Source organism: Salarias fasciatus, chromosome 22, assembly GCF_902148845.1.
Source record: "Salarias fasciatus chromosome 22, fSalaFa1.1, whole genome shotgun sequence".
Lineage (NCBI taxonomy): Eukaryota > Metazoa > Chordata > Actinopteri > Blenniiformes > Blenniidae > Salarias > Salarias fasciatus.
In genome coordinates this window covers 28,062,363-28,298,127 of record NC_043765.1, presented here as the reverse complement: position 1 = coordinate 28,298,127, position 235,765 = coordinate 28,062,363, and the positions used below count along the sequence as shown (strand labels likewise).

Here is a 235,765-nt window from a genome sequence, read left to right as displayed (position 1 = left end):
GATCTGCACAAGCATAGTGCGCTGCGGAAGGATATACCAGGCGCACAGCGGCTGAGTCTACGCTTCTACTGCTGTGCTCCGGCATATCCTTCCGCGGAGCACTGCGCACACGCAGGTCTGTGTGGATCAAAACATCATTTTAACGGATTGAAAAAAAAAAACACATCTTTTAAAATGCTTTATAACCATTCGGATTTACTTCACGTGCTAATACGCCGTCCCCTGGACCACTGGAAGGAGGATTTTGTCCACTTTCTCAGTCTGGCTCTGTTTCCTCTTCACCTGCCGTAGTTGAGCTAAGCTAACTACGATGCAAACAGCTGTTAGCCAGGCACTGGATGAACGGACACAAAAAGGTATTTATGAGCTTATCTCACTCTGTAAATGATCGGGATAGGGCGTGGGTCCAATATCTTCGGAGTATTCCTTTAATAGTTTATTGGAGTCGACTGCAGTGACGTGCGTTCAGAGGAGGCAGGGGCCTGCCGTCATGGAAAGAAAGAAAAAAAACTTTAGAAAATCACTGGAAACTACAAGCATTTACTGTTTTTTTTAAACTAATTTAACTTCACCGTTTTTATATTGTCTTTTAATGTTCACGTTCACCGTTAAAATACTGAGAAGAGACGAGGCAGCGGAGGCAGCGATACACAGCGCAGGAAATAACGGCTAAAGGCAGACCGACGCCAGAGCCGAGAGATTTGCTTCAGAGCACAGATCGGAAAACCTGCTCCTTCAAAACGGACTGGAGCTCCAGAAAAGCCTGGCTGTGTGGACGTCCACTGAGAAAACACCTTTTCTGCTTTTCCTGCCTGCTTTTCTCACCCACTTCATTTAGAAGTAAGGGTAAGACCGTGAAGACATTTTTTAAAATCAAATGTGCTTTTTTCTGTGCTGGAACCAAAGCACTGAAAAAGTGTATGACAGGCAAAAGCCAAAGCATGAAGTACAGTTTTTTTGTGAAACTTTTTTTTTCATGTTTTTTTTTTTATTAAAGGTGCCTTAAGGAGTTTGCACGTTTTATGTGAAACAGCACCCCCTACAGGCCTTGGGAGTAATGTAGCTTAGTGAAACACTCGTGCCTGTGGCTCCCGTGCACGGAAGAGAGGAACTCCTTCCTCACTCTTGTAGTAGCGCTCCAGTAAGATTTAAGTTTCTTCTACCTGGTGGAGTCTGTGTGGAGCTGTGGCAGTGCTAGAAGCCAGTCTGTTCTTACTTTCTGGAAGATCCTGCTCAGCTGTTGCTCACTAAGCATCTGGCGGAGTAATGGCGGACAAAATGAAACCTAACCAGCCGGAGCGCGCATTACGTCATTCCTTTCAAATTCTCCCCAAAAAAATTGTGGTGCTGGACCGGCACTGTGACTTTCAAGTGACAGTTTAGCGCTGTTAGAGGTTCTGGTAATGAATATGTCAGGGCACATTGTACACATCATTAAAAATGTGTATTTATGGTGGAAAATAAGTATTTTTAAGGTTGTAAAACTCCTTAATGCACCTTTAAATGTGTTAATTTTTGTGTGCTACTGATGGCGACTCTAAACCAACCTTGTCGCCTGAGAGGAAGGTTTAGGGTCCAGTATTTGTCCGATGCGCTGCCGACTTATCCAGGAAGCACACTGACGATCTGGACGCGGTTTAGAAGGTTTAATTGCCCACAAATCGGCATGCGTTGCACGTGGACGTGCGCTTACAAAACAACATGCGTTACACACACACACAAGTGGAACAACAAGCGGTCAACAGAAATTCCGTTGACCCGCTCTCCTGTCTCCAGCTGACTGCAGGTTGTTGAGACTGAGTTTGAAATGAAAGAAGGATGCTTGAAACCTCTACAGCCGGCCACACACTACAGGATTTTTTCAATCTTCCCCGATTCAGACACCACACACTACAAGACAGCAGAGGACAGATCGCACCCGGTCTTCCTCTCCTGATCTTCGAGTGTGTGTGTCGCTCTGGAGCAGAACACACACCAGCAGATTCTTCAGTCGAGAATCGGCTCCTCACTCCTCCAAATCTCGCGTCGTCCAACGTGACTTTGTGCTGTTTCCCTTCACTGCTGTTTTTACATTCATCTCCACTTTTAATAATAAGTGGAGAACTCATTCATTCCCTCAGTTCATTCATTCACATCGGCATCGCTCCTCCAGTGCAGACCCCCCCCCCCCCGGACTGTCGGGACCTTGTCAGAAAATTTAATGTTCCAGTACAGAAGAGGGAAACATAGTTTCAGATCATTTTATTATAATTTACCCTCCACATGTAATAATATTTGAGCTTATTAGCTAATCTGTATGTGTGTTGTTGTTTTTTTTACTTTTGAGTCCCGAGTGGAGCAGTAGAATGAAGTTATTAGCAGACCGTGTCAAATAAAAGCTACTTTTTTAAATCACCAAATATCTTAAATCGTTCTTTATGTCCAAAGATTAGATAGTTTACACCAGAATGAAAACACGTTGAGCTTTGATTAGGTAAAGTCCGCTCTGTCTCTGAAGGCACGGAGTCAGCGGAAAGTTTTTTTTTCCTTTTATTATTTTTTTCTTCCCCATTCTTCCGTGATGGTTAATAATGGAGATTAATTAAAACATTGGGGTTATTGCAGGACTGGCGGAGATGCAGATATTAGATCGGAGTTTGGGTCTGAATGGAGGAAAACAGTTCGTCCAGGAGCGACAGGATTAACCATCACTTTCTGAACAGCTGAGTTCAGGAGCTCTGGCTCTTCTGTTTCACTGTCATATAGTGAATATATTTCAGACATATATTCATCCAGCTCTGACAGCTGTGAGTGGATTTTTTTAATCAGCGGCACCTTGGTGAGACTAAGCTGTTCAGCCAATCAGCGAGTTTTATTTCGAGGGTGTGGATAGCTCTACTCGGAGCTGATCGGCGCCTCTCAGAGCACCACACACCACAGGATTTGCGATCGGAAATATTAAACATGTTCATTACCTACGATCTCCCCTTTCGACGCCTCCCGAGAGGCTCCGACCAGAAAAAATCTCTCGGAACACACCGCACACTACAGGAAGATCGGACCCGAACTCATTTGCATACTCCCGACAATCAGACCCTGTCGGCCTCGATCGGGAGGAGAAGATCGGGGCAAAATTCGGCCGATTATCCTGTAGTGTGTGGAGGCCTTTAGTCTCAGCACAGATTCTTTTATTTGATTGAAAGATGATCAGACAGCGAAGAAGGCCTCATGCTAGCAATAAAATCTAAATACGAGGCTCTCGGTCCATCAGCCCTGCGAGAACAGATCTCAGTCTGAACCCCAGGCTGACTGGCCCCGGTTGTTGGTGGAGAGACAACTTTATCCTCCGTTTTCGCATAATTAAGGGTGGCACATGGGACTCCTCTTCTTCAGGAGTCAGCAATCATGCTTAAGATCTGCGGTCCTGCGGTTACAACACCCTAGCTCGGGGCCTTTTACAACAATCCAGCTCATCTCAGCAGGCCACATGCGACCGGCACAAGAGACTGACACCTGGTTCCCTCCTGTGGCTTCTGACCTGGCGTCAGCTCCTTATCTTGGCTGGTTCAGACCTGTGGTCCCTCAGGGCTGTGGTTCTTACATTATCACAAAGACATCAAAGGTTTAGCTATGGTGACCTCTCACCGGCGCAGCCACAGGGCACACAGGCAGTCACAATGCAAAGTAATAAAAACACAGTTTAGCCATACAAATACACAACAAGGTAAACACACTCTTTTAAAGCTACCTGTCAATCACCCAACGTGACCACGTTCCCGTGTGTTGCCATAGTAAACCCAAACACCCTGTGACACATTCACACACACATATGGCTCCTACACTGCTTGTGAACACGCTGCTCTGGAGGCTCATGTGACGCTGATAGGTCCTCATGTCTTACGGTGCAGCGTTTCAGTTGAAAGACAAAGACGTCCTGTGCTCTGGACGTGTCGGTCTGTTCCTACCTGCGTGCCTCTGGGCCCAGCGCTCCTTGTGGCTGGTGTTCTGCAGCTTTGTGATCCAGTGGGGGGAAAGGTTCCAGTCGCCCACGAAGCGAAGAGAGAGGAATCCCAGCAGCAGCCCGGCTGCGAACGACAGCCGGGACGAGTTGAGGTGCATCCCTCAGACGGACGAGGACTCGGCCGAGGAGCGACGCCTGACCTTCCGGGCGCTGAGCTTCAACACCTGTCGCCCGGTCCGAGCCAACACGCGTCAATGATCAACAGAGGGCCATGACTTTTATGGCTTTGGCTGAGTGACTCTTTCCATAACACTTTATTTCTGATAACACACAATTACTGCGTTGATCCTCAGCCACTCCTCGGTGACGACACCGTTGACGCTTCCTCCTCACCTCTGATAAGATAAGACATCATCTCCTCCTCCCATAGAAGCAAAATTAGCATTGCTGTTGCAGCGAGTGGACAGTAACGAGAGAAGCAAAGTAATGGAATGTATGACAAACAAGAGCAATAAATCAAAGATAGAAGAAGATCATGTAACATTCTGACTCGATAATGACGGTGGTGATTGGAAATAAACCAGATATTATTATCGCACAGAATAGATGAGGGTGATCAGCTCTCTGATGGACTGTATCACTACCTACGTGTCCTTGTAGGCGCTTGTTGATGAACATTTGTTGCTTAAAGGTGCATTAAGGAGTTTGCACGTTTCATGTGAAACAACGGCCCCTGCAGGCCTTGGACGTAACTGCAGCTTAGTGAAACGCCAGTGCCTGTGGCTTGCGTCCATGTACGTGCACGGAAGAGGGGAACTCCTTCCTCGCTCTTTCAGTAGCGCTCGAGTAAAATTGAAGTGTCTTCTGCCTGGTGGGTCTGTGCTGGAGCTGCAGTGCCAGAAGCTGGTCTGTTCTTACTTTCTGGAAGCTCCATCCTCAGTACTGATCAGTTGTTGCTCGCTAAGCATCTGGCGGAGTAATGGTGGACAAAACGAAACCTAAGGAAATCAGGCCAGCCGGAGCGTGCATCACGCCACATCGTCTCAAATTCTTCCCTAAAAAACTCTGGAGCCGGACCGGCACTGCAGCTTTCAAGAGACAATTTAGTGCTGTAAGCGGTGCTAGCAATGAATATATCAGGGCACATTGTACACATTATTCAATATTTGTAACATATTTATGGTGGAAAATAAGTATTTTTACAGTTGAAAAACTCCTTAATGCACCTTTAAAGCTATAGTGCGTAACTTCGGTCGCCCTCTAGCGGAATTCAGCGTTCTTACAACAATAAAGCCGGCGCTTCCACATGATGTACGCCCGGTGCTTCCCCCCACCAACCACTGCCACGGTGATTCGCGTTTCCACAGCGCGAATCATCGGTTGGAATAAACGGTTTTTATTCTGTGTGAATAAGGACAGCTGGTGAAAAAAAGATGGACTCTTCCGAAGAGGTAATTATTGTTTTCTTGTTTTTGTTTGCCACAGAAACGCAAATAGCTTATTACAAACGGGAGACAAGGTGCCTGCTAATTTGTACCTGACAGGTTTGCCTTCTCCGTCGGTCACTTTCCTTCTCCCAACCGTCCAGGCTTTTTTTTTTCTGGTGGTAGGATCCACTTCAGGACTCTTTCTCAGCTGTTTCTTTGGATTATCCGCCATGCCGCTTCCTCATTCTGCCTGAGCTCTGCCTGTTGCTATGAGACCCTCTGCGCGTCCTCCCCCTCCCTTCTTGTTGTGACGTAAAATGCGTAATTTCCTGCACGCCAGCGCGGGAATGTCGCCGGTCGACACGCAAAGCAAGAATTATATATATTGAAAAATCCCGCGACATGTTAGAGGAGCCGATCGGCTTAATCTGCACTTTGTCATCTCCACTAGCAGTGGCTTGGCTAAAACAGACATTCATAGACATTTAAAAGTTACGCACTATAGCTTTAAGTTTTAATTGCAGCAAGGAATTCTACCAGAGGGCAGTAGACAGGATGCCACCCACCCCGAGACGTCTTGATCTAGATTTGAAAAATAAAATAAAATAAAATAAAATAAAATAAAATAAAATAAAATAAATGAAATAAAAGAGATTTGAATTAACATGTTTTCAATTAAATTAAAATAGCAATGATTCCTCATTCTAAGCAAATAGTGTTCTTAAATCTGTCATATTAATAAAAAATAAAATAATCAAAGCTCTGCTGAGCTTCTGAGGAGACGTGAAACACATGAACACATGACGATGGGAATTCATCCAATCAGCATCAAGGACTCTGACGCCTGGAGGGCGACAAAAAAACTCACCTCAAGGCTTCAAGGCAAGACTGTCCTGAGGAACATCACCCTACGGGCTGGTCTGAAACATTCCCCACTCCAGCTGGTTCTGGTTCTGGCCCCTGTGGGGTCATGACCTCCAGAGCCACCCCCTGACCTGACTCTCTCTCTGTAGCTGGTTTAAACCTCACTCCACCCGAGAGGACCCTAATCAGGGTCCTCTGGCTGTTACCCGTCAACAGCAGTCATAAAGGATGCATTAATGACAGAGATTACAGCCATGCTGCATGTCAAATTAAACCTAAGAAGCTCGGCTACAAGCCAGCACAACCCGTTTGAAAACGTACAAAACACATCTAAAGTTATAACTAAATGAAATATAACGTGTGAAGCGTAGTTACAGTCCACATCTGCAACCTTTGTACAACATTTCTGTCTCCACAGCGGAGACACCGCTTTCATCCATTCCATATCAGACTGAAGCCCAGACGCTGCAGATCACAACCATGTACAGCACGACCCTCTAAACCCAGGCATTGGGGAGACAGGAGCGTTTACACAGCCATAACAAAAACCGCTCAGCCAGAAACCTTTTATCAAAAATCATCTTACCGTGGTTTCTCCTTGGAAATCATTTCCACTGGTAAATCCACATTGTTTTGTAAAAACACATCTTCCGCGGTAACAACATCACGTGGTCTTGATACTGATGGACTATTTGAGGAGCCAAACAAAGCCTTGATGATCTTCCAATGAGGAAGCCCATCTGTTCTGACAGCTCGTCTTTGGCTGGTTCTGATTGGCCACAAGTACCCTCAATCTCTCTCACGTGGGCACCACTGCATTCTATTGGTTTCAAGCTATCCGGGGACGTGTCATGTGTCGAAATCAGCCAATCCGTCTTTGAGATACAGACATGCGCACTGAGACTCAGGACGGTCTGGATTTTGACCAGAGCGCACGGCGCACGAGGACGCACCACTAGAGGGCGCAGACGGTGGAGAATAACGTAAAAAGATGTTTTTGTTTTAAAGCTTTTCAACTGTCAAAAATTGTAAATAGTTTGTTGTTTTGAATTGACTAGTTTTTTGTTATTTATATATTTATATTGGGTTGGCTTGGTGTTTAGGTGTTATTTATATAGTTATACTGGTTTGACTTGTTTTCATGTGTGTTTTATATATTTCTATTGGTTTGAATTGTAAAAATATGCCAAAAATGGTTGGATCCAACTCTACTCATCACCATTAGTGATCTAGAAATGAAATATTATGTGTTTGCATATGAGAAAATGTAGATGGCACAGATGGTGCCAGCTTGTGCCGAGTTGTGCAACTGGCACCTTGGCATCCTCGCCTGAACTTTTTTGGGAAAAATCCTCTGTAATTCTGTACTGCTTCACTTTAGCAGAGGAGGTCTTTGCAGAAACAATGTCAACATGTTGTACTTTGGTTTGAAAGAGATTTATGGCTTATTCATCATCATTTCTGTGAGTTGCTAATGCTGACAGTGGGTTTTTTTTTCTTTTTTTTGGGTGAGGCTTGAAATTTTGCTGTGCCATCTTCATTTACTCTTATCCAGCAACACATATACTGATTTTTTCACTCCTGCATAAAGCTCACAAGTGTTATCTTTATATTGACACCAAACATTTTCAAAAAGACCTTGTGGTTGCAGAGATATACTCATTTTAACTGGAATATGTCAATTTGAGAAAAATGCCTTAGAGTGGAGAGGGTTTTAAGTAAAAAAAAAAAAAAAAAAAAATGCAATAAAACTGGCAAAATTGTGTTTGTGCAATTTGTTCTTTCTGCTTTGGCTAAAAATGCCTCAAGTTAAGAACACTGGCATTAAGTAAACACTGGATTGAGGAAGGAGTGGAGCTGTGAGTGCAGTAAAAGTCATAAAGCACAGCTGCACCTGGGAGGTTTCACCAGCCGTAAATGTGGATGACGAGAAGACGAGGAAGGTGATTGGCTGGGAGGACAGAACGACAGAGGCAGACACAGGCAACCGGAGACACTGAAGAGGGAGGACCCAGAAGGTCCTGACACTGTTCAGATGTTTGAGGTTGGTTAAAGATTAAAATATTACCATGAGAGTCACTGTTCTACTTGAAATGTGTTTTTCAGAGCAGCTCTGTCGGTCAGAGAGGCATTTTGGTGAAACCATCCTATGTTTATCCTATGAGTGTGAGTGAATGTCACCGAGGAGTCGCTTCAATCGAACATGTCGTCGTCTTCTTCCTCCACGTTCGATTCGTTGAAGTATTTCACTTCCTTCTTGGCGTGGCCCCCCCGATCGTGGGACACGGCGCTCCACCTGTTCCGGTCTTCGTCGTCATCGTCGCCAGAGGGACATTTCTGAGGTTTCTGGGAGAAAAGACGAGGTGGAGACTGAAAATGAACGTCATCGTAGCACCTGAAACTAAACTGCAAGCTCACTGAACCACACAGGATGTTAGCTAAGATGCTAACCTACATGGTTCAATGTATATATGTATATATATTAAAAACAAAAAACAAAAAAAAACTGTGTTCTCGCCACCCTGGCTCACCTGTGATGCTCACCTGTGCCACTGGCTTACATATATATATATATATATATATACATACATATATGGCACAACCAGGTAGCAGGCATCGTGTACAGGAACATATGTACCGAGTATGGACTGGAGGTCCCAGGTCAAGATGGGAGACACCTCCAAAGGTGGTCGAGAACAATTGAGCCAAGATCCTGTGGGACTTCCAGATCCAGACTGACCAGCAGGTGATGGCCAGTCAACCTGACATAGTGGTGGAGGATAAACAGCAGAAGAGAGCTGTGGTGACAGATGTAGCAATCCCAAGTGATGGAACGTCAGGAAAAAGGAGCAGGAGAAGCTGGAGAAGTACCAAGGGTTGAGGGAAGAGATAGAGAGAGTGTGGGGCATGAAGGCAACAGTGATACCAGTGGTGATCGGGACACTGGGAGCAGGAACCCCCAAGCTGGGAGGATGGCTCCAGCAGAGACCAGGAACAACATCTGAGAGCTCTGTTCAAAAGAGCACAATCCTAGGAACAGCTAAGACCCTGCAGAACCCTCCAGCTCCCAGCCTCTGGTAGAGGACCGAGCTGGAAGGAGACAGACACAATACCGCCGGGGTGGTGAGAACAGTTCATATATATAAACTCTCGTCCACGTGCTTTGCCCTGAGGTGTTTCAACAAATTACTAGTGTTAAATGAACAAGATCGCACACCTCCTCTAGCAATTTTAGCATTGCAGAGTTTGCATTCAGCAAAGCTATTCTCGTTTTCGCTTATATAGAAGAATTCTCACACCGGCGAAGTTTTGGTGAGACGAGCAGCCGGTCTGGATTCATCCTGTTGTCTCTGCTCTGGATGTGAGTCATGGAGAAGTCAGCCCGCTGCAGTGTAGCTCAGCGCCTGTCAGCGCCACCTCCTGGAGAGGAGGGCTTCTTCCTCTTTCATGTTTAACGGCAGCTTGCATCCCATTCGGTTGCACTACCGCCATCTGCTGGTGAGGAGGGCTTACTACGCGTGGGGTTTTCTTGCCTTGAGTATCGGCGGTTGGCATCGGTAGCCTTCACAAGTACCCGATACTTTGAAATAAGGCCAGTATCGGTCCGATACCTGGTATAGGTACTCGCACATCCCTAATATACGAGGGGGTACCCAAAAGTTTCCGTAATTTGGTCATAAAATACAAATAATAATGAGTTTCGACTTCTGGCCGTCAGATGTGCTGCAGGTAAGCCTCGTGTATATCTGTGAAAAAGCTGAGCTCCCAGAGTGACACTGATGCCTGTCAGGTGCTATTTATAGTAACAGAGTGCAGCGGCGGTCTGCGCTTTTTCCAAAATGGCGACATTGACTGGAAAGCCAGAGCAGCGCGCAAACATTAAATTCTGCTTTTAGCCGGGAAAAAACAGCAGCAGAAACACTCAGCTTGTCGCAGCAAGCCTACAAGGATGATGCTCTGGGGAAGACTCAGGTCCATGAGTGGTTCGGGGGTTTGAGAAGGGCCAGATGTCGGCGCGTCAGGTCCGCTCAGCCGTGAAAACAATGCTGAGCTGCTTCTTGGCTGTCCAGGGTCTCGTCCACAGCGAGTCTGTCCCTCCAGGTCAGACGGTAAACCAGGACTACTACAGGAAGTCCTCAGACGCTCCGTGAGGATGTGAGGAGGAAGCAGAGCGTCGTGGCGGAGTGGAGCCGGTTGATCCACCACCACAGAGCGCCAGCGGACACGGCGCTGCGCCTCACGCAGTTTCTGGAGAAGAATGAGATGAATCTCCTCTCCCATCCGCCTGATTCACCAGATGAAGCCTCCAGTGACTTTTTCTCATTCCCCAGGTTGAAGAAGCAGCTGAAGGGACAGCGGTTTGCAGATGTGGAGGAGGTGACAGAAAAAACGCAGCCGGCCCAGAATGGCACAATTACGCACGGGTCTGATGACGCATTCATCAAGTGGGAGACATGGCTGGAGTGCTGCATTAATAAGGATGGAGACTATTTTGAAGGCGACGGTGATGTTTTATTTTGAAATGTCAGAAATAAAAAGTTACAATCACATTCCGGGAACTTTTGGGTACGCCCTTATATATATATATATATATATATATATATATATATGTATGTATATATATATATATATATATATATATATATATATATATATATATATATATATATATATATATATATATATGAATTGTGTTCTCGCCATCCCGGCGGTATTGTGTCTGTCTCCTTCAAGCTCGGGTCCTCTGCCAGAGGCCTGGGAGCTGGAGGATTCTGCGCAGATGTTGTTTCCGGTATTTCCTGGAGCCATGCATCCAGCTTGGGGGTTCCTGTATCCATATCCAGCAACATCAGTAAGGACCAACACCACAACACTGCAGGAAGCGAAAGAGGAAGCGGGAGCAGAAAACTGGGTGAAGAGTAGATGTGTTTACCAGGAGTCGTTTAATCTTGATTTTTCCCCTTGTGTCGACAGAGCAGACAGATAGTCAGATCGTCAGACATGTGACCAAACATGGTGGATTCAGTGGTTTTCTCTGAGAAACAGGAAGTAGACTCACCCTGCCGACAGCTTTTGGGGCTTTCTTGGTGGGATTGTACTCGTCTTCCGAGCCCGAACCCTTCGTTCTTCTTCTTCTTTTTTTTTTTTTCCGGCAGACTAAGCACACCTCGGTGCATTGCTGCCCGAACCCTTCCTCTTCCTCCCTCGGCCTTTACCTGCAACAGGAAGTGACCCCTGGCTTCATCATCCAGGTCGCCAGGCAGACCGGACTGCTCCGGGTCCGGGTGGGTACCATACCTTTGAGAGCTGCCGCTGGCTTCTTGGCCTCGGTGTCGGAGTCCGAGTCCCAGATGGATTTGTCTGGTTTCTTTGCTTTTGGTGCTGGTGGCTTCTTGGGTTTGGGATCCGACGGCTTCTTAGCTGCTGCACACGACACAGGAGAACCGGGTCAGCGAGACTCTTCCAGACTCAGCTCAGCCTTCCTTCAGCAGACAGAGAGCCCAGGCCCTGTGATGTGGCGCCCTCTGCTGGCCCTACCACGCCTTACCTTTCTTTTGACAGTGAGAACCTGAAGCTGCAGCTCATATCGACCCTTCAGTCCCCAGAAAAGGATCCACTAGCAGCGTCTTAACAGACTCCTTCAAAGAAATCCAGCCAATCAACATCCAGTATTTCATGAATTTCATGAAATGTTCACCGTCCAAATTAAACTTTAACAAGGCAGTGAGGGCAGGAAGAGACAGTTTTTGGGCATGTTTCAAAATTTCTGTATAAATGCAAGTTAACAAGTTGAGTTCACCTAATTTTAAAGTTAAATATATTTTTGTGGCTCCAGGTACAGTCTCTCTCTCTCCTTTCCGGCAGGTTAACTGAAAGCGGAACTGAAGTTTATGGTTTTCGGCTCCATCACATCTTCAGCGAATAGATGTACGAGTCTGGTTCTGCAGGAAGTCCCCTTCTCTCTTGCAGACGGCCCTGTTGACCTTGGTGACTCATATTGACCCACAGCTGAGTTCAGGACACTGTTGATGATGAAACCACTTGGAGAAAAACACAAACAATACTTTTAACAATACTTCAATTGTTTATTATCAGCAATTAGTCAAATACATATAAACAACAGTAGGAAAAGGACAGATCATTTGTTTTTCACAAGGTTAGCAATATCGTTTTTTGCACACCCACATTCACGCCTCCTTTTTTTTAAACGTTTTATTTTTTGCATAACATCTTGTGCAGTAAAAAAAGGAAACATTATGATACAAGGACAATAAATAAATTAAAAAAAAATATTCAGTTGCTTATTTACAACTCATTGAAATATAAATTAAACTTTCTATTAACTTGCTAGCAACAAACTCCACAGAATAATAAACTGCCATTCTCTGGCAATGATATGATGTTTCCATAATAATAAATAATACAATATTCCCTCTGGGTGATCAGACCTTCAGCTTTCATCAGGCAGCATCGGAAGGTTTTAAAAATGTTTGCACATTGTCATTTTATTCAGTTTTTGTTTATAAAAAAACCAAAGCAAAACTTGTGGGATGGTTTTTATTCCATCCTGTGATACCAGAGAGGTATAAAGGCAGAGAAACCTGAACAAGTAGCGAGGTCTTCCGGGGCGACGTGACCCCGCCGTTCATTTAGAGGAAAACTCAACTGAACATGGGTGAACAGAACTTGTCAGGAAGGTTTTTCAGACTGTTTTTCCTGAAGCTGTGACCGGGGAAGAACCTCCATCAAGGTGTAGCAACGCTAACCTGAGCTGCAGGCCTACATGACAAACTTCAGCAGATCAGATCATTCAGCAGAGATGCTGCCGTTATTGTGTGGAGCCTTTTCCTCCACTGGCCCCCCACGACTTTTCTTTATGGACTTTGAGATGTTTTCACTGCTGTTATTGTGGGGAGCCTTTTCCTCCACCGGCCCCCCACGACTTTTCTTTATGGACTTTATGAGATGTTTTCACTGCTGTTATTGTGGGGAGCCTTTTCCTCCACTGGCCCCCCACGACTTTTCTTTATGGACTTTATAAGATATTTTCACTGCTTTTATTGTGGAGAGCCATTTCCTCAGCTGGCCCTCCTCCAATTTTATTTATGGGTTTAATAAAATATTTTCTACACTATTCCCTTTGAAAATCTGTGTCTTTGCATTACTTTTTTTCGAGATTAATGGCACCAAAATGGTAATTTCTGCACTTTTTTTCCATCAAGTGCATTTAAAGACACAAAACTTAAAAGGCTACAACTGATGTATTTAATTTGTTTGCTGCAGAACACAAAACCACAATTTTTCCTCACAGATTGTTGCTGACATTTAATACAAGGTGCAATATTGGAAATAATTAAAAACAAATGAATGTATGTTTTCTTTTTTTACTTTTGACTTCTGCATAGCTCAAACAGAACCTTTGAATATCGTGGTCAGTAACTCTGTCTCCATGGTCTTCCCCTGTCACAGCTGAAGGTTTCATGCAGCAGTCTGAGTATACACAACAAAGAATCTAAAAAGATAAAAACCATGTTGTTCGGTGAAAAGCTGTCGGAGATCAACGGATCTTCGTCAGATTTTGGGACACGGAGCTGTACATACTAGAAAGGTAAAGTTGAAACCACAGCAGAAAAAAGCCCTATTTACACCAAGTCCCAGTTGTTTCACGTATAAGAGGTAATAGAAGAAAAATATTAACAAACATTGGTGAGTTCTGTTTGCAAAAAAAGTCAACTTTTTTTTTTGTTTGTTTTTTTTTAACATTTCTAGCACAAGACTGTACACCATCTTGTATCGAGAGGCAGTTTCCTATGGCAAAACTAGACATAAGTACATATCATGCTGCACTAATATAGTGCAAAAAATTATGCCTGAAAAACGGAGGAGGGAGAGGCAGGCAGAAGATTCATGGATACAAAGATGCTGTGACCGACCCACGCTAATGACGGATGACGATTTGTGCTTTTCCAACAAAATCTTTGTTTCCAGGTGGGGGTGGTGGGGGGGTGGGGGTTCCCACCCCCGTCCGATGACCGTGGTTTCAATGATGCCGGCAGTATTAGGTGACGGCGAAGAGAAGGCAGACTTCCAGAAGAAGATAAAGAATTCATGAAGGCTTTTGTGAAAACGATGTACCGCAATGAAAAGAAAAAAGAAAAGAAAGAGCGAAGAGGAGATAACAAGGCTGCTAATGGATTCAGTGTCTGGATCTCTGAGGTTTGATTCCCCCCGTCCCTGTCGGAGCTCGACATGGAGGGGTCTGTGGAGCAACCCTGTGCATCCTGACGGATGAGCAAAGTCTGGAGTTGAGAGGGCGTCTACATGTCAGCGTCCCCGTCGTAGGCCAGAGTCAGCGGCTTCAGTCTGTTGTTCATCTGCCGTCTCTGGGGCTTCTTTGGCTTTTTGCTGTGAAACAAACAAACAAACAAAGGTTTTAGACCAGCTTCTTCACAGACTATTGGAGTCCCTTTGTCCTCACACTGCCCTGACCCGAGGACGTTGCTGTTGTGTTGTGAGTGGTTGTTCTATTGTGACTTTTTACTGCTGTGTTGTGGCGTTCTACTGTTGTGTTGCGACTGTTGTTACGTTGTGACTTTTTAAGTTTATGTTGTGACTTTTGCTGTTGTAACTTTTTTCTGTTGTGTTGTGACTGCTGTTGTTGCATTGTGACTTTTTCCTGTATAGTTGTGACTTTGGTGTTGCATTGGGGCTTTTTGCTGTTGCCTAATCTTTGCTGTTGTGTTTGTTGTTGTCTTGTGACTTTTCACTGGGTTTTTTTTGTGTTTGTTGTTGTTGAATTGTGACTTTTTACCATTTTGTTGAGACTTTTTGCTGTTGTGTTGTCTGTTGTTGTGTTGTGGCTTTAACTATTATGCTGTGACTTTGTGCTGTTGTGCCGTGCCTGTTGCTGTTTTGTTACTTTTTGCTGTTGTATTGTGAGTGTTTGGTGTTTGTGTTTTGTCTGTTGTTGGTATATCGTGAATTTTGCTGTTACGTTGTGACATTTTGGTGTTATATTGTGACTTTTTGCTGTTATATTGTCACATTTTGCTGTTGTACGGTATCTGTCATTGTTGTGATGTGACTTTGTGCTGTTGTGCTGTGGCTGTTGCTATTTTGTTACTTGTTGCTGTTGTATTGTGACTTTTTGGTGTTTGTGTTGTGACTTTTTGGTGTTTGTGTTGTGTCTATTGTTGGTATATGGTGGCTTTTTGCTGTTATGTCGTGACTTTTTGCTGTTGTGACTTTATGCTGTTGTATTGTGACTTTTTGGTGTTTGTGTTGTGTCTATTGTTGGTATATTGTGACTTTATGCTGTTGTGTTGTGTCTGTTGTTGTTGCGTTGTGGCTTTTTGCTGTTGTGTTGTGACTTTTTGCTGTTGTGTTGTGTCTGTTGTTGCGTTGTGGCTTTTTGCTGTTGTGTTGTGACTTTTTGCTGTTGTGTTGTGTCTGTTGTTGTTGCGTTGTGGCTTTTTGCTGTTGTGTTGTGGCTTTTTGCTGTTGTGTTGTGTCTGTTGTTGCGTTGTGGCTTTTTGCTGTTGTGTTGTGACTTTCGGTCAGTTGCATTGCGGAGGTTGTGGAGATGTTGCACGGTGACTGATGGTGACGTGGAGGGAGTTTACTGGACACTGGAAAAAGTCCCCAAGATAGATAATCCACCATGTTTGAATTTCCTGCGCCTCCCCAGAGACCCGGTGAGTCTCCAGGAGACGTTGTGGACGCTGGACTCTTCCTCAGGCTGGCGCAGAGTGACATACACCCTTCGATGAAAGACTGGCGGTGTGGGGGGTGGGGGAGGGTCTGTTTGGGGGGGGGGGTCAGTGGTCCTCTCACCTCCAGGAGGTCATCCACTGACAGCAGCAGGCACTGCGGGTGTGTTTGGGCACTGAGGATGTCAGGAAGGGGCGAGGAGGCCAGGCCTCGGCTAAGTGATGAGCGTTTCGAGGGGGGGTGGTGGGGGGGGCAGGGGGGGCAGGGACGGCTGCGGCTGCTGCTGCTGGAGCTGCTGGAGCTGCTGCTGCTGCTGCTCGTGCCTCTGCAGCTCCTCCTGCTCCAGCTTCTGGCAGGCGGGGCAGGTGTAAGGCACCGTGTAGCTGCTGGGGTCCGTCCAGTACAGCCCGTCTTCGGGGGGCTTGGAGCTCGACTCGCAGCAAAGGCGGCAACCACCCGCACTGGGCGGAGGAAGGGTGGGGGTGGGGGGGGGGGAAGAATGGTGGAGGATGGAGGATGGAGAAGAGAAACATGCAAGAAATGAAGAGACAAATGAAGATGGGACAAAATAAAAATGGTAAATGCAAAGAATGAACAGGAACAGTGATGTGATGGAGATCAAGTCACGTTAGCTTCCTACTGTTAGCATTAGCCGCAACCCAACTCCTGTTTTCTGAAGAACAGTGTGCCACTGGAAGTGACGTTAGCTTCAGACCATGGCCTCAATAGGTAGCATTAGCAACGTTAGCAGTTTCACTGTTTAGTCAAGTTATTATTATTTTTTTTTAATCAAACCAACTTTTTCAAGGCTTATGAAACTTCACTTTCAGGAGTTTCTGGTACATTTGTTTGGTTCAGAAAGGAGAAGCCAGGTCTTGTTCAAAGAGTTCAGATCAGGTGAAAAAAGAGATTTTTTTATTTTATTTTTGGATGTTAAGGATCAGGGTTTTTTTTTTTTCTTTTACTTATTGGGAAAGTTTGAAAATGTTCATCCTCTGTTAACAGAAGGAAATGAACCAGAAACACTGATGATGGATCCTTCATTGTTGGACTTCAAAGTGTTAGAGGTTGTTTATGGTTTATTCTGAAAACTCCAACTCATGCATATATCACGGGATTAAACCGGATCGACTCGTTCTCATGGTGATAAGTTCAGTTTTTACGCTTCCATTAACATTTCAGAAGATTGCTCCACCTCCACACACACAGCCGGAGTGGAAGGTGAATTTGCTTCCTGACCGCAGATCTCCGTCACATGACTGGAGCGAGGATGAAGACACAGAACGGGTGAGAAATGAAATGAAAGCGCTGAGCGGCGGCGGCGGACTCACCATGCTAGGTAGGTCATGGAGATGATGAAGATGAGCAGCACGAAGGCTCCCGCGGCCACGCCGTACACCCAGGTCTTCAGCTTCCCGTCTGCAGAGCCCAACGGCCACAGGTCATTGGTCAGTGAGGAAGAACCGGCCTGGACTCTACTAAACCCACTGGCTCCAGGTTTAAATGCTGTGGCTCCAGAGTGAGACGCTCTACTGTCACCAACATCACATCAAGCTTAAGTTTGGTTTTAAAAACCTAAAAAAGACCCCAATTATGAAATTATTGGCTTTAATGCCTCGATAAAGGTAAAAAATGATGACAGTATGGACTTTATTATATTGTTACTTGTTCGAATCATAAAAGTTGGGACAGCTGTTGTGAACCTTTTTTTTTAATATAAAGGTTTTCGGAGGTTAGTAAAACCAAAACTTTTTTTTTTTTAATGAGTTGTTAAACATTTTATATTTCTGGTTGAAGAATTTCAGCAAAATACTGAGTTTTTTTTTTTTTTTTTTTCAAACATTGATTTGTTTTTCGTCACACAAATAGTTCTGCCACGAACCATCATGAAGTTCACACACTTTCTGAAGTTATTCAGCGGGTCCTTCACTGCCTGTGACTCCCTCCCTGAGCAGCAGGGGGCAGCAGAGTCCCACGCTGTTTCACAGAGCAGTAGTGTGTGAGTGTGTGTGTGTGTGTGTGAGTGTGTGAAGTGATTTAAAATTAGGTTCAGCTTTTCTTGCCGTCTCCTCTTTTCATTTCTTAATTCTTTCTTCCCTTTTTCATTCTTTAATCCACCTTTTTCTGCCTTTTCTGTCACTTTCAACGCCCAGTTTTCTTTTTTTTACTGTTGCTAATTCTAAATGAATGTCTTTTTATAGTGCTGTTATCCTGTCCTTGTCCTTTTTTCATCCTTTAATTTCCTCCCTCCCTGCATCTCTTTCTTTCGTTCTTTCTTTTCTTTTTTTGTCTCTTCTGTCAGGCTCCGCCCCTCCCCCTGCTCCACCCTCCAGATCCTCCCTTCCTCCTTCCTGTTTCAGCTTAGCAGGCAGTAATTCTGTGTGTTCAGCAATCACACTGAACCTGCTTTGAATATGCAGCCGTGTGTGTGTGTGTGTGTGTGTGTGTGTGTGTGTGTGTTTGTGTGTGTGTGTGTGTGTGTGTGTGTGTGTGTGTGTGTGTGTGTGTCTACCCGGGCCGAAGGGCTGCAGGAACCATGTGCGTCCGGCGCGGCCCGGGGCGCTGGCGGCGGGCTGGGTGGGGTTGAAGGCCCGGATGGTCTTGACGTCGGCCTTGTTGTCGCCGGCGGTGGGGATCTCCAGCACGGGGATGACGGTGCACTGGTCCAGCACGCCGTCGGACGTCATCACCTCGGTGTAGCCCTCTTCGCAGCCGCACACGCCCGCCTGCCACGCAAACACACTCTCCGTTCACACACCAATCACCAAACAGCTCGTCTTCTCCTCCTTCTTGTTTGGTTGGTAGAATTTTGTTCAAAAAATAGAAAACACGAAAATCCTGCTGTGTGTTTCAATTTTTTTTAGCCTTTTGCTTTGAAAATGACTTGTTACTGTAAGTGATTAATGGATGTGAGAAGATAAAAATCCAGTCCAGTTGATCTGATTCTCCATCGGGTGGAGTAAGAGGGAGGTAATGTGGTGATAAATGATTGTTTTGGTGTTCATCAGAGAAGAAACAGCTGAACCCTGAACCCTGACCTCCAGCTGTCACTTTCACTGCTGCTTGATGAATCCTGTTTGTGGTTCTTCTGTAATTTCATTTAATCGGACACGTTCCTGCAGAAAGCTTTGTGTTCCTGTGATTCACGCCGACGTGCTGCTGCTGAACCGAGGCCACTCACAGCTGGTCTGGAGTCGCATTTCTTTGTTTCCCGTCAACAAAACCCAAGACAAAAATCAAGTAGCTGCATATTGACCAGTCCCCTCTGATCCGTGGGGGGTCGATCTGAACTGTAATCCATCACGCTGGTCAAGCTTCAACACCGATACTGCCGGCCGACAGCACTTCTTCATAAACAGGAGCACATTTCAGTCGCTTTAAATCCACCCTGAGTCCAAAGAAAGAGAAAAGCTCATCGGATCAGAGTCCTTTTCCACATTGAGAGGTCTGGGTTACTCAGCCAAACGTCTCAGGGTTTCAATGTTTGAGCTCAAAAGCAAAGAGCTGAGGATGAAGCTGTCCTGCGTGGCCCTTTGTCCACTCACACACTTCAGTGTGAGAGAACCACCATCGATCGGGAGCCTTTCTTCTCCAGATGAGAATCTAAACGGCACACGCCCAGGTAGAGGCTTTACATCAAACGTCCTTCACGTCAGAATGAAGACAAATTCGTCCTGTCGGGAAAATCAGGACCAGCTGGCATCAATGTCTGAGAACAAGCAGGTGATTCATGGAAGGGAGCGTACTAGGGCCATTTCACACGGGAAACCACGTCACGCAGCACGAGCTACAACCATAGATATATGGCTATAGACATGGATATGGATATATGGCTATATGTATATGGACACTAGCATGAGCCCCCATTGGAATAAACGGCTGGATTTACACCGGATCCAGTGCTGCACAGCAGAGGTTTGTCATCACCACCAGATAAATATGCATCGCGGAGTGCAACATTTTATATTGAAGGACCAGCATCTCGTCGTACGTGGCTTCACGGGTCCGTCATCTTTCGTCCACGTCGGCTGCCATATGTGGAGAAAACCGAGCCGCTGTCAGATCACTTGTGACTCTGTTGCAGCTGCAGAGTGTCAAGTTAGAAGTAAAATACATCTGGTGGAAATGCAGCTGTTTATTACAATGAGGCTAATGCTAGCAGTCATGTCTATGGCCGTGTATCTATGCTTGAAGCTCCTGCGTTACTGACTGTCCTGGAAGTTTAATCCACATAGATTCACTCATCTCTCGGTAGGGAACTGAATGTTCGAGGCTCTTTCTTCTAACCTGTTCAGCTTGTAATTTGACACCAGCCTCGCTGTCTCGCTCATTCACTCTGAAAGATTCATTCATTCTGTGGTCCTCTGTGTTTCTCTAAACTTCAGTTCCCCTCAAAAAAAAGCAAAAGACCTCTTCACCGGACATCACAGACCACAGCAGAAAACAGAAGTCGAGTTAAGAATCCGCCGTACATTTTGAAGAAAACAAAAAAAAAGAAACAGGTCAAGAGAAACAACCCGGTGGAATCATTGTGCGTTTTCCTCCTGGAACACCTTGTTTCTGTAATATATGCAAATGGCTTCCTTTCATCGCATTAGGAGGTCTGGATCCCGGGCCCACCTCCTGCACACCTTTACACCGCCAAATTAAAAGGTCTGCTCGCGTGTGAGCGGCTTTGAACTGCTAATGGATTCATGAAAGGGAGGAAGGAGGGCGAAGTTTACAATGCAAAGAAAACGCCCTGTTTGCATGCTGATGACTGCATAAAGGGAGACTTGTTATTATGGAATATAAAGAAATAAATAGTGTGTTTGTGCGGCTCCAGCGAGGCGCCGTGTGACTGATATGAGTGTTTCGTCCCACTCTGTAGGGCGGAACTGACACTTTCATTCTAAACGACGATATTAATGATCAGAAAACCCAGGAGGGTTTATGGAAACTACTAGATTCCTGCTTCAAACAGTGATGAATTCTCATCAGTTTATCATGTTATCAAGAAGAAAAAGACCAGAAACAAAACAGAGGAAGAACAGATCATCCTGAGAGGCACCATGAAGGTAAAGACTGAAAAGTCCACATAGAAAAATCTAATGATTTTCTGTAACTTTCTGTTCATAACATGTTACTAACTGATCACTCTTTGAACCAAAATTCTAACTTTTCTCTGTTGAAAATGTTTTGTTTCCATTTCTTGTGAAAAATACCTTCAGAAATAAAAGCTAATTTACGTCATTTGTTTGCTTCATCCACTTAATTAGTTCACAGAAACCTGAAAAAATTGTGATTTTTTTTTTTTTATCTAAAAATCAGGGTTAACCACCAAGGACACAAAAGCAAAGTTTGAACAACATAACAACGAAATATTTCATCCATCAGGTCTAGAAGGGAGGAGAATAGAATTTCTAACCAGAAACTCAACGTGTGTTACGTTAGTTGCATTTCAACGAGCTTTTTACTCATTACTTCAGGACATTTGAGCTGCTGCTGTCTTTCTCTCCTACACTGTTAGCATTAGCATTAGCATTAGCATTAGGAGACACAGAGCTGTTGGACCTCAGGCGTCTGAAATTATAGAAAAAAATGCATCATATTGAAACTGTGATAAGTAAAACCATCACTCTTACAGACTCTCAGCAGGATGGAGAAATCCAGCAGATGGATGAATGGATGGCTAGCTAGCTAACTAAGCTGGGGCGACAGTAGCTCAGATGGTATAGCGGGTAGTCTCATAACTGGTAGGTTGGCGGTTCGATTCCCGCTCCCGCAGGTGTAAAACTGTCGTTGTGTCCTTGGGCAAGACACTTCACCCACCTTGCCTAAGTATGAAAGTAGTGAGAGAGTGAATGGTTGGTGGTGGGAGGGGCCGATGGCGCAGACTGGCAGCCTCGCCTCCGTCAGTCTGCCCCAGGGCAGCTGTGGCTACAGCAGCAGCTTACCACCACCCAGTATGGAGAGAATGAATAATGCAATGTAAAGTGTCTTTGAGTGTCCTGAAAAGCGCTATATAAAACCAATGCATCATTATTATTATTATTATTAGCTAATGCAACAGCAGCACTGAATTTGTTGGTTTGGAGTAACTTCTCAGTAGTGTCCTGGGAGGAAGGTGACGAGCAGAACCGTCATCGTCATCATCGGTAACCTTCGTCATCGAGCTAGCATTAGCATTAGCAGCTCCTTCCTCACTAGTGAATAACTTAACCGGCGTTCAGCGTCGAACGCCGCCCCGTGAAGTCGTGCATGGACTCACCTCCGTGCACAGGGAGCGAGGCTTGGTGCACGCCGGGTCGCAGGACCGGTCCGCCATGGGCTGAGCCGTCGCCAGACATCCACCTGAGGGGCACAGCGCCACACCGCTCCAGTTAGAGTTTCTACGGATCAATATTACAGCGTGTTTTCCCACAGTCCTCTCTTCTCGGCTGGGACGTCTCCAGAGCCCCGTGCATGCTGCAGGCCTTACTGCTCACCAACTTTCAGCTCATTACCGCCACTCATATCACATATTTTAAAGGAATCCCACTCGATTCCCCCCGGGTGCGTCAAGCACTTGTTTTTTCTTATGAATTTCTCTGCTGGCGAACATGCAGCGGTGAGACATGAATTCACAAAACCTGCACTAGATTATCTCTCTTCATACATTCTGTCGATTATCCGCATTAAAAGTGAACCCGGGGCTGAAGTCCTGCTGCTTTTAATGAAATGACGGGACCTGCTGTCCACCCGCTGACGTCTGTGTCCGTTCAGAACACCGGGTCTGATCACAGGCCACAAACTTTTCACTAAACCTCTTTACTGATTGTTTGACGTGTTCTGAAAAACACCGGCGGGGCTCAAAAGGTAAAACCCAAACCACAAATTCAATGACAAGAGTGCTACTTTTTTGCAGAATTAGTTTGAAGGGGGGGTCAAATCAGAGTAGAAGAGAGCAAATCTTCAGTTTAGCCTCTTTACTGGAGCACAAACAGCTGCTGGAAGGTTTCAATGAGTGGAAAGTCTCAAGTACCTTGTTGTAATATGTGAAAAAAATGACTGGAAATTTTTTCTCAGGAGATCCAGTTCTTCACAAAATGATGTTGCTACCATGAGTGGAGTCATTCAGCAGTCAGTGTGTAAGTTTTGCTATTAAAAAGCTGCAAAGCGAGCATCTGAAGCGGGTCATGAATGAGTTATCATTTTAATTACCGACATTACTGAATGGATCTACTTCACTGGATGAGTTTAACACTGTTTGAAGATCCTGTGGTGTTAAGTGATCCTTCTAAAGAGCTCAAGTCTCTCTTGTTGCCTTTTCACAACCTTCTTTATTTTATTGTCCTTAAGCTACAGGGACGAGCTTACATGTGTACATTTGAAGATGACCTTTTCACTTTAACCTCCTTGAAGCCACTCGCTTGAATAAAGGTCCTGTAGGACTCCTCTCCTCAGAGGTAAGGACTTCCTCGCTGTATCGAAGGTCTCTCTGACTTCGTGGTATAATGACTGAATCCAAGCAGCTTTTTACTGAGCAGTGTGGAATGAATGAACCCGTTGATGAGTTACCCCTGATGTTCAGAACGCATCGGGCTTCAATCGCTTCCTGGTCGCTAACTGGTAGGTTAACTTTTCCAGACACTGACTCTGGACGTAGGGATGAGTACCGTTCACATAAGAAACAATACTGGGAATCTGGGAATCAATACCGGTACTCAACGGGACCAATTTTCAGTACTTTTGTGTGTTTATGTGGTAATGAATGCTCATTTGTTGCTGGCTGCAGATGAATCGCTAACGGATGCTAGCATGCTAACAGTACTGAATGCAGGAGTTGTAGCCGTAGATCTGAGGCTGGTCGCTCCTCAGCCTTGAGAACAATCTTGTTCTTCACCAGGAGCTTCCTAAGATTAGACATTTTCCTCTTCCTCAGAGTCACAACGATGCGTTCAGGTCAGTCAGTACTCAGTAGAACCGACAGGATTCAGTCAGTATCTATGAAAGTAGTGAATTCAGTGCTCATCCTGAGCTGGACCACTGAACTAAACAGATCTGTCATGTTCCTGCAAACCTCTTGGGAATACCCTCTTGTTCTGCGTCACTGCTATGAATTCTGGGTAAATGACTTCATTTTCACCTGGCAGCGTTTCCAGACTTCCACTCTGGCATTGAAAAATGTTCAAATTGACTCTGAAATCATCGAACAGGCCCGGCCTCGTGTTTTTGGAGTGAGCGTAGAGCTTCACCGCTCGGCGGTCGGGTTCATGCGAGGCTGTGCCGAGTCGGGCGCCGCGCCGGGGAAGGAGTGTGTGTCCCCACCGGGGATAAAATAAGCTGGATAATGTGGAGAGTCGCCACAAGCGACACTGATCCAACCAGCACACAGTCAGGGAAAACACATTTCGGCAAAAACACGGTAATCTGTCAGGGCTCTTGAATATTTATCAGGCGGCGCGCTCGGGGAGAGAGCTCGGTGTGAATATTCATGAAGGGAAACGAAGAAAAGTCCCCCCCAAAAAAAAATAAGAAAGAGGAGGCGGCGTGCCAGTCGGAGCCAGTCACCATCTGGAGGAACAGGGACTCTGACGAGATTCCTTCAGCCCTGAGAGGTGAAGGCGCTCCCCGCACAGCTCACTCTTACGGATCCTTCAAATGGTGCGGCGGCTGATTAAACGGGGCTTTGTTGAACTGGGGGGGAACTTAACCCTGACATGTGATGGACAATGGGATTAAACCCCGGCGGTGGCACTGCGATGGATTAGCGCTCATCTGTTCCATTAAACTTGCTGTCAAGTAATGCTTGGTAAGCCGTCCAGGATTCCGACGCTCGGGACGAGGCAGGTTTAAGTAACCTTGATCCGCATTATCACACAGGACGAGAGCAGAGCAGCGCCGGGACGGTTTAGAAAGTCATTTAGGTCACATTTACATCTCGGCTGGAAGGGCCGAGGAAACAGAGCCACGTGGAGGATTCCTCATTTTATAGACGACTTGGTAATATTCAGACAATCTACAATTCGGTACAATTGCAGCACAGACACTTGTTTTTTTTGGTGGAACTGAGTAACTTCAGTCATGTTGCACAGGGATCAGATATGAACAGACCTTTTTAAAGCCAATTGGATTGAGGTCAGAGATTAGACTCTTTGTTTTTTCATGGATTTCTCAGATAAATGTCCTTTGGACAGATGTACATTATTTATACCACTTTGGGATATTATTGACCTAAATGCTTTCAGGAGATTGTTGAGTGGAATCACATGGCGCTCTGGGGTTTCTCGTGTCAAGCATCCTCTCAGCATGATGCTGCCTCCTCCGTGCTCCATGCATGGTTGCGTCTCATGTTGCTCCCGTCAGACTGAAGGCATCACACCGAGTCCAGTCTCAGCAGAGGATACGGTCCTTCCTTCAGTAAACTGTTCTAGACGGGCTGTTATTCAGTCCAAGTTCCCGTCCATTCAAACAACCAGGAGTAACTTCAGCGGCTCTGGAGAGACCTTACCCGTGACGTTGAGTCCGTCTGATCGTTCACACCACACTTGGCGAGAAGACCCCCTCCATGGTCCTGTCCTCCATTTGTACTCGAAACACTGACCGTCTGCAGAAATAACACAGACAGTTGACTTTATTCATTTCTGTAGAACAGCCAGATGAAACACTGACAGATCCCCTGGTCTACCGACCTGTACATGGCCGAGCCTCCAGCTCCTGTTCGGGGCACTGCAGCAGGTTCTCTGGATCCTGGGCTACCACGGCTCTGGATCGGACCTGGACCGAGCCGAAACCCAGGTCGTCCCCGTTCAGGCAGCTCAGCTGGCACGGACTCCAAACAGTCCAGTCCGTCAAGTAGCACTCGCCTGCAGGAACATCCAAGAAGGTGAGCAACAAGTAGGTCGTCTGGGTGGAGGTAAAAGTGAAGGGCTTCATTAACAGCTAAGAGGGAAACTTTGCCGCAGTCTCAACAGGATCAGGTCTTTTCAGGCTCCTTCAGGCTCCACACACAGCGCACACACAGATATGTGTAAATGTCACTGCCTTTACACTTCACTTCCACACTAGCAATCCGTTGGAATCAGTATTTGACATTCAGCCCACCAGAGAGGACTGCTCTCAATCAATAAACTGGACGAATACCAAGAAGAAGAGTGGAGTTCTTTCTCAGGGAAAAGAAGGAAGTCAATGGTAATTACAACGGAGACGGCAGGAGGTAGAAGTGCTGCTGAGATCGAGGAGTAATCAGAGACTGTCGTGGGCGGAGGTGGTCCCACAGGCCATTAAATACTTGGAGGCCTTTTATAATTATTCACTTATAATCTCAAGACTAGCGGTGGCTCATATCTGTCAGCTTCCAGGAATATGGATGGAATGAGCAGGACAGCTGGAAGGCAGAGATCAATAAGCAGCAGCACCGATTGGTCCAGACCGGGATCAGCTCTGGTCCGGCTGAAGACCTGGGTCTCTGTTCACTTACAGTGAACTATGGCCTGGTCAGTGGGAAGTAGGGGTGAGTACCGAGGCCCGGCACTAAACAGCACCCGGGGCGATGGTTTTAAATACTGGAGGACCGATAAGCTCTGATGGTAGCAGTTCTTTTAACTACACTTCACAACCTTTATTTGCACCATGGACCATTTTTGAACAACATATTTTTTTCCACAGGACAGTTTAAAAAAGGGCTTCATGTTGTTTGAAGGAAACATCTGATGGATTTGAGAACAGAAAAGAAGTTTAGATGCACACTTTCAATATAAAACTTAATATTCACCCTTGTCACTGGCCGGCTACAGGGCCGGGGTTTCCACTGGTGGTCTGGACCAGTCGATTTCTCCTTCCTCCTGCTTTTCCCCCTCTCTGTCAGCGTTTGATTCGGGAGATATCGCCACAGACCAGCAGCTGTTTTAACTGTGTTACACTCTGCAGGCAGTTTGGTCCACTCTCTGGTCCCCTCCGGAATCGAACAGAGTCCCCAGACCGTCCTGGTGTGAAAACACCCTGACACAACAGAACGGCGCCCCCAAACGAAGCTGCTCGGCCGGTCCTTTTCCCGTTCCAGTCATCGGCCCGGAGGCCTCGTCTGAGCTAAGACTCCCTCTTAAATAGGTCACCGAGCTCCTGCTTCATTTGCGAGCCTGATGAGTAATTAATAAATCATTAAGTGGCTCATCCAAGAAGAAGAAGAAAGGACGGGATGGTAATTAAAGAACAGAAAACACAGAAAAAGGCTGAGAGTGACCAGCAGAGCTGAATGTCTCTACCTTCAGAGGTCAGACGGCGTGCCGACTCTGCTTTGACCTTGGCCGTTCCCACTCAGCCAATTATCTTGATTATAGCCTGATTACGCCCACACCGGGTCTGTGCGCGGCGGCGGCGGCGCTCACAATGACCGCCGCACAATCACCACCCATTATCAATTCTGAGAGCTCCCCGCATTGTCCTCGCCGTCCTTCCTCCCACCTGTTAGCAGCAGTGTTTGCATTGTGCGGCGTCCTCTCGGCTCGCTGAGTGCGCCTGATTGCCGGAGTGCCGAGGTCTCGGCCAATCAAACACACTCCACAGTAAGAGCCTCAGCCGGCGGGCCTTTGTTGTTATTGTGAATATGTGGAGTACGAGCCTCCGTGTGTTTGAGTAGCTGAATGCTCCAGAGAACATCCACACACTGCTGATTGAGAGCGATGACAACTCTCGACTGCTGATTCTGAAATGGGGCTGACCTTTGACCTCAGCAGCTGCTGCGCGTTATGCAACAGCGTCGTCACAGAACTGGAGTTTCCAACGGAAAGATATGATTGGGAGCTTCTGCCAGGTTTGGCTCGTGGTTCCAAGTTTAATCAGTGAGACGTCGCGCCGGGAGAAACGCAGGGTTGAGTGTCTTGCTCAAGGACACACGGGCATCTGTGCCGGGATCAAGCTGCCAACCTTGTGATTGAAAGATGACCGTGGCAGTTTTTACCTGGCTGGCCTGAGATGGTTTTGGTTGTAATTTTAAATCAGGAGTCTCGCTCTGCAGTTGGGATCTGTTCCTGTTTTCAGGGAGGAGCTGCTCCTTTAGAGTTCCTGGTGTTTCGCACTAAGTGGTTCCCTGGCTGACTGGTGACCGACTTCCTGTAACTGCTGCTATAACAGCAAAAGTTGAAATCAGACTCATAAAATGTCTGGTTTTGAACATCTACCAACAACAAGAGACGAGAGGGAAAGCCGGTCAGCAGTTAAGAGGGGAACCAGTCAGTCCGAAACACCGGCTCCAGTCCCATCTCCAGACGCTCCTCCTCAGGGTGTCGTTAGCTCATTGTGGCGGCAGGCGTTGTTCCATTTTTACTTGTTATTTGGATACTTTCTTGTTTCCATCATAAATGTGCTACAGGTTGAATATTTTTCTTTTCATCCAGTGTGCTTCGTGACGTGTCGAAGTGTTAACGCCGTGGATGGAGGGCCTGGGGCTGTTTCAGTGGTGAAGGTTTTTGGTCCTGAACTGTTTTGCTCATTTGACAAATTTCATTTGGTGGAAAATCCCCAAAGCGTCCTGTTTGGTCAGAAAAGTGACAGAATCCTCGACCTAAACCACGTCCCCTGGGGCCACTCAGAGACCAGGCAGTTGACCCGATGACCCCGGGCTGGGCTGGAGGAGTGTGTGGAGGCTCCCTACCGGGACAGGGGACGGTGCAGGACTCCTGCAGGACCACGCGAGCGTCTCCGTCCACCGACGGCTCCTGGTCTCCACACAGCTCGTCGTCCACCAGACTGCTGTCCTGCTGACCCGAGCCGTCCGACACGAAGCAGGACACGTTCCTGAAGCGCAGGCCCTCGCCGCACCGGGCGCCCTGGAGCCGGGTCAGAGGACAGGAAGTGACTTTCAGGGGTCTGTGGGCGGGACTGGGTGCGGACCGTGTCTGGCGGCCGGCTGACCTCGGACTTGCACTCGGACCAGGCGCTGTATCTCCAGCGGTAGCAGGGCTTCACCAGGCAGGGCTTCCACTGCTCCATCTGGGCCGGGCAGGGCCGGCCGTCGCCCTGCGGAGCCTGGACCACCGTCCGCCGCCGCCACAGCTTGCCTGACGGGAAGAGGAAGAAGAAGAAGAAGAGGGCGGGGTTTAATCATGACGGTGATGGGCGGAATGCTGAAACCTGACCTGTGGCGCACGGCGGCCGTGTCGCCGTCAGGGAGGGGGGCGGGGCAGCAGCTGGACGTGAAACACTACACTGTACGTCAAGGTGACCTCCGGGCGGCACGCCACCTCCTCCCCCCGCCCGCCGTGATCCCAGGAACAATGAAGGACTGGCTGCTGATCAGGAGGAGGAGGTCTGAATCCAGCCACGGTCACTTCCTGCAACACTTCAGGGTAAACATGGCGGACCAGACCCAGATCACTCACGCCCCCCCCCCTCATTTAATGTTTAAAAACATTAAATGAGGAATATTAAAAGACGTCCTGAAAACAGTCTCACTGATCAGACTTATTGATAAACAGAAATGTTCCAACTGAAATTGTAGAGTTGAATTTTTTTTTTTAACTGAAATGATGTTTTAAGGAAGCCAACAGAAAAAAACAAGCAAACAACAACAAAAAAAACATCAAAATCTTTTTTCTTTTTTTTTTTTGCAAAGTTCAAGCCAATAAAGAGAAACAGCTAATTCAAAATGTCAGAATCATGACTGAACTACAGCTTGTTTTCACACAGTCCCCAACTTAATCAACCTTAACGCCAACTAAAATATTTGGTTTGATGGGTTATGACTACAGGAATGACTTTTTAAACTAATATTTCACTGGTAATTTGTGTCTTTATACAAAAACACAAAACAAGAACATTTCCTGGTCGTTAGTTCTTCGTATTTTCATGAGTAGAATAAAGATCTAAATGAGCTAAACACCCAGACCAACAGAGACAGAGCCTTCTCCCTGTCTTTTAGACTATTTCTGTGTAATCTGTTTAACGGAAAGTTTCCAGATTATAGTAAACTGGCAGTATCACTGATGACCTGCGGGGGCAGTGTTGAGCCGTTTAGCTCCTGTGTGAGCAGAGACAGAACCACAGAGACAGGAATGATGATCCGTTCTAGGAAAGACTTCAAACAAATCTGCAACATGATCTCACATCTGGCCTTCAGATGAAATACACACCGCTGAGGTTCCTACAGGGGGTCAATGCTCTCATTCCGGGTTCGATCACCACGGGGGTTCTGGGTAAATCCTGGAGACGTGGACAGATTAACCCCCAACTCACCAAGGCTGAACCACATCCTGATCCCCCAAACTCTGATTCCAGGATTTTACCAGATCTGTCATTACACCCAGCAGAAGATATTAAAATATGGCAACACACACACACACACACACACACACACACACACACACACACACACACACACACACACACACACACACACACACACACACACACCACTGCCTCCTGACTGATCGGGATGTTTTTCACCATCTTAAAATGGAAAAAGTTAAAAAAGTAATAACTTTCCTGAAGTGTGATAAAATATTTCAGTCAACAAAAAGACATTTTGTCACTTATTGATGCAAAATTTAACAACCAATAAGAAATAAGGGATTTTTAATTTTTATTTTTTTTAAATTTAAATCAGGGATATGATGTTGATCTTATTCATTCTACTTAAATCTGACTGTAGATGTAGTTTTTGGTATATTTTACTACATTATTGAGGATTTATTAAATTAAATGCAATGTCAAATTTACAAGGTAATCTATAAAATGAAAATAATACAATTTTATAAAAAACTTAATTAAAAATTAGATGAATTTAATCATCTCTCTGTTGGCAATCATCAACGGTTGCTATGATATATCACGCGAGGGATTTTAAAACAGCTAAAATCTGAAGCACCTCAGTGAGTGTAAAACATAAGATGGACCCAGAACAAACAAAGTGTTTCTAATGACGCTGTTGATCAGATCATGATTTCCCTGCCGTCTCTTCTTGACCTTTACTTTCTACCTGGAAGCTCGGCAGCCTGAATTAAACTCAATAAACTGCATCGTCACTCCAGCTGATTGTAAATGTTACGCCTGTTGTTCGGGATCTTTTCTTCTCCTTCTGCTTCGGTAATAATCCAGAGATAATCCATCAGGTCGTCCTATTAGTCTGCGGTAATCTGCTGAGCGGCTCTTCTCCCGGGAGCCAGCCTGAATATTCATATCTGCCTCTGCAGCGGAGAGAAACTCAGCCAACAGACAGGAAACCGCTCCGTTTGAAAGGAAACGTGTTTTCCACCCGTCCAGCAACACAAAACAGACTTCCTCACAAGAGTCAAACAGGAATGTTGTTCGTTAGACGTAAAGGAGTTTTATCTGATCAATCAATGGTGAAAAGAGCCAAACAAAACCTTTCAGAGCTTTACTTTGGCTCCAAACAAGCAGACGTGAAAGCAGATTAAATTATATTATATTGTGAATATTTTTTTTAACAATATTAAAACCTGCTCAAACACAAAATACAATGAAGTAATCAAATTAAAAATAATTGTTTGAAAAGTTTTGCAGTTAAACCTGCAACTGAATCAGACACCTTCAGCTTGAAAATATATTCATGAGTGAAAAAAAAAAAGTATATATATATATATATATATATATATATATATATATATATATATATATATATATATATATATATATATATATATATATAAGTTTTATTAACAGAATTTCAGAGCTGAAGCAAATTTACTTTTGAGTCAAATTAAAGTTTTTCAATTTTTGGTGAAATTAACCTTTTGGTCTTGATTTAACTCCATGCATTTTATGAAGTTTTCACCCAAGAATTATTTATACAAGGGGCGTAAAGACCAAAAGCTGAAAACTTTCTGCTGATCGACTTGAATCACTGGTCAGGAAAGAAAACAAAGGTTCAAAAAGAGAACATGGCCGATGCTTGAGAAGCTAAAATGACCAAAAAATGTACAATTTAACTAAAAAACTGTGACAAAAAAGGCTAAAGCAGCTTAAACAGACAGAAATGATTCATCGTACTCATGACGATCACGACTGTGATGAGCTGTTTTCTTCATTTATAAGGATAGTTATGTTTGGAGACTCCAACCTGATTTCATTTGGCTGAAAGTGGTTTAAAAACAGCAGATTTAATAAAGTTTTCAGTCTTCTGTACTGAGAGGAAAGAAGTCCCGCAGCTCGGTGGGAAAAGCTGGATATCGTCTGAAGCGGAGGTCAACATCTGGGTGTGTTGGTTCAGATCGACTGCTGCTCTCTGGCTGAACCGTCTGGAATCAAGCTGACGACATCAGACTGAATCAGCTGCAGGATTCTGAAGTTTGGGCCCCGGTGTTGAATCCGCGGTCGCCCCCGGCTGCCCCTGCACCTCCCGCCTCCCCGTGGGGGGCCTGGCGGGCGGGGGCTGCTCGGTGGGTGGCCGGGGAGGCGGCGGCGGCGCGCCAGCTGTCCCCGTCGCCGTTTGGCGGGAGAACACACGGCAGCGGGATTATCTATGCACACAGGTTGGAAACAGCTCTCCTGATTGATAACAGCAGCCTGCTGCTCCAGGTATGTTCCTTTACTCCACTGAACAAATCCGCCTCATTGCTATTCCTGGCTCCACAACACAGATGAGCCTCCTCGGGGCGGCGGTGGGACGCCGTCCCCGCAGGACGAAGAGAAGACAGAAGAAAGCAGAGGAAGTCCTGCTGGTTCTCATAAACATGGCCGCCCGTCGCCTGGGGACGGATCAGGCTGAAGCTCGTATTCGTTTCACATCGTCCTGTTTGCTCTGGTCGCCGCTCTTCTCAAGGACCGGCAGAGATCTCCCCGCTCCTAATGGACCGCCAATCAATGACCTGATCCTATGGAATTACACGCCAGGACGCTATTATCCCCCTCTCGGCTGGTTTAGGGCCGTAACGCCATTGTCTCTCACACCGTGAGCCAGTTCCGGCTCCACCACAGGTGAAACACCGCCTTCTTCTCACAGCTAAAACTCAGCAGCAATGGAGGAACGCTTCCAGCAACTGAATCCTGCTCAGAACTGGATCTGATTTCAAAGCTACTAAAACCACCAGCACACCTCTGGCTAAGCCCCGTCCCCTTAATTAGCATTGTAGGTTGTACGGCTGCTCATTCTCCTACTTGTTCTGATAGGCTGTGTTCGAAACCGCATACTGTCTACTACATCCTTACATACTCATACTATCCATCCTGCATCCTGCTTACTCAGTCCATCAAACAGTATGCGAAGCGTTTACACTACAGCATACTACATAATAACCCACAATGCATTGCACTTCTTCCATGAGCAGAAATCGATCTGCTAAAGCTGATTTCACTTTAGCTCTAAACTCCTCAAATGTATAACTTCATCGAGATTTCTTTTAAAATTAGGCGACAAAGTGGTGGTTTAGAGCCGAGTGTGTCGTTTATCTGTCTGAATACCAGCCGTTTATGATTTTGTTCGGACGAATTCGGCGACATTCAAGCCAGCCGCAGTGAGCAACGCACTTCCGGTTATTTTCACCAAAATAAAGCACCCCTTCCCTTTCTCATGCAAAAAAACCTGAGTGATAAATCTGTGCTTTTACTCTGAAAACAAGAAGGCAATCTTTCTGCAATATATGTCGCTTAACGTCGCCGTTTGGACCGGTGTCCCGTTAACGGACCAGTTATGACGCCAATTATGATGCTTTACCGACGGAGAGTTTTTTCGGCTCCTCAACGAAGATCGGCTCGCCGTCTTCGGTCCATCATGGTCGCTTTCAGCAGGGACTTAGTGTCAGATGTAAGTGTTTGTTTGTTTTTTTAACTATTCTTAATCATTGTCAATCCAATCACAAATCTGTAATATGACATACCTACGAGCACAAACAATGGAGGGAAGATTAAATCTAGAACCATACTCAGCTTGCTAAATGTACATCATGAAGAAACAGTCACTGTGAACTGAATAAAGTTTATTCAAATGTCCGTCGCGTTGCATCTTGGGCAATTTCAGTATGAGTAGTGAACACACGATGTATACTCAACATTTCTGACGAATGCAGTATGCATCCGGGAACTTCTCGCATACTCAAAATCGCACACTGCCAGTGTAAACACACTGCATACTCAGTAAGTTAGTATGAGTAGTAGGTAAGTACGCGGTTTCGAACACAGCCATAGTGTCGGGTAAGCTAGGTGGCTGGCATACGGACACTAATCACTGCTTGAACTGTATGATTGACATGTCCTACAGATGTCCTTGTCCCAAGTTATGCCGTTGAGTCTTCGGTCTGTTCTGCCACGCAGCTTCATCCACAGGGGACATTTGTCCAGGTTTTGTTTATGAAATGTGATCAAATAAGTCCTGTGGTTTATTCTGTCATACATCACTTAACTGATTTTGTGTCTTAAATGACTTAAATAGCCCAGAAAACGACTGAAATGTAGTCCGCTCTGATGGTTCTCTATGGAGTCCTATGAGTTCTGGGTAGTTAGCTGCCAACCGTGGCTCAAATTAGTATTTTTAGCCCAAATCAAATCAACGTCAATGTGAGCACAGGTACACTGAATTTTATGTTTGGGAAGCAGCAACATTTAGCTGGAGGCTTCAGTTTTAACCAGGACTGGGTATGTGGAGTATGAATACACTCATAGTAACTGATCCCTCCTGGACCCTTCATCATCAGGTCGACCGGACACCTTGAGGAGCGACGGTACTGGATCCAGTTGCGTCACCGCAGCCGGTCATGTCAGCGTGCTGCCGTCTGCCTGGATCTGACGAACATACCTGCCAGTCCACAGGTGTGTGTGCACTCGGACCACGCCGACCAGTCAGACAGCTGGCAGTTGACAGGACACTCCACCACACAGGAAGCGTTCATCTGCCACTTCCTCTCCAGACCCAGCTGCAGAGGGAAGACCGCTGACCATTATTAACCGCTAGGACAGATGATGTCCTGAGAGAAATGGACTATAGAGACTCGCCTCCTTGCAGAACTTCAGGTCGACAGATTTGCCGTCGCTCCGCACGCAGTCCAGCATGCGGGTTTTGATTCCGTTCCCACACACTGCGCGGTCGCTGAGCTGGCAGGTACTCCAGTCTGTCGGGAAACGAGGAGAAAACCAGGCGGAATCTAAAAACATCTGGTGGGTGAGTACAGAGGTCACCGAACCCAGAGCCAGAACAACAAAACCTTTCAAGTGAAAACATGTTTTAGAATTTTCTCTTCAGAGAACTTCAGGATATCTAGGACCGTTGTACATGGAAATGGCAGAAACACTTTTTCTATAAGGCTGCTAGTGGGTGCTGCTGCTTTTGTAATCAAACCATGTCTACGTGCATGTTCAAAACCTGGCTAGCTAGCTCACCGGTGGCTCAGCTAAGAGTTGACTGGCACCATTGGCTAAGCTAACAGTTGACTGTGGCTAGGCTAACAGTTGACCAACACCGGTGGCTAAGCTAACAGCTAACCGAGGCAGTAGCTAACCTAACAGTTGACTGTGGCTAAGCTAATGGTTGACTGACACCAGTGCCTAAGCTAACAGCTAACTGAGGCCAGTGGCGAGGCTAACAGCTGACTAACGTGGGCTCACCTGGTGACCTGGTAAGATGTTTTCTGTTTTCTTTGTGCAGCTGGTCAGCTGCAGCAGAACGACTCAGTCAACATGTTAATGGACGCCGAGACTTGTGAGTCAGTAAAGTGACTCACAGGCTTTAAATGATTTGTGGAAAAGAGACTAAAACGCTGGGAGTCCTGATATTCTGGAGGAAAACACTGTTCTTATTATCCATCTACTGAAGCAATATTTACCAGGACCGTGTTGTGCACGTGCAGCAGCAGCTTTTAGAAACAAAGGTTTTTTGTTTCCTTGGGGCCTGAATCTCACCTGTGATGTTGTAGGAGTAGTGGAAGCAGTTGCTGTTGAGTTTGCAGGGTTGTGCTTCTTTGGTTGGAGGACACTCCTTGTCCTCCCCGGGCTGGCGGAGGGGGTAGGCCGTCCTCTCCCTCGTCCCGTTCTCACTGCAGGGCTGAGAGGCAGGAAGACATGGTTACTGCTGGCAAAACCTCACTTTCTCACACCGATCCTCTCTTCTGTGGACCTTCTTACCAGAGGACAGGGGCTCCAGGGGCCCCAGTCTGATAACACACAGTCCTCCGGACAAGGCAGCCGGCTGTTCCGGGCCCCCAGAGGCATCTCCTCCGGATCACACAGGTAGTCCTCCACCTGCTCCGACGGCCCGTCGATGGTGTTCAGCATACACCTGGTCACAGACACACTGGAGGTGAGGGCGTCCAGCTGTGTCCACATTTCACACTGAGGCGTCTCCACTCCTGCCATCCTGCAGCGTTTAGAACTCATAAAGGTTTATTTTAATCTGTGCATCTCTCCATCCTCTGTCTGGAATGAGGCTGTTTTAGTCTGGACAAAGTTGACTGATAAGTAATTTGACACCAGCCTCACTTTGCCAGCTGCTGACATCTGAGTAAATTATTCACCGGGAGGGAAACAATGTTTTCAGATGAAAGTTGTGGGGGTCTCAGGGGCCACTGGACCCCTGAAGCTGAAGTTTTATAAAGAATTTCTACCGATTTAAAGTCATTTTACCTCCATTTTGGACAAAACCACCTGGAATAAATGTACATATCTAATTAAAATCAACTTGCAGTCTTTCTGATATTTGAATACAATAATTAGTGAGACAAAATGTGATGTTTTCCTGAATGTTTCATGATCTAACAAAGCATAGGAACCAGAGTTAACATCATTACAGGAAACACAGAAGGCTTTTCCAGGCACACTGTGTTTCTTCACAAACTATCCAAGATCCAACCCCGCTGTCCAAATGTCTGACTGATCTCACAGAGCTTTGTTCTTTATGTGTCAGTATTCCCCATGGTGCTTCTTGGTCTCGTGTTAAAACTTCACATTTCTGTGGATCATAGCCGACAGTCTGACCTTCAACAAGCTGAGACAGAAATGACCAGAGGTTTTCTTATTGGTGGAAAAGGTTCATTCTCAGCCAGTCACTGATCTGTTTACTAATTCTCAGTAGAAGACATGATTGACTTCCTGGTGACAGCAGAGGAAGATTCGGTTGCAGGTGTCCGACCCGCCGTAGCTCTTCTTACCTGACCTTCCTGGTCTGGACGCCTTCGCCGCAGTTGTCCTTCAGGTCCACGTTGCTGACCTTCCACACACTCCAGGGCTCGGCCACCCACACATACTGTCCACAGTCACTGAGGCAGGGCACCACCTCGTACACCTGACACACACACACACACACACACACACACACACACACACACACACACACACACACACCTGTCACAGCTCCAACACACCTGATGTTCAGGTGCTAAAACCCAATCACCAGTCATTTCATCGTTGGGTGAACAGTGACGGAGGGGAGATGCTCACCTGAGCCTGAGGACCAGCGCCGCCACACGGGAAAGAGAAAACAGAAGGAGATTCAGGCTGCTGCTCTTAAAAACTCTGTGACCGTCGTATCATTGTGGAGGTCAGAGTCGGGGCGACGCCCACCTGGTTGACGTGGTCCAGCTTCGGACACGGCCGCCCTCCGTTGTAGGGCTTTTCCCTGAGCCACTTGGAGCGAACTTTGACCCCACTGCCGCATGACTTGCTGCACCGGGACCAGTTGGACCACTCGCTGAGCTTGCAGTCGGACGGACAGGGGATGATGCAGGCCTCCTCGATGTACCCTGCAGCCAACACACAGCAGCCAACAGTGAGAACCGAGCGGCTGGAGGTACGGCTCCAGAGCGACGGCTTTAAAACCATCGAACCTCCAACAACCAGTTCAGAGTGAAGCTGGACTTCCTCTTCTCATTATTGTTTTTTTCTTTTTTTATTTTTTTGTGATTCACAGTTAAGTAAAAGCAGCATTACTCTACTTGTGAGATACTCTTGATCTGAAATATTGAGGTGAATCGTGCCGTTCATGTCGTCTGCAGCTTTCATCACCATTTAAATTTCACCTTACAAAAATATTATTTTTCTGAACATTTAAAAGCCAAGAAATGTTGATGAGCAAAGATGTATTTTAACTGCTAAAACGAGTAATGAAATAGTTAATACTCCTGGAAAAAAAACCTAAAGCCGCGTTCAGACCGAACGCGTTTTTGCGTCAAAAAAATGCAAAAACGCGAGAAGTCGACGCTCATCAATTTTGAGGTCCGACACTGAACAACGCCGGGCCCCCGAGGACATGCGGCGCGTCCATAAGCGTCGAGGCTGTGGTGGGAAGGCGGGGCTTCCGGCCTTAGCTTAGCTTCATGGCTAACCCTGTTGAGCGAGCGGCTTGGCTTTATTTGCTGAATCAATCCAGACGACGACGCCGTCGGCGGACAGCCCGCCGTGCCTGGGCGCACGATATTATCCACAGACGGTCGGAGCTTGGTGAGTTTCACACGGCGACAGTAATTTGTTCCTCCATGCTGGTCGGAGTGCATCTCTTCCCCGTTGCCTGACCTCCGTCACCATAGAGACGCTCTCTGATTGGTTTGCCGCAAAAACGCTGATTTCAGATTTCCCAATTTCAGCATCGGCCGCAAAAACGCGTCTGATGCGCCGCCGGGATTTTCCTCGCCGGTGAACGCGCGTTCCCCGTTGTTTTTCAATTATATTTGGATGCAAAAACGCGGAAATCATTTGGCGGTTTGAACAGGCCTTCATAATACAGTCACATCAAGAGTCAAATTTCAAGCTGTTCTACCCAATTCTCTGGATTTGAACCGTAAACCACGCCCCCTTCTTTGTGCCACTCTCACACAGTCCCTCCCTCTCCGTCTCCGGCACCTCCTCCGTGTGCGTGCACGAGATTGCGCACGTCTTCCGGGTTTCGCCAGGATAAAATGCTTATTTATAAGGCTGAGAGAGCTCACCGATGGAAGTTTTTGAACTAAACGATGACTATTACATCACACTGTACGACAGTAAAGCCAAATTTACTCTAAAACAAAACAAAAAAAAACTTGATTACCACAACTTTAAAGTAATCAAAATTGCTAATGCAAGAAAAGAAACTGTGAAAAAGAAGAAAAAGGAAAAAAAAGAAGAATAAATGGGGAAAAAAACTACTAATATATGTAAAATTGCTCTAACAATTAGGAAACAGAGTAAATATGTAGAGCAGGTGGAACAGCTGAAAGTCCATGAAAAAAAAAAAGAGAAAAAATCTCTCAAAATCACAACAAAAGCTAATACTCTAATTTGTAACTTCATGAACAGCTTTTCTTTGCTCAGAAATTTTCTTCAGATGTTTTCCTTCTTTGTTTTTAGATAATCGACACGTTTTGTGGCAACAGAGGAATTTAATTTTGATGGAAAGTCCTGAAAACAGTTATGTGCATCTGGCTGAATGTGTGTCGGTAACTTCAGGGGAAAGATTGTTCTTCTCCAAACAGCTTCATTTCGTCTCTGATCAGCCTGGAACGAGTGTTTTTGGTAATATTGTTGCCAGTAATTCAAAATGAGTCGATGTTTCAAAAGAAAATAGGAACATTTCTTACACTCAACATCTCAAACTGGTTGATGAGACGGGCGAATCGCTGGCTCCTGCTTGATTTATGTTTTAATAAACTTATCCTGCCCCTGCTGCCATCCAGGAACCTTCAAGCAGGAAACAGCCGTCCCTGTTCTGTGCTCAGACTGACGATCCTGCTGCGGCCATAAAGAAGCCGAGGCTCCGTTTCAGGAGGAAGATCTGATCGTCTTCTTCACAGGAAGCGAGCGGCGGCGGCAGCAGCTCATTACGGCTCCAGCTGGCCGCCATCAAACGGCCCGGCGGTGGGCGGAAAGCTTTGAGTGGAGCTTCTCAATGAGCAAACCGACGCGCTCGCTCCCCCGAGCGCTTTCATGTCTCCTGTTCCTCCCGCAGACGACGGCGGCGCTCTGATTCTCCACTCCCGGCTGTCTCTGAGCGTCGACCAGCCAGCGAACTCAGACCCGAGCTGCAGCAGCAGCCTCACATTTCCTCACATTTCCCCGATTGATTACCGAGTTTACTCTGGCGCTTTGATGCAAACGGAGAGGAGCGGGGAGCTCGCCGGATTAGGACCATCCTGGGAGGACGAGGAGCTGTTTCATCTGGTTGGAGAGTTGGTTTACTTAATGCCGTTCTTCTGTGAAGCAAACCTCCAGCGAGATCAGAACGAACACAAAGAAGAACCACAGTGGTCTCCGGAGTCGGGTTGTAAAATATGTCCTCATGCAAAGTTAACATGTCTGCATATATACAGCTGATGATTACAACCTCCTGCCTGATTCGATGTGAGTCCTCTGAGACCAGTTCAAATAAATATAGACAAAGAATTTTCTGGAAGCCTGAGGAGCCGCTACAGAGAAGCTGTAGAGCCGGGTTCTGCGACCTTCATGGCCAAAAGAGCCATCTTATGTGACTGTCCACCAAGTCAAGACGGTCTGCAGCCGCAAAGCACATTTAACCTTTAAAAAAAACAGGCTAAACTGCAATTCATAAAGTTCCATATGTAGTTTTGATGCACAAACAAAAACTTTATCTTATGCATTTATGAAATTTAAACTACAGTCCGGAATAGTAAACATTTTATTACATTCAACTTATTTTTGTACCTGATTTCAGCAGTTTCTCTTGTCCTTTCAAGCTTTTCTTGTTGACAAATCTTGAAATTTTAGCTGTTTTAACCATTCAGCCTCTTTATAAACAGATTTACTTACTTTTTCCCAACCATATTTAATTTTTTTCTTTTAGCAGTTTGGGAAATTTCACATTTTTTAAGCCCTTCTATCATTTTTTACCCATATTTCTTGTAATTTTAGCTATTTTCCCAACTTTATGTGAACCTTTTTTTGAATCTCTTTGGAACCAAGAGTGATAAACCACTCTGAATAGTACCGCGCTGTGTCACTAGAATAAAGATCGGTTCAGCTTTTATTCAGGTTCTGTCTGATTCAAGCTTCATGGAGCCGGTGTCTACAGCCGCCCGGTTCACACCAACGCTGAGTCCGCTCCATCGTTTAGGTTGATGGCGTTTTGTTGTCTGTGTGTGTGTGTGTGTGTGTGTGTGTGTGTGTGTGTGTGTGTGTGTGTGTAGTTTCATCACAGAAGCAACCAACAGCGCCACCTCCTGTCCTCTCACCACATGGTTTTCGGTGTTTCTGTCGTTGCCGTGTCAACGTGAAACTGGTCAGAAACAATATGAAGCACATAGAAACGAGAAAAGAGAAGGGCGGCTCCCGGTGCAGAGATGAGCGGAGATCCAGCTGTTTCAGCAGCTGTGCAGCTCTGCAGTCTTGCCTTCAGCCTGATATGCAGTCGTTTGTGTGTACACACACCCTGCAGCTATCGTCAGTTCTGACAAACCCTGCCTGAGAACCGACACCTTGATCTGAATCCTGCATCTGATTCCACTCCAGCAACGCCTCAGCTGCTGAATCACGCTGCATTCTGGGGAATTTGAGACCAACACAACACGTCTCTGAGGCGTTGCTGAATATTTCTGGCTATAACTTTCTTCTCCCCGGCTCCTGAGGGCCAGTGGTTTTCTGGAAAAGCTTCATTTACAGCTTTATTATCAGCACTGCTTTCAATGGCCAGGAATCAAAATCTGCACTTTTCTGCAACTCCAAACTCAGACGTCATCCCCGAAAAGTGTCAATGGGGTCGGTGCATCGTCTGTCCTACCACCCTCAACAGGTACTAACCACTTCCAGACCAACTAAAATCTCTTATCCAATCATCTAACATCTTGATTTCCCCCTCAAGTCGTTTCCTTCACTAACTTTTCCCTGTTTAAAGAGAAACATCTGAACATCACAGCCAGGACCGTGAATCCAGGGTCCATTCAGTCCAGCTCTGTCTCAAATGGGGAAGTGAAAATGTAGCAGAGAAACTTTATAAGCTGATCAGTTTCTGTTTCCGATCTGATGAGATGAGGAGTGTTTGCCTGTCTTTAGGGGTCGAATCAGGCTTTCATGTCAGCTGAGGCCGGTTCAGACAGGATTCTGAGACGTCCTCCCTTTCTCACTTTTGATTTCAACCTAAAAAATAAAGTATCTATCTCTATCTGACACCGTGTAAAAGGGTTTTGATCGAGATCCTGGTCTTTGAAAAGAGACGAACGTTTCCTGAGGGGTTTCAGGACCGTTTCCTCTTTTTTCTTACAACACAATGTCTGACTGTCATTTCCAGATAAGCATCTGAGCCAGAGCGGCGCCTGAAGCTTTCCAGAAACAAGGCCTTCACTACTCAGAAACAGTCCATACAGAGTATGGAGAGGAATCTATTGTCACAAACACAAGGTTTCACACCTGTCTCACATGCCGGATGGGTTCTGACTCCATCAGCCAGCTCTGTCAGGGAGAGAGTGCAGAGGCACCAGGTTCAGTACATGGATCGTTTCCTCCACTCCGTCACATGTTTCTGCCTAAAGCGTCACATCTTCACTAGGTAGGTTCAGTTAGAGCGGAGAGCGGCACACAAGGACGTAAAAGCAAGTGACACTAGACGTGAAGCCACAAAAAAAAAAAAAAAAAAGACTCCAGCAGGAACATTTCATCATTGAATTTATCCCAAATATGTTTAGAATTTCAGATAAACGTCTTGGACCCAAACAGGGCGACGTGCCGGAGGGTTCAGGGGGGCGGAGGGCGTCCGGGCTCACCGTGGCTGTTGCAGCGCGACGTCTCCACGATGCGGTTGTCCTGGTTGTAGCACACCATGGCCTGGTAGCGGTAGCCCTGTCCGCACTCCTTGACGTCGCCCTGCACCTTCATGCCCAGCTGGCCCTCCAGGCGGCCGCCCTCGGGCAGGACGCAGTCCGACCAGTTGCCGACCGGCTGGGCGTTGTACTTGTTGCACGGACAGTACTGGGTCTCGCTCAGCGGGTACACCTGGGTGTTCTTACACTGGTCACGCTTCTTACTCTTCCCTGTGAGGAAAACAAACAACAACATCAACAGAAGAGGACATTATCAGCCAGAAGAAGGTGAAAGGCATAACCCTAACCCTGACCCCAAACCCTGACCCTGACCCGGACACTGAATACAGAAAAGCTGTCTGAATTTAAGGCTCAGCTTCAGATTTCAGTCCTCAAATGTTCTGAAATTGCTTTGAGTTGACACAGTTCATCACTTCCAGCTGGGGGTTGTGGGGGGAATTCACATGGAAGTCTTATATAACCTCTAAAATCTAACAACTCAACATGAAAATCCTGAATATGGTTCAGTAGAAATACATCTTCTGGCTATTTTCACATATTCGGTCAATATTCTGACATTTGTCAGAACTGGACAGATGTAAGGACAGAGATCTCATCAATGACAGGAATTACTGGTGTAGTAATACTGTAAATTTGTTGTAATTTTCCTTCTTCACTGACAAAACACGATGGATTTTCTGATAAAAATGCAATAACAAAGAAATGGTTGGAGAAAGAGATCCTAAATGTCACAAATAATTCAGAAAGTATACATCATGAAACCACTCTGGGAAAAAGTGAACGGTGAAATGGAAAACTAATTTGAACATCTGGGTCAGCCGGGTCGGGGCTGTGGTCAGCGTCAGCAGCGGACGGAGCCGATCGGCGCGCCACCCACCCACGAGCATCCTCTTGCGGGTGCGGACTCCCACGCAGTCGGCCGAGCAGGAGGAGAACTTGGACCAGGCGCTGAGCTGGCAGTCCTCCTGGCAGGGCAGCTGGCAGGGCTGGGTGAGCGGCGGCATGGGGCTGGCGAACCTCAGACACGCCTCCACGTCCGCCTGGCCGCCGTCCTGCTTCCGGCACGACACCGCTGCGGGACGCAAGCAGCGGGTAGAGTTAAAACCCAGAGACATCAGCAGAGCGGGACGGGGAACGACGACCACGTCTACAGCTGAACTCCAACATCCTGAACTGGAATCCTGAGAGTCGTAACGATCCGTCCAACATCCTGCCTGGCAGGAGAACAGCTCCAGAGCAGAGGAGGTGAGGAGAGACTGGTTTATGATGGTTCATGACACACAATTCAGAAATCCTGACAATTTGCTTCAATCTTCACAGCCAGGGTGACCGCAATGAGAAGAGCCAAAGAGGACGTCCTGCTGCAAAAATCACCCGAAGACACTCCACAAAGCAGCTTCACGAGTCAAATATCTGATCAAAACATCACGGAGAACATTTTCTCTGAGGTAAAGATAATGAATACCTCACAACATGCTTCAGTGAAAAGAAAAAGAGAGCCCGACCGATACCGAGAATCACACTTCTCTCATATAAAAAACATGAATAATGCATTAAATTCTTCAACAAAATGAAAAACAGAGGTAGTCTAATTTCTATTTTGTTTGGAAACAAAAGAAAAAGAAGGTTCACCCATTCCTGTTTTATTTGAGTTCATGTAAAAATATGAATAACAGCTCAAAATTAAAGAAAAAGAAAATGAGAAGCAGCAGATACTGCTCTCCAGTAAAGTGAAATGACCTCAGTTATACTTTGTACTTCTTTGTTTCTGTTATTTCATCAACACCCATGATCAGTCCTGTATCGTCGTCTGTTTTGTCTTAACTGTGTGACTCTGTGAGAGTCAAACACACTCCTCCGTCTTCCTGATGTCCTGAAATACAGTCTCCTGAGTTCTACATCCTGACGGTGCTACGATATAAACGGTCTGCAGAACAAGTGGAGCAAAACCCAGAGCTTTTAGTGAGTATTAGAAAATATCTCTGAAGGTACTTTACGGCCAACAAGGGAAAAATGCCCGATCTAAAGAGGATACAGATTAAATAAATTGAGCATTTTCACATCTTCAGCTCAGACCTTCCAGTGAAGATGATGCATAAAATACAGAAACTCTGTCTTTAATCCGCATTAAAGCTTCAGATGAGACAGAATAATGTTGGGCTAATAATGAGCGAATGTCACAGACAGTTACAGTAGTTTCATTGAAACAGTTTTACAGGCCTCAGAGATTAAAATAGGAGGTATTTTCTGGAGCGTACGTTTGGAGCGAATGACCCCGGTGCTGAGCGGACAGGTGGATCCAGCGTTACTGACGGCTCCGTAACGCTGGACTCACCTGTCCGCTCAGCGTCGGCCTCACAGCTCTACGCTCCGTCCACACACAGGAAAACACCTGGCGGAAACGCTGCAGAGCTCTGCAGGCCGTATCGAGTGGACTGTAAAAGGCTTGTATTGAATTGTCAGAGCAGCGCGGAGTGTCCTGTTACAGGTAATGGCTCGTAATGACGGCAGGCTGCAGGAGATGAAGGAGCAGGATGCTCCTCATCGGAATCAGATAATGCAGTGGATAGGAGACTTCAACGCGAGAGTGTGAGAGCGCGCACAGATAACAAGTCCAGCTGCAGTCCACCTCAGGACTCAGCTTGTGGGAAAAATGCCAGTTTTACACTTTAAAATACAGCTTTTTGTTCTCCGTGATGGTTTCATATTATAGAGCCGGAAGAAGTTTCCTCACCGTAAACTGAAAAGCTTGAACAAATATTGAAGAAGTCCACAAACAACTCCACCGATTGATATAATAACTCGTAATCTGACCCCCGTTACACATAACTTGATCCTGTGGTTTACATAATCAGACAACATTTACCCATTAATTCACAAAACTGCTGTAATTCATTCATCCTACCCCCCAAATAATTAAATACAGCAAATGAAATCTTGTACATTCTAATGTAAAATTAATATCATGGAATTATGCAATTTATCCAATAATATAAAATATTCATTGAAACTAATTGATACAACTTATGAGTAATAAGACTGTCCGTTAAATGATCATATGCACACTGTAAGTGAAACATAAAACTAAATATGCCTAATCGATAACACTGGCTTAACTTCTGAACAACTGAGTTTTCTTCATAAATGTTCTGATTATCTGCATCTTGACTGATGATTTTAGAGGAGCTGTTAATGGCTTGAACTCATAGAAAACATGATTATGTTATGATTGTCTTCATCTATTCATGGAAAACGAGAACATGGGTGAGCGATTCTGGGTCAAAGCTTCTCTTAGTGGGGTTTGCATGTTCTACATGTGCCTGCATGGGTTTTCTGGAGCCGTTCCAAAGTCTTCCCTGACGAAGATGTTGTTTTTTGACCTTTCACACCTTGGTTAGCCTTTTTAAAATACATCTTAAAAACCAAATTTAAAGGAAAAAAGGTGAACTCTCGGACTTTCTGTTATCTCCACCAACGTTGTGCAGTCGAGTCTGTAGAAACGAACACAGTTCTGCCCAAACGGGCCTGTTTCAGGCAATATGACAGTTTCACGGCTGCTCATTCTCACCTCGAACCTGAAGCCCTGGACCGCAGGTCTCCTGAGCTCCTGGACTGTCCTGCCGGACCGACCACGGGACCAGCTGACACCGCCGCCACTTGTGAGTTTTCCACCTGTCGGACATGAAGGAGGAAGTCCAGTTCTCACTGCTGATCGGGACGCCTGCTCAGGATTGTGGTTTCACGGGGTTTGGTCCTGATCTCGGCCTCTGTCTGTTCTGATCTCCACCCTGACCTGGATTGTGAACCGACCGTCTGGTTTGATCATTTGCTCTCTTCAGTCTTATTTCCGAACACTTCACCGTGGATAACTCGCATCCTGTTGCTTCAACCTTTCCCGTCCTCATTTGGTGTTTTTCAGCCTTTATGACTCTTTTCTTGTCATTGTTATTTCTATCAGTCAATGAATCAGGGTTTAAAGGTTTAAATGTACTTGAAAATGTGCAAACCTTGGCGCAACATCAGAACTGATGAAAAACTGGTATTTTGTGGGTAATACACATGTGACCAGCAAAATGGCTCAACAGCGCCATCTGCAAAACTTTAGAAACTTATGTAACACTCCAAGGTAAACAAAAATCTCTCACACCCATAACAGAAACTCAACAGGAAGTCCACCATTTTCAAAAATATGACAGATTTTTGACAGCTTTGACCCAAATTTACAAATTTTCCCAACTTGGAAGTTTCGGCCTGGATGTCTTTGAACAAATCCTGCCTTTCTGACTTCCTGTGAGAATCACATTTTATGAAAGCTAAGTCTGAGAGTCATGTCCTGATTGGGTGAGGGGGGCAAAAAATCACATTTAGCATAATACACAACAACAATCTTGAAACAAACTGTAATGCTAACAGAAAATAAACACTGAAATAGTTTAGACATCTACTGTATCCGTAAAATAAAATCTGCAGCCATTCTGGGCCTGAGCAGGTTTACTAACCCAGAAAGTGACATTGAGCCAGTTTACTGTTCATGTCTGCACAAAAACCTCCACAAACCCAGAAGTTTGCAGTTTGATTGTGTGAGCTAAATGAAGACGTAAATCCGATACGCTGATGACACCACGCTACGCCTGTCAGTGTTACCTTAGCTGTCTGTTCGCTGCGGGGTGTAAAAGTGAGTGTGTGTATTTCCGAAGCGACCCTGTCGTTCCGTTGGGTGTTACCTGAAGCCTTTACAGACAGACGGAGCCTCACACTCTCGCTCCTGGTTCAAGACCTCGGGACAGTCCTGGCCCCCGTTGGCGGGGAACTGAATGACGGTACGCTTCCTGTACTGCTTCTTCTTATTATTTCCACCTAAGAGAAGAAAGAAAACGTCATTTTTAAACACATCAAGTCAGGAAACATTAAGAGGAAGCAGAAAGAAGAGGTTGTTGATGTTTGAAATATGAATGATTGTGATAAATTCTTCCAGCCATTGAAGAAGATTTCCTCTTTGAAATGCTAAATCAGTCTATTGAACCACAACCGCAATCAAAATGATACTGTGGTCAAATTACAGCCCCACTTTGCGTCCGGCGAGCCCGGCCAGCCTTCTCTCCGTCTCTCACAGTCTGTTTGCTCCCACTCTGCTGGAAGTGACGCTTCAAGTTGCAGGCTAATGCAATTACACCAGGTCTGGAAAGGCTTCCCCATTAACGAGGCGGCGGTGTCGAATACACAGCCAGAGGTGGAGATTGGCTTTACAGGAAGTCTCGGTCTATATCGGGACGATCACATCAGAAGCTGGAGGATGGTTTACTGAGGATTGTTGTTATTTACAGGGTGCTGTGGAGCTCCAGCCTCAGGAATGGACACCGCTGTGGGTGTGGAGACGAGGGGAGGGGGGAGGAGGAGGGTTTCTTATGCAAATGACTTCAATTATTTTTGTTTGTGTGGTAAAAAACAGAAAGATGATGGGATGGAATCAGCAACAATGTGGTTATGATGGATTATCCGCTCTTCCATCAGAGGAGCTGAAAACAGGGAGCTGCACAAAGACGCAGCATAATGGAGTGATTAAAGGATTTGTTCTGCTTGTAGAGTCATGTTGCTTCTGGATTATTTGTTTGGCACAGAATCTGTGACAACGAGAATCGACACCAGTTCCAGCTGATTATTTCAGCAGAGATGGAAACTTCTGCCACAGTGACGACGGCCACCTCTCTCATCACACCGCAGACCAGACCAGACTGGACTCAGCAGGTTCTCTGGCAGAGAGGGCGGCCCACTAATGAAGAACATAGCCAATAATGGCCAGAAGAGAGGTGCGCGTTATGGAGCATAAATGTGTTTGATCTGTGTTTTTACGAAAGTCTGTAGATATGATTAAAATGTGCTAATTTCACTTAAATTCCACAAACTTTTGGCTCAAATGAAGATAAATACCTTTAGTTTCTTGTATGTATTTACTTTTGTCTTTTTGGTTGAGAGGGGTTGTCTTTCATGACAATGTCTCTTTCCACTTGATTGAACATAAATCCACTGAAAAAGTACATCTCAGCAAGATGAAAGGACTTGATTTAACTTATAGGCAGATTTTTTTCACTTATTTCAAGCTTACTACTCTAACCTCTTGGCTAAGAGTGATTTTTCAGCATAAAACCATTTTGCCCTGCTCAGGGAACGGGGTAAGATGGGATTGCACCGTCGACGTTGGCTGTAGAAAAGGACACACTCCTTAAAAAAAGCACATTTTAGTTTCCTGTCTTTTCATGGATTCTCATGGAGTTTCATGGAGTGTGTCTTTTCAAACACACACACACACACACACACACACACACACGCACACACACACACAGGTACCTGGCTGGCAGGTGGACGGACAGGCGCTCCAGTCGCTGTACGGCGTCACGATGCAGTCTCTCTTGCACGGCAGCAGGCAGGGCCGGACGGTGTCCGGGCGGAGGCTCTCCGGACATCTGGAACAACAGCAGAGGCCACACTGTTGTCAGAACATCTTTATTTTTAGCATCTAAAGCTATTTATCTCCTGGTATTTTTTTCCCCACATTTTAAAGCCTCACTTTGAGTCTCATCAGTATAATTTATTGAGGCCAAACCGAACATTTCATCTCTTGTAAAGGCAACACAGTCGAAAATAAATTAATCAAATGCAAGGAGAGCTCAAACTGTCACTACAAAGAGGCAGATGATTTGTTTAACAGAAAGAATTCCTGACAAATAAATTCCCCTTGTCCCCTGTCGTGAAATGTCTTCCTTAAAAAGATTAAAAGTCGTGTCTCTGTGTGAAGTCAGTTCACATTAAAGCTCGGCTTAGAATTCAAATAGCAGACGACTAATTAATATTTTGTGCGAAAAGGAAAGAAAGAGCTCCAGAACAAACAAACGGACGTGCCTAAATTAGCAAACATTTTCAGCTTGAGGTGGAGTTAGTTCACATATACCGACTTCCCGCTCAATCAACATTCTGATACGTGTTTGATTGGAGCGATCGTTGGAATATATTTCCTCCTGCCACATCCCGGACACAGCCGGCCGTCCCCTCCACTGATGTGCCAGCGAGTCCCGAGGCAGCGGACTCCCTGCTCAGCATGGAGCAGTAGATTTAGGGGGAAGCGCAGGAATAAAAAGTGAGATTAATTTCCATACGCAGCGTGGGGGCTGGTGGGTTTTCTTTCTTTTTTTTTGCCTGTGCAGCGCTGCTCTGCTCGCCAGAATAATGCTCCCGTTCTGTTGAATAAATAAATAGATAATTCATGTTCCCAGCAGATGCCTCCAGGGAGGAAAGAGAGAGAGAGAGAGAGAGAGAGAGAGGGAGAGAGAGAGAGAGGGAGAGAGATCCAGCTGCTCACCGGCTCACACCTCCACCCGACCCCGGGAACGACACACTAACCGGGAGCCTAAACGGCTAAACGTGCCGTGTGCAAACAACGTCTGCCGTCCAAACAAAGGCCGGCGCTCGCCTCGGCTAATGACTGGATTAGCTAGTGCGGAGACGCCGTTAATTAGGTTAGCTAACGTTAGTAAGAGAGCAGAAACCCAGTCAATAATGCAGTGGATAGAAGGTTTACATCTGCATGCTAATCAATACTGTTATTTATACAGGGAAGCTCAATCGGATCGGAGGCTGATATTAGAGACGCTTGATTGATCGGTTATCCGCAAATGCACCAGATCACCTCTTTGATTGTTTTTACATCCCTGTTTTCAGCCTTCTGTAAGCAGACGAAGAGCAGCCACGCTGTACGCAGCGTTAGCAATCCAGCTAGCTAACTGGGATGCTAGCGGCAGTCATAGCGCCACGTACTCATCAAAACTCAACTTCCAAGTCAAAGGAATTGCTGGGAAGCTTACTTTTTGGGAGGAACCTGGCCCACGTTGACGCGGACGCAGATGACTTTGCGGGTCTGCATCCCCACCGAGCACGAGGCGTCGTCTCCGCGCGCTCGGCCGGCGGACGTGTTGCCGGACGGGATGGAGGAGTCCTCGATGCACTGCCCCCACGCGCCGGTCTGCCAGTGGTACACGGTGCAGGGGTGGTCGTTGCAGCTCCTCACCTCCTGCAGAGCGCTGATGTTGGGACACTGGATTCCACCTGTGGAGCAGCGGGAAGCAGAGTCAACAATCTGACATGGGATTGAGGGTTCTGAAAGATGATTTAAATACGGTGCGCCTTTTGCCGGGATCTGTCCTCCTTTTGTGTTTCAGGGATATCCATTGAAGTTTTCCAACAAACCATCAAACAGTGGTACATCCAGCCTTGAAGGAATTTGAAGCCACTGGGATCGAGGAGTCAAACATCTTCCAGCGTACAAGAACAAGTCAAGTTGACAGGATTGAAGTGCACGGTGGATGGAAATATCCTGCGTAGCGACTGTTCATCTTGCACCTCTTCTGTTTCTCGGTTGACGTTGGGGAAGCATGCTGTGATACCAGCAGATTAAAGACCAACTAGACAGGAAGTTTGAGATCCAGGAATTGAACAGAAATGGAAAAGCGGACTGGATGTCACACTGATTGAAGATTCACCTTGGTTTGTCTAACCTTGAGCCCAAAACGGTCCTGTTTGACTAAAATAAAAACATCAGTCCATCTTCTGAGCAGTTCATCCTCTCAGGTTCACCACCAACTTCCCCTCAGTCCGCCAAAAGACACGCTTCGGATCGCTTGCTTAAATTTACTACTTTAAAGTAAAAGTAGAACAATCAGAGTTGAATAAAAGTGTGACTATTATACAACAGTGATGCAACATGAGGCAAGACAATGCAATGTGGGACCCGATTAGAGGAGACGAAATGCCATCAGACGAGACGTGAGGCAGCGCGGTAATCCAAAATAACACATCACGACGCAGCGCTTCTCTGTGGTTCCGCCTGAAATGAAACAACATGGAAAAGGTCACGGAACTGGACCGAAACGTCCCGCAGCGATGATATTAAGAACTACTGAGCGCAGTGAGAATGAAACTGAGTCCAGCTGAAGAGAATCCTTCAAACCACGTCTCAAGACGACTGCTCATCACTGGCTGAATGCTGGATGTTTTCCACCTGACAGACTGTTGGGATCAATAGGCCAAGAACAGCTCTCAGCTCATTCAGAATGACTCAATCTAATGTTTTCTTCACTTCAGAGCGCTGAGATTTCTACTGAGTCACAGAGAGGTGAAGAAAACCTTCCTTTAACAATATGAGACTCATATTCTCACATTCTCGCCTAAGAATCAGCTCCAAGTCAAACTAATGGTGCTCAGGAGGGATGAGGGTTTGTTCATGTGCGTTATCCTGTTCACTGTCTGCTTTGTTAAATAGAAACATTATGGATACATTTAAAGTAACCTTTGACCTTTGTGGAGCCTGCTGCTTCCTGAAGATAAACAGCATAATGCTGAGAGAAGATCCAAAGCAGTGAAATTCAACACAAATCAAAACTCCAGCTGCTCGGCCACTGGCTGAACATCACCGTACTGATAGACAGACTTACGTCGATGACGTTAAAGTCTCTGTTTAAAATCTGTTCTTCCAAACTGCATCAGTGCTGCTTCAAGAAGAGCGCCGTCATCATTCTAATAAAAGGCTTCAGCGTGCTGCAGGGACAGCTCTCTCGGCGGGATTCCATGAAGTCCAAACACAGATCTGACTGTTTAATTTGAGAAGAGCAAAGTGAGCTGTGGCTGAGAACTCAGAACACCTGCTGTCCTCTGGGACTGTACCGAGCAGAAGGAAGAACTGGACGGAAAGTGAAAAATACACAGCTTGACTGGACCAGGAAAAGACAGGCGGCTTCAGAAAACCACAGTCATACCAATGCTAAAAGTAACATCTGATTGAAATGTGGAGAAAAGCTGACGACAGACAGGCGACCCATAAAATAAAGTAAATCTCAATTCCTTAAAATATAAACTGAGCTCTACCCCGACTCTGACACCAGGAGGCTGTGCTCTGCAGCAGTATGGATTTACTGTCTCCTGATGGGTTTGTGCTACAAATTAGCTTTGATTCTCTCATGGCGAGCTGAATCCAATCATGAAAACCAAAGAGACCGAAGCGCTCAGCCGTCTGGAGGACAGCCTGAGACGAGGACACCCGGGAGCCACAGCGCCGAAACCGCAAGTCAGCAGCTCCACCACCAGAGGAGAGGTTAGCTTTCTGTTACACATTCGCCACAAGGCGAAATAAACATGTTTTAGCCAAATAAACTAAAGAAAAAAACAATGTAGTACTGAAAGTAGCAGCCAAACTTAGCAATCAGACATTTCTTCCATTTGGCCATTTTAGCCACTTTTGAGAGGTTTTAACCTTTTTTCCTGCCATTTTCAGATTTTTGGGGGAAATGGTCACGATTCTAGCAGTTTATTCTTCATCTCAAAGTTTTATCCATTTTAGCAGCATCATTCCTTTCCAGCTACTGCAGACATTATGGCTGTTTCAGACGTCAGGCTATCGCTTTTAACTATTTTTTAAACTGTAGTGAAAAGAAGTGACCAGGTGGCATAAAATGATGCCACACAAGATTTTATCATTTGATAGTCCACAGTGCAACAAAAGAAATATGTTCATTTCGACTTAATGTTTAGTGGCTATTGACAAAAACATATACGTTTTCAAAAATCTGAATTTGAACGAATCTGCACAAAAGCCTAAGTTTCAGAGCTGGTGGGGTTGTGGGCATCTTGTCAGGCATCACACTGACACCCCCCCACCCCCGACACGACAAGGCCGACTCCTGACGCTCCGATCAGGAAGCAGAGCTCCGTGTTTCAGCGCGATGCCGGATGTCCTTCACAGCCTCATTAATAAAAGGTGTTATTGAATTTCATCCAGGACACACATTCATCAGCCTCCGGCTCATTAGCACCCCGAAGGGCGCGCACTTACGGCTGCACGCTCTAATTAAATAGGTGACTGATAAATATTTAAGCGCTAACAATTACGCTCTGCGTGTGCCTGATAAATCCACATGTCAGTCGACTGAGAAGGAGCCGCTTCCCCGTCGACACGGCGGCAGCTTCCTGTCTTGCTGGTGTTGTGATAATCTTCCTCCGTCAGTTTTTCTTGACCTGAATGATTAGCCTTCACCAGCATCGGTGGTCAAAGAGCTTAAACAGCTAAAGCTTCATTAGCCGCTGTAATCGCAGACTTGATTGGGCGGTGAGAACTTCCGACACCAAGTCCGCTTCTCTCGTGTCTCGGCTAGTTCTGCCTGAAGATCTGACATCCTCCCCGTCAGGGTTTCAAATGTTGAACAAAGTCTGGGAGACAGCATGTCTGCAGTGATGCTAACGCTACGCTGATAGCTTTCAGTGAACAAGCTTGCTGCAGTCCGTATTTCATTTCCATGTTTAAGCATGGCTTCAGTCTCTGTAACTGAATAAAAAGCAGAACATTTTGTCTGAATAACTTCCACATTTTTCTGTCATGATTTGGACCATCCTGAACCTCTTTAGCATTAGCTTGAACATGTGAGGTATTCTGATTGGATGCTAACTAGCTAAGTCACTCCTCCTCTTGCTGTCTGTTCAGATCCGTCTTCTGGGTCATGACTGAAAGATCTAGTCGGGTTGTGATTACTGAATCACTCTTTAGTTGATTTAGATCCTGAATGATGAACTCAAGCCAAACTTTTGTTGACAAACTCCATTGATTAGCATTGATCGTACAAGAGCACAGCTAGCAGCAGGAGAGGCCGCTCGCCATACTGCCTGACAGCGGAGACGGATCTGTTTACAGTGTTTGCGTCTCCTTACTCCAGCATCGAAGCCGACGGTGTTGTGAATGTGCCAGAGACAGCCGGAACCAAACCGTGGTCCACAAGTCAGGAAACAAGAGCTGTTGAGCCGACGATGGAGGAAGGAAAAAAAAAAGATCAGATTCAGATCTGCTGCCAAGCCGGACGACGACCATCTGCGCAGCGTAGCATTTTCACTCATAACAAGGTTTGGAGGAGTTCTCACAGTGGGATCGGCAGCTCGGAGGTTCAACCTGAACGCACCGGCTTCACTGTGCCTGGAGTTCAGGGAGTCTTCATACTCACTTCCTTTATTTCGATTTGGTTCCAGAAAATGAGCTTCACTTACACAGCAAGCTGTAACTTCATCTATTTTGCACATTTGTACACATTCAGAGGAGCTCCCCGAGGTCTTTGTTCCAGGATGAAGAGGAGGAAGAACACACAGCTTCAGAAGAGAACATACAGTCCAGCAGTGACCTTAGCTCTAAATCAATATCTCACAGATAGGACGGAGGGCTGTTCCCACACATGGAGCACCTCGTCAAGGTCACACCGACCTTGACATTTGGCCATCCAAATCTAATCAGTGCTTCAGTAAGAGCAAACCTCCACCCACAAATATGTCTTCTACAGCCGCCTTTTCTGAGTATCAGAGACTTCGGCTGATCCCTGCTGAACATCACAGTCGTGGACAGAACAACGCCCAGAAGAAGTTGAAACCAGAGAGAGATAGAGTTCAGTGAGCCACGGTGAACCTCCATAACATGCGAGTGCAGTAAAAAAACACTCCAAGTGGACAAAACCTTTCCTTCCTTTCAAAGCAGCGTTTGTCAGGTGTGTCAAACATCCAGCCTGCAGGTCAGAACCAGGCCTATAACCAGGTGTCCACAGTGCAAACCACTACAACACCGTGACGTCCCACCAGAGAACATGTGGAGCAAATATGGAGAAGTTTCTTCATTTCTTCAAGAGAAATTCCCTCAAGGACCCCTGACAGCAGAGGGGTCCCGATCATGGCTATTGGTCCAGCTCTACATGTTCTGCACCTGACTGTGTTCACCTCTGAGCCTTAATACCGTCATGAACAGAGTATCTTCTCAGATGACCGAAAATAACACAAGACAGCAAGTGTGTTTTCTGCTGAGCACCCTTGTCCAAAGTATGGACCCCGGTTCCTGGAGGAAAGTTAGATAATCAAGAGTCTCAATTGAACTGAGGGCGTTTTCACAGCAGGTTGGTCTGATCCACACCAATGTTCACTTCAGGGACTTTCTGGAAAAGTCCGCTCCGTATGGTCATGTCTGAAGGCTCCCGGGAACTCTGATCCAGATCACACCAGTGAACTCTGGTCTCTTTGAAAGTGTTGGTCTCACCTTTGGTCTCAACCTTTCAGAAGAGGTCAGACAAGCAGCGGTGAGAAGAGCAGATTGATGACAGAGGGTCAGAAGACGACGTGTCGTGGTTGCTCGTGGCTAGCCACTAGCTGCTAGTTGGCGACTGGGGACGGACTTCCCACCGTAACAGGTCAGAGTAAACTTGAGTTCAGGTTTAAAGCCGCCGAATCAGAAGCAGTCCAGGACTCGGAGTGAACAGTCTTTTCAAACTGAAGGAATATCTTCAAGATGTTCAGATTAGATTTGCTCGTCTTCAGCCTGATCCTTTACCATAAAATAATTCCTCTGGCTTTAGTGGCAGCTGGGCACGAGCTGAAAGAACGCTATCAAAGAATGGGCCGTTTGTGCTCGTATCGCCTCTAAAAGAACAGTCGTGTTTTTATTCAACAGGAGCGAGTGAAGGAGGAGCGATTTTGACCTTGGGAAACGGGACAAAGCCTGCAGTCTGCAGCACTTCCATCAGAGTGAAGGCATTAAAACGGGACGCTGCACAGATGTTTAACATCTACACGCCAGCCACTCACGAGGGATTCCAAACACTGATTGCTAAGGAGCACTGGGGGCCACCTAGAGAGCAGGAGACGCTTCTACTGGACGACTGAAGGCACAGGGAATCTGCTGGGTCAGCAGACCGACAGGAAGCCATCATATCACCACATTCCTATTAGCCGCTAGCTAAACACATGGAGACTACGCACTAGCTCAGCACAACGCATCAATCTCCGCTCTAAGAACATGGAGTGTGGATGTACCGAAGATCGGACGGACCAGAGGCAGCAGAGCGGGACCTTGAAGAGAAGGAAAGGCGGTTTGGCTTGATGGCGACGGCACATTGTCCAGAACAGTGAATTAGAAGTTCTGGGACGCCTTACCCTGCATCACAGTGATCCAAGCCACAACCTTAGCCGTCGCTGCCGAGGAACACACAGAATTATTTATAACGGTAGAAACGGCGGAGGAGCCGCGCCGCCGGGATCAGACCGCCGCCGATCTACCGACGCTCACCTTCCCCGGCGTTGTAGGCCAGGATGGACCGGGCCCGGGTCTGCCGGCCCTCGGTGTTCTTCCCGGAGCAGGTGTGGGAGCAGAGGGTCCAGGGCGTCCAGGGGCTCAGGGCGCAGTCTTTGGGGCAGGGCACCTCGCAGATGGCGGGCATGGGCAGGATGGCGTCCCGGCAGAGCTGCCTCTCCACGTATTCGCCTGCACGGACACAAACAGAGCCGGAGTCAGCGATCTGAGTGAAGCTAGCGTCCAGAATGGCTTCTTCACTTTCTGGTTGTTGTTTATTTTTTTATCTCGACCAGCGGTGTTCAACCTGCGGCTCCGGAGCTGCTTTCACAGTACGGATTAGAAACAATCATCTGTTCTCATTTTTACTTAATTTACAGTCAAAACTGACTTTCTGAAACGGTTCGATTTCCTGGATAAAAACAACTAATGAAGGTAAAACAGCTCAGTCAGCCAGAGCGCTGAGCTTTGAGAGGAAGGAAACAGGAAGTGAGGAAACAAAAAAAGAAAAAGGAAAAATTTAAAAGAAAAAAAAATTAGCATCATACAATTGACTAATAACTGAAAAAATGAAATAATTATAATCTATGAAATAATTAAATTACATATTCAAAAGTTACATTTGGAGTAAAACTTGTTACCTGTTTGAATAAAGTTTGGGTGAAAAAAACAAAAACCAAAACTGATCGATACAGAGAATGTTAAACTTCTGTCTTCTGTCCTCATTAGATTTTAAATCAGAGGTTTACGAGCATTTTGACTTCACCAAGCTGGAAAATGGAAATGGTGAGAAAATAAAGAACAAGACTAAAAATATCAGTTCAAAATACAATTGTCCTTTGATTGTTTATTAAAGGCCTTTTCCTCATGTGACATTTGTTTTAAAATTCAGTTTAATTATTTGATTTGTGTAAAAACAAAATACATGTAAGTTCTTCTTTAACAAAGAACATTAAATCTGCCTCAGCTGTTGCCTTACAGTCAGTCACCTCAGGAATAAAGAGCAGTTTATTGTGAAAGAGGAGTGAAAAACAAAAGATAAGAAAATAGATCCTATCATAAAATTCATATGTTGTGAGTGCTGAGTGAAGCTTTAAATCCCTACATATACTATACACACTGTGTATTAGTACTCAAGCAATATTGATGCTATAAAAGAAACTTCGGTGGAATAGTTTAAAAAAACAGACATGTTCTTACTTCTACCTGAGGCTCCGGGAGAGCGGCAGGTTTTCAGTGTATTCGTGTGGAGTAACGACTCCATTACCGCCTCCAGAGGGCAGCGAGTCAAGCAGGTGGGAGCTAATGACGGCCGCTAATGACGGCGGAGATAACAGGCGCGAGCCGCCTCCTCTGCGCTGCTCGTGACTCTGCACGATCCCTGCTGTCTTCATGTTTCACCGCAGCGCAGCGCAGACGTACAGAATCAGGAGAGTCTCCTGCTCAAACGGCACGCAAACATCTACAAATCTGTGCACTCGGGCCGACCGGAGCCCGACTGAACATCACAGGGAAACAGTTTCCTGCAGCTTTTCCCATGCAAACGCAGCGTGCACGTCCAAAAAGCAAGTGACGAGTCACAAGAGTGCAGAGTGTTTGCACACTTCTTAAACAGCTGTAATGTATAAATCATATAGTTTAGAGGCGCAAGAATAAAATTCATGTTTAATACATGACGGTCCTTAACAGGACATAAATACTACATCAGAGCCTCTCTGACCGATCAGATCATAGGAGGAAAGATGAAATATAGAGACTAAAGGAATTATTTAAAAAGCACAGATCAGGATATTATCTGTACTGAATCAATGGGTAAGATGTTAAAGGACACTCTGATCATTGAGAATAAAGCATGGACGTTACATATCTCATGTTAATGTTCTTTTTTTTTTTTTCTATTTAACGATTGAATCAAGTATCAAAAGTCCCACATTACACTTTTTCAACTGTTTCACACACTTGTCCAACAACATTGTATTCCAAATGTATTTCCTGAAATCAGCCTCGGTCCTGAACTGCAGCCAGTCGAAAAGTCCCTGCAGTGGGTTCTGCTGAGAACAGGGTGTTTCTGTGTGTGTGTGTGTGTGTGTGTGTGTGTGTGTGTCCACCACCACCGCAGGCAGAAGAGTTTCCCGGTGTTTCAGATGAACTGGTCACCCTGTTACCTGGTGACTGTTGTGTAGAAATGATCCCTCTGGCGAGTGTTTCAGAAAGGCGGTGACTCGGGGTTTTTACATCGTCTTTAATTTTAAAACAGGGGCTGCAGCTCCCTCAGACCCAGCCACATTTCACTACACTTCATCGATAAATAAAAGCAACATTTTCCACTGAACGGTGTTCAGCGTATAAACCGACTCTGCTTGGAAGAAGACGGAGACACAAAACATTCAGCATTTTCCTTGTGAAACTCCACATTTCACTGTTGTTTGCAGCCAAGACCGGAGGTTCTATTTTTCTCTTTAATGATGTGTAAAAAGTTTTCCATCTGCAAACACACCGTGGAACAGACTGGTCAGGCTCAGGGTTGCCAGATCTGACTCACTGTTTCCAGTCCAAACAACGTAAAACCCACCCGACTCGATACACAACTCTTATTCGCATGATGAAAAAAAGACAATAAGCTCACAGCTGCACCAAACAGATGAAGACAAAAGGCAGCAGGAACAGGCTCCAAACAAACAGCAGTCAGACAACAGCCGACAGACTGATCCTCAACCTCTGGATCATTGCTACTGCTAAAGAGTTCTCCAATGCTAACATGAAACAGCAGCAACAAAACATCTGAATCCAGATTACTGGAGTTAAATGATTTCTTTCAATCTGGCAACACTGGTCAAACGTCACGTCCACTGACATGTCAATGCAGGAAAAGTGTTTCCATTACACTTTAGCTAAATGCTTCTTTATGGACGCGCCGGAAAAACCTCCGCATGAGAGCGTAGAAACTCTTTAGTGACATCTGGGAGGTTTTCAAAATGCAGGTTTTTCCAACACCAGATTTTTATTTCAATATGGAGATTTTGTACATTTCTCGAGGCAATGGAAACACAGCTTTTGTTCTGGAAGACATTAAAGGTGTAAATCTGACCCCCTGATTCCACATCCTCCATGTCTGGTCCGACCGCCGCAGCAAATACGTTGCTATTTTAATGACTGTAGCTGATTGCTCCGCCCCACCCTGCCCCTCCCCGCCCCGCCTCGCTCCGCCCCGCCTCGCCCCGCCTAGCCCCGCCTCGCCCCGCCCCGCCCCGCCCCGCCCCGCCTCGCCCCGCCCCGCCCCGCCCCGCCCCGCCCCGCCAGTCCAAAAAAAGAGCCAAGGTCTATTTTTCTCACCCAGTCCGGTCCGTCCAGGTCTCCGTACGCATAAATGTCCACAGTTCAGATGCACCAAACAGAAAAGAGAACTCCCAACAACCTCCGGCTTTATACAAAATAAAATCATTTTGTCTTTATTAAAAACTTTAAACGGTTTAAAGACGTTTTATTTGTCCTCACATTAATTTTCAGATATATCACAAATAGACATACTGATTAAAATATACACTTTAAAATGCGGTACAAACAAAAATTAAAACACACTATCAAGTTTTATATGACAAACTTCTGTTCTGCCTGTAATCAAGCTACAGTCGAACGTTTCTGAATGTTTACACAGCTGCATATATGGCCTGTTTGTAGGATATTGTCCATACATTTTGTGTTTTCTACAAAATAGATATTCAGGACCATGTATGCATTTTATTCTGAATGGCCTGAATTGTGCGTGCGCTTCTCTGCTTCTCCGGCCGGGCGGAACAGAGGCGCACTGGAGCAATGCATTTTTTGAAAAAACGGAAGTGAACGGAGCGGGGCTGAACGGAGCCAACACGGAGGATGTGGAATTAATTCCTCTGTCAGACATCGAGGCCTGAAACACTTCTTCATCTGACTGAGTTTTCCTCATAGAACAACATGCAGCACAGAACTCAATACGAATCGTTTGGACTTGAAAAGCAACATGGATGAAGGATAGATCCAAGCTTTCCTCTCCGTACGATGCGTCCTCCTGAAAGAATGTTCAGAAATGGTCCGATCAGGGCTGGGCGACATGGCGTTTTAGCAATATCTTGATATTTTCAGGCTCATGCAGAGATTCACATCAGTATGATGATTATATCTCTACTTTAAAACATTCTTGTTCATCCTGGGTTAATATTTGCTAATTTTTTATTTTCGTTCAGTTTCAAACACTCTTCTTTTTGTAGTTGATGGATTTTCAAACAACGATACACATCACGCACTGCTTCCTTTCATACTTTGAAAAACACTGCTTCTTGTTCAACACTTTCCTTCCTGAACCCAAACCTCCGCCAGACGACGGATCGCTTGCTCGTCTCGTCTTCCTCCGGTTCCGGCTCGCCCTCTGCTAAAGCACAGCTCTGGAGATGCGCTATAAAGGACAGTTGGTAAGTAAGAAGAGCTGGAGAATACGAGCAGCTGTGTGACAGAATTCACTGGAATAATCAGGACAGAAGCAGGAACAAGAGGTGCAGGCGGCGCCGCGGTCTCTGGAGGTCATGCTGCATTAGAGGGCTTTTCAAGGACTAGTTTTGGGAAGGAATGGGTGCCGGGTTGCTGATGTGTTCCGTATCGATCAAGCCGTCCTCGCCCTGTTGCCCCGCCCCCCTGCAGCCCGTTCCATCCCAGCTCGCCTTTTCACCGAAGCGCCATATCTGCAAAAAATCTCATTGTGACGGACCGAATGACTGGCAGGCGGCGAGGCGAGCCGGGACGCCGCGGGGGGAAACACGGATCTATTTTCATCAGGAGGAGACAATGAGGGATCAATACGAGGCCGGCGGAGAGCAGCTGGGGGGCGCCGCCGCGGAGGCGTGGGGGTGGAACGGCGCCGGCGCCGACGGACGGAAACCTGACAGGGGAATGGACGACTTCCACATGAGGAGGAAGTGGCTGGAAGTGTTTCATGACCTCGTCCGTCTGCATGCTGTTCGCACGGCAATGAAGCCACGACGGAGACGCCACAGACGTCTGGTCACAGCGGAGCGGCCGTCACTGAGCGACTGCTTTTCAGTCCGTTCGATTCTTTGGTCCAGTCCATTAATCCGCTGAGCCGGGCATCGACTATCGGCTGGTCTCCTGAATCCCAGAGGACGGTTCAGATGCTTCTCATTCACACCTCTGTCTGCTGGATTTCTGCAGTTCTAGGCTCTAATTTATAAACACACACTCATACACACACACACACACACACACACACACACACTCCCGAGAGGCTTTCTTTTCTGCACTTGTTGAAAAACCTCGTGTGTTAACTGGTGCGAGGGGTTAACTTCAACTCCACTGGGGAGGAAATCAGAGGAATCCGTCTTGCTTAAGGACACTTCGAGCAGTGTACAGAGACATGCAGTGGAATCAAACCCGTTACCTTGTCATTGATCAGTTCAGTAGTAAATAACTGAAAGTGGGCTGTCCCTTGATACCGAGAGTTTTCCAGAGGTTGAGATCAAAGCATAGAGCAGAGCAGATTTCCAAATCTCCCAAACAGCAGCAACACGACCAGAGGCCAAAATATAACGTTTGATTTCTGAGCCGAAGAAAAATTCAACGACGACAGAGATTTCCAAACATAATCTGAACTAAAACGTGAAGTTTAGTTGTATATTCTGAGTACAGAGAAATCTCTCTTGAGTTCCTTTACTGTAGGAGTGGTGGAGGCACCGCAGGACAGCTGTTGCTGGCTGTTGCCAGTGTCTGTGTGGATCGCAGTTAAAGTCGGGCCACATGTCTTCTAACAACCAATACCAATGACTGGCGGCTTCGTTTGCGTCTAAACAAATGGTCCAAACTCATCAAAATATCACCGTTTTCACAAATCAAGCAGCAGCAGTGTTTTGTGTGCCAGACCGTCTTGTTGGGGGGCAGCCTCGAAGAACACCCAACATCAAGTGAGACCGTGTCTCCAGTTCCAAAATGAAAGACATAATTCATGAAGTGAAAGCCGAATCCAAACATGTTTCCCGTCAGGAGAAATAAATGGCTCCTTTATCTCAAAGCCTGAAGAGGAGACTTTCAGCAGAGCCAGGAGGAAGAGTTTAGAGGATCACTCCTTCCTCCGCTGCAGCGATACCAACCTGCCCTCAGCGATTGAAGTGATCAAAGGGACAATTTTCTTTTTAACATTTCGCTCGTCAAACAAGTCAAACCTCCGTCTGAACCCGGCTGGTGGAAGCGGAGCAGACGGAGGCCGTCGTCTCCTTCATCCAGTCGAGCGGAGATCGTCTCTTCAGGCAGAAGAAAGGCAGATTAAATCCAAGACGACGGCGCTAATCTAATTTACCAATAAAACATGTTCGACATAAAGGAGGAGTGCTTCTCACACGGTGGGAAGAGCAGAGGAAAGGCAGAGCGACGGAGACGGGGTCACCTTGAGCCGTTCAAACGGCTCCAGGTATTAAAGAGCGCCGGGATGGAGAGCAGCCAGAGGCGGACTGGCGGACGTCTGCGGGTGTTTAAAGGGTAAATGATCCTCTGTGACTTCCAGCATGAACAGAGGGAAATGATTTAAAAAAGTCATTTCAAAACTGGAGATTTACACTTTCTGCTGGTCGGTGCTCTGAAAGTCTTAAACCATGAATATCACCACAGATTACAGCAGAGCCTCACCCATCAGCATGGAAAGAATGAAATATGTTGGAAATAATTTAATAAAGATAGAAAATAATCGGTTTGAACTATTGATTAACTTTCCATTCAAGTAAAGCAAATGTTACTATTATTTACAAAAATAAAAAATAAAAAATCATAAAAAGCAGAATTTGAGAGGCTCGGGTTGAAGGGCATTTATAAAACGGGTCTTTGCCATTCTGCTTTTAAAATCAACATCTTCATCGACATGATCCGCCGTTAAAGGTGCTGTAGGCAGGAGTCGGCATCTCCGCCATCTTGCTTAGGTTTGACCCATCTAAGATGGCGATTTGAAACCCAGCACAGCCAATCCTGTCCTGTTTTCTCTGACATCACGCCCTTACACAAGTTAAGCCCCTCCCACAAGAATGTGCAACGAACGCCCCTTGACCAATCACGGTTAGAGCCTCAGGGGCTCTTCTGATTGGTCAAAGATACCTGGAGCTGTCGAGATTCCTTTTCAGCTCAGAACAGAGACAGATGGAAACGCTGCGCCCTCGCGGTAGTGCAATTATGCTCCACTCCTAAAGGATTATCAATGGATACTCTAACATTTAATCCAAAGAAAACACTGAAAAATTAGCATTGACTAGCAAAATCCTGCCTACAGCAGCTTTAAAACCTGGTTCAGAGCTGCGATGAGCTGCCAGACCTTTAGGGGGCAGTGTGTCCAGGAGCATGAATCAGAATCCTGGAAAAAACACAGCACAGGTCACACTCGTGTGACGCTAGCCCTGCTAAAATGATCACCAACATGCTATTGCTAATATGCTAGCTCTGCTAGCAATGCTATGATGCTAATCATAAATTTGTTTGTTATTGCTGGCTGATTATTAATGAGAGTGGTCTGTATTGTTCTCAGTTTTAGAGATTAAATTGAAATTGACAGCAGATTACAGGAGTACCTGTGGATCAGATTAGCTGGTTGGATAGCTAGCTTTAGCATAAAGGCGTTTACGGTGACTTTTTACATATAAACCAAACATCTAAGAGTTTAGGTTTACTGAGGAGACACAGATCAACATTTCTTTCTGCAAGGCTACAAATGCTTGAGTTGAGAATCAAACCCGCAACCTGAGTAGCTTTGGAGTCAAACCGGTTATTTTCGGCGCTGAAGCCAAAACAATGAGAAACTAGCCGACGATGCCCCGGTGTCTCCTGCTGCCAACGCAAGACTCCTTTCACCGGCGTGCAACACTCTGAGGTCAGAGTTCAGCTGTAAAACCACGGAGCATCTTCCTCCCGGGCCGCAGGCGTCCAGAGGGGCTGAACCAGCATCTGTTCTGAAGACGGCGAACCCCCCCCCCCCCAACGCTCATTTCCACGGCTCTGACAGCTCGATGAGCAGCTTCACTGTTATTGTTGTCTTCCTCTTCATCTCTGTCAGAGGATCTGCCTCGGCGGCTCGGGTTCTGGAGCTTTACAGCTCGTCATGGAGCCATAAAAAAACCAAGATAATGACGCGTTTTATTGTCTGCTGGTGGAGGATTGTTCTGGACTACAGATGTGTCTCTGAATCCACGGCGTGCGTCCTGTTTAACCACTTATTAAGAGTTCAGGTTCAGACACACTGCTGACAAATTTACTGACATACATAATGAACTGGTTTAATCTGTGACACTGAAAACAAGACAGAACACTCATTATTAATCAGCCAGACAATGGCCACGGCTACATGATGCTTTTTTTTTAAATTCTGAATTAAGTATTCAGTATTCTCCTTTGTGTTTACATGGGAATAGTAATGCTTTATTAAGGTTTACATGGAAACTGCCTTCATTTAGTTCCTCTTCTGATCTGATGTTAGTGAAGGATTCCGATTGGACAGGAGGAGGAGGAAGTGATGTAATTACATCTATCAGAAGTAAACAACCTCCACTTCATGTTTCTTTTCTTTCTTTTTCAACGTTGACGCTACAGCTTTGAAAAATACCATATTTTCATGCTTCCATCCCTGCACTTTTTCCACTATATCCATTTCTCCTGAGGCTCCTATTAAATACCTTTCTTTTTACATTTAAGTCTAACACTTGTTTAAGGCGGCCATCTTTGAATATGTGCATCATGGCGACGGGAACGAACGTTATGCAGTGTAAAGTTTCACGTGATTGTGGGATTATTTAATTTGGTTTCAAAATTACAATAAACCAGCCACTTCATTTGGAAGGAGAAAAACACTGGGAGAGCGCAGAGCTCCACCAAACAGCTCAGCCACAAACCCAATTCAATCTGGAACACTCCCAATAATCACTTGCTCCTCGTCCCATTCCTGAAAACTACAACATACTCCGTCAATAACTTTTTGAAATATGTTGTTAACAATTAAAAAAAAATAAACTGTCTGAATGGTCATTTTCATCCAGAATTAGGTGTTCACACGGTTGTGCCTAATCTTGTTAAAGCAGAAACTTTTATTCTGAACTAAAGAGGAACAAAAAACTCTCATGTAAATCTCCCATTCAAATTTAAACATATGATTAATATAATAATATTGCTAACAGCGCTAACATTAGCATGTTGGGTTAGCATCATGTGTGCGAGCTGCGCTGTGTTGTTTTTTTTTCTTCTTTTTTCCCCAGGATTCTGCTTGGCTAGCCTGGCTTCATGCCCCTCGCTACACTGCCCCCTATAGGTCTGGCTGCTTATCGTAGCTCTGAACCAGGGTTCTGTCCACATTTGATGGGATATAGACTTAAAGGGGCTGTATCATGCAAAATTCACTTTTTGTATGTTTTAACCTTGTTATATAGTTATGTACTCACCAAAAACACCCCAAAGCGTTTATTTCCTTCATGCCTGTGTGTTTCAGCTTTCCTGGTGTTTCTGCTGCTCAGAGAGGCAGCCCCTCCCACACCGTGAAAACGCTCTGTTAACCCATAGTGACGTCAATAGGAGAAGATGGCTGCCCTGTCGGCAATCGGCGTTGCCGCTTTTTTTTTTATCTCCGATTACGGAGATAAACTTTAACCATCGTCTGAAAGCAACAATCAAGCAAGAGTCTGAAGGGTCTGAAGGGTCTGAAGGGTCTGAAGGGTCTGGAGGGTCTGAAGGGTCTGGAGGGTCTGAAGGGTCTGAAGGGTCTGGAGGGTCTGAAGGGTCTGAAGGGTCTGGAGGGTCTGAAGGGTCTGGAGGGTCTGAAGGGTCTGAAGGGTCTGAAGAGTCTGGAGGGTCTGAAGGGTCTGGAGGATCTGCGCTTGGTGAGTTTCTCACAGGAAAAGACGTTTTCTTGTGTCTTTGTGTGTAGAGAAGCTAAAACTTAAGCGCTAAAGCTAACCCTTAGAGAAGCTAACGCATGACGTATTTGTTTTGAAGCGCTGATTGGCTGAAGTAGCTGTCAGTCAAAGTCCACAGGGGGAGAGGCGGGATTTTCAGTGAAACAGAGCGTTTTCTCTTCCGGGTTTCAGAATTAGCCCCAGGAAATCTATAATTTCACAGAAAATTACTTTTCCTTAGCGCCAAAACTATTACCATGTTACTATTACCTTGTTAATGCCTATACTAGGGTTCAGACTAGCTGAAAAAGCATGATACAGCCCCTTAAAAAAAAAAAAGAGGAGGAAATATCAGGTAAACATGGTCTGAGAAGTGCTACATGGGGTCAGTTTCTTTCTTGACCAACAGATGGCCCCCTTCAGAGGCCGGCAGGTGAGTCTTTATGAACAGTGAGGCTGAGGAGGAGGAGGAGGAGGAGGAAGAGGAACTGACGCATCCTGCTGGAACTCCCTCACAGGTGGGGGCACCACCTTCAAGGAAATCAAGACCAGCTGCAGTTCAAGCGCCGACAGGAACACTTGAGCTGGAGCAACCGGACCATCTGCAGATCCGTCTTTAAAGAAATGTAAAGGAAACCAACCCATAATTCACCACTTCACAGCGCCGACGTGTCCTTCTATCTCATAATAAATTATCTTTCAAGGACGGTTTTCTTTTAATTTTTCAGCAGAGTAAAGATAATTAGCGGCGGAGAACAAGTCAGTTTGGGATGAAGAAGATGGTAATCAGCGGCGCTGCGCCGCCACGGCGCCGGTGAATGGGGACCCTGATTATGAGCAAAATATGGAAACTGATGAACAACCCCCATGTCTCTCCCGATCGCTCTCTTCCCCGCTCACTCTCACTTTTATTCTCCCCAGAGCCCTCATTAGCAGCTACTGTGTTCAGGAATCCACTCACACACACACACACACACACACACACACACACACACACACACACACACACACACACACACACACACACACACACACACACACACACACACACACTGAAAGCACATCTCAGGTTGGACAAAAGATAGCAGCGGTGAGAGCGAGTGGATGAAATTGAGGAATTTCACTTGATCCCAGTCGGTTATTTTAGGAATATTGAGGTCTGACGCTTCTGTCTTATCATTACCAAGAGATCAGTGGGAGAATGAAGTCCTGAACAGCGGAGATAAAACTGTCAGCTGAAGGACCAGACCAGGTTTTCTTCCACTGATTTAGTACAAACCAATATAAATAAATTGATTTTTTTCAGTCTGCTAATTACTGGAATAAGTGCAGGTGAAGATTAAGGTTTGTCCCTGAATGCAGCGAATAACGTCCTGTTAGCACGTTGACGCTAACGCCGTTCCGTCGGCTTTAATGCTTTTTTAATGGCCTCCACTCCCCCTGAACTCCAGACCCTCAGTGAACGGAGGGAGAATCGGTCACGTTTATTGAGAAACGGCACCAGCAGTTTGTTTTTTAGCTTTGCCAGATTTATGAAAGTGTTTGGATTAACATTGATGAAGATGGTTTTCTGAACAGATCATCAATCAGGACAGGTGTGAAGTTCTGTTGTTGTGAATGGAAACTTCTACTGAGATACTTCTGTCATGTACAAGGAAAGTTTCATTTGGTTCTGGGCCGTTTAGACCGTAACGATCTCCAGCTACGCCTCCTCTGCACTGATCACTTCAGCTTTAAGCAGCTGATCAGAAGTGGCACAGATTCACTGATTTATAGACTGGAACCATTATCAGCAGAAAACACTCAAATTATTACAAATCACTACAAATAGAACAGCAACATCAGGTGGAGAATCTGTTTCAGCAGGTGAGAGTCCAGACATTTGGGTTGTTTTTATTGTTCCTACTTATTTTACTCATTTTTTTTCTTTCTTTTTTTTTTTGCACCTGTCATCTGGGAACATAGAACCAGATGTTACAGATGTAAAACTTATTTCTGCATGCTTTTGTTTTGTTAATCTTTCCTTCTTGGCGTCGGTTGGTTAAAGGATGCATTAATGTGTCATGTAATATCCCAAAAATACAAATTCAAAAGATTTCGTCGTTGTGTTGGGCTGTATTCTGTATTTCCTCAAAACACCTGTTAGATGTTGAACAGCTCACGTACAAAAGGATTAACCAACATTCAACAAGTGTTTTGATTTAAACTGAAACGCGATGCCATTTTTTCTTCAGTTTCACAGTTTTTCTCAAAGGAAAGAACAATTATTTTTCAATGAAAACATCATTTAAAATGTCTGATAAGCGGAACTTTTAATTGGACTCTGCAGAACTGCCAGGAAAAGGTCGAGTAAAGACTGAAAAGCATTCAGGGCATTTCTTCAGCGTCAGATTCCTGGTGATCCCATACTGTATCAGGCTGCAGGTGATCAATACGTTTAGGGTTGGAGACCCTTTGTGAAGCGGTGGATAGCCATGGAGCTGAGGACCGACCTGAGCAGACACGTCTGCCAGACTCCATCCCACCGGAGCTGCTTCTGCTGGTTAATGAACTGAAGGGGAATTATCTCAGAGACAACAAGGAGAAACAACGCTGGCGAGCCGGTGAGGTCCAGCAGCTGGCCCGGCCGTCCCCCACCAATGGTCCACGAATGTCTGACTGGTTGTCTTTCCAAACGTGTGAAAGCCCTGCAGCTGTGGAGGCCGGATCCACCTGCCTGAACCCAGATCCCCAAACGGGCCTGACTGCAGCTCAGGAGGAACTGCAGGAACACATGTGGACGGTCCGCTGGAGGCTCTGACCGTCTGATAAATCACATTGATTTGCTTGATGGTTCTTATCTGGAAGTAACAGTCAGACAATAAGACGATGTTCGAACTTGATATTTAAAAGGAACACAGTTTCCTCGGTCATGAAGCTGAGGTGTCCGAACCCCGTCCTGGAGATCCGCCGCAGGACGGCAAAATTCTGGGATTTATTCTTCTTAAGTTGGAAACTTTATATGGGAATAAACAAGAATTCATGGGAATAAACAGTACTAAATGTACTAAATCGCAGTTTGGTTGTTAGTAGGGAACTGAAATGAAAATGGGAAAAATAGATTTTAGTATTATCTGTTCTCATTATAGTATTATAGTTTCATAGTGTTATAGTATTGATTTGATGATAAAACAACCAGACTTCAGGCCTTGTGATTCAGAAAAAAGCCAACTTGCCCAAATCAGAATCTTTGGATGAGTTACCAGGACATTTTAAAGTGAACAAAGTTTTTTTTTTTCTTTGTTTTTTACTTTTACTGGAAATGTCCGAGGTGAACTGAGGATCATGGGAGATTCTTGTTGTCATTCAAAATGACCGCCTCCATGTCTCTGGGTTGAACTGCTGTTCGCCTCGGTTGGTTTTCAGTTTTCACTCAGATTTAGACACGACTCCTGCAGATATGTTACTTTGGGTGAATAATGGCTGTTTTTATCTCATCGGGGGGAAATTTCATCTGTTAAACAAGCCGACGAGCGGGAATTTCACACAGGTAGAGTTGAATATTCTTGCCATTTACGGGACAATTTCCACCTCTTTGCGCCCTGAAACCGGCGTCTTGTATGTTCTCTTTAATTTAGCTTTATTTTTTAAATTTGCCGGTATGAGAGCTGCTATTGTCTCCGAACGGAATCAGCTGCTACACCTGCTGGTTCCCCGGTACGAAGTGTGAACGGGAAGGCAGGCGTTTAGCCCCGAGGTCAGTGTGTGTGTGTGTGTGTGTGTGTGTGTGTGTGTGTGTGTGCGAGACAGAGACAAATCGTGCAGTGCCAGCACTGTTCTACCGGCGGCTTAAAATCTCTTCCAGCACAATTTTGGCCGGTCGCCTGCACCGAAGCCCAGGGGAGGAGAGAGCAACCACACACACACACACACACACACACACACACACACACACACACACACACACACACAGCCGGGCGCAGTGCCAAAGCTATCAGGCCCACAGTGCGACAGTTGAAAAGTAAAGTGACCCACGTCACTCCCGACGCCGCCTTCAAACACTGCAGCCTCTGCTAATTAGCCGCCGCTGCCCTCATTGTTCTCAAGCACCTGCGCCGGTGAGGCGTTCACTGCCCTGCAGGTTTTCTCACTTTCCCATGATTCCTCTGGACACTTTAATTTACAGTTTGCGAATAGCTCTCAGTTCTTCATGAACTGATCACACAGGTGCAGATAAAAACTGGAATTAGTGTGTAGAATGCTGAAGTCTGTCTCTGCTCGTAAATGATCTTCAGCTCTGCTGTCAAGACTGAATTTCCTCAGGATTAATGATTCCTAAGACCAAAGCTAGAGAACAACAGATCTGAGCGGTGTTTGATCCCACGCTTCATTCTGGAGACATGAGCATCTGATCAGAGCCGTCAGAGCCACTGACGGTCAGAGGGAGCAGCTTCCAGATGAACTCCTGTCACGCTGCTGATACCGAGCTGGGTTTGAGTTTCCAGGACAACCAAAGGTCTTGTTTTAAAGAGGGAGACCACCGTCTGACATCTCTGATCCACTGGCACCATGTTGAACTGAATGGAGTCTGTTGAAAGTCTGTATTTTGAAAAAGTTTTTCCATGAGGGGTAGAATCAGTAGTATCTGTCTCCTTTTAGTCCTGAACACCCAGTTAAGCCCCGCCCCCAAACATAAACCAGCCAATGGCATTTGACCTGAAGCTGCTCAGACGTGCGGCATCGACTCGAGGTGTCCGACCGGCCTGCTTCACAGTCAAACCCAGCGTTCAGAGTCTCCTCACCGTCACTGTTGACGCACTGGACCTGGGGGTTCTGGGTTCCTGGTCCGCACTCCTTCTCGTTGTCAGGGACGCACTCCTCCAGCCGGACCACCAGCCAGTCGAAGCAGGAGGGGTCCTCGCAGGGTATGGCCTCCACCAGGTGGGGGCAGTTCCCGGTCCCGCCGGTCGGCTCGTTGACGATCCTCCTTTTCCTCAGTTTGAAGCCTTTTGGGGGAAAACGGAAGGAAAGGGTACAATAAATGAATGAGACCAACATTTACCCCCCCCCCCCCCCCCTCCCCCACCCCCACCCCCTCCCCCGGCCGCCCCGCACTTAGCACCACATTCCATTAAACCTGAAGTTGACAGATATTCCAAGAACTTAACGACTGCTTCAATCCTGCCCTCATTAAAACGGCCCCCATTCAACATCTCCAACGCAGGAATCCATTAATTCAACCGGGGCTCGCGCTTTGCTCAAGGGCACGAGATTCAATGACCCAGGTCCTGGGAAAAGAAGGTGAATGTTAACTCCAGCCACAGCCAAGGTCGCCCAGCGCCTAATCCACGCTGCTGCTCCGGCCCGATAAGGCGGAGGAGCCCCGCAGAGCGCTGCAGGACTCGGTGGAGGACGCCGGATTCCCCCGCTTTCCATTTCATTTCTGTCTCTCTCCTCACAGAAACCTTTATTTAATCACACAGGTCAGCCGAACATGTGCTCCCGCGTGTCTCCGGCCACTGATGGAGGTTTTATCTGGGGTGGGGGCGTATGGAGGAAGATGAGGCTGGGGGTGAAGGGAATTCAATCCCATCAGGCATCACTCTGAGCTATCTGCAGGGTGTGTTATGAACGATAGCGGCGCCGCTGTCAGAGCTGCAGGCTTCACTTTGACTGAAGACACACAGACATGGAAACAATCACACGTGATGATCTGTGGAGTGCATGATCGCCCGGGACGGGCCGTGCACGCACTCTCAAGGGCGGCTGACAGCCAGGGCGCCCAATAAAACAAATATGATGGTGTGGCGTATTACTCCGTGAGGGCTGGATGGTTCATGGTTTTCTCATCAGAGTGACAGCTCGCTGGTGAATTTTATAAATGTGTCCAGCCCTGAAATGAGCGTGCACGATCCCTCCACTGGATGAAAATAGGGACAGGAACAGCCTGCTGTGGTTCCTCCGCTGGTGGCTGCAACTGTAGAGAGTCTTAAACACACACAAAACCTCAAATTATAATTAAAATCCCCAACAGAACCTCACATATCTGGAATGTTTGATTTAATTCCTTCAAAACATTTATCCTAGAGTCAGAAGCAGAAAGCTGCTCAAAATATATGAATCCGTCATGTTTCTCCCTCCGACTGTGAATGTGCTCAGAGTCTCATTTCGCTTTAACATGGTCCAGTGTTCTGTTGAAGCCTGCTTCACGCTCACAACAATATGTAGTTCAAGGGTAGAAGGATCTTCGCCAACCAATTGGAAACCAACTTCAGCACCAAAGTGCTGAATATCAGCCTCATGAAAGAGGACTGACAGAATTTATTCATCTTTTATTGTCTGTTCTCGTCTTTTTTTAAAATTGAAATAAGTGTGTGGACTCTATGGAAGAGTGTCAGGGCCACTGAAGAAAAGAAAAATGACAGGAGGTGAAAATATTTCTATCAAGCAAAGTGTTTCACAGCCAAACACAAACATAAGACAGATTACCTCAATCTATCAGTCAGAGACACGATCAATAATCAGTAACATTAACAACAAAGAGCAGATAAAATCAATACGGAAAACTTTAATTTCATCATGAATTAGTAGATGAAGAACAAGGGGCTCTTCTGTAATACTGAGACATGAGGTGTATTGATACTCAACTCTCTATACTGATTGTCAATACCTTTGCAGACCACCAGGGGGCCGAAACAGAGTTTCTCCAGATGCTCAGAATTCTTAGCCTCATAAACCAGCCCCGCCCACTCCTCATCTGCGTTTGGATTTTGGAGATGGGCTCAGTCTGGGTAGAAGCCCGTAGAAGGGGATTTCACTCGGTCGTGAAACGACAGAGCCAATCAGCGTTGCCGCTTTTTGAGGCTTTTCGCCTCTGAAGCCCGGGCCGGCCCTGCGTGTAAGGAAGCTAGAGCTAATGAGCTAATGCTAACCCTTAGAGAAGCGAACGCATTTTGATGACGTATTTGTTTTGAAGCGCTGATTGGCTGAAGTACGCTGTCAGTCAAAGGAGTAACCGACACCCCCTGCAAGAAGTTTCTATGGGCTCCTATCCAGACTGAGCCCAGCTACAAATCCAAATGTGGATGAGGAGTGGGCGGGTCTGGTTTATGAGGTTACAGAATTCCAGCAGGGTTTTTCCACATTGAGTTCTGCAGTGTTTGGCTGCAGCATTAATCAATCACAGAGCGAGCTCAAACTACCTCCCAAGCTCTGTGGATTTCGAAAGTGAAGGTGGATTTATAAAAAAAAAAACCAAAAAAAAACCAAAAAACAAAAAAACCCACTGACGACTGCACACTGTCTCCATGCTCCTTGTTTTGGTTGTTTTGCTTTAGGAGTTTTTTTGTCTGCAGTCTGCACTCTGTTCCAACAAATTTCTAGATTTAATCAGTGTGGCATCCTTTTCCATCATGACAGTGCAGCACACACTCAACTGAACTGGGAGCTTTTTCAATCTGATCTGCCTCAGACCTTTTCAAAACCCTTGTAATTACACTGTAACACATTTGAAAATACACTTTAAAATGCATGTAATTACACTGCAACACGCATGTAATTACGCAGTAACACGCATGTAATTACATGCCGTCCGAACCGGGAGGACACTCCTGTCGGTCCTGCCCGCGGACTGGCTTCGGTTCTACTTCTGGGATCCGTGGTTCCTGTACTGGACCGTCCAACGGACTGTCCTCAACATTGTCCTAGGCTTTACTTCTTATTGTCTCATGCTAGCTGTTGCCAAAGCTGTCCGTCCCTGGGAGAGGGATCCCTCCATACTGTGGTTCTCCCCAAGATTTCTTCTTCTCCCACTGGGTTTTTGGAGTTTTTTCTTGCCGGATGTGAGGGTCTAAGGCGGTGGTTGCTTCGTTTTGTCTCGTTACTGTGAATTTGACATATTAACATTATGCTTATTCACTGTTTTTATTTTTACCAACTGATGTAACATCTTGAAGCCCTCTGAGGCAACTGTTGTTGTGATACTGGGCTATACAAAAATAAATTGATGGATTGATTGATTGAAAGTGGATGTAATTACACTGCAACACACATGTAATTACACTTGCACGTAACTACACTTGCATGTAATTACGCTGTAACACGCATGTAATTACACTTGCATGTAATTACACTGTAAAATGCATATAATTACACTTGAATGCAATTACCCTGTAAAGCGCATGTAATTACACTGTAACACACATGTACCCTGTAACGTGCATGCAATTACCATACAATACAAAAAAACAATGATACAAAACAAAAAACATGCAATACCATATAATCACGCTGTAACACGCATGCAATTACACTTTCATGTAATTGCGCTTGGATGTAATCACACTGTAACATGCATGTAATTACACTTTAAAACACATGTAATTACGCCATGACATGCATGTACTTACACTGCAACGCGCATGTAATTATACTTTAAAACGCATGTAATTACACTTTAAGCATGTGGCCAATGTAACTACAGAACAGAAGATGGCTTGGGCCAGTGAGGTACCTGGACCTGATGGTTTCAGGATTACTACCTGATTAGATTGGACTTGTTTCTTTTTAATGGTTTCATACTTTGCGGTAAAGACCTTCATCGGGCCTTTTCCATCAAAACATTCCATATCATGATCTCATTTTCAAATGACAACTCTTAATGGATGTGATAATGCGTTGCCTTTGTGCAGACTCCAGGGCAATCAGTCAGACATGCAAACCTGCTGAAATATACAACCACCTCCCTGAATGTTTAAGAGGAAGACATATCCTGCTTTTCCCAGCCTGTCAAAGTCACCTTCAGTCAATAAGAAGCTATTTTAGCCCCCTGGCACTATGGAGTACTTCTATATTATAAAATATCAGTAATTGGATCTGCCGTATTTACAACAGGAAGTTCAAACAACTAGACTTCATGTTACCCCGGAACCAGCATAGCATGACCATGACGAGCATAGAGACCCAGAGCTGCCGAACCAGACTATATTGTATATATCTATGGTGTCTACATGCTGCCATCTACGCAGGTCAGAGTTTCTAAACTATGCTGTTTAGAAACTGCTGCTATGGTTGATCACCGGTCTGCATAGGTCGGCCAGTCTTTTGAGGGGGGAGGAGGGGGGGCTCTGAATACGCATATTATATATTACAATATGCTCAAATAAAGAGAAACACCGACTGAACTGAAGTTTTTATGAGGTAATCACACACTAACAAAGTTAAAAGCTCATGAAAGTCTATTTTCCATGATAGAGCTCCTTTAGAGACTGTAGTGCGTACACCTAGAGATCGTCTGCTTCCATCCATGCATGTCTGTGTTGCAAATATACTTTCTTAAAGGTTGTTTCTGTCAAATCTACTGTAAATTGTGACAAACACAACCTGCTAGCCCGATCACTCCTAGCATGTTTGCTTCGGCATGTATCTTTGCAGAGTTGACAGAAAATCCTTCTTTGAAGTAGTTTTCAAAATGTTTCACACACCATCAGCAAGGTCTTTTTTTTTTTTTTTTTTAATCCAGATCCGATAGTTTTTGTTCCGTTTCACTCCTGATTCCATGTAGCAACCATTTGTTCATGTTGTTTTTAATTTTACTTATTGATGTTCTTTACGTTCTGGCTGGATTCAGCAGACACGGCGGAACGTGGAGCCAACAGAGTGACCCGGATCAACCTGACCATCTGTGTTAATGCTGGAACAGGATGCAGTTGGACGCGGTTGGTTCCAGGAAGTAGCCAAACTAAAAGCCCTCCTGGCATCTCCTGGCTGCTGTCTGGATGAAAACGATCTGAAATGCCAGCTTGAGAGCTGCTAATGCTCAGTCAATCCTTCATTTTCCTCCTTTGCTCGTTTAGCATTAATGTCCTCTTGATACTGGTAGCAGAGGGAGCTGGAAAGAACCATCAGAAAGACTGACAAACCTCACAAACACTTCAACTCACATGTTTTGAGTCTACAAAAGTTTTTTTTTTTCTTTTTCTGACAGTAATGGACAGTGACGGAACTCTAAGGGGAAATGGACACAGTTTAGACAATGATGAACAGAAGTTCAAGAGATCATGCAATTAGTGCAGACATTACATCAGTAACTCAAGAACACACAATTCTTAATAAATCCTGATTACAAGATGATAAAAGACACATTTTTTTAAATTCTAACTAATTTTGGAAGATAACTGCATCAGTAAATACAGTTCAGAATGTTTATGCAACAAAATCATGTTTTTTTTTTACTGTCCAAAAACAAAAGTAATGCAGTTATATTTTTGTTCAGTGGACATGTTTAGTGCTAGCCCTTAGCTAGATGTTAAGCAAATGTCATGGCTACATGATTAGTGTTAACGCATGGCTAGATGTTAAGCGTTAGCTGGTGGCTAAATGTTTAGCGTTAGCTGGTAGCTACATGTTTAGCATTAGCTGCTACCTACACATTTTGAGTTAGCTAATGGCTACATGTTTAGCATTAGCTGGTGGCTACATGTTTAGTATTAGCTGGTGGCTACATGTTTAGTGTTATCTGGTGGCTACATGTTTAGTGTTATCTGGTGGCTACATGTTTAGCGTTAGCTGCTACCTACACATTTTGAGTTAGCTAATGGCTACATGTTTAGCATTAGCTGGTGGCTACATGTTTAGTATTAGCTGGTGGCTACATGTTTAGTATTAGCTGGTGGCTACATGTTTAGTGTTATCTGGTGGCTACATTTTTAGCGTTAGTTGGTGACTACATATTTAATGTTAGCTGGTGGCTACATGTTTAGCGTTAGCTGGTGGCTACATTTTTAGCGTTAGCTGGTGGCTACATGTTTAGCGTTAGGTGGTGGCTACATGTTTAGCGTTAGCTGCTACCTACACATTTTGAGTTAGCTAATGGCTACATGTTTAGCATTAGCTGGTGGCTACATGTTTAGTATTAGCTGGTGGCTACATGTTTAGTGTTATCTGGTGGCTACATGTTTAGCGTTAGCTGCTACCTACACATTTTGAGTTAGCTAATGGCTACATGTTTAGCATTAGCTGGTGGCTACATGTTTAGTATTAGCTGGTGGCTACATGTTTAGTATTAGCTGGTGGCTACATGTTTAGTGTTATCTGGTGGCTACATGTTTAGCGTTAGTTGGTGACTACATATTTAATGTTAGCTGGTGGCTACATGTTTAGCGTTAGCTGGTGGCTACATTTTTAGCGTTAGCTGGTGGCTGCATGTTTAGCGTTAGGTGGTGGCTACACGTTTAGTGTTAGCTGGTGGCTACATGTTTAATGTTAGCTGGTGGCTACATGTTTAGCGTTAGCTGGTGGCTACATGTTTAGCGTTAGGTGGTGGCTACATGTTTAGCGTTAGCTGGTGGCTACATGTTTAGTGTTAGCTGGTGGCTACATGTTTAGCGTTAGCTGCTACCTACATGTTTTGAGTTAGCTAGTGGCTATATGTTTAGTATTAGCTGAAGTCTACATGTTTAGCATTAGCTGGTAGCTACATGTTTAGCATTAGCTGGTAGCTACATGTATAGCCACCAGCGTTAGCTGGTGGCTATATATTGTTCATGCAAAGACCTGAATGTGAGCTTACAGTTAAAGGGCTGAAGCACCAGAATCACCTGTAATCCCCTGTCTGTATCCATGTTTGTGAAGTTAAACGTGACTCTTCTGGCTCTCCGTCTTGCTGGTGTGTTTTCACACACGGTTAGCACGGTTAGCCGCTAAGCTTCCCTGATCTACTGCTCTCTGGCTCGTTTCCACGGTCCTCCCTCAAGCCGGAGCTCAAACACTCACACTCCACTGACGTCACGGTGTGAGGGCCTGGGAGGAACCGGCGGCTGTCACACAGCGTTCTCATCACCGTCACAGTGTTGTGACATTTCATGCCGTTAGATTTCGGAGGCAAAGTGAAGCCATTTAAAGTTAGGATCCAGTCAATCACGGGCAGAGTAAGTGTGTTACTGTAAAGGTGAGTGCTGTTTTCCTGACTGGAAGTCACTGAAGACATAAAAATGGTGAAACGATGCTCCAGGGGAACATGAGGCAGACTCTTTTCCGCCGTTTGTTTGTTCGGGAGCGTGCCCTCCCCGTCCCCTCCTCCTTGTACTCAATGTTTTCGTCCATTTCATCCACTGTTTAAAATAATTTCTTCACTATTTCAAAACCTGTCACTGACTGAGAGGTTTGAATTTCAGACAAGAAGGTAGCATGAGCCTGGTTTACCAGGATGAGCTAACCGTTCAGTTACACAATACAATGATTGCACTTTCAGTTAACATGCATACTGCAGGTGATTTACTATAAATATGATCCACAGGTGGAAAATAATTTATTAATTTTTATTTTTTTAAGTAGGTTTTGAATAATAAGTATCATGTATATGTCACATCAGTATTGCAAGACAGCACTATGTTATGATGCATATTTAACTAGTTTAATATGAATTTACAACAGGGACAGCTCTTTCTGGAAGCAGTCAGTAAAAGGGTGAGGCTGGTGTCAAATTACAGGGGGGAATACACCTATAAAGAGCCTGACGTTGCTCATTTGGCCTTAAGATTGTAGAGGAGTTCACTCTGTCAGTGTCTGCAGACGCTCATGTCATCAAGCTTTCCTCAAGTCGTTCTTTCTTTGTGTCGTCAATCAGTCGGCGTCTTACCGGCGCTGCAATATCACTGCATTCAATATTTCTCATTAAGCAGGAACACAAGTGGAGCTGTGTGCTTTAGATAAACTTATCCTCCTGGACAAACACAGTTAGGACGCCGCTGGAACGCAGAGCAAACACATCAGACTGAGCAAACCGACGCTCGCCTCTTCAAACACGCCGCGGCGACGCTCCCGCCCGGCATCAGGAGGAGGATGAAGAGATCAGGACCCGGAAGCACCCGCTTCCCAGTCGCCGTCTCCGCGGATAATGAGAACCGGGGCGGACGCACTCAAGGATCAGCGTTGCGCGTTTGCTTTACAAGCGGCGTGACGACGAGAGCAGAAGTGGCGTCTGGAAGGGACGGAGCGGGAGCGGATCCATCATTAAGATGCATGGAGGGGGATTTCCAGCGGCCCTTTCATTTGAGGCGCTTCATTAAGGCAGAGTCAACATGCATTAGTCATGGCGGGCGGGTGGGAGGGGGGCACTGCTGTTCCAGGATAATTAGGGTTGAAGCGGCGGCCACAGAAAGCCCGCTGATGGAGCGCAAAACGGCCACGAGACAGAATCTGGCGGTCCGGCGTTCGCTCGCTGCCCCGACGAGAGACGGGATCTGACTCCTACATCGGAACAGGCCTTCAGATTAAAAGACCCTCCTGTGAGGATTAACACGGATACTGGCAGCGGAGATCTAGGAGTACACGGTCAAAGCCATCCTGATGAGGAGCAAAGCATTATGGTCTCATTTCATGAACACCAATTAGTCAGATTTACTGACTGATCTGCAAAATTCAATTCTGTGACTGAAATCAGGAATTATTGCTTCTGTAGTTACACTCATCCGTCATTATTGTAAACTGAGTTTAATGACCTCGTCACTCTATTTTCTGACTTTCAATGGTTTACTCAGAATACTTTATTCTGTTTAAAACCTCCAGAGCCTTTAATACACACCAACACACACACCCAGGGAGGTGAAGGTTTTCCTTCACTTCCTCTGAAAATGGCGTTTTGGAGGTAGATTAGAGTCGGCGCTGCTCGGACCGCTGTGGGTGTTTCAGAACGGCTCACGAGGCAACACAGCATCACAGGAGGTCGCTTGAAAAACAATGGAAAGAGAATAAAAGAACAACGTGTGTGAATTAATTCTCCGCGGTTGAGTTTCTGATGATTTTTCTGGTGTTTTTTGGAGGAAACGTGAGAAATAAAACGGTAAAGCTGGGCCACAGTGCACATGTTCTGTCTTGGTGTTTAATTTTATAGACGTTTTGATCTGCCATATCTGTTGAATATTTTGGAACTGTGCAAAGTTTGCACCATGTTCATACTGAAACTGAGCTGTTGAGGTGCTTCAACAAATTTTCCAAATAAAACTCCAGACTCTCCAAATTCCCAGTTCAAAGAGAAAATGCTTCGGTTGTCTTTCTTTGTACCTGTCGCACCACGAGGCGAGTGTCTGGGTAACAGGCAACTCAATCCATCAAAAGACTATTGTTAATCTGCAGATGAAGTAAAACCGACTGTTTCTGTAAAGATCTCAACATACCTACCACGTTAACGTGCTGCTACAAACCACTGCTGACAGCACAAATGACAGAGACTCTTTCAACTTGTGATTGAACCAGGAACTCTCACAGGTAAAGGGTGTAACGAAGCTTAAATGTTGGCTCTGAAGGTGAGGTATGCAGCAGGTCTTTGACTGTTGAGCTGTGAAAGCTCCACTTTGTCACTGCTTCGTTTAGTTGACAGGACAGGAGACATTTGAAGTAAGACACTGACTGGACTCGCTCTCCGGTTCGCAGCATCGGTCCTTACCTTTCTTGGCCGCCTGGTCTTGGCAGTTCTCGTAGGTGCAGGGTCCCCAGGCGCTCCAGGAAGACACCTGGCACTCCACGGGGCAGCTGATGTGGCAGAGCTGGGTGGTGTTGGGGGGAATCCCCAGACACAGGTCGCTGTCCACCGGGCGGGACGCTGTGGAGAGGGACACGCTGTTAGAGAGACGGTCCCCAGCTCCGGTCCTCCGGATCATGTACGGATATTAATGCGTTGCTTCAATCAGACATGTGAGATCAGGATGTCACACTCTTTGGTCCCCGATACAATCCATGTTTTTAGATTTCAGTCTCAGCCGACCCTGATACTTTCCTGACACTTTTATATTGCAAATATACTCAGTATCAGAATAAGGATCAGATTATATTGCAAAGTACAGCTGCCAACACAAGGAATTTGCTGAGTGGAGAGACACCAAGGCAACTGTTTCCAACAGCAGTAAGCTCACTTACAGAATTACAATTCTACTAAAAAAAGATGTAAAAACTTATTTTAACAAAATTAAGTTAAAATAAATAATCACACTTCCACTCTGTGCTGCCTTGTAAGGAAGAGAATGGATTTCTTTATCTCAGACCCAGCTGTCAAACCAGTGGTGCTAAATGAAGCTCTGGTTCTCGTACAGTCCAGGTACCTTCCAGCCACTTCATCACCATTTTGCTTTGGGAAAACCATTTTCCGTTTTAATGTTGTTAAACAATAAATGGAAGACTCACTTTAAGTCATTTAAGTCAAAGGATGTGCCTGAGGCCGAGCAGCTAGTGCCGTTTGAATGGTTCAGAACCTGTGATTCCCTTTACTGATCGGTGACTCTCGAGTCATTAACTCGTTCAGTGAGTCTTTCCTGCTGCAGCCGACTGGCTGCAAAGAGGAGAACAGACAACATGCTCGTATTGACCTGCTACTCTTACTGCATTTGTATAGACATAGAACATTTATGGAGTTACAATCCTGCCAAAATCTCACAAACACACCAAACATGTTTTACTCACACCCAACGAGTCACAAACACACTCAGAGCGGTTCGCAGACACAAACATCACTCACAAACTGATGCATGTTGTGAACCAGCCCGTAAACCAAGACCTGGGCGGTAAAGTCGTCCTGGCCAAAGAGGTCAGTCCGTGTGGATTCCGTTCTGTCTCAAGTGTCGACAGGAGTGTGTGAATGTGTGCTATTGGTGTGTGAGTGTGTGCTATCAGGGGAAATGATGGAGGATTGTCTAGAAGCCTGTTGGCAAATTTCAAGGATACTGGGAACTTGAGCCAGTTGAAAAGACAGGACGGGTCCCTGAAGGACCAACAGATGAGTGAAAATGATCACATCGAGAACGAGCTTCACCGTCATTCAGGAATCAAAGACGTCCTCGGTCCTCACCACAAACCAGTGAACTCTAAAAGCATTTTAGAGAGTGAGACAGATGACTCAGACGACACTGCCAAGTTGATTCTGAGTGATTTTATTGGTCAAAACGCCAGCAGGACATCTGGAACTGTGTCCAGACTGATGCTGGCAGAAGTTGCTGAAAGGATCATGACAAATTTGGAGAGGCAGTTTTCAGCGGTGTCTATTTGTCGTATCGTTTTACAACTCAAGGGCCAAATGTGTCAGAGGCTCGGCAGGTCAAGACAGCTCGTCACTGCTGACAGTCCTGCAGCACGCTGACGCTCTTCTCTCTAAAATAACACGTCAGTTTAAAGAGGGACGAACAGCAAAGACAAAACCTCTGTGGGCCTGTGCATAGTGTTCAAGAGGACATCTTTAGTGCCACACAGCCTCACATGAGGGTCCAGACCCTCATGTGAGGCTGTGGAGACAGAGTCAGCGGCTGATTCAGATGAGATTATACTGTTGGGTGCTAGTTGTCAAGAGTTTGTGGTTTTCACAGACAGGCTGACATTTGAACAGGCGGATACTGTTGGACACTGACACTCCTGATATTCACACAACTACAATCCTAACAGAGGTTGCTCTGGACGTAGTTGGTTTCCTGTCAAAATTCTTCCAGTTTCATTGCTGTTCAGTTATTAATGCAACTCGTTATAAAGACGGTATTGTCAGCATGAGGAGAAAAGTCTGACTATAATTTCAAACAGCTCAGAGATACCTTCATTTGCTGTGGCAGTCCAGCGTTTCTGTTTCAAACACAAACATACGGAAAGGATTCGTCTCACAAGTGAAAGGGAAAACTTTTTTTGGGTTTTGGGTTTCCGTTCACATGTCAATGTTGCCTGGAGCCAATGAAAATGCAACTTTTCCTTTTGGACTTGAGGACTCCCTGGAAAATGAGAAGGTTCATATCAAGGTTTATGCTCTCAAGGAAAAATAAATGAAAGTTAAAAATACAAACTTTTCAAAAATGCATGAACTTTAGAAGATGGAAAGATGGGTTAAACTTTTTTTTAAGTAATCACAAACATATTCAATTAGAAACAACGTTATATATTCACTCCAGTGTGCGGAATCCAAGCCTCTCCTTGATCAGTTGGTAACTTTATCTTTAATTTGTTTAGGCGTTGTTCCATTAAACATCCATTTTCTTCTCGGGAGCCTTTTTTTTCCTCGTGTTCCATTAAAAACATTAGGAGAACAATAGCCTCTTTGTTCTCCTCCCTCCGTCTGAAGTCTTCCCAGGCAGAGCAGCGGCTGATTAATGGGAATCTCTACACAGGCTGACCTTGTTCAGGTGACTCTGCGCCAGATGGTTCTTTCTTCCCTGCGCTGTGCTTCCAGCTGCCAAATTAGGAAGCTCGGAGGCCGCCGCCCCGGCTGCCACGCGCCCGCCGCCATCAATTACCCGACTCCCACTTCTTCTCCAGCCGAGGACTGGCGGCGTCTCGGTGGTTCTCACAGCTGTCGTACAGAACCTCACAGTTTGAGGCTCACTTCGGTCGTCGTCATCGGAACAAGAAAAACAGCTGATACGACTCGGGGTGCCGCGTTTACATCCCATTACACCTTCCTGCCGTTACGACCACGTGAAAGATGTGAGCCACCGGAAACAATCCTGCTCGTTTTCATCCAGAAGCAGGCATTCAGAACTCGGGCTGTAGCGAAACGGTCAACTCACGAAACGGTACGAAACACGAAACCGGACTCACGAAATGAAATGAAGATTAAAGAAAATCCCCAACAGTAGCAAGTTAAGCCAAAATCTCATTTTCTTTATTCTTTACTCAGATATAAAAAAAATAATGCTGCATCAATAAAAAAATTCTCTTTGAAAAAAATACAAAATCAGTGAAAATACAAGCATAACAATCTCAGTGAAGAAGTGTTTTGTTGCTGCAACAAATATGCCTGTCTTCAGTTAAAAAAAAAAGCTTTTTGAAAAAGAAAAAGGGTGCACGGTTCTTGTTTTATCCGGACTCTTCTCACCGTCCTCTCGTCGTTCACACGGGAGGCCAAAATCGGTCCACACAACCGATTTATCTGACGAAGGAGCGTCAGCTAATTCAACTTCACCTTCCTCCATTTTGAAGCGAGTGTTTTGCTACGGTAGGCGAGGAGGGTCAAAAATCACCAGTCTCAGTGGTGCGTGGCGCCTTTTCACGTTCTTTATTTCGCGCATCTTTGAATTTTATTTCGTCTTTTTTTTTTATTTTCGCGAAATTTCGTGGCAAGAAATTTCCTTATACCTTAGCAAAAGGTCAACCAGTGGCTACTTCCTCTTCTTGCACATTTCTATGGATCCACAGGCAGAGAAATGCAAGAAACTATTGCATGGGACATAAGGAGGATTTATTTGTAAATCTTATAAAAGTTTTTGGTGCACAGGTGGCACAAGTGCTTTTATTCTTTGTGACAAAATTTAAACAATGGAGCATCTTCAAAGAAAACAAAAGGACACGGCGTGATTCAAAGTGAAGAAAGCGAAGCTGAAATAAAGTGCTCCAACAGTGCGATCAAGACGGATGAAGGCTGTAATTTTCCCCCTGGCACGCCAGAGGTACCTAAAATTAAAGGAGTTAGGATTGGAGAGAAACCTGCCTGAGAGCGCCGACAGGTGCAAGCTGCAGAGAGGAGAGGAAGCGGCTCGGCAGCTGCACTGGCACAGCGCCGCCTCATTTACTGCACCTATTTCATGCCTCTTTCTCCACTCGCATCTCCAACGTGAAGCCAAATCCAGCTATAATACCGTCTTTAATGTCTCGCTGCTTCCACCCAGGAGCGCTTTACGCAGCACCTGTCAGCTGATGGGCGGGCGGGGCCGCCTGGCTCGGAGGTGAGGGGGGGAAGCTGCGAGAACCGTCTCCGTGCCCAGAGATGAAAGCGTGCCGCCGGTAGCGAGCGTCTGATCCCAGTAATGTCTCGCAGCGGTCCGTCCACGCCGGCCAGATGGAGCCGGACTTACGGTGTCGGCGCTGGATAAGCAGGGCCGTGCGACCGGCGCCACTCCCAACACCAAGAGGTCGCTGAAGCCACCGATCTGCTTTACAGCTCACTTTTCTGCTCCGGCATTAGCATATTCCTGTAGCTGCATTTGAACACGCTGTAAATCCCCTCGCTGTCTCCACATGTGGTGAAGCGCGGGAAGTGCGAGGCACAGCACAGGATTCTGAAGCCGAGCGTGTGGCTCCAACAGATGCGAGATGAAGCACGTTTTAACTCAGAATGTGCCTTGAAAATCCAGTTTTCCGCCTACATATCATCCCTACATGCTGTTTGAATTAAAACACGATAGCCAGTGATGGATGAATTCCTGCTTTAATTAAAAACTAAACTGAAGGAAACATCCAGCCTTTAAATAAGCCTCTGAATCTGATTACTCCAAACACAACATTCTTATCCTAGCTAACAGGAGCTGGAGAAAACTTAGAACTTTATTTAGTTTCATAAAGAGTGTTCAACCGGCGTCTTGATTTTCCACTGCCTGTTTTAGTAGGTTAGAAACGTCTTATGAACAAATCTCAAACAGCTTGACAGCATCTGACAGGCTTAGCCTCCTTGTGTCACAAACATCCGCAGCAGCCTGAACCTCAACACTGGAGAAACCGGGGAGACTTCACCCGGTCCGTCCTCGTCTCACAGCAGGCGAGCAGAGTCCAACAGGGACTGTCCTTCACCAAGCAGCTGCGTCAGACGCTGCTCTCAGACTCCTATCAGCCGACAGCGAGAGCCGACGGACCGGCCGCTGCACGGCGTGGCTCAGCTGCTGGTTCGGCGGCTGTACTGAGGACAGGAAGGACCTGGATGTCCCGCATCGCCACTGCTTTTCACACATCCTGCCAATGGAGATGGTGTTCCGCTTTGTTATGGACCGTCAGGCTTCAGTTCTGAAATGTGTGTTTCATAATCTGACAGGCGGCTGTGTGGGGAAAGGATGTGAGAGCTGTCGTCAGGGGGCGGGGCTAAGAGAGACCATGTCTAAAACCGGGACTGGGTCACGTATAGTGACAGAGTTACAGCAATCAGTACGTTTACACGCAGGCAGTAACCCTTTCTTAACTGGAATATTCGTAATAACCCGGTTGCGCACATCCATGTAAACACCTGCAAAAACCCAAAGAAGCTCATATTCCGGTTTTTAAAAACCCAAATATTACCCCTGGGTTAGTCCTTTTCTAACCCGAATTCCTGTTCATATAAACGCACATCGGAATATCCTGGCAGAAAGCGAAATGAAATACTGTTCTGCCATGTTCTATCTGCAAGGAATCTTGGTCTTTAGAGTACAGGAATTACTTGTGATCCAGTTTAACTGCTGCTCCGTAAATAATGTACGGAAACGATGGTTCAGTTCTTCTCTTTTACTGAAAAACGCTGCATCGCATCACTGAACATGTCACCACGTCTTGCCGGCTAACACTCATTTTCTAACAACATGCAGAGAGAGCCTGCAGCCCTTCTTCTTCTGTGGTGTCTGTGTAAAATACGGTTGAACATGCAAACAGCACACCCAGTGGCGTGAAGTGCGAAAGCAGTCATAACGTCGTCTGTGGCCGTGGTCTGAATGGGGATCTCCCAACTGATTACTGATCATGTGAAATGGAGCAATGCTGTGTGTTTAAGCAGGTAAACGGGTTATTCCAAATGTTTCAGAAACCGGAAAAGTGACCTTAACCCGAATATTGACTGCATGTAAACGTAGTCAAGTCATGATAGGCGCCATCTTTTGTCCTACAGCTGTTGTGTATGTTTGAACTCTGATATCACATGTTCAGAATGTTATTTGAGGATATTATGTGTCTCTAAAAGCGATACTGAATAATAAGATAAACATGGCTTTCTGGCATGGTAGGCGAGATGTTGTGCTATAAGAGCTTCATACAGACATTAAGTTTTTGTTTTCAATTCGCCACGTCATCAATAACTCTTCCTGAACAACATCCAGGCATGTTGTCTCAGTTCCACATTGAGGAAGTAAATAAACAATACAGAGACGACTGCTGGACGAAAAATGGTAGAACCCAGTTGTCATCGCCGCAACTCTCTCACCATACGGCTCTGATGCCTCAGAGGCTCCGGCGAAAAACTGATGCAAAACAGCATCAAAACCTTCCCAAGGATGGAGGGAAGGAGGGAATGGCAAACGTGGCACGGCGAACGGCTGGGAAACAAATTCTCTGGGAGAACCCAGTGCAAGGTGAGTCTGCCAGAGTTCTGAGTGAAGCTAGTCAGAGTTGGAACAGCACAGAGAAAGCCAGAGTCACTTCATGCTTGTTTGTTTTCCCGTGAGAGAGAAGCTGAATTTAAATGAAATCAATGCAGAGTTTATTTTCAGTCTGTTCTGGGCTCCATTGTCAACCAGATGGTAAAGGATGGTGATTTTATAAGCTGAGGGGCAGAATGGAAATGTTTTATTTATTTTTTGAACGGGTATACGTCACATGCCTCAGGGCAATATTCACTGTCAAGTGCAATCCTGACGCCCAGTGGCAATATTATAACTGTAGAAGGTTCACATAGTCTGATTCACACTTTCTAGTTTCTTTTTTTCTGTCTATATTTCAGTCCTATTTTTTCTTAATCTCTGTTCAACGTTGCTAAGTATGTACATTTTTAATGCTTCTGAACGGAGAGAAGTGACTTTCAATGCGTGTAACAGTGACGATGAAATGCTATCTGACGATATCTGAAGCCATGTCTTCTCACCGTGAGGCAAGAGTGTCATCAACGTGCACAGTCTAAATTTCAGGATAGAGGGATTCAACTGAAAAAGAAGTGAGCGGGTGTGCGTCGTGATGTTCGGAGAGACAGAAGCCATCACGTGAAAAGACTTTCCTGTGTGACTTTGACACCTCCAGCATCCTGTTACCGCCTCACTGTCGCTGGGACACAATCAACCTGTGTTCACAGGTTTTCTTGTCAATACAATGAATCTGATGTGATGAACTGTAAAATGCACTGACTTTGTGAATAGGCTTGTGTAAATTCCATGTGTAGAATTATCCAGTAGTGACATTAAGATCTTAATAAAACACTTGCTTTGAATGGAATATCCTTTGTTTTCTCTTTTGGCGAGTGTGCCAGAGCCAGATGTGGTAAACAGGTTAATGAGGGGCCAGTACGGCCCGGCGATGCTAAGCTTACTGCTATCGCCAATTTCCCAGTTCCTCCCACCAGCGTGAGTTGCCTCATTTCCTGGGGTTAGCAGGGTACTATAGATGGTTTTGCCATAACTTCGCTTCTCTGTTGTATCCTCTCAAAGAGAATCAGCCCATAAAACGCTCCAGCTGGGACAAAAAGTGCCCTTCAAGGTGGAGGCGGATGCCACTGCTGCGCTGCTGCAGGACCCTGCTGGTCTGGACCATCCTGTCAGCGGTTTGCAGTGACTTGGCGTTGCAGTGAGTTGAATTGTTGTGCAGCAAGTTGACCTGCTCACGAGCGAGAGGACTGTGTTAAATTTAGAATATATGTAAATAAAACTGAATTCATTTGTGTTGGATCCAATCTGGTTCAGCTAAACATTTACAATCACTTATTATTAGAAATCTGTTATTTACCATCTAATTAACTGTTTGGATTCTGTGAAAGTGAAAAAAAAAACCTCACTATGTTGTTGTTTTCCCTCAAAATGTCTGGAGACTTTCTGTATTTCTAAATCCCTCCCAAGTGTGGCCGATCCAGTAAATGACAGGAACCCAGTGACCGGGGAGAGCGGGTCCAGATGGCCCCGTCTCGGAGCCAAAGCGGCACCATTTGGAGCCTCTTTTCTTTGGCACAGCCGAGTCCCCGTACTGTTACTCCTCCTGACATGTCTACGCTCCGACGCTTCCTCAAGCCCGGACACGTATCTGAAAAGCTTTCAATCATCTGAAACACATGGAGACGACAGCGTGGTGTTTCAGTCATTATACCTCTAAACAGCGAGGCTGGATGAAGCTTCTCTTAGGGTCATCCGGTGTTTCATGTTGGGAATGGGAGATACTGTTCAAGCTCAGCAGCAACTTTGCCAGCATTCTGTCCTCAGACTCCTCATCCAGAGCTGACCCCTGACCCGGCCTGCACCTCGGCACACCACCGCCAAGTGAACCCAAACCCTGAGACGAGTTTTGGGGGGAAGACGCAATCCTTTGGAGAAATTAAATAAAGCCTTGTTACAGAGAACTTTAAGGAGGTTTTTGATCTTAACTTGTTCAGAAATATACATTTATGGACTGGTGATATAATGGTGAGGAATTAATATTCCGACACAAAACGTGCTCACACGTAAAACTGAGCCTCTAAAAAACTGTCTGGACGTCACACAATTACAACAGCTGCTCGTTTGGGGCAATATCAGCTGAAACAGACTGACCACAGAGCATGGTCAAGTCATGGTCAAGTAGAATCCAGCTCATTATTTGATCAGAGCAAAAAAAAACATCCCTCCCCTTTAGTTGGCTAGATGCTAGTGGCTTCTTACTGTCTGCTTCTTTGGATTCGCACTATCCATTGGGTAGCACGGATTGGACTGTCCACCAAACCAACTGGACCAAACAGTGTTGCTGTGAAAGCGTCCATACTTTCTATTCAGTGCACCCTGCAGTGACTCCTTGGCACTGTGAGGCCACTCCCTTACTTATTATACTGTCTTCACTGTCACTGGTTGCTTCAGTACAACATACTTTTGTGATGGTCTGAGCAGGTCCAGGCTATGTCTGATCTGCTGAATGGGGGGAGGGCAGTGGCGCTATAGGCATCATTAATGTCTGCATACAAGTCTAGAGCCTGATAACTTGTGTGGTGGATTTGAGTTGAGGAGAAAGAAACAAGTTTGAAGTCACCTGTGATCACGATGAAAGCCCCGAGGTGTTTTGTTTGTAGGCCGTCACATGACTCCCGTTCTGCATTCCCAGATGGGAGGATGTAAACAGTAATGGCGACAACGTTTGTAAATTACCTTGAAAGGCATTATGGGAGAAGTCCAACAGCAATAAGCTCAATGTTTGGATATATGCCCAGGGTTACACCACCTGGAGTCCACACACACACACACACACACACACACAGCAAGCCCCCCCACCCCTCCTTCGTCTTGCTGCTCGCGGTGGTATCTCTGTCTGCTCATACAGTGGGGAGGCCGGAGACAGTCACACCAGAGTCTGGTACCTGTTTGTGTAGCTACATGTCGGGGAAACTCCCACTGAATCCTGGGAAACTCTTCCAGTTCTTCCATTCTGTTTATTTGCCAAGGACCTTACATTTCCCATAATGGTCGCTCAGTTTAACACACACTCTGCAGCCTCAGCCTCTCCTCCTTGACTCCTCCGGTTCTGTGGGCATTTCCCCCCAGATGGTCGATCACTTCAGAACCATCAGGTGGTCACATTTATACACGATACTAGCTGTGTAACCGACATGTCCTCCAGTCCTCGGGATTAACCCAAGCTTAATACAAAGCAGTGAATAGTGTTCAAACCAGTGAAATAACCACGACAGAAATGCATAAAGTCCCGAGAGAGGGTAGTGGTGTTCAGAACGAATAACAGACGAGGTTCCAGGAGCTGCTGAGGCAGGCTGGCTCTGAGCACACCGCCATCTTTAAAAAGTGATGATCTACCCTACAATTAATAAGTTCAATCTTTGGCTGAGCCCCGCCTCCCAATGGAAGCCAACCAACAGTATTCTACTACCAACTGTCCAGAAATACCGACTTTGATATTCTCAGTGTAAAACTGTAGGGGATACTCGAGCTGATGACACTTTGGTTGTTTTCTGGGCTATTGAAGACATTTGAGATGTTAAAAATGTCAAAAGATATGCATTGTCCCTTTTCACAAACCCCAACAAAACCTGGACAAATGTCGCCTGTGGATGAAGCTGTGTGGCCGAACACATAGACAGCTTATTGCCAACCAACGCTTTAGTGGACAATAGAAGAGACAAGTGATGGGGACATTACCTTCTTTGCTCCTTAATGAGCCCAGGCTGGCCGGCGTCTCAGTACTGGCCTGCACGCAGTACACCTCGCGGGTCTGAGTCCCGCCTCCACACAGACCCGTCTGGTTGCCGCGCCGACGGTCCTGCTGGCTCAGCAGCACGTCCACCCTGCACTCGGTCCACTCTGTGGTTTTCCAGCTGTACCTGAAGACAGTTGAAGAATGAGATGGAGGGTCAGCGGAAGGTTGTCTTAGAAAATGTGCTAGCCTAACTAAAATCTGCTTTCAGCTTCTCCAAGAAGCTTTTTGTTTTTATGTGATTTTTCTCTCTAAAACAGACCTGATGGATACACCGAAACCCATCTCTGTGTTGGCAGGGTCTGGACTGTGGCATGTTACTGATCTGTCATCGCTCAAGCCTTCCTAGCATTTCATATAGTACATGGAACAGTCATCAAATTTAAAAAATAAGCAGTAGTCTTAAAGGGTTTTGATGTTTGCAGATGACACAGTGGTCTGTCGTCAGTATGTTGAGCTGAAACTGGACAAGTGGAGGTCTGCATTAGAGTAGAGAGGCATGAGGATGAGCAGGAGCTTGATGAAGCAGATGAAGCAGACCGAGCATGCAGGTGGCCTGGATGGAGCTGAATGGAAGGATCTGTGCTAGACCGGGAAAGTATACGACATGATAGCTGCGTTTGATGGTTTAGAGATGACAGCACGGGAGGCTGAACTGGAAATGACAGTCCGATTGGGAGACAACTCTGAATGCATGGGGCAGAACAGAGAGAGACGAGAGTGAGGAGGGCAGAACATGTAGCTAATGTGTGGAAGTAAAAGGGTGGAGCTCCCACACAAGAGAAGAACTTTCCATGTTATTAAAACCTGACATGGAACATGATCAAGAAAAACAACATCAGAACCGTCACTGGAGACCAGCATGACTGAATTGTGATAAAGAATGTTTCCATGCCTTGTGCATTCATACTCACAAATCAAGGGGCAATTAAATGTGATTACAAAAGAAATGTGTGAATAAGCAGTGAAAGCGTTGAGAAAGATGTGCCCTCTATATAAAGAACACAAGAAAAGTTTCTATATCCTGATAAACTGAACATCCATGACTCATCATTGTTTAAAATTCATGCTGATCAGCAGTTCAACCTTTCCCAACAGTGGTAACGACAAAGTGGATCCTGGGTAATGGGATGTCACTGCAGTTGTCTTCTTGCAACTGCTGAACTGGATCAGTTCAGTGAGCGTATCTGCAGCACAGATAAAAGGAATTCTACATTATTGACCTCAGATCTGTGTTTTTAACATGCCTCAGGATGAGTCATTTAAGCAGAGCGTCTCTAAAAGTTGTTTTCTTTGAGACTGAAAGGAGGCAGGTGATTGCAGCAGCCATTCTATGCGGGCGAGTGTCTGCCTTTTGAACTGCTTTCTTTGGCTTTGGTGCATTGTGGGTCTCAGCCTGAGGTCAGAAGATAGAAACCCCAGCCTCCCTCTCTGTTGATAATGGAATTCATTTGAGGTTGACGGGCTCCATATTCATGAGCGGAGGTTGGTCTGCGTGTCTCCCTCTCCTGGTCCAGGCCCTGCCACGGCACAACAAGGCCCCTGGGAACCCGTCACGTCTTGGAGCTGGAAGCCGTCCAGATGGGGACTCTCAGAGCCAGCAGCCTTACAATTACCATAAAGCACTCACAATTCAAAAGAGCAATAAATGAGGTAGAAATATGACAGAAATGAGAAGGAACTGGTGATTTTTAGGTAATTTGTGGACATATTCCATGAAAATCTAGAAGCTAAGAATGCTCTTTGTTTGTATGGAGGTGATTATTGCAGTCATAATTATTAAGAAATAGTAAAACTGCTCATTGTATCAGCTGCATGTCCGATTTCGTTGTAAAACAGGGCTCTGCAGGGCTGCAGACCAAAAGAGCCAGTTTGTGATTTTTCACCCAGTCATCACAAAACACGTTTAACCTTTAAAGTGACATGCACACAGCTTCTATAGTCTCCTCTAGACTGTAGTTTAGAAACACTATCTAATGTTGCATTCATGAAGTTTCAATTACAATTTAGTATGGTGGACGTTTCCTGAGATTTTCAGCTATTTAGTGCCTGATTTTTGTAGTTTCATCCTTCTTTTCCAGCCTTTTCAGATAATTTTTAAACTATAGAACAGAACAGAACAGAACAGAACAGAATAGAAATAATTAATCCCTGAGAAAAATCCCTTTGCTCCACAGAGAATAAATAGAAAGCACGTTGAACATCAAATAGGGCAACAGAATTTAGACAAAACATGTTGAATATTGTACATCTTAACATAGACTAAAAATGAACACAGAAGGGAAGAAAATAAAACGCAGCATCATTTACAGGGAGGAGTTAGAGTCTTAAGGTCACAGGCAGGACATTTTAGCTATTTTATCTCTTTTCGAATCAGTTTTGCTTGTTTTCTTTCCCCTCATTTTTAAAGTTTTATTCCCTCGTTCTTGTAGTTTTTCCCATTGTTGTTATGTTTTTTCTTTTTTTTTTAGTTGTATTCCTGCTATAGATAGAGTACAGAACAATATTTAGTGCAGAGGTAATGACTGAAATTAGCAAGTCACGGACTGACCCGCGGTATTTGGTGTTACAAGTCCCTCCGTTCAGAAGCACAGACTGCGGTCCAGCAGTGACCCCGGTCGAAATGGCCCGGTCAGTAATGGCGCTAAAGCTGTGAACCAGATACCATCAGCTCCAAACCAATCTGCTCTCACAAAGCGAGCATTCAGCTCGGTGCGCTCTGTTATAGCTCAACTTATCTGATTGATTAGCAGACAGAGCAACAAAACAGCCTCAGAAAGGCCTCCGTCAGCACCGTCCGCACGCTTTTGATCAGCTCCACATTTTAAAAGACAGGCTAACTGGACTAGCTAGCTTCTTTATCTGGTCCGAGATGCTAAAAACTAGCTAGCTTCTTTATCTGGTCCGAGATGCTAAAAACTAGCTAGCTTCTTTATCTGGTCCGAGATGCTAAAAACTAGCTAGCTTCTTTATCTGGTCCGAGATGCTAAAAACTAGCTAGCTTCTTTATCTGGTTCGAGATGCTAAATACTAGCTAGCTTCTTTATCTGGTCCGAGATGCTAAAAACTAGCTAGCTTCTTTATCTGGTTCGAGATGCTAAATACTAGCTAGCTTCTTTATCTGGTCCGAGATGCTAAAAACTAGCTAGCTTCTTTATCTGCTGTGAGACTAACTGAAGATGGAATATTATAAAATTTCTAGTTACAAGAACATCTTTCCATTTAATCCCCGGTGTTATGCAATGGAAAACTAGCAAGAGAAAGAATCTCCAGCGATGTTGCCAGCACAGACACTCTCCTAACTTCCTCATGGACGAGGTAAACTGACTGAAGATACAATAGACACCATGGATACTCTGCAGACATCACTGCAGACGTTGGGCTGCAGACTGGCTCCAAACTAAACGTTGCTAATGAGTGTTGTGCCTCCTTTTAATGCTCTCCAGCAACTCCCAAGTGCTCCTCTGCTAGAATAATGCATTCAATGCTCTATTTCAGACTTCGTAGCATCTTCTCTCAGTTTGTCTGCATCCGTTCATAGAACTGAGGAAAACAGAGCCACGGGACTCGACTTACACCAACTGATGGAAGGTTTTTGCTGAACTGGTCTTCTTTATGTGTGCTTTTTCAACATTAGCAGGGTTGTGCAGTGGGTGGTGCTCTTGCCTTTTTCTGGTTCAAATCCCGGCCCGGCGTTTGTTCTTGAAGCATATCGTTAATGCATGAATTAAAATTTTTTTTATTCAGCATTCACCGGTTCAGTTAGCTTCTAATTCACAGACTTGTCGGAACCATTTGGATGTTGTTGACATGCAGGGTGCTGTACTCACAGGATGCAGGGCGGCACTGCGTCTCCCTGGGGGCTGCAGGACTCTCTCTCCTCCAGCTCCGGACAGTCGGCGCCCCCGCCGATGGGGAACTGGCTGACTTTCCTGGTGCGGGTGCGCTCCCCTTTGGGCCCGTTGGGGTCGTAGCACTCCTTGGAGCATGAGGACCACTCGGACCACTCCGTCACGTCGCAGTCTTTGGACATGACGCAGGCCTGGAAGGTCACCGGCAGAGTTTCCTGAGAGCACAGGCTGTGGAGAGGGGGGGTGAGGGAGAACAGACCACAGATCAGTTTATGCTTCAGAGTCTGTAGTTGAGATTAGATCTTCAGACCCAGTCATAGTGATGAGGGGCTCTTTCCTCACCTGGACACCCAAGACTTTTGTTGACATTTCCTAACTTTCACTCCTTCATATCTACAAATCTTTTCCGGATTTCTTTCTCTGTGACAGATCAGCGCTCAATTGCTTTTTCTTTCAGTCAAGCAGTGGCGGCTCGCCAATTGAGAGCAACAGGGTGCAGTAAAATATATCTAAATTTGCAACAGTAAGTGATATAAAAAATATAAACCATCATGATTTTTGGAGAAGAAAAGCTTTGTTGAGTTTCTGGGGAGACAGAAAATCCACCCAGTCAGAACAGCGACTAACCAATCACTGAAAACAGATCAAACACATGGCAACAACGATTTATCGTATCCAGTGATGTGATCTGATGCCTGATGGGAAATGTTTCACCCCAAAACAGAATGAGTGAGAGAATGGCAATGGCAGTTTCTGCCACTAGAGGGCTCTGCTTATTGAGTAAAAATGTTTCAAACTATTAAATTATTTGTTTCCAGTTTGGTTTTAGACTTGTGTTTGTGCAATCAGCTCTTGATTTTTCTGGTGAAGAATGCCTGAAGTTAATAATATTGACATGAAATAATTCTGACTTCAGAGCGCTTGTATCCATTATGCTTGATACTGAAGCAGTAACGCGCAAGAACGTCTGCCGCTGCCGTCCAATGTTTACAAGTCTTGGCATTTTCTCATTTGTTCAGACAGGAGGCATCTGGAGCCAGACTGGATCAGGTCTACTGGACTCAAGGTGCTTCATGGTTTCAAGCTATTTGTGACCAGGCTAGCTTTTCTAAACAAAGACGGGATCTTAGTAAATGGGGCCTTTTGGTAGGACACAGTCTGATTCACAGAACAGTCATTCTATTGTCAACAGCTTCCATGTGACATGTGACATGTAACAATATCACCACTTTCCAAAGTGTCTCATCACTGTAGCTGTAATTTGTTATGTAAGTTTTTTTTTTTTTTTTTTAATGGTCACAGAGTCAAAAAACATGAAGCTAATTGTGCAACCCTCAACTAGTCCAATTTTGACGATCTAACAGTCAAAGTTAAGGAAAAACAAAAGAAAAGCATGTTATTCCTCAGATTTCTCCTGCTCTCTGCCACACACTGTGAAAATCTTCGTTTTTACTGAAAACTTCATGTGAAGACATCTTCCCTCAAAGAAACTGAACAGTGGTGGCTCGCCAACAATTTCCACAACCACTGCCAAGTCACATTAGATTCTTTGAGCAGTTAAAGCAACATCCAAGTTTAACTGGCATCAAAACAGAAGACTTTATTCTGTCCACGAAAAGGAAACCGTGATGGCGGCGGTCCAGTACTCTGGTCTAAAATATCTCACACAAAGCTTTCTCAAAAGTGTTACAAGTATGACTTTTCTGTGAGCAAATATCCAACTGAACATGGAACTTGTACATGTGGGACTTCTGAAACTGTAAGAACTTTAAATTTAGGCCGTTTTCAAAACTACATCTGATAAATCACTGTTCTGGTTAAAATATCTTCATTGAATGTGGCTAACAATCACCTTAATGTTCACGTTACTGTTAGCATTTCTTCAAATTCTGCATCTTAAGCTAAACTTTCAATGGGAATTGGGGGAACTGAGACTAGTTTGAGGGTAATTTAATGGAAAGGCATCATATCCAAATAAGATGTTTGTTTTGTTATAAGCAGACAACCATATGTACAAATATAACTGAAACAGATTTATTTGTAAGGAGAACTTTATGAAGTGTTGAACAAGTAATTCTTTCACTGAAGAATATAAGCTAGAATGTTGGGTTAAATATGACTTATCCCCCGACTCAATCCATCCAAAAATCAACCATTTCAATTCAGCTGTACTTTTTTTTAATGAAACAACCATAAAACTGAAATCTGGTTGTTTTAGTCAAATATAAAATTTACAAAGTACATTTAAGTCCCCAAACTTGAGTAAATTACTGGTTTATTTCTGTTCACTCCAAAAATTTCTAATAAATTCCCATTAAGTCCCATGGAAAGTTTCCAGCCCACAGCAGCACTGCTCAGCATCTCTCTCATGCTTTGTCCCAGGGTTTCTATGTATATTTATTTAAAAACCAACACAGAACAGACTTTGAAAAAAGGCCGTTTCATGATCATATCACGTTTCTGACGTCTCCCGATTAGAAGCACAGAGCTCTAAAGCTGGATGTGGTCATGAGATCATGACTGCTCGAAGCCAGATGTGAAGGAGATCAAGACGACAAATGGGACGGGTGGGAATAATATTTGTGTTTGTGAAACGGCAGAGCGGATTACCGTCATGTAAGGGATCGCTGTTCAGGGATTACACAGATGTGAAAGAGCATCGGCGTGCGGCGACGTGTCCGAGTCGTTGTGGTGACGGAGTGCTCGAAAGCCCGTCGCTACAAACCCCGACCGCTTGTTATCTGTGTTTCCAGCGGCTGCTTCACGGCGTGTGTGTTGTAGAATAATGACACGCCAGTTCTCTGTTGTCTCACACATCAAACCTCCACTGTTTAGTTGTTTTTTTTTAATGTCATAATGAGGTTTAGATTCCTCTGAACCGCCGGGACCGCCGACTTAGAAAACCTTATCATGGGAGATTTTCTCGTTTTGGTTTGTTTTCCTTCAGTTTGTGGTTCTTTTATGAGATAAATTAAGCAGCAGAGCTGACAGGCTCTGCGTGAAAGTTTTCTTAAAACTGCTCTTTTACATGAATATATTTGTTGTGTTGATAGAGAAGGGACTGAAGACACGAGACTCCGACAGGAAAATTCCCAAAAAGAGGATCCAACATATGAGCATCACTGGAACTTGATTGAATTTAATACCTTTTACTTCTTATACAATACCAGGCAGTATTCAAACCTATGACCTTCTGCCTGTGAGGTGAGAGCAGGAATCCCTGCAGCATCGTGTGGCCCTGAAGCAGGACTGTTCAACCGAAAACTCTGTGGCCTCATGTGGCTCTGCAGCTCCTCCGGAGCGGCTCCGTCAAACTCTCACAAATAAATAAACATTTATTTTCATTGTATTCTGTCTGCATTCTACAACGATTACTGAAAACAATAGTTTCATCTCCAGACTGAAAACAGCTAAAAGAGGTGAAAGACTAAAGTCTGCCATGGCTTTGACAAGAGGAAAAATCAAAAACCAAAAAAATACAAGAAAAAGAAAAAAAAAACTTAAAAGGAAAAAAAGAAGAAAAAAGAGAAAAGGGCAAAGACAAAAAAATGCTGAAGGAAAAAAAGGGATATGAACCAAAGTAAAAATTAAAAAGGAAAGAAAAAAAAAAAGGGGGGAAACAGTAAAAAACTGCTCGAGCCACTGGGAAACATACAGCAGAAATGATCAGCTAAAGATAAAATATTCAAGATGAATAAAAATGGGTAAATTAGGAAAATACATAGGGGAAAAAAAAGCTTTAAAAATGTCTATAATTGCTAAAAATATTTCATTTTTGGAAAACTGTTAAAATGCCTCTTTTGCTCTGAAAAGTCACAGAGCCCTGCTTAAAATATATATTAAAAAAACCTGAAATATCTGTGAAGAATTGAGCATTTCTAGTATTTTGGCTCTGCCTGCTTACTTCAGCTTTTAGTAATATTTCAATGAACTTTAATAATTAATTGATTTTCAATTAAAGCTCTATCACCTGCCAAGCCTTTTCTGTTTACACACATCTGATACATCTTCTTTAGGAACACCTGAATCAATTTCACTTCACCATATTTTAATTGGCATTTCTGTTAAAATCATTTGATAGATTTTTTTTTTTTAAAGCTACTATTAGAGAAAATGTTTGTAGTATCTACAGTAGATGTATGGAAATATTTGACGAGAATTTGAAAGTCTCTCGCTTGGGGACAATTAGCAGTTTGAAGTATTTACATTTCATGGTGACGTTTCCAACTGTAGATAAAGTTGATGCTGGGCCGGTTCCAGCATTAATACGGTCATCACTTTCAGCTAAGCCTCTTTGAAGCTTTCAGCCATCTGCGAGAGCAGCGCGAGGCAGCGCGCGAGCAGCGATATTGGCTCTCTTCGGGGTAAATATTCCAGAGCAGATACTAATCCCAGCCTGCGCCGTGCGAACGCGATATTACTGGAGAGCCGGACGGCGATTGGCATTTGCTTGAAGTCTGAATGATTTCTGCCCTGCCGATCTTCCGGCGGTGTCTGGATCTTCTCAGGATGCAATAGACGGTGCTCAGTGGCCTCGTTCAGCGTGGAGCGAGCACTTCCAGACAGAATGAGGCCATTCATGTCCCAACAAAGAGCCGGGCTCCCAGACACCACATGGACGCTGGCCTCGTTGGAGGAGGACACTGTCCACGTTTGAATGAATCTCATTCTGCTGCTGTAATCATTTTGTGTCCACTTCAGGCCTTCTGTGGCGATCAATAACTTGTAAAGAGATCGGAACATTTTCAACGGATGTAGAGGCAGGAGGTTGTGTTGGGAAACGCTATCTTGAAGTCTGCGTTCAGTGAAACAACATATCTTCTCGACGCCGGTAATATCCGCTGAGAAGAAATTCAACCTTGGCTCGAAACACAGATGGTCGCATGCAGACTTCTGCGTTTGTGGGCGGCGCCGTCAGGGTCAACGAAGAAAGATGTGATCATGTGTTGAGCGTGTCCACAGGGGAGTTTTTATCTCGCTTGGAAACACATCACATCTGAACATGGCGTGCTTGGTGGGCGGGTCACTGGAAGGCCACCGACCGCAACGCACTGAACAGGACAGGGCAGAGCGGCCCCACGGGCTACACACTGCTCCACGGGCCGGGCGCACTGTGCACGAGGGGATCGGTCAGGCTGCATCATGTGCTGCGTGTAGCATGACTGGAGCGTGAGCCCTGCACCCCTTTAGCATGTAGCATGTAGCATCACTGCATCACTGGTGTGTGTGAGCACTGGACCACTTTAGCATGTAGCATGTAGCATCACTGTCACAAACTTTCTCTTTAACTACTGAAACAGTTCGATGAAAAACCATCCTCATAGTATAATTTTTTCAAAAAATCCTGATGTCTGCCAGACTGTCCTCACTTCCTGCTGGTGCATCACTCTGTCTTGTTATGTCCTCACCTGGTCATAACACTTGTTCGAGTCCAACATCACTCGAGTCACCTCACTGGACAAGTTGACATGGGTGTTATTTTAGAAAAACCAACATATAAAATATCAGCACATATCCAGTATCATGGATTCCTAAATCAAACCCATGTAAAGTCAGATACACCTGTGTAAATGTGTGTACACTAAAACATTATTACACACACACACACACACACACACACACACACACACCATCTGCACAAGTCGCTCTGCTCCTGAATGAATAAGTTAAGATCTAATTGAACGTATTCTGAAGTCTTCAGGCATTTACTGAAGTGGGAGCAGAAATGTTTCTGTATAATTATACAAAGTAATATTACTCTTTGCTGTAACTGTGACAATGAGATCAGTGTTGAGTTTATTGTTCATTTGGGCCGTGAGCCAGAGCATTCTAACACACTCGGCCTCTCAGACTGTGCGGTTCGCATGCTGTGGGAACAGACTGAGGCGTGAATGCTTCAGGAACACATCGGCGGCAGATTGAAAGCATCGGAGGAGATTATCCGTTTCAGAGCGACGGCGTTTAGAGACGTTTCCCTGATACAATGCAGTTAGCAGGAAGAGGTCAGGAGAGTCAGCATGCCGTTTGTCTGAAGCACCAAACATGAGAAAACGGATGTAAACAGATGGCCTGGTGATGCGCTGTATGACAGAAGTTTTATAACTTCAACAGAAATCCTCTACGCTGGCCTAAATACACTCCTGGGATTAAAGCAGTGGTGTGCTCCACCATCCGGAGCTGAGGGGTGCTTAGCTAATGTATAAAGCCTTGGCACAAATAAGGTTCTGCTGTCTGTCACACAGCCTCCTGCGCTTGGGCCTATTAGGAGATGTATCTTTCTTCCTGTCGTGTTCATGTTTCGCTCAGCTCTGTCTCAAGCATCCAGGAAAGCCTTTCACTTCAGCTGATCAAAGCTAAACCGTTATAAAATAGATTAAGATGAATGGCTGAGGCTCCATGCAGCAGAGATACCATCATCATGGAGTAGATCTGAGTTAATGTCATGGAGCGAAGCCTGAACCAGTTCACTGGTGCATCGTAACGCCAATAGAAACTGGCGGCCTGTGACTTCTCTCTGAGGAGTCCTGGACACCCTTGAGGCAGGAAGGACTTTGGAGAAATCCCTAACATGCCAATCCTGGATTCTAATCTGGCTCCTAACCCAGTCTCAACCCCAAACCTGACATGTCCTTCTAATTTCCCTTCCTGGAAGAGCTAATGCACGCCTCTTTCTCAGGAGAGGACTCCCAGTTCTATTCAGACGCCACCATGACAGCCCGTTTCCCGGCAGCAGGTGACTGAGAGGAGCAGGCTGAGGTTACCTGAGAGCTTCGGCGTTCCCGCTCTTGTGCACACAGCTGACTTCCCTCGTCTGGTATCCGACCTGGATGTCCCAGAACTTTCCTCCGGGCCGGTTCTGGCGGTTCCTGTTCCTCTTCTTCTTGATGAGCTCTCTGGTCTCGGGGTCCTTGACCTTTCCTCGCTCTCTTAACCTCTCCCTCGCTTTCTCTCTCATCTTCTCTCTCTTCTCCTTGTTCTTAGCCTTTTTCTGCCGTTTGGGCCGGTCTGCCTGTCTGGAGGGCCTGTCCGCCTGCTTCCTGTTCGCTCGGCCCAGCTTCCTGTTGTTGGGCTTGTCTTTATTCCTGGGCGGCTTGTCTCCTTCCTTGAGCTGTTTGTTGTCCTCTCTGGACTGTTTGTCTCCTCCTTTTGGCTGTTTGTTGTCCCTGCTTGGTTTTTCGCCGTCTTTCGGCTGTTTGTCAGCCTCTCTCGGCGGTTTGACGCCGTCCCTGGACCGCCTGTCGCCCTCTCGAGCTGCTCGGTCGGCTTGTCTGGTTTGTCGCGGTAGCGGGACAGAGCAGAGGCCCCAGGGTCCGACCCTGAGGCTGTACAGGCTCTCCTCGCCGTCGCACACCCCGGGCTGGCACGTCTGAAACTCAGTCAGGTTGGGGCAGGCCGCTCCGCCGAACAGCGGCGGCGCCAGGACGAAGCGGATCCGGTTCTGCAGGCCGATCCCGCATGTTTTGGAGCAGGGCGTCCAGGGGCTGAACTCGGACACCACGCAGTCCTGCGGGCACGGGATCAGGCAGGCCTGCTCCAGGCGGGGCTTGGGCTCGAAGTACTCGCAGATGGCGTCCTCGGCCGGCTCGCCGTCGGCCTTCTGAACGCAGCCCACCTCGCGGGTCTGGATGCCCTCCTCCCCCCGGGTGCAGACGGCGGGCCGCTGCGCGCCGGCGTTGCGCATGGCCACGGGAACGCACTGGTTCCAGGCGCCCAGCTGCCAGTCGTACAGCTCCTTGTGCCAGTCGCACACTCGGAAGCAGCTCTGCTGGTTGTCGGGCCGCCCCGCCTGCTCGCAGTTGGTGTGGAGGGTGGTCCAACCCTCGGAGTGGGCGCACCACACCGCCCGGCTCTGGCTGCCTCCGGGGCCGCACTCGCTCCCCATGCAGCGGCCCCACGGACCTGCAGAGGACAGCAGACCCAGCACGTTACCAAACAGGGCAAAGACAAGTCAGGGTTTTCTGTTATTGTCACAAAACTTGACGGGAAACATCACAAAGAAGAACATTCAGAATGTAGATCGGTGAAGCTAGAATGTTCTACTTTCATGGAATAGAATCCAACATGTGGACACTGAATTAAAGTGAACGATGATCTTTAAGAAACTATAAAGAATTGATGGGAACAGCAACATGAAAAACAAAGGCATCCAGAAACAAGAGGCAATTCAAAAACATTAAAAACTATGAATGAATGAACTACAAATGACAAAAACTCTAAATGATTACCAGACAAGGGACTTGACATTCATATGAGAAGCACCACAGGTGGAGGTCTATTACAGTCCTTTCACACAGATAGTTTCAGAACAGACTCTACAACAGGTGTTTCGGCAGATTTCTCAGAAAACCTTACATTTTATCTCAGAGCATGCGTTCATCACCCTGCAGGACTCTGGTGAGTCTCAGCCACCCTGATAAGTACAATATAGTCTCAGCCAGTGGAGAGTGAGACATAAACAATATCAAATCACCACTCAGTGGTGAGAAACAGCGAATTCTGTCTGTGTTCAAGGGCTGCAGACAACCAGAAAAGCTGAAATCTCGTCTTCCCGGTTGACAGAAATTCACAGAGAAACCGATAGAAAAACTTTAATGGTCACTCAGATGTTGAGAATTTTGTATCAGATTGGTGTAAATGTGTGATAAGAATAAGTTTGAATCAATGCAAATTTTATGTCATTAAAATAGCGAGAATGAATAAAATCATACAAGATTAACAAATGTCTCGATCTAACCCTGCATGATCCTCACGAATCTTCTGTGAATAATTTCCCACAAACTGTCGAGTAAGAAGAGTTTTTCATGTGCAAACTGTAACTTCTCCTGGATCAGTCTTTTCACAAATAGTTCAAGAAAGCAGGTTTATGGAAAAACAAATGGGAGGAGATGTTACTGAAGGTTTGGAGACAACGTGGCAGCTTTTCTGCATCCAGTGTTCAGAACCAAAGTCTCCTCCCCGCTACTTTAATAACATCCTCGGTGGTAAATGACTCTCATTCAACGCTGGAAACGCTCCTCCACTGGATTTTAGAGAGTGCAATTATCAGTGTGAGCAAACATCAACTTTCAGAACAGAATCCCGCTTCCAAGTGCTGCGAACGCAGAACTGGAGGATTCAGTCAACACGGCAGCAACATGAAAGAAGACAGCCTGAATGCCTGAATCCTTCAACACCAGAAGAGAGTGCTGGTTCAGACTCAGTGAAGCTCACATCCAAACCAACTGAAAGTGCAAATTGCTTCATTAACAGTGAAAGTTGAGGCCCCATCCATCCTTAATTCCATCCATCTATCCCTTTATTCATCCTTCCTTCCTTCCATCTGTGGATGGATCCATCCCGAGGCTTATTAAAAAAAAAATGATTGAAGCAAAAATGGTTTGATCCCCAAGAAAGTCTGATACTACTAGTTTTTGTTGTTTGTTTGCACTCAGTTTTATTGTTGTGCATGTCATCCATTCATAAGTCACCATTAAAAGTCGGTGGGACAGTGTGAGTGTGTGTTTTGTCTCCTGTCTGTCCCGTCCTGCTGAAGTTTCTCGTCTTTCCGTCCCGTGAAGCCGGCTGAGAGTAGATGAGCTCCCTGTCTGCTGCTCTCAGTCTCAAACCAGTCAAAGGGCTTTTTCCTCTGAGCTGTTCTGATTTACTCGCTCGTTTTGAGCTGAATGGACGTCTGAGTGACATTTTCAAATCATCCCACAGTTTTAATAAAGTCTGACTTGAGAACCAAAAGTTAGTGTTTTGCAGGAGGAGACGATCACTCAGGACAAACTCAGTAACGTTAATACGCTTCCAGAGATCATCTGACCCAGTCAGTCAGTGGATGTTTGATCTGCTAATAGACGACAGTTCAAGGGAGAATCAACGTCACTCATCTTAATTCCTGGGAAGAAAAAAACAAAAATAAACCGAATCTTCCATTTAAAAAGGAGACTGACTATATCTTAATTTTTCTGGCATCAGAAAGGCCTCATGTGTTGCTGCAGTTGTTACAAAAGCAACAAAATTAAAGGAGGAATTAAAGCATATTTGCCAACCAGCTTGACCAGGTTGTTTTGAAACTCTGACCAAGCAGATTTCTTTCAATTACACCTTGAAATATGGGAAAGTGTCTTATAGAAGGCAGTTGTTTGTTAAAGTTACATTACATTACATTACAGTAAAGTTACATTCACCACAAATTAATGAATCTATTAAAACTCACTTAGCACTGCCATTTCAACTCTTCAACCCCAAAAACGAGCAAACAGAACAACAGCAAACGCACAGCAGACGCCCTAATTTGTCAGGCTAAATAAAACCCAGCCAATAAACTGCCTGCCGGTCAGGACAGGACCAGGCCATCATTTACAGCGAACTCAAAGCCTGCATAAAACGCTGCTTTACGGCCTCACTCAATAAAGCTGAGATCCAGCAATGAAAATGTCAACGGATGAGCCGGCGGTCTGAATTAGCTCACAGCTGCAGGGGCTCCGATCAATACGGATCAATAGAGGTGGAAAGAAACCGCCGCCGACACGCGAGACAGCTGCAGCCACCGAGCTGATTATCCTCCCTGGCCGGAAAAGAGCAAGCAGGAGCTCATTTCATGTCAAATAAATGGTGAGTGACGCCTTATTTTGAAATCACACGAACGAAAACTGCTTTCCAGAAGGCCGTGAGTCAAGCTGCGTGGCCTCATCTCTAAAGAGGCCATGGAAGTGTATCTAGCAGCATCATCTCACCGAGTGGACGCGCCACAGGGCGGCTGGGTTATCTGCTGACGGAGGGTGACGGTGCTCATGCTGACCTACATCGCCCCATCATTCCCCGAGAGCGGAGGAACAACTCACCCAGAGCCTGGAGATAACGCTGGCCACACCCTGACGTCTTCACACCACACACACACCAGCGATGGCGTTCATCCGCCTGCCCAAACAGTGTTACTATCTAATCTAAGCCAAGCAGAGGAGGCGTCAAAAATCTGGTTTTAATGATACATGATTATGAGCTTCAAACTGAACAAGGGTCTTGAGCTGGAACCACACAGAATCAACCAGGGCCTAAAACGGAACCAGATCGGTGTTTCCTAGTCCAGCTGACTTTACAACGTGATTGAACAATTGAAGTATTTTAACATTTTTTTCAGCAACTTAAACTTTACAATTCCATTTAGCGGACGGCTTTGTCCAAAGCGACGTACAACACAAACCCATTCACACACCAGTGGAGGCGGCTGCCACACAAGGCACTCAGTCCATCCACTGGGGTAATTTAGGATTCAGTGTCTTGCCCATGGACACTTCAACATGCAGACAGACAGGGGGATACAGGACTTGAACTAATAACCTCGTGATTGTGGGACACCCACTCTACCCCACTGAACCACAGCCACCACAGCCCCACATTACCAATTGTTTTATTTTCTCAATACTGCAAAAAAACGTTCATTTGTGATATTCAGACACATATTTTGGCGTCTGAGACCCTGTTTCCAATGACAACGCCTTGATAGTTTCAGGAAACACTGACATTATGAGAAAGATCCCCGTTTACACTGCATCAGGAGATACTCTGAAAACGATGCAGTTAGCATGCCAGGCCTCAAGGTGGCACTGTTGGTGGTTTTTGTAATAAAACCAAACAAACATGCTGCAGAGGAAAATTCGCTATAAACATCAACACAGACATTTGTATGGGTGGGTGATTAACAGGACGCTACTAGAGGTGAATCTCAACAGAAAAACCAGAAACAGACGGGGAGTCAAGACCGTCTGAGGGCCGCCATGTTTGTTCCTCCCACATCAGCAGAACTGTTTCCCCCAGCGGTGGTGACAACACTGTGATCACCTCATTAGAGGTCTAGAAGACCCAGAGGTCAGTCCTGGACCTCCTGGAGATTCTACATGTAAAACCTTGCACATCTGTTTTCTAAGAATCTCAGAATGTTGATTCGTATCCGGGAGAATCACACTTTTCATATGTTATCCTGACACAGACCTCAGAGTATGTGCTGCCACAGATCACTACAGGTTACCATCTAGTGTTCCTGGCACAAAGCTGGATTTACTTTCTGTATGGAATCAACAAACCAACCAGACAAACCAGCCTGAGTTACTATAGGAAGCTTCAGTCCCAGTCTGAAAGGTTTGCTAGATTCAGAGAGTTAGCTGGGTTATGTTGCCTGTTCTACTTGAACCATTAGCCGTTAACCATTAACTGAAATGTGTGTCCTTCATCAGCTAAACAAACGTGAATCCTGGCAATAAGCATCCTCCCTGCAGCCGCCGGGTTCATTCAGCCTGTTCGCCCTTCCTTCCAGGTGATCGTTTCATTTCCATCCCTCCCTCAGGAGGAGGACGCTGGAAATGTTTGATCTGTTCAGGAAATAAATGACGCTCTGAAGCTGCAGCACATTTCTATAAAAACCACTGTTCAGAGATAAGTCCAGCTAATAGCTGTCGTACCGTTGGGGGGGGGGGGGGGGGGGGGGGGGGGGGGGGGGAACTCTTGTTGTTTCTCAACAGGCTTATCTTCTGCGCTGTTCCTGCGCAGGAAAATTGAGATTTGTAAGGGAAGATTTCAGCCCTTCAACAAAGGGTTTGCTCTTTTAGGATGGCTCCTAACGGCACACCTCCCCCACCCCCCCAGACCTCCCAGCCGCCCTCCCTCCCGCCTCCGTCCCGCGGTGCCAACAGGAGATTGGCACTGGCATTTACAGGGATAATGAAAACCAGTGTGAGGCGTTCATCCCGCGAGCGGCTTTTTGGATATAAAGGTGAGAGTAATGGGAGCGGCAGCGGGCGGCCAATCTGTATTCATATGTTCGGCACGTCTAAGATAAAGACAGAGAAAAGGTCACAAATTTACCCATCAATGGTGGACGCCCTCGTGCAGAAACAACATTTCCATAACAGTGAAATTGGTATTCCTGCTGTAAAGCCGCAACGCGGTCGCTGCATAGATAAACGGCTCACTGACGTCCTCCCACTTCCCGCCGCCGCGGATTGAAAATGAGTTTCCGTTTGCATGCGAGGCTCTTCACCAGTTAATCTGTGTCTGGATTAGGTATTTAAACTGCCTCTTTCAAATTCCTGCTGGTTTCACTCATGACTTGTGCACACATGAGACTGAAATGTCATGAAATCAGAAGAATCAGTGATGCTGATTCGTGTTTGTGAAACCAATCAAATGGATCCTAGACAGATTAAACAGATGAAAGCCCAGGTTCTACAAATGTGACGGTTCATCGGAAGTCAGTTAAAATGGATGTAAACATGAGTAACTAACAAAAAATTTGCAAACATTGAAATTAGCCTTTGATTGTTTAAGAGGAAGACATTTTCTTCAAAGTCTATTTTATGTTAGATTTATTTTCTTTAAGAAAATCCATCTAAAGGTTGCTACATGCCGTGTGATTTTCAGCCGTCCCAGACAAAAAGTAACAAACATCGTGATGATATCTTTGCTCCTGGCTCTAAATCCGAGGTCCTGATTCACTCTGTGAGACCGGGTCAGTGGTGTAAAATGCTCGTAGATGCTCACAACTTTCTCCAGTCTCCCTTTGCAACATTGGAATCCCAAACTCATCTCTCTTTCTGAGCCACAACCGAGTTCACATTCTCCTCCTTGTCCTTTTGGGATTTCCCTCCAAACACTCAGACGTCACCAGGGAGAGCTCTCACTCTGCTAGGTGCTCCGTTGAGCTTCGGTTGCCATGGAGACCGCACGCTTGTGACGTTTTAGGTTTAATTTGATGCAGTATTGACAAGAAGGCAAGAAAACAGCAATGGATTTACCAGAAACAATAAAAAGAGTTCAGACACAACTGGAAAATTAGTATGTTGAAAAAAATTGTATCGTCGACAAAGCATGGTGAATCATATCGAATCGCAGCTCAGTGAGTCGTTACATCCAAGCAGGCGGCTTCGTGGAGCCCTCTAGTGGTTACACGATGTCACAATCTAAAACACAAGACATCGGGACAAATTCTGGCAAACTGAAGAGTCCGTGCTTTCACCGTCAGCATCTCATCACATCCGTCCATCAGTCCACCGTCCACACCCCCCTCATCCCGCCGGCTTCCGGAGACATCCTGAGTTTCTAAAGCTAATCAAGCAGAATGCGACCCACAGTCTAGTCGGACAACTGTCAAATCCCTTCAACATCCCAGATACAGGAGTTTCTGAAGCAGCTCTGTGGATAGAGGGTGTAATCCCCTAAATCTGATGAGTATTACCCAAACAAGATGCCAAAGGGGACCTTTTAAGCCGGGGATAAGACAACTCGCCATCCTGAGGTGGCTACATATCGTGCGATTAGCAATCGGGATTACATCTCTGATTGTGGTTTAAGTGTAGCCTAGTGTTGAGAAGTGAGGCGGGTTTGCAGACGGACCATCTCTTGGTCGGGCCGCCACAAGACGTGGCAATCAAAGCAACGCGACTCCCTTCATTAATTAATGTCCTGAAGGCACTGCCAGCACACAGGATAACACCGTTATTACTACACAATAAAAGCACCGAGTTGCAGTCGTCGCCTCCAATCGTCTAGAGAAAATCTTGCAATTAGTGCAATTCCATTTATCGTCCAACAAAATCCATTCTACTCAATGCAGCAGGCAGTAGGGTGATATTAAACACACTGCTGTTGCACTTATCTCAAAAGCGCTCACAGTGATCTGAAATTACTTCTTTTATCCGACTTCTTCTTCGGCCTGGCAGGAATTCTGCCAACGAGACGCATCTTAAGTTTGTAATTTAACATCAGCCTCATTGATCTGAACATGTGAAGCATTGGAAGAACTCCTGAAAGCTATGAATAACCTCATATTTGGACATCTTTGTTATGAAGTATGCAGGGTTTTTGGTTCTTTTACTACAATAAAACAATATCTTAACAGGCTACTTTGCCTTACTTTACTTTTTCATTATTTTAAGTAGTCATTACTAAATCTGCCACACTTAACACAGGCACCATCTGTTCTTTCAGCTGCTGTTTACTATGTTAGCATGCGAAACCAGGGTATTAGCCCATGTCAAGACCTCCTAACAGAGACTTTACCGACCTAATAACCTGTAAATCACCTCAGTGGGTTCCTTCAGCTCCGGTCCACTCTGAGCAGCGTTCGCGTTATTAGCGAGCTTCCAGGATCAGGGCACAGCAGCCCGATATCAATGCAGACTTATGTCTAACCCACTTATCTTCTCTTACAAGCCTCTTTGGTATTCCACAGCCACGGTCCTGTCACTCCAGGCCTTCAGGATCGCTCAGCGTCTGCAGTCAGACCGCCTCCACTCAGAGTTGTGATTTCATTACGACTGGTTTCAGACAGATTAAGAAGTTAGAATAAGTTTCTCGTTGGTGTTGCTGTCAGTCCAGGACTTGTAGTTTAAGAGCAGTGAGGAGTGTAGAGTGAAGAGTTTCTGGAGACGTCTCCAAAAACGTGTTCAGCTGAAGCTGAAGGTGACCTTCCTGATTGGACTGCTACTTCCTGATATCTGAACAGACTGTGGACCAGTCCACCACGATGGACAAAGACCTCAGGAGTCTTCAGTCCAGCATACTGACCCACCCATCAGTCAAAGTCTGATCAACACCAGCATATCCTATAAATCATCCTCGGGTGATTCATGTGTGATGCTCTCAAAAAGAGGACGATCTCCATGATCCAGCAGAAAAACGCCCAAAGATACTAAAAGACGACAAAGTAGCTGCATAAACCAGACATTTACTTTAAACAATCCAGAAACATAAATAATACCTCATAATGTGTGGACACTGTCAGAGGAGGAGCAGTGCAATGGATTATGGGACATGGCTTCTTGGGAATTTATTTCTAATGTTAGCGAAGCTATGCTGAGATTGCTTTTATATTCTGAAAACAAGCTGAGTTAAATCCTGAGATTTTAGGGTATTTAATAAAATTGTCCAGACACAATTTTGAGATCAAAAAGGACGCGTGGTCACCGTGTTCGACACAGCGTCTGGATCATTGAGCAGGAAGATTGAGCAATAAAACAGGAGGCTTTTTCTGGAAAACGCCGGGAACCAGCGGCGTCTACGACTCTCCGCTGCCTCGCCACTCCGGCTGAGTGCTCCGGCTCTTTGATCTGCAGGCAGCGTGATCAAAAGAGGAGCCGGCGTGGAAATCACAGGACGGCGGGGTTTGTCCCGGGTCGCCACAGGCCCCCCGCGGCTCGGTGGAAGGCCAGAGCGTGAAAACAGATCCGCCTCGACACGATTACACTCACTGTGACCGGATCTGGCCGGTTCTGCGGGACTCAAACACACACACACACACACACACACACACACACACACACACACACACACACACACACACAGCAATAAGCTGCAGCTACTGGAGCAGCGTTTGGAAATGCCGTGGAGTGTTTTTTATTTCAGCAGCGTTTAGTTTTCAGACGGAGAGCTTTACGGTGAGCTGGGTTTATGAAACCCCGGCTCATGCATCTTTCAGGGGAGAGGGCCTTCCCGTTCGGGGGGGGCATTACACGGCTCATTTAGGGTGTCGTGCTGCTACACGGGGAACAGCTTCACTACAGCGGCGCGCCGCAGACACGGCTGCATGTTAAATGCAGCATTTGGCCCACAATATTGTAACAAAGACCCGAAGCGAAACGCGAGCAGATGGTCCTGAATTGGAGGCTTTTTTTTTCTTGTTTGTTTGTTTTGAAAGGCCCGAGGCAGGACGTTTGCGGGCAGCGGGTCCGTTTGTACATCCGTCTTTCTTGTTAATGTGATAAACTCCTGATTCCTTGAGGGAATTTCTGCAGATTTTGGCACAATTTCCTCTTTGATCAGACATCAGTCATTTATTACCTGACTGTCAGAAATTACAGGAGGTGTTCAGTATAACTGCATTAGCCCGGCCATGCTGCTGGTGACGGCTCGGTTCTCACACTAATGTGAGCAGGATGTCTGAACAGCTTCTGACACCGGAGCCTCAAATATAAACTCATTAAACGCCGGAGGTCAAAGGTGAAGGTCATCGTTCATGGATGTATTCACCACACGGTGCTAATAACGGCCGGGTCACGGGTTCAGCCCCCATACTGGCTTCATGTGAATATAATGTGATCATAATGTGACTATCCTGCGGTTTTTGGACAGCTGTGGCTCAGTTGGTGGAGGAGGATGATCCCATGAGCAGCACACTGAACCGTTATATCGCCCATCGGAGAACCAGATGCCGGTTCCAGGGCTTAGCTGGTTACAAACTGTGGAGCGTCTGGGTCCAGCACAGAGGAGGCTCCAGGCTCACTCAGCTGGTCAGAACTGATTTACTACACGCAAAAAACAAAAAAAAAGACAATAAGACACATTTTATCATGTCCTCCAAGCTAGAAGTTACTTTTCAAGTGACTGGATCCAAACCCTGTCCTGAATTTTACAATCTGATGAAGTCCAGTGTCACCATGATGACGGATCCTGATGGGACAAACTAATTTTTGAGTTTTGTGAGTGAATTGAAAGCAGAGCAGCTGTAAGAGGCGAGCATCACGAGATGCTTCTCTGCTTCTCACTCTGAGTATTTTTAGCTTCAGGTGAGACTCGTTTGCTGTCATAAGTGCAGGAGTTATTTTAGGCAGAAGATGTCTGATGTACTGAGATCCCGTACATCCTGCATGCTTAAAATAAAAAGAAAAAGAGCACGTGTACATCGTGTTTTGCATGTCAGCATCCAAGAATAATACAGTAAGTGACACCAGACGGGGAGGTTATCAGTGCATCCAGCCTCGGAGGAAACTGACTTTCTGCATTTGCTTGCGATCCCAGATTGTTAGAACTGAGACTCCACAAGCACCAAATCAAACTTAATTCACAGAGTTTTACAGATTTTCAAACACATCGTCACGCTTGAATAAAATTCAGTCTGCAGAAAATAAAGTTGAGGAAAAAAGAAGTGTAAGAGAAGAGAATCAGAAAACGGCAGTGAAAATGTCTTTTCATATAGTCCACAAATGGAAGTCGTGGGGAGCCAGCTGAGGAAACGTCTCTCGACCGGGCGACTGCAGCATTTCAGATGCTTTTAAAACGGTCCTAAACAATGCAAACACGGAATCCCATGGGTTGTGGTTACATGGTGTTTTAAATTCGGAATTGGATTATTGTGACTTAAGTAATTCAGAATTATATTCATGATCTTGGTGTTTACATGGGAAAAACGAAAGATTAACCCTGGGGTCTGCGAAGCGATCTGATTGGACGGGGCGGCCGTGACGTACTGACGTCTCCCGGAAGTGAACAGCTGTTTTCTCGTCTTTCTTTCTGGATTAACTTTGACGCTACAGCTTTAAAAATGTCCTCGTTGTTAAGCGCCAGTCGAACCGCTCATTTCATTTTATCCAGTTCTTCTAAAACTGCCGCTAAAACAACATAAGCGCAGACTACGGGCCGCCATCTTGGAAACTGCATCATCACGACGGAGCAGAACGACCAAAACAAATTCACCTAATTAGCAGATAATTCTGCCTCCAAAGGAGAATAAACCCGTCGGTCTATTCAGGATTTAAACTTAATTCTGAACAAAGTTTTGTGGCGTTTACGTGGTCCTTTTAGAGCAGAATCAGGCTTTATTCAGATTTACAGAGGAAGGAAACGTCCCATGTCAACACACGGAGTGTGCTTCATTCCCAGTATGGCCTTCAGAGTCTGGGCGTCAGTCCGATCCTTTCAGGCTGTCCTGACCTGAGAGCTGTCATGGACGTAAACCTGAGCGCTTCAGTTCGAGACGCGAGTGTGAAGGCTGAGCTTTGCTGTAAGACCCTGGTGGGATAAAGGCCAGAGGTGACCTTAGCGGGCCAGCAGAGGACAGATGATTCGTCAGCTCCCTGACTCATCGGTGACAGAGTCAACACGAAGAGACGGAAACAGCGCCGGAGTCCAAACACTCTGGGTTTCTGTTGTTGTTGCTGCTCGCGCTCCACGGAGGAGGGAAACAGATGGCAGTTATCTGACTAAATATGCCGGAGTGACTGGGGAGAGATAAGAGCACATTTATCTCAAGTGTTTTCAAATGGATTAATTACACACCGCCACCCACTCTGCAGCGCTGCCAGACACACACCGACACACACCACCAATCGAACTCCGCCGACACCGCTGGCTGGCCCGGCTTCCTGCTGCTCCTGACGCTGCCCCCTGTAGGTTTGACTGCTCTCAAACAGCTTTTTATGCAGGTGTGTGTAAAGATTTGCAAATACCCGGCGAGGTGTGAAGGTGGCCTGGCCTTCAGGTTATTCCTCCGGCGGGTGATATTTGCATTGAAGTGCTTCGTCAATGAAAAGTCTTCACAGATCTGAGCTGCAGAGCTGGAAGACTGCTCAGTATTGATCTGTGGCTCTTCTTCTGCTTACGGTTTGCAATGAGCTAAAAATATGTTTTCCAGAGTATGATGCTATTTTGGTCCAGGAGGAAGACAGCCTGTACTGCGCTCTGCAGCGAGCATCAAACAAACATGTAGTAAAGCACTCAAATCAACACTGTTTCACAGTGAATTAGGTTCAAAATGTCACACAAGCGTGGAGAGATTTACTCCAGCCGGTCACCTGTGCGCAGCAGCAACGTTTCGGAAAAGCTGCATTTATGCCTGGTTTACATGGAGACGGAGTCAGATTTGCATTTTCATTGACTCCCAAAATGCAACGAAAGTTATTTTCACTTGAAAACGTTGTCGTATAAACAGGATCTTTGCCTCGATGTAAAAACGGTGTTCAGCTGGCATGTTTTTCCCAAAGTCAGTTCTGGTTCTGCAGAAGTTCTGACCAGAGGAAGCCCGGAGACAGAAGGTCAGGAAACCAGAGAAAAGCCATGTATGCTGAGGGGGAACATGCAAACTACATACAGGAAATCTGGGCTTTTCCTCAAACACGTGAGCTTTTTCACTGTGAGGCGAGACTGAAAATGACTAAACTGAATCAACGTAGATAAAAGCTTCGCCGGGTATCATGCACATGTCAGGTGTCTACAAAATACATGTTTTTACACTTGTTCTGAGTTTAATTCACAAAAAAAAAGCCATACTAGTGGATGGACTGAGCGCCTTGCATGACAGCCGCCTCCGCTGGTGTGTGAATGTGTGTGTGAATGGGTGAATGTGATAATGGGCTTTGTCAATGCAGTGTAAAAAAGCGCTATATAAGTGTATTCCATTTACAATTTATACTTGTGAAGTGCAGTGTCTCTGTCTCTGTCATGGTTTAAAGCTATAAAGATGTAAAAATGGGTCTTTAAAACTGTTTAAGACATTTTAAATGCTCCTGTCAGCCATAACTTTAAAGCTCGTCTCCGGAGTTTTGAAAGAGAGAGGTTTGTTTTTTTATCCAACGTCTCAGGCTCCGCCCTCCCTCTGCTTTCATGAGCGACCAAGCCACGCCCCTTTAATTGTGCACGCTATTATCTGTCGGGTGAAAATGAGAGCCTCCGAGTCCTACAGCATCCTCCATGTTGAGCTGTTTACGGTGGATGTTCAGCAGACAGTGGATATATCCGAGGTAAGCGTGGCGGCTGCTGCAGAGCTAACTCTCCTCTGCTGGGCGAGCGGCCGTGCTCTCTGGCTGCTCCACACTTTGATTGACAACACGAGAATGCGGAAGCTCGAAATCTATTGGCTGAAGCTGACTGGCGCTTTTTCGGATAACATGGGGGTCTATGAGACGAAGGCGGGGCTCATAAATACATTTTTATATTGCTTTATGCTAATATTACATTATAGTATTGAACCAGACTGACACATTTAAGCTCTGTTAAAAAATGATACACACGTTGGAAATGAACGGAAACTCCGGACACGAGCTTTAATCTGACTTATATTTCTGATGTTCAGTTTCAGGCTCAGCCTCTCTAACAGGATATTTTCTTCTGTCTCTGTTTGAATTGTCCAATGTTTTCTGGTGTTCGCTTTAACTTTATCACGGTTACTTGGACTCCTTAGCCAGATGTCAACCAGTGTGATGAAGAAATGAATGAATGAACCAGTGAAGTTCAAACGCTGATCCCTTCACACCCGACATTAATCAGCTGAATGAAGGTATTATCTACCATCTCAGCAGCTCCTAGCGCCATCGACTGGAAGAGTCTCTGCATACATAATGTAGACTTACAGCAGCAAGTTCAGCTCGGTAATCTATTTCTAGTGGAGACGTTGTGTTTATGCATTCAGTTTTAGTCTCGAGTGAACACTATGAAAAACTTTGACATCAATTTTTATATATTTGGATTTTTTTTGGGGGGATAAATATAATTCAGATTGGGCTGGATGGTTAAAAACACAACTTCATGCATGGCAACAAACTTCGTATAGAGATTTATGACAACATTACTGGAGAATTTATTGGAAGCAGCTTTTTATAATCCCTGGAGGGGAACGGTGAAGGTTTCCCAGCTGCTGCTGCCTTGTGTACGCGCTATTTCCATTTTCCATGGCACTTGGAGAACAATTTGAAAGAAATATTTCATGAAAGATGTGGACTGATACATCTGCGACGAATAAACAGATTTTTCCCCAACAATTCACAAACATTCTTATTGTTACTGGTATGTTGTTGAATTTAAATTGAGGTCCAACTTAAAGGTCCTGCATTATGCAAGATTCCCTTTCTAATGGTTTTCTAACAGTAAACTTTGTCTCCAAATCCTGTGTGAGGCTCCAGAAGTTCAGAAAGTCTGTCGTCTCCTTCACCTGCAAAACTTTTTAATGAATGTTTGCTCAAACAGGAAATTCAGAAATTTTCCCTTAATGATGTCATGAGGGGAAATAGCCCCTCCCCCTGAATCAACCCCTCCCTCTGGACATAGCCCCTCCCTCTGGAAGTGGAGCTCTACTTTACTGATATACTGAATGATTTCATTATTTCTTTCAATGAAAAAAATCCCGCGGCACACCACCAGCTGAAAATGTGAAAAAAAAAGCTTATATTAACAATATAAGTGCTACAGTATTTTATAATGTTTCATATTTATACTCACTCAGTGTGAAACCTGGGCCTGTTTGGATGAGCACAGAGCTGATATCCTGGCATTTTTCTTTAGCCGCTTCAGGTCCGAGCTTGTCATTTACAGTGGCTTTGCAGGCCGGAAGTATTAATTGTTCTGCCACAGTTTGGGACTTTTCTGATTTAGCCACAAGTTCAGTGGCGCGGTAGCTAGCTTTAAGGGCTCTCTCGTTTACTTTTGCAGTTTTTCTCATGAAAGTTGCCTTTTGCTCCGTGTGGTCACGCAGGCCAACAAAATACTCCACATTTTTGTTTTGAAGTGAAGGTGTTTTGTTTGGAGACGGTGTTTAAGCTCACTTGGGACCATGGCGCTGTTGGAGAGCTTTTCACCACATTCTGACACAACGGAGTTGGTGCCGTTGCATCTCCGGTAAAAGGAAATCCAAATGAAAGATAGCTTTCGTTGTATTGCCTTGCGCCAGAAACTTTGCTGGACGCCGCCGCCTTTGCTTTCTTTTGACTTCCACTCATACTTGGGCCTTCATCTGGGTCCGGATTTTGTCCAGGGTCCAGTTCAGAGTCATTATTTTTCCTCTTCAAAAACGTATCCATTGCTTTCACCGTCATCCTGCTATTCACAGTGCCGCCGTCCATGCCACCTGCTGCTGCGTACATGCATCACTAATTCGCTTGTCTCCAAGCACAAGGCAATTACATACAGCAGCTACCTGCTGCTGCCACCTACTGGTATGGAAGAGTAGGCTACTACATGATTACTCTGCCAGGTGCTACACCGCAAAGGCACACAAATTGATAAATTCCCATGGTACACCTGACAATATCTCGCGTGCTGCGACACAGTGTTTGGAAAACACTGCATTAGAAACAAAACAATTCCTCACAGTTCCCCTGAGACTTAGCAGGAGCTAGCATTAGCTGTAACAACACAAACCACCAAACTAACTTATTCACTTATTCATAATTTGTAAGCATTAGCGCACGGTACCGGTGTTTCGTATGAACTAGTCTCCCTGGTAAATGGGGATCAGCTTCATTTTCTGCTCATAACAGCATGTATTAAAAGATTCACAAAAGATACCACACTTCTCAACTTCACTGTCAATGCTGTTGAACGGTGTTCATCAGGACAGCCACGGATTTCTGTTGGGTTTTTAACATCTGTTCAGCAGCAACAAGGGACAGTCGGTCACCAGTTAACAGGGTAACCAGTTAATCTGTAACACCAGAAAACGGCCCTGGAGTAGGCGTGGACCCAGAAACATCCTGTTCTCAGCAGAACTCACCAGAGGGACTTTTAGACCGGAAGAAGTTCAGGACCAAGGCTTATTTGAGGAAATCTACTTTGAACGTCATTTTCTTGGGAAACTGAAGAACGGGTTAATATGGGACCTTTTCAAAATGCCTGACTTTCCAAAGCTCAGTCTTTTCAGTGAAAGTCCTGCGTATGATCCATCCATCCACCCCCTCCTCCTCCTGGTTTTCAGTCACTAGAGGCCACTACAGCCACAAACACAGGTCACTGCCAGGGCTCCAAACGCGACCTATATACTCCTCCACGGGGATGACTGGATTAATCCATGAGACAAATGAGTCACCAGTGAAACACAGGAAAACACGGCTGGTGTGATTTGCCCTTGACCTTTCTGCTGATCTAATCTCAGTTGTCAGAGCAGAATGGAAAAAAAAAAAAAAAAACTCTTAGACCTCAGTTTACAGACTGGCATTTACTGGCATGGTTGTATAGATGAACAGATCCTTCTCTGTGTGTGTGTGTGTGTGTGTGTGTGTGTGTCCAACAGAAAGAACAGGCATCATGGCTGAAAAAAGAAAAAGAAAAATCTCATATTTCGAAATCAAATCACTTCCCTGTGTGGCCTGCTGCTACCTGGCAGCGACAGAATTACAACGCAGACAAGCTGTGAAATATTAATTAGCTGGTATGTTGGAGTAAAACACACAGAAAAATGAAAACGGCTGCTGATAAAACGATTCCCGAGGCGAAAGGAAGATTATTAAGTTCCTCTGTTATTCACGGAAAATGTAAACATTTTAACAAAACAAGAGCGTGAGGACGACATTCGTCATGAATCTCTCTGCATTAAGTCGACGACTGCTGGAAGAGATGTTCACTGATTTAGTGAAATGGGAAAATGAGCATGAATTTGAACATGAAATGGAGCAAGCACTTCAGGGTTCAAAATAATCAAAATGCTTCAAAATATGTTTACAATATAGAGCGTGCTTTTCTCAATGAAATGCTGATTTACAGCTATTAGAAATAGATAAAATAACAAAACAATAAGACGATGAAATAGGAAAAAGTACCACACTAGATTAAACTGGTGTTGTCCAGTTTGTGCCTGCTTCATTCTCTGCCTCTACTGCTGTTGCAGAGGTAGAAAAACCTTGTACGAAATGAGCTCTCACAATGAATCCTTTACATTTTAAAGATTAAAAATCCCTGAAGCGTGCATGAAAACACCTGTGAATAACATTATTTTCATTTGAACATTAAAATTATTTTTCAAAAGGATAAAAAGATGAGACCTATGAGATTTATTTAGGTAAAACTGACTCAATGTTTGATACAACTTAAAACACTGCAAAAACTTAAAATAAACAAAAGAACTGTAAAAGTTAGTTATAGTAGCAAAAAGTAAAACCTGACAGGTTAAAAATGAACATTTAAATAGCTGTAATTACTAAAAAAGTCAACAGGTCTAAAAAAAAAATGAAAGCTGAAAAGACTGAACAGGTAAAAGAAACAATGACAGATTAAGATCACTGGAAAACTGCTTATTGCGGTGGAGAAATGTAAAATAAACCATTAAAATGGGTTGATTCGGCTAAAAAAAGCCAACAAAAAAAAGTTATTATATGTGTTCTTCCTGTATATGTTCAGCTTTGTGAGTTCATTCAGAGGTCAAAGTTCAGAAGTTCAAAGCTCAAATAGACTGAAAGAAAAAGTTTTTTTTAAATAAAAAAAAAAAGAGAAAAGACCCAAATGTGTGAAACAAAGTTTTTAGAGTGTACTGAGAGAGTTTTGACTTAAAGGTGCTTTTCAGACCAGAAGCAGAAAGAAAAGAAGAAAGCCTCGTTTGAGGATCCAGGACTGATGGACGGTCTCAGAACGGAGAGGAAATACGAAGAACCACCATGTTTCAAGTGGCTGCTGACCTTATCGAGAGTCCCGATGGCCGCGCCGCTCCGAGGCTGATCTAAAAAGGCTTTTGAGTGAGGAATGGCAGCCCTGAGGGACGAAGAGGAGGAGGAGGAGGAGGAGGAGGAGGAGGAGGAGGAGGAGGAGGAGCGGCTTCAGAGAGGAGATAGTGCAGTGACTCTTTCTCAAAATCTGCCCTTTAGATGAAAAGGCATTAGCCAGGCGGGACGGCGCCGTGGAGAGGCTCACATGATAGGATTTGGCTGGGAAACATGGCGAGATGCGCTCCCTCAGGACCGGCGGAGGACGAGCGAGGAAGAAGAGAGTGTTTGTGCGGCCGGGGGCGGCCGTCACCGGCTGGATCGCCACTAATCCACTTGTCCCGATCTGATTTGGAGACGCTGCTCAGCAGCAAGGTGAAACGCCGGTCCTGCTACACCTGCTCTGTCAAGTCCAACGCCGCTCTGTCACCGGAACGCCAAAAAGTCACCAAGCAACGCCGCACACATCTCTCACCACAGACACTTATTGATCTGTACGCCACTCTTTAAACCAAATGAGATTATGAGTCACCGTGGCGTGTAATCTGTCTTCAGGGGACCGACAGGTGAAAACCAGCAGGTAGCAACACTTCGGAACTGTAAATCCAAACACAGGGTGAAGCTTTTGGCACCTTCGAAACGAAAACATGGAGGCCAGCACCACAAACAGCCAAGGTACCTGAACGGTATCGTTTCAGTGCAACATGAGTAACGAGAAATGGAATTTTAAGAGTCATACTGAAGACAGATTGAACTCTATAGGAATCCACCAGGGCAATGCAATGCACAAAAATGGCTTCAGTGCTTCATTGTAGGAGAAGGGTTTAGGCCAGACTGGACCCTACAGGAATCCAAACCATCCAAACCAACAAGGCAGCGTTACTTCACCCCGATGTTTTCACCTCAATTGTTGCACATCTGTAATGTGCAACTAACGTTTCTAAAGTAGATCTGAGGCCAGACTGCAGGGACTGAAGGATTCCGTCCAGAGTATTGATGTAGTGTTTTGGTTATCTACCATCAAGTAGTGTGTTAAAACCAAGCTAACTCTTGAAGCCAGACTGGACGGTACAGAGACTTAACCTGTGACCAAAAACACTGAACTGTCATCACTTTTCTCCAAGAATCTATTGGAACTGTAGCAGCATTTAAATGTTGAGGACTGAGAACTGACTAGACGCCAACCCCCCCCCCCCCCGAACAGCTGTTACTTTTAATAACTTTAAAGTAAAATGCTGGGAATGCAAACAGTCTGGACGCCTCAGGACCTCCCATTTCCACCCACAGAAGTATAACGGCATGCCGTCTCAGATGTCTGTAGTTGAGTTTTAGCAGCGTTTGAAGGTGAAACACCACCCGCCACGTTCCTCCTGCCTGATCTGTGTGTCAGGGCCAAATCCCACTCAGCCAGCTCCGGAATCCAACGATTTCTACAGTTATATGCAAACACATCCAACTCCTTCATGTGTGGACTTATCGTCCATTTCTTCGCCCCTCCCTTCACTGTGATCCCCATCAGTCCGCTGCAGTCCGGTTATTAAAATATTCATATGAGGGTTTAGTGGAAGGAGCCTGGCTGAACTGTGCTTCTGCTCAATAAAAAGGCTCCTGCTGATGAGGAGAATGAATTCATGTTTCAGGGCTGAGCTTTGAGATGATGGGTGTACTGAGGGGGGGGTGGAGGCGGGCGGGGGGAGACACCTCCAGCAGATCGGCGGGGGAACAAAGGATGACAGGAAAGGTGGAGGGTGAGAGGGTGGGTGGGGGATGGGGGCATGTGGGATGTCACTGGGACTGAGGTGAGGTGAGACAAAGGACGGGCCGGGGGTGGAGGGTGGAGGATGGTGGGTGTGTCTGCGTAACGAGATGCAGAGTGTGAGGCGGTGCAGGGAAACACAGGAAACCGCTTCAACACGCCGGCAATTAACTTCCCCTCATCCGTTTAACCACTCAAACGGTGAAACGTAAATCTGAGGAGGATCTTTAACTTCACTGAATCCGTAAAATCAACATCTTAAGAGAAAAAACAAGTAGTTTAAACCAAAACCAATCTGGCTTGATCAACATAAACAAATTATGGAAAAAATTGCTTCTTTTATTTAACTGGACTGGTAAGATATATTTATAAGGGTTGAAAAAAAAATTAAATATCTTGTTCTATGCAGACGATAGAGAATCATTCATGTCAGGATGGCACCACTTTAAGCTGGACTCTGGACATGTAGCTCTCAACCTGAAATCCCAAATTAAAGGGCAACTCCGGTTTTTTGACACCTGGACCTTATTTATAGTTGTGTTCATGCTCATATACTCACTCAGACAAACATCGTGCAGCTCGGAGTCCTTCAGAAGTTATTTAGATCCAAACGATGTAGCCGCACTAGCGGGGGTGCCACAGCAATGGAGCGTTAGCGCGGGACATAATCTCTGCAAAGTCGCTCATTTCGGCTGTATTTTTCCTCCATCGGCGCTGGGTTGCCTTTCGGTCGGAAGGGGGGCCTCCGGCGGTGTCCCGCGGCCTGGCTCGGAGCGCGCATCCGCCGGGCGGCGGAGATCTGGATTCTCCCGGCGAGGAGAGACATCCAGCGGCCCAGTGGCCGCGTGTGAGCCGTGCGTCTTCGCCGGTGTCCGGAGCCTCCGTGGAGCAGCTGAGGGCCGTTTTCCAACTCGGCCCCTGGAAGTCAGACGCCGGGGCACCGTGACAGCCGAGGCCGACTCAAAGTGCCTCTCTGCTGGGAAGAGGAGCGCCGCAACGTTCCCATCCGAGCTAATTGTGGCTAAGTTAGCGAAAACTGTCAGCTCTTCAGCTGACCCACCTGAAGACGGTAGACGAGCTGACTTTATGATAACACTGGCGATGGATGAAGAAATACAGCCGAAATGAGCGACTTTGCAGAGATTATGTCCCGCGCTAACGCTCCATTGCTGTGGCACCCCCGCTAGTGCGGCTACATCGTTTGGATCTAAATAACTTCTGAAGGACTCTGAGCTGCACGATGTTTGTCTGAGTGAGTATATGAGCATGCACACACCTATAAATAAGGTCCAGGTGTCAAAAAACCGGAGTTGCCCTTTAACTGACATTAATGTGTTTTAATCTAATCCACCAGCTGCCACGATGCTGAAAAGATCCAAAAGAATTTCACCTAAAGGTTGAAAATATTTCATACGAACACTTGAAATTCATCTCCTTAATCTAGATTCTGTGTAGATGTTGTGATGATGTTATTGTTTGAATGCCGTGCATGCACATAATCCTGTTCAATTAATAATCAATCCAATTAATCTTATTAGAATTTTTTTTGTATTTCACATTTCTTCCCCCCTTTCTCAAACATTATTAGAAAATTATTCAAATATATTTGGTTTTACTTTTTTCTGATTTTAGGACACCTTATGTTGAGAGGACAAATTTGCATGTGTTCATGTTTTCTACTGCTCGGTGTGGACAGGACACTAATTGCCAACAGGTTGAACAGGTGACTGGTCGGAGAATCATTAAATGGAGCATATAGCATTAAAAATGTCTTAGATTCTCTGTTGAGTTATCCCATGATGCATTGCTACATTCTGGCAGTTTTCTTGCACTTCCAGGAACATTTTTCAGCCTGCTCTTTGTCCTCCGAGTGAACACGTCTTCATCTCAGCGCCCAGCAGCTCAGCGCTCCTGTCAGAGTCCTGCTGAGGAGGATTTCTGTCCCTGCAGGAGTCTTCTGAAGCTCCGTCACACCCAGGATTTGGTTCCAGGTCACCTCACTGACCGAGAAGCTATCTGCTGCCTTTTTGTGCGGATGGTCGCCTCTCCAGAGAAACGAGGAGGGTCAGGAGTTTTTTCATTTCACAGCTGTTAAGGCTTATTTCTCAATAAATTACACTAAACATCCTACTGTACAGAAAGGTTTCATCCTTCAAACTTTGATCAGGTGCATCATGACTCCTGTAGCAGTTTTTAATATTGCTGACTGACCATCAGTTCAAAGAAAATAACCTTTAAAGAGTCTCTCTTTAACTAAGAAGAAGTCCTTGTTCCGTCTGTCACTCTGAGCATCTGAAATCTTGAGTGTCTCGAGCCTTCATCCTCACTGAAGACGCCACGGTTCGAGTTCATTCAGACAATACTTGACTGCAGACGCTCATGAGCTCTGCTCACAGTGAAGTACAGATCCAGGAAAATCTGCTTAATATACAGCAAAGAGGATCAGACTCACAAAAATGTCTTAGACTCCAGTTTTAATCAGACCTGAGAGACGTAACCTCTAATCTGAGAGCAGCATTCACCAGTGTCAGTTTAAAATGACAGATTATAAACCAATGCATGACAAGGTAACGTCTAAAAAACAAAGCAGGAAAAAGTGACGAGAACGGAGGTTGGAAGGGTCACGATCTATAAATGAACTTGAGTATAAAGAATGAGAGTGAGGATTAAAGTTCAAGATTACGATTAAATCAACAAGATGAAGCTTTGTCAAGGGGGCATATGGACTTATAGTGGGTCTTGCTCTGAAGCCAATCTCAGATTGACCCTGAAATAACAGATTGACCCAGAAATGACCTGCAAGATGCTCAAACAGGACTGAGATGTGTAACAGACCCCCACAGTGACATGTGAGTCAATATTTGACAACACAAGATGGCTAATTAGTTAAAATTCAACCGAATCACGTCATGATGAACTCAGTCAAACAGAAATTATCCAGCTTCCAGGAGATGTCTGTACAAAGAGGACATGATGCATTTTAAGAGTCCTGCCACTCTTCATTGATCTCTGTGAAGAACACACAGACCATCGTTTTAATGCAGGATGCCAGTAAATTAAGAAATGCAATTCAGAGCAGCTTTATCGATCTTCAGAATCAATGTCAGTGTCAGCTTACATCCCACAAGGTCCTTTCTGTCACCAATGTGTATTTGATAGAGACTCATGAAGCACAGAGGTCAACTTCATAAGAACATTTGCAGAGGACTCCTCCACATGGACTTCTGTTCTGCCCACAGGCTACTGTACTTAATGTAGCAGCTGTCCAGTCACTGACAAGAAGGACAGATCATCATGGTGCCTGAAGGACCTCCGACGGACTGAAATGATGGGTGAAAAAAGTAATTTATTCACAACTGATGTTATTCTAAGGTTACATTTGGTTGATTGTGGCTTGATCATATCATGTCTGGTACGGTGGCAGCTTGCCAATGGAGCACGATAGGATGGCCCACCAATGGAGGACTACAGGGTGGCTCGCCAATGGAGGACGACAGGGTGGCTCACCAATAGTCTTCTGTTGGTGAAATCGGGTCTCGTCCACCCTGATGCTTTTGATTTGATAAATTCACGACATATGTAGAAAAAAATAAAACCAATTTTTCAGAGAAGGGTAAGAGTTTTTACTCCTTCGTTTGGTTTTCTTTCACACTGCACTTTTGAGATCGGACCAAACTCCTGGATGTCAGTTGCAACAGCTGCTCGTTTGGGGGACGCTGTCCTCTGAGACAAACACTGAGCAGAGAGGAAATAAAACCTGGTGACGAAGAAATCTCGCTCATTTGATTGTTCTGGACCGAAAGTGGAAGTTCCACACCTTCAGCCGGCTAGCAGCTAGCACAGTCTATGAAGGACTGACTGCTCTTCCTCACCACTCCTCGTCTGACCGCCAGACATTTTCAACTCTTTCTTTGTGCGTCTGCTTCTTCTGATTTGCATCAATGGCTTCGTTCTTTGACTACCCAAAATAAATTGCGCTCCACGTCACATCCTCTCACTGCATCCATTTGGAAGTGAACTGAGACCCACTTCTCAAGGGGACCAGACTTGTTTGGTCTGGGTCAGGGGAGCTTTCAGATATACCTAAATGTGGTGGACTTTCCCAGAAAGTCCCTGAAGTGGTCTCTGGTCTGGATCAAACAGTGCCGGAGTAAAACGACCAAGACCCAGGATTAGAAAGCAGTTTGAAGGCACGGTGAATTATAGAAATGCAAACTGTGCTTTACTCTTTGATTTTTTTTCTTCTTCTCCATTCAGCTCTGTTCATATAAACAGGCTGTGTTCACAGACCTCTAACTATTTTCTCAATATGGCAGATTACAAACTGCTGACATGTTGGAATCCACACTTTTCTGGCCGAAACTCTCCAACATCTGAGCGACTTGGTCGAGCACCAGTCTGACTCCACCACTCCTGAGGAAGTCATGAGCACGATCTGGATTCAGAGCATCTCTAAGCTGTTCTGAAAGTCTGTTAGTACTCTGCTTGTCTCCTGGGTGCACATCAGAACACTTCCTCAGCTTTCAGATTCGCAAACAGCAAAGAAAAGTGGAGAACGACTGGAGACCGGTGGGAATCCTTCTGGAGTGTGAGAGGTCATGAGCGCAGATCTCATTAAAGCTCACTACAAGATGAAACGAAGATCAGGCACTGCCTGGATTTAAGAGAATCCTCTAAAAGTTGCCTCTGATGGCAGTTCTTGAAAGAAAATATAAAAATCCTGTTCCTTGTCCTTGGCTTACTGTCGTGCGAGCGGAGTCATTTGAAGGCAGCAACAAGGAAGGAGATGAAAACTGGAGCGGCGCCAACAAAAACCCCAACTTTAGCACATCTTGAAACCAAATCATTGCTTTTGATATAAAGCAAATGCTGATGACCAGTAACTGCACAACAAGGTCATGGAAGCCAGCATGCTGAGAGTTTGCTGCCCTGAATCATCAATAACCATCCCACCCCCGAGAAGAAGCATGAATATTCATCCAGCTGTGAGGTGGAGGTGAGGGTTTGGCTCGGGCGGGTGAGCACAGCGGGGGCCGGAGGATGATAGGAGGGGATTCCCTGCATGGCTGGACACACCAGCAGCACCCAGGGCACTTCCAGAAGACACACACTGCGGCCAGTCCTCACACGGCGTCTCACGCAGCGTCTCACACAGCTCCGGGTTGATGGACCCACTTTTCAGACAGTTCAGATACCAAAAAAATGAAAACATAAAACACAATCAGGCATTAGTTTAACACTTTGTTTCAAGTCAAGACACTGAAAAAGATTTTTTTTTTCTCAAATCATTTAAAAATAAATCAATCACAGTCATAACTATGCATCCTAACAGCCCAAAATAATAACCGAGGGGAACTGGGAATCATGGGAGATTGATGATGTCATTCAAAATGGCCGCCCCGTGAATCTCGGATAAACCACTGTAATTCAAGTTTTAATTGAGATGTGGACACTGCTTCTTCAGACAGTCCGAGTAATTTTAGCTTTTAGGGAGACGTCCTACTCATTTACATGCGCGGACGAGGGTGAATTCCAAGAGCTGCTGTGAACGACATTCAGGTGTGATGTAGAAGCAAAAATCCAAAATAACATAACTACATGTACTTTAATTTTATTTAATGAACTATTTTGATGCATAACTTGTGTCAGAACCATCCAGCTGGGATGATTCCTGCCTGCGAAGCGTCCCACAATCCTCGGGGTTTGGCAAATTCTCCCGACTCCTCTCTGCCGTTGACTCTCTTTGAACCGCAGCAGAAAGTGTGTGAAAGGTGAACACTGAGAGGGCCCCAGGAATGAATTTTTCATTGTTTATGTTTGACAAGCTCTCGGCTGCCGCCTAACAAGCGAGGAGACAAATCTGGTTGTTTGGCATTTCCACCCTGCGTGCGAGCCGAGCTCCCCGGGGCCGCTCGGCTCGGTGTCGGTGTAATTTGATTAAAGAAATGCTTCTTCTCTCATGTGAGTCACACTGACTCACACAGCATACCAAACAGCCGCTCCGCTCGTCTCAGCGGACTGTCGGCCAATTACCTCTTGAATATCATGTATATTTGTGGCTTCAGCCTCGATTGAGTCGATGTGACATTAAGCATGTTTTACAGCTTTAAGTGGAAGTTCTGTTCTCCATCCAGGCGTCTAAAACACAGAGAAGGTGAGGAACTCTGCAAACTACAACAACTGCAGGCAAGGAGCATTCCTCTGAGCTGCTTCTTGTTATAAAGGAAAGGTTTTTGTCTTTAAAGCAACATAGCTTCTCATTAATAAAAGACATTTATTCAGCTTTTTCTTTTTAGTATGAGAAAGTTCCCTTTTTAATAAAACAGATTTTTCATCAGAAAGAGAAAGTTTTGCCATTAACGCAACAGTTTTCTGGTTAATACTAAGGATCGACCAATTATCGGCACGGTGGATAATATCAGCCGATTTTGGGCATTTTTCTAATAATCGGCATCGACCTTTTTTCCACCAATAGCCGACAAAATAAATTTATCTAAAAACGTGCTCTCTGGATCATATATACAGCCGTCTCTGTCTCTGCCTGAAGTCACTACTCTGGGCTGTGTAACAATGTCCCACCCACAGCTACATTTTGACGCCAAAATGTTCATTTTTACTGCAAATGAATATCGGTTCGACATATCGGTTATCGGTTTCCACAAGTATCAGTAATCGACATCGGCCTTAAAAAAGCCATAGCGGTCGATCCTTCATTAATATCATATTATTGTGAGAAAGTTTCTCATTAACATAGTTTTCTCATTATGAACACGCAAATGACGCCTGTCAGTGTTTGGTGGACAAGATGCTACAAGCTCATCTTTATCAAAAGCTTCTCTTTTCGGAGCAGCAGGAGTAACATTGGTGTGTGTGCAGCCAGCTGTGTGACCGCTGCTCAGGGACCGTCTGCAAATTACGAAACTGCTGTGAAAGTGTAAAGAGATCCGGTAATATCACTGGCTTTCTCTGCAGCCTTCACTCGTCTGCTGCGGATCAGACTGAAACACTGGATTGATTTGAAAATCTGTCCTAAAGTTCCAGATGCTGAAAACGCCTCCTCTGTGTATTACCCAGTGAAGAAGATGACAGGATGACTGTGTACTCTCTGAAAAATGTGAAAGATCGCCACAATATCACTGAACAGTGGAACTCCTGTTCTGCTGTCCCAGATCAGCACGGCTGCTTCGGCTGCGGCGGATCTTCTCTGAGCTTCCCTCCTGATTTCAGCGGCGCCTGCAGCTCTGAGGCATTAATACTATTAGCAGCATTAATATCCAGGGTTTACAGAGAGCCGCAGTGTCATTTGGGTCAGATTTGGTTTGTGTGGAGTAAAATTAGCTCGGCCGGCCGGTCTGGCCTCTCCTCTCCTCGCCTGGCGGCGGCAGCTCGGCAGATCAGGGCCACTGTGTCAGCCAGCGCACGGCCGCTCATGGAAATCAGTCAGTGGATCAGTGACGGTTATAGCATCGCACCAGCGGCTCAGATTATACGGCTCGACAAAGGGGCCATTTTCTGCAGCTTTTTATCAGCTTCACTTAAGCCCAGACTTTCAAACACACACACACACACACACACACACACACACAGACACACTCACACTTCTTATCAGCAACCTTGATAGGAGTGAATAAGAGTTTGTGTTGGGAGTGAAAGGCTCTGATGGTATCTGCGGCGTGCAGCAGCACCTCGGAGACGTCTCCACGTATAATATGACAGAAAATGAAACCTCATTGCGTTTTGTCAGCGCGCCGGCAGCACAGCCACCTCCTCCTCCCCCGCCTGGGCTCCGGTCCCACGTCTGGCTGCCGCCCATGAATTATTCAGGGCAGCGAGAGGGGCTGCGTTGCTCCCGGACGGCGGCAAAAAACACAAATGAAACGCAATCTGACACCCGGCGTTTAAGTTAGTGACTGAAATAGCCGGGAATCGTTTCACCACCGTGGCCACTTTGTGGGATTATGTGTGTGTCGTATTTAAAGCACGCGGCGTGTGTATGAGCTGGCATGCTAACGGCTAATGCTGAGAATCGCAGGCTCAGGACTAAGCAGTGACCGTCCCCTCAGCTCGGCCAGGACGACTGTAATCCCAACATTCCAAAGGCACTCAAATGCTCGGCTCCCGCTCATCAAATGCGAGACTTTTTTTTTTAATCTCAAAATATGCTGATTCTATACAAATGTGTCTCCGTCTCACAGTGATACTTCAGCAGGTTGAGAAAGGATAATACCCACAAAGCATCTTCGAGTAAAGTCACTGAATAAAAGCGGCGGGGGGCCAGGGGAGGAAAGACCTGCAGCATGGAGCAAATCCACAGCGACTTCTAGAAACACCACAACATTTTACAGCTGCAGGAGGTCACATGACGCCTCGTACACTAAACGATGGACCTTTGATGAAGGCAAACACAATAGATGAATTATCTGTGTGTTGTTTTGTGTGCCAGTCACACAAACACACAGTTAGTCTGGTTAGTACAGGGGTCTGAAACTTTCAATAAAGTACACCGAAATATCTGACATCTTCAAAATGGCTTCTATGTGTTGAATAAAAAAGCCTTTAAACTAATTGCATGTTGTGACAAGGAACAAAGGGTCAAAAAAACTATTTAAAATGAGGAAAAAATATTCAAACGACTAAAATGTCATTCCATTCTTTTGGTGCTGATCTCCATCCATCCATCCATCCATCCACTCCTTGTTTTGTTTTCCAATTTAAATCTGGATCCATCCATATTTTAATATGCAGATATAAAAACTTGATCCACAAATGAGACTGAAAGAGGAACCCTGCTCCACGTTCCATCAGGAGTCGGTCTGTCACTGCCACCAGACTCCCTCAACATATTTACCGCCTGCAATCTGACACCAATCACCGAGCGAAGTCTGGAAACACAGCGAAAAGGCAAACTGCTACCAACGCAGCATATATTTACATGTTTGATGTCCCATGTTTTTTGAAGATTTGCTGCACAGCAACAATTCGCCGTCTTGATATTTGGAACAAATTACATTTTTAGACTCTCAGAGATACCGGCGGCCCGTGAAGCTGATGTGGCCCCTCGTGTAAACCAGTTACACTCCTGCACTGCTGCATGTAGTGTGTGTGTGTGTGTGTGTGTGTGTGTGTGTGTGTGTGTGTGTGTGTGTGTGTGTGTGTGTGAGGAAATGTCCTGACAGGGTTCATAAACCCTGAAAACAACAGTAACATCAGCTGCGCCGGCCCTCATTAAAAATACATGTTGTGGCAACGAAGCTCAGCATCTTCACATGACACTAAATGAATAAAAGACAAAGATAAAGTCAGTACAAATAATAATAATGATAATAATAATAATAATAATGATGATAATAATAATAATAATAATAATAATAATGATAATAATAATGATAACAGTAGTAGTAATAATAGTAATAAGAGTGTCGGCATTGTTTGTGTGGTTGTTGTTCACCATGTGTTACTGTCGAGAGGAGCTGTCACCTCCTGTCTGTGTCTGCCAGCCAGCCTGTGGGCCATGTTCTTCAATAGACGCTACATGCTGACACGTGGGGGATGGGGACACACACACACACACACACACACACACACACACACACACACACACACACACACACACACAAACACACGGGAATTCAGCAGTGCATAAAAGCCTGCTATAAACTGTAAATAACAACAGAGTGTCAGAGCCTCTGCAGTAGCGGAGACTGGCTGGTTAATCACAGAAATAAAGCCCATCATGCTCTCTGTTGATTCATGCACGGACATAACTCACGGGGAAAAGAAAAGCGTCTTCTGATTTTTCCTTTTGCATGAGGAGAAGTTATGTCAGACGAAGAAATGCCGTTGGTTTGCATATTGGTTTGAACACAGAGCTGGCTCACGTGACATTGATTCATCCTCCAACAGCTTCAGATGCATTTCCTTAATGAAACTGAGCAGAAAGCTCCTGAAACGCTGAACGCCGTGCGGACGGCGGCAGCAGCAGCAGCTCGGAGCTGTCCGAGGTGCTGAACTGAGGTGCTGAACTGGATCACAGCACAGAAACACTGAAGAAAGCTCAGAGAACTGGTGAAATGAGTTAATGCACTGTAGAAAAGTAACTTCCACGTGTGGGTGAAACCACATTTAACACGGATACTGGACAATGAAATAGGTATGAAAGAAAACCAGCTCCATTTCCTTCTCTCAGAATATCCGATCAAAGTGCGTCTCGCTGAACTGCGGCTCAGAAAAGGCAGGAGGAGGACGGCCCGACACACGCCGAGGCAGCATTTACAATTCATGTGCACGCACAGGCCGAGGCCGGCGAGTCTTATGAAAGAGAATATAAAGAGGTGATATGAAAGAGAAGGGGGGGTGGGGTTGGTGGGGGTGACCCCCCCTGCTTCGGCGCCGGCTCCTCCCGCTCAGGCTAATTGCAGTAAACAGAGCAGATGGGGCGCAGCGGCACCTGGGGGAGGGTTCTGTAGAGGTGAGGGCGGGGGGAGGGGAGGGGGAGAAGGGGGGGGGGGGGGGGGGTGATGGATGGATGGGTGGAGGAGGAGGTGTTGATTAGCCCACTGTGGACTTACTGAGATCTCAACTCCGACACGTCGGCTGGTGAAATATTTAGCTTCATCACTCCTCTGTGTGTGTGTGTGTGTGTGTGTGTGTGTGTGTGTGTGTGTGTGTGTGTGCGTGTGCGTGCGTGTGCGTGTGTGTCCTCTCTCACTCTGAGAACTTGATGACCTTGAAGCGGGGGATCCTCAGGAGGAAGTGTCAGTGAGAGGTGAACCTGCAGCTCGGACTCTGACCGGGACGAGCTGAGGGTGATTCACCGCCTCTCCAGTCGAGGAGGACCGGCTCCCCGGCTCCCCGGCTCCCCGGCTCCCCGGCTCCCCGGCTCCCCGGCTCCCCGGCTCCGCTCACACAGCTTCAACCATATTTAACGGGGATAAAGAGAAGAAATCTGCTCATGCTGGTTCGAGGCTCTCGGCTCCACATCTGGCTGTTCGTTTATATAAAGCCTGCGACAATCACTGCGCCTGATTTTGGACATACTGTAAATTGATAATTACTGTGGAATTCTCCTCGTGTGTGTGTGTGTGTGTGTGTGTGTGTGTGTGTGTGTGTGTGTGTGTGTGTGTGTGTGTGTGTGTGTGTGTTCTCGTATTTCTATCCTTGTCGGGGCCAAATGTCCCCACAAGGATAGCAAAACGTGGAACGACGTGCCTTGTGGGGACCTTTTTCCGGTCCTAAGTAGGAGAAACAGTGTTTTCTTGACCATGTTGTTGTTACTGAAAAAAGTAAAAGTGCAAAAACATTTCTTTAGGGTTAGGCTTTGTTGTGGTGTGGGTTAGGGTTAGGGTAAGGGTCAGGGTTAGGGGCTAGACATGAATGGGAGTCAATGGACGGTCCCCACAAGGATAGAAATACGAGACTGGGCGTGTGTGTGTGTGTGTGTGTGTGTGTGTGTGTGTGTGTGTGTGTGTGTGTGTGTGTGTGTGTGAGCATGGCATGTTTTACCAGGGCTGGAAACATTTCCTGTAGATTTCTGAAAAGTTTCAGTTAAATTTCCATGGTGAGTTAAGATGGAGGATTTTGTAAATATCCGTTGTAATGGATTGTTTCGTCACTGCATCAGTCTGGTTCAGTTCATTTAGACTCCCGCATGCTCTGATCCGCCAGTGTGAAACCTAATCTGTCCATGTTTAATCAGATCAGTTGACGCGTGCATATCGAGATTTGTCCAAGGCTCCAAGGAGCTATGAAAGATTCTAGAGTCCACAGCCCTGCTTTGATCCAACTACAACACAGAAGGAAAGATGAGGCTGAAAACGTGACTTTTAAAGACATCTGGAAATATAACAGCGCTTAATATGAAGGCTGAATTTGTGATGGAACCTACTGACAACTGTCAGCCTGCTAGTCCACACTGAGGGCATATAACCCACGACTACAGAAGAACATTCTGGTTGAAGATGCATCAGTTGCATGGAACTCAATGGAGCCCAACGCATGTGCACATTCACAATGCAAAACAGTGTTGTCTACGCACCACACGCAACCTAGAACAATCCCAAACCCCAATCTAGACAACACCAAAACAGAGCCGACAACCAACACAAAAACTGACAGAACCAGAAGCAATATGTGTGTGTGTGTATATATATATATATATATATATATATATATATATATATATATATATATATATATATATATATATATATATATATACATACACACACACATATACTTTTTTTTTTTCCTGAGGAACCATAGTCACAGATGTTTTAATACGCTCATCAGCCCCTCCGACAGCCCATAAACTTTAAACCTGGGGCGAGCGGGGTGTAATTCATTTTTCATCGTTCTTCGACAGCGAAGCTTTCAGGAGAGATTTGAGGAACGTCACGGCGAACACGGATCCCGCTCACATCCCTCAGCGCTCAACTTTCCGGGCTCCGTGTTCTACGAGATGAGAGTGTCACTCTGAATCTGCTCCGGATGTGCAGAGGAGATTCCTCTCAGCCCGGAGAAGCCGGAGCTCCGCCTCCCTCCTGCAGCTGCAGGCCAGGTTCGCCAACGCCATGGTGCTACTGTATGCTAATGTCTTTCAAATTAGCACGCGGCTTAATTGAAATATTGATGTGCACAGTTGTGCGTAGCATAATGAAGGCGTGGAGGAGTAGCGGGGGGGGTGTGCCTGGCTGCAGTGCAGGGAGAGTTGGTCTCTGCTGCAGTGCAGCGCAGCGCTTTCATCCACCTGACCTGGAATCTCATGTTATTCAAACACGACTCAGAACATGTTGAACTGATAACTCTTCACTCACTCAGGTTTTACATGTTTGGCTGAAAACAGTCATGTTCAGTCATACGTCTCGGAGCTCAGCTGGTGAAACAATCACTGTGTTTTTGTTGATTTGCATATTTTAATTAGAATAAATGAGAACGAGAAGTTAATAACATTAAAAACCAGTGCTGGGAATCAACTGGGAAGACTTTAATATAATTAATTAGAGCCTTTGTGATTCATTTATTATATATCAAATTTAAATTGTTATAAAGGAAGCAACAATTATCAGTTAAATTCTTTCTTAACGTTAAATTAAAACCTTGTTTACGGACAAAAAAACTCTTGCTCAATTTTTGTCCTGTTTCCTCTATTTTAAAATTTGTAATTTCGATAGATATTTTTCAGATTTGAGTATTGGTCGATATCGATACTTTCCCCATCCAATACTTAAATTGCTGTTAGTATATTGCTGAAATACGTACTGTGGATTATATTAGCAGCTTAGCTGTTTAATTCCCGACAAAAAATAAAAAATAAAAATCCAAAAATAGTCTGAATCACTGCAAAACTGACTTACAGAACCAAAACTCTTCTCAGAATGAACTTCTCCAGACTTATTTTAACTTTCCCACATGAGAACGCTTTTATTCAGCTCCACTTAAACTGGAATTGTGACAAGAAATGTAAAATTCAAAGACACGAATCCCTCTTCAAAGTGAAACAGTTTGACTGAAATATAAAGTATAAAAACTGCAACATGAACAGTTTTCAGTAAAAATCTGAAAGTTTAAGTTTCAGTCCAACGTGGCTCAGACAGGTTGGTTTTTGACCGGCTGTCCATATTTACTGTCAGGGAGCGGACAGGGCTCAGTGGATGGCAGCTGACAGGAAGAAGATCAGAGAGGCCACTGGTTGGATTTACCAATATCTGATCAATCAGAAATCAGTAATATCAGCCCTGATCTAAAATCCACTGATCTGAAGGAGAAACCATAAGGAGTTAACGTCATGTACTCCCGAAAACAAGGCAGCGTTCAGAAAGAAACAACGCAACAAGCCACAAGAAAAATAACAGCAACAAGAACCAATGCAACAGCGACAACACGACAGCAACAAGCCATTAAACAACGTCACCACAAACACCGGCAATGAAACCTCAGAAGTCACAACACGACCACAACAATCAGCAGTGCTACTGCAAAACCCACAATACAACCATAAGAACCCACAACACAATCACAAAAGGCACAAACACGACCACAAACACCCACAAGTCCTCTTCCAAGACACAACACCGCAAAAGTCCCAAAGTTACCACAAAAACCCAAAACACAGCCGGAACAAGTCACAGCGCAAATCCAAAACCCACAACACAACAGCAGAAACAGCAGGCCGTGAGAGCAGAGACTCGCCGTTCACCGAAACACACTGCTACGAGCTCGTAATTTGACATCAGCATCAACAATGTGACTGAATAAAGAAATCTCTGATACGACATCTACACAGATGAATGGGTGAATTAAACTACACTCAGCTCAATTCACTGAAACTGTCTTTCCAAATGCATTTTCATCGTGTGTAATTTGACACCAGCATCATGTGCTTCACAATATTACTAAGTGAAGAATTTAAGTCAGATTTTAAAGGAAGATTTACCAGCAGCCTTCAGCCTGAAATACTGACTTTTTTGTCCTCAGTTATTAAGAATCTCACTTTTTATTCAGGATTTATTACTTTGCAGTTCATGGACGACACGGGGAGAACATTAGAAGAAAATAAATGCATGTGTGGCTACAGGTCGTAACCTCTGTCGGAGCAGGTTGTTTAAAATAAATGAGATTTCGTTGGGCTGGTTTAGGTGTTTTTATTTCGGGCGACCGCTGACATCCCGAATGTGAAATGACAAATCCGCTTCTCCAAAACCACATCGCTCCTCCGGAGCCGGCGGCTGGCTTCAATATTTAATGGTAGCGTATCATTACCGGCGCCGGCGCTGGCCGGGGAGCCATTTTCACCTGGATGGGCCCGATGGAGACGAGGCGACTCCCGCGGGAGAAACGAAAAGTCTGCGATGGGAGGAGAGCTCGGCCGAACAGCTTCCATTTATGAACATAAAGCATCCTCAGCTCCTCCTGCTTCTTTCTTCACTTCAGCAGAGAGCTGAATGTAATAATAATCTGATTAAAACCGTTCATTATTTTATCAATTGTTTGGGCGGTGTGTGTGCGCAGTGTGTGTGCAGTGTGTGAGCAGCCAATTAAAACATTCCCAGCGTCCACCCTGTGAGGAAAACGATTTGTCCCGACGCAGGAGTCGCTTTGATGGAAGCAACAATCTGCAGACCAGACCGATAAAGAATCACATTTACATATGAAAACAGCAGAGCTGGACTCATTAATTCATTCAAGAGAAATAATATGAATATAAATATTATACATGTGGATCTTCAGCTTCCAGCATATGGAATCTAATCAACATTTGTTTTATGTTTTTGTTTGCATTCCAGCCTGATTTTTAAAAGCAGCTAATTGAGGTAGAAAAGCCAGAACAGCTTTAAGAAAAAGGGAAAAAAGAAAATAGAAAAAAAAAAAAAAAAAAAAGGAGAAAAGTAGAAAACATGACAACAGAACACAAATTAGGGGGAAGAAAAAAGATAGAGGAATTAAAAAAAGGAAAAATGATGGACAACTAAAAAATAGGGGAAAGAAAAGACGGAAAAAATAGGAGATAAAAGAAAAGGAAGAAAAAAGAAATCAAAGGAAAAAGGGAGAAAAAAGAAAAAAGAAAAAAGCTCGTATAACTCAGACTGCTCTTCCAAACAGCCAAATAAAGAGCTAAAGAATCGAAGACGAATCAAAAATGGCCACAACATTCTCACTGCACTGATACAGGTTGGAAAAGTGAGTTTGAGTTCAGAATGTCACATGTTCGAGTCCCAAAGCCAGCAGCTCACTCCACTGCAGCACAACCTCAGCACCGTGTTCTTGTTTAAGACTTCCACAAACAGCTGAAAATCCTCCACAGGGCAGAAGGCAGGATCCACGGCGGAGCGCCACCGCCGCCGTCTGATTGGCTGATGACGGAGGAGAACCGGGCTCCACACCCGGAGAGTTCCCCGGGACTGCACCTTCATTCCACCGCCGCGGCCGCCTCTCAATGCCCACTTTAATTATGTTGCTCACATGAAATTACCCACAATGCCCATGAGTGCTCCGCGGGGAGTTCAGCAATGAGACGGTGGTAATATTGGCGAGCGCAGGAGTGTATACGTTTATACGTTCATCCTGAGGCCTGCAGCGTGCAGGGAAGTCCTGGAATTACAGAAACACCAGCATGTGATCGCTTTGGGACGACGACGATGTGAAAATCTCTTCCTCAGTCTGCAGACGGCGAACGTCAGCCGTTACCGGATTCATGAGGTTCAGTGAGGCTCGCCGCTGTCCACGCTGCTCGCCAATTCTGACTCAACGTGAGTTTCACCTGCTGCATGGCTTTACTATCAATAGATCTATTTAAATAGATCTACACTGATATTTTACATAATTTATGTTGATCAAACAAGACTGTCCGTTGCTTAAACTGCTTTTTTTATTTTGAACTAAAATAATTTTGACTTCAATAACAAGTGTGTGTCTGTGACGATAGGAGCTGGAATTTTGACTGATTTCGCATATTCAGTTAAGTTACATTTACTTCTGAAATCTATTTTCCTCAGTGTTTCCCAATCGTTTTCGGCAATAAAGTTTCAAAATTCACTTTTTTTTGTCTTTTCGCACATTTTTTGGAAATATTTACAAAAACAAATAATTTTTTCTTTTTTTTTTTTTTTTGATTTCATGCAACATGTTATTTATTGTTTCCAAAAGAGGCTTGAGATTTTTTTTTCTTTTTTCCCTGAAACATGAACCACTCAGTGCTGGAAGCCAGATGCTTATTGTCAGAAAACATCATGGACTTTAAGAGATGTGGAAAATCCGCAGGAAAAGGGTCAAAATACCCTGTAAAAAATGTATAAGTCCAAATGGATTTCAAAAGGTTTTGTTTCTCACACTAGAAGATGGATTTCAAAGATCTTGACCCTCAGACAGTTCGGTTGTACAGCTTTAGAATCTATTCTTCCGTCTTCTTTGAAAAATAAACTTGAAAAACAGAAATAAATGTTTCATGGCCTCCAACCACCTGTCGGGTTGAGTCGCAGCATTATCGGCTTTCATCTGCAGCAGGAACAAGCTTCAGGCTCCGGGCTGTACAAACCCAAGCAGCATGCTTCCCGTCCGTCCACCGGCTCGTATCTGCTCCTTTCAAAGTAAAGGTGCGTTCACACCGGATGCGTTGCAAGCGTCACGGGCGTCACTGACGCCTCAAAGTTGACGCGTGTAAAGTGTGGAGTTCGACGCGTGTTCAAATTGCACATGATGCTTGCAACGCGCACGCGGCAGCTCATTGGCGGGAGTGGGAGGAGCTTCTGTGTCCTGTCTTCATGTTGACAATAGCGGATCCCATCGAGACACTGGCCTGGCTTTATTCAATGAAGAAAGCCAGAAAACGGCGTTGTCAGGCGCCTGTGCGACGTTTTTGGGTTCATCCCATCCTGCAGCAGCGTTCGCAATTTGGCGAATTTCACCATTTGCTCCAGGAGCTGCGTGAGGATGAGGTTCGCTTTCAGCGGTACTTCCGCCTCTCCCGGGCCCAGTTTGACGACCTTCTGGTCCGCATCAGCGCTCTAGAGATGCGCGGATTGCGGTTGCACCCGCGGAGCATGCGGATAACCGCGGATCGGGCGGATGACGTGTCGAAAAATTAAGATTTTAATTACAATCGGGTGGGTTGCGGTTGAAGCACTCAAATAAAAAAAAAGCAACTTCAATACACCTAAACACTATTGTGCGGATGCCGGGCGGGTTCGGTTTTGAAAATTGATTAAAAAAATTTGTTCATATGGGCAGATGGAGATTTTAAGGAGCGGTTGCGGATGGAAAAATGAGCCATCCAGCATCTCTACAGTGCTCGTCTGTGATTGGATGACGCTCTGCGTTGACACTTCCAAAATGCAATTTTCCCAACTTCAGGCGTTGATGCCTGCAACGTGTGAACGCGTGTGACGCGCATGACGCGCGTCGCCAACGCTCGAAAAGCTCGGAAAGCGCCGCTCGAAAAGCGCCTGACGCGCGTCAGGTCCGTTGAAGCTTGTCCACCATAGACTTTGAATGTAAAAGCGACGACCGTGACGCTTGCAACGCGTCCGGTGTGAACGCACCATAAGAGCGTGGAGTCGCAGGCAGAGAGTGGTCCAACCTGGCGTTGGAGTCAACGGTCCTTGCTGGGTGCGGAGATATGCACAGCTGATCATTATTATCATGGCTGTTACCTTATTGGTCTGAATTAGGAACAATCACCTCAATAGATCTTGCTAAATAAAGAAAGAGTGACTTTGGCGGTCCTCAGGGAACCGTACTTGAACTGCTATTGCTTCCTTTCAGTTGACGTCGAGCCGGTCTGGTTGAGCTAAGGTTCCTGTCAGATTTACCGTGATCTGAATGAAGTGACCCGTATCCAGCAAGGGAACCGAGAGCCGCTGGTACTTATCCGCCAAGTAGCATCGAGTTCAGAACGACGGCGAACAATGAGGTCAACGCGTTACGTTCCTGCTGCTCCAACCGATTTCAACAACAATAAATCCTTTAACTTTATCAGACAGTTTCAGTCTGAAAACCAAAGTAGAACTTTTTTTCACATCATCTATGAGCAGTCTCTCAGTAGTTTCAATCTTTTCCAATTAAAAATAAAACTGTCTTGATTCCAGCCCTTTCAATGACTCCTGCATCTCATATTCAGATTCAGTAGAGGAAGAAAAATGAAAGGAAGCATCAGATTCTAATCAATCTGAGCTGTTCTCACTTCTGTAATCTGGTCCATCTGTAATAAAGACTCCAGGGGAAATATCCTGTCACCTGACAGACCTAATTGATCTCTGCATCCATTTTGACAATGTTGCCACAGTGGAGTGCTCAGTCTATCGGAGCTGCTGCGACCTTCCCGTGGGGATTCCGGTTTGAGCACTTAATCAAGATGAACCGGCGCGATGGGGAACGTCGGGAGGAATCAAAACACGGCCGGTATTGACTGGCGCTTTCAGGAAATCCCCCCTGAACCCCCATCGTGTCAGAAGATAAAGTCCCAGAGGACGGTGATGGAGAGCAGGTTTCATGATGGGAGCTCGCCCGGACCGCCACGGTTCCTGCTGCACAAACAGGAAGAAGTCGACTCGGCGTCGCCTTGTCGTCGTTTCCCCTCGAATCCCTGCGAGTCCCTGCAGGCCTGCAGCTCCTGACCTTCAGAACCTGGACTCCTGCATGTGGGCCAGTTCCTCCGGCCCGTATGGAGACTCATCCAACACTGTAAGCTGAAGCCTAACGTCAGAGTCCCAAAAACCTGTTGCATTACGGCCGTTTTTCACAACCTCCCCCTGCCATCACCGCTTTGAGGCTAATGCTAGTTAGCAATCGTTCATGGCAGCATCACTGACATCTCAGCTGGAGGACCAGTGTTGTGTCTGCTCATCTTAACATAATTGTTTAAAAAAAAAAAAAAAAAAAATCAACGTATTCTGTGAAATTATTGCTTTGGCCTAATTTGAGCCTCTTGTGGGCTGCTTTTGGCCCACGGGCTTTATGTTTGGCACCCCTGATTAAAACAGATTTCAAATTTCCTCTGGTTTGATCACAGTTCAATGAGCTTCGAAGTTTTCAGGAAAGTGTTCTGTCCAGTGAAGTTGACCTGCGCCTGTAAACCAGAGCTGGAGGATGAATCCGGAGAGCCGGACTGACGGAACAACGCCGAGTAACTGAAGCTATCAGGAGCAGACGGCCTCCTGCTGCAATTACCCCGCTGCACCCAGCGAGCTGGTCGACGCCGCCTCATTAGGGAAAAAGCCCCGGCGTCAGCAGAATGCCGGCGGAGGAGGAGGAGCAGCTCCCCAGTGGGTTTAGAGAGCCAGATCAGGGGCTCCGGGTGGGTCAGGGACGGCTTTTCATCTCCTCCCCCGGCCGATGCAGACCGGGATTCAAATGCAGAATCCCGCTGGTCGACTGACAGTTGAAGCAGAACAGACACACACTTTCTCTCACTCTGCTATTCTGCAAACACGAAGCGTCTGAGCAGCCGAAATGCTGCAGAAACGTGACATGATTAAAGACGCCGGCTGACAGCTGAGGAAATAAACTCAGAGTTCAGAAACGCCTCTCCCTTCATCTCCCTTCATTTTCAGGTCATTGCTGCTGATATTTTTACACCTGCACAGATCTATACGTCTATAAAAAGTCCTGGAGCTTAATCAAACATTTAGTTTGACCTGCACAGAGCGCTGGACGCTGGATTAGAAGGGGAGACAGCAGGACAGCTGTATCTACAACGATTTTATCAGTCAAGTTACTGTCATTCAAAAAGCTCTCAAATGAAAGATTTCAAAATAAACTTCATACCAGCGTTCGCCAAGTTATACAGCATCTTCCTGCATTGAAAATTAAATTTATATTTTACCATGAAAAGTCATCTAGTTGTCTGCATATTAAAGAACCAAACAAATATGGTATGCTTTTTCTGAGTTATTGTAATAATTTAATCATGTTTTATTATTTAAACTGCTGAATTAATACTTTTCCTGAGGCAGCTGAAGCTGAGCACTGAAAACTCGCTGAACTCGGTCGTTTGTTACCGATCCAAAGTCTTCAGACACTTTTACTGACAGATCCAATTAAAGAAAAAACACGTTGACGAAGAAGGAAGTGAAGCGTTGAATGTCTCAGCCTCACTGTAGGGGGCAGTGCTGAGCACAGCGTTTCCTCCTGCCACGTTAAGATGAATTACAGCAGGCGATCGAATCATTTGCCTTAAGAGTTGACTGATGGAGGACGTGAGGAATGGCCACACAGGCAGCAGGATGAGGCTCCAGGCCACCAGGGGGCCCCCAAGGCCACGTGAACTTTGCTCCACAGTAATGTCTGAAAATGGAGCGACTGCAGTGGCCGACCCGGTTAACCCCATCAACCAGCCAGAGGTCAAATTACCATGCCATGTTTGACGGGAGCCTCCCTGGAGGGGAAACGGGACGTGGACCGGCTCAGTGTGGACCAGGCCCGGCGTTTCATTAACTCACTCTTTTTGAAATGCAGATGTAAACTCTGGAGCGAATTACCAATTGGAATAAGTCTTATTTTCTGATAATAGATGCTAAATTCATCCTACTGTAAATATAAAAGCTCAGCGTTAGCATTAGCCGTAGCTGTCAGACCTTCTTCAGGGTCATACTGTCATCCCATTCAACACTGTTTTTCATAGAAGCAACATTTTCAAATCATTTAGTCATCACTTTGTTTTTTAATCAGTTCCTGAACTTGCTTTCAGAATGTTTCGTGCTCGTAACGGAACAGTCCAGAACCGCCACTGGAAACAGGACTCAGAGGGAAAACCAGTAGAACTTTCCTCTCTGGAGCAATGTGAGCCCCGTTTATCCGTCTGGAGAGAAATGAGCTGAAACACTGAATTCATCGTTCTATATGTCGGGAGTCAGGTTCACCTCACGGATTTAACAGTTACAACCATCTTATTTTATGATCTACACTGACAGGACTTTTTTCGACCGAAAGAATAAACTGTAGAATCTTCACGTTCTCCCTGTGCATGTCTGGGTTTTCCTCCAAAACTCCAAAAACACGTTAGAGCCTGATTAGTGACTGTAAATCATGAGTTTGTGCTGTACTGATCCCACCTGATCTGAATCACAAGATTCCACAGTGTCAGAAAAACCACAGCAGGTGGATCAGGAGGCGGTTCCATTTGTCCTCCGTTCCTTCAGCTGATTCAGACTGAGAGGAACTAATCAAAGAAAACATTAACTTCTGATCATCAGGGATTCGTCTGTTAGTTTTATAACTTGTGGGAATATCAAGACCAAGGTTTTTCATTTCATCCTTGTTTGGCTTCCTCTTAAAGTTGGGAATTAAAAAATTGCTCTTGTACGCCACGCTTTTTTTTTTTTATATAATTGATCTCTGAAAGAAACAGCTTCATTTTTCTTAGCTTTGACTTGGAGAGATGCAGAAATGAGGAGTGTGAATTTGACTTCTCATTCTGAATGTTAATCAACCTTCTGAACCTGAACTGATCAGTTTGAATAATTCCTATTAAAATGGCAATCTGTAGCTCCATAAATCCAGACTGGATTTCATTCAGATGAAACATTCTGCTCTGAAATTCATTTTCAGTTTTAACAGATTCAATTTTTTTTTTCTTTTTTGTTCCACACATCTGGGACTTGGCGTCAGGCAAAACTAGTGGAACACAGATGGGACGTCGTCAGTGTTGAGACATCAACACGGTTTCCACACTCATACAAATAGATTTAATTCCAACTGAGAACATTCAGATTCAGATCTTAAAAGCTATTTTTCAAACCAATCAGTTGGTTAAAGTTTTTCACATAAAAGGGATGAATGGTCGAATCTGATCTTCAGGCAATAAAACTATAAATACTAAGCTTTTCATCTGAAGGTCTTTTCACACAGTTTCCAAACTTTACACTTATTTTCTTCCATCTAAGATACTTTCATAAATGAAACAATAAATCCTGTTCTGAAAATGATTTTTATTAATAGAAAATGGATAATATTTAATAAGCTCATCCTCCAGTGTCGGGGTAAATTCTGCGGCCTGACCTGCAGCCGCCACGCCGGACGCCGGCAGTCCAGCTGGCCCTGGCTGTGCCGTGTCGCCCTAAGCTGATTTGCTGGACTTTATTTACCCTTCCTGGCTCTCACGCCTTCTGCAGGTCAGGGCGAGTTCAGAAGAGAGTCTGACCGCCTCGCCGCTGCGTTCGCTCAACGGAGAAAGAGGAGAACTGGTTTCTAAAACGACCATCTTCAGACTGACACGGAGGCAGAATGAGACAAGATGAAGGCAATCACCAGACTGCGGCGGGAAAATAACACACCGTGCATGCTGATGCACGTAAACGAGGGCGCTGATTGGATGGTTTCCTGATTTTGTGCAATTTTGTATAACAGAGGAATGATTTCTGAAGATGCTGTAAATTGTATGTTCACACAAATCCATGCAGTCTGAGTTCATGTTTTACTGTTTCCACCAGAACGGGGTCGTGCCATCGTTTGTTTCATTATGTGTGAGCAGAGATGGAGCTGTGAGTGGAGGGACTGATCAGAGGTTTACAGCAAATACGTCTGAATTTGAAAACAAAAGAAAGAAAGCAATATGCAGATTGAAGATTAGGTACAAGGTGGAAACTGTGGGAAGAAGATAAGCGACACATTCAGAAACATCTAAGAAGATACATCTGAGAGCAGGTGAAGTCGTGAAGTCCACGAATAAAAGTGACGCAGAGGAAGAGAGGGAAGTCCTCCGGCCACAGACCGTCCAACAGGATGCATGAGTTACTGGGTTCCTGCTCCCAGTGTCCCGATCACGACTGGTATCACTGTTGCCTTCATGCCCCACACTCTCTCTCTCTCTTCCCTCAGCCCTTGGTACTTCTCCAGCTTCTCCTGCTCCTTTTTCCTGATGTTCCATCACTTGGGATTGCTCCATCTATCACCACAGCTGTCTTCTGCTGTTCATCCACCACCACTATGTCTGGTTGATTGGCCATCACCTGCTGGTCAGTCTGGATCTGGAAGTCCCACAGGATCTTGGCTCGATTGTTCTGGACCACCTTTGGAGGTGTCTCCCATCTGGACCCTGGGACCTCCAGTCCATACTCGGTACATATGTTCCTGTACACGATGCCCGCTACCTGGTTATGCCGTTCCATGTATGCCTTGCCTGCCAGCATCTGACCCCCTGCTGTGATGGTCTGTACTGTCTCTGGGGCTTCTTGGCACGGTCTGCACCTGGGGTCTTGTTTGGTGTGGTAGATCCCGGCCTATTGATCTTGTGTTAAGGGTCTGTTCTTGTGCAGCCATGATTAGTGCCTCTGTGCTGTCCTTCAGTCCAGCTTTTTCCAGCCACTGGTATGTTTTTCCAATGTCAGCCACTTCTTCAATTTGTCGGTGATGCATCCCATGCAGGGCTTTGTCTGTCCATGATAGCTCCTCTGGCTCCTCCTTACTGGGCTTGGTGTCTGAGGCATTCACTTAGCAGATCATCACTGGGAGCCATCTTCTTGGTATACTCATGGAGGCTCTTGGTTTCCTCCTGGATAGTGGCTCTGACACTCACTAGTCCTCGGCCTCCCTCCTTTCTCTTGGTGTACAGCCTCAGTATGCTGGACTTAGGGTGGAACCCTCCGTGCATTGTAAGGAGCTTTCTTGTCCTGATATCAGTGGCTTGCATTTCTTCCAGTGGCCAGGATATTATGCCAGCAGGGTATCTGATTACTGGTAGGGCGTAGGTGTTTATGGCCTGGATCTTATTTTTGCCATTCAGCTGACTCTTCAGGACCTGTCTGACTCTCTGTAGGTATTTGGCTGTGGCTGACTTTCCAGCTGCCTCTTCATGGTTACCACTTACCTGTGGGATCCCCAGGTGCTTGTAGCTGTCCTGCACATCTGTTATGTTCCCTTCAGGCAGTTCAACTCCTTCAGTTGTGATCACCTTCCCTCTTCTAGATACCATCCTTCCACACTTATCCAGTCCGAATGACATCCCGATGTCATTGCTGTATATCCTGGTGAGGTGAATCAGGGAGTCGATGCCACGGGGTTCAGGCATACATATATATATATATATATATATATATATATATATATACATATATACATAATATACATATATGTAGAGAGAGAGAGAGAGAGAGAGAGAGAGAGAGAGAGAGAGAGAGAGAGAGAGAGAGACGTGCATCAAGCTTTCACTGCTGCACTGCTGATTGGCTGTTGGCCCTGCCGGCTCTGAGTGTAACCAATCGGTGGTGAGGGCGGGAGGATGCTGGAGGCAGAGCAGACTCCAGGCAGAATACTGATCTCTTATCAGCTGCTGGATTTAAAAATACCCCGATAAGCATCGAAATGTGGATTATCGGCGCCGACGGTCTAGTGTGAAGATGAAGCAGCAGATCTTGTATTTCTTTCCAAGAAATGTCTTTCTCTTGTCTTTTCGGTGCTTTGCTACATACATAAATGTATGTCGACACGGATGTGGCTCAGAGCATTGACGAGGTGAACACATTCTCTCAAAGTTTGTTAAGATGAAGTGATGAATGGCAGAACGAGCATCTTTCTGCAGAGAACTGGATCGCTGGCTTGTTAACATGCAGTTTAATCAAGTGTGAAAAGTGAAAACAACCTGTTTGAGGTGAAGCCGTCAAACTTCACCCTCCCCGTCGGCCTTTTTGGGTAAAGTCAAAAACAGACACCAACACTTTGCAATTCCACCTGTCAGGTCGGCCTCCAGAAAATTGCAGCTCTGGAGGAGGACTGGCGTTCAGTGGCGGAGCAGGAGGCCAGGAAGCGCCGGACTGAATGAAGCGGCGTGCAGAGACAGTCTTAATGATGTGACGGTGGGGAGAGGGGTGGCTCTTCTGCGAGCGTCAAATATGTCCCGCTGTTTTATTTCACTGGCCGGTGGTGTGAAACAGATGCACACACACACTCACAGCGTGCAGCGAGGTGAAACCAGCGGCGTTTGCAGACACAGCGTCGTCTCTCCTGCTCTCAACAGGTCAAGCACCAGCGTGTTCTATATTCACAAGAAAATAACATGGAAAGATGAAAAACCGTTAACGTTTCTAAACTCAAAACGGTGGTTCTTCAATCATGTATTTCTCCATCTGGAAGATTTCACTGACTCCTGCGAACACGATGCCTCTGATGGATCCATCAATCGCCTGATCTCGTGTGTGATCTGGGCTTTTAGACGCAGGAGAAGCAGAACACTGTTCAGCATGCGACACAGACATGATCAGCACTGATTCCCACTCGTCTTCCAGTGAATCTTTCGTCCTCTGATCGCCATGAACTCATCGCTGGAGACAGAAAAGACAGAAGCCGCCTGATAAAGGACAAACAGTGAGTGTTCCAGGCACCATGTGGACAGAAAACTTCCCCGACTTCTCTGACTGACAAACTGTTGCTTTTCTGAGTCACAATGAAGACAGAAAAATAAACCCACACCTGCAATTAAGAACTGCACTGCCATGAAACCATCAGTGACCTTTGACATTTGCTGGAGCCGCCTGTGCCGAGGCTGCTCCTGTGTGTGAGCGTATTGATCAGTTGTTGTACCTGCTGTTATCTGGAATGTCATCCTCAGTCTCTGAGCCTCCATGTTGGCGGCTAAACGGCACAAACAGACCCATCACTTCATCTGCACCGTGGCTTCAAACCTCCAGAACCCAGGAGCTGCAGCGTGCAGTGGACCTTTGACCCAAGCCCCCCCCCCAAGAGTTGCTGAGAACGTTCCAGTTCCCGGCTGTTGGTGGTTGAACGCTATTGGTTCTCGTATGTTCGGGGGCGGGGCTTAGCCAAAGGTCAACTGCACACTGTGGCTTTTAAAGGTCATTTAGTGTGATTTACAGGTAATCTCCACAACCTTATCTTGTGAAATTATTTATTTATTGGTGTTTTTTTTTTCTGGCTGTAATCCAACAGTCGACAGACGTTTAACTGAACTCTGCAAACTGACCACACAAACGAACAACGAAAAAGACACAAACCATCCAACAACTGTCCTCTCCCATGTTCCCCTTGCAGTTTCTGAGTAGTTCATGTGATTTTTATGACACATCTTCATCTGAAACTGAGCAGCAAAGCTTGTAAATGAGGGACAGGAGCACGGATCACCCCGTCTCTGTGTTCTCTGAACACTTCCTAAACATCTGCACTCGGGGATTTTCTTCCGAGCTTTGGAATCATTCAACGACAGTTTGAGGAGAGACTGTTTTAACGCTGATATCTTCATCTGGACTAAAGCAGCCATTAGCAGCACGGATTCTGAAGAGGCTGAAACACAGCCTCACCTCAACACGAGCTTTGTTCAGAGCTCATCTGTCCAGAAGGCGGGGCCGAGCGACCCAGGTGTCTTCACACTGCGCAAGATCACATTACAGTGGTGCAAACAACGGTAATGCTCAGCTAATGTTGTTTACAAGACTGATGAGCCTTTTTTCCCCTTAATCCACTTTTATGGCTTTGCAAGACGCAACCTTTGTCTCTGCAAGGAAATCAAGCATTCATCCATTCATCCATTCATTCTCAACAATCATATGATCACCAATCAACAACATGACGTTTTGTTCTCATTTAACATGAAGAAAAATAGCTGGAATCCAAAGCTGTAGCCACTTTAATTCATCTAAAACCTGCTCGGTTTGTTCGTGATTTGCAGGTTATGCTCAAACATCGAGTCAACATCTTCCGGCATCATAAATATCATTTTCCAGACGACCTGCGCCCGGAAGAAATTAAAGAGCCAGCCTTCCAGAGGAGCCGGGACCGCGCTGCCGAGGTCCCACACGGCACAAACCTGATGAGCCGGCGGCGGCGGAGAGGGCCCAGTGGGTTCTGGGTAATGGTGCATTATGGGGAAGAAAGTGAGGAGTGATTTGGAGAAGCGTGCTGTGGGGAGAGCGGCTCGGCGGCCGTGATAAGTGTGATGGATTGACTCCCTTAAAGGAGTCCTGCCAAACGCTTTGTGGTTCTTTCCATTCACACGTTCACATTAAATAGAGAAATACTCTTCATTAATGCTTTCCTTTAAACTGAAATGAGGCTGGTGTCAAATTACCGGGACCAAAGATTTACACACATTTGCTCCTGCTTACAACTGGCATTGTGGCTGAAGCTGCCACGGCGTTTTTCACTCAGCATCACCACTGCGTTGCTTCGCTGCTGTGGAGTTTGACTGTTGGACGATCGATTCAGTGAAGGATGGATGCAGGACTGGTATTTTAGATGTTGGAATTTTTCTAGATTTATTTATTTTGACTCGTTTAGAAATTAGAATTTGTTTGTTTTTCTGTTATTTAGGGACAATTCAGGGTCACCAATGAACCTGTCATGCATGTTTTTGGACCTTGGGAGGAAGCTGGAGCACCAGGAGAGAACATGCAGTCTCCAACCCAGGACCTTTTTGCTGTGAGGCAACAGAGCTGATCATCACTATAACGATGTAATTTATCAGTGTGTACACGTTACTTCCTTCCAAACACAAATGCTATGGCAAAAGAGACATTCTGATGAAAAATACCTGTGTCTTGGAGACAATATGATTCTCACACAAGCCATAACAAAAACTCTCCCACAATTCAAAATAAGTAAATATGTCAAAATAACTAAGGTAATCCTGCTTGTAAATAGAAATAAAAACCATGCAATACTGCAGTATCAGATTACTCTTTGTATCAAGGTAATATAATCAACACAAAATGTAAAGTTCAAAACAAAATATTGAAGCACAGAATTAAATTCAAGTTTCATTAAATTGAGTTTGCGGGTTTTTTTAGAGGCACTCTGAGTGTTAAATGACGATTGAATGAAGATTGCTCATATATTTGATGGCGTGTTGGAGCTCTGATCCAGATGTGTGGATGAGTGATCCTCCCAGCTGATAAGAAAACCTCCTCCCGGTGGGAATGAAGCCAGGGGATCCCTCCCCTCTGTGATTCTCTGTGATCCTCCACCAGGTGAGTCCAGGTAATCAGTCAGCAGCGCGTCTCTCAGCTCCGCTGGACTGGCTTCGGTTCTACTGCTGGGATCCGTGGTTCTTGTGCTGGACCGTCCAACGGACTGTACTCAACATAGTCCTAGGCTTTACTTCTTATTGTCTCATGCTAGCTGTTGCCAAAGCTGTCCGTCCCTGGGAGAGGGATCCCTCCATACTGTGGTTCTCCCCAAGATCTCTTCTTTTCCCACTGGGTTTTTGGAGTTTTTTTTGCCGGATGTGAGGGTCGAAGGCGGTGGTTGCTTCGTTTTGTCTCGTTACTGTGAATCTGACATATTAACATTATGCTTATTCACTGTTTTTATTTTTACCAACCAATGTAACATCTTGAAGCCTCTGAGGCAGCTGTTGTTGTGATGCTGGGCTATACAAAAATAAACTGATTGATTCATTGATTGAAGGAGCCAGCCCGGTGCAGCGGTGCTAGCCTCCAGCTAGCTTAGCCCCGCTGGCTCGGTCCCGGTCCCGGTCCCGGTCCCGGTCCCGGTCCCGGTCCGGGAGCGCAGCTCGACTCACTTCTTCGCGACTCGGTCTGTGGCCAACACTCCCCAGCAGCCCTGTCCATCAAGGAACCGGGATCTGCTCACGCTGGCCCTTACCGGTCCTTCACTCGTCCATGAGACGCGCCGAGACGCTCACTCCACACGGTTCTCATGGACGTCACACTTCCGGTCTGGTGCTCCCTCAAATAGATTCGGCTTCAAACACAATTTTTACACAATTCATGCAATAATGTAATTCTTATTTTCCTTTAATGAACCCCCCCAAAAAAGCACACATTAGTGCCCCATTATAATATTTTAACATGACAGAAAAACTAAATATGCTCCTTCAGAAAAATCATATTACTACAGGTTTTTTTTTTTTTTTTTTTAACATTACATTTTCAGAAAGTTGTTTAAGTAGCCTGTTGTCAACTGGCTGAAGACCACAGCTACAAATGAGGCCTAAAGGCTGAAGTTCCCTTTTTTACTGTGCAGTAAACTTAACGGGACCGTCCACGTAATCAGAAATCACTAAAAGAAACTAACCTCAGTGAAGGCTGTTGGTGCTTTCAAAACCAAACCAACCCAAACTGCTATTCTCCAGCAACACGTCCTCCAGCCCCTTCATGAACCGGGGTCATGCCGGAGCCTTCCTGACGGTGCTCTGACTCATTTATCATCCATCAGCTCTTCCTAATTTCTCCGCACTGAATCAACTTGTTCTGCCTCAGACTGTTATCTTCCGGAGGAAATTGCCTCAAACAGTGACAGTGAGGATGTTTTCCTCGGTGATTTGTGGCTTGAGTTTGACTTCACATTAAGAAGCTGGTGCGATTGGTTGCATTTTCATTTGACTCCTGGTGGCTGGTGGGTTGGGGTGTGTGTGTGTGTGTGTGTGTGTGTGTGCATCGCTGGAGCTGTGCTTGTGTTTTGACTGCAGCGGCCTCCTCAGGGCCTCATTAGGCGGACCGCGACTGCTCTGTGTTTGTGTCTTCCAGGGAGCTGCTGCCTTCAAGACCTGATGAATAAAACAGCGATGAGAGCACTTAAAGCGCTGCTGCTGCTCATATCTTCTAGAATGTTTTCTCATAACGTCGGAGAAATGCTTCACATTCCATGTCTGTTTTTTGGCTCGTACACCTGGTATTAGCATGTGGGTCAGGAGATCAGATCACATGTGGCGAGCCCTGATGCAGACTGGTTTATATCTGACCAGAGACTCACCAAAGGTAGAGCACCGCTGAACCTCAGAGTAAATACAGATAAACGGCGTTCTCCAGGACAGCTGTGGGTTCCTGTTGGGTTTTTACCATCAGCTATCAGCAGCAGCGAGGGAAGCTAAAGGCAGTCGGTCATCAGTCAACAGGAAAACCAGCTGAACCGAAACACTCGTCTCCTCTGCCCGGGCAAACCGCCAGTCTCTGCAGACCGCCATCTTGTCTTCCATAGTTTCTTTTTAAAGTTGAAAATACGGTATAACTCAGACCGATGGGTCCCAGAGCCTCAGGAAGGGGTTCCCATGAAAACACTTGGTGCCTGTTCTCACTTGACTTCATGGCTCGCCAGTTGTGATCTGAACCCTGAAACGCAGGTAGAAGCCAGGTTTATTCCAGTGTTTGCTCTGTTTCGCTCCCTCTGATACGTTCAATTCAATTTTTGATGAATCAAGAATGTGCAAAATAAGGAAATAAATCTGTCTCTCACGGAGCAGCTGGAAGTGAATTGTAAGAACCCCAGCTGATCATTTTTGGACGAACAGGCATGAAATTTAATTCCGAACCAAAAATCATAAAAGTGGATGGCACAGGAGTAAATTCCAGGGTTTTTCTTAATCCATGGAGAGAGCTGCAGATCAAGGTGTTCAGCCTCTGGGGAGCGTTCAGGGGACTGTTTAACAGTGTGCACGTTCATTTCTGCTGATTAAAGTGTGGAAGGAGTCATAGAGTGAGCTGCCTTTAGTTTGTTGAGCAGGAATGAATCTTTCCCTTCTTGTTGGATCGAAACAATGCACACCAGACTGTCAAAACACATCCTTATAATTTCCATCCAGGAAACACAGAGGATCCCATGTGGAGCATGAATATTCATTCAAGCAGAATAAATATTTATAGCTGATTTGCTGAGTTTCCCTAACTTTTTCACATGATGAGATGAGTTTCTTCAGCCGTTTAGATGCACAGGGAATGGGAAACATCGTGAGAGACTTTAAATTTGGTGTGCAGTGGAGTTTATTTTCTCAAATATATTCTACTGAATACACTTAGAGTCTGTTCAATAAATGGAATACATGCTGCAGTCTTACTCTTCCCTCAACTAGGGTTAGCATTGGGCTAATATAAACCCTACAGCTTGCCCTGGACCGCTGGATCTTTCCTGTTGCTGTGTTCAGTCTGAAGTTTTTGATATCTGTTCATCTTCTGAAGAAGATGAGAGGACATGTCACCTTAGGAAGATTCATCCCCTTCATTGGAAACATGTTGGATACTGAGCCGGTATCTCTTAGAGAACACAGATCAACCTATATCTGCTATGGAGTGTTGACACGAGTCACACAAACCTACTTAATGTAAACTGGCGCCCGCTGGTGCTGCTAAGCTAAAGAACGAGATGATACTGATCAGCCTGGGTTGACCGGGACGAATTATCTGCGAGTCAAAACGCATCTGAAGCCTTTAACCGTGGAGACGCCATCTGTATGCAAACAGTGAGTCTGCTTGTTAAAGCAGCCGTGGAGGCAGGTTCACCGTTCAGGCTTCAACAAATACAGTGGAAACAGAGGAAATGTGCTTTCTCCTTCAAATCCGTGTTGAAATTTCCTCCTGCGCCGCCTGTGCCTCTCCCCCTCGCCGTCGCATTCCCATCTCGCTTCACAGTTCTGACAGCCAGAGGTGAATCTCTGCTCGTGTCAGCTTCCTGGCTATTTATACCGCATCGCACGGAGCTAAACCCGTCCCCGGCATCATTATCTGTACGTGTGAGTCATTAGGGGTCTGCGCATCCAGACGCCGCGCGAGAATAATGCTGCTCCTGGTCAATCAAACGCTATTTCAAGCAGGTTATCATAATTTAAATGAGCGAGCGGCTGATGGGGCACAGAGCCAGAGAGCGGCGTGAACACAGGTGACGACAGCAGAGCTGAATCCGAGAGGAAAACCGATTCAACAGAACAGCAGCTGATTGAGGCACTGCGTGAAACAGAAGAGAGGTGTATAAAATGAGCTATAAAGACACAATAAAGCAGCTTTTTAAACCTTAGAGAAGAAGGAGGAGAGGGAGAGGAAGCACGGCCATGAAAAGCTCTTTATGCGTCTTAGGCCGATCCCGTGGCAGCTTTCCCAGCTAGCAGAGCCGCGCGGCTAGCACGAGCTCCCCGGGAGGAAACCAGGGTTCATCTGGGAGCACGGTCACGGCTAATCACTGTGATGTGGTTCATTTGGATGGAACCGCTCGCTCCTCACGTTTCGTGGCTGATGGCTTTTTCATCGCTGACAGGACGGGAAGGAATGAAGACATCTGACGGGTTTTGATATTTGTCGGGCCTGCACACTCAGGAAAGCACTGACGTGAATGCTAAACGACCAGAGCAGGACTGGCAGGTAAACCACAAACATGTCAAAAACAAGCTGCCTTATTAGTTTAAAGTTAGATTCAGTCATGGAGCTTTTCACGGTTCACTCCAGCAAAGGAAGAATCACACTCTGCATGCAGGAAAGCTCGTGTTTTAGCTCGATTCAGCATTACTCAGCAGTTTTAACCTGAAGCTCGGAGGAAACCTCTGGCCTGGTAGGCAGCTGGAATCAGCTGATTGCACGAAAACGACGTGACGACTGGCCAAACGTCTGGATCCTCCCCTCCACTCTGTCACAACACCTGTAACATCTGCACTGAAAGCCTGTGCAGATCACCGATAGAATCTGCAATAAAAGAGCAGAAAAACAACTCGGAGTGACAGAAAACGCTCCAGAGGAGCCGGGTGCTGCTCGGGGAACATTCCATACAGTCCATCAGGCTCTGCTTTATAAACACGCTGTATTGAAGTAAACACAGTTAATCTCAATTAATCGCGTTTTGAACTGCATGTTTAACATTCTGTTTTGCATTTCAAAGCCATTTTAAGTCCCTAATGTAAAACATTCATCATTTTAAACAGGAAGTGACAGTGCTGCATCATCTAATTTAAATTCTGCCAATCTCCATGAATTTTTTGTCAACTTGTGGTGATCGGAAGAAATTGCATCACAACTTCCAGATTGACTGATTTCTTACCAGACTGTCTTAATTAGGAATCAAATGAATAAAAAGAAAGAATTTCCTTTTAGAACTTCTTGGATTTTCCTTCAAAATAAAGTGCCGTATAGACGAACGTCATACAATGACGACAACAAATACAGATTTCAAATTAAAAATCAAGCCCTAAGCCTGGCTCTGTTAATACTAATTAATACCAATATAGAAAATGAATCTTACATTAACGAATTATGACTAATGCAATTAACTCTGACAGTGTTAATGTATACAAAACGATCAACCTGAGTTTTTTTAATAAGTCCTGTGCCTGTAAATCTGTCATCAGTCCATGTTTGGACCGACACAGAGTCACACAACGAAATGTTTTTACACTTTGTGAAGAAACTCGATAACGGTACGCCCACACAGGGAGAACATGCTAACTCCAACATGCACGCTCATCAAGCCCCATCAAATGCTTTTTTTTTTTTCTTTCTTTTTCCAAATGTTTCCTCAACAGAATATAAATCAGATGCCAGTCGTCCCGCAGGCTGAGACTGGTCTGGGCGGGAGCCGGACACCTCGAGCCTCGGGACCGGACCATGACCCACTTCTCCGGCGGACCTGTGATCACTTCAGCGCAGCGCGGCCATCAGGTGTGTTTGTCTACCGTCTGATTGTTTCAACACTTCCCAACCCTGGAAGTGCAAAACAACGCTGCTCCCGGGGGCCATCAGGCTCTTCAGACGGGCGCCCTTGTTGCGCCCTTGTTAGTAATAGTCCGCCCTGTGTGTCTGTACACTCATTTATCAGCAGAAACTGGCATGTGCGTGTGTGCGTGTGTGCGTGTGTGTGTGTGTTGTTCTGACGGGCCTCTCGTCACTCAGCTGTGGAGTGGTACCCAGATTACGAGCAGAGCCACTCCTGGGTAATTACTCAGCCTGGCCGTGTCCGGCGCCTCTGGCAGCAGCTCTCCTCCCCCAACGTCCACCAAGCACACACACACATCCCGCACAAAGCCCGTCCTCCTGCCTGAGTGTGTGTGTGTTCACACAGCGAGTGTGTCTATAGCTGTTTATAGGAGAAACAAACGCAGGGAGGCGGGAGCGTGAAGAATCACGCTGTCACCCGGCTTTTGTGACGGCGTCGGGGTTCTTAAGCGCCGCCATTAGGAACTCTTTTTTTTACCCGTCGAGTGAGAGAGCGGAGAGGCGAGCGTTAGCGGGGATTACAGAGATGATTAGACAGCTGAAAGACAAACAAAGAGCCGGAGTCGGGCACCTGTGTTTGCGAGCGCCGGCGCCCCGCCTCCACCTGCAGCCGCCCGCCAGGCACAGCCCAACAGCTGGATCCTGAAGACTGTCTGAGAATGATGGCTGCCTCCACAGAACTCTGTCAGATCTGTGTTTTGCGCGGCGATCACGTCTCTTTTAATCACTCCAGATCGTCCATATGTGGAAACTGAGCATTTCACAGGATGAAAAGAGGATGTTTTCCTCTGAAGCTGCACATGGCGTCACATGGTCCCGTCAATACAGAACGGTGTTTTGGGAACAAGAGTTTCTGTTCCGCCACAATGAAATGAGATTATCAACGGAGTCGGCTCAAATCAAAGAACGAACTGTGATTGTGGAAAACACTTTCAGCGACTGGGCGTCTACCTTGTGAGGTTCTGATTGGAGTAGCACTTGAAATGTTGTGGTTAACAATAGAGAAAAGGCGGCGTGCAGCCCTTCAGCCAGAAGAGGGCCCGGCTGGTGATTGTAGGAGTTCCTGCAGCTATTAAGGAGTAATTCCACTTTATTGCTACCTAGAGTGCTTCCCATTTAGCTAAATCCTGGACTGTAGCTGTAAAGACTCAGTGAACGAATCAGGAAGGAGGATTATTACCGAACAACAGAGAAATTAGTTACTTTGATTAGTGCTTAATATCTCCAAATGTGAGGATTTCCTTGAAATGCTCTCCAGTCGTCTGGTGCTGAATGAAAGCGCATGAGAACAGGCTGAGTCGCTCATTTCTGCTCAGTGTTCTCCATGAAGAAGCACAGAATCCTCTGCCCGAAGAGCAGCATTCAGTCTGCAGCATGAGTCCAACCTTCGCTGTCAACCTGACGGGAATCCCACCCGGTTCTGAAGCACAACGCAAGATTCTCCTGAGCAGCTTACAGTGTGAAGGGTCTAAGCCTCCAAATCTGATGAGTATTAAGTACTGAAGATCTCAAAGGCGACTGGATAAGCTGATAGCAATGAGACTCGCTTCGCTTATATCCATCACTGAAACGTGTTCCCCGAGTGAACCAGCTGACTGTGTGGCCAACACGCCGAGCACCAAAACCTCCCACAGTCCGAAACGGTCTGAACTCTCAGGGACAATTCTAGCACACATTAATTATTGTTCATTTCATCAAATATCTAAAGAAGATTCTTAAAGAATCGTTAAGTCAGAGTTAAATAAGGATGGTACCGTTGAAATCGGCAGGTTCTTAGCTTTCAAATGACAAGCTGTTTGTTTGTCTACGACGAAGCATCGGAGAAGTAGCAACGGAAATGTGGAGAGTGGGATGACTTTCTAATGCGACTCAGATTTTGATATTTGATCGTTTATATGCCTGGTGTTTGACTTGTGTTTGGTATATGTGAAAATGACTGACATGTGCTTGTAGCAGAGTTTCTTCTGTTTAATTTGATGTGCAATATGACTATGTTGTTTCATAATTAGCACAGCGTTGTACGTCTTTTGCTGTGGTGCGTCTGAACGTCCCCCAATTGGGGGACCTTGGAGTTCTAGAGGCTAAAAACAGGACCTCGATCCGTTCAAACCAGACTTTAACACCTTAGCACTGTACTGTGAGGAGCTCTGATTCCAGTAATCTGTCACAAATACAACAGAAACTCTGATCAGTTCAGGTTAAAACTGGCCTTCATGTCCTCAGAATTATAATTTGTTGTTGAAATTTCATCTATTTTTTCTTAATTGATCTGATGGAGACACTAAAAATCCAGAATAAACTCTCTTGGCCACTTGGAACCGTTTGACAAAAACATGTTGATGATAATCAGTTCATTCTCTGAAGCTGTCACGTTCGTCTTTATCGGTTTATTTTAATGTTTCCATATTTCAGAGCAGTCGTCGTCCCAGTGACGCATTTCTATCTATGATTAATCGAGCTACGTCACCGGTGTCTGACGTTTAATCCAGTGGCCCTCCACTTCACCTGCAGCCTGTCTCACACACACACACACACACACACACACACACACTGGTGTAAATGGCTGAATTAAGCACTTGACACTTGATCTGTTGAAGCTGCTATATTTCAACCTTGGTCCCGGCCTCCTTTTTACTTTCCGTACCCTCTGGAGACCCCTCTCAGCTCCGGGGTCAAAGGTGGCCTTGAGAGAGGAGGGTGGGGTGACGGGGACGTGTGTGATAGGGGGTTTGGAAAGTGGAGGAGGAACAAAGAGCGGGCCATGTGACTCAAGGTGAAGCCTCTTGGCTCTTTTGTGCACCGCATGGACACAAGCGTCTGCAGAGAGATGCACCACGAGCGAGGACAATGCCTTGTGTTTCCTCGGAGTGTGTGTGTGGCTGTGTGTGTGTGTGTGTGTGTGTGTTATCGGGCCCTAAATAGCCTTCATTCAGCAGCTCTTTTTGAGGCCTGCTGGGTCTGGACAGGCGAGCAGCCCCGCTCATTACCATCGGGCATCGCTCTCGATTGTTCGGCTCTGCCGGGGTCTTTGTTGTCCCGGCGCTCGTCCCTGCGGTGCGTGCCGGCAGCGCTGGGGACCAGTTGGCACCATATTTTAGGATTTTGCACCAACAGCTGTTTTAAAAGAAGCCTGAAGGAAAAGCTTTACGATGCAGCAAGAAACGTGTGTTTCACATAAAGTTAAAATCAGTCAGATAGGATTCAGCTCAAGCTCTACGTGGAGACATTGGACACTACTTCAAAGAGTTAGATGGACAGAACTGATTTGCATAGCACCACTGATACGCAAGGCAATTCAAAGTGCTTTCAAAGGAAAAGGAAAAACATAAAATTAAATTAAAATCATGGCAAGAAAACAAGATATTATTTAATAGGAAATATGCAATTGAAAAGGACAATAAACAGTTGAAATTTTTTAAATAAGTGAAGAGAAATTAATTTAGAAGCTTGAACTGCTGCGTTTTTCCTCATGTTGGTATTTAGCATCTCAAATAAGACACAAATATGACTTCCTGTGGTCAGAGAGGCCCAAACGGTGCCTTCACAAACAACGGACCTGCTCTGCACAGCCAACATAGACATAACACTTCACTTCATTAATTATAAAATAATAAAAGCAAATAAAAGGATTTCAAGACATCAACTTTACTTAGCGCTTCTCCTATATTGGTATTTGGAATCCAGAATTGCCCACAAATATTACATCCAATCACCAGGTACTTTTACAAATAAGAATCCAACATAGAAATCATAACTCTCTACATGAGAGGAGGAAGCGCTCCACTGCCAGACTTTAATCTGCGATTCGTTTCAAGCAGCAGTTTTCTGCTCCGGCAGCTTCCGTCCGTCGGCTGGTCGGGATCATTGCACAGGCGCCAGAGGTGATGCGGGAAAACAAAAAGACAGCAACATCACGGCAGCAAACGCTCGCGGTCAGATGATCAGACAAGTTGCTAAAACTGTTCAAGAAGTGTTTTCACTCCCAGTTAGAGCCAGAAAGGAGGACCAGGCAGGCGGCGCCGAGCGGCTCTGTGAATTGCGATATTTGACAGTTTGGCTCATCGTTTCACAGCTTGTCTTTTTCCTTGTTATTTTTCTGTCTGATGTTTCTCCACTTGTCCCCTTCAGTAATATCACTTAGCATGTGATGTTCACCACTTCAGCATGTTTTTGTTTTTATATCTGGCAATCTTCCTCTGAAATGACAAAGCAGATTAGTTGCAGAGACGTTGCACCAAAACAGGCTTGATTGAAGCGGCGTCTTTCGCCCAAGGAGTCGACGGGGTCGGATTAGTTTGTACGCCATGGCTCATTGAAACAATGCTTCCTTTTGAACGTGATGAAATGAAAAGCAAGTGTCTTATTCGTGTCTTTGATATATAATGGAGGAAAGGATCATTTAGAGCTCCTCCTTTCCACATCTTCTGAGAGCGACTGGGATGGATTTGTCGGGAAGAGCCTGGATTGTAGGATTTCTTTCATTTTGATCTCAAACTGATTCCCGTGGTTGTCTTTCAGTGGACCGCACTGACCTTGGAGCAAAACAAGCAAGGTTATTTGAGAAAGTTTGAAGGAAAATTCCAGATTAGTTTCTTGAAGGTGAGAACAGTCAGCACCTCGTGACTACATGTGCAAACAGCGTTAGGAAGCTTAGATCCGTTGGGCGGAAGCCAATCCCCCTCCAAGCTGCTGCAGGAGCATCGTGTGAAGAGGAGACAAAGAGCCAAAGAAAACCTGAACTTTAAGGTCAAGGTACATCACTGTCTGATGGGATTATCTGTCACTTTTGGCGACGCAGAGGGAAGAGGGAGCCGTCCGGCTCCACGGCTGAAGGAAAACGAAAATGCCAGTCTGGACTTCGGTGAAAATCATATTGACAAGCAGCGTCGCTTCTGGGAGAGTTTCTTTCACACAGACGAGCCACAACTGGGTTTTTTTAGAAGTCACATTGAGTCTTGTGTTCACAGATGACAAAATGAACCTTTACAAGAGACAGGGGTTTCCTTTTGCAGGCCTTGTTTTGACAGCTCGGACTGCTTTGCTGCGTCCTGAAGGCTGACCTGAATCTGTGAAGGGCAGACTGAAACGCTGAGACTGACATTTCATTTACAGCAGCAACATTCAATGAACTAGCACTCAAAGTTTTCCCATTGTAGTAGAACATGGTTACAAGACAATTTGGAGTGAAAAGGAATGTCCAGAAGCAAAACACTGACGCTGAGTCGGCCTCTATGGGCGACAACTGGAACCCGACACAACATGGACGTGTTGAGGCTCCCACAGACCGGATCACACCAAAACTGATAATCCATGTCCTCTTAACACTGTTCAGGATGAGCCCAGATAATTATGAAGGGCAGGGTCCAGCTGGACAGGAGAGCACAGGAACACCTGGACAGGTCTCTCGTCCAGAGTATTCACAGAGTGACAGTCAACCCCACACACATGCATGTTTTTGGACAGTAGGAAGAAACCAGAGTGCACCATGGGAACCAGAACATGCAGTCTTCCAATTTTGATTAGGTTCCTCCTATTTCTAAGTCCCTGAGTCTCAAGGCATGAGAGAGGAATCTCTGAATGGGCTATGGTTAAATGCGTGTGCCATCACTTGTTTGTTTGTGACGATCGACCGGCACTCACCCTATATCATCTGGGATCAGCTCCTGCTACCACTGACCCTGGTTCAGTTACAGTGGAATCATAGATTAATAGCTAATCTTGTACAAATACCTTGTGTTGGCCATAGATCTAGCTCGGACTAGCCTATGACCAAACTCAAGACCCTAAAACTGTGTTTTAAGTAGTGATACGTTTTACTGTATTCTCTGAAACTAAAAAATTGGTGATCATTTCCTGTCATCTGATGTATATCAGATCCCATTCTTAATTTTTATTGCTAATTATTATTGATAAGCAAGCTATTCAAGAAGTTAATTCTTTCATGTTCCAAGCCACTTTGTCCTTTTCAGGGTCACGGGGGACCACTGGAGCCAATCCCAGCTGTTTTGGGCAAGTGTACGGTCCACCAGTCTGTCACAAGGCCAACACTGACGAACAGACAACCTGGGGGTAATTCAGGGTGACCAATAAACCTGACATGCATATTTTTGGCCCATGAGTGAAAGCCAGAGTACCACACACACACACAGAAATATGACGCTGGTATTTGAACCCAGAACCTTCTTGCTGTGAGGCAAGTGTGCTAATCTCTGTGTCATCGTGTATTTGTTCACTATTAAAGCAGGATCTAACCGAAACCTTTCTTTTTTTCAGACAAGGAGGACGTTATGACTGACTGATGCTGACTCAATGCTCTTGTGTTGAGTTGCACGTCTTCAAAATGCATTCCTCATGACAGCAATTGCAAAAAGCCCCTGGTGTTCAAAGCTAAATTCACATATTTAATCATCATTCACTTCCCTATTCCAACTCACAGGAAGCAAAAAACCCTGCATATCATCATGCAAACTCCATTCAGAGGAGTAAATCAAACTAATCCCCAGCCGTCTGTCTGCAGCTTCCAAGCTCCAAACGCTTCGACAGTGCAAGCAAAGCGCCTGCCAGAAGACGCCGAGCCGTGCCAGATCACACATTGTCACAGAATTCCACACATATGCAGGTAGCGTTTTGGGGGGGGGGGGGGGGGGGTGGGGGTGGGGGGTACGAAGACACAAAAGTCATCTTGATGGTGCAGTTTGTGGTTTGGTTACACATCCGCCTCACTAATGTTCCACAGGGGATGATTAAATGGATTAAATACTAATATTTCCATAGTGCATTTAGTGAAATTGTACTCTTCCCCCCCGCAGCACTTCCTCACTTATTGCAGGGAACATCAGTCTCTTGAGAACCCCCCCCCCCCCCTTTCCACATCACTCCTGAGGCTGCTTTCAGCCGCCCGTCTGCACCGGGGGTGTCTATGTAGCTAATTTGTTGCTGTGAAAGGAATTACTCTCCGCTAAATAATTCCTGTTTTGAGATCTCAGCAGACAGCCACCCGCACGGCGGCGGCGAGCACGTGGCGAGGGATCACAGCGCTGGGATCTCACCGAAATGTCACATCAAAGCCCAGCGCACAACAACAACAACAACAACAAACAAAAAATTGGTACGCCGCTATTATTGTCAACAAGCACTGGCACCATCCTGTCACGGAGCCAGAGCACCACTGGGGAGCCAGGAGCCGACACACTTAGGCCAAGAGGAGGCGCACACACACACACACACACACGCGCACATGTCTACACTGTATCTAGGTTAACTTTGTCTGGCCAATCTGCTCTGGTTTTTCTACCCTTAATCTCCTCCCCTGCTTTAACGCGGTGGGAGGTACAGCACGTAATACCACCGGATTTCCATTCCTCTGCACAGGGTGTGAACAATGAGGCTGGTAAACAACAACAAACCAGACAGGAGTCAAATAAACCATCAATACAGGCAGAACAATGTGGAATCTATAGAGAATGTGACCTATTTCTACTTTTTCCCCAGTTGATTTTGATTGTTTGGATTTTTTTTGCTGCCAAAAGGTAGATAGTTTTTACATAAAAATAGCACTTATTCAACCACTCCCACACAATTAAACAGAAAAATAAGAACAGTAACCACCAAACACTGGTACGCTAGGCATCAAACAATTGTTTTACCAAGTTCAGTCAAAAGGAATTCTTTATCTCTTTGCAATGAGGGTATTCATTATTATACTCCTAAGAAACTCAACTTGATTTGAACCTTTGCTTTTTCAAAATGTCCACGTTTGTGACAGGTGTCAAATTACCAGTACGGCCCCATTGACATTGAAGCCGTGACCTTCGTCAAACTGCATGTGATCAGCTGATCCAATCACCACTCCTGATGTCTTCGCCTCGTCTTTGAGTTGCATTAGTAAGATTTTTACATTCGATAATTTGGTTCTGTGGCAAAATAGAGAAACAAGTGGGTCAAGAGCCTGGTGCCAAATTACAAATTACAAAACTTTGAGAGAAAAGCCAAAGAGAAAATCATCAGCCTGAAAGTAAGAGAGTTTGAAATATTGGCTCACAAGTCAAACTAAATATTTGACCTTTTTTGTGAGAGGAAAGTACCGAATCCATTTTGGAGCAAAGCAGCGTTCAGCATCTTCCATTGGCCGGCCAGTCTCCTAGCAATCTCACCATCCAGCATCCTCACAGAGCTGAAGAGGCGCTGCGCTCACTGCAGGACGTAACGCCGCGCCGCACGCTGACTTTTCACATGTGGGGCGCTCCACTCGGAAAACACAGCCTTGTTAAGCGAGCCCAGAGCGGCCGTGGAGATTCCCACGTGGCTGTCGCTGCAGCTCCAACCCCTTTTCCTCAGCCTCATCTGCACCTCGTCTGCACTGATGGAAAACATCCACTCCGGTGACCTCCCGGCTCGGGGTGTTGACATCTGGAGTGTCGACATCGCAGATGGTGGAAATCATCGTCACTCCTCCAGCAGACAATAGGCAGCACTAAACTAATTAAAGTGGTTAAAAGAGGGCCTTATTAGCGTCCGCCCACACAGCCACCACACACAGCAACACACACGTATCTTGAAAATGAGCATCCGCATGCAAAGAGTCCATACCGACGGCCTGTAAAGGAAACACCGTTTGGTGTTTGAGGTTTTAATTGAAGTTGGACTGAGGATGACGAGAGCATGTGGTGCAAACAAGCGCGAGCTGCAGCGTAGATTAGATTTAAGACTCCACCCTGGGCCGGCATCGATCCAACACAGGTTGAGCTGTATTGCCCGGGCGATGCCCATTGATCAGCCTTTACTGGTTGTGGTGATGCTGATAGTGTTGTTGGGGGAGGGGGGGGGGGTTGCAGTTATCCCAGTAAGACCAGTACATTGATCCAGCGAGGGGAAAGAGCAGCTTCACACAGCAGAGAAAAAGAACATTGATCTCCGGTCGCAACCCCAAAGGGCACTTCTGTCCCGATAGGGGTCGAAAGGAGATACACCCACCGCGCCCCCCTCTCTCTTTTACTCCCATCCCCCCCCCCCCCTCCGCTCTGCTCAATGAAACATGCGTCAGTATTGTGTCCTTCTGACCATGTGCTTGCTCTCTCATAGCGTACAATCCCTTTGGCCGGTGGGAGGCACCACCCAAAAAAAGCAGCAGCCAGAGCAGCGTGTGTGTGTGTGTGTGTGTGTGTGTGTGTGTGTGTGTGGGGGGGGTACTGGCAGGTTGGGGGGGGGGGTTCTTGTATTGTATTGCTACTGTACTCCGCAAGACTCCAGTTCAACTCATCAACGGCCACCTCCGGGGATTCCTCAAACACTCGCATCAGCACCACAAAAAGAAAAATACTCCAGGCTGTTTACCATGCGTCCTCCGGCCCAGTGCCTTTCCTCGCTCACAAAAGCGCCACATGCACCACCTCTCATCAATTGCACACGTGTCAAACAGTGATAAATGAGTCCAATAGCCCAGGAGTCCCAGCTGCCTCGGCTCGGAACCCCGTTCGAAGGGCGCCGGTGAGACCCTCACTTCAGGGACTGCAGTAAATGCAAAACCACACTCTACTGTAGCAAGATGGCTCCAGCGCATCCACCTCTGGCACATGCAGTGGAAAAACGGTCGGAGAGAAACTTTTTTTTGTACAAATGAAGGACTATGTGGTTTCAAGAGAATTTGTTGCCAGAAAAGCAAGAGATAGCAAGGCTGAGCAAGTTCAGCGGCTTTCCTCGAGCCCTGATATGTACACAAACATTTACTCATCCGGTTAATATTTAATCGAGAGCGCGAGAGGAGTAAGCGGATGGGACCTCCATCCATTCAGCAACTCAGCATCTCCAGGAATCAGGGGGAGGCGATGGAGCGAGAGCGAGGGAGGGAAGAAGAGCAGACCGTACCTGTTTGCCATATGTAGAGAGGTTTAGATTCCCCCGCCGTTTGTGCATCCAGTCCCCAGACGGAGGAAAAGAGCAGCGCTAGCCTCCACAGAGAGGGGAGCGGCGACCCCACGGCGGCTCTGCCGGCCAGCCCCATGGCCACCACCGCTCGGGCAAACTGTACCGGACTTCCCCCCCAGTGCAGGGGACAGGGCAAGGGGAGAAAACACACACACACACACACGCAAGCTGGACTCAAGTGTGTGCTTTTGTTGCTTTCTGGCTTTGTCCGAGCCGGCGTGTCCAAGAATAAATAATCCTTTTACGGGCGTAAGACGCACTCCTCTTCCTCTCCCGGTTCGTCCCTGCGCTCTCCCCGGGCTTCTCAGCTTGGGTCGTAATAAAACAAGGAACAATAGATCCCTCAGCCCAGCCTGCTGCTGCTGCTGCTGCTGCTGCTGCTGTACGCCGGGTTGATGCAGCACCTCCCTCCCTCCCTCCCTCCCTCCCTCTCTCTCTCTCTCTCTCTCTCTCTCTCGTTACACACAGGCACATGCACACACGCCCACCCTCTCCATCCTCCCTCCCTCCCTCCCTTCCCACCCCTCGCTCATCTCTCTCATGCCGTTTTCAAAGCGGTTCTGGGCTCTGATCGAAGCAGACAGCTGGATCAAGCAGGTGGAGATGTGTTTGTGTGTTTGTTGGTGGGGAAATAAACAAGATGCCGGCTTAAAAGACGCAAAACACCACTCAAAAAAATGCAAATCCGTAACACGATGCAGACGATGCGGAGGCAGTTTCTTGCATATAAAAAGAGCATTTTGATGTTGAATTAGAGGGTTTTTCTAATTCACGTCAGGAGCTAGGGCTTACAGAGACCCTAATATGCCGACTTTCATGGTTTTTGCCACATAAGAGCTCCAGAGAAGATTTTGTGTATTATCATTCACAGTTAATAAACCCTAAATTGTTCTTCATTTCAGCATTCTTAATTGCCTCTTGGAAAACATGTTCATTTGCTAACAAGAGTTTTCCAAGAATCAGCCGAGTAGTTAACCCTGTCAATTCAACTTGTCGTAAGCCTGAGCTCTGGTCAAAGCTTGTCTTCTCAATCTGACCTACTTCTAAGACCATCGACTCGACAGCTTTGAACTGAAACACATTTGCATGCTCATTTACAAATCCACCCAACCGCATAAAACGTGGAGAAGGCCCACCCTTCCACGCCGGAGACGGCTTCACAGTCGTCGGCTTGTTGAGGTTTCAGCGAGCGCTGGGAGGATTGGTTAGGATTAGCGTGAGGCGTCAGGTTAAGCCAATCAGACGCAGGGAAGGGTAAGTTGTAGCATCTTCAGAGAGGGATTAAAAAGTTTGAGCTAATTTTCCAGCACTGGGCCAGTTTCCAAGAACCCTCACTTTCCAGAAAACAGGATGCTGACCTGAGTACTGAGCACCAACCTGACCTGGTCTACTGACCAGTCTGCGATACGGACTCCTGATCTGAAGCCAGGTGCACCTGTGACAGGACTGCCTTCACTCAGATTTGGTCACGCATTTCCTTTCACGGGCTAACTTGCTGTTAGCTCAAGCATGAAGAAAGATGACTAACGCCGGGTTCACACTGGATGCGTTCCGGCTGCGGTCCGTCTCCGGTCCGGAATCACCGCAGCACTGTCATTCACAATGCTTGCAGTGTCTCTGCAGTCCGCTGGAGGAGGTTGCCGAATCTGTCGATCTCCCCCGCAAAAACAATATGAAACCCTTTTAACTCAATACAAAGGAGCCCAAACCGCCATCTCGGTCGAAAATGCACGTCCAGACCGTGAAAACCGTATTTGTATAATAAAGAACACGTCATAAACACATAATCATTTCATCAACCCGTCCGACGTGTTCAAAAAAGAAGCTTGATTTGGCAGAAACCCGCCCAATCTGGCAACACAGAGCTGCTCCACTCATAGTTATGTTCAGTTTTGGCGTCGTTTGACTTTCCTGTCAAACGAAATCACCTGCTCAGTACCGCAGACGAGGGCATTAACGACTTTAGTTTTTTTCAAGTCGACTTATCCGTCAATAAAGTCGAAGTCGAGCCGGCAAGTCGTGATGACGTCCTCACATTGAAGGAGGAACAACACGACACACAGCTGTCCAGCAATCAGCAACTTGTATTAAAATTCACTGCAACGTACCTAATTGCTTGGGCGCCGCCCCGCGACTCAGAAACAGAAAAAAGAAAGCTAAAGAAATTCTAATACTAAATAATAACATATTGACTGCACGTGCTTCATTTTTTTTTTTTTTTTTAATAAACAATCTGTAATTAAGGAGCAGATAAACAGTCTTGAATGGAAAAGCTTCTTGAAGATGTGTGGATCAGACCTGCACGGAACACTCACAGCTGAGCCCAATAATGTAGCATCGGTAGTGCGCCAACGCGAACAAGACACAAGCAACAGTCCTGACATTTTAACGCGAACAAAACAAAGGCGAACACCTTGAGTTTCTTTTAAATTTAACTGCACAACATAAACTGCAATTAAAGTGGGAGCCGAGACGCCTCCATGCGAGTCCGCATCAAAAAAAGAGCTCGTTGTCTTAATGAAATAAAAAACAAAATAATCAAAACCCAGTGCTGTCGAAATTGTAATTCAATACTGGTCTGGCTTCCATGCTTCACAGAACATTACTTAGACAACAGTTTTCAACGTGAAATAAATGGAAATTAAAAAGCAGAATCGCAAATAGGCACCAATCAGTAACCAACTCCAACTTGCACAAAAAAAAAAAAAAAAGACCTCGCCAGCCTCTAAAGAGAAAGGGTAAAAAAATGAATCCTTATTGCTATAATATTCTGAGATGACACTCAGTTTAGTAATCCTACTCTGGGTCATCTTCCCTCACATTCTTGGGCTGCGCTCCATGTTTTCATGGAGAAAGACGAGCGCGTCCACATGCTGGATGAAGGCTGGAGCTGTCGGCGATCGGGTGAGAGAGAGAAAACCTGCGACTTGTCCACTCCTCCAAATTTACGTCAACTTGTGCAACGGGAGTCCACTAGTTGACGAGTCGACGTTTCTGTTAATGCCCTACCGCAGACCCCGATAGAAATTGGTAGCATGCTGGCTTCAAGAACCCGACGGCACCGAAGGGCTCGCAATTTGACCACTGCCTCAACTTCTCCACCAAGAGAAGAAATCTACCGTCAGCTGACATCACGGTCCAAACTGAGGATTCTTGGTAGCTTGTAGGATGAATTTTCTATTTGATTCTATGTTTCTCTGACTGGTTTTCTTCCAGGAAGTGTCTCTTTCAGCCAACAAGACCAAGCCACTGTGTTCAGTGACTCTGTTGACCTGCCTCAGTCTGACTCTGATCATTACTTATTTTTCATTATTTTTGCTGGATAAAGCAGAAAAATAAAGATTAGTTCAGGTCATGATATGAATGTCAGGATAAGCCAATCCAGATTGGCATCAAAATTGGATGAAGTCATTGGATTATCATGATGGGATTCCTTACAGAAGACTGAGCCAGGCTGTGTTATTGCAGATATGGCTCACTTTTATTCTGACAGCACTACTACCATCAAACTCTTAAAATAAACCGGTTTCTAATAGATCAGAATCCTCTTGCCAGGTAGTGTTGACTCAGAACTGGTAGAGGGAGAAATCTCTCCTAGCATGTGGGTTCCATTCCTGGCCAAGGTGCCAGTTTTGCTCATTTCTTTGGTTGACATGGTGTGAGCCAGTGGATGCTCCACCTTTTCACTGATCGTTCAATCCATGGAGCTCTCAACTGCTGCATCCACGCCAACTTAACAGAGTTGTAAGCTCGGACAATAGTAACCTATACACTTTCATTTTAAGCCCTCGTTTATGACTTTCTTACTTCTGTGTCTCTGTAAATGAAATTAATAAATGTTATATTCATTGTTCGTGTAATAAAATCAGTTAAAAAGGATTTAACTGCACAAAAACATATAGTTCAGTTTTTACAGTCAAAGGGAAACATATTCTTGCTTGAGTTCTGAGCCTCACCCAAACGTGAGGCAGCATCAGGATATCCACACCTCTCAGTGGAAAACCATGGAAATCCAGTCACAAATAAAGACATGGATGGATTCACCGTGGATTCACTGGACCTCGTCCTCCTCTCGTGCTTCTATAACCCAGCTTCAGGTCAACATCACACCAGAGCCCAGAAGATGAAATCTAAAGCTGCAGGTGTATCAGTGAAGTGCTTTTCCAAATTAGCAATGCCACCTGCAGAGATGCATTGCTATCAATTGCTACATATCTCATTTAACTGCATCAATGTCGTGATTAAAGGTATTGCTTCTACTATACTGTAATCACATACTATTTAATATACTGTGATAAGTACATCTATTTTAGTGATTAAACTCGTTTAAATTCTATGTATGGAATTATGCAGTGACAACTTTCAGGTAATAATGAAACATTTGTGAAAAAAATATGTTATCTTTTATTCTTTGCTAATTATGTTGTGATAAAGAGTTCCTGTCTCATCTGACTCTCTCCTGGCTGAGAACAGCTGTCTGTACATCAGTGGTTTAAAACATCTGTTTTGCTGCTGCTTCCTCTCCTTGTCATTAGTTAATTGAGCCATTGTTTTCTAGTAAGGTTTGGCCAATCACATCCAACACACGTGTTTGACACGCACTAACATATAGCTGGGTTTTATTTTTTGTCACGGCGTGACCTGATCAGAAGACTCACACTCTCAATGGCGGAGGTGTGTTTGTGGCGTGTAATTGAACATTTCTCATAAAGTCCACCTTGAATAATGAGTGATTAGCTCAGCTTAATGAGAGCTGACAGCTTCACTAATGCATTTACAACCGTGTGTATGTTATTGAGTCATCCTAAACATGACACGTCGTTGAACGTAATGCATGTGTGTGAGCTTTCCCAAGCTAAAGAAATGCATCTCCACTGCGTTCCAGGAGTGACCTGCAACAACCAACCACCGGCGAATACTGCAACTTATCTTCTGTTCATTCATTTCTGTTTGAAGGTCAACGTGTATAACAACTACTTTAGTGCAGCACCTTCATTAATTTGTTTGACAACAGTGTAAAACCTGCAGCAGTGCCTTTGCTTGTGTGGGACTCTGACTGACAACACAACGGCCTGATGCAGCTTTTTCTTCAATCAATAATGATAAATATTTTAAAATCTTCAGGTTACACTATTTTCAAAAACAAATCAAGAAGTCCGATCAAAATTTAGAGAGAAAAACTAATTAACTTGTATTTGTCATTCTTGCTGATAGAGTGTCTTTAAGAACCTGTGAAGTTGAAGTTTTCACACAAAACCACAATATTCAAGAGGATCAGAGGCGGAGCGTGCGTCTCAGTACAGAGAGGGCAGAGCATTCTCGACGGGCCCTTATGATAGTAATTTTACCTTTCAAACAATCCCTCATGCCACCATCAAACAACACACTAATGCTCACTTTTATTGAGCCAAGCAAAACCTGTATGCCTCAGAAAGCAGAATAAAGTCACAAACCAGTTCACAAACTTGTTCTGAAGAACAAATACACATATGCATGCACGCACACTCACTCACACACACACACACACACACACACATGCACACACACACACACGCACACACACACACACACACACACACACACACACACACACACACACACACACACACAAATGCAGCCTTAAAGGTGTCAATCTCAGAGCGTCCGCTGTCCATGGTGCTGAAAACTCAGATTAAAAAGTCACAGGCTAAATCTGTACCATCTTTGATACAGCTTAAATATAAAATGAACACAGTTGGTCTAAAATTACACAGTCTATTAAGATAGATATAGACACAGCTATCTATATCTTTTGGAATTCACGTATATTAGAAAAAAAAATAGACTCGGGGGTCTCTTGTACCCAAGGCACATTCAAAAAGCCAGGTATTTAAGACCACGGGATTCTGATAAAGATAATATTTTTTAAGGTTTTACTGACTCACCAGTGGCTCCGATGTTAGGTTTTGCATAGTACCGCTAGCGGCTAGCATAGCCTCGTCTTAAGTCACCGCAGCTGGCGTTGTTGGGCTCTCTCTTTTGTTTTTCTCTTGAATGCGCCAGATTGGTGTTTTTTCTTCTCCATTTTTGCTGTTTAACTTCCCTCCAAAGAGTTCAGATCATGTGCAAACAAAAAACTCTTTAATGCCGCACAGCCAATCAGCGCTGGCTTACAGCTCTGATGCGTTCATGGATAGCTGTAATGTAAGAATTGGCAAATTGGAGCCCACACTCATATACCCTCTTGCACACACTGCACATTTTACTATAATAATTTATTTCCGATTAAATGTGAACACATCACATGAAACGGGGCTCTATGACCTCATATATATATATATATATATATATATATATATATATATATATATATATATATATATATATATATATACACACACAGTATATGTTCTTTTATTAAGTATTTTAATCAGCTAAATTTATATCCAACAGCACAAAATGAGGTTTGCCTGAGGTTTCATTGTAGAAATATTTAAAAGAAGCCTGAAACTTAAGGTGTTCTTCATTCTTTTATTTTTTATATCCAATATAACATTCTTCTGTCTTGAACTATTGTAAAGGTTTATTCTCCCTAACTACTTTATTTTGTCATTATATTTGGGTCTATGAGGTTTGGATTACCACACAACAAAAAATATATATATTAAAGATGTTTTTCACTCACAACATTTTCAAAACCTTTTTTTTGTAATACAAAGCAAAAAAATGTCATTTTAACTGACATTAATAAGATGATTTTAGGCAAATTAAGACATTTGTTAAGCCAAAACGTGTCAATTAAAGGAGAATCTTAACTGATTTACCAATAACAATTACAACAATTGGAACGGTTCCGTTTACACTTCAAGATGTCAACTTCAGATTTGATCTACTTTTTTACAGTAGGAACATAAGAATACTGTACTGCACCACAAAAAAAAAGAAAAACCAAATATATGATACAAACATTAAATTTGAGAAGAACATTGCTTAAAGCTAGTCACGCTATCTGTCCATGCAGCAAGTAAATTGGAAGTGGTGAGAAATCCTGAAATAACATCTTTAAATCCTTGAGTAAGTTGTCCAAGGAAAGTATCCAAAATAAGATTTAAAAAAAATTGCAGATTTTTTGGGAAAAAATAAATCAAACTTAAAAATGTACAATTATAACTTAAAAATAACATAACTGAATTTGTTTTGTGATGTTTTTATTTTCTTATTTATAGCAAATAAATGTTTGAAAGTTAGAACAACATTATTAATTTTAGTAAAGATCACAGAAAGCAAGACATTAAATCGTGTCTAAAAATAAGATTTTGACAAGTGTCAAAACATTTGCAGTGTGGGGAGAGATTAGAGCCTCTTTATCCCGGAAACTGCTCTGAAAAAGTCACACATGAAGGTCAGATGTCACTTTCAAAGGGAAACTGGCCCACTAAGCCGATGTAAGCAAATCTCCGCTTGGCCTTTACCAGATTGTTTCATGCTTCGGGGCTGACCCACGTTCAAATCACAGGAGGGGTGACGTGACCCCCCCCCCCCCCCCCCCCCATTAGGGCTTCACAGCAATAAACAAAGGCATTTGACATGCCAACAAATCTCCTCACCACAGATTAGTGTGAACCATGTTCCAGTTGAGGCTGATATCAATGCATCAGTGTAAAAACAATATAAAAACAACGTGGAGGAACATGAGTGACTCGGTGGGTGTGATCCACTGAGCCAGCTGCAGGTGCTGGAGTCAGATGTTGTCAACGAGCCATGCAAAAACTTGAAAATGTTCCATCTTTTTCATTTTCAGCCTGAGCATGGTTTAAATCTACAGTTGTCATCTGTGTATAACTCATCATTACTGTTTCCTCATCCTTCCTTGTTTTGTATGATTGTTGTTATCATCATCATTATTTTTGTTTTTAATAATCTTAATATTACTATTATATATCATGATTATACCTGTAACATCTTGTGTCAAAGGTTTGATTTTGTCCGTTGGTCGCTACTCGGTCAGTTGATCTCTTGGTCAGTCAGTTGGTGGGTTGGTGAGTCAGTTGGTCGCTTGATTGGTGAGTTGCTTGGTCAGTTGGTGGGTTGATCAATGGATTGGTCAATTAGTCTGTGATTGGTTGGTTGGCTCAAAATGGTGTTTTAGATTTAACTAATCACTAAAACAGAGTGCTAAATGTTTGGAAACACCATGGAATGAAGGTGACTGATGGATGGTTCCAGGGTTGACCTTTCAGGGGATTCAAGTCGGTGACTCACCATTTACTTGAGAGTCGTTCTTGTTGTCAATGAGAGATGAAAATGGCACTCAATGAAATCACGTTGTGAATTGGATGTGTTGAGAGTGAATCTGTAAATCAGACGGACCCGTGTCAGCTCTGTGGATGTCAGAAACTGGCAGAGTGCTACGGGAATTATTTGATTAGAGCTGCCGTCCACAGCGGACACACTTTTGGCTTCCGTCAGTCACTGGGGCAAAAGAAGTGAGAGATAGAACCTTTAGAGAAAGAGCAACGCTGAAGGAGACCTGATGAGTGTGGTAAGGGGCTTGAATGTGACCTGATTAGTGGGGATCTGCTCACTGGGATTAGCGTCTGTGCTGCATTTAAGACGACAGATACTGCTAATGAAAAAGAGTAATGGAGTAAATACCATGGATGAGCTTCTCCCTGAGGTGGTCATTCAAGAACGGTCTAAGACAATATGACTGGATGAAATCAAAATTCCATACCTGTGATCTTTTCCTGATTGTAAACTATTCAGCCTTTGTTGCTTGATTTCATGTAGGTCCGCATTGGTTGTCAAAGATGCAGAAACCATTAAATCCTGGAGAGTGTGAAGTTATCCCTCCAAGGATCTCAATTTGTTGACCACATCCAACAGATCCAACACACCATCAGCATTCACTGGACTGAGAGATGGAAATATTGCTGTCTTTGGCTCAGAGCTATTTGTCTTCCAATCCACAGTTGGTGGTTAAATCCTTGATCTATCTCATGAAACGGTGAACATGCAGGAAGATAGTGAAGATATGACAAATAAAGAAAGCCAGGCAGACATCCTGAAGAACTGTTCTCAAGCAGCTCATTAATTGGTTCATCAACTCTGAAAGAAACACCACAAGCAACAGGGACTGCTAGGTCCAAGACGAAGTGTTTAAAGATTTTCAGCCACTGTCGACGGGTGGCAGTCTGAAGGCAACATCAATGGTAGAACTCAAAGTTTCCTCAAAGAAAATTACCTAGAACAGTGACTCCAAACCATGTTGTTGGAAAGCACTTTGAAATTTCAGGAGTGGTACCACACTATCTGGTCAACCCAGTTAAAAATCTAACCGTGTGGACATTCGACAACAGAAAATATCTGTGGGCCTGTTCACACCCGGCATTAACATTGGAACTCAGGTGATCAGATCATATGTGTCGATCCCTGATGCAGACTGGTTACACTTGACCTTGTAAAGTCTTTTGGGCTAAGCACTTCAGATGGGAGTGTATTACTTCCCCTACATCACCACGTCCAATAAGTTTTGGTTTGACTCGTAAATAAGGCTTTAAAGGTATGACACCTCTAGATTTCATTGCTAATGCACCTAAACCAGGATGGTTAAGGATTTCTTTCAGGTTATTGACAAAAAGACTCCATCACCAGTTAAAAAGAAAACAAATTCATCTAAAACACCGATTGCGATCTGAGTCACCCAGCTTGTGTTGGACAGTCTCCTCTGTTTAGGCCACCTCAATGCACCGTGTCTCTGCTGACCTCCAGGCTCAGACCGCCGCGTTCTTTTCCACAGTTTCTTTGGGAAGTTGAAAAAGCAATATAACTCAGATTGGTGCATTCTTTTATCGGAAATCACAGATGACGTTTACGTGCAACCTATTTTCTGGCTGCACCTGTCTGGGGAGGCATTCATGACGCATTAAAACGCCTCTGTGGTCATCTGATTCCCAGACCACCTCGGGAAGTGGTCTGAGTGAAAGCACTTTGGTGATCTGATCACCCGAAGAGCATGTTAATGCCAGGTCTGAACTTGCCCTTTGGGTACTCACACTGGTGAAAGGAATGTTGATGTTGGGAGAAATTACAGAAGTTCGAGAAGTCAAAAGAAGCTCAACTTCAGTATGTTTTATATATTGATCCCAGAAAAGGTATGTGAGTCTGTCACCATGGAAACTTCGACTCTATAAGGTGATGATCATTACATTCTGTGCCAAAAGAGAAAGAAATATTCTTTCAGATATATCATGTACATTGTCTTACAAAGGCTCATTGTCAGTATAAAGGTTGAGCTTAAACAATATGAAAATCACTGAATTAGGCCTTTAAATGGGGAATTTTGTAGCAACTGTGAAATCCTTTCTGCTGAACTTAGTGTTCATGAGATTCAGGTGTGTTGAAGTAGGGAGACATGCAAAACATCCAGGATGTGAGTGTGACACCCCTGACCTAAAGAGAGTGTGTGGTGAACCTGGTTATTGGACTAATGAACACCTTTCATCAGGACTTGAATGCTGTATAGAGGGGAACGTTACACGACCTTTAACTTACTCAGCTCTCCTCTCACTAAAGACCTGAAACCAAACCAGAAAGTGCAGCATCTCAAATGTCAGCAGCCAACAGCTAATAAAATGCATAAGCAAGTCATAACTCAAGCCACACAGTGTTGGAGTGGCCGTTGCTTCTTGGGAAAATACCAGGTTCATTTCAGGCATTTCTGTCTGGAGTTTGAGCATTAATTTATTTAATGCCTTTCCAAATGTATATGATTGATGTAAAAATTTAGTTTTATCATAGCAGGGAAGAAAATAGCTTCTGTTTGGAAATGTCATCCATTCCCCCTGTTCTCCTGATGGGATAACATCAAGAGTACACACCCTTTCAAACTCCTTTCTTGAACAGTGTAGCCCAGAATTTTCTCCTTAGTTTGTCACTGTATGTACATAAAATTAAATATTTCATTGTTTTATGTTGGGTTTTCAAACTGAAAATGTATAAAATTGTCGTGAATTTGCTGTATACATGGTCTGATTCATCCATCCATTGAGCTATAAAGCGCTGCCAGTGATCCAAGATTCACCCTCAACAGGTCGCCAGTCCTTCATCGTATCGCAAACAGACAGTAAAATGTACTCGCTTGTAGACAGTAATGGAACTGGTTCCAACTGTCAAGACTTTCTTTTTTTCTGGTATTAACAATATTTATGTGCAAATATGCTCTTTAGTTCCTCAGTTCCTTTAATTGTCATCCTGAAACCTCCTATCATCAACAGTAAAGAAGCCTTTATACTGCCACATGCCACGTTCGTTAGGATGACAAACTACCGGATTTTACAGGAGGATGAGGAAAACGATTTGTTTTGCATCATGAATATGTCAGTGGTTGTGTCATTAAGCTGCTCCATGAACAGCAACCACCACATGCTGAGTGTTTCAGGCTCACTGCTGGATCTGGATCTTCATCTGGAGGAGGCATGAGTGCAGAAGTGGATTGCAGTCAGAGTGAATAAAAAGCAATAGTGTGCCTTGTGTGCACGAGAGACATTACAGGTTATGTGATCATAAACGTTTAAAAAAAAAACAACAAAAAAAAACCCTTGTGAGTTTGACTAACAGGACTGTTCATTATGGGAGCAGAAAAATAAATGTGTTGCTCCACGCTCACACACAGCGACCAGCCTCCTCTTTGATGGCGTCTCAACAGCAGGTGGGAAAATGCACATTGTGGGTAATGCAAATGCAACACAACACATTAATTCCATTGTTTCACAGATTCCACCCGCCAGCTATGTGCATTGTGTGGGTAACCGAACATATCGCAGCAGGCCGTGTAATAAACCCCCTCCAGGCTGCACATACAAGAGTTATTACTGTCTCCATTAGTGGAGCATCATCATAACTCAGAGCTGCTGCCACAGCGCCAGGCTGCAGATGACAGGAGAGTGCTTCGCTTCTTATTTCACTGTCTTAATCGTTGCTCTCACTCTCTCCATTAGCCAGGCATCTCAGATTAGGAGGCACAGATAAAACCTTAAAGGAGACCTACTGAGTGTTTCAGGTTTTTTTGTTTTTTTTTTTGTCATGTACATGATGTTAGAACATCAGCCCTTCATATTAAACATGGACAAAGTGTCAGATAATGAAGTTAATGCATGTTTAAGTGACACCCTATTCAGCAATTTTACAGAATATTAGATGGTATAATCTCTACCAACATACCTTCCACTACACTTGACATAAGTCCAACTGGATGTAGTGATATCAGAAAGCGGAAGTAGAGCAACGTCATGTGGAAATAGTCTATTGCTTGTTCTGTTTGTGTTTGAGACGTAGTTGTTGGCTGAACAAGACACTGAACCTAAAGTTTTCAATGGTGAGCAACCAAATCGCACTGTGTGCATAAGGAGGATGAAATACATAAATAAAATATGTTTACTGATCATGTTCTTACTTGTTTTTCTGTTTTTTGACTGTTTTTCTTCAGAGCCATGCAGTTTCCAACTCAGATTCATGCATGTTTTTATCGTCAGACCGCCCGAGGACCCATAGATCACAATAAATATTAGCTTTTGGCTTCATCCCTAGCAGACATAATCCTCTTGATTCTCTGAATCTTTCAATGTTCTGTTGTCCAATAGATGTTGAGATCTCAAGGTGCTTCACATGTTTATGCTGACAATCATTCTCGAACTGTCACATACATTCAAGGAGGTGAACTCATCTTCATCTTTAATTCTGACAGACTCAGCCTCTGGAATGCTCTGTTTTATGTTCCAGACTTGCAGATGATCATTTTTGTTAGTGATAATATGTTGAAATAAAAGTTTGTAATTTTGTAAATTTTTCATTCAGAATTTTTTTTCTGCATTGTTTGGGTCTGTTAAGTAAGCCAAGGGTGAGAGTCTATATATTGTAGAAGCACTGCTTCTCTACTGGTAATTTATTAAGTTGGTCACTTTGCTCACACAGTTTTGTTGTTTTTTATACTGGTTGGTTGGTTGATTGGGTGGTTGGTTGTTTGGTTGGGTGGGTGGTTTGTTGGTTGGTTGGGTGGTTGAGTGGGTGGTTGAGTCATTGGATGATTGGTTGGTTGGCTAAATGGTTGGTTTGTTTGTTGATTGGGTGGGTGGTTGGATGGTTGGTTGGTTGGGTGGTTTGTTGGTTGGTTGGTTAGTTGGTTGGTTTGTTGGTTGGTTGGTTTGTTGGTTGGTTGGTTGGGTGGGTGGGTGGGTGAGTCGTTGGATGATTGGTTGGTTGGCTGGTTGGGTGGTTGTTTGGTTGCTTAATTGGAAAGGCAGAACGCTTCACAAATCCCCCTTCTTCCCCATGCAGGTAGGCATGAATCTGCCCACATATTTTGATAACTGTGGTAATCACACAGAACTCCAGAGTACGAACACTATCATGCCCGTTTTGCTTGTGGGATCCTGTACCATTGTGTCCATGGCTTGGTGTGAGGCTGCCTCCAGCAGCTATTGACTTGTCCTGCCGTAATTTTTTAGACATAAAAGGGATGAAAAGCATCTAATGAATAGGCAGTACAATGGCTAAAGAAACCAGGCAGGACTGCTGTTTTTTTCTACTTTGTGGGCTTTCCATCATACTGGCTTTGCAGCCTCTAAATGGGGATGGGTGTATTATCGAAGAGAGGAGTGTATGATGTAGTGGTGGTGGGTGCTTGGGGCCAAACCAAGCACATCCAATTTAAATATGCAAATAGTAGCATGACGAAAAAACATGATGAGTTTGAGGGAGCACAGGGAGGAACACAGGCCATTTCATAATTAAATGTTTAGTATTGTTGCCTTGCATGATCGGGAATCAATTATATCATTTAGGAGTTCCAGAATACATTGGCAATGTTATTTCTGTGAACATCTCCAAGGAGACCAGGGATCAGTGATAAGGTCCGTGGTTAAATGTAAGACGTGAGCTACAGAAAGGTTCATTTGTTTGTGGAAAATAAGGTAAATAAGCCATCAATGTGCCTGATGATCATCATGTGAAGGATCACGGATCTGTTTGCCTGCAGAGAGGGACCATGTTTTCACAATACGACAATCCCTGTTGGGACTAAAGGGAGCACATCTATCTCAGCTCTCCTTTTGAAGTCAAGTTGAACCTCAAAACAGCATGGCAGGGCCCACACAGGGCGACAAGCAGTCATTTTATTTTATGATTGGAAATGCATCAGAGAGAACATTGCATTTGAAATTTGGTGCTTATGTCGACCTCTTTTCCCTATCATGGACAAAGACACTCAACGGTAATCCAAGCAGCTCATATCAGTCAAAACAAATCATGCCTGAAATGAGTTCAGCCAGGCGGAAGACGTCCGGCCTTTAGCCTCATCCCCACGCTCTCCATTGTCTTCTGCTTCATTGACTCAAAGCTGGTAACCAGATTGGAGTAACAAAGCAGGGGGGCGTGTTCCTTTTAGTCCCCCCAAAAAACTCCCGCTCTCGGCTGTCTCCTGCTACACCCAAAAAAGGGGGGATTTAAGTGTGTTTAGCAACATGAAAGCAACCTCTGAGGAATCCCTCAAACAAATACAAAGCCGTTTGTATTAAGAGACGGGCCTATCAGCCAACCTTTCACCGCATTACTCCCCCACCTCCACAAGAGGATTTCCCCTTGGACTCACCCATTTGGGACTTTAAAGGGCAACATTCAATTTCTCGTGCAATTAACAACAGCAGAACACTCAACCGGGATCATTGAGACCACTGTTGTTGCAGCCACAGCTGCACCTGTGCTTCCTGGCTGAAGGTGACTCTGCTGCAGCATTCATAGTACATTCACAAATATCCACAGTTCAAATGGAAGCTGCTGCAAACCCAGCATCCATTAAAGACGGGACATTGTGGACAAATAAGAATGCAATGCAATGCATATGTGATTTAAAAAAACTATTATTATTAGTAGTAGTAGTGGTATTAGTATTACTGCTCCTACAATAAAAAAAAAAGTTTAAACAACAAATACATTGAGGGTGTTTTTGTATACATTTTGTTTTTGGAATTTAATGAAAAATATTACTGCAACATATTTTAGGAAAAAGTAGAAAGTAGTAATTTGTATGTTTCAGATCTTATTTTACCAGCGAAGTGTGATTCTGGACTTCGAAGCATGAAGTAGCTCAGTGGGTAGAATAGAGTGGCTTTCAAATCCAAGATCAGAGGTTTGATCCAATCCATCTTTATTGATAATTCACCCTTAAACAATCAGAGGGAGCACAGTGCTGCACACAAAGTAGATCATACAATGAAAACCTTGAAAGAAAAATGAAATAAATGTATGAAAAAAGGAAGAAACAAAGAATGCATGATATAAGCAACTCACACATTAAAGGGATACTTCAACATTTTGGCAAATTGGCCCGTTTAGCGCAATTCCTTAGTCATTTCGAACAGCATACTTACTTTTTCTGTGAGGGCGAGCTGTTGTTTATCCAGAGGTAAGTCGGGGAAGGTTTTCAGGACGGACACAATGGAAGTGGATGGTATTTTTGTTCCCCCTTGTCAAACTCCTCAAATACACAATCCAACAACCCCAAAACACTTTGGTGGACACGTTATAATCCACACATTCACTACGTTGTGGAACACCAACAAATAATATTGTAGCGTTACGACACTGAAGCAAATACTGGGAACTACTTTTTCTTTTGAAATAGACCTTTTTCACACTTCCTGGTTTTTTAGCCGGAAATACGCCATCCGTGGGTGACTTTGCTTCCGGTAGCCCTGCCACAAGCTAAAAACAAACGATGCTGTCGAGTACTTGGTTGCTTTTCTAATGGGCTGAAGCAGCCTTATCTTAATTTTTACTCGTTTCCAAAGAACGGAGAGGTCAGACAAAAGTGGATTCAGGCGATTAGGCGGGGAGGGGCCGGATTTGTTCTTAACGAGGGGAGCAGCACGTCTGCAGCCGACATGTCACTCCGGCGGCTACGTCCAGGAGCTAAGTGTTAGCCGCCGTAAAGCCGATGCTGTTCCAAGTCTCTTCAGCTGGAATGAGTTCACACCGCATCCTACCAGGAGTCGGTGTCGGCCGCTGCTCCACACGGCAGTCTGTGGAGCGTCTGTCCAGGAACCGGAGAGCAAACAGAGAGAAACTGCAGCGATGGAGGCTAAACTGGACCATGACTCTGCGACCCGCCTCCTGCAGGGAAGAAACTCCATCTGTTGTAAACAACGGATTACATACACATTTTATTTTTCTTATATAAGTGTGTGTGTGTCTGTCTGTCAACAGGGTCTATTATTTTAATAAAGTGTGTGTTTGTGTCTGTCTGTGTGTGTGTGTGTGTGTGTGTGTGTGTGTGTGTGTGTGTGTGTGTGTGTGTGTCAACAGGGTCTATTATTTTAATAAATTGTATAAAGACCAGAATTAATCTTTCTTCTGAATCACCACAGGTGTTCTGGATGAGGTGGCAGATCACATCAGAGACCTGGAAGCCAAACTGCAGAGTGTTTCCCTGCCGTCCAGCCGTCTTCAGTCGAATTGATGTATAAATAAAGTTTGATTGATTTCCATGTAACACATTCTTTTGTTACTGTTCCTTTGTGGGGAGAGGATTTGAATTTAGCCATGCAACCACATCTGAAAAAGTGAAATCATACACACTGCAACAAGCACAATTAATTCAACTGAGGCTTAAGATATTTTATCAATAAGCATTCATTTGATTTAAACACACACACAGTACAATATAGGCCAAGGCTATATTCTGAACAATTTATTTAACGAATGAAATATCAAATGAGCTGTGTAACTAATCACCATGTGTGCATTTACAAGAATGTACAATGTTGGATCACTATGCAAAACTGTAAAATGATAATAAATATCAAAATAATCATGTTACAGCAGTGCAGCAAATATTTATAACAGACAACAGAAGTATAAGTTAGAGAGGGAATCCTGAGACCAAGGAAGAGGAAGAACTGGGAGTTCAGGAGCCAAGTGGTGCTGGATGAGATCACTGGATGTTTCATGTGGACAAAGGTATGATATGCGGCATCCACATGGGACAGGGCCATGGAACCTGCTCTATTTCAGACAAGCCATCCAACACAGGAGCAGTGAGGGGCTGGGGTTGTTCCTCATGCAGCTTGGGTCCATCCGCCATCAAGTCAGGGTCAGGAAACGGTCCTAAAAAAAGATACATAAAGCCTCTACTTATTTGTGCTTCTATTTTGGGAAAATGTAGTTACAGTAGTTACATCTGGCCATCATTACAAGAAATGTTGGAGACAAGCACTGAAAACGCGACCCATCTCGGAGAAAATGAATGGACTTGGCGCTGGACCGGAAGAAAAGTCACCCACGGGATGCGTATTTCCGGTTTTTGTGAAAAAGGTCTATCACTACGCCCAGACGCCATGTTTAGTAAGTAGTTCCATCTTTGCAATCTTCGCATAAACAACTCAATCTCATAATTTTGCATTAATATTTCACAGCGTAGTGAATGTGCGGATTATAACGTGTCCACCAAAGTGTTTTGGGGTTGTTGGATTGTGTATTTGATGAGTTTGAAGAGGGGGAACAATAATATCATCCACTTCCATTGTGTCCGTCCCGAAAACCTTCCCCGACTCACCTCTGAATAAACAACAGCTCGCCCTCACAAAAAAATTAAGTATGCTGTTCAAAATAACTAAGGAATTGCACTAAATGGGCCAATTTGCCAAAATGTTGAAGTATCGCTATAAGTTGGCGTGGATGCAGCAGTTGAGAGCGCCATTGATTGAACCATCAGTGAAAAGGTGGAGCATCCACTGGCTCACACCATGTCAACCAAAGAAATGAGCAAAACTGGCACCTTGGCCAGGAATTGAACCCACATGCTAGGAGAGATTTCTCCCTCTACCAGTTCTGAGTCAACACTACCTGGCAAGAGGATTCTGATCTATTAGAAACCGGTTTATTTTAAGAGTTTGATGGTAGTAGTGCTGTCAGAATAAAAGGGAGCCATATCTGCAATAACACAGGCTGGCTCAGTCTTCTGTAAGGAATCCCATCATGATAATCCAATGACTTCATCCAATTTTGATGCCAATCTGGATTGGTTTAACCTGACATTCATATCATGACCTGAACTAATCTTTATTTTTCTGCTTTATCCAGCATCCATACTTACTTTTTTTGTGAGGGCGAGCTGTTGTTTATTCAGAGGTGAGTCGGGGAAGGTTTTCGGGACGGACACAATGGAAGTGGGCGGTATTTTTGTTCCCCCTCGTCAAACTCATCAAATACACAATCCAACAACCCCAAAACACTTTGGTGGACACGTTATAATCCGCACTTTCACTACGCTGTGAAATATTAATGCAAAATTACGAGATTGAGTTGTTTATGTGAAGATTGCTAAGACGGAACTACTTACTAAACATGGCGTCTGGGCGTAGTGATTTCAAAAGAAAAAGTAGTTCCCAGTATTTGCTTCAGTGTCGTAACGCTACAATATTATTTGTTGGTGTTCCACAGCGTAGTGAATGTGTGGACTATAACGTGTCCACCAAAGTGTTTTGGGGTTGTTGGATTGTGTATTTGAAGAGTTTGACAAGGGGGAACAAAAATACCATCCACTTCCATTGTGTCCGTCCCGAAAACCTTCCCCGACTTGCCTCTGAATAAACAACAGCTCGCCCTCACAAAAAAGTAAGTATGCTGTTCGAAATGACTAAGGAATTGCGCTAAATGGGCCAATTTGCCAAAATGTTGAAGTATCTTTTTAAAGGTGACATAATAATCAGCTTTTTTTTTCAAAGGGATTCTCTACTGTGGAGGGGGGAGTTATTTCTAGAGGGAGGAGTTATTTCCCCTCATGATCTCATGAAGAGAAAATCTCTGGATCTCCTGTTTGAGCACACATCCATGAAAAAGTAGCGTTAAGTGATGGAAAGACAGACTTTTTCACTTCTGAGGCCTCATGCACAAACCACAGGGACAGAGACTACTGTTAAAAAACCATGAGAAGTTCAATTTTGATTATTTTCAAATTTTACTATGGGTCCTTCAATGTCAGCAGGTGGGTTTAAGTTTGCATTTAAAAAGCGTTAAAGAAGGCGCCTTTCTGATGTGCATGAGGAGATTGTTTCAAAGTCTGGGAGACTTTAAACTGAAAAAAAAAAAACTCAATCCTCTCTGAGCTTCAGTCTGTTTTGAGGCTCCATCAGCTGATCCGAAGGAATAAAACTTCTTCTTTATTCTTCTTTTGTTCTATATTCACAATATAGAAATAGAAATCTATGAGACTGGGAAAGAATTGGGATCAGATAAAAAAAAAAATCAAACTGGTGCCGACGGTTGAAAAGTGTGACCCTGCTGTATATGCAGCTGGTCTTTACACCTCTTGATATCTATTTGACTGATGTTAAGCAATTTAAACCAGGAGATGAATGATATTTTTCATCTGGTTGACTCCCTCATGGACAGCCGGTACTCTGAAGGTTTCCATGAGGTCTTCAGAGGAATCATCCCAGATCCTCCACGTGTTGACCTGAAGCAGCATCGGAGCTGACTCTGCCTTTCAGCGGGGGTGAGGTGCTCCGGTAAGCCTTGCGCCCGTCGTCTCCTGACAGACGCTTTGCGACCGGCTCGTGACGGGACCGACCCCTCGCTGTCGTCCCCGGCGAGCAGTGACACGCCGTCCTTCGGCAGACAGCGAAAGGCCCATCAGCACCTTCAGCCAAGGAGAACGTGTCCTCCAGCGGCAGCGAGCTGCTGGAGCAGAAATACAGAGAGAGCAGCTCGTTCTCACGCAGATGTATTTCAGAGGCTCCCACCGGGCCTGCTGGTGTACCTCTAGGAACAGTCATGGGTCACTACATTTACAGACTGCACGCCAAAACGAGAGCTGCCTCAATTTGTTATGCTGATCGAAGAACTATTTTTAGAGAACAGACATGGTGGTTCGACAGAAAACCAGTGGCTCCAGTTATTGACTCCACAGACTGGAAGCTGCCGGAAGGGCACAACAATTCTGCTGATTTCTTTTGTCTTAAATTGTTTCAGTTCAGTTTGCAGTGTGATTTACTTCAGTCAGTACAATCTGTCTTTACTTCATATATTACATTCACCTCAAAAGATTTTTGTTTTGAGAAGTTAAATAAGAGTTTTAAATTTCTTTCAAACAATAAAGGACTCATTGCCTCTCTGCCTCTCAGCCTCTCTGAACTTTTCTCGGTTTCTCACAAATCACTTCAAGTAAGGACGTGATACACTCTCAGAAAGCTGAATGGATGTAACAGAAACATAAGTTCATAAAGAATACTAAAAAGAGAGTGGCGCTCATCCTCCCGGGAAATCTGAAAAAACAAATACATAAATAAATAAAGTAAAAGAAGAGTAAAACCCTCTTCGGTAAAAATGATTTTGAACATAAAAACAGAAAAAAACTTGAAAGCTGTCAGTCCCAACAGTAAATAGGAAGAACCAGGTCCTGTGATTATAGACCTTTATCAGAGTCCCTTGTTTGTTTTGTTTGTAATTCACTGTCTGCCGTCTTTTCTTTCTGCAACTGTTCATGGACACAGGATGTTTTCTTCTTTTATTCTGTCCTTTTTATTCTCCCCAGGAGGACATTTAGAGGACAGAATTCCAAATAACCCAAACAAAAAGACAACAGCACTCACGTCACGTGTGGCAGTTTAGTTTAATCAGCTCATGATGTGCTTCTCCTGCTCTGCAGTGTCTCAGACTGAGATCCAGAGACATTACTGTCATGTTCAAAAAAAGATGTTTGAGATGGTTTGATCTCTGAGACCTGAACGTGTCCATCAGAAGATCCACTGTGGTCATAAAGGGAAGAACATCCTCAGGTAGATTGTGGAGTTCCAACCTGCTCGGTTGAAAATCTCCTTCAGATCATCACTGCAGCTTGATTGTCACCTCGATACCAGACAGGATGGATCCAAGAGTTCATGGTGTTTACTAGGAGTGTAATGGTACACAAAGGCCCCGGTACAGTACATGCCTCGGTGTAAGGGTCACGGTTCGGTACGTTTTTCGGTACATTGGGGAAAAAGCAACAAAAGCTCATGTATGTACCAGAACATCTTTACCAAGCTTTCCCACACAACAGGTTTATACGATACTGGCGGGTCTTCCAACTCCACACGCTGCGTCTCACATTGTTAGTTTCTGCTTGTACTTTCTTCTTCGTTTGTTCATGTTTGGACCTGTTTGTTCTTCTTCTTCTTCTGTGGTAACGGCAGCTGCTGGCAGCTTTTAGGCTCATGACCGCCACCTAAGGCTGGAATCAGGACTCGCCTTTTTTTTAAACTCACTCGTGTATTCGTCGTGTGATTGTGTGTACCGACCTGTGAACTCCGTGCCGTGACGGTACGGGACGAATACAAATACTGTTACACTCCGAGTGTTTACACCATGTTCTAGTTCCAGTTCTGGTTCAGAGTCCTCAGTCCTCCTCTAGTCCAGACCTGGTGGCCCAATGTGAATTGGAAATTGTGTTTTTGATTGACCAGTTGATTGTGGTCAGAAAAAGCCATTTCCTTTGATCCGGGTTAGACAGGTTGGAGTTTTGAGTGAGTCCATTTCAAAGGTTTCTCTTCTCAGAGGAGCCAGGTTCCCATCGCTGAGCTCACTGCTAATATTGGTTTCTGTGGCCCGTTCTGATAACTGAAGGTCCAGGTTTCTCAGAGATGCCTCTCCATCCCTGTTCATACTGTTAGAAATGAAAACTGGCAGTTCTGTTCTAACACCAGTTGAAACTCTGTGCTGACATTCACTTGGTTCAGAACACGTGGCAGTGTTTGTCCAAATAACCTCCCATAATAATTAAAATAAGGAAGCCTTTATTTGGAAGCAGTCAGCACTCACTGTGTGCACTCATTCATTCTGCTTATCTTATCTCGCACACGCTGAGGCTGATTGATTGATTTGTAATTGCGTGAGAAGCGGCGGCGTGGGTGAGGAGGCCTTTCATCACGGCCCGCTGCGTGTAGCCAGTCCACCGAGGCGCTAACTCGATTCCTCCGGGCAAATTGAAAGCACCAGGAGGACGGTTTGCAACTGAACACGTGGCGCCGGTGTCCGCTCGGGGATTCCCGAAGGAATCCAAAGAGACGGTGATGTTGTAAAAGACCAAGCTGGACAGCTGTCAGCTCCTGAGCAGAATTAGATTGTTTTAAAATCTGTTTCCCCCGATGGTCCAAGAGGATGGGAGCGATAAAACAATTAGGAAAAATAAAACTAATGAGGTTTATTGAAAGGGTGGTGCTGATCCTTGAAAAAGGAGTTGTTTGTCTGTGTACAAAAATTATTAGGGATACATGTACTGAAGTCAAATACCAATATTCATTACATATTGTTATTTTTTTTGTTTCTTTGTTTTTTTTTGCAGATTTTTCATATCGGCTTTAAAATGTGACCGACGTCAGACTGCAGCATAAAGAGCAGAACAAACATGACTGGCCTCAGTAGCTGGCATAACCATGATGTTTACTATTTTAATGACATATTTTATTATGAAAGGTCTCCTCGATCATAACCAAACCACATGAAGACGGGTTGTAAATTTGTGATGGTGTCCAGTTATTATGTCTGTGAGTCTGTATGATCACGTTCTTTATGTCTCTGAGTGGAACGAGAGCATTTCTCTGTCTAATCCGCGTCATGTATGTCTGTGGTTTCCTTATACAGAACATGACTATGACTCCATCTATACAGTGTATGTTGATGATATTCAGATATATCTCAGTGTGTGTAACTCCTGTATGTCTGGGACAATGGTTCTTCTCCCACCTGAGAAAATACCCAGCTGTCCCAGCAGCGGTGTTATGGCTGACCGCTACATGCACAGGCTCACCCTGTTAGCTGTTTCATGTTACTGAGAAGCATAAAGCCAGGCCGGCCAATCGCAATCCTTTAAAAACCATCACAGGTCGGACGCGTCTGACGGTACCACCGCTAAAGCTAGCGCCAGCATGCTGACACTAATATGCTAGTGAAGAGAGCAATGCTATTATGCTAATCATAAGTTTGCATGTTATTTTTTTGGCCGATCAATAAAAGAATTTTCTGTGTTGTTTTCAGTTTGACAGATTAAACCAAATGAACTTTTGAAAAACCTTCGGGAGGTATTTCAGTCATGCTTCTGTGGAAAACTGTGACATTAACCTCCATCCCCATGTCCGCAGTCAAATGGAAAGACTTTGTTTTCTGACGTATTTATGTTCTGTGAGTTGCAGCTTTGTTTACATCTTAAAAAAAAGAGGCCCAAACACACTGAAATATGAAATAGGAAATATTACTTTTCTGAATCGTCATGTAAGTGGAGCCTAATTTTCATCAAATTTGATGGACTAATAAATAATATGCAAAAGAAACAGATCATATTCTTGATACCGAATCCATAAAAAGTGCAAGATCCATCAAGTTAACAGCTGGAAGGCGAAACTGTTGGCGCTCTCTCAGCGCTTTCTGGTTGCAAATGGATCAACAGCGGCTTCTTGTAACATGAAAAACACTGGAAAGCTTGGCGGCCAGGCTGACTGCGAGTTAGGAGAGGAGAGGTGGGGGCAATGTGGGTCAATCTCTCCGAGGGGGGCAAATCCTCCCGCCCCTGTAAATCCTGGAATGTAATGGATCGTTAGTTTGATGTGATTATTACCTGCGTTATTTTAGCTGTTGCTGCGACGCCGAGCCTCGGGCCAGCGTTCTAAATGTGATTTTAATGACATTTTAACATGAACCTGTGACAGTAATAATAACGGAGGATATTTAATGGGATTAACTGAGCATGGTGTGAGTTCACTGTGAGCGCAGAGCACTTCAGCGGTGAAGTGTTTTCCACCCGTCTGGAGGAGAGTTTAAAGATCGGCGTTCGGGCCGGCCGGCTGCGATCTGTGGCGCAGGCTTCGTGTTTGTGTTTTCACCAGAGAGACGTGGAAATGAAACCGCAGCCCCGGATACTCTCCCGTCTGTGGCGTCGCGTGGAAAAGCGCTCGCTTTGAGCCGAACCCCGGATTTAATGCGCGTCGCCGCGGTGCGTTAATGAGAGCACGCCGGCGGAGACCGCGGTGACACAACTTTGAAGCAACGGCGGCGCTAATTACAGCTGATGTGCTACTAGCTGTAACGAGGTTCGCGGGGAGACCACGTGGGCTTGTTTTTCCATCTCTCCCCCACGTTTCCTCGGCGACCCATCCCCCAACACCCCGGAACCCCCTGCTGCACTCCCCGCGACCCCCCAGGATGGGGGGCGGAGGGGGGCCGCTCTACCAATGAGAGCTCTACCGCGGCATTCCTTCCCAGAGACAAGAAGCTCCGGGTCTGGTGCAATCCTTCCCCCTGCCTGTCACGCCGCCTAACACCAATCACACGCTCGCCGCCGAATGATTCCGCATCACGGAGTTACCGAATTGGCAAAGTGCAGAATACGAGGGGCTTTTCATGGTTACCACCCCTGGGCAAGGCAACTCCCCGCTTGGTGAAGCCAATCCACACAGAAAGAAAACAAGGCGTGCGCCACGCCGGGCTCTCGCTCTCGCTCTGCAGTCTGGAAATGTTCCCACAGCTTCATACTCAAAGTCAAACCAAGGACTGCAAAGACGAGCGCTTCCACCCTGAGAACTGGGAGTGTTCTCCTGCATGGCGCTGGAACTTGCTCCGCATCACATAAAATCAGCTGATATCAGCGTTGCATTATATTTACAGAATTCTTCAGTTCAGTTCCCGCGAGTAATGTTTGCACAAATCTGCAAAAAAAAACAAAAAAAAAACAAACAAAAACATGAGGTTTATCATGTTTATCCATTTTTCTTAATTGAAACACACAGTTGGTTTTTTCATGCGTCCTGAACAATACTGCAAGCTTTCCAAATAAATGGGTCAGCTGGATGTGTGGGATTTTAGATGGGTTCTTAATACCCATTGGACTGTGGTTAGATGGGGGATAGAAAACAGGTCATGAAGAGGTAGAAGATGTTTATTTCAGGAACGGTTCCAGAAGCAGGCGGTCGCAGGGGGAGGGAAGTGTTTGTTGTGTTGAAGTCAGCTCAATATGGCCAGAGCTTTGTCTGATGATCCCAGTGGTTCAGACCTGTAAATGCACTATACTCCCAATGCATTCTGCAAAAGGACACAGCTCAAGACTGATGGCACGAAGGCAACGCTTCAAATGTCGGTAAAAGAAAAAGGTCAAGCGTGGGGAAACTCTTGAAACAGTCACTGTTTCACTTTCATCATTAAATAAGACATTTCCCAACTCAAAGAAAACACTTAAAATATGGTCCAGTTTGAAGAAGACCAAGTTTACCAACAAAAAATGTTGAAAAGTTCAATGAAACATGAGAAAACCAAATCTTAAACCATGTTGCACAGTTATGAGCTGGAATCGATGTCTCCTGGAACACTGGTCCACACACTATTTCAGTTTAATGCTTTCAACCAGAAAATGCACTGATGTTATTGAAGTCCGTTGTTCTTGATAAAGTGAAACTCGTCTCATATTTTGTGGATCATCTTCTGCTGTGTGAAATATCTGTTGTCAGCTGACGCTGCAAGGCATTGTTTCTAGCTCCTGATAAAGAGAGCGAAGGCAGGATGGTACGATTATCTTCATCTGAACTGTTTTTGGCCTACCTGGTGTGGAGAGCTGCAGCTGCAGCTCCGTGTCAGTTCAAAGAGAAAACTTTACCATCAAGTAATAAACCTAATCACATAAACCTAAAATCACATCAACCAGTGGGACTCATTGCCATACGATCATAAAGCTTTAAAGGGGAACGGTCGTTTTTACAATCTGGACCTTATTTCACATTCGTCACAACAACATTTACTCACCCGTTTGACTTTCGTGTGATTTGCAGTTGGTTCGGAGATAATTAGATGCTCCCATATCCATATAACGGCAGCGGGCGGGGCACCGACATGCAGCCGTTACAGACGCTCTTTTCTCTTATGTTTGTTGTGGTGTGGTAGATACATGTAAATTTATTAAGTCAGCATCACTTAGCGCTATTGGGAAGTCTGTAAAACGGCTAGATTGAGCAACTCTCCGGGAACTCTGAAGCGATGATGTCATCACACTGCGCCGTGGCGCACATTCATTGTTTGTTTACATGGAAGTAGCGTCTCTGCTCTGCAGTCAGACCACGGCATCTCGATCGGCTTTTTTAGTCAGTCAGAGTTTATTTTCAGCTGGTTGTAACTTTGGTACAATGGTTCCAGTGTGCATATATCCTGGCTGTGAAAGTAAAATGACCAGCTGGACGTCACTGAGCTCACAGGCTCCCACTTCGTGACCGGGATTTATTGAAGCTATGGCTAACAGCGCTCAACACGGACCCCAGCATAAAAGTTCCAACTTTACCACATTTGGATTATCGGGTGTGTAGTGCCCACTTCACATCGGAGGACTTCTTCCCAGTTCAGGAATGAAATGAAGGCCAGAAGATCCAGAGAATGAACCTCAAAAAGAATGCCATTCCAGCGGCTGCAGGAGGAGAGCAGGTCGAGGTAACATGATGCTAATAATATTCATTTTTTGGATATATGCACACTGGAACCATTGTACCAAAGTTACAACCAGCTGAAAATAAACTCTGACTGACTAAAAAAGCCGATCGAGATGCCGTGGTCTGACTGCAGAGCAGAGACGCTACTTCCATGTAAACAAACAGAATGAATGTGCGCCACGGCGCAGTGTGATGACATCATCACTTCAGCGCTCCCGGAGAGTAGCTCAATCTAGCCGGTTTACAGACTTCCCAATAGCGCTAAGTGATGCTGACTTAATAAATTTACATGTATCTACCACCCCACAACAAACATAAGAGAAAAGAGCGTCTGTAACGGCTGCATGTCGGTGCCCCGCCCGCTGCCGTTATATGGATATGGGAGCATCTAATTATCTCCGAACCAACTGCAAATCACACGAAAGTCAAACGGGTGAGTAAATGTTGTTGTGACGAATGTGAAATAAGGTCCAGATTGTAAAAACGACCGTTCCCCTTTAATGATGAAGTATCAAACCTAAAGTTTAGTCAACCACACCCAGCATTGCACCATAGTGCGTTTCACATAGACCAGGGGTCTGCAACCATTTTCATGAATTTCCATGAAATAAAATTTGTCTGGAGCTGCAAAACATGTAAATTTTCTGGACTTGAAGAGAAAAACTTAATCAAACATTGCTGTAAAAACAAAAACAGAGTTTCCCTTCATGAGCTGTCATAGTTATGATGCATATATTTTATTATACGTTCAGCTTCTGAATCTATTTTTCAAGATTTTATTCATGGATTTTCCCACTTTAGTCATTGTATGCATCTTAGATTGTTTAGCCTCTTTAGCTGTTAGTAGCCGCATTTAATCTAATAATCAGCCTGCATTTAATAACAGCTAGAGCAGGTTTAGCTATTGTAGCAATTTCCTTTCTTTTCTTTTCTTTGTCAATTAATTTTCTACTTTTTTTTTTTTCATTTTTATTTTCCCCAAAAATGGTGATACAAGAAATTTTATCTGTTTTTAGCAATTCAAGCAATTCTGGATATTTTAGCCATTTTACCTGTTTCCTCTGTTTTTATCCTGGAGATGAGACCATTTTCGAAAATCAGTGTGAAATGCAAATTAAATACATTTCAAAGAAAAATGTTTACTATCATTACATATGGCAGAAGCTTCAGGGAGCCGCTGCAGAGCCACATGTGGCTGAAGACTTCCGACACAGAAGATGAAAAGGAGGCAGGAAAATGACTCTTCTTGGTGTTAGGTGGCAATATTGAGTCACTAAATTTTAATTCTTGAATTCCTGTCAGAGTTTAGGCAGTTTGCTTATCATCAGTGACTGTTGGACCTGTAGGGGTGGACAGACTGGGCTGGCGAGTTAGCGTGCTAACTTTATTTCCTCATGCACAGCACATAAACGTCAATGAGTTGATACACTGACAAGCCTCAAACATCAAGCTGCTTACCCAAACGTCTTTCTTCTTCATCCCATTAGGATCCGTGTGGCGCTGAAGCTGATCCCAGCTCTGACCGGGTGAACGCGGGTGACAGCCTGTCCGCGTCAGGACAGACGCAGAGCGACGATCACATGGAAACCAGCCTCATGCTTCAGGAAACCAGAAAACTACACCTGCACAGTGAGATCATGCAAACTCTGCAGAGAAGACCCAGCCTCTAACACATAACATCCCCGCTGTGAGGCCGGGCTGCTAACCACTACCCCAGTGTGCCGCGGCCTCACCTGCTCCAGTGAAAATCCACCATTAGTTTACACTTTTCTGTTGAATCTTTAGAAATGTAGAACATGACTCCTTTCAAAAGCTGTGGACAACGTGACACTCAGAGCACCGGAGGAGGGAATAGAACCATCAACAGCTACATTTGGGGTGTGTTCAACATAGAGGTGGATGTCACAGACTATTTTTATTTGGTTTTACTCATCTCGAAGTCACTCACTGGCCATGTTTCCTATTAGCAGCTGATCAGGGTCGTTGGAGGTAACTTCCGTCACTCTCAGGTCAGAACGCTGAAAGAGGGAACAGTAAACTCGATGGTGGCTGAAGGTTTTGGAAAAAAGTTCAACCGAGAACAGAACGAACGCTGCAGTCACTGTTACTGTCACTCCCGTCAGTGTCGATGACCGCAGGGCGGGCTTGGTGCAGACTGAATTGCAAGTGACCTGCAGTAGTCTGATGTTGCTGCTTTCACCATTTTTCTAAATGAGGAACGATAATGCACTGAATCACGAGGAAGGCCTGCGAGTGAAATGCAGCATCGAGGTGACGCCACTTGATCCTGACCAGAGTTCACTTCAGGGATGCTCTCGCAAAGTCTTCTTCCTTTGGTTCATGCATTTCAGTGACCCGAATCCCGGACGATCCCGACAAACTGCAGAGCTGTTGTTTTATTTCACACATCTGTCATCACAAACTACGAGAGAAGTGTGGAACAAACTTGAAAATCACATAAATATGTTTATTCAGGAGGACGCTGAAAGTTGCTCACAGCAGTTCACCGTTTGGCTCTAAAATAATGACCTAACATTATAAAAACATTCACATCTGACACAGCAGAGTGAGACAAAAACAGTTACATAACACTTCTATAAGACTTTAATGACATGCTGTGAGGTTTGATAACTCTGCTCTACGGCCTTTAAAAGCCACTCCAACTCTGATCATCTGAGACCAGAACATGAAGAAAAGAGCAAGAGCAGAAGTGTATTCCGAGCGAGCGCATGCAGAAGGAGCATATCAGAGCAGATATTTCCTCTGTGTTTGAGCCGGGCTCTTTCTTCTCTGGGATTCCAGGCGTGTAACGAGGTGAAATCGATGTCATGGTGAAAGACAAAACGTATTAGCTATTTCCTCAGCGTACGACTCCTGTCAGGTATGCAGCTTTGGCGAGGAATTACCTCTCAATCTCAGCCAGGATGCCGGGAAATGGCGAGAGCGCCCGGGCCGGCGGCGGCAGCGCGGCGGGGTTAATAGGAGCCACTTGTTTCTTGCGTGCCGTAAACACCGGTAATTGATACCCACGGTCCGCCTCGCCGTCGGATTGGAAATGTCACGCTCTTAACTAGCGCTGGGCTCACCGCCGATTGTCTCTGCCAGGAGCGTGGCGGAGGACCGCCAGCTGGGGACGGCCGAGGTGTTAAGAGGAGAGGAAGGAAGGTGTTGAAGAGGCGAGACCAGAGAAGAGCAAAAAATATGATTATTTTCAGTTTCAGAAAAGCATCGGACTGGTCCAGAGCTGATCTGGTTCTGAACAGGAAGCAGTGTGTCCTGAGTGTGTTTGTGACAGAATATGCATTATTCAGGGTCTGTACTGAAGGGTGATACTCCTGGAATGTGGGTCAGCCATGTTTTTCTTCTGAGGCAGACCACTCCCCGTTTCCCGCCGGCCACACGGAGGCTGAGAGCAACCAGCAGCCGGCAGCATCAGCAAGAGGCGGTCCGGACGGCCCGAGTCCGTCAGCCACACCGAGAACCAGAAACCTGAGCAGAAGCAAATTCAACTGAACTGAACTGAGCCTGTGGAATCAACAGTAAAGACACAAGTTAGTATCTTTACACAAACACATCGAGCACTGAAGTCAGGAAGGAGTATTTGATCAAAATACTAAACACGGTGGGTTTTTTTTTTGTAGATTTAAATAATTAGGTTGTTTAAACAAAGAACAATCTTACTTCATCAAATAAAAAAAACCATGCAAAGAGTTGGCCTTTTTAAAGTACATTGGTAGGATTTTTTTTTTTTTTTTTTATCAGACTCTACTGAATAAAATCTGTCTGGGAAAACAATCAATCAGTTTCAATAATTATAGATTTGAAACATGTTCTGAAATGTATTTGTATCTTTATCTGCTGTAAACCTTTGAAACTGAAGCTGTCTCCTCAAAAATGACGGAAAACCTAAAATAAGAACGGCGAACAATCGCAAAGTCTTGATGTCAAAGTGAAAGACACACTCATGAGATTTGTGAAATGTGGAATGATGAGAGGAAGACTTGTGTTTGGAGTGAGTAAAATCAGCTGATATAATCCTATGGCTGTTTGATTTCTGAATCGTGTTTTGTTTCATGATCTGACGTTTCCATCTGCGGCCTGAGTCGGTTTAAAGGGTTAAAGGGCAACTCCGGTTTTTTGACACCTGGACCTTATTTATAGGTGTGTTCATGCTCACATACTCACTCAGACAAACATCGTGCAGCTCGGAGTCCTTCAGAAGTTATTTAGATCCAAACGATGTCGCCGCACTAGCGGGGGTGCCACAGCAATGGAGCGTTAGCGCGGGACATAATCTCTGCAAAGTCGCTCATTTCGGCTGTATTTCTTCATCAGTAACGCATGGTAAAGATTATCAAAACATGTATTTTTAATTGTGGGGAGATATTGTTCTGTAGTGGAAGCTGGGACAGGTCTCCTCATACGGTCCATCCATTAGTCTGCTCCAGTGACACCCGGCTGACTAATAAATCTTCAAGATGGTTCATCACGTCTGAGAATGGACACAAACAGCCACTGGAGTTCAGTAAACTCACAAATAATTCAACACGTGATCATACAAGGTGAAGCCATGATAAATGAATGATGAAAAATTATGTGTGTCTATTAAAGGAACACCAGCTATTATTAGTACAAATAACCATAAAAAAATAAAATAAATGTGAGATAATCACTTCCACCACATGGAGAGGGGAGAGGAACCACAGTGACACACACCTTTTAAAAAGAGTTGAAGAGATCAGAAATGAGTCAACATTGTAAAAGGAAATCATGATAAAATACTTATAAATGTCTCAGTTCAGTGAGTACTGTAGACAAAATGACCATCCAGAAGGTTCAGGAGGGAAACTGATGGAGTCACGGATTGGAACCGACGGTTTTACTGTGGTTCATGGAGATCAGAGATCATGGAACAGGAAATACTCTGCTGCCACCTGATGGCTGACTCTCATATTACAGCTTCTTTTAGACCAGGAAACATGTTTACTCTGAAACAAACGGCTGTATGTAAGAAAGAGGAGAGAAGACATCATACAGAGTTCCTTATTTAATTTACTTTCAATCGATTTTTGACTTAACATATGAGCAAAACATTCAATCAACATAAATACCTTCAGCTGAATGTGGAAGCATCGGTGAGGAAATGCATCAAGAGATGAAACATTCTAATAAATTAGTTACAATAAATACAACTACATCATCAATTTAATAAAATAAAATTCAGTCATTGTTTCACCTATTACCGTATTGGCCCGAATATAAGACGATGTTTTTTTCCAGAAACTGCATCCTCAAAAGTGGGGTCGTGTTATAATCGCGGACTTACGGTAGATGGTCAATACGCATCCGCGCCGCTAGATGGAGCCAAAGTATCACTGACCAGAGAGCGAGTGGAGCGATGAAATGAGATCAAATGACCTGATGAAAAATGGCGGATCATCTGGAACAAAGGGGCTGAACGCTGGACAACTGAGCAAACAACAGAGGAGAAGTTATGATACCAACTTTAAACTGATGGTGATCAACGCAGCAGAGTCCTCAAACTACTGCCAAGCCGCCAGGAGGTCTGGTGTAGCAGAGCCTCGTTCTTATTGGAGAGCACAGAAAAAACACTCCAGATGCTAACGCTGTGAGAAAAGCTTTCCGTAGTCCTGAGAGCGACGCTTCAGAGAGACCGATAGAAGGGTGAGTGAATACATCTCTGAAAAACGGAAAGACGGAATGTCCACCACCAGAGCCTGATTCAGCTGAAGGACCTGGACAGTTATTTACATCATTTATGCAGTTTTGACCCCTTGAGGCTTCTTATTTGTTTCTTATTTTGAGAGACAGAATATATTTTTATTCAATACTGTAGTAATATTTTTTCATTTTATATCTCGTGAAATGTTATCTCAGTTGTGAGTTTTTGAGTTTATAATAATTGTATAATAAAAAGTTGTTTTATGAGTGACCTTACTGTCTTCAGCATTTTTTTTTTCACAAAATAATAATAATAATAATAATAACGCATTGGTTTTATACAGTGCTTTTCAGGACACTCAAAGACACTTTACATTGCATTATTCATTCTCTCCATACTGGGTGGTGGTAAGCTACTACTGTAGCCACAGCTGCCCTGGGGCAGACTGACGGAAGCGAGGCTGCCAATCTGCGCCATCGGCCCCTCCGACCACCACCAACCACTCACTCTCACAACTTTCATACCAGGCAACGTGGGTGAAGTGTCTTGCCCAAGGACACAACGACAGTTTTACACCTGCGGGAGCGGGGATCGAACCGCCAACATTCCGGCTATAAGACGACCTGCTCTACCAACTGAGCTACTGTCGAAAAATGATCTTTGAAAAATAGGGGTCGTGCTATAATCGGAGTCGTCTTATATTCGGGCCAATACGGTATATCATTAAGGGGTTAAATACATTGTACATGATCATTGGAAATTACTGTTACTTGAAAAGTCGAGATAAATGTACTTAAAAATTCTGGGTGTACATTGTTAGGCTTAATCTCAATTAATCTGACTGGACATTTTTTTAGTGTACATAAAGAGATTGTTAAACATTCATTTATGAAAATGAGCAAAAAAGAGAACAGAAGACAGTAGATCAACCAAAGTTATAACAATAGTCCAAACAAAGATGAATCGAAGTCCAGTCTGATGGTAGAGACATATCTGATCCAGTGTTTTACAGTTCTCTAGAAATTCTTCATTTTGTCTTCGAGTCATTCCTTCCATCACAAAGATACAATATTTATCAATTCTCCAGCCGTTTCTTGGTTCTGGACTTTTTCCAGGCCTCCAGTAATATTCTCAGTGAATTTTTCACTTTATTTCTCCACTCCAGCTCTTCCAGATCAATAAAACAGAACAAAGTAACAAAGTTCTACTGATTTCAGTCAGAATGAGACGCACTGAACAATACGAAATGCTGTTTGAGTCAGTGTGACCTTAGGTTGTCAAGTTATAGGTCTTTGAAGGTCGCCATAGAGGGTTACAATAACTGGTTATGTCAATGAGCTAGAGAAGAGGGATTTGGACTAAATGCACTTCTCTGGCTGTTTCTAGACAGTGCAATGTTAGGATGACCCTTTGCAGACATTTTAACCTCATGCTACAGGCTGGGAGCACTTGAAAGCCCACTGTCATGACATCCCAGAGACAAGCCACCAGGCCAAATTTCAACATTCTATGACAAATGAATACTTTTCACACTTAACTGGAGAGCTGGGGGTGTCCCCAAAAGGAAGCTTGGAAAGGACTAAACAATATGATACTCCTCTCAAGTCAATGCAAAGTGAGCTCTAACTCTGCTTTGGAAACACCTAAGGTGCTGGGGACGGGCTCAAATTCAAGCTTGACATGCACTGAACAGTACGAAACGCTGTTTGAGTCAGTGTGACCTTGGGTTGTCAAGTTATAGGTCTTTGAAGGTCGACATAGAGGGTTGCAATAACTGATTATGTCAATGAGCTAGAGAAGCTGCATTTGGACTAAATGCACTTCTCTGGCTGTTCCTGGACATTGCAAGGGTAGGATGACGCTTTGGAGACATTTTAACCTTATGCTACAGGCTGGGAGCACTTGAATTTTGAACGCTGTCATGACATCCAGAGACAAGCCACCAGGCCAAATTTCAACACTCTAAGACAAATGAATACTTTTCACGCTTAACTGGAGAGCTGGGGGTGTCCTCAAAAGGAAGCTTGGAAGGACTAAACAACATGATACTCTTCTCAAGTCACTGCGACCTTAGGTAGGGAACTAAAAGGACATTGAAGCTGAATTCACAGGATTGGCTATAACTTTTTATGCAAAAAAAGAGAGGGCTGGGGATGGGCTCAAATGAAAGCTGGGGGACTTCTGAGTGGTGTAGAAGTGGTTTCCATCCTCTAAGTTGATTTTTGAAGATTTTACAGGCCCAGTGCAGAATCTGTCAGTGGCTGACAGATTCTGACATTCGCTGACAGATTCTGCAAAGTGAGCTCTAACTCTGCTTTGGAAACACCTAAGATATGGATGTCTGCAGCTTGACTTTGGATCTAAATTTCTCACGAACCACTTATCGGATCAGAAAACCCTTCTGGGTGAGGATGTTGTTCTACTTAGTTCTATAAAGAGAAATCTGTTTAACCAGAACTTATCCTTTAAACCCAGGTTCTGTTTGAAAAGTGGAGACACCGAGCAAAGGAAGGTCAAACGGCTCCTTTCACACCAAAACAAGATACCTTCTGATTGTGTCTGGTGCCCCTGGAAGACTAAACATCTCCCTGAAGAATCAAGGACAAGAATGATTACTTTTTACGAGGGGATACCAAAAAGAAACGGGAATTAGGTCATAAAATACTAATAATAATGAGTTTCGACTTCTGGCCGTCAGATGTGCTGCAGGTAAGCCTCGCGCATATCTGTGAAAAAGCTGAGCTCCCAGAGTGACACTGACGCCTGTCAGGCGCTATTTTTAGTGCAGCAGCGGTCTGCGATTTTTTTCCAAAATGGCGACATTGACTGGGAAGCCAGAGCAGTGCGCAAACATTAAATTCTGCTTTTTGCTGGGAAAAAACAGCAGCAGAAACACTCAGCTTGTTGCAGCAAGCCTACAAGGATGATGCTCTGGGGAAGACTCAGGTCCATGAGTGGTTCAGGCGGTTTGAGAAGGGCCAGATGTCGGCGCGTCAGGTCCGCTCAGCCGTGAAAACAATGCCGAGCTGCCTACATGGAAGTCTTCAGACGCTCCGTGAGGATGTGAGGAGGAAGCAGAGCGTCGTGGCGGAGTGGAGCCGGTTGATCCACCACCACAGAGCGCCAGCGGACACGGCGCTGCGCCTCACGCAGTTTCTGGAGAAGAATGAGATGAATCTCCTCTCCCATCCGCCTGATTCGCCAGATGAAGCCTCAAGTGACTTTTTCTTGTTCCCCAAGCTGAAGAAGGAGCTGAAGGGACAGCGGTTTGCAGATGTGGAGGAGGTGACAGAAAAATCGCAACCGGCAAAAAATGGCACAATTACGCGCGGGTCTGAAGACGCATTGGTGAAGTGGGAGACACGGCTGGAGCGCTGCATTAATGCGGATGGAGATTATTTTGAAGGCGACGGTGATGTTTTATTTTGAAATGTCAGAAATAAAAAGTTACAGTCAAATTCCGGGAACTTTTGGGTACGCCCTTGTATATCTTCCCTTTCTCGCTCCCAGCTGCAACTCAAATCACCTTTGGACTGCTTCGTTCAAGGCCGTCCCGGCAACTACCATCTGAGCTGGAGTTCAAAGGGGAGGCGGGCCAAACCACACACTACATGGACTGATGAACTGAAATGCCACATACATGTCACACACACTTCCTCCCCCACTCTCATTGTCTCCACCACACTTTTCTGCTGACGACTAGTGGTGATGACGTGTTGCGCTGCTGTTACAGCTGCGACCACTGATCCGTTAGTCTGATAGCAACTGGTCTCACGTGTCTCTCACTTCTAATCACAACTCCCTTTTGGAACTGTGATCTTAATTTACATATCTTTTCTTTTACACCCCCCCCCCCCCACACACACACACACACACACACACATCACTGTGTGAGTACTGACTGTCCTCAACATAGTCCTAGGCTTTACTTCTTATTGTCTCATGCTAGCTGTTGCCAAAGCTGTCCGTCCCTGGGAGAGGGATCCCTCCATACTGTGGTTCTCCCCAAGATCTCTTCTTCTCCCACTGGGTTTCTGGAGTTTTTTCTTGCCGGATGTGAGGGTCGAAGACGGTGGTTGCTTCGTTTTGTCTCGTTTCTGTGAATTTGACATATTAATATTATGCTTATTCACTGTTTTTATTTTTACCAACCAATGTAACATCTTGAAGCCCTCTGAGGCAGCTGTTGTTGTGATACTGGGCTATACAAAAATAAATTGATTGATTGATTGACTGACAATTAGTTTGACACACTAAGATGTTTCAGATCATCAAATGTAAAAAAAACAGAAAATGCACAAGCAACCAAATATTTCTTCACAACACTGGAGAAGCGGTCTAAGCTGAGAGTATATATGAAGTTTATTTCAACAGGGGGAGACAGACTCTCCAACTCAGGCCATCATCTGCAATAAGGCTTGACAAAGTCAACATGTATGCTGATGATGCTGGATTGTATTTTATAAACTCTCTTCTGCCTCTCCAAATTTCAGTCATCATGTGAAGAAATTGTAAATTGTCACAGTGATCAGAATGTGGAATGGATGACATGAAGACAAGTTTAGCAGGTTTTTTATATATATATATATATCCTGATTGAAGGGCACAGCTTCCTATTTCTAGCCACATTTACATGGGCCCCGTATAATCGGGTTGTAGGGTGAAGCGGATTCACTTCACTCGGAGTGGATTATCTTTTGGATCTGATTGTATGAGGTAGTCTATGTCGATTGATAATCCGCTCTGTGTTTCATGTATACGCTGCCTGACAGCGGATTGGAATGAACTAGGGATTATTTTTTTCTGCACATGCGCTCCCCTGTAGTGACGTGGGACGGTAACAGGAAGTGGAGTACTCACAAGAAGAAGCAGCATGGCGAATAAGCAGAAAAACTGGAGCCTTGCATTCTCGTGGATCAGAAAATAATGAAAAGGCTGGATGGCAGGAAAACCCGTGTAACCCTGTTAATTTCTCTCCCATGCAATAGTTGGAGTTGTATTTTTTGTTTATAGTTAATCTTGGATGATGTTCCTGAAATGTATGTTCTCTGTGTATTGGATATGTGCATTTCTCTTGTCCACCACTGTGGGGCAGTGCATCATAATTTGTTCTTCTTCGTGGGTCCTCCATCTTGGATGGGCTGCAGAGAGCTTGTAAGAACTTGAACGGAGCTGAACGAAAACACAACGTTTTTAACTGATTTTGAGTCAGAAAGAAAAGAAATACTTCAGGTGTCAGAGTTTGAAACGTGGGAGAACCCAGTGGTTGAGAAGATCTCTCTTGGTGAGTTGTTTGGTGAACATGCTCTGTATTTGTTAAACTAACCTCATGCCATGAGGCTGAATATGCATGTTTCACCATTTCAGTGGATAAGAGGTGAATAAGAAAAACAGTCTGGCTGTCTACAACCAGTGGATGTTGCCCAAAAGGTATTTTGCTGCCTGATTCATTGTGTAAATTGTGAATTCATATCCAAATGTGTGTATTTTGGACATGGATATTCATTTGTTGTTGTTTTATACAGTTCAGTACATTTCATCACAACTCATATGTATTCATTTGAATTAAGATTTAATTCATGTGAGATTACAGTGAAATTGACTATTAGGGTAAAAGTGAGATGGTTAGTTATAAAATAGAGGTTAAATTTCTGCACATTGTGTGCAGACTGTTTTTTTTTTAGGGCCCTTCTGAACCCTGTTTCCTGGCACCCGGCCTCTCTGTGCTGGATCCTGGTTGGCTGTTCCTGAGGCTGGATTCTGCTCTTCATCTGCTGCCTGGTTCTATCGTCCGAGTCTCCTCTCATCAGCACTGCAACGGTCCTATCAGGTTTTGCAATGGACGCTTGACAATTAAGTGATGACCGGTCTAGAAAAACTCTTATAAGTGCACTCAAGGATACATTTATTTCTGTTGTTCCTGAGATCTCAGTGTTTTTTGGGGAATTTGTAATACCTTTGTATTCTTTTTTATGTGATTCAACTGATAAAAGAACCAAAAGAAAGAAAGAAGAATATATATTTCAGTTTAAAACTTCAATTTGTTGTCCTGTGCTTCATTTGGAGTGGAGTCTATGCATCATATTCCTTTATGATAGCCTACACAACCAGCCTCCTCATTGAACCTAGATTTAGATAGCCCTATATATCGATATTCAGATCGCTTATCAATAGCACTACCATCTGAAGGGTTACACCCGCATCAGCGAACTGTTCTGACGGATCCATGATGCACTATTGGCGGCTGGAGTGGACCAGACAATTGAGCAAGTGAAAACCCGCTGCAAGGTGCTGAAAACTGGTGACTACAAAGGCAAAATGCACAACAAGCAGAGTGGTAGTGGCCCGTCCACTGTTCGATTTTTTTAAAAAAATGACGAGCTGATGGGAGACCGGCCCTTGGCGAACGTGGAAAGCAGTGGTGTGGACGTCCTGTTTGGATCCACTCCTGCGTCCTCTTCACACGATGGAAGCTTTGGAGGTGGGTCTGATGTTTCACTCACTCTTTCCTGAGGTTTGGACATGTGTCCGTATTGCTCTCATTGATGTGGATGACCATGATTGTGCGATTAAATGCTCAACGACAAACATCTGACCACGTTTCAGCACGGACAAATGTTTCTGTCTCTGTGCTTCATTCACGCAGCGTTCTCTACGGAATATGCGTGGAGCTTTTACTCGGCTTTTCACACACATCCACATCGCATTGAACATAACAGTAGAATCGTATTTGTTGAACGTGTCGCTATGTCGGTGGAGGGAAGATGCGACTGAATGTCTCAACCTTTTTGGCGGGCTTTTTACTCATTTCCAGTGACGCAATGAGGGAGTCGTTCATGTCGGTCTACAGAGTAACATCATCTCCAAGCCACGCATGAGGCGGAGCTCAATCCTCCAATTGAATACAGGCCGATGGCATCATGAATCCAGTCACACAGAGCAGACTGCAGAAAACACTTTGATGAAAAGGTGTGTGTGTGTGTGTGTGTGTGTGTGTGTGTGTGTGTGTGTGTGTGTGTGTGTGTGTGTGTGTGTGTGTGTGAAATCAGGGCAGCGCAGGTCTCATAACTGTAACAAATGCACTTCTAAAACCTGTCATGGAGTAGCATGAAAAATGGAGTGTGCGGCTCGAATGATAAGTCTGTTCTTTTACCACACAGATGATGATTCTGTTGGAGAGTCCAGCCGGGAGAGTTTTCTGGAGACTGACACACCACCTGCCACAGAACAGGAGGGTGACAGCTACAGCACCACCAACACGCAGACCTCCAGAAAGCGGAGGCAGTGTTTGAGAAAAAAAGTTATAAAATATTGTAGGTGCATGACACTCCAGGTATTTCAAAACATTGTTTTTCTCTTGAAATGCACAACGGATTGAGACAGAGACACATGCAGATTACAAAACTACAGCAGCACAATGCATTCTTCTTTTTAACTAACCACATCCAGATCCATTCCCACACTCACCTTCACAGTTGCCCAGCCAGGTCCCGATGCCCCACCACCAGCACCCAGGCTGCATAGCACAGTACTCGCAGAACTGTGATAATGACAGTGATTATAGACTGCAGGGCCTGGGGTAACAGGCCTATTACAATGTGGAGTACTTTGGTCTCGCACTATTTGAAGTTTAATTTTTCTTTTTCTTTTTTTTTGCTGATTAAGTTTGTTTTGTGTGGTGTGCAGTGTAATAAAAAAGAGTTTGTTTCATTTTCACATTATGAGGCTGGGAATTGTGTTTTCATCACCAAAAGTGCTGTGGACACAAATGTAAAACTTGCTGTGAGATCGCTGGTTAAAGCAGTAGTTATTACAGACAACAACCAGTGTCCCCAACATTTTAGAATTATTCAAGTTACTTTTTAAAATGGTGAGGAGTAATGTTCTTCTGAGGTTGTTTTTCTGAGACTGAAAAAAATTCCACGGTAACTGACACCAAAGCTAAGTAATTCACTAATGAAGTTGTCTGCACATGCAAGTGGTGAATTTAATGTCTTTTAGAGTTACAGAGAACCATTCGGATTCACAAACGTACTTGTGCACATGTGAAATACACCTGGTGGGGGGAAACCACCATTGTATGAGGGAAACTGCATTAACGGTTATCGAAGCGCTGACACGGTATGGAATGAAATTGATCAACTGACACCCTTATTTTAATGTGGTAATCAGTGTTGTCACAGATTACTTGAAAAAGTAATCCAATTACTGATTACTCTTCAAAAATGTAATCTAGTTACTTTACTGATTACTTCAATATCAAAGTAACTAAGTTACTTTAAAAGTAACTTAGGTACGTTTTACTGATTTCCTCCCTTTGCTGCCTCAACATTAGAATGACAACTGGTTGTTTCAATAATACTTTATTGAAAGAGCACGAACTTGAAACATGAACATGTTTTTTGTTTCTGTTTCATCGGCTTTACAATACAGAAATTGGTGTAAAACACGTTACACCTGCAGGCTGGTCTGACATCATGAAACTGGAGCTGTTTCGGAAAATAAGCTTTATGAGCGAGGCCGATCGCAGAAACAGTAAACAGAGCCGTGCACGCCCGGAGAAGATGAGCCATAGACGTTTCCTCTGGAGAAGCCGTCGAGCAGGTAGGATGGTCTGGCGCATGCGCGTTTTTCAAAAAGTGAGTAACAGACGTTTGGGTTAGTCTTTTCAAGAAAATCCTGTATTACACCTTTAATAGACGTGACCCGGCGTTTTGTCCTCCCCTGGGAAAACGTGACATGCGACGTCACTCCCAAATGCAAGAGAAACATTTTCTCTTAGAAATTCACATATTGTAATGACTCTTGACTCAATAATAATCAGTTAAATGTGCTGTTGCACCATTGTTCCTGAAGGTGGCACTCTAAGATTAGATAGGTGGCTGAGGCCAGCCTGTTGGTGTTATGTTCACGGACTGTTGGAGAGAGTTTGAGTGGAGAGTTTTGGCGTGGGTTCTGGCCGCAGCAGTAGCCCTGTGTTGATTGATTGTCTGCTTGGCCTCAGTGAAATAAAAAGGCCATTTGGAACGACCCGGGGACGTCTGGTGCTTCTTGGATTGCAGAACGTTACAATATACAGTGTTTCCTGCAGGATAAAAGTTTGGCCAGGGGGGAGCAAGTGACCTGGGGGGGGGGCCGTCGTGAGACAGGTTAGTTTTACCCTACTGATGATGTGTTGTTGCAACAGTAAACCGAGCCATGCTGAGCAGTGTCGAAGCGGCACAGAGCAGCGCGGCGCTCACTCATAGCGGAGCGTCCAGCTCAATCGATTGAGCGCAACTGCGAATCAGCCGCAAACGCGGCGCTATTACTATTTTTTTTTTCCTGTCCGTTGTCCGGGCGCTGCAGAATTTAGCGCAGGCGGGGCGCCCGGACTGAAAAGGTCTGGCAGAAACCCTGATATATTATGAGGCAATAACAAAATAGTAACGCACAGTCACTTAGGAAACTAACTTTAATCTAACTTTAAAAATGAATGTGTTAGATTGCTCATTACTGAAAGAAAGTAATCAGATTAAAATAATGCGTTAATTAGTTGCGCGTTAGTGACAATCCTGGTGGTAATAGATGTATTTAAGAAAGGCTTCAGTTGTGGCCAGTTGTAAAACATTTCTTCATAGATTAGTTGAACTTTTTTCTATAAATTACTTGCAGATATCATTTGCCTACTCCACAAATTGACCTGTTTTTGGTGCCATTGTGTGAAGCAATGTGGTCACACTGACTGTTCAGCACAATCCACAGGCTCTCACATGAATGCCAGTAAATACATTTGTTGAAATGAAAAGTATTGCATTTCAGTGAAATCATTGATTGAATATCACAATGTTCAGCACTGTGGATAGAACTACAATGTTGTGCCCACGTCAGCGCAGTCGCCCTTTACGGAGAGGGAAATGAGTTGACATGTTTCTTTCCAGAGCTCCCCTTGTGGAGCTGCCGGGGCCCCGGTCATTCTCTGGCTGGTCGGGCTGAGGGAATTCAGTGGGACGTTCTGCAGCAGCAGCCTCCTCCAACCGGGTTCTGCTGCGGTCATTCTCCTTCTGGCAGCAGTTGTGGAGGACACAGCATGTGGCCATCATCTTCGGTGGTGAAAGGTGAAATGGTAATGACTCTTTTTTAAGAAGATCCCTCCACCTCACCTTCAGCATCCCAAATGCCATCTCCACACACACCCTGGCTGAGCTCAGATACACACTGAGTGACTCCTCCTCGGGAGTTATTTGAGGGGAGTTGGAGTATCCAGTATCCAGAGTGAGCCAGTCCAGTACGGGGTAGGCAGGATCCCCTACGATCAGAAGAGGGAAATCCACTCCTTCAATTGTCCTTACACACTGAAAAAGAGCAAAGGAAATAACATGAGAGATGTGTTCTGTTATTGTTGGTTGTGGACACTGCCGTGGTGCACGACACATTCCGTCTGAAACTGTCCTTACCTTTGGAAGCAAGTGAATGCTGCGATACAGTTCGGAGTGTTGCAGGACTCTTGCATCGTGCACACTCCCTGGCATTTTGCAGCTGATGCTCCAGAAACTAGTGACAAACACACAATCGCTATGAATCTCCACACAAAAGTTACAGAGAAATAAGCTGCTGTGTGAATGAAAACAGACGTCCTACCAGCACTTGTCGTCGATGACAACCTGCAACACGTAGCTGGGTCGACTCTTTCGATTCACAAAGTGCTTGTAGCCATCGGAGAGGGTCCGCACCGGGATGTGTGAGCCATCAGTCACTCCCATTATCTGAGGTATGTGATAAACAGACTCAAACCTGATAGGAACGACAACATGTTCATGTTGCATTTGTCATATAATCCATGCATTCACAGTCCTGTCCAGCCAGAGCACAGCTATGCTATACGCAGCTGTTGGTGCACATTGAGTAAGTAATACATTCGTATGTGAGTGATACAGCACTACAAATGGCCAGTGCAAAGCAAATGTTTTACTTGGAAGTGACATGATACTGTCAAAGCGTGCACAACACAAACCATTGCAAGTAGCATAGTAAGTTCCCAACATTGTTAGTGAATGAATCCAGTGGCGATTGCTCTAAGACTGCAAGGGAAGCTCAACTTCCCCTAAAATATCAAAAAATAAGTGGTCCAATATTTACTGTTGTGTGAACATTTCATTGACTAAATATGCGCTACAACACGTTCATCTTTTGTTCAGAATCAGCTACTTATCTCAAGTAATTGACTCGGCTTTTTTCTCACTCCTCCTCGCAGCGGCACGGCGCTTTAAACAGCCGGACGCTGAGCGTCCATGCGGAAGCTAGAGTGGGTTGTTCTGCTGCAGTGAAACTGGACGCTCATTGGATAAAATGCTGGGCTGGTCCCGCCCACGGACGTTCAGCGTCTCTGGGGGTCTATGGAGAATTGAGCTGGCCTGGACGCTGAGCTTCTGCATGGTGATTGGATGATCTGTGTGAAGCTTGATTGACAGCGAAATTAGCAAATCAGCGATCTTGAAGTAAAAAAAATGCACCAAAGCGCTTCTGAAGTTTTTCATTCTGCTGTTCTGAGTTGATTTGGAGGCTTTGCTGATCCCTGGAGACTTTATGTTTGTGAAAAACGACTAGCGTTGTGTTTGGAGACTCGTTTCGGTCACTCTGTGGTTTCTGTCCTCGACTAGCAGCTGTGGAGCTTCTCCCCTTCTCTCACACAGCTCCAGCCTCCAGCAGCTCCAGCTGCTCGCCAGCTGCACACAACGGCAGAAAATGTGAATGTTGTGGACCGGATTTTGGCGAAGCCATTTCATATTCTTCCTTACGAAGAGAAAATTGGTGTTAAACTGCATAACAGATCAACTCCTAAGACTGAGCTGGTGCCGAAAGGTGGGGAAAAGTAACAGGTCCTTTCAGCTGTCCTGGTCTGACAAGGTGAGCTGCTGACTGAAGTGCTGTCACCAATAAAATGTCCTGCTGGCCATGCCTCTGGATGAAACTATCTCAGGGAGGTGTTGTCTGGTCACAAGTGGGCTTTGAGGATCTGTCTAACTTTGACAGGGCGTACAAAAGGCATGAAAGCTAATAGAATTTACATACAAAAAACAGATTACACATATTACAATGTATGCTGAAAATGAGCTTCCCCTCTTTGGAAGACCAGCAGCCGCCACTGAATGAATCCCTGGATGAGTTCATGGGTGAGTGAAAAATTCCGGCCCACTTGTGGGATTGTCTGCACACGGTAAAGGGGCAATGGCAGCCTGAGCTGGCGGGACATGACTTGCAATTGTACAAGTGAAATGTAACATAGCCTACCTGCTAGCAATCTCAGTCACTTCATGATCACTTGGTGCTCTGATGAGCTGTGTCATGGGCCCGTCCACCATGCTCCGGCAAAACACATATATGAATTTCTTCACTGTGCTTTTGTGGATCTTTTATTGTTCATTGTGGACACTGTCGTGGTGCACTACACATTCCGATCCCGAACTGGTTGGCGACGACTCTGTGTTCGGCACAGCTCCCCAACTTGTACAGGACGATGGTGATTCGCACGCCCGCTGGAAATGGCGTCCTGACAGTGTCAGATTCCGGGGCCATAAACCTCCCCATCAATGAGCACAAATTCACGAATGACCAGCGGGCCATTAGGAAATCCACCAGTCATTCCTGGTCCATGTACTGGCTGAAGACGATGGTCTCTCACCTCAGCTTGTTCTGGATTTTCATCCACTGGCTCCATGTTTTTGGCGAGGGAATGGTCAAGCTAATCATCGGAGGTAGCGAGTTGTGCGACCTCCTTCACGTGGAAAGACATGTTTGCAGGATAAATACCTGCTGAGCACGTAGGGCTGGAAGTAAATTGAAAAACTAGAACAGCAGTGTGCCCAATGAAACACTTTGCATATCCATTTTGGGAAGGCTTCTTCTTCTTCTCCTTCTTCAGTGTCGGCACGCTGCACGCTGGATATTCTGAGAAGTAAACAGGAAGTCAGAAGAGCTCCTTCTTCTTCTCTGAGAGTGTTGCCGGTAGTGGGCGGGGAGACACCGTTGGAGCATGTCACACATGCTGTATGATCTGCTTCACCCAGGGCCCTTGGAAACGAGGATTCATCATGGATCGCTTTGTACACGTTCCTTGTATACAACTGTGTTTAATACGATTGTTTTCAATCAGAATGGAAAAACACCCATGTTAACTGGACCACTGACTGACTGTTTTTATTCTGGTTCATTTGACAATTGTGAAACAACTTGTTTCAAACAGGAAGTGGAATACAGAGAAAATCCATCAAGTGAAATCTGTGCTCCAAAACGATGAGTTTATTGTTGAAAAGAAGAAATCCACGAGTGAACAGCTGATGTGAAAACAATGTTTATTTTGTCAAAGCTTGAAGAAAATCAGCAGGCAGAAGAGGAATATTGCTGAAGTCAGTTTGGTGTGAAGATAGAAAAAGGGAGAGAGAGAGAGTGACAGAGGTGAGATGAGTGAGAGAGTCCCAGTGAGTCCGGTCAGGACTGGGAACACTGGTCTCTCCTCAGTGTCTCTCTGAGGGGAGTCTGGGAGCCCCGGGTGGCCTCACAGGTCACAGAGCCCACCTTCCTCCACTGGTCTGCAGGGAGCCTCAGGGTGCTGCTCCAGCTGTAGAGGCCGTCCAGCTTCTGCAGCACCCCGGGGCTGCTGCTCTGCTCCCAGCTGCTGCTGCTGCTGCTGCTGCTGTCCTCCACCCTCCAGCTCAGACTCCAGTCTGAGGGGAAGCCCTTGTTGGCCAGGCACATGAGCGTGGCCGTCCCCTGCTGCAGCTCCTCTCTGGAGGGGGGCAGCACCGTCAGGGTGGGCCGGGTATCACCTGGAGGACAGGGAGCACACAGCCGCACAGCTTGAGTGGGACACCGATGCTTTTGTCCTTGAAGAAGTTGCTGTCAGATGTTTTTCTGCTCCAGCAGTCACTGGCTCACACATTGTTTCACTTCCCTTTAAGAAGCCTCTCATGCACATCAGCACAGAGAGAATCCTCCAACAGTTTGACCTCAAACTCCTCAAACTGCACCCAAAGCAACGCAAGCACATGTCTCAACCTTTACTGGCAAAGATTTGAGTCCATGTTTTCACAAAGTTTATGAGTGGAAACTTTAACAACATCAGCTTCAAATCAACGTCGGTTTTTAAAATGATTTACAACAGAATTTAAAAAGACAAACAGTCAATAAAGCTGCTATATGAGGAGGTTTTGACAAGTGCCATTTGAAGGCAGTTTTCAGTCCATAACATAAAGCATTCATCAGTCCAAACCATCAGTTCAAAAGTTTAATTCAAAGTCATTGTTGAAGTTTTAGCAAGGCGACGTCCTGCAGTGACTGATATCTGACCAGAGTGTCTTCATTGGGAATCAAACACATAGAAAGAATTTCTTTTGGAGCTTGTTGGATTTTCTTTCAAAACAAAGTACCATGTAGAAAAACTCAAAATAAGATGTCGATGTTGAAAATACAATTTTCAAACTGAAAAGAAGCCCTAAGCCTGACTAGGTGATGAATTACAATTAAGACAATTAATATTTAGTCATCCCTACATCAATTAATCATGATTAATATGATTAACTGTGACAACCATGGTTTTTAATCACTTAATCTTGATTTTAATCCACTGGAAGCTTGAGAGGAAAACTTTTCTCCTTCATTTACTGAAAGTGAAGCAGAGCTGAGCTCTACGACATGAAATCAGAGGAGATTAAAACTTCATCATCAAAATAATTATCTAGAAAAACATCTTTCTGATCTCAAATCATTCAAAAGAAGGTTTAATGATTGAATTTGAACTATTTAGCCATCATTATTAAAGGAGAATCAACTTACTTCCAACATCCAGTCTGGTTCCTCCACCGAACGTGAACCACAGTGATACAAACTCATTGAGCCGCTGTACAAAAACCTCTGACTGCAGAGAGACACCACTCTCTGACTGGGAAACAAACTAACTCACCAAAACTAAACCAGGAACATACGTGACAATGTGGAAAATGGAGAAAACTCCAGACTCAGCTTTAAATATCCAGCACATTCCTTCAATATTCCACTAAAAGTGTGAATCCAGAGTGAAAGTCAGTGATGAAAGTGATCAAGTCCCTGTTGGAGTCAGTCAGAGCATTTCCATAGAGAGACACTTTGCATCAGCAGCTCCATGCTCCAGTGCTCTGGGAGAGTTTATAGTCCTGACAGCTGAAGACTGGAGGACTGACAGCTGTCCTTCAGGACCAGAGAAGACAGAGAAATCCTCCTGCTCACAAACATGAGTGTGATCTGCGTCCTCATCTGGACTCTCCTCTGCTGCTGCTTCACAGGTAAAGTCCAGAGAATCCAACTGCTCTCCTCCATCAACATCCGTCCCTCTGAAATGAAGCCCACAGAACCATGAGGCTGCTTTGTCTTTCTGTCTGTGTCTCCTCAGAGTCCAGAGGCCAGGTCACAGTGACTCAGTCTGCAGCAGTCAGCTCTGCTGTGGGAGGAACCGTCACCATACCATGTACCACCAGTCAGGATGTTGATACTGGTGATGTTGATGATGATGATGATGATGAGGAACACTTTTTAGCCTGGTACCAACAGAAAGATGGACAACCTCCTAAACTGCTCATTTACTGGGCCAACCATCGAGAATCAGGAATTCCAGGTCGTTTTACAGGCAGTGGATCAAACTCTCGCTTCACTCTGACCATCAGTGGAGTTCAAGCTGAAGATGCTGCAGTTTATTACTGTCAGAGTTATCATGAAATCAACAGTCAGTATGTGTTCACACAGTGAAAAACCGTCGTACAAAAACCTCCCTCAGTCAGACTGAACAGAAACTGAACTCACTGCTACACACTGATACACTTCACTGAACACACACAGCAGATGTTCAACCAACACACTGATAGCTGATCCATGTCTACATTGTGGTTTGAAATAAATCGGTAGCAGACAGAGTTACAGTGGGTACGGAAAGTATTCAGACCCCTTGAAGTGTATCAGTCTCTGCATCATTGCAGCCATTTGCCAAAATCCAAAAAGTTCATTTCATTTGTCATTAATGTACACTCAGCACCTGATCTTGACAGAAAAAAAATAGGAAATGTAGAATTTTTTGCAAATTTATTAAAAAAGAAAATCTGAAATGTCACATGGTCATAAGTATTCAGACCCTGTGCTCACTATTGAGTCGACGCTCCTTTTCAGCTTGTACAGCCATGAGTCTTCTTGGGAATGATGCAACAAGTTTTTCACACCTGGATTTGGGGATCCTCTGCCGTTCTTCCTCGCAGATCCTCTCCAGTTCATTCCGGTTGGATGGTGATCGTTGGTGGACAGCCATTTTGAGTTCTCTCCAGAGATGCTCAATTGGGTTTAGGTCAGGGCTCTGGCTGGGCCGGTCATGAACGGTCACAGAGGTTTTCTGAAGCCACCCCTTTGTTATTTTAGCTGTGTGCTGAGGCTCATTGTCCTGTTTGGGCCCAGTCTGAGGTCCTGAGCACTCTGGAAGAGGTTTTCCTCCAGGATCTCTCTTTCCTTGACCGCATTCATCTTTACTTCAATTGCTACCAGTCGTCCTGTCCCTGCAGCTGAACCCCCCCACCAACAACATGATGCTCCTTCTGCCATGTTTCACTGTAGGGATTGTAATGGGCAGGTGATGAGCAGTGCCTTGTTTTCTCCACACATACCACTTACAATAAACACTGAAAACGTCAATCTTGGTCTCATCAGACCAGAGAAACTTATCTTTTATAGTCTGGGAGTCCTTCTTGTGTTTTTTGGAAAACTCTTTGTGGGCTTCCTGTGTCTTGCACTGAGGAGAGGCTTCCATTGCACCACTCTACCATAAAGCCCCGACTGGTGGAGGACTGCAGTGATAATTGACTTTAAGGAACTTTCTCTCATCTCCCTACTGCATCTCTGGAGCTCAGCCACAGTGATCTTTGGGTTCTTCTTTACCTCTCTCACCAAGGCTCTTCTCCCACGATTGCTCAGTTTGGCTGGACGGCCAGGTCGAGGAAGAGTTGTGGTCATTCCAAACTTCTTCCATTTGAGGACTCGGGAGGCCACTGTGCTCTTAGGAACTTTGAGTGCTGCAGAAATTCTTCTGTAACCTTGGCCAGATCTGTGCCTTGCCACAATTCTGTCTCAGAGCTCCTTGGGCAGCTCCTTCCACCTCATGACTCTCATTTGCTCTGACCTGCACTGTGAACTGTAAGGTCTTATACAGGTGGGTGCCTTTCCTAATCAAGTCCAATCAATTTAATTAAACACAGCTGGACTCCAATAAAGAAGCAGAACCATCTCAAGGAGGATCACAAGAAATGGACAGCATGTGAGTTAAATATGAATGTCGCTGCAAAGGGTCTGAATACTTATGACCGTGTGATATTTCAGTTTTTCTTTTTTCATGAATTTGCAAAAATTTCTACATTTCTGTTTTTTTTTTCTGTCAACATGGGGTTGCTGAGTGTACATTAATGAGGAATAAAATTCGCTTTTTTGATGTTGGCAAATGGCTGCAATGATGCAGAGAGTGAGAAATACTTCCTAAATACTTTCTGTGCCCACTGTATATCTGTTTGTTTTTCATGATGAAACAGATCATTTCCATCATCGGAAGTCCATCATCATCATCTCAGTAATCAAAGCTTTTATTAGGTTGGCTTCCCTCATTCAACTTAAAGAGCTAAGTGGAGTACTCACAAGAAGAAGCAGCATGGAGAATAAGCAGAAAAACTGGAGCCTTGCCGAGACGAATGCATTCTCGTGGATCAGAAAATAATGAAAAGGCTGGACGGCAGGAAAACCCGCAACATTGAACTGTTCTGACGTTTCTATGATGTGCTGTTGGCGGCTGGAGTGGACCGGACAGTTGAGCAAGTGAAAACCCACTGGAAGGTACTGAAAACCAGCAACAACAAAGGCAAAATGCACAACAAGCAGAGTGGTGGTGGCCTGTCCATTGTTCAACTTTTTGAAAAAATGGACGAGCTGATGGGAGACCGGCCCTTGGTGAACGTGGAAAGCAGTGGTGTGGACGTCCTGTTTGGATCCACTCCTGCATCTTCTTCACACGATGGAAGCTTTGGAGGTGGGTCTGATGTTTCACTCACTCTTTCCTGAGGTTTGGACATGTGTCCATATTGCTCTCATTGATGTGGTTGACCATGATTGTGCGATTAAATGCTAAAAGACAAACGTCTGACCACGTTTCAGCACGGACAAATGTTTCTGTCTCTGTGCTTCATTCACGCAGCGTTCTCGAAGGAATATGCATGGAACTTTTGCTCTGCTTTTCACACTCATCCACATCGCATTGAACATAACAGTAGAATTGTATTTGTTGAATGTATCGCTATGTCGGTGGAGGGAGGATGCGACTGAATGGCTCAACCTTTTTGGCGGGCTTTTTACTCATTTCCAATGAGGGAGTCGTTCATGTTGGTCAACAGAGTAACATCATCTCCAAGCCACGCATGAGGCGGCGCTCAATCCTCCAATTGAATACAGGCCGATGGCATCATGAATCAAATCACACATAGCAGACTGCTAAACACACTTTGATGAAAATGTGTGTGTGTGTGTGTGTGTGTGTGTGTGTGTGTGTGTGTGTGTGTGTGTGTGTGTGTGTGTGTGTGTGTGTGTGTGTGTGTTCTTGTACATACCCAAAAGTAAGGACCAAAATTCATATTTCACCAACAGAGTGAGGACATTTTTGCAAAGTGAGGACATTTTTGCCAGTCCTCACTTTTCAAAAGGCCTTTTTTGGCCTTTTTGAGGGTTCAGACTTGGTTTTTGATTTCGGGTTACAAATGGGTTTAGGTTAGGTTTAGGGCATAGGTTAGGGTTAGGCATTTATTTTTGATGGTTAGGGTTAGGGTAAGGGGCTAGGAAATGCATTATGTCAATGAGTGTCCTCACAACGATATAAGTACAAACGTGTGTGTGTGTGTGTGTGTGTGTGTGTGTGTGTGTGTGAAATCATGGCAGCGCAGGTCTCATAACTGCAACAAATGCACATGTGAAACCTGTCATGGAGTAGCATGAAAAATGTCGTGTGCGGCTCGAATGATAAGTCTGTTCTTTTACCACACAGATGATGATTCTGTTGGAGCCCGGAGAGGTTTTTCGCGATGCAGATTTTGTCCGTGGAGCAAAGGGAGACCCTCCAGTCTCAACGTGCATGGAAAGAGGCCAAGGACAGTCACTTCTTAGACCGGTTCATGGAGCTGTCGTCCCGTGCAAATGAGCGGCTCTTGGGTCAGTTCTTTGCTGGTATGAGCAGCCTCTTCCCTCCACATCCCACTCCGCCTCCACATCAAGCTCCATCTCTCCATGTGCCTCCCTCCCAGCATCCAGGATCATTCCTGCACCCACCTCCATCTCCACATCCACATCCATTCCCACAGTCTCCTTCACAGTTGCCCAGCCAGGTCCCGATGCCCCACCACCAGCACCCAGGCTGAATAACACAGTACTCGCAGAACTGTGATAATGACAGTGATTATAGGCTGCAGGACCTGGGGTAACAGGCCTATTACAATGTGGAGTACTTTGGTCTCGCACTATTTGAACTTTAATTTTCATTTTTTTTTTGCTGTTTAAGTTGTGCAGTGTAATAAAACACACACTTACTGTTCAGCACAATCCACAGGCTCTCACATGAATGCCAGTAAACACATTTGTTGAAATGAAAAGTATTGCATAGCCGGTTTCAGTGAAAACATTGTTAGAAAATCACAATGTACAGCACTGTGGATAGAACTACAATGTTGTGCCCACGTCAGCGCAGTCACCCTTTACTGAGAGGGAAATGAGTTGACATGTTTCTTTCCAGAGCTCCCCTTGTGGAGCTGCCGGGGCCCCGGTCATTCTCTGGCTGGTCGGGCTGACGGCATTCAGTGGGACGTTCTGCAGCAGCAGCCTCCTCCAAACAGGTTCTGCTGCGGTCATTCTCCTTCTGGCAGCAGTTGTGGAGGACACAGCATGTGGCGCAAAGGTGAAATGGTAATCACTCTTTTTCAAGAAGATCCCTCCACCTCGCCTTCAGCATCCCAAATGCCATCTCCACACACACCCTGGCTGAGCTCAGATACACACTGAGTGACTCTTCCTCGGGAGTTATTTGAGGGGAGTTGGAGTATCCCTTAATGAGCCAGTCCAGTACGGGGTAGGCAGGATCTCCTACGATCAGAAGAGGGAAATCCACTCCTTCAATTGTCCTTACACACTGAAAAAGAGCAAAGGAAATAACATGAGAGATGTGTTCTTTAATTGTTCGTTGTGGACACTGTCGTGGTGCACGACACATTCCGTCTGAAACTGTCCTTACCTTTGGAAGCAAGTGAATGCTGCGATACAGTTCGGAGTGTTGCAGGACTCTTGCATCGTGCACACTCCCTGGCATTTTGCAGCTGATGCTCCAGAAACTAGTGACAAACACACAATCGCTATGAATCTCCACACAAAAGTTACAGAGAAATAAGCTGCTGTGTGAATGAAAACAGACGTCCTACCAGCACTTGTCGTCGATGACAACCTGCAACACGTAGCTGGGCCGACTCTTTCGATTCACAAAGTGCTTGTAGCCATCGGAGAGGGGCCGCACCGGGATGTGTGAGCCGTCAATCACTCCCATTATCTGAGGTATGTGATGAACGGACTCAAACGTGATAGGAAAGACAACATGTTCATGTTGCATTTGTCATATAATCCATGCATTCACAGTCCTGTCCAGCCAGAGCACAGCTATGATATACACAGCTGTTGGTGCACATTGAGGAAGTAATACATTCGTATGTGAGTGATACAGCACTTCAAATGGCCAGTGTAAAAGTGTCACACGGTAAAGGGGTAATGGCAGCCTGAGCTGGCGGGACATGACTTGCAATTTTACAAGTGAAATGTAACATAGCCTACCTGCTAGCAATCTCAGTCACTTCATTATCACTTGGTGCTCTGATGAGCTGCGTAATCGGCCCGTCCACCAAGCTCCGGCAAAACAGATATACGAGGGCGTACCCAAAAGTTCCCGGAATTTGACTGTAACTTTTCATTTCTGACATTTCAAACTAAAACATCACCGTCGCCTTCAAAATAATCTCCATCTGCGGATGGAGATTATTTTGAAGGCTCCAGCCGTGTCTCCCACTTCACCAATGTGTCATCAAACTCGTGCGTAATTGTGCCATTCTGAGCTGGCTGCGATTTTTCTGTCCCCTCCTCCACATCTGCAAACCGCTGTCCCTTCAGCTGCTTCTTCAACTTGGGGAACAAGAAAAAGTCACTGGAGGCTTCATCTGGCGAATCAGGCGGATGGGAGAGGAGATTCATCTCATTCTTCTCCAGAAACTGCGTGAGGCGCAGCGCCGTGTCCGCTGGCGCTCTGTGGTGGTGGATCAACCGGCTCCACTCCGCCACGACGCTCTGCTTCCTCCTCACATCCTCACGGAGCGTCTGAGGACTTCCTGTAGTAGTCCTGGTTTACAGTCTGACCTGGAGGGACGGACTCGCTGTGGACGAGACCCTGGACAGCCAAGAAGCAGCTCAGCATTGTTTTCACGGCTGAGCGGACCTGACGCGCCGACATCTGGCCCTTCTCAGACCGCCTGAACCACTCATGGACCTGATTCTTCCCCAGAGCATCATCCTTGTAGGCTTGCTGCAACAAGCTGAGTGTTTCTGCTGCTGTTTTTTCCCAGCAAAAAGCAGAATTTAATGTTTGCGCGCTGCTCTGGCTTCCCAGTCAATGTCGCCATTTTGGAAAAAATCGCAGACCGCCGCTGCACTCTGTTATTATAAATAGCGCCTGACAGGCGTCAGTGTAACTCTGGGAGCTCAGCTTTTTCACAGATATGCACGAGGCTTACCTGCAGACATCTGACGGCCAGAAGGCAAAACTCATTATTATTAGTATTTTATTACCTAATTCCGGTTTCTTTTTGGTACCCCCTCGTATGAATTTCTTCACCGTCTTTTTGTGGATCTTTTATTGTTCGTTGTGGACACTGTCATGGTGCACTACACATTTCGATCCTGAACTGGTTGGCGACGACTCTGTGTTCGTCACAGCTCCCCAACTTCTACAGGATGATGGCGATTCGCATGCCCACTGGAAATAGCGTCCTGACAGTGTCAGACTCCGGGGCCATATACCTCCCCATCAATGAGCACAAATTCACAAATGACCAGCGGGTCATGAGGAAATCCACCAGTCCTTCCTGGTCCGTGTACTGGTTGAGGACGATGGTCTCCCACCTGATCATCCGAGGAAGCGAGTTGTGCGACCTCCTTCGCATGGAAATACATGTTTGCAGGATAAATACCTGCTGAGCACGAAGTGCTTAAAGTAAATTGAAAAACTAGAACAGCAGTGTGCCCAATAAAACACTTTGCGAATCCATTTTGGGAAGGCTTCTTCTTCTTCTTCTTCAGTGTCGGCACGCTGCACGCTGGATATTCTGAGAAGTAAACAGGAAGTCGGAAGAGCTCCTTCTTCTTCTCTGAGAGTGTTGCCGGTAGTGGGCGGGGAGACACCGTTGGAGCATGTCACACATGCTGTATGATCCGCTTCACCCAGGGCCCTTGGAAACGAGGATTCATCGTGGATCGCTTTGAACGCCGTCCTTGTATACAACTGTGTTTAATACGATTGTTTTCAATCAGAATGGAAAAACACCCATGTAAACTGGACCACTGACTGACTGTTTTTATTCTGGTTCATTTGACATTTGTGAAACAACTTGTTTCAGACAAGAGGTGGAATACAGAGAAAATCCATCAAGTGAAATTTGTGCTCCAAAACGATGAGTTTATTGTTGAAAAGAAGAAATCCACGAGTGAACAGCTGATGTGAAAACAATGTTTATTTTGTCAAAGCTTGAAGAAAATCAGCAGGCAGAAGAGGAATATTGCTGAAGTCAGTTTGGTGTGAAGATAGAAAAAGGGAGAGAGAGAGAGTGACAGAGGTGAGATGAGTGAGAGAGTCCCAGTGAGTCCGGTCAGGACTGGGAACACTGGTCTCTCCTCAGTGTCTCTCTGAGGGGAGTCTGGGAGCCCCGGGTGGCCTCACAGGTCACAGAGCCCACCTTCCTCCACTGGTCTGCAGGGAGCCTCAGGGTGCTGCTCCAGCTGTAGAGGCCGTCCAGCTTCTGCAGCACCCCGGGGCTGCTGCTCTGCTCCCAGCTGCTGCTGCTGCTGCTGCTGCTGCTGTCCTCCACCCTCCAGCTCAGACTCCAGTCTGAGGGGAAGCCCTTGTTGGCCAGGCACATGAGCGTGGCCGTCCCCTGCTGCAGCTCCTCTCTGGAGGGGGGCAGCACCGTCAGGGTGGGCCGGGTATCACCTGGAGGACAGGGAGCACACAGCCGCACAGCTTGAGTGGGACACCGATGCTTTTGTCCTTGAAGAAGTTGCTGTCAGATGCTTTTTCTGCTCCAGCAGTCACTGGCTCACACATTGTTTCACTTCCCTTTAAGAAGCCTCTCATGCACATCAGCACAGAGAGAATCCTCCAACAGTTTGACCTCAAACTCCTCAAACTGCACCCAAAGCAACGCAAGCACATGTCTCAACCTTTACTGGCAAAGATTTGCATCCATGTTTTCACAAAGTTTATGCGTGGAAACTTTAACAACATCAGCTTCAAATCAACGTCAGTTTTTAAAATGATTTACAACAGAATTTAAAAAGACAAACAGTCAATAAAGCTGTTATATGAGGAGGTTTTGACAAGTGCCATTTGAAGACAGTTTTCAGTCCATAACATAAAGCATTCATCAGTCCAAACCATCAGTTCAAAAGTTGAATTTAAAGTCATTGTTGAAGTTTTAGCAAGGCGACGTCCTGCAGTGACTGATTTCTGACCAGAGCTTCTTCATTGGGAATCAAACATAGAAAAAGAATTTCTTTTGGAGCTTGTTGGATGTTCATTCAAAGTAAAGTACCATATAGAAAAACTTAATACAATGTCGATGTTGAAAATACAATTTTCAAACTGAAAAGAAGCCCAAAGCCTGATTAGGTGATGAATTACAATTAAGACAATTAATATTTAGTCATCCCTACATTAACTAATCATGATTAATATGATTAACTGTGACAACCATGGTTTTTAATCACTTAATCTTTATTTTAATCCACTGGAAGGTTAAGAGGAAAACTTTTCTCCTTCATTTACTGAAAGTGAAGCAGAGCTGAGCTCTACGGCATGAAATCAGAGGAGATTAAAAATTCATCATCACAATAATTATCTAGAAAAACACATCTTTCTGATCTTAATCATTCAAAAGAAGGTTTAATGATTGAATTTGAACTATTTAGCCATCATTATTAAAGGAGAATCAACTTACTTCCAACATCCAGTCTGGTTCCTCCACCGAACGTGTACCACAGTGATACAAACTCATTGAGCCGCTGTACAAAAACCTCTGACTGCAGAGAGACACCACTCTCTGACTGGGAAACAAACTAACTCACCAAAACTAAACCAGGAACATACGTGACAATGTGGAAAATGGAGAAAACTCCAGACTCAGCTTTAAATATCCAGCACATTCCTTCAATATTCCACTAAAAGTGTGAATCCAGAGTGAAAGTCAGTGATGAAAGTGATCAAGTCCCTGTTGGAGTCAGTCAGAGCATTTCCATAGAGAGACACTTTGCATCAGCAGCTCCATGCTCCAGTGCTCTGGGAGAGTTTATAGTCCTGACAGCTGAAGACTGGAGGACTGACAGCTGTCCTTCAGGACCAGAGAAGACAGAGAAATCCTCCTGCTCACAAACATGAGTGTGATCTGCGTCCTCATCTGGACTCTCCTCTGCTGCTGCTTCACAGGTAAAGTCCAGAGAATTCAACTGCTCTCCTCCATCAACATCCGTCCCTCTGAAATGAAGCCCACAGAACCATGAGGCTGCTTTGTCTTTCTGTCTGTGTCTCCTCAGAGTCCAGAGGCCAGGTCACAGTGACTCAGTCTGCAGCAGACAGCTCTGCTGTGGGAGGAACCGTCTCCATATCATGTACCACCAGTCAGGATGTTTATACTGCTGATGTTGATTATGATGATAATGAGGAACACTTTTTAGCCTGGTACCAACAGAAAGATGGACAACCTCCTAAACTGCTCATTTACTTGGTCAACATTCGAGAATCAGGAATTCCAGGTCGTTTTACAGGCAGTGGATCAAACTCTCGCTTCACTCTGACCATCAGTGGAGTTCAAGCTGAAGATGCTGCAGTTTATTACTGTCAGAGTTATCATGAAATCAACAGTCAGTATGTGTTCACACAGTGAAAAACCGTCGTACAAAAACCTCCCTCAGTCAGACTGAACAGAAACTGAACTCACTGCTACACACTGATACACTTCACTGAACACACACAGCAGATGTTCAACCAACACACTGATAGCTGATCCACGTCTACATTGTGGTTTGAAATAAATCGGTAGCAGACAGAGTTACAGTGGGTACGGAAAGTATTCAGACCCCTTGAAGTGTATCAGTCTCTGCATCATTGCAGCCATTTGCCAAAATCCAAAAAGTTCATTTCATTTGTCATTAATGTACACTCAGCGCCTGATCTTGACAGAAAAAAAATAGGAAATGTAGAATTTTTTGCAAATTTATTAAAAAAGAAAATCTGAAATGTCACATGGTCATAAGTATTCAGACCCTGTGCTCACTATTGAGTCGACGCTCCTTTTCAGCTTGTACAGCCATGAGTCTTCTTGGGAATGATGCAACAAGTTTTTCACACCTGGATTTGGGGATCCTCTGCCGTTCTTCCTCGCAGATCCTCTCCAGTTCATTCCGGTTGGATGGTGATCGTTGGTGGACAGCCATTTTGAGTTCTCTCCAGAGATGCTCAATTGGGTTTAGGTCAGGGCTCTGGCTGGGCCGGTCATGAACGGTCACAGAGGTTTTCTGAAGCCACCCCTTTGTTATTTTAGCTGTGTGCTGAGGCTCATTGTCCTGTTTGGGCCCAGTCTGAGGTCCTGAGCACTCTGGAAGAGGTTTTCCTCCAGGATCTCTCTTTACTTGATTATTCATCTGTACTTAAGTTGCAACCAGTCGTCCTGTCCCTGCAGCTGAACCCCCCCCCCCCCCCACCAACAACATGATGCTCCTTCTGCCATGTTTCACTGTAGGGATTGTAATGGGCAGGTGATGAGCAGTGCCTGGTTTTCTCCATACATTCCGCTTAGAATACACACCAAAAAGTTCCATCTTGGTCTCATCAGATCAGAGAAACTTATCTTTTATAGTCTGGGAGTCCTTCTTGTGTTTTTTGGAAAACTCAATGTGGGCTTCCTGTGTCTTGCACTGAGGAGAGGCTTCCATTGCACCACTCTGCCATAAAGCCCCGACTGGTGGAGGACTGCAGTGATAATTGACTTTAAGGAACTTTCTCTCATCTCCCTACTGCATCTCTGGAGCTCAGCCACAGTGATCTTTGGGTTCTTCTTTACCTCTCTCACCAAGGCTCTTCTCCCACGATTGCTCAGTTTGGCTGGACGGCCAGGTCGAGGAAGAGTTGTGGTCATTCCAAACTTCTTCCATTTGAGGACTCTGGAGGCCACTGTGCTCTTAGGAACCTTGAGTGTTGCAGAAATTCTTCTGTAACCTTGGCCAGATCTGTGCCTTGCCACAATTCTGTCTCTGAGCTCCTTGGGCAGCTCCTTCCACCTCATGACTCTCATTTGCTCTGACCTGCACTGTGAACTGTAAGGTCTTATACAGGTGGGTGCCTTTCCTAATCAAGTCCAATCAATTTAATTAAACACAGCTGGACTCCAATAAAGAAGCAGAACCATCTCAAGGAGGATCACAAGAAATGGACAGCATGTGAGTTAAATATGAATGTCGCTGCAAAGGGTCTGAATACTTATGACCGTGAGATATTTCAGTTTTTCTTTTTTCATAAATAATTCTGTTTTTTTCTGTCAAGATGGGTTGCTGAGTGAACATTTTATCACAATGTGATCTCCAATTTACCTTTCGATACGTCTGAGTTTTAAAAAGTTTTTCCCACTGTGCCTTTGCACTTGAACCCGACTGACCCATCACAAGAAGCGTAGCGGCCATCGGCAGTGAAGCCACATCATAGGTCGTCATAGTAACGCACAGCAGACGATGTTTGGGACACTGTAGAGAAAGAATGTCTTCAGACTCCAGAGGATAAAACTTTTAATAAGCCTCCCATTGGATTGCACATAAAATAAAACAAAGATGATAAACAAAACCTCAATAGCTGACATGGGATGTATTTCTTGGATGTCAAACACGAATTAGACAAAAATTTAGGAAACAATCATTAATTCCTGTTCGGGCCGTCCAGCCTCAGAAACTCTGGGAGACATGTCAACGTCAGGAGCCTGAAAAGAGACCCAGTTAACATCAGACCCTCTGTGTGGACAATAAAGAGAATAGAAGATAGATAATTCATTCATTCCAGTCAGGGAAATGGAAGAATGGCAGACATATTTGAACAGTTCTATGTTTGACCGTTGAAAGGGCCAACAAGCCAAATATATCCACACCACATACTCAAATGCCTGCACACTTACTCAGATGCAAGTGCAGATTAAATAGAGGAAAGTCTCCAATTAATGGTTTCATAAATTACTCACTTCAGGCTGTATACAGAAAACACAGCTCCTGTAGAGATCATGAATGTGATCCTAAAAACAGACTCTCGGAAAGCAGTATTTACCTTTTCAAAACTGGATTGCTGCTCCTGTCCTGGACTCCGGTCATGATGGCTCACAGGGAGTCCTCTGTCTCCATCAGGCACTACAAAACACAAATATTGGAAAATAATCGATTTCTGAGAGACTTCAGATTGGCAAGGACATTTCAATAAAGTTCTCAGTATCATTATCAACCTTAAAAGACGCCACAAAATCACTGACCGAGCAGATATAACAACCATTCTTGCACCATTTTTCAGACACCAGCAACACTGGTTATGGCTCATGTTCCTACATCAGATATGTGAATGACAAGGATGAATTCTATCACAGTTCGGTGATGGCTGAGGCAAGGGTGGCCCCCTGAAAGGTTACAGGCATCCCAAGGTGGGAGCTTTCAATTCCAAGTCACCTCATCCTCATGAATTCCTCCTGAAGACAGAAGTGGCAGGTACCTCATCGCTATTTGAAAGTGGATGGTGTGATCATCATGGAGGACACACTTCAAAGAAATGAGTGGCACCTGAGAAGGGTGGATTAGGCTGTGAAAGATTCACATGAACTAATTTCACGTGTCAAGGTGCTCGTCGTTGAGCCAGCATCAAAAATTAAGGGATGTTCCTCCAAAATCTCAATTATTTAATGATCACTTCAAGAAATAGTTCTTGCTATTAAGATTGACTCGTTGGCACATTCAGGAAAAAAAAAAAAAAAAAAAAAACCCTTGCATCAGACATACTGTTTCTGTGTTTGCAGATTATCAAAAATAAATGTGAAACGTCAGTGGTTTTTGTGTGAGTATTTATGACTTAGAAATCATGTAGACATAGAAATAGGATCATCAATCAAATCAAGGATGTATTCAAAACTGAAAATAGTTTCCCGAGAGACATCTCCTATACATCCAATGATTCCATCATTATAAGGCATTTTCATGGACACCAAGACAACCAGACAAGACATCAGTGCAATGTCCAACAAAGACGTGTAAATAGCATTCATTGTGGCTTCATTTTCTGGACGTCCATCCATCCATCCATCCATCTTCAGCCGCTTATCCGGGGCCGGGTCGCGGGGGCAGCAGTCTCAGCAGGGATGCCCAGACTTCCCTGTCCCCAGACTCTTCCTCTAGCTCCTCTGGGAGGATCCCAAGGCGTTCCCAGGCCAGCCGAGAGACATAGTCTCTCCAGCGTGTCCTGGGTCTTCCAGGGGTCTCCTCCCAGTGAGACATGCCCAGAACACCTCCCCAGGGAGGCGTCCAGAAGGCATCCGTGGCCGGAGCGCTGGGGGGTGTACTGGCCCGGGGTGGGTAGCTGCCCCTGTGGGCTGGTTCTCCCGGGTGGGTCATGGCCCTTCGCCTGGGTGGGGGGTTGGCTCCTGGGCTCTTGGGCCTTGGGCTCTCGGCCCTGCCCGCCCCGGGCGTCCGGCGCCCGGGGTGGACCGGCTCCTGCCGGTCGTGGCTCCGCGGGGCCCGGGCCCCGGGACTGCCGGGGTCCCCGGCCGGGGCTTTCCTCTGCCCCGTTTCTGGACTGGAGCGTGGGCGTCTGCCTGGGGGGGCGGCTTGGATCCGGGCTCTGTGATGTCCGCCGGCTGTCTGGGCTCTGAGGGCCTCTCTGGCCTGCTTCTGGCCTTCTCAGAGGTCAGAGGTCATATATGCATGATCACTATCACCATCACTGTCACCATCATATTCACATGATCACGTTGATCTTTAACCACTCTTCACATACTGGGTTACCTTGTCTTCTTGTGGTGGTTAGATTAATGGTGATCTGTAGCAGACCTCTCTTGATGCACGCCCCTAGTTTACTACTAGTTACGACTAGCTATACTCAAAAAAAAAAAAAAAAAAAAAAAAAAAATACGGTTTGTGGTGTCCTTGCATTTCCCTCCTCCCCTACAACTCCTTTTATTTTTGTGGCCTGGTCTGTTCACTAATATGGTTTGGAAAAAAAGAGGGAAAAAAAAAATGTATGTATGGTTCTGTAATTTTCTGTGTTGGTTGTCGGCTCTGTTTTGGTGTTGTCTAGATTGGGGGTTTGGGATTGTTCTTGGTTGCGTGTGGTGCGTCGACAACACTGTTTTGTATTGTGACTTTGTACATAGGTTGTCCCCCCCCCCCCCCCCTTCCGTTCTCCCTCTCTTTATCTTTCTCTCTTTCTGTCCCTGCTCCCTGAGCATTTCTGTCCCGGTCCTGTCCGGTAGCCATGCCGGATGCCAGCTTTAAATAAAGGCAGCAGCAGGAGGAGACTCAGTCTCGTCCTGCTGCTAATATTAAAATCTGTTCGGATAGTAAAAGGCTACAATCATACAATATTGCACGCCCCAGCTACCGAACAGGACAAGGGAGAAAAAAAAAAAAAAAAAGCAGGAGGCATCCTAAAGAGGTGCCCGAGCCACCTCAGCTGGCCCCTATCGATGTGGAGGAGTAGCGGCTCTACTCCGAGCTCCGAGCTCCTCCGTGGTGACTGAGCTCCTCCCCCTGTCTCTAAGGGAGCGCCCAGCCACCCTACGGAGGAAGCTCATTTCGGCCGCTTGTATCCGGGATCTTGTCCTTTCGGTCATGACCCAAAGTTCATGACCATAGGTGAGGGTGGGAACGTAGATTGACCGGTAAATCGAGAGCTTCGCCTTTCGGCTCAGCGCCTTCTTCACCACGACGGACTGATACAACGACTGATCACTGCAGCCGCTGCACCGATCTGCCTGTCAATCTCACCTCCATCCGTCCCCCACTCGTGAACAAGACCCCAAGATACTTAAACTCCTCCACTTGGGCTAGGGTCTCTCCACCAACCTGGAGGGGGCAAGCCACCTTCCTCCAGTCGAGGACCATGGCCTCGGATTTGGAGGTGCTGATCCTCATCCCTGCCGCTTCACACTCAGCTGCGAACCGCCCCAGTGCATGCTGTAGGTCCTGGTTCGATGAAGCCAACAGGACAACATCATCTGCAAAAGCAGAGATGAAATCCTGTGGTTCCCGAACCGGACCCCCTCCGGCCCCTGGCTGCACCTAGAAATTCTGTCCATGAAGATTATGAACAGAACCGGTGACAAAGGGCAGCCCTGCCGGAGTCCAACATGCACCGGGAACAGGTCCGACTTACTGCCGGCAATGCGGACCAGACTCCTACTCCGGTCATACAGAGACCGGACGGCCCTTAGCAAGGGGCCCCGGACTCCGTATTCCTGGAGCACCCCCCACAAGACACCACGAGGGACAAGGTCGAATGCCTTCTCCAAATCCACAAGACACATGTGGACTGGTTGGGCAAACTCCCACGAACCCTCGAGCACCCTATGGAGGGTATAGAGCTGGTCCACTGTTCCACGGCCAGGACGAAAACCGCATTGTTCCTCCTGGATCAGAGGTTCGACTATCGGTCGGATCCTCCTCTCCAGTACCCTGGAATAGACTTTCCCGGGGAGGCTGAGGAGTGTAATCCCCCTATAGTTGGAGCACACCCTCCGGTCCCCCTTTTTAAACAGGGGGACCACCACCCCGGTCTTATCGACGTGTGTTGGACCACTGACTGCTGAGTGAATGGAAAATCAACCATGTCCAAGGAATGAGTGCCTGCCCCTGACAACGCTCAAAGATTACTCTCCTGGCTGGATCATGTCCAGGGACTACATTTTCTCATTTATTTTCAGCAGATGTTCAGCCAACACACTTACAGCCGATCCATGTCTACATTGTGGTTTGAAATAAATTGCAGATAGAGTTATATCTGTTTGTTTGAACCGAGTTTCGGATCAGCGCCCCTGTTAACCTGTCTGACGGTTCATACAGGAGGCGCAGGGCAGCGCCGCACGCAGAGCGGCTCGCGCTCTGCAGCGCACCCGCTCTGCTCCTCTCTATTCTCTCCGCGAGCCCTGAGCACCATGGGCGCCATTTGTCAAGCTGGATCAAGCAGATCGCACCAGACAGGACGTCGGGAAGGGAAAATACGAGAGAATCTGGTCAATTTCTAAATAAAAATAAAGTAAAATAACATAAATTATGTTGCTTTTCGGTTTTCCTTTTCACACACACACAGGGAGAGGGGGCGAGAGAGAGAGAGAGAGGAGGGGGTAGAGATTCACGTGATGATGGGCACTGTCCAGGCGCAGTTCACCAACAAGATGACAGAAAACACAGTGCTGCTTCCTTCTTTTATTGATTGGATGAACCCACAATCTCCTTCTTTGACGTCGGAGCCTGTGCAGCATCAAGTAGAGAGCAGTTTCCTTCTCTCCACGGGCTCCGGCGCGCAGAGCGCAGCAGAAAAGGCTTCCTGTATGAACAGCCAAGCGCCTGCCGCTGCGCACGGCGCCTCGGCGTCCTGTGTGAACCATCAGGTGGAACATCTTCGCTTTCCATTGCAAAAACTTGTAGCAATGACTTGTAGACTCTGTCTATTTGGACTCGGGAAAACTGACGAGTTTGCACTCAGCACTCCTTTGACGAGCCGGCGCGTCAAATGCGCACCTGCGATATTTGTTGATGTCGCACCATGACGTACGCAAGTAATTCAAATACCCCCGGATTCTTGACTTCTGGGGCTTTCTAACAGTTTTTGAATCGTTTCAATCCGACAAACGGATCGGGAGTTATATGCATTACAAAATCCATGTTTTTTTCGAAACAACTTTCGCTGTTTTTTTAACCGTAGAGAAGAGACTTTTCATTACTTTGCACAGTAATGGAAGCACGTATGAGAGGCGTTCAAGTAGCCTTGGAAACCAGAGTTGCTAATGTGTAAATTTAGCGGAAGTTAATTAGTCCGCTAATGTTTTTCAAAGTTAGCTGAAAAGCTAATCTGCTAATGAAAATGTTAGCTTCGCGAATTAGCGGTTAGCTGATTAGCGGACTGCGCCCACCACTGGGTGGGGGATGGGGTGCGGGTCATATTTAATCAATAAGTAATCTGTACACACATACAATGAAGTCAGTAAATCTTTTGAGGTCCAAGACAGATAGTTTTTCATTTAGGATTTATGTGCATCTGAACCTGAATTTCTCACAAGAAGCAGAAATAAGCTGAATTCCTTCAGTCTGGGATGGGGAAGACTTGTATATACGAGGGGGTACCGGAAAGAAACCGAACTGTGGTTATAACTCTTTATTTTTTTATTTTCACATTTAATCAAAACTGTCACCTTCACAGTCCTCTCCTTCGGCTTGAATCCAGCGCTGCAGCCGGGATTTCCATTGCTCGATACAGTCAGCATGCTGCTGCGTAATGGTCCCTTTAAGAGCGTCCTTCGATTTTTTTCTGCACCTCTTCCACCATCAAAGCTCCGCCCCTTCAGTTCCCTGTTCATTCTTGTGAAGAGACAGAAGTTGCAAGGTGCTAAATGGAGGGGATACGGCGGATGGGGCAGCAGGGCCACGCCGTTTTTCATCAGGAGCTGTTTTTCGCGCACAGCCCTGTGAGTAAAACAGTTCTCTCTCTCCCACAGCGCCGCCGCTTCAGCCCGACCGCCTCCCGGAGCGTCGCAGCAGTGATTTTTCTTCCAAACAGCCTCCATCGTCCTCCAGCTGCCTGTTCAGCTCCTGGCACATGTCCACGCCAGCCTGTTTCTGCTCCGTGGTGAAGAGGCGCTGGACCATTTTCGCATTTTTCGAAGAAGGGGGCGGGACTGTAATAACATAAACACTGCCTGTAAGCTACCTGTGTGTCTTTGGGAGGTGAAATTTTTCACAGTTATGCTTAAGGCTATGCTATAGAGTATTTGCAGCTGACGTTACACACCCGGCCTCGCAATGCATGCTGGGATGTCGCCGCCATGTTGGAAGGAAAACAAACCCGGAGCGCCATAGTGTTTCTGTTGTGAAGTCTGCATCAAAGTAGCGAAAAAATGGTTCTTAGCTGTGTAGCAGCTGGTGTAGCGACTACAGAGAGAAAAAGGCAGGATCGCCGTTTCACAGGTTTCCGGTCGATGTAGAATGGAGAGAGAAGTGGATCGCTGCACTTCAGCATGCTGCTGAGGAACGCACAACGAAGCAGTGGTGACCAGCAAGAACCAGTGGAACGTTTTGTGGAGGTGTGTGTGCTTTTATACATTTGCCCTCTTCCTCTGTTAAACCGATGATTGATACGATCAGGCGTCTCTTCATCTCGTACTGTTCTGTAAACCTCGCACAGACGGCAGAACCAGCCACGGCCGCACACTGAGACCAAAAATAGATCCGCAAACAATATGCAGGCTTGAAAACTACTTTGTCTCTTCAAAAAATATGTTAAACGCCTTCCGAATTGTCCGTCCTGTGTTAGTCCATGCTGATCGGAGCCTTAACCTGTCATTTTCCTCTCTTCATCGAGGCTCCTGCTCGCTTCTCTCCCCCTCCCCTCGGGTCTCCTCTGCACCCAGTAAATGTGGACCGCACGTTTAATGTCCTCATGTTAGTTGCAAAGCTGCAAGCCGCTCAGCTTTAACTTGATCCAAATTAATTAATATGGATCACGAATCAATCGTGATCCATATTAATTAATTTAGTAATCTGGACTCGGTACATCAGCCTTAGCAGTGATCATAACGTTATCTGAGTGGCATATGCACTGTTTAATGTTGATTTTCTTTTATCCCCGTTTCTAAATTATTTCAGGAACTGTCAGCAACGATCCTGTCTCTCCTGCATTCACACCATCCATCTTCCAACTCGTGCCATCCCCCAAAAAACGACGAAGACAGCGAGCTCTTCAAGCTACATGCACAGAGAGGATGCAAAAAACAGAAGGGCGATTCAAAGACACACTGAAACTGCAGAGTGTTGTTAACCCTGCATGCAACTTTTCAGGACGTCCCCAGCCAGAAGACACAGCAGCAGAGACAGCGGTAGACCCAGAAATGAAAGCTGATGGGAAAAACTGTGCTTTTCTAGTCACTGTTTTTATGGATAAATGCTTACTTGTGGAATTCAGACATAAGGAACATTTTTTTAGAACAGGTGAGAAATGATGGGGAGACTTGGAAGTACAGATGTAATTTATTGTTTGACATTTAACCCTAAAGAATGTAAAGAATGACATGACAAACACTGCAATAAATGTCTTTGTTAATAAGCTACACAAGATCTGTCTTTCTCTCTCGTCACATGCTTCTTTTGGTTCTAAACAATACAGAACATTTATTAATCTGCTTATGAAAGACGTGGAGACTTGAGAATATCGTTTGTCAGCAGAATGGCCTCTCAGTTGCAAATTGTTTAATTCTGTCATCTTCTCTGTAGTAGGGTCACTTGATTCCAAGGATCAGTGTCCACAACAACGACATTTTATCATGACGTCTGGAGAGGCCCCTCAGTGTGGATGTTCTGGCAGGAGGTGCAGGCCGGCATCTTCAACCACTGCAGCGTCAGCTTCTTGGTGGATCTGCTGCACAGCATTCTTGTACTGTGACAGGCTGTGTTTTCATGGTCTCACCCCCACCTGAAAGTTTAAAACAATGAAACCTTTATAAACACATTAAAGACATCACTGGAAAGGACAAACAAGCTCCAATATATTATGCTCCCATGTAAGTTCCCCCACATATGTTATTATTACCAATTTTATGTTCTACTTATCTTGTATCATCCAAATATCCAGAGAAGAAATGTAATTAAAAAATCGACCATTATTCATGAGCATGTGTAATAAATACATTTGACACTGTGGTTTCAATGTCAGTATTTCAAATAATTTCACAAAACGGACACAAGTGAACTGATGTGATGTGACAGCGTTCATACCTGTTTGCCTCAGAACTGAATTTGTGCGATTCTGGGAAGGAGATTCTCTTCAGTAAAGGTGAGGAGGGATTCTGGGAGGTCCTGCTCTCACTCTGCGGCTGTGTTCAGACCAGAGTGTGTTGCTCTGTTCTTCACTCAGCTTCACTCTGCAGAGTTAAAAAAAAAAAAAAAAAAATCACCTGAATTAATAAATACTGAATGAATAAAATGCCGGGAGTTGCTGCGGCTGCTGTCTTCAGTCACCAATTTGTTAAATAAACTGTCTTTTAAGACAACAATGTGTGAAATGTGGGACGTGCATTATAAAAAACAATTACAGTTCTGTATTGCCAACAACTTAGGACCATTTTAGTGTTGTTGATGATCGCTTTTCCTTAGAAACGAACATATTTAAGCACCGATTGTGAGTCTTTACATAATGAACAAGTTCATTTTGGCCTGGAGTTTAACTCTGACATCTAAGTTAGCAGATACGCACCTTAGACTTTACAGGAACGTTGTCCGTGTTGCCGATTCGATGCTGTCCCAGCGCTCCCACAAAGCCAGAAAAAAAACAACAAAACTTGTAGGAATCCAGGCTCTTGTACGCAGAAGAACTGTCGATTAGAAAACAGTAAATATCCGCGTCCTGCAGACCGGGAGTTCTGGAGTCTCAGCCGTGCATACGGGTCCTGCTGCAGCCTGAAATCCGTAGTTTCTCCCGGTACCGGTCTTTGGTGTGTTACGTCAAGATTGTCCACTTGATCTGACAACACAACAATATCCCGACACTCCTTATCAGTCGACATTTTCAACATTAAAGAACACCGAACGTGCACTACTCTCTATGGATGACAGCGCGTATCACGGTTTGTTTTCCTTCCAACATGGCGGCGGTCCTCCGGTTGCCAACTTCCGGGTCACGTGACTGCAAATACTCTATAGCGACATATAATGACCAAAAGTCTGAAATCATTCTTGGTTTTTTTTTATAACCACAGTCTGGGGACTTTCCGGTTCCCCCTCGTACTCATGTTAATTTAGCAGTAAGCTTTACTGCAGGGCATTTAAAAATGACGAGAGGTGTTCATTTGATTGGTCGAGATTACACTCAGCTGGGTTTAAACCACTTTCTCTCCTCCCTCTTGCGACACCGGTGCTGGTGGGCGGGACGGAGGAGTGACTGCGCTGCTCTGCGCCCCTTCACGAATATCACAAAATGTTCTGGACACGCCCCGTTGACAGTCAACTGCGCTGCGGTTAGACCAGGCGACGTCTACGAATATAGAGGCCTTTGACTTTACTTTGTTCGTCCGGTCATTTTGCTGGAGGACAGGGAGCACACAACTGGACAGCTTGAGTGGGACACAGATGCTTTTGTCCTTGAAGAAGTTGCTGTCAGATGCTTTTTCTGCTCCAGCAGTCACTGGCTCACACATTGTTTCACTTCCCTTTAAGAAGCCTCTCATGTACATCAGCACAGAGAGAATCCTCCAACAGTTTGACCTCAAACTCCTCAAACTGCACCCAAAGCAACGCAAGCACATGTCTCAACCTTTACTGGCAAAGATTTGCATCCATGTTTTCACAAAGTTTATGAGTGGAAACTTTAACAACATCAGCCTCAAATCAACGTTTTATTCTAATTCTCTCATTTACAATGTCTACTTTTAAAGAGACACTTGGAGTTTTTAAAGATGATTTTTCAATTATTTCCATCGGAACATAAGTGACGATGGGAAAAATGGAGAAAACTCCAGACTCATCTTTAAATATCCAGCACATTCCTTCAATATTCCACTAAAAGTGTGAATCCAGAGTGAAAGTCAGTGATGAAAGTGATCAGGTCCCTGTTGGAGTCAGTCAGAGCATTTCCATAGAGAGACACTTTGCATCAGCAGCTCCATGCTCCAGTGCTCTGGGAGAGTTTATAGTCCTGACAGCTGAAGACTGGAGGACTGACAGCTGTCCTTCAGGACCAGAGAAGACAGAGAAATCCTCCTGCTCACAAACATGAGTGTGATCTGCGTCCTCATCTGGACTCTCCTCTGCTGCTGCTTCACAGGTAAAGTCCAGAGAATCCAACTGCTCTCCTCCATCAACATCCGTCCCTCTGAAATGAAGCCCACAGAACCATGAGGCTGCTTTGTCTTTCTGTCTGTGTCTCCTCAGAGTCCAGAGGCCAGGTCACAGTGACTCAGTCTGCAGCAGTCAGCTCTGCTGTGGGAGGAACCGTCACCATACCATGTAACACCAGTCAGGATGTTGATATTGTTGATGT

At 45.2% G+C, this 235,765-nt stretch overlaps 1 protein-coding gene and 2 gene segments (V, D, J or C); all 3 read right to left on the bottom strand.

The window, feature by feature from the left end:
- Positions 1-14,519: 14,519 nt before the first annotated feature.
- Positions 14,520-166,054, bottom strand: thsd7aa (thrombospondin, type I, domain containing 7Aa). The gene is made up of 28 exons (XM_030120128.1): positions 165,919-166,054; positions 102,043-103,180; positions 95,261-95,509; positions 91,376-91,557; positions 81,031-81,186; positions 71,390-71,593; positions 56,710-56,904; positions 50,438-50,678; positions 48,927-49,042; positions 47,306-47,438; positions 46,150-46,253; positions 43,459-43,653; positions 42,525-42,791; positions 37,405-37,583; positions 37,282-37,287; positions 36,993-37,126; positions 35,971-36,124; positions 35,749-35,890; positions 34,846-34,961; positions 34,649-34,766; positions 28,816-28,961; positions 28,556-28,730; positions 25,596-25,769; positions 25,415-25,510; positions 22,193-22,275; positions 18,455-18,668; positions 17,274-17,361; positions 14,520-14,637 (listed from the first exon to the last, which is right to left on the bottom strand). The coding sequence occupies exons 1-28, from the start codon at positions 166,052-166,054 to the stop codon at positions 14,550-14,552; spliced, it is 5,229 nt and encodes a 1,742-aa protein (XP_029975988.1). The 3' UTR covers positions 14,520-14,549.
- Positions 166,055-211,446: 45,392 nt separating this feature from the next.
- On the bottom strand, positions 211,447-213,148 carry LOC115409128 (Ig kappa-b4 chain C region-like). The segment is given in 3 exon segments: positions 211,447-211,937; positions 212,944-213,049; positions 213,098-213,148. Coding segments are annotated over 3 exon segments (495 nt in total).
- Positions 213,149-220,949: 7,801 nt separating this feature from the next.
- LOC115409001 (Ig kappa-b4 chain C region-like) lies at positions 220,950-235,275 on the bottom strand. The segment is given in 2 exon segments: positions 220,950-221,443; positions 235,251-235,275. Coding segments are annotated over 2 exon segments (360 nt in total).
- Between the last annotated feature and the right edge of the window lie 490 nt (positions 235,276-235,765).

Bases quoted from the DNA above. Each gene is read 5' to 3' on its own strand.
- thsd7aa (XM_030120128.1), bottom strand. From the start codon at position 166,054: ATGGGGCTGGCCGGCAGAGCCGCCGTGGGGTCGCCGCTCCCCTCTCTG. The intron at 50,679-56,709 runs GTGAGCGTCGGT...GCTGCTCCACAG, and splicing joins GGCCTACAACGCCGGGGAAG to GTGGAATCCAGTGTCCCAAC. The intron at 34,962-35,748 runs GTGAGATTCAGG...GTTTCCCGACAG, and splicing joins CTACTCCTACAACATCACAG to ACTGGAGTACCTGCCAGCTC.